The sequence below is a fragment of the Cnephaeus nilssonii genome (genome assembly GCF_951640355.1).
Source record: "Cnephaeus nilssonii genome assembly, chromosome: 12".
Classification (NCBI taxonomy): Eukaryota; Metazoa; Chordata; class Mammalia; order Chiroptera; family Vespertilionidae; genus Cnephaeus; species Cnephaeus nilssonii.
The window spans coordinates 14,038,427-14,292,642 of record NC_137083.1 but is presented as its reverse complement, the minus strand read 5'-3'; the positions used below and the strand labels follow the sequence as shown (position 1 = coordinate 14,292,642).

The window sequence follows — 254,216 nt, the reverse complement described above, 5'->3', positions numbered from 1 at the left end:
GGAAGTGCTAAAAATGGAAACTAATCCTATATAATAAAGAGGTAATATGCAAATTGACCATCACTCCAACACAAGATGGCCACCCCCATGTGGTCAAAGATGGCTGCCCCCATGTGGACACAAGATGGTCACCACAAGATGGCCAGCAGGAAAGGACAGTTGAGTGGGGGGGACCAGGCCTGCAGGGGAGGGCAGTTGGGGGGGACCAGGCCTGCAGGGAAGGGTAGTTGGGGGGGTGGGGGACCATGCCTGCAGGGGAGGGCAGTTAGGGGGTGACCAGGAGGGCAGTTGGGGGTGACCAGGCCTGCAGGGGAGGGCAGTTAGGAGCAAACAGGCTGGCAGGGAAGCAGTTAGGCATGGATCAGGCTGGCAGGGGAGTGGTTAGGGGGTGATCAGGCTGGCAGGCAGAAGCGGTTAGGAGCAATCAGGCAGGCAGGCAGGCAAGTGGTTGGGAGCCAGCAGTCCTGGACTGTGAGAGGGATGTCCCAGATTGGAATACCCCCACCCCCACATGCATGAATTTTGTGCACTGGGCCTCTAATTAAAACATAATTTAGGCCAAAACCGGTTTGGCTCAGTGGATAGAGCATCAGCCTGCGGACTGAAAGGTCCCAGGTTCGATTCCGGTCAAGGGCATGTACCTTGGTTGCGGGCACATCCCCAGTAGGGGGTGTGCAGGAGGCAGCTGATCGATGTTTCTAACTCTCTCTCTCCCTTCCTCTCTGTAAAAAATCAATAAAATATATTAAAAAGAAAAAAAGAAAACATAATTTAGGATCACACACTAAGAAGCAAGGTATGCCACAGATATGCTACAAAAATCTGTATGCAAAAGCTGTTGTCTTTTCCTCCTGGGAGGGTCCTGCAAATCTCATGAAGAACCTTACTGACATAACTGTTGTTATAACAGCTTCGGTGAAATCAGGCTTCCAAGCCCAGGCTAGATTAGATACAGCCAAGTGAGGGGTAGGGGATGTTGGGCAGCAGGGGAAGTACACTGATGGAAGACAACCAATTCGTGAAATATCTAGTAATCAGTGGAAGCTGTATGGTGAATAGGTAGATTGCTTTGCACAGCAAAACCCTAAGGTAAAGACATGATTATGTCACAACTTGGTGTAGTATGTGTTCATAGATGACTAAGAAACAGTTAAGTGTATGGTACTCAGCCAGGAAGCAGTAAGTTTTTTAAAGATGTGTGAAAACTTAAAGTTGTATACCTGAAAAAAAAGGAACATTTGGAAGCATCGGGATGATCTTGTATAAAAGGGGGATAATGCAATTAGAAAGTTTTAACATTTTGTGGTGTTTTTTTTTAATATATATTTTGATTTTAGAGAGTAAGGGGGAGAGAGAAACATCAATGATGAGAGAGAATCATTGATTGGCTGCCTCCTACATGCCCCACACCAGGGATGGAGCCCACAACTCAGGCATGTGCCCTGACCGGGAATTGGAATTGAACCATGACCTTCTGGTTCATAGGTCAATGCTCAACCACTGAGCCATGCTGGCCAGGCTGTTTTGTTTTTTATTTAGTAAAGCCAGTTTGATTCTTGGAATTCTGGGAACCACATAACCATTAACAAAACTAGAAGAGTGATGCTTTTTGTTTTATCATAGACTAGAGGCCTGGAGCATGAAATCTGTGCATGGGTGGGGTCCCTAGGCCTGGCCAGCAATCAGGGCTGATCAGGTTCCCTGCCTCCCACCTAGTCCTTCCCTTGCTGCCTGCATGTGCTACCACCCACACCCAGTTCCCCGACCCAGCCCAGGACCCAGCCCCAACTGAGTGATCAGGGCCTGCTGGCTGCGGGGAAGAACCAGCATGTTAGTCGGCAGGCCCCATTGGTGATTGGGGCCTGCAGGTTGGGGGAAGCTCCTGCATTGAGTGCCTGACCCCTGGTGGTTAGTGCATGTCATAGCAACCAGGCATTTTGTAACGGTCGCTTAGACTTTTATATATATACTAGAGTCCCGGTGCATGAAATTTGTGCATGGGGGGGGGGGGTGTCCCTCAGTCCAGCCTGCACCCTCTCCAAGAGGGATGTCCAACTGCCTGTTTAGGCTCGCTCAAACAGGCTGTCGGACATCCCTCTCACAATCCAGGAATGCTTGCTCCCAACCACTTGCCTACCTGCCTGCCTGATTGCCCCTAACTGCCTCTGCCTGCCAGCCTGATCGCCCCCTAACCACTCCCCTGCCAGCTTGATCGACGCCTAACTGCTCCCTTGCCAGCCTGATTGCCCCTAACTGCCCTTCCCTGCTGGCCTGGTCACCCCTAATTGCCCTCCCCTGCCAGCCTAGAAACCCCTAACTGCCCTCCCCTGCTGGACTGGTCACCCCCAACTGCCCTCTCCTGCAGGCCTGGTTGCCCCTAACTTCCCCTGCAGGCCTGGTTGCCCCTAACCTCCCCTGCAGGCCTGGTTGCCCCCAACTGCCCTCTCCTGCTGGCCCAGTCACCCCTAATTTCCCTCCCTTGCCAGCCTGGTTGCCCCTAACTGCCCTCCCCTGCCAGCCCAATTGCCCACAACTTCCCTCCCCTGCTGGCCATCTTGTGGCAGCCATCTTTGACTACATGGGGGCAGCCATCTTGTGTGTTGGAGTGATGGTCAATTTGCATATCACTTCTTTATTAATAGGATAGGAGATTATTGACATAAAACTATTGGCAGAGGAATGTCAAAGCTGTGCTAAGAGCAACACTAATATAATATGGTGTGGTTTAGAATGCCATTCATAATTATCCTAGCATTTGACAAACTATTACCTTCAACAAAGATAACTTCAAGAAATCAGGAAAAAAGTATAGCTTGTTTGTTATTTGTATTTAAAAGTTCAGATGCTTAAAGAGGTGGAGAAACTTAAGATGCAAGAAACGTGAAATACATTATTCAAAACATCTGAATCACGTATTTACTGCTCAAGGAGTAATATCTGTTTGATATACACACAGCTAACTTGTAATTGTGTAGCAGGATTTCTAAGGCAGATACTTACTTTTTTTTTTTTAATATTTGCTAATTGGTATAGGCCTTAGGCTGTGTTCCTCTTGGTATCAGTTGGCAATGAAATGGTTTAATTTTTGGATACCTGAGAGTATCTCAAGTGCCAAGGAACTTAAGAAAGAAGAGGGGAGGGAGGAAAATAAATCTTGTAAACCTTTATTTTTGTCTGAAGAAATAGTTTGTCAAATGCTAGGATAATTTTTCCTGGAAGTAAAAAATGTTCCAATTAATGAGATTGCTAGATTTCAGAATATTAATATATACTCCAAATTTTTTTTTGTATAAAAAAAATCACAGTACATTGTACTTTCCCCAGTGAAGTCAACCAGGAAAATTGGGTGGCTGTCAAACAAAATTTTCACATGAGTCTGTATTTGAAATGTTCCATAGAAAAAAATATTTTGCCAGAATAATTTTTTTCCAGGAAACAAATACCTGTGTTTCCCCCAGTGCATAACTGTGGCACTGTTTAAAATTTAGTTCAATGGAAGCATAACAGGGATTTTTGTTCCCTATGTTTTAATAGAATTAAGTACACATATAGATAATATGTATGCTATGTATCACATTTTAGATATATATCAACATAACATTTGAATTGGATTAAGAAGTTCAAACTTCAAAATAAAACTATCTTGTTTTTAAAGCTGCTGAAAAAGCTTAGAAAAACAAACAGCTAGGCCTAAATGTGCACACATGGTCTATGACCAATTCTGTATAAAGACTTGTACCAATAGTCTTCATAAAACTATGTTTTTATGTAGCCCTCCCATTTCTGGACATTGGTTTGCTACAGGACTTAACGATAGCTATGACTAGTGGGTTGGCAGTTTGAGTTTCCACTCGTTGAGCAAATATATATAAAAAAAAAAGTGTGTACTTTGTACCAGGTGTCAGACATAGACTAAGAATAAGACAGAAGTCCCTATCCCTGCCCTCAGAGTTCATAGGGAGCACGGGTAGGACAGCGGTGGTGGGCGTGCTCAGGAAAGCCTCCCGCAGTGAGGTTTGAGCCAACCCTGAAATGAGGAGCAAGCACTGCAAATCAGGGTCCGAGGGGAAGCTGGGGAAAGAGGAATCCAGCAAAAGGGAGGAGCCCAAGGCTGGACCGTGGCTGCAGCACAACAGTCTAGACTCTAGAGGGACCAGTGGGGAGGTCAGCAGGAGAGGGAAGAGGTGGAGGTAGAGCAGCACCTGTAGGCCCTGTGACCCTTGCATTGGAGGGCCGAGGCCTACTCACAATGGGGATAATAGCACACAGGTCTGTTAAGAGGATCAAATAAGATACCTCTATCATGCCCCTGACAATAATGTTCAGTAGAAGTATTGTTAATGATACGTTAACCCAAAAGATGGAGGGCATGGGGTATTTCCCAGCTGGTCCAAAACGACAATGCTTTGGGAAAAAAGGCAAGAATGCTTTTCAATGTATGAAAAGAAACAAGGGAGAAATTTCAGTCGGGATTTCTTGATCCAACTGTGTGTATTTTTCTCAAACTCTCTGCCTGTCTATGAGCTAGTTTGGGGTGCTGTATCTCAAAACTATATGGTGGCTATTTTTCCCTAATGCCAAGCAAAACTGAGGCTTCAAATCCTAGTTATTCTCTAATTTTGAAATGCTAATTCCAACTACTACTTGCCTACCTCAAAGTGATAGCAGACAACCAAATGAGTGAGCCAAGCAAACCGGTTACTGAAAAAAACAGTTGCTCGTGTGTGGTTCAGTAACTTTGTGGATGTATGTGAGAATAATTTTCTGTATTTGAAATCATAAACGGACTCAAGTTTACAGGGATAAAGTACCTCTGTGTGTTCAGCTTCCTACCAAATTACAGTCACAAAAAAGGAAATGTCCAATTTGGTGTACAAAGGTTTTCTTATTCTAGACAACTTCCTCTTAGCCTCGGTTCAGAAAAGAATAATAGGATGTTCTATGTTTATGAGCTCTAAGCTACTTTCACTTAGCTTTTCAGATTCTTTGTGGAATAAGATAGGATACAAACAACTCAGCCAAACTTGGCTTAGTGTCCTGCCAAGACTCAGAGGCACCTCTGGCTAGCTCCTGCTCTCCGCTTCCAGCCTTCTTGTCTATTTCACTCTCTTACCTTGGCTTCAGATCCTGTACTTAATCCAATTTGCCCCTTTCGTTTCCACGCTTGCCTTTGGAGATCCTGTTGTTCAGTCAGTCAGTCAGTACATTTATTGAGCATCTGTTGTGCCAGATTCAGGCACAAAGGATGCTGTCCCTCTTTTCTGCACTAACCCTGCCTCCTTGCATCCCTAGGTTTCTGGGGCACTTGGCGATCCCCTCGCCCTGCTCCTGGGGCTGGCCTTGAAGAGGCAGACGTGCATTAAGCATGCAGTTACAGGGAGGAGCCAAAGCTCAGATCATGTTGGGCCAAATGAAGATGAACAGGTTTCAAGTCAGAGTCAGAGAGCCAGGAAGTCAGACGCTGGGAGCAAAGATCACACAAAAGCAAATTACAGGGAAGAGGAGGAAATTAAACGTGAGCAGTTGTCTCAAACATTCATTAGTCTTTGAATCATGCCTTTCTAGAAGGTTGGCTTGGCTCAAGTTGTGTTATTTATTGTCCTGCTATGAAATGTGGTTTAATAAATATTTTATTGGTAGTATTATTTTTGAGATGTAGAAGCCATAATAAAGTTCTATTTTTCTGCTGGTACAATCATCCCTAGCTTGTATAATTTCATGTTGGAATTAAATACATCAGTAACTCACGGTGCTGTGTACAGGCCACCATGATCTCCAAGTGTTTGGTCAACCTGGCGAGTTTGAAAACTGCTGTGAGGGAAGTAATTTTCAAGGCAAACAATAAGCTCACTGGGAAAAGATTCCAACTCAATTCAGAAATATTGTAAATGGTTATACCTTTAACTGAACCATGTCTTTGAAGCTTTATTTTATGTTTTATTTTAACTTATTTGTGAGATTCATATATGTATGTGCGAAATGTGTGTGGTGTGTTTGGTGAGGCATCATATATTTCTAATTACAAGTTCAAAAGTCAGAATTAAGTGTATAACTTACTCTGGCTTTGTATTGTAGTTGCTTCCTCTCACTTTCTACAATTATGTCGGCAGGAAGATAACCTTGTAAAATTAAGCCCTACTCAGTGACTAACTTTTCAATCACGTCTTCGCCCGAGTGGTGGTTTTAAAGCTATGTCCGTAAATTCTTTGACCCTCCTCCCTTGGATAGCTAGGTAAGCCTGATTCCGCTCCTCCTGTGTGTGGACACACGACTTGCGTCTAATGAACAGAATCAAGTGGAGTGGCTGCAACAGCGTGCGACTGCACAGACTAGCTGACCTTTGGACAGCTGCCCCCTAAGTGACCTGGAAGTGGATCTTCTAGCCGTGACTACAGCCCCAGCCCCTGTCTTAACTTCAACCTGAGGAGAGACTCGGAGCCAGAGCACCCAGTTAAGCCGCTGCCAGATTTTTGACCAACAGGAAGTCTGTGAGCTAATGTTAGTTGTTTGTTGTTTCTAGCTACTAAGTTTTGGGAGTTATTTCTTAAGCAGCAAGAGATGACTAATACACCAGGAGTCATTCATGTTCAACCAATGCCATCTATGCCATGAAGAGCAGGAATGATGCAGCACTTCTTAATCAAATGCTCCACGATCATGTCCAGGGATTTCCTCCACGCCAGTGACATTCTGTTCTGCTAGTTTTGCTGCAGATGTCTGAGCAGTAATAACCACAACGGATATGCCTCTGCAGACCACAAAGGTCAGACACACCCCAGTTTCAGAGATGCTAAAGTGTGAAAAGATGTGCAGCACAGAGTCGATGAAATACACGTAGAGCTATGTTTGCTATTTCCCTTCTGCTTCTATCAACCCCCTTTCTTCACCAAGACCTTGATCTTGCCAATTGCAGTTTCGTTGACCATTTCAGGACAAAACTACTGAGGTTCACAGGGAATTACCGGATTTGCCCCCTCAGTTTACGGGGGGAGTGAAGGGCTTGGGTAGCCGCAGGGAAAGACCCCTGGTGGGATCTGAAGGAATGCTTTGGCAACCCTAACCTTCCCCAGCCCAGGCCACCCTTCCTGTGTCACAAAGAGGCACGCCCTCTTTATAAGGGGCTGGGAATGCTGGGACAGTGGTGGGGGCTTCTTGGTGCTGGCAGGACTTGGGCCTTAAAGAGGACATGCTAATCCTTGGAGATGTGGGAATATTCCAGTTATGTGTGGTTCCCTATATCCTGGAACAATTCACTACCAGCATGTTAGGAATATAAATATATATTTAGCTAGAAAAGCAAGAATGCAAATAGTGCTTACTGGCTTAGGAAGAAACGTTTGTGATGTTATGATGGCTTATAATGTAAATATAAAGGATGTACTGTATAATTAAATAAAAAAGAAAAAGGAGACACTGTTCTCCTCAAATATCTCCACTAAATCAGCCATCACCTGTGAAAGGGCTTAGTAAACTGTTGACACTAGACAGATGCACTGCTTAATTACATATATGGGTGGTGCCTTCACTCTGGGAGGGACCTCTAATCCTCACTTAGTTCCCACCTGTGCGACTCTGAGCACCTTCTCTGCTGGCTCCTCATTTCTGATGTCAAAGAAAGGTTTAACAAGCAGGAATAAGATAATAATCTATAATAATAAAAGCATAATATGCTAATTAGACCCAACGTCCTTCCGGACGACCTTGTGGACAAAGCAGCAGTGGGTGGCCGCCGCGGCAGTGGTGGGAGCCAAGCCCCTTGCACGAATTTTGTGCATCGGGCCTCTAGTGTTTAATATGATTCAGGGAAGAGTCACAAATGATTGTGCTTATACCCCCTACAACTTAACTCCCTTTCATGTCCTTTTGATGAATTTATTTAATCTCTAAATCTTCTTCTCTGGAACTCGTGCGTCTAAAATAAAGCTTCCTTCTTGTTCGGATCGCCTGTAATTTAATTAGTCTCTTTTTATAGATTTCTTTTTCCCTTCTCCCTTCAGGGGCTCTAACTCTTTCCCTGACTGAAATTGCTTGGATCACAGAAGTCCTTTTCTTCCTGGCATTATTTTTTGTAGAAGGGCTTTTTTTTTTTACCCCCTTTTAAAAAATTTATTGGGGTGACATTGGTTAATACAATTACATTAATTTCAGGTACACATCTATAATACATCATCTGTATATTGTGTGTGTGCTCACCATCCCAAGTCAAATCTCCTTCCATCAGAAGGGCTTTTTTCAATTCAACAAATATTTGAGCAAAAATATTGCTAGAGGTCTAGGCTAGATGCTGCCGGGGATTTTAAAAAAATGGCATGGCCCCTTACAGTGCCTGCCTCCAAAGGGCTGAGTTCCCAATAAGGAAACGTAAGGGAGCTGTGCAGATCACCGCAATGCAAAGCAGAGCACATGTACTTGTGCAGGAAGAGATGAGACCGAGTGCTGGAGAGGATTTCCTCTCCACAGCCCCGCGGTGTTGCCGGCTAGCTCCTGGCCTCTGTCAGTCCTTTCCAGTGCACCTCAGTATTTTCTCTCTAAATATGGGGGGGGGGGTGTAGGCTTACAGTTGTGAGCATGCGAAACACAGTTTATTCTTGTATTGTTATTAATTATTGTATTTTCTACATGAACAACTGTAAACCTACTTTTGTCTCACCCTGTATTGCAAAATTATGCCTTTCTGCAAATCCATTGGTTTTTCTACAGCAGTGGTTCTCAACCTTCCTAACGCCGCGACCCTTTAATACAGGTCCTCACGCTGTGGTGACCCCCAACCATAAAATTATTTTCGTTGCTACTTCATACCTGTAATTTTGCTACTGTTAATGAACCGTAATGTAAATATCTGTGTTTTCTGATGGTCTTAGGCGACCCTGCTAGCGGTTCTCAACCTGTGGGTCTCAGTAGCAAAATTACAGGTATGAAGTAGCAACGAAAATAATTTTATGGTTGGGGGTCACCACAACATGAGGGACTGTATTAAAGGGTCACGGCGTTAGGAAGGTTGAGAACCACTGCTGTACAGCATTTCCCCCTTTAATTCTTAAATTCATGCTCATTCTCTGCAAAGATGCTTTAGCCCACCCCCCCTTTTTTTTTTAAAAAAGAAAAAGTCAAAACCAACAGTGGAAAGAAAACATAACTGTTGTATGTCTGCTTTGAGGGGGGTCTTTTAAAAAATTCTATCTTTATTGTTGAGAGTATTACAAATGTCCCGTTTGTTTGTTTGTTTGTTTTTCCCATTGAACCTCTCCACCCCCCCCTTCCCAGGCCCTCACCACTCTATTGTCAGTGTCCATGGGCTATGCATATATGCAGATAATTCCTCAGTTAATCCCATCCCCGCCTTCCCCCTGAAATTTGTCAGTCTGCTCCATGCTTCTGTGTCTCTGGATCTATTTGTTCATCCGCTTATTTTATTCATTAGATTCCACATATGAGTGAAATCATATGGTACTTGTCTTTGTCTGACTGGCTTATTTCGCTTCGCATAATGCTCTCCAGGTCCATCCATGCTGCTGCAAATGGTAAGAGTTCCTTCTTTTTGCTTTGAACGGGCTTGACCTTCCACACTGACGTTCCTCCCTGTGACTTGCGTGTATGTGTTTTCAGTGGCATGTCACCCTTCTCTGCCGACCCTGTGACGTGTCTGAGGACATAAACAGCAGCTCCCTGTCGCATTTGCCCTTCATCCCCTTGTTTCTGTGTCTTGATATCTCTGAAAATCCAGATAATAAAATTCCTCAAATCACATTTTCTCAACTTTCCCTTGTTTTTCTTTTTCTCCTTTCAAAATCTTAAGCTGACCTCAGTCAAGGGCTTGTCCAAGAATAAAGTCCCTTTAATGTTTAGCCACACTTTTTTAAAAAAAGTAATAAAGGCTTGCAGTTCATGGGAATCATGTTAGATTAACATGATATTTTCCATGATGTTATGTGTATTGGGGGCACCTGAGAGAAATACCTGTCAATGGACATCTTCCCCCCTTGACAGAGCCCAGAGTTTGCGCAGGCTCCTCCTAGCGGCCATATCTGTAAGAGGAGGCTGGTGCTGGATCTACAGAAGTGAAGCTCACCTGGGAGGTCTCATTGCCCTTGGCAAATGCAAGGTTGAGGCATGGGCACGGGATGTAATTATAGCCAGTCAGGTGTACGGGGAAGACTTCCGGGAGGTTTTGGAAAGTTTTCTCCGCTCCAAAGTGAAGACGTTCCCTGTTCTTGCCTCTGAACATTGTCACCTACACGGAGTGCCAGAAAGCATCATTACCACTCAGCAACCACGAATGGAAGACGCACGGAGCTACTGAGACCACAGAAAAGAGATGTGAACAAGTCTCATCCCTGAGTCACTGAATTAACCAACCCCCGACTTCACTACAACCAGACCTGTCGTGTGACATGACAACCGTCTTCGGTGTAGGCTGCTGTGAGACGGGTTTTCTGTGCACTACCCTGGAGAGCACAGCCTCCTCTCGGACTATGCCCTGTGCTGGAACACATGCACACGCACACGCACACGCACATGCACATGCACACACACACGCGTGCACACACACACACACACACACACACACACACACACGGTGAAGTGATTGTCCATCTCCTCTGCTGCTGCCCTTTACTCTTCTCCTCAGGGTGCTCTTTTCTCCTTGGTTACCAGAGACCTCCCTATTCTTTTAAATACCCTGTTCATCAGATTTGAGGAGTTGTTCAATTGGATCATTTACCCTCACAGAGGAATTGTGTGGAGCAATGGTTGAGGGGATCTTAGGATCTTTGGATCTTCCTCCAAACGGCTGAGGAAGCTTTTCCTGGAGACTGGAAATCATCTGCTCCTCTTACAAGTGAGGCTGGTCCTGAGGGCTAAGTCTGAATTCATCCTTGGACGTATTCCGCAGGAATCTACTTTCCCAGAGGAGAGACTGAATAACGTTATTTAACCTCTCTCAGTGTCAGAACCCATCAATTCTATCCTTTTTACTATCCCTTCACCCCCTCACATACTCATCTCATTACCCAGATGAGATACCATATTAAAATATTTTTTCCAGCTTTATCCTATATAATAAAAGCCTAATATGCTAAGTGTCCGACCATTCGTTTGACCTTTGGACCAGTTGCGATGATGTGCACTGACCACCAGGGGGCAGATGCTCTGAGTGGTAGGTCAGCTTGCTGCTGTGGTCCAGCCGATCCGGACTGAGTTAGATGGGCCAGGCATGCCCTGGAGCCCTCCTGTGGTCCCTCCCAGGCCCCGATCATGCACCGGTGGGGTCCATTGGCCTGGCCTGTGCCCTCTCCCAATCCAGGACCCCTCGGGGGATGTCCGTCCGCAGGCCAGGCCAAGGGACCCCAACGATGCAGGAATCCGTGCACCGGGCCTGTAGTTGGGATATAATTGACATAACATTGTGTAAATTTAAAGTGTGCAATGTGATAGTAAGATAGTACTCCTGTTCCACATAAGGAAACCAAGGCACCGAGAAGGCCAGTCGCTGGCTGAGGACACATACACTTAGTACCTAGGAGAGGTGGAATGCAGACCCAGCTGGTCTAGCACCAGCCTGGCCAGTATAAACGCAGCTTATACCTGGATTTGAGAGCAGGAACCTGGTCTGCCTTTTCCTGGTTTAGTTCCAGCATTGACAGCAGTGCTAGGCACTTAGTTGGCATTCAGTAAATATTTGTGGAGCAAATAAATGAACTCAGCACAGTACATGGCCCTTGTTGGCTGGTACTTGATAAATGTGAGCTATTGTTAAGGAAAAGTATTGAAAATGTGGGAATCTGGTAAAAGAAAGGCAGCATGTCTTTTTGGTGTCACATTTTAACATTGTTTAACTGGTCCACCAAAGGATTACTTAATTATCTAGACCAGTGGTCGGCAGACTCAGTCAACAGAGCCAAATATCAACAGTACCACGATTGAAATTTCTTTTGAGAGCCAAATTTTTTAAACTTAAACTTCTTCTAATGCCACTTTTTCAAAATAGACTCGCCCAGGCTGTGGTATTTTGTGCAAGAGCCACACTCAAGGGGCCAAAGAGCCGCATGTGGCTCGCGAGCCGCAGTTTGCCGACCACGGATCTAGGGAAATGTACCTTTCTTGACTCATTATTTACTATTGATTACAGAGCCAGACTCGGTGAAGTAATATTTTTATTTTTGTTCACTACAGATGTAGATTATTTCTGAAATATAAATTATTCCAAAAAAAGAACCCCCTCCAGAAAGTTAAGATTTTATCGCCCTAGAGGACATTAAAAAGTATTTTTCTAGTTTAGCAATCTTATTCCAACCGACTTTCTCCACTGCCTATAAATCTTTTTCTAATTCTGGTTGGAACCAACTTCTCCATTTTGTTGGTTTCCTCAATACTGAGTTTAATGGGACTTTGACGTGTCCATTCTATATTTGGAGTTACTTACGTAGCTTTTTGAAACTTGTACTTTAATATTTGTACTACTAACTTTTCCTGCTGAATCTGAAATTCATTTTTCACTTTCAATTTAATACAACTCTTATTTACAGAATTCCTGTTCCTCAGGGGTCGGGGACGCAAAGCTGGAATAAGCAGCACTGTGAGGTGTTTGTAAGAATTTCCAGACTTGCAACTAGCCACTGGAGCCCCAGCACTATCAGGGCTTTCCAGGAGCCTGTGTTAATTCAAGATTCTGACCACGTAACTGGAAAAGCATGTAGGTGTCTGCAAGAGACAATTAACATCCCCAAAAGAAAAATTGTTGAGGCTCTGAATCTTGCTGGAAACACCTGTTTATCAATAACCAGTTATAAATGGGTTATTGAGGGCAACACTCCTTCATAGCTCTTAAGGGAGGCATAGGGGTTGAAGTTTTTACAGGTAAACCTGGGCCACAGAGTAAGGTGAGACCACCGCCATCAAGCCAGTTGTCCCCTTTCTGCTGGAGGGGTGTCTGGCCTTCCATTGGTGAAACACTCAACACCTGTGAAGCGCAATCAACTCCACCCAAGATGGAACTGCTTAAACCACAGCTGTTAATCCGCGCGGGGCCGAGCTTCGTCCTCCCCGGCGGCGCGGAGACTCCCAGTGGGCGGAGACTCCCAGTGGGTGGAGACTTCCAGTGGGCGGAGACTCCCAGTGGGCGGAGACTCCCAGTGGGTGGAGACTTCCAGTGGGCGGAGACTTCCAGTGGGCGGAGCAGCCGAGGGCACGCCTCTCCCCCGTCGGGTTTGCGGCCCAGAGCCCGAAGCCCCGCCCCTCTGCGCTCACTCCGCCCCCAGCGGGACGGGACGGGGCGGGGACTCCGTCTCCCGGGAAACGGGACGCGCTGCTGCTCCTCCTGGGCCCGCGCCCGCGCCTCCCGCGGGGCTCACTGCGCGCCGACGCCTGCTGCCCGGTAGCCGCAGGTGGGGAAGGGCGGGCGGGCGCGCGCTCGGTGGTCGCGGGAGGAGTTGGGAGCCTGCAGGGGCGCCTCTGCGGAGGGGTGTCCTCGCCCCCTGGGGCTGGGCAGGGGCGCGCGCGCAGCCGGCCAGCCCCGCGTCTCCTGGACGGACCCGATGGCAGCCCCGGTGGTAGCTCGGGAGGCGCGAGGCGAGCGAGAAGCCCCGACCCTTCGCCTAACCCCGGGCTCCGGCCTGGAGGCGGCGGGCGTGCTGGAGGTGGAGGAGGAGGAGGAGGAAGAGGAGGAGGAGGCGGCGGCCAGGAGAGCTCGGAGTTTCGCCCAAGACGCGCGGGTGCGCTTCCTCGGCGGCCGCCTGGAGCAGATGCTGGGGCTCCCGGCGGAGAAGTGGAGCCAGCACCTGGAGAGCGAGGACCGCCGGCGGGTCCTGGCGGAGTTTCTGGAGAGCCCCAGCCCCGCCTGCCTGGTGTTCGGCGTCGCCGCCGCGGGGCGGCTCGCGGCCTCCCGGGAGGTAAGGAGCGAGCGGAGGGGACCCGACCACGCCGCCCGCCCAGCATAACGGGGACTCGGGCGGGGACAGGCCCGTAGTCCCTGCTTGGGTGTCGGGAGGCGGGGCGGGGCGGGGGCCAAACTCTCAGGCCCTTTGAAAAACGTTTTCTGAAGTCCGCCCTGGACTCGCAGAACCCCCAGGTGCGCCCGCTCTGCCCTGAGCGGCTGCAGGTGGTTTCCGGAGGTGAGCCGGAGCCTGCTCGGCCCGACGGAGCGGGACCAGCAGCGCTTCTCCCCGCGGCCTGGGCGGGGGCGCCAGGTGGCTTCGGCGCCAGGTAACTTCCTCTCCTCGCTCTTGGGGCACCCTGGAGCCACGTCCTTAAAAATGTGTTCGGCACAGCCCGGGTGACTTGACTGCCGTCAGCCCCTCTTCACCCCAGGGAAGAATACGTAGCCCCGAAAAAGGAGTGCGGGGTCGCCTGCGCAAACGTGGTGTTTCCCAGCCATTGGGAGGGGGGAGCCTTCCTCCTCCCCGCTTCCTCTCTCTTCCCTCCCCCCCCCGCCCCCTTTCCATGTAGACGGCTCGCCCCCTTGAAGGTTAAGTGTCACCTACAAGTGCAGCATCGGCAATTAGTATTTCTCAAGTGTGAAAAGTTTGCAGCAAGATTTACAGTCTTTAGGTCTTCCAGTGCCTCAGCGGAGTGCAAAAATGTTACTGTCTTCGCTGGATGTGGTCGTAATATTCCTTGGGAAGTAGGATCCCAGAGAAGAGAGACAGTAACAGGAACTTGCCGTCGGGTGTTGTGAATTTTGAAACTTTTTGCTGTGCAACTTTTATAATCGTAGCTCATTTAAAAAAATTGTCAGTAGACAGGGAGATGGAGCCCTTAACTCTGGTAGGTATCCGGTTTTCGTTCTTTTGCCAGCGTTCTAGCTACAAGTTAGGTTCTGCTTGTTAACATGGAAACTACATCTGGACTCACACTAATTATCTTGTTCCTGTTTCAGATTCCAAGAGATGCAAAACATAAACTCATTTATGTTGCCAAGAAGATTGCGGAAAACACTGGAGTAAACGATTTCTTTCAAACTGTTTTATTTGGAGAGGTACCGGCCTCATCTCTGGGACACGTAACTGCTTTCCTAGATGAGGTACTAGTCTCTCTTTAATATTTGAATCTTTCGATGGCCTCAGTGACACTTGGGATTGTTCGGGTCAGCTCTGTTTTGTGTGTGTGTGTGTGTGTGTGTGTGTGTGTGTGTGAGTGTGTGTGTGTGTGTTTGAAGAGAGAGAATGTAGAAGCCAGTGATCTTGAGTCAAATGGATGGAGTGTAATAGCTTTTAGGCTGTTCCTCAAAGCAACGGAGACTTACTGATGCTCATGTTCCACAGGTGGTGTTTGTAGGATCATCTTTTCCCTCTTTCTCAATAATGGAAGTAAATAAAAAGCAGCTTGAATTGAATAGGCTCTTGTACTCAGCTAGAGGTTTTAAACTTTACATTCAGAGTAGAGAAAAACTGACACTTTGGAAAGGGTTTTGGAAATCAGTTTTTGATTCTTGTCAGTTTCTAAGTGGTTCAGAGTAATGGAAACAAAGTGTTAGGTATGGTTGCCTTCAAAGTCCCCCTCCTCTCCCCTTAACATCAGAGAAATGCCCCCTAAACCAATGTTACTGGCACTTTAATGTGTATCAGAACCACCTGGGGATTCCGAGAGAGGTGGGCTGGGATTCTGCATTTCTAACCTGATGCCCGGGCTTTGAGGAACACCGTACACAGTGACTGTTGTGGCATCAGAGCAGGGGTTTTCAAGCTTTGCAGAACATTAGAACCACCTGGGGAACTCGACAACATCCCCCGCCCAGGGCACACCTCAAACAGATTAGCGCCTGGCTCCCACCAGAATCGCCAGGTGATGCTCTTGTGCCCCAGACATTGGGAACTGCTGGGTTAGGAGTTAGTAAATCAGATCTCAGCGCAGCCCTGCCATTGGGGCTTGAGAAGGTTAATTAACTCTCGCCTCCATGCGATTCAAAAAGATTTTTTTTTCATTAATCTATTTGCCAATGTGCTCAGTTTGCATTAAGAAAGCAGTTTCCTTACTTGACGTGACTTCGCTTATTTCATGCAGAGTTTGAGTTATTGAGAGTGTTCACCAATGTTTGATAAATGGGCAAATGAATGAACAAGCAGTAAGTTATTGCCTCTTTGAAATAATTTGTCTCATCTATGAATTCTAAATGGGTCGCTGATTTTGTCTTTTTTTTTCTTTGTAGATTTGATATCATAGGAGCATATTTATGAAATGAAGTGGTTTTGTTGCCGATTTTGTTTGACCAGAAAATCTTTAAGGAGCACCTTGTATGTAAATTAATTTAACTGCTTTTAAACATTTTCTTTCTAGATTTTAGTGCCAATTCTTTCGAATAGGAACAATCATAAATCCTGGTCCTGTTTTATTTCACAAGACACGGAACGTCACGTAGAAGTCATGAAACATAAAATGCATATTTTAAGGGGTAAAATGTTGGGAAGAACTCTTCTGCCAATTCCGACTATTGCGGGAAAATTTGACTTGGATCCGAAACCTCCAGGGACCCAGTACGTAATGACATGGTATAATCAGGGTATTAACATGGAGAGCCAACATACCCATTTGATATCAGACCTCCGGCAAATTGTTAGCAAAATTGAGAATTATAACTACATCATGTTTTTAAAATAATGTTATGCCGAAGCACTGTATGTATTATTTCCTTTCAAAGTATAGTTTTAAAAAGCAAGCTACAAAAAGCAAGCTGTAACAGTTGCCATGATGTCAAGAATATTCTTTCAGTAAAATGGTTTAGAGGCTATAAATTTTTTGCTTAACAGTGTGTTTTTTAAAAAACATTTTTTATATTTTGAGAGAGAGAGAGTGATAGAGGGATAGAAACGTTGATGAGAGAGAAACATCATCAGTTGGCTGCTTCCTGCACACCCTCTACTGGGGATGGAGCCTGCAACCCGGGCATGTGCCCTGATTGGGAATTGAACCAGTGACCTCTTGGATCATGGTTCGAGGCTCAACCACTGAGCCACTCCGGCCGGGCAACAATGTTTTTTAATGTTAGAGAGATACCAATGACAACTATGTCACAACTCACACTGAGGTCAGAAAAATAATGGATCTGATTTTGAAGTATTTCTATTTAGAAAACCAGTTTATGGGTACATAAAATACCTGTTAAGACCCAAGCCCTATCTTTATTTGGATGACATGCTTTGACTTGTTTTATCAATCCTATCAATGTTTGTAGTTTGGAGCCAGATGAAAGGACAGTGCTCCATGCCATTGAATCAGTGGTCATTAAATGGTCACATCAAATCCAAGAAATTATAGAGAAAGATTCAGGGCAGCCCCTGCTGAATGGCCTTCACTCGAATCCTCAAACGGAACTGGATTTCTGGACGATGAGGAAAGAGAATCTATCATGCATTTATGATCAAGTAAGTAGAGAGCCTAGAAAGTGCTTCTGTTTTGAATTTGAAGAATATTTGTAGCATTTGGCCTCTGGAGCAGTGATTTCCAATAATTCTGAAAATTTAACCTACTGTCTTTGAATGACTTAATAATTTGGTCTCTTTTTCCAAAGCGCTTTTTGGTATGCACTTTAAAAATGAATGGGAGTTAATGTGAGTTTTGCCTTTTTGAGGATATTTGGACAGCGTTGGAGATAACTGGAAGCACTTTGTGTCACAGAAAAGGAGAGATTTCCCAGGGAAACTTGGAAGATGATGAGATTTATTAATCTAGTCAATTGATTTGGGAAGGAATTTGGTCTTAGTGGAGAGACGTTGCTTTGGGAGAGCTAACTTTGGTTCCTCTGTTGGGTACTTTCCTGACAAGTTATTCCATTTAATGCTCCAAAACTAAGGCATTTATTCTTATGTTTACAGGTCTCTTAGAGATTTTCTGAAACAGAGCAAGACATTTTATGTGGAAACTAGAGGCCTGGTGCACGGATTTGTGTACTGGTGGGGTCCCTTGGCCTGACCTGTGCCCTCTTGCAATCCGGGACCCCTTGGGGGATGTCAGAGAGCTGGTTTTGGCCTAATCCCCACAGGCCAGGCTGAGGGACCCCACCGGTGCACAAATCCATGCACCAGGCATCTAGTATGCATATAAGATCTTTGGTTAATCTCTTCCCGCCCTGCCCCCTCTCCCCGTCCCTCTGAGATGCATCAGTCTGTTTCATGTTTCCATGCCTGTGGTTTCTACTCTTGTGTTGAGCATCTGCCCCCTGGTGGTCAGTGCGCGTCATAGCTGTTGGCTGGTCAGCCGGTTGCTAAGGCTTTTACTAGTATATATATAGATTTTAATAGTCTACCTGTGTACTAATATGTAAATTATTTTTAAAAATTCAAATTAAGAAAGCCAAGACAAAAATGTTATTTTAAAAAATACTTTTGACTTGAAACCAGATATGTCTTTGAGGGTTAAATGCTGTGTGTATTGTTTATGAGTGGAATATAGTTTAAATATTTTATTATGGAATGCATTTATTTAGTCATTAACCTAGCTTATATTTGTTAATTTTTTTTCCCAAATTTAGCTTCAGGCTCCTACTGTCCTCAAAATGGTGAAGATCCTGAAAACGAAACGAAGCAGCTATTTCCCAGCTCTGAAGGACATTTTCACGGCTGTAAGAAAGGGTAAGACTCTTGTTCCCTGGCCTTGCGAGCCCCTCATGACCTGGCGCTGCCTGCCCGTGCGCCAGCCTTGGACCAGTAGCCTGCTCATGAGACGATGGTACTTGGGTCTTCTGATGATAATTCATCTTTAAAAAAAAATGTTTTATTGATCTTAGGGAGAGAGGAAGGGAGGGAGGGAGAGAGAGAAACATCATAAGAAAAATATCAACATTGATTAACTGCCTCCTGAACACCCCTCACCAGGATCGAGCCCACAACCTGGGCATGTGCCCTGACTGGGAATTGAACCAGTGACCTCTTGGTGGATGGGACAGTGTTCAACTACTGAGCCACACTGGCTGGACGATAAATTCATCTGAATCATCTGTACTTCCTCCTCGATTGATACTCAATTTTTAGGATCTATAGTTGGTACCTACCAGAGTGGCTCCAGGTGTAAGTTTTGATGAGAATGTGTGTATGTGAAGGGGGAAGGCCTTTGGTAGTCAGAGGGGATAAATCAAAGCCCAGCATAGAGATTTTCTAATCAACAGTTGAGCTGCAATTACTCCAGTTATTCACTAGTAGACTCTCTGAGTGTCGTAAGTAGACCTACTGAGTTCGTAAGAACTCAAAGTCGTCATCAAAGTTTTAGTGAAGATTAAACATACAGAGAGGAGAGTTTGTTTGGTTGGTGAATTTTGAACAGGTAATGCATGCACGTTGTTAAAACCCAGTAATTATAATAAGTGATCCAGTGAAAAGTCTCCTTGTCCTCTCACTATCCAGTTGTTGTTTTTATCCTCACCAAGGATATACTTATTGATTATAGAGAGAGGGGAGGGAGTGAGAGAGAGAGAGAGAAACACCGATGTGAGAGAGAACATCGATTGGTTGCCTTCCATATGCCCAACCAGAGATCAAACCTGCAACCTAGGTATGTGCTCTGACGGGGAATCAAACCTGCAGCCTTTTGGTGTATAGGCGCCACACCAGCAGGGCTTGCTATCCAGTTTTAACCTCACCCAGGGGTAACACCCTCCCCAGTTTCTGGATTTCTGTTTATGTTTTCTTAGGCATGGTTAAGCAAATATACATAGACATAACACTGAAGTTTTAAGTGATAAAATTATAAGATAATATGAACAAGTAACTATTACTTGTTTTTAACATTAGAAAATTTCATTTTTTCTTAAGTAACATGTGGAAGGTTAGGAATACTTGAAATCTACTTTGGAAATGTTTTGATAAAATTTTAGGGCTTTCTCCATGAATTCTATTCGAAAAGAGGCAATAGATGAGGGGGATATTTGGGATATTTGGGTGGGAGGTCTGTCAGATCTGGATTCCCGTCCCATATTAAGTTTGCTGAGCTTCTGGCTTTCATTGGACAAACTGGCATATTGACACCTTCCTTGCAGAATTGTTGGGAGAATCAGAGCAAGTTATATTATATTATTATTGTTAATATAGTAGAAAATTTCCCAGTGACTGCCTGAGTTAGGCTCATAGGACACTGGAATGAAGCCATAGATGATTAAATTGTTAGTCCAAGTACCTAGGAGGAATGAACATTCTAGTGATGAAGCTTGCAATCCAAATCATAAAGTGACAACTTCACAGAGATGTTTTATGCCCCGTTTCCATGGAGCCAAGTCCCTTTCTTTAGACTCTCAGGGTTCTTGCCCACGCAATCTGCCGTCACAGTTTACTTGTGCTGTGTGAGTCGCTACCCCAGGGCGCTCCTGGATGGCGGTCCCAGATGGACGGGGTGTAAAGGCTTCCAAACCTGTCCTGTGTCAATGGTGGGATGAGTGATCTGGAAGGAACTAGGACCGCATTCAAGCCCAGCCATGTTCTGCATTGTCCTCTTGAGCTTGTGAAGTGAGGTTAGAAGTGACTGGCTTTCTTCCCCCAGCTCTCCTCGAAGCCCGAGACGTGGCGCTCTACCTGAGACCGCTGAGGAGACACATCCAGTGTCTCCAGGAGACGGAGTTCCCACAGACCCGGGGTCTGATCGCCCCGTTATTTCATACCATCTGCCTGATCTGGAGTCATTCCGAGTTTTACAACACCCCTGCTCGGGTCATAGTTTTGTTGCAAGAGTTTTGTAATCTCTTCATCAATCAGGTATGTAGCATTGAAAATAGGAAGGAGAGGAATGATTGCCATGTGGTAGGTTTTATTAGGCCAATGAAGAATGAATTAACCCAGTCTACAGTCAGAATATACTATTTTTTCTCTTTCTTTTTTGTAGAAAGGACTTTTATGGTGAAGGACCAGGTGACTTTTCATCCTAAATAGCCAAGGAGCTCTGGACATAAGTCAAATACATTCAAAGGACAGGCTGTTAATGAATTTTGTTTGATTAATATCACCGTTTCTTCAAAGAGATTTAAGACTACTTCTAATAAAAGGCAGCTCTACATAGTGCTGTGTAGCTTTTTCTTGGGTTTCCTCAGGAGCACTGGCTGGTGGAAGACTTAGAAAGTAAAGAAAGTTAAGAGAATCTGGCTGGAAAACATCATCCTCAAAAAATAGTGGAATTGTATTAATGGAATTCTGATTAATTGTGGATCTTTAACCCTTTGCACTCGCTTGCTTTTTTCTCGATTCCTTTATTCTACTCAGGATTTAATTTTTTAAATACCCCAGATTTTACAAAGTGCGGCAGTAGAATAAAAAACTGGAGTTTCTTTTCATACAAACTTATTTATTTGGATTTTTTTTTATATTTCAAATTATTGATACATTCAAAGAGTAATTTTAATCTCTATAATTTTTCATGGTGTGATATTTTTTGAAGCATTCACCCACATGAAGACCTGGTTTACATTCACATGTTTCGCAAATATAAATCGTCTCTCTTCTTCCTCCTTTGATTTTTCTGTTAGAACAAACAACACAATCTTTGTGTTTTTTGTTAGGGTGAGGTGTGATTATATGGAGCTTTCCATCTAAACGTTGCTCTAAGTTAGTGGATAATAATCTACCCCTGGAAGTTAGTGTACCATCTCTGAATTCTCCAACAAGATCATGTACTAGTTTCCTAATAAATTTCACACGCGTTATCGGTTTTTCATTTTTTCTTTTTTGGCATTAGTTGAGACGGCATTTACATTTTACTTGTCCTTTCATGCTAATGAAAACAAGAAAAGATACTGGAAAAATAGGAATCCCCCTTCCCCCCGCGGTGAAACTACGTGTCGAGTGTGGCTTGACATACGAGCTGCTACCAATGCTAACCGTGTCGAGTCACACTCGACATCCGAGTGCAAAAGGTTAAAAATCTCTTGTTTACAATTGCTTCTCTACTCTTCAGTCAACTTGAAAAACATTAGAAAAAAATGGACTGCTTCTGCATCCTTCCTCTGTGAACATTCATTCTTCTCATGTCCCTGATATCAGAGGATGTTACATAATTTGAGAGCTGAAAGATACTTGTGGTGGTTCTTAGCGGGAGTGTGTGTCTTAGTCTGCTTGAGCTGCCAGAACAAAATGCCATAGACTGGGTGGCTTTATTTTCAGAAATTGTTTACTCACACTTCTGGAGGCCGGGAGCCAGATGAAGGTGCCCACGTGGGCATGTTCCGGTGAGAGCTCTCTTCCTGGTTTGCAGGCGGCTGCCTTCTCTCTGTGTCCTCACAAGGTGGAAAGGGACCTTTCCCTCTCTTTCTTCTTATAGCAGATTGGGGTCCCGCCCATCTGACCTTATTTAATTACTTCTTAAAGACCTTGTCTCCAGGTACAGTCATGTTGGTGGGTAGGGCTTCAACATGTGAATTTTTGGGGACACAATTTAGTCCACAGCAGGGCATGAGTCTGAACCAAATGCTAGAGAATCAGGATCTGTGTATACGGCTTAGCCTTTGAGTTGTTAAGAAGGCTTCCCACCAAAGTTGGATCTCCTTCGGCTGCAACTGACAAACCAGAGTGGAAAACAACAAGAAGGGTGTAAGTGTATGTGACCCTGAAACGTCTCAGAGTGCGGTGACTCCAGGAGCAGCCTGTTCCCAGAGGCGGCCTGACCGTTTCAGAGCTTCCTGCCAGGCCCAGGTTGCCGGTTTGTGTTTGACTCCGTTCTCAGACTCTCACCACAGGCTACGTGAGGTGGTTTGTGGTCGCCCCAGATGTGTGTCCTGGCAGGAGAGGAACTTCCTGGGAAAGAGGCTGTCTTCCTTTCTAGTTCTGGTTCGTGTGTTTTATTTCTACTCCCGGAACAATCATTGTGGCCAAGGAGGCAGGCTCTTTTGGAAAGGCCTGGATTATTTGCTAGAGGAGAGTGGGTGCCTGTGATTGACTCTAAGTCACTGATCTAGGCTCATGTTTCCCAGCGGTTTTCACCTCTAGCTCATAGAGAAAATTAAAATTTTTTCTTTGTAGAGGGGGGTAAATTGGAAGGTATTTAAGAGCCTGGAATGTCTGCTTGTAGTCAAGACACAAACAGCTTGGAGCTTCTGCTGCCCCAGGCACCGGAAGTTTGCCTTCCTAAGTAATGAAGAGAACAATGTTGTAGGATAAACTGGTTGGGGAACTGTGTTCCCATCCAGCCGCTGGCTGTGTGTGTGTGTGTGTGTGTGTGTGTGTGTGTGTGTGTGTGTGTGTTTTCAGATGAATTAACTTAGACCTGGAAGATAATATCATTTACTCAATTTCTCCCAGAATGTAGGGGGAAATCCAGAGTAGAGAACAGGTGTCCTGACATGCAGTTAAGAGTTTCTGGTCTACGACATGGAGTTACTAATAGGCTTGTTATTTTCTCTCCGCTTCTGAAGAGGTGGAGTGATATATGGAAAGTATGTTGGACGCAGACCAACGTAGATTCAAATCTAATTGAACCCCTTGAGGGACGTTAAATTACTTCAGTTTCCACATCAACAAGTGCAGATAATGCCTAGCCCAGTGGTCGGCAAACTCATTAGTCAACAGAGCGGCAAACCGCGGCTCGAGAGCTGCATGTGGCTCGCGAGCCGCAGTTTGCCGACCCCTGGCCTAGCCCATGGGCTGTTGTGAGGATCAAATGGGATAACCTAAGTGAAATGTCCAGTGTGGCATTTAATAGAAGCTCATAGAAGTTGGTTCCAAACTTTTGACTTACAGATAATTGAAGCTATTCATAGGAGATAGCAGGGCAGTTCCTTGTATGTTTTATCTCCGGCTGTATTCTCTTTCTCTTCCTCTGTTATGCGAGCTCAGTTGTTGCTCTGTTGTTAAGCATGATCACTATTGCAGGCTCAACGACCATTCCCACCACTTCTCTGAAACCCTGAATCCTCACCTCATTTTGAGACTATGTCCTGTTTGTGTATAAATCCCAAATGTGGTCACTCATTGTTGTCTGTGGCTTGTAAGAAATCCTGGTTACCTGTAGATCTGTAAACCTGTTATCCCTGGTCCCTAGTCTGTGTCGATGGTCAGAGTTTGCCAAGCTCCCAAAGAAATAATGTAGCTTCTCTAGTTACTTAGTTACTGTTCCTGACTTCTGTCCAAAGGTTCTGTTGACCTGATTCTTGATTCTTCAAGTGGACTTGGTAGTAAATCTGCCCCAACATGTTAGGAATGAAAATATCAGCAATGAGCCAACTTTCATACCTAGGTACCCTGAAGAGCTAAACTCTCCTGCTCGCTCACAAGTTGTTTGCTGTCTTCTGATTTGAATATTTAACAAATATTGTATAATGCCTGTTATTTGCCAGGAACTCTTTTAAACCCTTTACAGAAATTCACTGACAAAGGTGCTAGTAGATCCATTTTACATTTAAACAATAACAACAGCAACCCCTAAAAACCCCTGCTGTCCAGAGAAGATAAATAGCTTCCTCTAGATCACCCAACTGTAAGTGGTGGAGTTCTTAATTCATTATGCTTTGCTCCATATTTTAAAATAAATTTTGATTTTTAATTACAACACAATATGTGGTGTACTAATAATAGTAAAATTCTCATTGCATAAAATTTGTAAAAATAGGAATAGTCCTGCTGTTCTATCAGCCTAAAACTTGGCATTTTTTATTTTTATTTTCCCCCAAACATACCTATATATATGTATATATATATATATATGTTTTTTATCATACATATAACTTTACTTTTACTAGCTTCTTCAAAAATGATTTTTAAAAAAATATTTTTATTGATTTCAGAGAGGAAGGGAGAGGGAAAGAAAGAAACATCAATGATGAAAGAGAATCATTGATCGGCTGCCTCCTGCACGCCCCCAACCACGGATCGAGCCCACAACCCGGGCATGTGTCCTGACTTGGAAATTGAACCATGATCTCCTATTTCAGAGGTCATTGCTCAACCATTGAGTCACACTGGCCTGGCTGGCTTGTGTATTTCTTTGTATGAAAAAAATCGCGTAGAGTATTTGCTGGCAGGAATACCTACGCAAATTCTGATTACACAGTTGTCATATCCATGAAGCTTAGCAGTTATTGCTAGAATGTATAAATCAAGAAATTTAATCATCTGTAGATTATTCTAATGTATGTTATTGCAACCCAAATGCCTGAACTTGTAGAATTTATGCTTTCTGTTTCACAGCATTGCTGGCCCAATTCATTGTCATTGAAAACTAACTAATTGGGAAAAAAATTAAATATTTCAATACAAAATAAAATAATTTATTGAAACAGATGTTTTCAGTAAAGAATTATTAAACACATTTTTGATCATTGTTTCCTTTCATTAAATCCTAGGCAACAGACTACCTTTCACCTGAAGACCTTTTGAAAGGAGAAGTTGAAGACTCCCTGGAAAAGGTGCAGGTGGCCATTAACATCTTAAAGACTTTCAAAAGTTCTTTTTTCAACTACAGAGAAGGACTGGGAAACTATTTCATGGGAAACAAGGAGGTGAAACCATGGGATTTCCAGTCTCAGCTGGTGTTTTGTAGATTTGACAAATTTCTTGACCGTTGCATGAAAATGGAGGTATTAATTTCTTGACTTGTAATTTATTCATGTTGTTGATGGCTTCAAAAATCCTGTGGCTTTTTATATGATTTGGGAACAGTTTATTTAGTGGAAGGTGGGAGGTTTCCTTTCTTAATGTTCTCATGAGGAGCTCACAAGACCAGGGCTATAAAGATAGATTTAAAAGCTTTACTTTGACTTCTTTAAAAAAAATCGTTTTTGATTCTTTTATTACACTGGGAGTAAGTGAACTTTTTTCTGTACCCAGTGCCCCTTTACTTACTAAGCTCCTGGAAGACAGTTGTAAATCAGGAAGCTGTAAACTAATCCCCCTTTTTAAAAATATGTTTAATGTTTGATATAGGGATTCCATACTTGAAAACCATTTGATAATCTAAAATAATCGCACTATCTATTAGTATATGACTGTGTATACTATGCTATTGAGATATGAATAACCATTCATAAAACTAAATAAAAAAACATGAAAATAACTGAAAGCCAAATGAAATGAATACACACACTTGTATACACATTCACACACGTGTAGTATGGAGCCAACTGGCTAAGGTTTCTTTTTAAAGTTGGAACTAGTGGCACTACCTTATTTTCTTTGTAAAGCTCTTCCTAGCAAGTTTGGGCTTTTATGTTGATGTAAGATTGGTTGAATTTCATTGAAAATTAAAGCTTCATGTTTTGAAAACTCTCCTTATCACATAATCAGCCTGAATTTCTCTTAAAGTGCGAAGGTTAAATGCCTGAATACGGGCAGCTTGAGTCTTCCTTTCATAATGTTCCCTGAAGCTGATTAAGAGACAGCTCATTCATTGCAAAGGGTGGGTGGCTGCAAGTATGAGTTTTGGATATTACCTGGGGATCAGATTCATTATTAAAAGGCTGTAAAGTTAGAGAGTCATATGTTTAGCCATGGTAAGCTAGGTTTGCCTGTACAGTAAATATGAAAAGGGGAGTATGATTTTAAAAATGAGCAGTGACTTTGTTCAACTAAATCATTCATATTTATCTGCTGTCATGTCAGTGTCCATTAACTCACAGATTTTGAATGCCTGAAAATATTATTTCTTTGAAACTTCAAGATGTTCTTTTTTTCCTGCTCAGGATGGTGGAAAGATCTTTACTGTTCTGTGTTTTTTTCAAAGGATATATTTGTCACCGTATTGGAATTTGAAAAGCTGGAGAGACTTGAATTTGGTGGTACCAAGGGAGCCATTCTGAATGGACAAATCCATGAGATGAGTGAAGAATTTATGGAACTCTGTAAAATTTTTAAACAGAGCACTTACGACCCATCCGATCTCAATAACATGGTAATATTGTACCCTTGCATTTTTATTTTTAGAATCCTGTCATTTTAAAGTTGGAAATGACTGTAGGTCACAGTGATAATGGGTACCATCCAGTCTGGCCTCTCTAGGATGAAAGAGGTTAAGGGACTTGCCCGCAGTCTCCAACGGGGACCAGGACGTAGCCCTGTGTGTGTCTGTTTAGAACTGTTTCAAACGTAGCAGGAGACCTCAGCCGGGGCTTGTTTCTTGATGGTGCATCTCCAAATAAATTCATGAAACCAAGCCCCTGCTTTACTGCTCCCCAAACCTCCTCTTTCCCTTCTTCTCCCACTCATTAAGTGGCACATATAATGGGCTACTTCGTGCATAGCCTTGGAGTCATCCATGATCCTGCTCTTTCTCTCGTGCCAAGCATCGGGCTCGGTCAGATAGAAGCTGGACACGTCCCCAGATCTCATCTCTGACCTGGATGATGGCACTCGCCCCTGAACTGCTCTCTCAGCCCCTGTCTTGGCATCATTAGGGTTGGTTTTCACTCAGCAGCTTGAGTGAGTTGAGTGCCTTTTAGGAGCTAAGTCCAACCGTACCATTTCTCTAGATAAAACTATTAATTTCCTAAGTCACTAATAAGGGGCAGTTTTGCAGTTCAGAATATAGAAAAACTTCATAATGATTCTTGAGTAATACCAGCATATCACTTATTCTTTAATAAATAATTCTTTAACAAATATTTATTGCAAAACAGCTATGTGCTGGGAGCCTCTTTAAATATTGGTACGATAATTGAGAAATAAAACAAACAAACCTGGCCATTGTACTCAGCTTAAAATGCAGGGAGGACACAGGTAGGCAGTTACGCAGAGTGCTGCGAGAGAGCCTCTTCCCAGAGCAGGGAAAGGAAGTGAAAGTGAACAACGATAGATAGAACTGAAAAGTAAATAGAAACGAAAGGGGTGAAGAGTGGGCGAAACGCAAGGGGTTAGCAGAAAATCGTGTTACGCAGAGCGGGAACGTGGTTAGATCCTGGAGTGTGAAAGGGTGAGAGGCTTCGGAAGAACTGAGGGTGTAAATGACAAGGGAAGGGCCTCGTGGATGACAAGACTTGGAGACTTTATCTTAAGAAATCCGGAGTCCCAAAATACGATTATGAATTGGAGGATTATGACGGGGAGAGGGACATGATCAGGCTTCCGGTTTAGAAAGCTTGTGTAGACTGCAGTCTGGAGAGCGATTCAGTGAGACAAGACCAGAGGCAAAGAGAGTGGTTAGCAAGTGGTTAACTGAAACGGGATGAGCGGGCATTGTGATCCGGGCAGGGTGATGCGTGCAGACAGGGAGAACAGTGGACATATTCAGAGAAAAGCCTGGTAGCACTTGACCAAGAGAGAAAGGAGTCAGAGAGATGGCCCCCACTCCTGTTAGGGTGTATGCCAGAGAGCTGCTTCATAGAGAGGTGCGTGCGTTTAGATGCATACAACGGGAGTCTGCATGATCTGGGGGACTCCCCACGGGAGGGGTGCGATGGACCATCTGACTTTGGGCTGAGAGAGTGAGGGAGAGAGAATGAGAGTGGAGATGAGCCTTTTCCCTTCCTGAGATGTTACTTACAAAGGGTTCAAACCATGTTTGAGGATCTTAAGTTGCATGTTCCTCTTTGCCATACCGAGAAGAGGGATTTGTTAGGCTTGTTACAACTTGTTGGGAAGGTGTGTTGACTTGGAGAAGTCAGTGACCCTTGAATGAAGAGACTGTTTGGCTGTAACTGAGGAGAGCTGGAGACTTCCCGGTGCTAAATATAACAGTGCGGTCTGTGACACACAGTGCCCTGGAGTGCTGCCGTCACACCCGTGTTCAGCGCGTGTTCAGTTCCCAGCAGGTGCTTTCCTTCATGGAAACATCATGGTTGGAGCGTGGGCTCCGGAACGAGGTTGCCAGGCTTTAAATTCCGGTCCCGCCATCTACCAATGGTGTGACTGTGGGCGAGTTATTTAACTCCTCTGAGTTTGTTTTGTTGCCTATAAAATGGAAAAAAAAATATTGCCCGCATCATATGTTGTGAGACTTGAGTTAATAGTGTAAAGCATTTAGAACAGAAAACCGAGTACACGTTGGCCGTCATCGTTATTTCTGTTATTGTGACTAGATGGAGGGTCAGTTTCCGGAGGCAGCAAAGACTTCAACGTGTTAAATGGGGGTGCGCACTCAAGGGCAGCGTGGCTGGGGAGCCCAAGGTGTCTGGCTTTCTGGGGCTGCTCCACGGAGACTGGGCATCGCGGTGCTGTGCAGAGGATGGTTATCCTCTCGTGCTCTCTCACTGTGAGAGTGGGTGCTTCTGGATTGGGAGGAAGCTGCGGGTTGCTAACTGCATAGTGAGAAGATGCGGAGACATGCAAGGGTGTTTTGTGTTTCATCTTTCTCACGAATGATGCTTCTTTCCAGACCCGTGATTTCATTTCTCACCTGAAGACACAGTGTCCCTGGGAGGGTTTCTGCTCCATGAAAAACAAAACGAAAAAGCTTTGTATTGAAATGTACAGATATACTGAGGTTGCAGTGAACATGGGTTCTGTTTTCTCTTCTGGAAGACTTGGCTTTTTCCTTTATAATCCAAATGGATTGAGAGGAGGGCAGACTGGTGGGTCCGAGCACTGACGTGGGGTGTGCATGGTGGAAAGATGGGCTGACGGTGCTGAGTGTTCAGTGTTCCTGGAAGGCGGCCACGGAGCAGTTGGTCCGATATAGGTCTTTCTTAGCCTGCCCTGGGGTCCTGCTATGAAAGTAAATTCACTCGAAGAGCGGGCGGACAGGAGGGAGGTGGATTACACTTGTAGGATTGCTGTTTTCACTCCTGGACGCTTTCCTGTAAACTGATATTTTACTTTGATATTTACAGGAATTTGAAAGTGATTATGTTGTGTTTAAATCCAAAACTTTGGATTTTGACAGAAGGCTTGGGACAATTCTTTGTGAAGGTTTCTTTAACTGCAGTGGTTTGGAGGCCGCATTTAAGGTTGGTTCTGAAGAAGTTATCATAATAATAACTTACTAGTGAATAATTTAGACTGCTAGCTGAAAGGATTGAGTGCATGCCTTTCTGATCCAGGTAAACTGTTAACTGGTCACAGTCTTCATATTCAGCTCACTGAATTATGAACTTTGAATTATGCACTAGGGAATAATGAAGTTTACTTTGGACAAGGTCGGGACATTTAACTATTGATATTTTTTTGCATTCAGTGTTTTAGGTCTCAACACCTGGAGAGCAAGTTTTGAATCATGGGTATGGCCTATGAAATAGTGATTCAAAATTAAGCCACAGTGAAAAGTGAAAACTATCTGTTAATTCAAGAGTTCTTCCCCACCCCCCATTTTTACATATGTTGGGTACACCTGCCTACTTTATTGCTCAGACTAAAACAAATAGCCTATATACTGTCTTTCATGAGGTACAAGACACGTTAATTATCAGACACACAATTATTTTGTGTATCAATATAGAAAAAATGTCAAAGAAGTATGCCATTGATTATTAACATGGTCCAATTTAGAGATGTGAAAACATGAAAGAATGTTAGTGATAGAATTGATGAAACTTGGTATGTATGTGTTCAGAGTTGCATGAAAGAAAGGCATGTTGATAGTCCTCCCAAAGGGAAAGTTTAATGTAGGAACTAGGGACAGCCTGTGGAAATGTGCTTGTCAAAGAAGAGAATTGCAAGCCAAGTACAAATTCAGATGATATCGCAAAAGCGGTTTTCATATCAGGAGAAGCAGAGCTGGAGAGCCATGGGCACAGTTCGCTGGCAATGGCAGTGCGTAATACGAGATGTGTTCGGTTTTGACCCTCACATTCAGATGAGTTGGTCAGATGGTGGTGAAACAGTGTCTTCTGGCCCCCGTCAAGCATTTTAACACACATTCATGGGGATCAAATACTTCTTTGTGGGTTTTTTTCAGAGCTCTGGGATGAAACAGATGCCACTGGCCAAAATATATAGCCTGTTGTTATAAAATAACACCCCCGGTAATCCCATCTCTCAGAAAGACTGTTCAACTTAATACTGCCACACTCTTTCTTGGACTAGACACGCATACATATTTCTCTTTGACAAAAATGGCACTTTCTGATCCCCTTGGGTAACCTTTTCCACTTAGCAGTGAATCATAAATGTTTTCTTGCTTTTCTAACCAAATTCAGCAGTATTTTTTATTAATGACTACGTAGTAGTTGATCCCATTCTCTGCTCCTGGAGCTCCTTGTCGGTGTGTCTGTATAACTGGGAGAAAGATGCAGAGGGAAGTCTTAATTACAAAGGCTCCTACCTTTTCTAATTCGGGTCTTTCTTTTCCCTTCTCACAACCATTAATATGGATTCCATTCTAGTGCGTGCCAGCTGTTTTTTTCTAAGTAGTTTTATCTTATTGCCATGAATTTTTATTTAACTTTCCACCTATTTGTGCCCTGTCTACTGAAACATATACGATGAGCCCCCGCCTCCACGCTGTGCAGGGCGGGACAGGGTCTTCCGGTTTGGGCTGTATTTAGATTACTGCGATGCCCCGTGTGGAGCAGACACAGAACAGCTGCTTGAAGTGAGGTGGACTGACGGGAATCAGAGTGTTGAAATGACACACTGATGGGGAAGTGCAGGGGTAGAAGAACAACATGATAGGGTTGTGCATTTAGGGAGAGGAAGATTTCTACCATTGGTGCGGGATGATGAACTCTGACCCTTTGCTGTTGTGTCCCAGGGAGGAGATATTTGCAGACTGGTCTCTGAAGACCACGATTCAGTGCCTGCTCTGGGCAGAGACGTGGCCAGGAAGGCCCTGGAGCCAAACACTGGTCTACTCTAGTTCAAAGCCGACGGTGTTGGTGCTCACTACAAAACAAAATAAAACAAAATACGAATGGATGTTTCTCTGAAATGTACAGTGTATATACATGAAGGTAGACTGAAGTATGTAAGAAAACAAAGGTGTCTAGAAAAAGGTGTCTGACAATATAATTGAAAACTATAAAATTGCCATGGTTTAAAAAAAAATGGTTCAGGCAGCAGCAGATTAAAACCATCTTTGAGGGCCCAGCTGGTTTGGCTCAGTGGATAGCGCATCGGCCTGCAGACTGAAGGGTCCCAGGTTTGATTCTGGTCAAGGGCACATGCCCGGGTTGCAGGCTTGATTCCCAGTAGGGGGCATGCAGGAGGCAGCCAGTCAATGATTCTCTCTCATCATTGATGTTTCTCTCTCTCTCTCCCTCTCCCTTCCTCTCTGAAATCAACTTTTGAGGGGCAAACATAGGAAAATATGAGTATGTACCACTTGACCAGAGGCAGCAGCATTGGGAAAGCCACATTACCCAGTGAAACTAAGAAGTAGAAGGAAATCACAGAACTCAAATGGGGTACTTAGGGGAAAGAAGCATAGAGTTGGGGCCCATCTCCAGCCTCCTGAGGGTGATAGGAAGGCAAGCATCTGCCCTCTTCATGAAGTAGCTTAGTTCCCCTATGACAAGGAAGCAAGAGGCTCAAACGACCTTCATGCTCACCCTGGAGGGTAATTATTATATATCTATGATACTGAAAAATTAGGGTCCTGTCTACTGCCTAAAAGCTTGACTCTTATTTTACTACTCTCTGGCTTTAAACCTCCCCCTAAAGGATATTCTCTCTCTGGTATTTGTGTACTTGGAGTAAGTCCCACTTAGCACCTCAGGTAGGCAAGATGCGATGTAGCAGGGAAGCTTCTGGTATTGTTTCAGTTGCAGCCGATGGGATGAGTGTTTGAAAGGGATTGTTGTCAAATGTTTCCCTCCTGTTGGAGTGCATTTCTTGGTTAAATCTATGAGATAGTGTTTATTTTTGGGTTTAAACACGAAGTCCAAACTCAACAAAACAGTAGGTTGTGAAGGGACAGTTAATAACTTACATTTTGCTAGGTAGCAGCTAACGAAGCAGATTTTTAAATATTTAGTGGTTTCTACAGTAGTTATAATTAGTATCACCAGGAAGAAAGCCAGAATGTGTTTGGTCTCTTAAGATACAATTAGGTTTGCATTTTAGTTCGTATAGATTTTCACTGTGTTGGGTTTTTCCCCAGTGAATGTAGTTTATCGAAATGTTTACAAAATGTTAAATATGTACAATGAAGGTATTTTTTAAAGAAAACAAGTTTGGGGGAACACCTGTTGTTTCTCTAAGAGAAAACCAGCTCTTTTGCCACATCACTAACAAGGCACAAACCTTGGTTTTGTACAGCATTCTGCCTCGTTGATTATATTTAGTTATTTTGAGAAGATCCCTTCTTTTATTTCAAAGAAAACATCTCTACAACAGGCCTAATAATTGACATTTCATGAAGCCTACGCAGAGCAAGCAAATAATAAAAGAATGGTTTTTAATGCCACCTTGGCTCTGAGGCAGCCCAGGGAAGCACAGGCCGGGCTGAGGCTGCCCAGGGTCCAAGGCCCGCTCCGGCGGCTGTGTGAATCCAGGCAGGTCACTCCCTCCTATAACTCCGTTTCTTGATCTGGAACATGTGACAGTAGTATTTGTTTTTGTTGTTGTTAGTTCTCACCTGAGGGTATTTTTTTTTCATTGATTTTTAGAGAGTGAAAGGAAGGGGGAGAGATAGAGGGGAGAGAAACATCAATGTGAAAAAGAAATATTGATTGGTAGCCTCCTGCACATGCCCCGACCAGGGGCAGGTATCAAGCCTGCAACCTAGGTACATACCTTTGATCAGAATCGACCCGCAACCCTTCAGTCCTCAGGCTGACATTCTAACCACTTAGCAAAATCGGATAGAGCTACATTAGCATTTTTAAAGCCATCAATGTGAAAGGGAAACATCGATTGGTTGCCTCCTGTATGTGCCCTGACCAGGGATGTAACCTGCAACCTTTTGGTTGTATGGGACAACACTCCAACCAACCAAGACACCTGCCAGGGCAAGTTTCAGATTTGGCGGTATTGCAGAATACTTGTAGGGTTCTAGATTTTTGCTCTCTCTCTAGTTGTGTAAGAGATATAAGGGGAGAAACAGTGAGTTGAGTATTTGTATTAAAAACCCATGGTTCTTAACCATTCTTTAACTTTGACTTTTTTAGCTTTTGACCATATTTGGGAATTTTCTAGAGAAACCAGTTGTCATGGAAATTTTCCGCCCACATTACAGCTCACTGGTGCACATGTTTAATGCAGAGTTGGATATGTGTAAGCAACTGTATAACGAACATGTGAAACAGGTAAGTGAGGGACAAAGTGGGGCAATACCATCATATTTGTGGGTCAGGGCTGTCTATTAAGATTTTACATAATGATGTCTGCTTTATTTAATTGGGTTTCTTATGGCAATGAAGAACCTGTTTTAGGGCCATTACTTGTCTACTTATCAAGTCACTTAATACATATCTATAATAATAAAAGGTAATATGCTAATTAGACCGGACGTTGTTCCGGACATCTTTCCTGACGAAGCCGGGCCTGTGGGCGGCCCAAGGGAAGCCATCCCAGGTCCTGGCGGCTGGAGGAGGGAAGCAGCCCCGGTCCCGGGTGCCTGCTGGGAGCCAGAGGAAAGCCCGGGTCCCAAGTGCCTGCCCTCAGCCGGAGGGAAGCTGGTGTCAGCAGCCGGGGGAAGGAAGGCCTACTCTTGTACAAATTTTCGTGCATTGGGCCTCTAGTATTTTATATATTTGCCCTGTAAAAGTGCCAAAATGAATAATGGCTTACAAGGTTGGAATGCATTCTGATGAAATGTTCCCTCCATTTTCACCAAAATAACAATTTGCAGATTGAATGTGGAAATGTAGTTCTTAACAAGAACATGCCATTTACCTCAGGAAATATCAAGTGGGCTAAAGAGGTCCTGGACCGATTCCAGACGTTTTGGTCAAACTTCGCATCTCTCCAGTATCTGTGAGTAGTCTGGCTTATTTCACGGTGAAAATGACCCTCATGATACAGGTAATTTCTATCCAGGGTAGGAGCTGTTCGTGTTAGCTGTTCATTTCCTTTAATTCTTTTCATTGGCGGGGCTCATGGAGGAGGATTCATCCCCATGGCTTTGGAATATGTTTAATGGGACTTATAACTTCATATAGTTCTATTTTCAATCCTTACCCTCTTTTCTTTTCACTTTTCCTTTTCACCCAAAATATGTTTGTAGTTTTTGTTACTGTTTTTCTTTTTTTTCAATAACTATTAATATTCCTTTTATTTTGTGGACTTCTGTACCTTTCTCTTTTCTTTGTAGGAATTGGTACCTTGTTGCTGTTGGCAAAAACCTTGGAGTTCCATTCATTTCATGACTATATCTTTTAAGGCAAAGACAATTATAGCATTATTTGGCTTTTATTGTTTCTCTTACTGATTTTTTGTGGTGTGTTTTGTTATACTTTGTATTGTATATTATTGTAAAGTAGTTAAGCTGAAGTCTATCTAATATATAGAATCATTTTCCTACAGATTCTTAGAAAGTCCTGATGATGCCTCAGTTCGTCAGAAGTATGTTGAAATGACAGCTCTGCTAGACCAATTTGAAAATCGTATCTATGATGAATGGAAAAATAACGTGGGTGAAATCTGTGAATTCAATTTGAACCAACCCTTGATTAAATTCAGTGCCATAAATGGTCTTCTCAGTGTCAACTTTGACCCAAAGGTGGGGTTTGATGTTTTAAAGATGTTTAATAGAAGTAATTTTTATTGTAAGCATATTTCTGATACTTCCAGTCATTTGTTTTGTGAGAATGTCAGTGCTATCTACACTAATAAAAGAGAAACATGCAAATTGACCGCACCTTCGCTACGCCCACAGCCTATCAGAGCGAACAAGATGGTGGTTAATTTGCATATGTGGGCGCTGAGTGGCCTGGGTCCCGTAAACATCTTCCGGACCCAGGCCGCTCCAAGACTGTAGGCCCGCGCGTAGGTCCTGGGTGTCAGGGGTCCCAGAACGCCCCCTGGCCACTGGGAGCCTAAGGGTGCAGGCACCAAGCAGCCTGGGTCCCACAAATATCCTCAGGACCCAGGCCAGTCCGAGCCTGTAGGCCGGCGCTTAGGTCCTGAGCGGCAGGGGTCCCAGAATGCCCCCTGGCCACTTCGAGCCTATAGATGCAGGCGCAAAGGGGCTGGGGGCGGGGCGGGAACATCCCGTGTCACCATAGTGCCCCCAGTGCTTGGGAATGCTCCAGCACCAAGAGGCAGTTTGGGTCCACGCCCCCAGCCTGGCGCCCATGATGGGGGGCTGGCTGCTGGCCTTGGGTGTGTGGATACCCCGGCGGCCACTGCTGTGTGTGGCCCAGGGGTCCCTGCATGCCCCCCAGCCTGGCGCCCATGGTCAGGGCTCATGCAGGAGGCAACCAATCAAAGTGTCCCTCTCACATTGATGTTTCTCTCTGTCTCTCCCTCTCTCTTCTACACTCTCTAAAAATCAGTGGGAACATATCCTCAGGTGAGGATTAAAAAAAAAAAAAAAGAAATGCATATTATGAAAGACACATCTTGAAAATGCCTAAAGAAAGTTGTCATTTTTTCTTGGTGAAGGGACTGGAGTCCGTGTTGATGAAAACACCTTGGTGGCTGCGGTGACTGGCAGTGGCTGCAGCAGCGGGGTGATGGGGCTGGTACCTTCCCCTGATCAACCTGGTTGCTTCCCACAAAGGGAGGCCAGACTGCGGCTTAGGCCCGCTCCCCATGGGGCATGGGCCTAAGCTGTCAGTAAGACATCCCTTGAGGGCTCCCAGTATGTGAGAGGGGGCAGGTTGGGCTGAGGGACCCCTCAACCCCAGTGCACGAATTTCGTGCACCGGGCCCCTAGTGAGGAATATAACTAAAAACAACTTGTAATAGGTCTTTGTTTTAGAGATTGTTTCCCAAATTCTATATTTACTCCTCTCTGTTTTGCCTCAAAAGTATTTATTTACCATTTTCACATTTGCTTGGTAAGTTACTTGAGAATAGGGTACATTTCATTTTATCTTTGTGTTCTGTATTTCTAACATACTGTCTGGCACTTGGTAATACTTAATGTTAACTCAACTGAATAGAATCATTAGTCTTTTATCGTGTTTTCTGGCTTGAATTATATTCATAGTACATATGAAAGTAGTTTTAGTTAATTAAAATTTTATCATGTAAGTTAAGATTTGGGGAATCCACAGATTGTATGGAATGAAAGACCTTTAGTCATACTGTGGATGGACAATGGTAAATTTTGATGTCATAGTATCCTTCAAAGAAACAATAAACTTGATTATGTTAGTTAAATTGATGGTAATTTTTATCAAGACAATTTTCAAAAAATGTAAAACAACATATAAATGCCAAAAATAATATTGACAGTTAAATAATATCCAGGAAAATTACCCTTATTGAACAGATCTTTTCTCCATGATAAATAACAAACAAAAAGAAATTTCATGTTTTCTCACATCATTAACATGTTAAAGTACGGGTGCTTCAATAGCAATTATATATGTGTTCATATGTATATGTTTACACATAATGACTATAGGTGCATATTTGTATATATGGTAATACAATGTATATATTTTAAACAACCTGTCTCCAAGTCTGATGGCTTGGGAGTCATAAAGGAAGCTTTATATTTTTCTGTTTGTCTACGTAAATATGCTCTACATGCTAGAGGACAAGCATATAGGAATATCCATTTCTGAGTTGCTGTTACAAAAAGAGACTAGTGACATATCTAGCTGAATTTTTAGATAGTGAAGATTATATATTCACTTTTAGCTATTACCCTATTTTTCATGACTGCTCTAATATATGAGAAAGTTAGCCTCCATGAGTTTGTTATAATCTGTACCCAACTTCTGATCTGTTTCCCTAAAATATTACAGTAAATACCATCACTTAATTTTGTTTGTAAACCTCAGCACAAATACACAAATATATGCCCTGAGGATTCCTGCTATCTCTGATTCCATAAAACCAGTATGTAGAAATGAAATTCCTGAGGTGTTTTAGGGATAATGCCTATAATTCGCCCTGAAAGGATTCTAAATACACCAAATATAGATTAGAAACACAAAATACACTGAGTGGCCAGATTATTATGATCTCTGAATGCATAATAATCTGGCCACTCAGTGTATATCCTATATAATAAAAGGCTAATATGCAAATTGTCCCCTCGACCAGGAGTTCGACCAGCAGGCAGGCCAGCCAACCACCCATGTCCCCTCCCCCTAGCCAGGCTGGCTGGACCCTACCCATGCACGAATTCATGCACCAGGCCTCATACATACATACACACACACACACACACACACACACACACACACACACACACACTGAGTGGCCAGATTATTATGCGTTCAGAGATCATAATAATCTGGCCACTCAGTGTATATTGTACTAGTTAACGTAGGGAGGGACAACCTAAGATAGTCAACTGGTTTACCTTCTTAAGCATGTTGTATGGGCTTTTCCTCAGAATCTGATTTACTTTTATTTTTATTGATGTCAGAGAGGAAGGGAGAGGGAGAGATCGAGAGAGAATCATTGATCGGCTGCCTCTTGCATGTCCCCCACTGGGGTTCGAGCCTGCAACCTGGGCATGAGAATTGAACCGTAACTTCCTGGTTCATAGGTCGAAGCTCAACCACTGAGCCATGCCAGTTGGGCAGAATCTGTGATTTAGAGGTACAGCCAGTTCTGCCACATGACATATGCATTCCTAAAAATAGCTGGATTATGGAAGACTGCACAATTAACAGTACAGGACTTATGGGGGACAAGGGGTTATGGGTGCAGGACTCAAAAACTGTCAGTGATACATTAAGAAAACAGTCACCTAGAGAACATGGTAGTACAGCTTTACACAGTTTAAATGGTTAAGTAATACATACATACTACAATAAATATGACACTTTCCCTTGACAAAGACCTGAAGTTTTCTTATGGAAGTGGGTGGGGGAAGGGTTACAACTTGTGTGTGATTGTAAAATGGAAAGACGGTTATCAGAAACCAGGCGGAAAGTCGTACCAGCAGAATGGATGGCATGACCTGAACTCCCTGGTGGATGTTTGAGGCGTGTCCATGTGGGCGTTTTGTATAGTCCTAGGCCAGTGATGGCAAACCTCTGACACGCGTGTCAGCACTAAATATTTAGTTTTTGGTTTATTAAATACAATTATATATAATGATTATACATTTATGTTATTTAAACTATAAATATCGCGAAATAATGTTTTTTCCTCAAAGTGACACACTACCCGAGTTATGCTCAGTTTTTTGGCGAAGTTTGACACACCAAGCTCAAAAGGTAGCCCATCACTGTCCTAGGCTTTTCAGCTCAGTTGGGTGCTGTTGGCATCATTTACCTAGTGTTTCTTGCTGATTAAAATGCAGGTAAGCAAAGACAAAATTTGTGGAATGCTCAGATTGCTCCCTAGTATATTAATCATTTTGGAACAAATATGTGTTTTTGGAAAAAGCACGCTAGCAGAACTGAAGGTGTGGGAATGGTCCGAGGTCCACTGGTGGCCTTCCATTGTAGATCTGGGTGTGCACGTGTCACTGTCATGGCTTGAATCTTGGACAGCAGGCCATCATCACTGATTTCCAACTTCGTTATTTATACTCCTATGGAATGTGTGATGGTTGCTTTGGACAAGCATAGGAGACAAAAGCCTCCTAACCTTGACAATTTGAAAATACAATTATTGGGTGAAAATGTACGTGTTTTGATTTTGGTTTGTGTTAAAAATAGAACGATATACAATACTCATTGATGTCCTTCCAATAGCTGGTGGCTGTCTTGCGGGAAGTGAAATACCTCTTGATGCTGAGGAAGTCAGACATTCCGGATTCAGCCTTAGCCATCTTCGAAAAAAGAAACACTATTTTAAAGGTTTGTGTTTTTACCTATTGAACAGAGACGTTTTGAATGTTAATTATTGACACGGAGACCTGTGATACTTGTATGCATCCAAGGTGGACAAAGTAGCCTTAACATACTCGGGTCTTTCTTTGCTCAGTACATTGGCAACCTTGAGCTTCTGGTGCAAGCGTATAACAAGCTGAAACAGACTCTCCTGGAAGTTGAATACCCTCTGATTGAAGACGAGCTGAGGGCTGTGGACGAGCAGCTGCAAGCAGCCGCGGCATCGCTGACGTGGCAGGATGACTGCTGGGGGTACATCGAGAGGGTGAGAGAGGCCACCTCCGAGCTGGAGCGCAGAGTGGAGCGCACGCAGAGCAACGTGAGAGCCATCCAGCAAACCATGAGGGCGTGGGCCGAGTGCACGCTCCTCCCCAGGAGAGAGCACCGGAGGGAGGCCGCCTTCACGTTGGAGGACAAGGGGGATTTGTTCTCCAAGAAATACAAGCTCATCCAAGAGGACGGCTGCAGGATACACAGCTTGGTGGAGGTAATGGCTTTTAAGAAGATCTTCACATGAAGTTTAAAAGAAGAGCAAAAATATTTATCTAATGATGCAGGACTCTTGTGCGCCCCGAAAGAGCTTTGTGTATTGCTTTGTGAAGCATTTAACATGGAGGAGCTTGTTACTTACCTGTAATTTCTGTAGGTGTCCCTATTCTCGTTCCCGAGGGAAGAGATTGGAATGTGAGAGGGTTGATAAGACAGAAAGGAGAGAGATGGTCCCCTCTTCTTTGTCATAGTTATAGCCTCTTCTGGATGCTATTTGTAGCCACCGGGATTTGATGAGTGGCCACAGGTGCCAGCCACCATGTCAGTAGCACCTCATTTAATGCTCTCAACCATCTCTGACGGATGGCTACTGTGAGAACTTTGGTTTTTACTCTGAAGGGAACTAGCAGGAGAGACTCTGCTCAAAGGTTTTCCCTGTTAAGTATGAACCCCAGGGGAGCAAGGGGATGGCAGACAGGGAGACCATTAGGAGGTTATTCTAATCATCCAGGTGAGAAATGATGATGGCTTGGGGCAGGGTGGTCACTGATGGCAGCACTCACATGCTGAATGTGTTTTGAAGGTAGAGCCAACAGGATTCGCTGTGACAAGTCAGAGGCGAGAGAAGTCCAGGATGACTTCAGGTTTTTGGTCAGAGCAACTGGAAGAATGGACTTTATTACTCTGAGGAGGACTGTGGTGGAGCAGATTTTGTAGGGAAAAAGCAGAATTTGGTTTTGGGCATGTTAGACCTGCCCAAGGGGAGATTTTGAGTAGGTTGGCATTGCAAATGGGAGTCCGGAGTTCAGGGAGAAGTTCAGGCAAGTGACATAGAATCAAGAGTCATGAGCACATATATGACATGGAAGGCCAAGGACTTGGGTGAGGTAGGGTAGGAATTAAATGTAGGTAGAGAAGAGGTTCATGGATTGGCCTTGAAGTCCTCCCTGAGTGATCCCCCCACACACACACCCCTTTATCAGGAAATGGTTTGGAGCCTGGTGCTTAGACTTCCGGTGAAGAATGTGGTTTGGAGGAAAGCTGTGGAATAGGGCAGAAAGTGAGTCAATTCTGCCTTTTCGTGCTGCATCCTTAGTGGCTTGTGGGATCTCAATGGGTAGGTAGTCAGAGTTTAAAATGAAGGGGAAAGGGTGGAAACATGGAAGATTATGTCTGGAAGGGACCTGAGCGATCATTTAGTGACCCAAAGCTCTCCTTTCTCTTCTTTGTTCCCCCTTTGCTCCAAATTGTTGAAAATAGAACACTTTTCATAAATGCCACTGCAGTGATACAAACTGGATCTCTTGGTATGAGAAAGTATAATCAATGAGACAGGCTCAGGTGTATTACTGTGATATATCCGAAAGAGCCCCACTGTAGGCAATCAAGAGAGATGGTTTCTAGTCCTTGCCCAGCAGCTAGTTTTCTGCTGGTATGGGTTTGATCTCTGTTCAGGGCACATATAAGAATCAACCAATGAATTCATAACTAAGTGGAACAACAAATCTCTCTTCCAAATCAATGAACTAAAAATATAAATAAAATGAAGAGACTGAATAAGATGGTCTTTAAGGATTTTTTTTTATTAGCTCTGAGCTCTATACTCTCCTTTCGAGTATCTACAAAGGAGTTAGGACTGTTGTGTCCTACAGCTCCTGGGGTACAGGTCACGTATGCTACACAGATGTAGACTGCTGGGGTTCTTGTTCTAGCATTAAGAAGGGTTCAGCATTCTGGAGAAAGGCTGTGCATAGATGAAGTAAGAGTCCAGAGATGAACGATAATTTTGAGAGGCATTGGGGGTCAGAGGAGCTTCAGCTAAAGGAGCTAAAGATTTTTCTTTGTTCTTAGTTCTTCTTTCCCTTGTCTCAGGACCCCTGCTTTTTATTAACACAATTTGTCCTAAGGCAAGGTGGAGATAATACAGTTCAAAGGGTAGGGTTTCTTACAGAAGCATTGTCAGATTGGGGAATAGCCTACAGCTGTTCAGGTGTTTGGCCAACAGGAGGCAATAACATGTAGATTAAGATGCCCTGAGCTGTCTGGCAGCAAACAATCATCCTATTCAGGTTTGGGGGAAGTGCCTTCCAGCCTTTCCAACAGGTGATTACATATGTGACTCAGCCCCTGTTGAACCCCAAGTTTCATCAACCTTTTGATGAAACTCTTGTAATTATGACATGCTGGAATTGGCTTCCGGCAGTAGACGGTTCCACATGGATGGTGGGCAAGAGAGCATCTCTGAAGGACAGTTCTTAAATTTGTTTGCAGGCAAGAAACCCCTGGAGCTTGCTCATTTCGACCTTTCTTTATCAGGAGCTAGACTCACCTCTGCAGTTCACATTTTTACACGTAGCACATACCTTTGAATTCTGAATCATATAGCAAATAGTCAAAGCAGAGAGCACAAGTGCGCCTTATAATGAGCTCCCATTCCAATGTCTCCTTTGCTCTGGGCTACTGTCTCTGGCTTGGGCATCTGCCTGCTGCCCTGTATAGACTATGCAGCCTTTGCATGTCAGAAGGTGTCTCTGGAATCAACCTTGCTGCCCACCTGACCTTTCACATCTCTCTCCCTAGAGCCCCACTGCATGCCCAACCTCTAGCAATCCTTGACCACATTCGTGTCTGGCCCTGTTGTGCCCATTGACCATCCACAACTTCACCCACACTCTTGGGAGATGCTGAAGAGGTGGAAGAACGTCATATTGTGGAAGCACAAAGGGAGTTTAGACTTCAGGCCAGTGTTTGCCAAGCTAGGTTACTGTTCCACAGACTGCTCATAGGGGGCTCACAAGACATATTCTTTGTTTGGAAATGGGTTAAACCAAGTTAAATAGACTTTACTATAATAGGTTCTCTGTGAGTCTCCAAGAATGGCCAAGAGTACATCACACTTGGCTGGCTTTGTGAATTTTGGATATCCTAGGACAGTGTTCTCTGAAGGACCACTTTGGGAAACCTCTTTATCTACCAGCAAGTTGCTGGAAGGCAATGTTCAAGGCCACATAGAGTTAGGGACAGAGCAAGAATGAAAGCCCAGGTCAAATACAGCTAGAATGCATTGGGAACTCGTGTATTTGTCTGTATTCGAAGATGGCAATCTTCATAATGATTTTTCCTTGAAAGAATGACTTTTGAATGTATATTTTAAATGAACTAAATGTTAAAAAATCCTGCTTGGATCTTGACCGACTAGCTTAAGGCTCTGCAACCTAGCATTTGTGTATTCCTTTTCTCACAAACCACTTAAATGGAATGGTTTCATTTTTAAACTCACAAGTGCTTATAGTCATGCATCAGTACTTTATGTTTTAGGAAAACAGGAAGCTCTTGAAGGCCAATCCTTCTCTGGACACCTGGAAGATTTATGTGGAATTCATTGATGACATCGTGGTGGAAGGCTTTTTTCAAGCTATAATGCATGACTTGGACTTCTTTCTGATGAATACGGAGAAGCAGTTGAAACCTGCACCATTTTTTCAAGCACAAATGATCTTAATGCCCCCGGAGATTCTGTTTAAACCTTCTTTAGAAAGAGAGGCTGGGGATGGCTTCTATGATCTGGTAGAAGAAATGCTGTGTAATAGCTTCAGGATGTCTGCCCAGATGAAGCGAGTAGCAGCACACCTGGAAATAGCAAATTACCAGGTATCTTCTTTGTAGATGGGTGTTGGTTTTTATATTAATGACTTACGAATAAATTGGGGCAATGGGAAGCACAGGAAAGGAGAAGTTGGAAAAAGCATCGTCATTTTTTATTTTACCAACTACTCTCCCTTTGCAGAATTGCCTTGGCTAATGTTATGTTGCACGTCATTGATAGAACAAGATTGGTTTTAATAAGTGCTCAGTTTTCCTCTCATTTAGAATGACATGGATAACATGTTAGGCCTGGCGGAGGTCAGGCAGGAGATAATGAACAGAGTGGCAGGCGTCATCAGCAAAGTCTTGGACTTCAGAAATTCCCTGGATACGTACGCCTACCTCTGGGTGGATGACCGGGCTGAGTTTATGAAGCATTTTCTCCTGTACGGCCAGACTGCGTCAGCCGAGGAAACGGATGCTCATGCAAATGAAGAGATCCCTGAACAACCACCAACCCTGGAACAATTCAGGGAACAGGCAAGGGACGCTTTTAGCTTTTAATGCACTTCTTGGCTTTTGATTAAGTTGTTAGAGTTATTTTTCTTTTCTAATTACAGATCGACGTTTATGAGGCTCTGTATGTTCAGATGAGCAAGTTCGATGACTTCCGAGTGTTTGATAGTTGGTTCAAGGTGGACATGAAGCCTTTCAAAGTGAGCTTGCTGAACATTATTAAGAAATGGAGCTGGATGTTTCAGGAGCATCTTTTGAGATTTGTCATCGACAGGTAGCCTTTTGTGCTTTGGTATTTGGAATTATATCTTAACACCTGATGGCTTTCTAAAATTCAGATATTAGTTTTAAGAGCATTGAAAGCAAACAGGTAATGTTTAATTAGGTAAATAATGACAATAACATTCAGTTCGAAGTCTTACACTTCGAAATGTCTTCACGAGCTTAATTGGTGTTTTTGTGTGAATACATATACGTGCATATGTATTTAACAGTTTGAATGAGCTACAAGAATTTATAAAGGAGACAGATGGCGGACTCCAGAGAGAATTAAGTGAAGGCGATCACGATGGCCTCGTTGACATCATGGGGCATCTTCTGGCTGTGAGAAGCCGCCAGAGAGCTACTGATGAACTCTTTGAGCCGCTGAAAGAAACCATTGCGCTCTTGGAAACCTATGGCCAGAAGATGCCTGAGCAAGTCTACATTCAGCTCGAGGTCAGTGTAGTGGTAAAATAATCATAATTATCATCCATCGAGCATCTCCTTTAGCCAAGTTCTTTACCTGTACTCTTCCTTATGACATCCTCATAACCTATATTATAGAGATTCATGTTTTCATTTTACAGGTTAGGAATCTGAAGCTTAAAGAGACTTGATAACTTTGCCAAGGTCACACAGGGAGTAAAGCTAGCCAGTACTCCCTCGTAACGGCTATGCTCCGCTGCCTTCTTGTTAGCAGGTACTGAGGTAATAGAGAGCCTCTAAGTCCCTCTTTTGAGCACCACGTTAGCCACCAGTTTCACACATGAAATATATTCCATCCAGCTCTCTTTGATTTAAAACTGTCCGTTGAGAAGTGTTTGGAAACATGTCATGGACACATCAGTAAAATAGAGAAAGCCCCGTTTGGATGGAGACATCATTGTGTTTCCAAACAGGATTTCTCTGTCATCCTCCCGTTTCCATGCTCTGGAGAGACCTGGTGCCAAATGGTGAACAGAGTCTTTTTAGTTGTAACTGAACCCGTGAAGAAAGATCTCGCAGTTGAGGCCATGGCCGGTAGTTCAGTTGGTTAGTGTGTCATCCCAATAGGCCAAGGTTGTGGGTTCCAGCCCCGATCAGGGCACATACAAGAACTAACCGATGAATGCATAAGTGAGTGGAACAACAAATTGATGTTTCTCTCTCTCTCTGTCTTTCCCTCTCCCTCCCTTCCTCTCTCTCTTTCTCAAAAAAAGTGGGCTGCACTTTTAGATATGTGTGCACTTCTCTGTCAGTAATTCAGGCTGGTCAGGAGGAAGTACAAGATTGGTAGGCAGAACAAGTTGCACTCAGAGTTTAACAGCACCCCAGTTTTATTTTAATTAAAGCAACTTGCAGATTATAAAACAATTGAAGTCAAAGAACATGTCTTGTCTTTGTTGCACTCCTGCACCACACAGATACAATTGATACTTAGCACAGTGTACCCTCCATAATTGCCGGTCCCTGGCTCATTCATCAAACATTTACCCAGGGTTACAAAATCGTCCTTGGAACCTCAGATTTGTGCCCTCAGCTGCACAAGTAAAGTCCCGTTACTATGGGCGATTTTGTATGACAAAACAAGTTCAGTGTCCCGGGAGATGACCCCGAGAAATAATGCTTTGTTAGTCCGGACGCAAGGAAGGCTTCTCAGCTGCAATTAAGCACATCGGCTCTTCATAGAAAATAACTTCCTGTTGTCCTCGCTCTGAAGTCAGAGTGGGCACAGTTGAGTTGCTACCTGAACTATTTAATGCTTCTTTTGTCCTCTATCAAGAAGGAATTGACCTTCCTTTTCTTCTTACTTCAAAAACCCTAGTAACTGAAAATTAACCTAAATGCCCAAACTCTCCATCAAGACGGTACACACAGAGTCTCAGGAGCAGGAGGAAAGCGGAGGGTGAGGTTGAGTCACATTTTTATTGCTGCCCTGCCAGATTCAAAGCATTTAAAAAACATTTTTCTTGATTTTCAGAGAGGAAGGGAGAGGGAGAGAGAGATTCATGGATTGGCTGCCTCCTGCACGCCCCACACTGGGGATGGAGCCCATAACCAGGGCATGTGCCCTGACTGAGAATCAAACCGTGACCTCCTGGTTCATAGGTCAATGCTCAACCCTTGAGCCATGCCAGCATTTTTTTTTCACCTGTTAAATTGCTAAACATGGTTCCATTTCTAGTTGTTAGAGGTCAGCAAACTCATTTCCAGAGCACTTTAATTTTATTCCCTCAACAGCAAAACAGTTTTGAAATTTGCGTTTACTTTGACAAGATTTTCATTTATTCTGAGAGAAATCTTACACCAAAGGACGACTTGGATTTGTGCTTGGAAGATACTGATCCCGGGTGCCCATGAGTCAAGTCTGAACAGGAGTCTAGCTCTGAGCCTTTCAGTTACTTTAATCTTTTTTTGAGATAAACTCCTTATTCAAGAATAAAATGATGTTATGGGTTAGTGTAGAGATTAGAATTATTTAACCCTGTGAGGTTGATTTGTTTTAGGCATTGAGGTCATCTCCCGTTTGCACCTGTGTTTTTGTAGGAATTACCAGAAAGATGGGAAACCACCAAAAAGATTGCAGCAACGGTCCGGCATGAAGTTTCACCTCTCCAGAATGCGGAAGTCTCTCTTATAAGGAAAAAATGTATTTTGTTTGATGTAAGCGAGCTGCCAAGTGTTTTTTTTTTTTTTAAAGAGGGGTTTTGCAAGGATTATTGAAGCTGTATGTTTGAGATGCACTTTCTTCTTTTCCTGCCCTGATCAGGGGAAGCAGGCCGAGTTCAGAGAGAGATTCAGACTCTATGCTCCTTTCGGTTTTCATGCGGAAAATCCATACACAGTGCTTGATAAGGTAATGCTGGTCTCCCTTACCTTACGTGTGTTAAGTAGCTGCTTCAGAAAATAAATGTATGCACCGAGCTACTGCTCTATTTTGCCTTAGTTTTGCAATTAGTTATAGGAGCCGAGAATTAACTATTTAAAAACAGTTTGCCCCAAGTAAATTATATTGCTTTAAATCATGTCTCTCAAAGCCACTATCATCATCAAAGTCATCATACTAGTGAAAGTAAGCCCGTACTGTATACGTGCCGAGAACTGTGCTAAGCCTATTACATTTTTTTTTTTTCAGTTCTTGCCATTTCCCTCTGATGTGGCTTCTGTTATGATTAGCAGATATCTGGTCCAGTTCAAAACATCCAGGAGACATTTGGTCCAGGCAAAAAGGTCCTTAAAATCTGGCCCTGGCCCGGACATGCACTGTTCATATGAATCCTGCTCTTCTGCAGATTCGAACCTCTACCCTTCTACTTGACCCCATGTTCCTGGGCCAGCTCGGCCACCAAGGCAAGGAGCGTTATCATGGGCAGTGTAGCCACAGCACAATTACTGGGCCTACAAAACATGATAGTACTTCTGAATGTATTCGTCCTGCGAACCCAAAGTATAAATAAACGTTATAGGCTCCGTGGATCCAGGGCCACTTCCTAGGGGACATTTTCTAAGCGTGGATGGTTTTGACAGGACCAAATATCAAGGACCTTTCGGCGCGGATCAAATGTCCGTCAAGGTCTATTATTCTCTTATTTTCAGATAAAAAAAATCAAGTATAATTAACTTATTGGAGATTACATAGTTAAGTAAGTGATACAACTCGTATTAAAATTCTAGCTAATTTTTTAAAATCAAATTTTAGTCATTACACTATTTTCCATGTGAATTTTGCCAGTAAATAACTCCCTAATTTATAATGAACTGCTTTATTATAAGAATGAATATAATGGGTCAGTAATCCAAAATGGTGAGTTATTCATCTGAGGCTTGAAAACATGTTTTTTTTTTTTGTTTTTTTTTTAAATTTCTTTATTGATTAAGGTGTCACATATTTGTCCTCATCCCCCCATTCCCATCCCACACCCCTCCCCTTGGATGCCCCAACCCTCTGTTGAACTTAAGCATTGGTTAGGCTCATATGCATGCACACAAGACCTTTGGTTGATCTCTCCCCCCTCCCCCCACCCTCCCCTATCCTCCCTCTGAGGCCCGATAGTCCGATCGATGCCTCCTTGTTTCTGGTTATGTTCTTGTTCATCAGTCTATGTTGTTCATCATTTCCCCTAGATGAGCGAAATCATGTGTCACTAGAGATATACTTATAAGAATTGAATGTGCGACGAGCAATAATAGTTATGCTGACAGGCAAATGAATCAGTCTGTAGTGAGTTTCTTTCTGGACCAACAGTTCTTTTGAGACCCAATATCAATGTCCACCAGTTCCCTATGAGTACATGTCGGCACTGACCCCTCAGCTCTGGATGGTGGACAAATGGTGGTAATGCAGGTCCGACTCCCTCTGGTTTGGTCTCGGCCGGACCCAGGGGCACTGCTTCACCCGGATCCAGGGGCCCACGGCCTCACCCGGTCCCGGGGCCAGGCTCACCCGGATCCAGGGGCCCACGGCCTCACCCGGTCCCGGGGCCAGGCTCACCCGGATCCAGGGGCCCACGGCCTCACCCGGTCCCGGGACCCAGGCTCACCCGGATCCAGGGGCCCACGGCCTCACCCGGACCCGGGACCCAGGCTCACCCGGATCCAGGGGCCCACGGCCTCACCCGGACCCGGGACCCAGGCTCACCCGGATCCAGGGGCCCACGGCCTCACCCGGACCCGGGACCCAGGCTCACCCGGATCCAGGGGCCCACGGCCTCACCCGGACCCGGGACCCAGGCTCACCCGGATCCAGGGGCCCACGGCCTCACCCGGACCCGGGGCCAGGCTCACCCGGATCCAGGGGCCCACGGCCTCGCCCGGACCCGGGGGCCAGGCTCACCCGGATCCAGGGGCCCACGGCCTCGCCCGGACCCGGGGGCCAGGCTCACCCGGATCCAGGGGCCCACGGCCTCGCCCGGACCCGGGGGTTGAAAACATGTTTTAAACTTTCATTAGAAAAATAATATCTTTTGATTCTCTACAAATTCTTTTTTTCCCAAGTTCTTTATTGTTTAAAGTATTACACGAATCTCCTTTTCCCCCCATTGACCTCTCCCTGGCCACCCCCAGCACATGCCCTCACCCCCCTACTGTCTGTGTCCATTGGTTATGCTCATATGCATGCATACAAGTCCTTTGGTTGATCTCTTACCCCCATTCCCCGCCTTCCCTCATAGGTTGGACAGTCTTTTAGATGGTTCTATGACTCTGGTTCTATTTTTGTTCATCAGTTTATGTTCATTATATTTCATAAATGAGTGAGATCATGTGATATTTATCTTTCTCTGACTGGCTTATTTCGCTTAGCATAATGCTCTTCAGTTCCATCCGTGCTGTTGCAAATGGTAAGAATTCCTTCTTTTTTACAGCAGGTAGTATTCCACTGGGTAGATGTACCACAGTTTTCTTCCTTCTTCTTTTTTTTTATTACATATAGTAGTACATATATCTCCTTTTTTTCCCCCATTGACCTTCCCCCAGCCTCCCATACTCCCATCACATGACCTCATCCCACCCCCGCCCCCTGTGTCTTGTGTCCATTGGTGTGCTTATATGCATGCATACAAGTCCTTTGGTTGATCTATTTCCCCCCACCCCAACACTGCCCAGCCTTCCCGCTGTAATTTGACAGTCTGTTCAGTGCTTTTCTGCCTCTGTATCTATCTTTTTATTCATCAGGTTATAATGTTCCTTATTTTCCATAAATGAGTGAGATCATGTGGTATTTTTCTTTCATTGCCTGGCTTATTTCACTTAACATAATGCTCTCCAGGTCCATCCATGCTGCTGCAAATGGTAACAATTCCTTCTTCTTTTTTATGGCAGTGTAGTATTCCATTGTGTAGATGTACCAGTTTTCTAATCCACTCATCTGCTGATGGACACTTAGGCTATTTCCAAATCTTAGCTATTGTAAATTGTGCTGCTATGAACATAGGGGTGCATATGTTCTTTCTGATTGGTGTTTCTGTTTTCTTGGGAGATATTCCTTGAAGTGGGATTACTGGGTCAAATGTAAGTTCCATTTTTAATTTTTTGAGGACACGCTATCTCTACAAATTCTTAACCAAGTAGCTAAAATGAGAAAGTGACTTTGTGAAATTTAGGTTTAGGATCTGGGCATCATTCTTTTAAAAAAATTCTTTGATTGATTTTAGAGAGACAGAGACAGAGACACAGAGAGAGACAACAGTTTGTTGTTCCACTTATTTATGCATTCAGTGGTTGATTCTTGTATGTGCCCTGACAGGGGAATTGAACCCACAACCTTTGTATGTTCGATTGATGACACTCTGACCAACTGAGCTGCCTGCAGGGCAGGAGCTGGGCACCTTTCCGAGTCCTTCTTCTAGGCTGCCATTCTGATTTTACTTCATTTACTCCTTAGACTGGTGTGAAACCTGCAGCTCACAGCTGTTCCTGCTCTCTCCCAATTTTGGGTTGAATTTTATTTTAACTGCTTTAAACACATTCAGAAAACACCATTCTATAGCATAAGGTCTTCTCTTTCACTCTGCTGAAGAAAAGTGGTTAATGTAGTTGCTGAATATGTTAATAGAGTTGTGGTTTTTTGAAACAATTATATCTAAATTTCAGGTGGTTTGAGCAGATTGTGGACGGGGAGACATTTTTATTTGACTAACCAATGTGCTGTGTGTAAACACTACAGTTATTTATTGCAGCCTACCACTTGCATGCTATACTGAAACAGCATGTAGTTACATACTTAAACGTCAGAGATATTTATCCTTGTACCTACAGAATGTGTTGAGGGATATTTTGAATATAGTGGGGCTGGGTTATGTTTAGCTTGAGGTCATTTTCTTGTGTGTTTGTTCAGCGTGCACATCTAACGATTATCTAACTGGATTCAACCAAAGGTATGTGTATGCTTTGTTCTGGGGTGATTGGTAGACCCTAGTATTGAAGGCACCTCACCCTGCCAGAAATCCTCAGGTATTCATTCAGTATTCATTCATCATAGAAGCTCTTGGAAGACACTTTTAACCCATTAAAGGGCAACAAAAACTCTATATAAAACATTTCACACAGGAGAAGTGAAAATTGCCAGTTGCATTAATGCTAACGGTGAAATACGGAAAAAGCCCATATGACCATCAGAAGTAGAATAAATTAAATTAGGGAAATATTAAGTAAAAATTTGGTGGTTACGCTTGTAGTGGGAACAAGAGGGACAACATTGAGAAGGCCATTAAATGTTATTAGGAACATAGTATTTCCTAAGCTGGATGGTGTATATGCTCACATGCACACCCTTTCATGTGTATGGCATTTTTCATAATAAAATTAAGTCAGAGACTTAGTGCTTGTTTCTAAAGGTATGACTTTACACATGAAATACATAACGTGTAATGAAAGAATATTAGGGTACTGATACTCTTCTTTACATAGTAGGAACTTAAGAAACAGTTGAAAGTCAAAGGATTAAGCATGGGCATTTAAAATTTAAAAAGTACATCAAAAGAACGGAAGCAATGTAATTGTTGCACATTGAGAGGAAGATGGGAGAAAATATGAAGTGGGAAAACAAAGTTAAATCCTGCTTTGCAAAGTCTGTAACCTAGTGTACTGTGGAAATTCGAGCAATGGGGAAGGAACAGCTGGTGACAGAACTGGGAGTTCATGCACCCAGAAGACCTGGGGAGTGAACTTGGCTTTCCAGCTTTTCCCTCAGTACAAGCTCTTCCGCACTCCTTGTACTTTTACTGTGTACATTTACCGCACTGCTAATGCAAATGAAAATTAAGAGTGGGCTTATTAAGAAAGAAAAGAATGAATCAGCTTACATTTGGGATAAAACATAAACTATCCTACTTAGACGGGAGGGTAGGTGCCCCTTGGTAAACATAGCCATACAGTGAAGTTTCTCATACTGTGTTGTGGTTTTATTTCACAAATTCTCTTCGGTACATTTTGTACTATTGCTCATCTCCAGGATATTTTTTCAACCTGAAAGTTGTTTTTTAAATAAGTGACTGATTTTGAAGTGGAAGCCACTAGAGTCTCATCCTTTGCTGCTCAGCAGAGTCCCCAGCTGTACAATGAAAAAAATCAAGAGGAAAAATGGTATCTGTAGATATCTGAGGCCAGAGCAGATTTTGCAGAGTCCCCAGCTGTACAATGAAAAAAATCAAGAAGAAAAATGGTATCTGTAGATATCTGAGGCCAGAGCAGATTTTGCTGAAATCTGTAGGGAGAAGATTGATAACGCTATTGTGTTTATTAATAGCCTGCTCTCACCTTTGGAGTGGCTGTGACTTCGCTCTTCTAAAGCCTCCTGCTTTACCAGCGATTGTACCGCAGATCTTTTTAAAAAACGGAAGTTGTTAATGTTGTCACCAGAGCCGTAGAACCGTGCAGGCTTCTTTCTCTCTCTCCAGCATTTCGTTGGCTGTTCAGGGTGTTGGTGTGCATGTGTGTTTTCTCCGTAGGCAAACGAAGAGCTTGAGGCTTTAGAAGAAGAAATGTTACAGATGCAAGAATCGACTCGTCTTTTTGAAGTGGTTCTCCCAGAGTACAGGCCCATGAGGCAGTGTCGCAGAGAAATACAACTGCTCAAGGGACTCTGGGATGTCGTTGTGAGCGTTCAAGTAAGGCGCTGCTTTTTGAAAGCACGCTTTTTCTTTCTTGTGGTAGTTCTTTTGTATAAATACGCAACTTTTTGAGTCTATATCATTGTACTTGGGTTTTATGTCTTGAAATATGTAGAGATTCTATTACCCCCCAGAATTAAGAGTTCACACATCTGTGTTAGTAGATCCTTCTCTGAATATCAGTTGTTGTTTTTTTTATTTCTGAAGGAATGTGTGTAAGGAGTTGATTGCATCAAGTCCTTTTGGGGGGAGGGATTATGTAGGATAAAAATTAATATGTAAATACATATTACACATATACATATGGTAACCCGCTCATACAAACTCATGTGTATGCCCATGCTTATGCTTATGTGTATGTGCACATATAAATCAACCTAACTAAAAACAAAGTTAATTTGTATACGGTTAATTAAGTTACAAACTTAAATGTAAAAATCAATTCTAGGGAACTAGGCATATTGTAACATGCATTATACATAATTCTCCTTGAAGTTAGTTGGAAGCCATATAGAAATATATCTACAAAACATAGGATATAGTCAAGAATTTAATGGAAGTTTTATCTATTTATTTTATTTTTCAGTATATTTTCATTCATTTCAGAGAGGAAGAGAGAGGGAGAGAGAGATAGAAACATCAATGATGAGAGAGAATCATTGATCGGTTGCCTCCTGCACACCCCACACTGTGGATGGAGCCCGAAACCCAGGTATATGCTCTGACCGGGAAATTGAACCGTGACCTCCTGGTTCGTAGGTCAACACTCAACCACTGAGCCATGCTGGCCGGGCTTAATGAAAGTTTTATTTATAATGGATTACTATTCTTATGAAAGCTTATTTTATGTTATATGTAGAATAATAAAAACCTGGTATGTTTAATGGTCATATGCTTATCCAGTTCACTCAGACTACTCAGGATGAAATGATCATGATGGTGTGTGCATGGAATTTGTCGTTGCTCCTAGAAATTAATATATCCTAATGTCTTGGCCTTAAGTTTGACATGTTCTGACAACTGTTTTATTTTGGTGACAGGAAGTTGTGACAAGTGCAGTGAACACTTAAATAATTGACTTCCGCTGGATGGTAGAGGCTCTGTGTATCGTCAGTTTATGTATTTTGCTGTGGAGACTTGCTTTCACCAAATGTTGTTGACACTTTTATCTGCTCATGCGTTTTCAGAGCAGCATTGATAATTGGACCAAAACCCAGTGGAGGCAGATTAATGTGGAACAGATGGATGTAGAACTCAGAAGGTTTGCCAAGGCAAGTTCCATAACTGTCGGGTACGACGATTTATCTTCCTCTGCACCACCTCCTTCCATCTTCCCTGACCTGGTAGCTGGTGTGCTGGGCTGCGTGTCCTTATTTACTTCACACAGGATGATCGGAGACAGTATTTTTTCCCCCCTCAGCCAGTTGCACTTTAATCAAGCCTGCCTATCTGAGAACGAGTGGAAAAGCATATTAGGGCTAATGAGTTTATGAGTAGCCACTGTAATCATGAGTTTCCTAAAACTGTCTAGACTGGAGAGTGTTAAGATGAAGAGTACTAGGGCTCAGAGGTTAGGCTTATAAAAGCTTTTGAATTCTTTTCTTAGCAACCATGAGCATTTTGTATTTTTAAAAAATACCTTTTGGTTCTGGAATTTGGGGTGACTGACTGGAGGGTGCCTCCTGTGGATCTGTGTGGGTCACTCTGGTCTCTGTAGTGTGGATTACTCCAGCATCCCGAGGGGGCTCCATGTGTACAGGACTGAGCTGCTTTGAATGGAGTGTTTTGATATCCAGTCCCCATCGCCATGTGCCCCTGAGGACAGGAGAGCCTCTGAGGAGAAAGCCCACATGCACCGCGGGGAAAGGCAGTTGAAAAGTGGCAGGGTGTTCTCCCCCGAACCTCCTCGCCTGGACTCAGTCCTGTGCTCCGCTCCTACAGTGCTTCCCAGGGTTTTCTCCCCGATTATCCTGGTCCCAAGGACCCCACCTAAACTTCCCATCATTTTTTTAACGTCATGGCGCCCCTCTGTCGTCATTGTGCTCACTGCCTGTGTCCCCCGCTACCATTTCACTCACTTCAGAGTGGCAGCGTAACCCCCACTCGCAGCTGAAGCTCTTTTTCTTTTAAAGTGGCGTTGTCCTTTTTTTTCACGCCGAGATTGTTTTTGATGGGTTTCCTCATTCACCATTGGGAATGTTGTCCCGTGGGCCAAGAAGACAGCCAAGTCAAGGGCCCTATTTGACACATCTCCACGTCATGAAATGTGTGAGTTCCAAGGAGCCAGCCCTCGCAGGGACTAACGTTTCCAGGCTGCCATTCAAACAAGCCAGCTCTTTGGAGGAAGGTCTTGGCAGTCCCGATAAGTCTCAGTGTTCTGATGATTTGTGTTTCTAGAGGAAATACTCTTCGTTGCACGTGTCCTGTAAACTCTACCAGCTCCCTGCATTCAGTGTCCCACGGGCCGCTTAGTTAGAACCTGTGAGTAAGAAACCAGTGTGTCCAGGGGCTGGTACGTAGTGGACTTAAGATCCACTATATGAATGAGTGGATCCTTTTATGTTTCTCTGGGATTAGTCCTTAGCCTAGGGGCTTAAATGCTTTTACTCTCTTTCCTAATCTCAGGAAATGTACATTTATTCTTTCAATGAAGGCAGACTATAAAATGTATTGTTATATCTGGGGACTTTTTTTTTTTTTTTTGCTTTTCTTTAGGAAATCTGGTCACTAGACAAGGAAGTCCGAGTCTGGGATGCATACACAGGCCTGGAAGGCATGGTGAAGGACATGGCAACCTCCCTGAGAGCCGTCAAGGAGTTACAGAGCCCCGCCCTCCGAGACAGGCATTGGCACCAGCTCATGACGGCCATTGGGGTCAGTTTCCTGAGTCTGGTTAAATGGAATATTTTTGTGATTGTGAAGTGTTATTCCTTGGTTTACATTATTCATCTGAGTAATCAATCAACCAATTGTTCTGGTCACATGGGAGAGGTTAAGCTCCTTGAGAAAAGAGGATGGACAGACTGAACATGCACAGATTCTAGTTTTAGCCCTCTGCTGTGGACTAAATGCATCCCTGGAGAATTCATATGTCGAAGTCTAAATTCCCAGGGTGATGGTATTTGAGGTGGGGCCTTTGGGAGGTAATTGGGTCCTGAAGGTGGAGCCCTAGTGAATGGATTATGGGATTAGTGCCCTTATCTATAATAATAAAAGGGTAATATGCTAATTAGACTGGATATCTTCTGGACATCATTCCAGTTGTCATTCCTGACAAAGCCAGGACTGGAGGGGGCCTGTGGGTGGCCCCTGGGAAGCCAGCCCGGGTCCCGGGTGCCTGCCGGCGGCCCGAGGAGGGAAGCAGCCCAGGTCCCAGGTGCTGGAGGGAAGCCAGTGAGGCAGCCCGGGTCCCGGCTGCCAGAGGGAAGCTGGTGCCGGCAGCTGGGGGAAGGAAGGCCTACTCTTGCATGAATTTTCATGCATCAGGCCTCTAGTAAGGGGATAAAAGGCCAGAGCTTTCTATTCTCTGCCGTGTGAGGACACAATACGAAGGCAGGTATCTGTAAGCAAGCAGAGGGCCTTCGCCAAGCACCTGACCATGCTGGTGCCTGACCTGGGACTTCCTGCCTCTAGAACAGTGAGAAATGAATGTTTGTCATTTAAGCCACCTAATCTGTGGTATTCTATTATCACAGCCCAAACTGACTAAGACACCCCACTTTTATCTCTTACTGGCTGTGTGACTACAAACAAGATGCATAATCTCTCTATTGTGTATTTTACTTTTTATTACTAAAATGAGGGGAATGCTGTCCTCACACATGAGAGGAGCTTGTCAGCATCAAGTAAGAGAATGTGAAGGCATTTGCTAGAGCACAGCACAGCTGCAAAGACTCTTACCGGTTTTGGAGAAGATCTGAGGGCATAGAAATGAATTTGGTTGAGCCCCTCGGGGAATGCTGACATTGTGATTTGTTTCCACCCACAATTCATTTAGTAACGGTGTCTTCTTTGATAGCGTGTTGATTTTATTGCAAAATATAAAATGGTTTCTTGTGTATCCGTGCCACTGGAGGCTATATTTTCTTGCCTTGCTGCATCTTTTAAGAGCACACACACCAATCTCACACGTAGTTTTTAGGGAAGGGGACCTTTATGAATGTAAAATATATGAAAAGCAGTCTAGTATGTTTTTTTCTCTTTGGGCAGATCTAGACCTTCAGGGACTCCTTGTGGTGAAAGGCTGTGGGGATTTGAAGAGAGTTTGCAGAGCTTCTGCACTCATGGAAAATAGGATTTGTCATTGCAACCCTAACACTTAGTAACTCTGGGATCCTGGGCAACTGACCTGCTCTCCAGACCTTAGTTGGCTCTTCTATGAAATGAAAATACTGCATAATGCTTCCCCATGGAGAATGGGTGAACACATTGGAGATGAGACCTAGTATATAGCAAGTGCTCAATAAATGATCCCTAAAGCTATAATTGTTAGAGTCTTTTAGACATTGGATATTTAGACCTTGTGATTGATTGATTGATTGATTGAGCAAAATCCTTGTTGAGTCTCCCAATATGTAGTCGACTGGGTGTCCCCCTCCCCCGTCACATTTCCTCCAATGACATTTCTCCTCACCACAGTCTCTTGCCTGTGGCACGCCTTTCTGCATGCTAGAAAAATGCACTGTCTCAGGCAGACAGTTTAGAAAAAGGCGCCTCCCTCCAGGGGGTCAGGGCAGTGGCTAAATTCCCTCCGCTTGTGGCCTGGGCTGGGGGTTCCTGTTTAGTGCACAAACTGCGTGACCCTCCGGGGTGGTTCCATTCCATACCCCTGCTCATTCCTTCTCCAGCACCTGGGTCCCTGTGGAGTGAGGCCAAAAGTGATGCAGACATAGGGTGACCAGCTCATCTCTTTTGCCCAGGATTTCCCAGGTTTTGGCACCGAAAGTCCCACGTTTCGGGACCCCCCTCAGTCCTGGGCAAACAGGGATGCGTAGTCATTCTGTGCAGAGACGTGGATGGCGACAGGGGGTGTGACAGGGTGGGGAGGGCTAGCGAGGGTTGCAGCTTCTCAGAAGCCGGGGCTGGATATTCTCAGCAGGAGCAGGAAAGGAAATCGTTTTCCTGTAACCATGTGGCTGGATCGGCTCTGCGTTTGCAAGGGACTTTGGACATTTAGGAAGAGCTGAGAGCTTAGCAAACACTGGGGTGAGTGGGTGGAGTCAACAAGATGATAAAAGAAATGCGTTAATTGCATTTTCACCTGGCAAATATGACTGACGCTGTGCGTGAAAATACTTTATTCTCCCAGGGAACTAAGATTAAATTAGTGATAAAATGAGGTTAAATTACGGAAGCAACTGGGAATTATGTTCGGTGAATAGAGTGCTTTAGGAGGAAAAGACAAATGAGCTATTCCCTGATTCCTGGGATTTCAACCAAATTATAATGAACATAGTGATTCTCTTTAAAAAATGGGTTTTGTGGGAAAAGGAGATAAGAAGCGAGCTGACAGGGGAAGGCTATGGAACAAAAGAAAGGAGTGGAGTGTGAATGTGGCCGAAACCTTGGCCCCCGCTTCTGGCGGGTGACGCCTCAGTAACTGGGAGTTCACAGGCAATGCCTTTGATGGGCCACAGCGTTCAGACCAGAGGTGTGCTCGGCAGCTGACTTGAGTATATTTAGCTCTGATTCATCCCTCTGGTCACGAGGTAAAAGGAACCATTAATATACGTGGAATATAAATGCTGCCCCTTTTTCTTCTTGTTAAGGTCACATTTTCAATAAGCGAAGCCACAACTCTGGCAGACTTGTTAGCCCTGCGGTTACACCAAATGGAAGATGCTGTCCGGAGCATCGTGGACAAAGCAGTGAAAGAACTGGGGACCGAAAAGGTGGGGTCCTCGGTTTCTTTTCAGACTGGGCTCATTCTGCGCATTGGCACGTCAGACGACTCGGGGAGAAAGTCCATGTCGTGGTTGTGTGGAGACAGGAGTCCCAGCTTGTCCCTCGCTGCTAGTTAGTGTGTGACTTGGGCAGGAAATAGAATTATTCCAAGCCAGAGTAAATTCCAGGAAATAGAATTATTCCTAGACCAGAGGGTTGGCCCAGTTGATACTGATGACACCAAAAAAACCACGTATCCTTTACTTCCTGAAAGAGGTATTCTTATTCTTACTTTACAGATGAGGCAACTGAGGTAGCGAGAGGTAACTAACTTCCCCAGGTTCACCCACTCAGGCGCTCTGAGCAGCACCCGTCTCAGGCGGGCTGATGTGTAGGTCAGACCCATCGAACCTCCAGGGGCCCCTTCCAGGCCCTCTCTGCTCTAGGATTCCGTTTCAGTGAAGGATGTAAAAGTCAGATTCAAGAGAAATTTGATATTGGTGTGGTGCTTGTTCTTTTTTTGTGATGGGATTTCTTTTCTAAACCTCATCAGCATGTATTATTTGAAAGAATAAAAATCGAGGCCAGTAATATTTGATATCAATCCCTCTGTTTTTTAAAAAATGTAAAATATTCATAATGATAGCCTAGATCTAGGTTCTAAGTTAAACTTTTGTACACATAACTCATTGCTATTTATGTCTAGGTTATAACTGAAATCAGTCTGACCTGGGCAACCATGGAATTCTCTTACGAAGTTCATTACCGGACAGGCATTCCGTTACTAAAGTCTGATGAACAACTTTTTGAAACTCTAGAGCACAACCAGGTAAGATGGATATTTTTATTACAGATTCCTTTCCTTTTAAATTACAATTTTAGACTTCTTCCAAATTTCAGTGTTATTTATTTTTTTGGCATCTAGCATCCGGCTCTAGGCATGGTAGGTACCATGTGGGATGGAAAGGTACAAACACTTGTTCGCAAGTCAGACCCAGAGCTCAGCCGGACGTTCGGGGTAGAACAGTAGGTTTGGGGGTCATTGTTTGTATCTTGATAATTGATTAGGCAAATGGTGAGAGATACAGAACATAAGCAGCTGAGAGTAGAGCTTCAGAAAAGACTGCATTTGGTGAACAAGAGGAGACAAAGGAGGCAGAGAGAGAGGGAGAGGGAGGTCAGAGAAATAGCAGGAAAAGGAGACTGCAGTATCATAGAAGCCACGGGATAAGTTTTTCCCCCCAAGGAAGAGTCAAATATCATGGAAACAATTTTAAGTGTCCATTGAAGGATGAATGTATGAAGAAAATTGTGTGTATATTGGAATATTATTCAGCCATAAAAAGAAAATCTTGCCTTTGTGACAACATAGGTGGACCTCAAAGGTACTATGCTAAGTGAAATAAGTCAAACTGAGAAAACCAAGTACTAAATGATCTCTCTTATATGTGGAATCTAACAAAGCTGAACTCATAGAAACAGAGTAGAATGTTGGTTGCCAGGGGCTGGGAGAGGGGGAAATGGGAAGATGCTGGTCAAAGGGTACTGACTTTCACGTACGAGATGAATAATTCTGAGGATCCTAGTGTACTGCATGGTGACTGTAGTTAAAATGCTGTATTATATACTTGAAAACTGTGAAGAGACTAGATCTTAAATATCATCATCACACACACAAGAGGTAATTACATGGGGGATGGTGGTGTTCGCTAACTTTATTGTAACCATTTCACAACATAGACGTGTATCAAATCATATCATATACCTTAAACTTACATGTTATATGTCAATAACATCGCAATAAAGCTGGGGTGGGGGGAGAGTGAGAGGTATAACATGCTTACCGGTAGAGGTGAAGAGAATGAGAAGAGGCCATTCTACTCGGTGACTTTCCGAGGCTTCACTGTCAGAATGGGCAGAAGCGTCTGGCGTGTAGAGAGCAGCGAAGTTCGGTAATAAACTGAAAGGGGTAGGGGGATGGAAGCCTGGGGGTTAGGGAGCTACAGGGAAGTTTGTCTTATTTTTTCACCGCTAGGAAAAAAGACCCCACAACCGTGGAATGATTAATAGGCAAGGGCCAGGGGGACAGTGAGAAAGGATAGAGAATAAAGTTTATTAAAGCTGAAGCCCAGCATGCAATGTTTTTTCTGCCTATATAGAGATATCTGATCATCATGTAGAAGATATATTAAATGCAGGCATTTACAGTTACTTTTCTTTTGAAAAAAATGTTAATATGAATATTTAAGGTCATTCACTCATTTAGCAAATACTTGTTGAAGGCCTATTCCACATACTGCATGCTAGGTCCTAGGAATCCAGCAATAAAATGAATAGGTATGTCAGAGGGAGAGGCCTGTTGGGGGGCTGGGTGAAAAAGGTGAAGGGATTAAGAAGTACAAACTGGTGCCCTGGCCATTGTGGCTCAGTTGGTTGGAGTATTCTTCTGTACACCAAAAGGTGGTGGTTTCAGTGCCTAGTCAGGCACATACCCAGGTTGCAGGTTCAATCCCCAGTCAGGGTACATACAGGAGGCAACTGATCATGTTTTTTTCTCTCACATCGATGTTTCTCTCTCTTCCCCCTTTCACACTCTAAAATCCATAAAGAATATATTCTCGGGTGAAGATTCAAAAAAGAAGGAGTACAAATTAGTAGTTACAGAATAGTCACAGAGATACACATTACAGCACTGGGAACACAGTCACTATCGTGGTAACTGTATGGGGCTAGGTGGGTACTTGAGACATTGGAGGACCACTCTGTAAAGTACATGATTTTCTTATCACTATACTGTGCCTCTGAAACTAATACAGAATAATGCTGAGTGTCAACTGTAATTGAAAAATAAATATAAAAGAACAGGCATGGCTTCTCTCTCATGGTACTTGGGGTCTACCAATTTAGCTGTTATTTAAAATTCTTTTCCTTTCCTTTAGGTTCAGTTGCAGACTCTGCTTCAAAGCAAGTATGTGGAATACTTCATTGAGCAAGTCTTAAGCTGGCAAAATAAACTAAACATAGCGGACTCCGTCATCTTTATGTGGATGGAGGTCCAGCGAACTTGGTCTCACCTGGAGAGCATCTTTGTGTGTTCAGAAGACATTCGAGTCCAGCTTGTGGAAGATGCTAGAAGATTCGATGGGGTAGACGCTGAGTTTAAGGTTCGTAAAAGTCAGACTGCTTTCTATCCTAGCAGCGTTTCCCAAACCATATGAAAATCTTGTAAAGAAACACGATTTGGGATATTGTAGTTATAAAAATATGTGTTTGCGTTTCAGGGAAGGGGGGGGGGGTCAGGAAACTTTTTTTCTGGGAAGGGTCCGACAGTAAATATTTCAGGCTTTGCTGTGTGCTGTGGTCCCTGCCACACCCACTCAGTGCTGCTAGTGCACCTTTGAACAAAAGCATAGGCACTGACATGTGAATATCATTATGTGCTACAAATATGCTGCTTTTGATTTTTTTCAACCAGTTAAACATGTAAAAAGCATTCTTAACTTCGGGCCATACAAAAACAGGCAGCAGGCCAGATGTTGTCTGTAGGCCGTAGATTGCCTACCCCTGCAGGAAGGCATGGTGAATAGATTCATCTCCATTAAGTAAAGGACTGCAGAGGGGAAGCCAATAACAAAGTAATGTTGCCAGCTATTTGTTTGTTTCATACGAGCCACAGAGAGCACATAGAGGTGCACGCATGATAATGATGAATAATTTGAGAAACTTTCAGCAAAGAAGAATGGCGATTAAATGTATTATTTTTCCTAAGGTAGAACACCCAGAGGATTTCTATTTAGTTTAACTTTTAAAGAGGAAAGAATAGATTGTTTCATATTCATCTTATTTTCATACCTGGATGTATTCGTTAAGATCATGGGTTCTCTTTCTTTTCTTTATTCTTTTTGTTTGGTATAGAAAAGAGAAATTCTGTGTGGACCTAGAATGGTGGTAATGTCCGTTGAATTTATTTAGACAAAAACTGTGATTATACTTTGGTTTTGATGTTTACCTAAAAGTTTAAAAGCAAAAGTGAGTAGTCATGGTGTTAGAAGGTTCGTTAACCTTGCTTTCTCATTGTTTGTTTTTAATTTTAATTTTTGAATGGTCTTCATTCCCAAAATGGATGAAAAGTTTAAAAAAGTAATTTCTAATACCAATGGCTCCATATTGTGCTTTTACACAGGAGTTAATGTTCAAGACAGCTAAAATAAAAAATGTTTTAGAAGCAACATGCAGACCTAATCTCTTTGAAAAACTCAAAGATTTACAGGACAGGTAAGAATTAAATTATAATGTGATCAATTTGTTATAATTTTATGAGATTTCTTTCAAGTACCTAGTAATATTTAACATTGTGTTATTTTAGGTATAATTTCTACTAAATTATTTTATAATTTTGCTTATAGTTGCTTAGTTGCCTTGTTTATATTAGGTGGTACATATGTTTTTTTTGAGTTAATGTAAATAAATCCAAGTATACTATTTCTGTTTTCCAAAAGGACTATCATACTAGTACAATTAGGATATCTTATTATTAAGATAACCAGCATGATTAATTGGTCAATTCTTTTATTGAGCTCTTCTACAAACATTTATTAAGCATCTACTAAATGCCAGGAACTGGGATTGTACTCATTTATTTCAAGTACTTTATTTTGCATATAGTTTAATTATACTAGAAATTATCCTTAGAGAACATGTTAGTAATTTTGAAATTCTGTCCTAAGGGCCATTTGTAATTTTCACATGTAATCCTATCTAATAAAGAGGGAATATGCAAATTGACCGTCACGCCATCACAAAGATGGCAACACCCATAGCCACAAGATGGTGGCGCCCAGTCCCCTCAGCCCCGCCAGAGTCCCCCAGTCCTTTCAGCCCAGCCAGGGGGCACCTGACGCCAGAGTCCCCCAGTCCTTTCACAGAAAATGGGTTGCCTCAAAAGTTGGTTAAGCTTCTTAGAACAAAAAGCATTCAAAATCTTTGAAAAGGGAATTCCAATATTTATAGAAGTTTGGACTAGACAATTCAAGGTTATTTCCACTATAACCTTCTATAATTTTGTGATATTAACATTCTGAATTCACATAGTACCAGCTGTATTGTATGTAAGCAGATATTATTTAAAGGAATGGCCATTATTATTAAAACAACTCATAAAACCACACTGTTTGTATGTCAGGGACATTCTGTGTGATTTTCCTAATGGCTGGAGTTAATGCCCCTAAACTGGCAGTCGGATATCCCCTGAGGGGTCCCAGATTGGAGAGGGTGCAGGCCCGGCTGAGGAACACCCTCACCCCCGTGCACGAATTTCATGCACCAGGCCTCTAGTTCTACAATAACTAGTGGTCATAAGAATATTCTGGCAGATCAGCTACTATTTATTTGTGCAGAATCATGATCACTTTTTTTTTTTTTACAAAGTAGAGGAGTACTCTATGTAAAAAATATAGATCACATCTGCAAAAATCTGGAATCTTTTCAGAGATCAAGCTAGCCATCATTTTAAAAGGGTGGGTTTCTGAGAAGTTCATTGTTTGTATTTAATCAGTAATCTTTGGGGGTTTGGGTTCTGAGTCATCTCTGCTCTGCTAAGCACAATAAAGTAGAAATGATTGTGGATCGAATGACTTCTCTGAATACCAGAGAGAGTTGAAGCCATGGTGTTTTGTAGACATTCAGTGGGAAGGGAAGACTTGAAACCAATAACATCTGAACTAGTGCACTTTGTGTGCAGGCTACGTGGTGCCAAATCTAGTCTTCTCCCTGCTAGTGAGGAGTGTCATTCAGAAAAATGATGAGTGACATCAACCTAAGTGTGATCTCAATTAAACCTCAACAGATGATGTGCATGTGCATGCTCGTGTGTGTGTGTGTGTGTGTGTGTGTGTGTGTGTGTGTGTATGTCCTCCTCCTTGGCATGACTTGTACATTAGTCACAAGCAGTATGCTGGTGTCAAAGAGAAGGAGGTAGGCTACCTGCAAACAGTGACCTTATTATGAGGGACAGATGTGAGAAGGTGGGTTTTGTTTTGTTGATGTTTTAATAACTGAATGTGCAAAATAGACTTACAAATACATTTTATTTCCATAGGCTTTCTCTTTGTGAAAAAGCTCTCGCCAAATACCTGGAAACCAAGCGCGTGGCTTTTCCCCGCTTCTATTTCATCTCTTCCGCAGACTTACTTGACATTCTTTCAAAGGGAGCTCAGCCGAAACAGGTAGCATCTTTTTTTGAAAGTCTCATGCTGTATTATATATACTATGTTCGCTAAGGAATGCCACAGTTTCTCTGTCATTGTCAAATACCACCTCCCATGTCACATGTGCGAGGAGCTAGAAAATCTGCAGTAAAAATTCTCAGTGCAGCAGCAGAGAGGGGCCAGAGTAGGCGCTAAAGGAACTAGGGGAGGTAACTGCCTGGTCCTCAGGAAAGGGAAGGGATATCAAAGGTGCAAGCTGAGGGCTTTGTAAGAAGTTAATGACTTATCTACAAGGGAATACTCCTCAGACATAAGAAAAGATGAAGTACTGCCATTGTGACAACATGGGTGACCTGGAGAAGGTTATGCCAAGTGAAATCAGTCAGAAAAAAGCCACTCCTCTCTGTGCTATAAAGCTGAACCTCAGACACAGACGGTGGTTACCGGAGGGAATAGTTAATGCTTTGGGGCCACTCTGCCAAAGTAGCCTGGCCTCGCTGCCCTCTTTTAACTCCCTTTTCAATGTCAGAATCAGTTTCGGACCAGCAGACACAACGTTTCCGCCTCTGCCCTTTGTGCCAACATTCCTGAATGTGCTCCCGGTAGTGTGACCGAGATAACATGGCAACTGTCGCTTGTGGACTAACAATGCCGTGTCCCCAGAAACGATGCCCTTTGTGGACAGATAACTCATGCTGACATCTTATGAATGGCTTGAATTCTTGAGACCCCCCCTCCTCCACCCGCCACACTCAATTTAAGAGTGTTGGCCAAAGGGAGGGTTTCTGCAGTTCATTGTGGAATTTAATCAGCCTGAACTTATCAGCCGGGGAGGTCTGATGCCACTACAACTTCTAGTCTTGCCCATAGGAATCCCTAAGTGAAGGTACTTAGTGGGAATGCCCGCGTGATGGAAGAGTGTCTAGAATGCCTTTGGTGATTACTCGCTGTTGGTAAGCTAGTTGAAGGTCAAGTTTTAAAGATTTTCTCCTCCCAAAAATTCACCCTAACCTCCCAAAGGCATGGATTATCTAAAAGACAGTGGGTGTGGGCACTGCTTAACCTCAGTGGTCAAAAATCTCTGGTCGATGCTTATGGAAATACAGACTTTAATAGTTAACGTACAACTGGATTGACGTTGCACATGATTGAATAGTTTAAAAAAATATTTTCATTGATTTTTAGACGGAGAGGAAGGGAGAGGGAGAGAGAGGAAATCATCAATGTGAGAGCAGAACATCAATCTGCTGCCTCCTGAATGCCCCCTACCCGGGATCGAGCCGCAACCCGGGCATGTGCCCTAATCGGGAATGGAACCGGCAACCCCTTGGTGCACGACACCCAATCAACTGAGTCACACCGGCCAGGGCACATATGATTCAATATTAACATTCTTGGATTTCCTCCTTTTATAAAAGCACCCTTTTGTATTTTCAAGTGCATAGTGTAGTGGTTAAAGCGAGACGGAGTGATATTAGTTCACTCTTGTGTACCCTCCAGGTTGTCATCAAGTGCCTTAAAATAGCTGACAACGTGTGGCGTCAAGATGTTTTTAGCCACTTATTCCTAATGACGTGAAAGATCTTTTTGTCCTGGGAGACTGTGCACATTTCTCTTCCCTGATCTGTATTACGATTAAGCGAAAGCTGCTCCATGATGGAGCAGGGTTAAAGAAAGACAGACTTGTAAGGGGATGAGCTGCATTTTTCTTGTCTAATAGAATCACCATGAACTACATGTGTTTGGTTATTAAATAATTAAAACATTGCAACTGAGAAACTAAATTTTTAACTTCAATAAATTTTAATTAATTTAAAATTTGAAACATTTTTAAATTAAATTTATTGGTGTGACATTGGTTAATGTGATCATACAGGTTTCAGGTATGGGTTTCTATGTTACAAGATCTGTATATTGCACGGTGTGCCCACCACCCAAGGTCAAATCTTCTCCCGTCACCATATATTAGGATTCCCTTCTTCCCCCACCCCCTTTCCTCTGGCAACCACCACACTGCTGTTTGTGTCCACAAATTTTAGTTTTATATCCCACATGTGAGTGCGGTCATGTGGTTCTTAGCTTTTTCTGACTGACTTATTTCACTTACCGTGATATTCTCAAGGTCCATCCATGTTATTGCAAATGGCAGTATTTCATCCTTTCTTGTGGCTGCGTAGTATTCCATTGTGTATGTACCACATCTTCTTGACCCAGTCCTCCATCACAGGGCACTTTGGTTGTAAATTTTGTAGCATATTTGATTCAGCTCTCGGAAAATGTCTTTGAAACTACTTGGGGTGTATGAATCTACCTTGCAGTTGTCTATTTTATGAAATCTAAATACAGATCAGGTATTTCTGATGAAAAATCCCAATGGAGATATGCTATAAATAGTAAATACCCAACCGATTTCAAAAACTTACTCTGGAGAAAAGAATGTAAAATATCTCATTAATAATTTTTATTATTTTGTGTGGAAGTGAAAACATTTGGGGTATACTAGGTCAAATAAAATATTTAACATTATTTGCACCTGTTCTTTCGACTGGTTTTAATGTGGCTATTAGAAAGCCACTGCTGTGGAAATTGAGGCCACAGTGCATCCTCTACTACAATGAGATGGAGAATATGTAGGCCCAGAAATGTCTCGTGTTTGCATCAAGAAATGTCCTTCGGTGGCACTGGCCCAAATCTACACCAGAGGAAACCTGCCAACTTGTCTTTTGAGAAATCCCCTAAATTACAGTGATGAGACAGATGGCGCTACACTGATGCTTTTAATAGACTGTAAACATTGGCACTTGGGAAGGTGCTTGTGAGAAATGGGCTGAATATTAGGTGATAAAGAACGCTGCTGGATCTTAAGAGGCAAACACGTAAGGGCACACATTCCCACAGGCACCGCATGTTTCTGTCTGGTGCTTCCATGTGGTTATCTCCATGGTGGAGTGAAAGAACCTCAGCCTCTGAATGTCAGGAATCGGGGTGACGGAGCTCAACACTCACAGTGTCACCACCTGCTCCAACAGGGTGTAGTGCTCAGACGGTTGTGAGGACAAAGGCTCAAGGTGCAAGTGGTTAATTGACGGCATGCGAAGACGCATGAGTTTTCGTTGAAGTAAAATCCGTTCAACATCCCAGCTTTTTTAGAGGAAGTAGAGAGCTGGAGAGCTGCTAGCTACTGAAGGCAGAGGGAGGGGTTGCTTAGGTTGGGCTGAGGAAGGAATAGGCGGCAACAGGAAGCAGTCACAGAAGATGGTCATGGTTGGGACCATCTTATCATTGTTTCTACTTACCTTCCACTGAGCAGTGAGGAATAGAGGCTGCTCACCTAAGTGTAGTTGGCCACAGAAATTGCCAGCGAAGAGCAGCTCTTCTGGCCATAACTTAGGGCTATGTCCTATTTTAAATGGATGCCTTTGTGTGAAGGCTGCCTGTTACCCAAAGGACTTGGGCCTTGAGGTGTGTGACAAGAAAATAGACACTCTAAATTTTAAATAAGCATGCCAGAAGTTATATATCCAGTGGGGGTTATCTTTGATTATCCTTGCAAAATTGTTAATATATAGTTGGCTACAGGTTGTATAACAATATATGTAATTTTTTTTCCATTTTGCAAATATATTGTCACCGTATAGAATTCTGTTGCAGCTCTTTTATTGGAATTCTCTCCAACAGCCAAGTTACACTCCAAAATCAGGATTTAAGTAAACTATCACCTTAATGCTATGAGATCCAAATATGAAATCTCCTAAGTGTGGCATGCTGCCGGTCCGGAGTTTTGGGCCTGGCTGTGGAATCTGAAACTCCTGGTCCCAGCTTTGTTCGGTGTCACTAGCGAGTGTAGCTGCCACCTCAAGTGCTCTAACCTGTACCCCGAGGGAACAACATTTCAGCTTTTGCTGCTAACCTTTTATTTTTTTAAAATATATTTTATTGATTTTTTACAGAGAAGAAGGGAAGAGGGATAGAGAGTTAGAAACATCGGTCAGCTGCCTCCTGCACACCCTCCACTGGGGATGTGCCCGCAACCAAGGTACATGCCCCTGACTGGAATCGAACCTGGGACCTTTCAGTCCACAGGCCGACGCTCTATCCACTGAGCCAAGCCAGTTGGGGCTTGCTGCTAACCTTTTAGAAACCTACTTAATACATCGATGAAGTCACTGGCTTTTTTTTTTTTTTTTTTTTTTTATGATTTGAAGTGTTCAAATCCTTGCCATTTCTTTAGTGAGATCAGAAAAGGGGCCTATGAGGCGTTTGTTTTTATGAATTCGTTTTTAATTCTGTGTTAATAAATACAAAGAGCTCTCGTTAGAAACGGAACAGATCTGAGGACAACAGGGCCCACATTAGCTTAGAAACCAGTCCTGTCCTCTCAGAAGCTCTACGTGGAAGGCAGAATCTGAAAACGTCAGGCTTCCTATGCCAGGTATTCGCAACGGGAGACCTGCAAGCCGTGGGGTTGGCATTTCCTGGTCACTGGCTGAGTGACTCCAGACCTAGAAGTTCTTTCAAAACTATTTTCTCACCAAAGCAATAATATGAGAGGGTGTCTGATGGTTGAGGTCTCATTGATCCTGCAGCTTTTCACCTGAACGTGATTTAGGCCCATTACACAGTAGAAGCCATTAAACATCTGTGCTCTTCCTGGCCACTTCAGCTGTGACAGGGAATTGCTAGGTTATGGGAGATACTTCTGTGTATACATGTCCTTGGGGGAACGTACAGGGATGGAGGAGGATATGATCGCCTGAGCAGTGATCATCGGTGACCGCTCTGTCTAGGTTTAAAGTTAGCGAGAGTCTTAAAAACTCATCTGTTCTAAACTCAGAGGGTTTCTTGCTCTGATTTTCTTTACAACTGAAACTGCAACTACAGCAAAGATGTTAAGGCGAAGAGCTGCAAAGATTAAATCACCCTTAAGAAGTTCCTTACCAGTATTGGTATTGGTCTTGTCATTGGTCTTGTCATACAGGGACTTTAGGCAGGTTGCTCTTGTCCCTAGACCCTGCTGTTGGGATAGTTATCAAGTGTAGTAGTTCCACTGTATTTTAAGAAAAACTCATTACAGAGATGGCCCCTATATGCTGGTAAACGCTGGTAACCATCTTCTGGTTATCAGTACCTTTTATTTAAATTTTTTTTCTATTGAGATAAAATGCACATAATATAAAATTAACCATTTTGAAGTGGGTGATTCAGTGGCATTTTATACATTCACAATGTTGTACAACCATCACCTCTACCTAGTTTTAAAATATTTTCATCATCATAAAACCCGATACCCATTAAACAGTCACTGAATTCCTTCCCCCTTCCAGCTCCTAACAATCACCCATCTCCTTTGTTCCTGTGGATTTACCTGCTCTAGACATTCCATATAAATGGAATCATATAGTATTTGGTCTTCTCTGACTGGCTAATTTCATTTAGCATGATTTAGTCAAGGTCATGAGCCATGGTGTAGCTTGTATCAGCACTTCATTCCTTTTTTTATGGCCGAAAAATATTCCATTGTATGGATATGGCAGTTTATTTGGCCATCTACCCATAAGTGGACGTTTGTAATACTGCACTTGTGTGCAAATATTTGAGGACCCGTTTTCAGTTATTTTGGGTAGCTACCTAGGAGTGGAATTGCTGGGTCACATGGTAGTTCTATGTTTAAGTTTTCAAGGAACCAGTCAACTGTTTTCTACTCAGCATCTTTTATTGCTGCCATGTGTAGAGAGGGTCACTTCTTCCCACTCCTGATACTGTCTCTGGTCCACTCTCTGCCTTTCTCCAATAGTCTGGAACCTGCGTAGAGTTCAATAAGCTATTTATTCTGGGGTTCCTTTGAGGATCCCACAACTTAGAATGTGAAAGGTTGTGGTGCCAGAAGAGTTTGAACTTGTAGATGTCACCTGGACTTGGAGGCTTAAAAACCTAACCTCCACTTACTTTTTGCAATGTCAATTTGGCAAAGTCGCCTACTGTTTTAGCTCCAACATCAATATCGGTAAAAATGGGGAAATCCTATTCACCTTTCTTATATAACCAGTATGCTGTGGGGCTCTCCTTAGTATCGAAGGACGTACCCAGCATGTGGCCCAACACAAGGGGAAGATGTATCTGACTTACATTTTTGTTGCAGACATTTTAACGCAGCGTTTTATAGTATAAGCTTTTCTATAGTATCAGTATCATAATATGCCTGAACTTTAAAAGCTTGACCACAAATTCTCAGAAGGATGATAGCTATAGGAATATGACCGAGGTGGAGAAGTGGGTCAGTCTCCAATCTAGAAATGTAATTAGGAAACTGTGTGGTAAGCACTCACCTCCCAGTCCTGATGATGTAACCAGAGAGCCTGGCCACTTCTCTACCCAGGTCACTTCAAACTCTGGAGTTTAAAAGTGATTCTTGTTTTGAAGAAAACCGTTTGGAGACAACATTGTAACTCTGTAGTTTTGTGAATCCCTATGGCATCACCACTAGATGGCCAGAACATGCTCCCGGAAGAAGGGCTCTTATCTTTTCCAATCGACTTGTCCTAGGTGACACGCCACCTGGCCAAACTCTTCGACAGCGTGGCAGACCTGCAGTTTGAAGACGACCAGGATGTTGGTGCCCACAGAGCCATTGGCATGTTCAGCAAAGAAAAGGAATATGTCCCATTCCAAGCCATGTGTGAATGCAGAGGCCACGTAAGATTTGCCTATGACGTTTTCTGTGCTGGAGGAGGGGTTCCGGGGTAATTGTTCAAGGTTGAGTTGAACAAAAAAAAAATCAGCCCATGTCAGATCAGGGCCCGGTTGGTTTTGTGCTCAGAGCTTCCTGTTCATCTGTGTCCAGAGTGGCAGAGGACTCCCCAAGTTCTGCTCATTCGGCTGCAGCACCCACGGGGTCTCAGAGACGCTAGCCATTGAGCTAGACAGGAGGGACCGTCACAGGTGGAATGTGTGGACCCTCGAATTAGAAGCACTGCCGCCCAGTGACAGCGTATGGTTGTCACCACGGCTCAGAGAGTACAGGGGTGAGGGGAGCAGTGCCTCGCAGTAAAGCATGTTTTACAGAGGCTTGTGGTTCAGGATTCTGATGTGAATATTGTCAGTGGCTGCTCGTAAATTAAGGGGATTGAGTCTACCAAGCCGATGACCACATGCACAGACAATTTAAGGTGGCGTATTCTCTTCTGTCACTGCTACATACCGCAAAAATGTTCTCGATGATGATCTGCAAGGCTCATTATGAGTAATGGGAGAGCTCTTGGCGTTTTCAGATGATTTAGAGGAATTGCATTTTTATGGTGATGCTTGAATAGCTTGGGTTAATCCACAGAGGAGCCGAGCAGTAGCTTCTATTACAGAACCATTTGGGTTGAGGCAGGGGGTTCCTTCAAGTGTCCCTTGTAGAAATGTGATGGCCATCTTTAAAAAAACAACAACAACAACAAAACCGAAACAGGTTTTCTTTATTCCTCTCTGTTGCTTTTTAATATCGTACCAGAAAAATCCTGCCAAATGAAGAGGAAGCAGATGGTGGAATACTTTGATTAAATATATTTTTTGATCTCTTGGGCTCTTTAGGATATTATTACAGTGATTAGAAAAAGTCACCATAAACTATCTTGACAAAAGTGTGTTGCTGTCTGCTCCATCCCCAGGAGACTGCTGGCCGACTGGCATCGGGCCCAGAAGGAGGACAGTCCTTTGACAGATGAGGTTGTCACTAGCAGGAACCCTTGATGTTGGGAGTTTTCACAGCGTCCCAATTTATTCTGTATAAGCAACGTGAGCTAGATACTTTCCAACATACACCACATTCATCCTCTGCCTTTATTTTATAAAAAGATGCTCTTACTTTAGGCCTTTTTTCCCCACTGCACTTTTATGATTGGTTCTTCCCAATTTATGCTATTTATAATTGATTTGACTAGTGTTGATGGAATGCCTACTATGTAGCAGAAGCTGGGTTAGGCTTTTGGAAATCCAGAAATGGGTAAGACAAGGCCCCAGTTTCTCGAGGAGCTCTTAGTCTCATGCGAGAAATGAATATACACCTAATCAGTGGGTCAGTGGGAAGTGGTAATGTTGTTAGAGAGGGTTGGGCAGACACTGATGAAATACCGCAAAGGGGAGGGGTCAAGCAAGGACCTCATCAGAGCTCACTTCTCCAGTCAGACTACATTGCCGTTGTTGGCGTAATCATCTGAACATGAGCTGATAGATCAACTTATATGTGCGTTTGGTCTTCCCAAATGGACTAGAAAGTGCTCGAGAGCAGGTGGCCATATTGAGGACATGGATGCCCGAGGATCTGGGAGATGATCAGATGGTGTCTGATCCACTGAAGGAACTTGTTGCTTGGTGACCTGAAGCGTTGAGCTTAGGGACTAAAGCAGCAATTAGATCAGATACCCTGGGCTCAGGCACGTGAACAAAGCCCAGCCCTGAAGTCAGAGGAGAAGGCTCTTGGGATGTTGGGACCATTTCCAGGGCGGGCTTCCTTTCAGTAGGGAAGGCTGTCAGCACATAAACCACACTCCACTCCTTCCCAGTTCTCCAGAGAAAGAGGTTCAGGATTGCATGCTGCTGCCATCTTCACAGAGGCAGGGGAAAACCAGTTCCAGCATCTTCAGCACCCCATGTGGTTCTTGGGATTTATAGTCCTTTTTTACGGGTGTGGTCAGTTATTTGCAAGTAGTATATGTATCCTTTTTGTTATATAATATCATCCCATGGAAACATATATGGAGAACTATAACAGCATATTTGAATAGGATGGAAACTGGCTGAAATATATTTGTGGAAGCAAAATAAGCTTGAATTTTAAAAAGAAAGATTAATTTTCACAAGGCAGCAGTTGTCCTATCTCTCATACTCTCCTGCTGTCTAATTTTTGACAAGTGTGAAGAGAACCAGTAGGGGATATAATTAAGATACTTGCTGAAAACACCTTGTCTCAATACTAAGAACTATGGTAATCTTAGAGAAGAATTTTCAGTGGTTTTAAAAATTATCCAAAGATATGTTTAAAAAAATCAATTTCCCATATCCCCAAAGCTCTAGATTATTATTCTAGCACATTACTCTGTAGAGGGCTGTGATGTTTGGTTTCCCAAAACACTGTGTGTTACCAGAGGGATCTTAGTCTCCTTGTCTTTGAATCTGAAAAAAATGAATAATCACAAACACCTCCTGTAGGGTTTGGAAGGTTATTAGCCAGCTGGTAGGTGAAATAAAACAAGTATTATCTCCAGGAATAGACGGGTTCATGTAGGAAAAACACTTCAATCAGACGTTTGTCTTCTCCTTTGAGTTACCTCTCTTATTTTCTCCAAGGGTTTAAACTAAATCCAGCTGAGTCCTCCCTTGCGTGGCCCTCGAGCCCATGAGAGGACAGAGTTACCCCTCTTCCCTAGTTAAGCCTGTGCTGTAACATTTCACTTTGCTTCGAAAGGTGGAAACGTGGCTTCTGCAACTCGAGCAGACCATGCAGGAAACAGTGCGGCATTCTATCACAGAGGCCATAGCGGCCTATGAGGAGAAACCGAGGGAACTGTGGATTTTCGATTTCCCGGCTCAAGTCGCGCTAACCAGCTCACAAATCTGGTGGACCACGGATGTGGGCATAGCCTTCAGCAGACTGGAGGAAGGCTATGAAACGGCCCTAAAGGATTTCCACAAAAAACAGGTATTTTATAGATAAGCGATTTCGAGATTTAAAGGAACTTGAAGAGGGAAGTTTCATTCCTTCATTCCTTATTCATGGAGTGTCTTCTGTATGCATGGTAGTGTACTAGGAAGATTTTTAGCAATGACTTGTTTAACTTTTTATTTTCTCCCTTTGTGTTAATTCTTCTGGTTTTCTACATGGGTTTGAAAAATATCCATGTCCATGATCCCCCAAGACTCGAATCTCTCACTCGCTCCTGGATCTGTGCCTGTTTCTTTCCTTCCCTTTGAGACTCCATCTCGCTGATCATGTGTTTATTAGAAAATATGTGCATGACTGAGAAAAGTGGGTGACTATTCAACAAAGACAGGTGTTTTTATGTATTATGGTTTTCTGTTCATTATAAATCACAGGTGAGCAACTTTGGAAAATAGTCTATTTTTTTTTTAATCCTTACCTGAGCACGCACTCAGAGAGAGAGAGGGGGGGAAAGGGGAGAGAGACACATCAATGTGAAAGAGAAACCTCAATCGGTTGCCTTCTGTACGTGCCCTGATTGGGAATCGAACCGGCAACCTTTCAGTGCATAGGACGATGCTCAACCAACTGAGCCATTCCAGCCAGGCCGAAAATAGTCTGTTTTGAATTCCATTTTATTCATCTCATTCTGTATGACTTCTCCTTAAGCCCCCTGTCTTAAGGTGTGCTCTGAGCTGTGGAACAGGTCACAGATACCGTCTTTCTCTTGGCTCATAGAGTAAGAGAATATCAGGCTTGGAAAGGAATGGAAATACTAGTTTGTCTGCTCTTCTTCTTTTCCACGGATAAAGGCTGAATCCAGAGACATTAAGTGACTTTGCCAAGTTGCACAATTTATAAGTGAAAATGGCAGGGCCAGCAGAACTCAGAATGCTTTCCAAATTCCCCATTGCTTCTCTGCGTAGTAGGACTTGGAACTTGGTGAATTTTGAATGCGAAGTCAACTTTGCATTTCTGAAATAAACTTCACTTTTGTATATATATTTTTTTGCTGGAATCTCTTTGCTAATGTTTTGTCAAGGAATTCTGCATTTTTGTTCAGAAGGGTCACTTACCTGCAATTTTCTTTTTTGTAATATGTTTGCTGGGTTTGGGGGTCAGGGATATGCTCTTAGAAGGAATTGGAAAGTATTACATTCTCGTCTACTTTATGAAAGAGTTTGTGGTCAGAATCACTGGTGTTGCCATCTGGGCCTGCAGTTTTCTGTGAGGAACAGTTTAGGATTAGAAATTGGTTTCTTTTATATATATGCTGCTTTGTAGCTTTTTTGTGCAGTTTTTCCTCTTTGTGTCAGTTTTGGAAATTTGTATTATTCAAGGTACTGATCCATTTCATCTAACTCAGTGGCTGGCAAATTACAGCCCACTGGCCAACTCTGGTCCATGGCCTACGTCTTTGGCTGCTTTCATGCTACTTCACGCAGCATCAGCCACGCGGAGTCATGCCGGAGCCCATGCAGCCTGCACAGCCGGAAGCATTCACTGTCTGGCTCTTTACAGAGAACGTTTGTCCACCCCCTGACCTAAGTTTTAAACTCAGTCGACATGGGTATCTTGACGTTGTCCTTGGCAAACTGAAAGGTCTGGCATCCTCTTATTCCTGGCGGGGTTGATTTGTGTTTCTTCTTGTTTTTGTTTTGTTCTTAATTGTGCTCTCTAGGTGTTTACCGATCTTATTTGTATTTTCTAAGAACTAATCTTTGACTTTTCCCATTGTTAGTTTTATATTTTGCTGATTTCTGCTTTATCTTGATTACTTGGCGTTGAATCTGCTCCTCTTTTTCACATTTCTTAAGGTGGGAGCTTAGATGACCGATTTTTACACATTTTTGCTTTCCTAATATAAGCGTTGGAAAGAAACTCACGAACTTGAAGAATGTCTTTCAGAAGCCTGCAGAGCAAATCATGCTTAATGGGGAAGCACTCCAGTCCTTTCCATTAGTGTCAGGGCTGAGGCGATGATGCTCACAGTCTCTGACAGTCATTGCTCCGTTTTGTGCTGGGGTTTAGCTATAGGACTGACGGAGAAGTGGGACATGACCAGGGGAAAGGAAGGCAGCCAACTGGGATTCCACAGCACATGCCCTGGTGGCAGGGACGGGTACGGAGCCTGGTCTCTCTCGGTTTCCTTCGTTCTCGCTGGTGGAACTAAAAGTCCATTGTTTCTGATTTTGCTGACATGGAAACATTGGGATTAGAGGTCCTTGTGCCTATTGTTTTGAAACAAGAAGAACATTATTTTTGTGTTCTGTCCAGTGGGGAAGGGATTGAGGGCTTTGGGAGCTGCCCCCCACAGCACTTAGCAGTCACATGGATTTGCTGAGTGAGATTTAATACTTGTACAGAGGGGCCCCTTCTAGCTGCATGCCACAGTGGCCTGGGTGGCCCAGACCGGGAAGCCTGCCATGCCCGGTGCTGGTGAAATTCCAGCGATTCCGCAGCTGCACGGGAAATGTTCTTCCTGCTTCTCCGATGTTCCCGCATTCAGAAAAGCTTACCACCACTCTGCACGGGCTTCTCTCACTAGAATGCCCTTTGATTCTTCTTTCGGCCAATTCCCAATCAGCCCCCAGCTCTCTTCAGTTGCCCTGAATAGCTCAATTCTCACTCTTTCCCCCACCACTTTGTTAGTATCCCAGGCCCAGCCACTCTTTTCTCACCTGGAGCATCCTCCTCTCTGGTCTCTTTTTCCAGTCTTATTTTCCTCCAGTTCTTCATGCGACAGGCAAAGATTCCTTTTGGAAACACAAATCTAATGATCACTCCACTGCCCAAGACCCTTCAGCAGCATCTCACCAGCCTCTTCACGAAGCTGGCCGAGCCCTGCAAGTTTGGGCCTGGCTTCCCGCTCAGAACCTATGCACCTGGTCTCTGTTTCCCTTCCTCTGTCACCATTCTAGACGTCTCCCAGCTCCCAGACAAGGTCCCCTGTTACATCCTGGACCTTCCTGCAGGCTGCTTTCTGTGGGTGGTCAGCCCTACGTTCTCTATAACCTAAATGATACGCATTCTCTAGGTCTTAGCAATACATACCCTTTCCTCCAAAATGCCTTTCCCAGCCCTGGATTAGGCAAGGCCCTGTTTCTGTGTGTTCTCATAGGACTTTGTTCTTGCTCCAGCAAAAACAATTGTAGTTATTTGTCTCCATTCTTCATTGGCCTATACGCTCTGGAAACAGTAACCACATTTGTCTTGTATGAATGATTGGAGGAAAGAAGAAAATGTTGTCCTGGTATGTACTGTTGCTGTCATCCATTCATTTCTTCCTTCATCCATATGATGAGTGTTTACTGAGCACGTGCTTTATGCCGGGCACTGTGTTGGGTCTGGGAATGTAGTATTGAATAAGGCAGCTTAGGGCCTGGCTGCTTTGAGCTTATCGTCAAGTGGAGGAGAGAAACAGTAAACAGAGAAATAAGTGAATGATAGCACACTAGTAAGTACCATGAAGAAACACAATAGAAACCCGTGGAATAATTGCGTAGGGAGTCATGTAAATAGGATGGCCAGGGAAGGCCCATCGAAGGAGGCAAATCTGAGCTAAGACTTAAGTGATGAGAAGAAGCCAACCGTACAAAGATCAGAGTGAAAAGGACTCCAGGCAAATGAAACAGTTTCTGTGGCCTTGGGCAGCCATGACGGAGGAACAAAGAGAAGGCCAGTACCATTGGGTGGGTATGAGATAGGCAAAGGGTGGTGGGAGGTCAGGGAAGGCGTTGTGCTCATGAATAAGCTAAAGGCCAAGGTGTTCCAGGAAAACAGCCACAGGGGTTTCAGGGAGCTTGTTGGGTATTTGACTTAAGGCTAACATCTTTGATCCACTAGAAAATCACGTGGCACTGCTTTGATTAAGGGCAAGAATATGGATGGATGGAGATATATATATAGTGAAAGCTGCCAAGGGATGGCTTATGTGTCACAGATCATAAACTTTGCATGCAGTTATAGTGTGATCATATAGTAATTGCAGCCCAAATAATACAGGCATTTTATAATTATTTATTTTTGTGGGTACAGAATTTTATTACTTACAAAAGAGCATCATTGGAGTAGCTGTCATCTTGAAAGATAATATGAGATCCCCAACATATGACGCTGTGCAGATAACGTTGATGAGCTGTATTTTTAATCATCTTTCACTTGACTAAACTCTTGGGGGAAAACAAAGTGAATCAGTAATGGAGAAATCATAGTTGTAGGGAGGCTTGGACAAGACAATCCCTGTGAAAGCACTAGAGCGTATAAATGTCCTTACAAGGTATAAGATGTTACTGTTGTTGTAACCAACCCTTTTTAACCAAACACTGGTCCTGGCTTAAGATTTGAGACTTAAAGACTGGATATCTGGGTCCAGATGAGAAAATATCCAAAGCCAAACACGTCTTTGCTAACCAACATCTGTGTAAGTTTCCTTGAGGAACTTACCTGTGCCTGGTGCCTTCATCCATGTGTTTCGGGAAACACTCATTGAGCACCTGCTGTTTGACAGTCAACTCGTCGGTGGCTCTGGGGACAAAGCAATGAGCAAGACAGACCTTATCTTCATGGACTCTGAAACCTAGGGGAATGATGAGCATTGAACATGGCAAACAGGGACTAATGATCACCTTTGTTTTTGTTACAACATAACTACATTTTATAGATGTAAGATATTGAAAGCAGATGAATGCTTATAGGCTGTTGCATATTCTGAATACCTAAAGTGCATATTTTTTGATTCCTTTGAACCAACTTCCCGTCGTGTTTGATGTCCTGTCTCCTCGGAATGCTGCTCGCACAGCCAGTTTCCCAGCTTGAAGGTGCTGGTGAGGGCATCTCTGTGATGGGGCCAGTGAGAGCACAGGCTCTGAAGTCAGACTGTCCAGGTTTGGGTTCCCCCTCCCCTGATTGGTGAGTGTGGTTACTGAGTCTGTGACTCAGTTTCCTCACCTGCAGAATTAGGATGCTAGTAGGTTGCTGTGAAGATTTAAATGAGATGATATAGGCTGTATGCTCAGTCAGCACCAGGCACATTGCACATTCTCATTTAATGTAAATGGAGTGTGTTGTGGTTTTGATCTCCCTGCCTGCTCTCTCCATTCTGTCTACTGTGACATAGTCTTCTCCAGTTCAGCTGCACCGCGGTCTCGGGGTGATCGGTGATTTCTGGGATGTGATAATAGCCGTAGGGAACGTGTTTTTGACAGTAGGCTACGAGGGTTTGAGAGCCTCTGTGATAGGTCATACTCGCCCGTTACCCGCTCTCCCAGGAGCTAACAGTTTGTAATGGACTGTCCTTGACAGAGCAGAAGAGAGAAGGAGATAGTATTGTTTTACACTTGCTACCCAGGAATAAAACAGACTTTCTTTTTTTTCTAATAAACCTTGAGTTAGACAAGAATGTTGTGTGTAAATAAGTTTGCTAACAAAATGAGCACCTATGAGAGTATCTTTCAAACCTTTCTGACCACAATTAATAAGACATACTTCATATCAGACCAAGTTTATTCATGTATGTATACACTCAAAAGTCTGAAATTGAAGTGTCACAAAACCATGTTATTCTTACTACTGTAATACCATGTTTTCTCTTCCATGTCATTCCATTCCATTCTGTGAAGAGACCAGTTTGAAACATACTGATCTGGGAAATTGATGGACCTAAACAAGAATAGGGATGGGAATAGGAAGAATTAAGCTCTACATTTCAAATGTTTTCTTAGTAATCATCACTATCTCCTACCCAAGAACCACCCCCAGACCAAAAACAAATAAAACACTCGATATTTGCCTCTTCCTATACTTTCGTAAACTTCACCTCAAATTGGCCTTTGAGAATTTGTAGTCCTTTCGATCCAGCAGTTGTGGGCTGCATGACATCATCCCTGGAGTGAAGTCCATGCAGTGCAGCCGGGAGACCTCGCTCCTGCCTCTCGCTTTGTCCACAGTCTCAGCTCGGAGGAGGCAATAATATTCATATTGTTTAAATTATTTAACTTAATAACATCCCTCCTTCATCTCCTACCCCTCCCCCCCCCCGGGTGTCTGAGGGCCAGCTGAGAGAACACTTGATATTGTTTTGTAAACGAACGGGCTCTACAAATATGAAGACTGTTGGGCTGTTAGGTTCTGTATTTGTGACCCTTACCTGCTTTTTGAAAATTCCCTTCTAGGTTTCTCAGTTGAATGCACTGATCGCACTTCTGCTGGGAGAGCTGCTCCCTGGAGACAGGCAGAAGGTCATGACGATTTGCACCATAGACGTCCACGCCAGGGATGTGGTGGCAAAGCTCATTTCTCAGAAGGCAAGTTGTTCGTAGGGATTTCATGTATTCTTAGGTGTTTCCTAAAAGTGGTGTTTGTTGTTAAGAGTACTCCTAAGAAAGTCGTTTCTTTTCTTCTTTTTTTTTTGGTTTGTGTATTTTAAGCAGTCCTGAGAAGTTAGTTGTACTTACATGGGGTGAGTTTGATCTGAGTTAGCAAATACATTACCCTCAGGAGAGGTATCCCAAGTGATATTCCCGAAGGGTTTTGGCAAGTCAGGAGCCTCTGATCCAGATCATCCAAAAGATTAACCCAGGATGGGGAAGCCTGAGAAGTCACCATGTTCGCCTCTGTCTCCGGCTTCTCTGCACCCAGTCACCCCAGTCCGTTGGCCGGTGACGATCCCCCCGGGGGCTTACCCAGCCAATAGCAATTCGATTTGTGTCATTGAAACCGTTTCTGCGTGCCTTCGATGATTTTCCTTTTGAAGGAAGAGAAATGTTGGTCACACCTTGTCTTTTCCTTTTAAGGCTCAGTGACTTGCTTTAAAGCAGTTATTTTCTAAACCTTTGAGAGTAGATCACCTATTTATCCCTTTAAGAAATCTGTGTGTCTCTTCGATATTGGCACTTTTTAATGTGAAATAAATAATCTTCTCACCCCTTTTCCAAAATACGTTATAAATGTCAGGTATGCTTGTCTACTGAACAGCATTGGTATACCATGCCCATCACCTGCTTCCTCCAAATCCCTTTTGTTTTTGGGGGGAGTGGTGGTGGTGCTCAGGACAATTCCTTTCACAGTTTGAATGCATGTATAGTGAAACGGTTTCTGTGGTTTTCCTAGCTCCTTCTCAAGTTATTAAAATAAAAATGAATTTTCGTTTTCTCCACAAAGTGCAAAAAATGCTTCTTTGGTGTGAGCCATAAACTTGAAAATACTTCTTGATCCAGGCTCAGGACCATTAGCGAATAATGTTCTCTAATTGCTAATTTGAAACTGATCCTTGCAAAACACCACTTACCGTGTATTCTCATTTTGATAATGAACATTGTTAACTACACTTTGAGTGTGACCTTGCACCTTCTTACATATTTTATTATGTTTTATCAGTGGTGATTTGCTTGCAGAAGGATAAATGGTGATTTAAAATATGTCCATTATTTTGTATGAAAAGAGATACAGACTTTGTCTAATTTCTGATTAATACACATAAGGAGACAATGTTGAGACTTATGTAGATATCAGACAAATTAATAGACAGTTTTGGTAACATAAAGTGATTCCGAAAAGATCCTAGGGCCAAATATATTTTGAAAGAGACTGGAATTATATTTTCACACTGGAAGAAGAATGGATAGATTAAGATAGTAAATAATAGCAATGAAAAAAAGATACTGTTATTTAACTTAATAAAAATGAAGTGGGAATCCTCTGTATTAAAGCAGACTGGTTTTAGAATGGACTGTTGAAAGTATAGTTTACCTTTACTTTCAAAAATTATGGATTATGTGTCGTATTAGTAGAGACTGTATTTTTTCATCTGATTTTAGTATAAAGTTACAAAAGTGATCAAATGTCCTGGGGTGACTCCTAAGAAGGGGAAAAGCATTGCTTGAAAAAAAATTGATATTGTTTTAAAATAAAAGCTTTCTCAAAATGACAACTTTAATTACACAGATATTTCTTAAGTATTAAGCCATCTGCATGCAATTTCAGTTTGCAGTAGCATGCAAGAGACTTCCCTTTTGTGAGGTTTTTAGAAATAAAATGGAATCAATAGGGTTGATTAGACTAATAAACGAAGCTTGATGCCTCAAAGCTATCTGTGTCTTACGTGGAATGACCACGTATGTTTTTAGGTTGTCAGTCCCCAAGCTTTTGCGTGGCTGTCTCAACTTCGTCACCAGTGGGAGGACTCCCGGAAACACTGTTTTGTTCATATTTGCGATGCCCAGTTCCAGTACTTCTATGAATATTTGGGAAACAGCCCTCGACTAGTGATCACCCCTCTGACCGACAGGTAACAATACGTTGGAGCTGGATGGGGGGAAAAAGCAAGCCAGAAAAGTCCCCTAGCCTGGGTGAAAATGTGTGAGGTTGAAAAGGAAGGAATGAGAGAAAATATCGAACAGATTGGGAAACAATAGGAAGGCAGTGTGTAGACGAATGAGTTGAGTAACATAGTGAAGGTTGACTTTAGTTAGAAGCACATTTTCTTAAGTAACTGTTTCCGTTTGCGTAGCACTTTGAATCTTTCAAGGCATTTACCTTTGACTTTCTTACTTTCTTCCGACAACAAATCTCATTTTATGGAGGAGAAAAGGGAGGCATGTTGATGTCAAAAAAACTTAATTAAGATTATCTGCTTATTGGCAATGTAGACACTAGTCTCTGGTCTTCTGAACCCCAGTATATGTCTTTCCACTAGATCTGCTGTCTGTACTAAGACAAAAATAATTCCTAAATCTCCCGAAAACCCATTTAAGGCACTTGCTATTTGTGGGGTTTTCCTTCTTTTACAAATATTAAATTCTGTCTTTGCATAAGTTTTCTCAGTCTAAGAACTGCTGAATCTTTCCTGCAAAAAAAGTATTATAATCTAAATGTGTATAGCAACATATTTAAACTGAACTCCTGAAATACATTTTAATATAATAATTTGTCTTTGTATATATTTCCTTTATACTTTGAAGTAGGTATATATTATTTGCAGACTATTTGTTTATATATATTTACATATCTCCGTGTATTCATGAAGTAGTAGTTTAATGAAGTCAATGTTTAATTCATCAGTCGTCCAATATTTCTATATTTGTTTTATAAACAATAGTTTGAGATGTCATCTACCATATTAATAGTATTTTTACCTAGAAATATCAGAAAGTCTGTAGCATTACAAATCAGGTGTTATTTGTATTCAAGTACCTAGCTCTTAGGAAATGAGACAAATAAACAGATAAAGCAACATATTTTTTTCTCTATTATCGTTCAACAACCAACCTAAAAGAAATTGAATATGAAATATTATCCTGACTCGTATTATTGCCACAAACAAATCAAAGGCATATCAGTATTGTGTACTACTGCCCCATTTTAGATGTTGACTTCTTCAACTCTAAAGCAAATTGGATTGCCCTCTATGTTTTGTAGAAATCCCCTGCTAGACTGTAATATGTGTTTTCTGTTGCTTAAAGGTGTTACATTACTCTAACTCAGTCACTTCGCCTAACCATGAGTGGGGCTCCAGCTGGCCCCGCGGGTACAGGGAAAACCGAAACCACCAAAGACCTTGGACGTGCCCTTGGCATGATGGTTTATGTGTTCAACTGCTCAGAGCAAATGGACTACAAAGTAAGTTAGTTATGCGATGATGTGTTCTAACATTGTTCCTGATTCGAAATGATTCGAAATAATAGCTCCAGTGTCCCCTCTGTCGAATTCTTCATGCCTCGCTCCATCATTTCAGTCCATAGGAAATATCTACAAGGGATTGGTGCAGACGGGAGCTTGGGGCTGCTTCGATGAGTTCAACCGGATTTCTGTGGAAGTTCTGTCCGTGGTGGCCGTACAAGTGAAAATGATACACGATGCCATCAGACACAGGAGAAAGAGGTGAGCGCACAGGGCTTTTGTTCCTCTGTCACGTGTAGTAATGCAGTAAACATGGAGTGATGCACTGAACTAACTTCACCTTTGCAGTCTATGTTGCCTCTCCCTGTCTTGTGAAATGGAACAAATAAGAGAGGGTAGTTACTTTTGAATAATTATTTAGAATAACCTCCCATATTTTAACTAGTTGTTGTAAAGCATTGAATACAGCAAAGGTAGATTATTTTAATCACTTAAAAAATAAACACACTCTGGAATGCTACATCCAGGGATCAGTTCTCAATCCTGATCTTACTTGGCCTCTGGGCAGCATCTTACTCAGCCCCTCCTTTCTGAGGACACACTTTCTTCTGGTGAGTTTCAGGTTACCAGTCTTCCCACCTCAGGGCTGTTACTTCTCATCGATAAAATGGGGGAAAGTATAGTACTTACCTGTTAGATTACTGTGGTGATTAAATATAAAGTACTTGGATAAATGCTTACTTGGAGTAAGTATCAGTGTTAGCTACTTTTTTTTTCTTTATCACCATTAAATACTCTTATTATTGTTTTTTTGTTATTATTATTTTTATTGATTATGGTTGTTAGCTACTTTTTAATACTGTTATTTCATGACCTATTAATTCAGGGTGCCACTGGCCCCAGTCTTTAGACTTCTCTCTCTATATATGCTTCTTCTCTTGGTGATTTCATCCAGTCACATGACCTTCAATACCACCTATATGCTGCTGGCTACCAGCTGCCCAGACCTTGTTTCTCCGACATCTAGACTTACATAGGCAATGCCTGTACGGGCATCTCAAGACTCCATTTGATGTCTCATGGTCCTCTCATCTTTAATATATTCAAAGTAGAAATTCTGGTCTTTTCACCAACACCTGCTTTGTTAGTTGCCCCATCCCAATAGATTATAGCCTCATTTTCTTCCAGTGGCTTGTGCCAAAAACTTTCCAAATATATCCAGAACCTAACCACTTCCCAACACAATGCCACATCCCAAAAGATAAAAGACAATAGGAGTTGATTTGATGGCTTAATTTGAGAAATAATTATAGTACACAGTTGTGGTTTTCGTTGTAACATTTTTGGTATACAGTTAATAATGTAAATCTCATTTATCTGACCTGCCCATTCACCTCCTATTTTATAGGGTATTTTGCTCAACTAGGAACATTTCAGTCTCCCCGTCAGGGAAAGATGATCTAGCCCCTTAAACCTGTGAACCGAATGTGAAGTTTCCAGTTATTATCATAATTACAGCTGCTTATTTCCACCTTCTAGAACACCTCCCAGTCCCTCCGCCATGTGGCTCTGAGATACCAGATTCCTGTGCCTTACTGGCCCCTACTCTAATGCCATGTTAGAGAAGTTAGGTTCTTGCCTCTTTTATTCCCTGACAATTTGATTGAACTTTTAGTTAAAATCTTATTATTTGATGTAACCCAGATGTCATTGGAAGCCATCTTTTCTTGAGGAGACTTATACAACTGACCCATGCAAGGATTTCTGAAAACTGCCCCCATACCTCTTGATAGCCTCCCGTGTCTCCACATCTGCATACATATGAGTTGAACCTGTCCATCTGCATGCTAGCCCATATGGAGATGGCTGGGCTCCTTGTGATTTCATGTGTTTTACTAAGTTCTGTTGACACAGGATTTAAGAGTTGGGACCATGCCTTCCCCACAGAGTCTTCAGCATCTTGCTGGCTCTACCCTCTCGAGGTCCATACCTGTGACTTGTGGTTATTGCTGTGCTGACCATTAGCCACTCCCTTTCCACAAGAAGCCCTCCTAGGCCCTCTATCTGATATTCTAGGAATAAAGATTTCTCCGTTCTTACCTTGGCTATCCATAATGTACCTTCTCTTAGTTTTCTAAGTACCTAAGAAGCTCAGAGTCCTAAAAATGGTGGCTTTTTCCCCTCCTCATTCTATGTTGTAGGCCTGGCTCCTTACCTACTCTAGTCCTCCCCTTTCTCACAAGAACAGCCTTATACCTTGTCTCATTTACTTCATGTGAAAGTTTCCTTCTACTTATCCTTCAGTTTGACCCTTACAGCCCTTTGCCATTCCATTGCCCTGGCCCTCAGTAGCCTCTGGGCCCTTGCAAATCCTGCTGAAAATCTCTCACTGCTTCTCCAGTGCCTTCAAGTGATGATAGTAGCAATAGCCAGAGCTAACATCTCTTGAGTATGTACCATGTTCTAGGCAGTGTACTCTTAGCCATTTATATCCATAATCTCTTTTAATACTCATATAATCCAAGGAGGTGTTTGATATTATTATCCCTTTTTAAATTAGATGAGGGGACATTCCTAAAATGATACAGCTGGTCTCTGAATGCTCCAGAGCTAGCTGTCACTATACTACCTCTCTGTGTTGTCAATGGGTATTTGTTGAAAAAGAGAAGGGAGAGAGGGAAGGAGGGAGGGAAGACGAGCAAAGAGATAAAATAAAGACTGAGCAAGAAGATCCTTTCTCCTCTTAACACAGGCATCTTCTATCTGTGCAGTATCTCGTTCAAAGAATTGCAGCCCACATTGGAAGGCAAAAATGGCCTCACCTTTTATTGACTGTTCAAGTAGTCAAGTCCTCATTTTTACATTCTAGCTTTGTATGGCTATGCTAAAATAGGAAAGAATACTTCCCAGATCTGTGGTTCCTTTGGGGAGATGGAGTGCATTTTTAATAAACATGCTTCAGAGCATATTCAAAATATGTATGCTGATGAATTTTAGAGAAAATTACACAGAATAAACAGCTTCCTAATAATGTTTGCATTTGCCAGTGGTTTGCATTTGTCAATGTGCATTCATATTCAGTGAACACGTTTAATTTCATCAACATTCTTCTTATGGTAGATTTGTATTTCTCGGGGAAGCTATCACACTGAAGCCGTCAGTTGGAATATTTATTACCATGAACCCGGGATATGCTGGTCGAGCCGAATTACCGGAAAATCTCAAAGCTCTTTTCAGGCAAGTGTTACGCTTCGCGGTTTAGCATCTGGAGCGCTCATGCCACCTAACGTTGCTGGTTTGCACTGTTCAATGATGTGTTTTTACTTGAGACTCTGTGGAAAGCCCCTCGTTCTCTCTTAGGGATCACTTTATGGAGAGGACTTTCTCCATGATAAATGAACGCTTTGGAAATATGAAACCAGACTCAAAGTCATGCCTTAGAAGTCACAGTACATTTGAACAGTTAATACTAGATTTTGTGTAGTGATATTTTTATTATAAACATAATTTTCACCAGTGATAGAATATTTGGAAAATACAGAAAAGAATAAAGAAAAAAATTGCAGCTTCACTACCCAGAAATAATGATTGTGATATTTTTTCTACTCTCTCTTATAATTCGTATTTTATGGAGTTAAGATAGTAGGTTAGACATAATTTTTCTTTAGTTCTTACTTAATATTTTGACACAAGTAGTTTATTATAGTATTGAATTTGCTTTGGAAAGGCCATTTTATGTAGCTTCAAAATAGTCTCTCCCCTGGCTTGTTCAGACTTTTCTTAACCATCCCCTTGACATACAGGGTTTGTGCCCGCCCCCCCTAGTTTTTTATGATCCTAAAATAACAGGCTATAAACCTCTCTTCACATAAAGAGTTGTCCTTATTTCTGATTATCACCAAGAATAGATGGCAACGTGTAGAATTACTGGGTGAATGGTGATAGTGCCTATTGATGACCTCCTTTCCAAAAATACTTACCAATAGATATACCTCTTAACAGTCACTCAGAGAACCTGTGCTGTTTGCCTTTGAACCAGTTACGTTTAACTCATATTTTAAACCAACTTCATTCAGGTATAATTTCATACAGTAAAATGCTCCAGTTTAAGTGTGTGGTTGGCAAAAACACCACCACATTCAAGAAATAGAATATTTCCAACCCCCTGAAGTGCTCTTGTCCCTTTGCAGTTAATCCCCACACCACCGATGAGCTTTCTGTGACTTCAGGTTCAGTCTGTCTTCCCTAGAGTCCATGTAAATGACACCATACAGCATGTACTTAGCTGTGTTGTATTCTTTCCTTGAGCATCATGGTTTTGGTGTCCTTCCAAGTTCGAGTGTACCAGTGGTTTGGTCCTTCCTGTTGCTGATTAGTATTCTCCTGCATGCACGTACCACAGTTTATTTACCCAGCCACCACTTGGTCGACATTTGGGCTGTTTCTAGCTTGGGACTATTCTGAATAGAGCTGCTGTGAACTTCCTTGTACAAGCTTTGTGTGAACATACATTTTCTTTTGGGCAAAGGTCTGTGCATTGAATTGCTAAGTCACATGGAAAATGTATGTTTAACTTTATTGGAGTTTGCCGATCTGGTTTCCAAGATGGTTTGTAGCATTTTACATTTGCTCAACATTCTTGTCAAAACTTGGTATTGTCAGGATTTGGGGTTTCAGCCAGTCTAATAGGTATGGGGTGGTTTGCCTTTGTGGGCTTTGCTTGCATTTCCACGATGGCTAATGATGTACATCTTTTTAAAAAATATATATATTTTATTGATTTTCCACAGAGAGGAAGGGAGAGGGAGGGAGAGCTAGAAACATCGATGAGAAAGAAACATCAGCTGCCTCCTGCACACCCCACCCCCCACCCCCCACTGGGGATGTGCCCGCAACCAAGGTACATGCCCTTGACCAGAATCGAACCTGGGACCCTTGAGTCCGCAGGCCGACGCTCTATCCACTGAGCCACACCGGCCAGGGCATGATGTACATCTTTTTATGTAACTGGCCATTCCCTTGCCATCTTTTGTGAAGTGCTGTGTTCTGGGTACAATTTCTTCATTAAATACATTTATTGCAGATGTCTTTCTCTCAATTTGTAGCTTGTATTTTCATTTTCTTAGTGGTGTTCGTCAAAGATTGAAGTTTTAAATTCAATGAAATATTTATCAGGCTGTTTGATAATTTTCCTCTCACAGTCGGGAAAGTTTGATTAACCCCAGGTTACAAAAATTTTCAACTAGGTGTTCTTCTAGAAGATTTGATTTGTAGTTTTCATACAGGTTTTCTTTTTTTCTGTTAATGTGCTAAAGTATATTGATTTTTCAAATGCTAAGCAAGTCAATATTAATTCCTGTGATAAACTTCACTTGGTGAGGAGATATTATTTTTATACATATTGATGGATTCAATATGCTACTATTTCATTAAAGATTTAAAAATCTATGCCATGTTGGATATTGGTCTGTAGTGTCTTTTCTTGTAATATCTTCATCTGGTTCTGGCATCAGAGTAATGGTCACCTTCTGCAATGAGTTGGCTAATGTTCCCGTCTTCTCTATTTGTTATTAAGAGTTTTTATACGATTGGTATTATTTACCTCTCAGATATCTAATAGACTTAAAATCAGTGAAACCACCTAGACCTAGATTTTTCTGTGTGGGAATCTTTTTAGCGATAAATTCAATTTCTTTAATAGATATGGAATTATTCTGATTTTTTTATTTCTTCTTGAATTTATTCCAGGCAAATCAGCAAACACTACACCTGTGCTTCTGCCGTTTTCAGACTGCCATCTTTTTCTATGTATCCAGTAACTAATATTTATTTATTTTTAGTTGAAGTGAAGGGTCTTGTTAGCTGTGATTGACAGAGGTAGTTGTGACCTGCTTGCGAATGGTTAGAGTGTTGGTACAGATGAATCACTCATTTTCAGCAGTTTGTACTTACTGCCTTACCACATTTTAAAACTAAATCTCATACTTACTTTTCAGACCCTGTGCCATGGTGGCCCCTGACATTGAGCTGATCTGTGAAATCATGTTAGTCGCTGAAGGTTTCGTGGATGCACGCGCGTTAGCCCGCAAGTTCATTACGTTGTACACGCTCTGCAGGGAGCTCCTCTCCAAGCAGGTGAAGAGCCTTGTGTTACTTTTTCTGGGTGTTTACATCCCCTTGAAACAGCTTTTGAGACACAGATGCTGTGTCCTTTATCTTTCAAATGAGTTAGACATTTAGAAGCACGTTTATATTTTCCGTAAAATTTTGAAAATCTGTATTTTACAATTCTTAATGTGTTTTTTCTGAAATTAAACTTGAGACATTGTAAGTCTCATGTTTAATTTGTAGCTAATAAAGCTTTTGTCAGTGAGCTATGTGACTTTCTTTAAACTTGACCACTGTTACAATTATAAATGGAGGTTGATGATGCCTCCCTTGGTTGGTGAGAATATCATTGTCCATGGGAGTTGGGTAAAACGGATTTTTCTGGAGAACTCAAGAAATGTTCCATTGACATTTTCTCATTTGCTGGTACTCCTTTATTTGGGAGTAGAGCTTGCTTTTTTTTTTTTTTTTTTTTTAACTTTTGCTCTACAGTACCCCAGTCTCTGAAATGGGTCAAACCGAAGTATTTTCTATTCTCTGTCATCAACTTCTTGCCATTTCGTTGAAGTTGCTGATATGCCACAAAGATAACTCGCTTCAGCATCATTATTTTTAAACTTAGCTCTTGGGCCCCCTTTGACTTTGGCCCTTTGATCTTTCATTAATTCCTGGTGACATTATTTTGAAGCTGTTCCAGGATAAAGGTATTGGTGAAATTTAGAATCAGAGAAATTCATGTTGTCATTTTAATAACTGTTAAGTTTACATTCTGGGGGGAAATTATATTAAATTTAATATAGAAAAATGTTTATGGCAATGCATATCAAACTGTAGATGTAATATATAATTTGCATGTATTTTATATTATACTATGTGTTTCATATACATATAAAGTGACTGGAAAATATCTGTGATTTTTTAACATTTGTCTCTGGATGGTAAGATTGTGGTATTTCTTATTTTCCTTCTTATTCTTGTTTGTAACAACTTTTTGTTCAGTGAGTCCATTTTAATTTTATAATGGGAAAAACTCAGAAGAAAAAATGTCATTGACCTCGGGAAACATGGAGTTGCATCTATCTATTCACGTCTAGTAGTGATATTTAAATATTTAGTGAGCATCTACTGTATCCAAGGTAATATGTTTATTTTTTATGGTGATGAAGGGGCGAAGTCTCAGAAAAAAATGAAATAAACACTCAGATTTATGACTTAAAAGAACTTCCATAGGAGACTCAATTTACATGAAATAAAAATTGGAATACAGTAGAGGGTGAAAAGATTATCATAGTTTCAAGGAAGAAAGGAACCAATGTTTATTGAATAGTTAGCATGTGTCAGCTTTTTAGATCTCTACAAGAGGTTTATGAATTTGGCATTATTTGTTCTATTTTACAGAAGAGGAAATGGAGTAAAGTAACCTGTCCACAAAGTCCACAGCCAACAAGTGGTGGGAGCAGGATTTGAATTTAGTTCTTGCTAATCCTTTCTAGGACACCTCCAGCCAATTAGAAGAGGACGATGTTGGGAGGAAAGGCAGAACAGGCAAGGAGAGAGTTTCCCATCTCAGAGAAATGTCGTGGATGACATGAGGCAGACAAATCTGGCCAGGACAGAATTGCTGAGTTAGGAGCACAGTTTACCGATAATTTTTTAAGCTGGAGGGATGGATCAGAAAAGAACCAGTGGACATTTTTTTTGACCAAAAAAAACACAACAACCAACAAAAACATATAAGGACAATGGTGAAGATTTTGTTAGCAGTTGCTTGCACGGCTTAATGTTTAGGACAGTCACTAAATCTTTATGTGGATAATTTCTCCTCTATCCTCTTCATTAATATTGTTGCTTCAGTGAGTTAGCCCCTGCCCCAATCTCCCTGGCCTCCAAACTCTGGTTCTTCCCTCCTCTCCTTCCCTCCTCAAGCCTCAGTCTACTTCTCCATCAGTAGCTTTCCAATGATTTTTACCAGGGCCCACAGTAAAAAAAAAAAAAGCTTTTTCAGTTGAGGCGTGGCATACTCACATATGTACACAACTGAAACAAAAATTTTCACCAGACACTTCTTGCTATTGTTATCTGCAGTGCATTCTGATAGTCTTGATTCCGTTCTGTTTTGTTTTATAACTGAGAAAATCGATGGCCAAGACCCACTAAACTGACTTTGTCCCCCACTAGTGATTGAAGGGCTTGTTCTTATACCGGTATACACTGAGTGGCCAGATTATTATGATCTCTGAACGCATCATAATCTGGCCACTCAGTGTGTGTGTGTGTGTGTGTGTGTGTGTGTGTGTGTGTGTATTTTAGAGGCCCGGTGCATGAATTCGTGCATGGGTGGGGTCTGGCCAGCCTGGCCAGGGGGAGGGGACATGTGCGGTTGGCCGGCCTGCCTGCTGGTCGAACTCCTGGTAGAGGGGACAATTTGCATATTAGCCTTTTATTATATAGGATATACACCGAGTGGCCAGATTATTATGTGTTCAGAGATCATAATAATCTGGCCACTCAGTGTAGATTGTTTCACTGGCCACACAGCACTAACGCATTTTACTTGGCAACACCTTGTAAAGTGGGTAGATACTTTCATCTGCCTTTTTACAGATGGTGACCCTGAGGCTTGGAGGGGGTGAGTTTTGCACAGGCACAGCTGAGAGACATGTGAGAGGGGTGTTGCTACTGTGTGGATTGTAGTGAGGAGGCAGAGAAGGCTGGTTATGGATAATCAGTTCATTCACTTACCTTTACTGAGCACCTGGCCTGTGCAGGGCACCGTGCCAGGACCTAGAAGACAAAAGCAAATAAAATACAGGCTCTGTTCTCCAGAAGCTCAGAGCCTGTGAGAAGAATCTTCCTTGGCAGTGTTGGGGGGGGGGTAGGGGGGGCGCGACAGGGAAAGCTCAAAGCGGTACTGGTTTATAACTGAATTTTATTGAACACATTTTGACTGTGTTAAGTGCCAACATGAGGGCTGGAACATTGGAGAGATGAAGAGGTAGAATAATGAGGGCAACCCAAGACCTCGGGCTGGGGGTGCGGGACTAGGGCATTGTCTCTCCCAGGAAGAAACAAGTTGTCTGTACAACTTGGATACGTGCGCCTTTGGATGGAGGTGAAAATGGAAGTGGGTGAACTCCTGAGTTAGCAGGTCTATTGAGAGAAGGGCAAGGGAGGTGGATGGAGCCTCGGGCAAATGCGGCCACGAAATGCTGTGGGAAGACAAAATTTGCTGACAGAGGCAGAGAATCAGGTGAAAGAAGCTGAAGGGACATGCTTTTCACAATTTGAAAGAAGAGGGGGAAAGAGTACTTCACGTGATCAAAGCATGTACTTATCTGAACCCTTTTAGCTTTCAGCCTTTACTTCTGGAACAAGAATCTGACCCCCTCGAACAGTTTCTGAGAAAATTTGCCTGTGTTTTGATTTTAGGATCATTATGATTGGGGACTTCGTGCTGTTAAATCTGTCTTGGTTGTCGCTGGCTCCCTGAAACGAGGAGATAAAAATAGACCCGAAGATCAGGTAATGCAATACCAATGTGGTTCTGTGCAGTGCGCAGCCAAATGGCTTCATACAGTGACAGGGTGTACCTGGGTGGTGGGTCACGCATAGCACGACCTTTAAGAACATAGCCTGGATTTTTAATGGAGGCTATTTCGAGGACTGGCATTTCTGATGTTATAATAAAGATCACAGGTATCCCTGAGTAAAGGATGGGAGTGTAGGAAAGAAAATGTGATTGTGTAAGTGCTTTTGAAATGTCAGCTACAAATAATATTTTGGCAGTCATAATCAAATATTTCAGTAATCGCTGTTTGATTTCCTCTGAGGAACATTTAGAAAATCTGGTTAACCCCAGGGTATTAATCCTGAAAAAGTCAGTGAAGACATAATCTAATGGGAGAAGGTATGTCCATTTCATAGCATGCAAGATGGACGTGAGGAATGGAGCAGGAAGGTTGATCCCCTGACCTCAGGGCAATGCTTCGTTGGTTATTCGGAGCTTCTAGGGCACTGTCTCTCCAGGAAGAAATGATTACAGCCACATGTCCGTTTTTCTGTAGTAAATAAGAAGTGAGAGCATGGATATACAGCACTCTGTACACCTGCAGTAAATGAGAAGTTGAAAAAATAGATCTATCCTATGAGAGTTTTTTTTTTTTATGTGAAAGGATATTTATGATGTGATTTTTCTTCTTTTTTTTCAATCTCTCTCTTCTCTCAGTCATAGTTCATGATGAGGTCAGGATTTTCTTGCCTTTATTTGTTCTCTTGTTATGCTATTGTTGTTCAAATGCTTGACCTTTTCTGTATAAATCATCCCAATGGTCAAGTTAACTGCTTTGAAAATCGAAATCCCTCTTTGGTTTTCAGCCAATACACAACAAAAACCCACACTGAAAAGGGCTGAGTTTATTCTTCTGGGGTTCTCTGAGTACTTTGAGGAAGACGATCTGATGGGCCCGATTCATTTATATCCTGGAGTTGGAGGGTTAAGGAGAGAAGGGCCCAGTCCCTCTCTCAGGATCAGAGCAGATCACTGGTAGGGATGGAACGGAGCCTCCTTGATGACTGTTGTTGGGGGGTGTCCATGGCATCGGCAGAGCCTTCTCATGTTCTGACGTGACCTTGCAGCAACAACATCGTTAGCTATTTAGGTGTTCGTTCGACATTGTATTGGCTTCTTAAATATCTCTCTTCTCTCTTCTAGGTCCTCATGAGAGCATTAAGGGACTTCAATATGCCTAAAATAGTGACCGACGACATCCCCGTGTTTTTGGGCCTGGTGGGCGACCTGTTTCCAGCCCTGGACGTGCCCCGGAGGAGGGCGCCGCACTTGGAGCAGATGGTCAGGCAGTCCACCCTGGAGCTCCGCCTGCAGCCCGAGGAGAGCTTCATCCTCAAAGTACAGGAGCCTTTGCTTGTCCTGGAGCCCTGGGGTGTGCCGTGACAGTCCCGTGGTTAAGTGACACTGAACCAAGACTGCGATGTACACGTTACCCTAACCTCAATATGATCTTAACACACACTTGAAGGCATTCTAATATGGCAGTCTTTACTCAAGTGAATATAGCTAGTTTGTCGTCCCGGCCTCTAAGAAGGTGAAAACACAAATATGATTAAGTCTTGTTTTTAAATATAAGCATGCTTTTTATTTGTTCATAAAACTACTTGCTCCTTCTTGGTGGCATGCATCAAAAATTAATTTTGCTCTTTTCTCTCCAGTTTAGAGAAAATTGGGAGTAAAACCATAAGTACATGTTTTAATGGGGAGATGTTTCTACATGTATGACACCCTCTGACTTATTAAAGGCATGTGCATCTGTGTGCTCAAGTTGGGTATAGTGAGTACATGGATGTTACAATACATAGAGTCTCTGTGTTAGATGTTTTAGAGCAGGGGTGGGGAACATCCGACCCGCAGGCCGTATAACGCTCCAGAAATCATTTGGTCTGGCCCTGCCAAGGCATTAGGGGTGAGATTGACCAAATGTAGCAGGCTAATTTTCAAGTTAGTAATTTTGTCTGGCCTGTGAATGATGTTATAAATATCCAAATCATTATTTATAAGGTTCCACACCGCTGCTTTAAAGGATATAAGTCATGACTCAGAGGCAGATGATGATTGGCCGGGCACTGTTTTGCTCAGTATCATGAAGTCACCGAGTTTGTGAGCAGCCCCTGCCATGTCCCGGTCCCACTGTACTTCCCTCTGCCTGTGTCAGGGATTCCCTGAGGAGCGGTGTTCCGATGGAGAAATAATACAATAATAACAGTTAATACAAGAATAAACTGTGTTTTGTGTACTCACAGCTGTAAACCTACTTCTGCCCCACCCTGTATAATGTTGTCAGTGGGGACTGGCTTCGATTGTAAGGAAAGAATGGGGTAACAATGGGTAGTTTTTTGTTTGTTTTTAACCACAAACGCCTGAAAGGAAACCAGTGATGGCTGTTTGGTCTGCAGGTGGTCCAGCTGGAGGAGCTGTTGGCCGTGCGGCACTCCGTCTTTGTGGTTGGAAACGCGGGCACCGGGAAGAGTCAGGTAGAGTGAACTGCCTGGTAGCTTTCAACCTTGGGAAGAACACTTTTTTTGGGGGGAGGGAGGGCTCTTTTCAGTTCTACTTAGGGGTTCCCTTCAGTGAAGTCCACCATAATTAGAGCTAATCTGAGTCTCTACTATTGTTCTTTGACCGACGGACACTGTTTTCCTCTGTATTGGAGACCGGGAGAGTAACAAACAGAACATTACATGAGCTATTTAGCATCTTCTTCACTCATTTATATGTATGGCATTCTGTTTTATGCATCTTTCAATAATGGAATTCTGCCTGAATTCTTTTATCCAAAGTTAACAGGTTGAGAGACTCGAGAGTAAGATACCTGCCTTGCAGGGTCCGATTGGCCCCACCTACATTTATCAAAACTATTTTGTCATCTTTTCCAAGTTATGATAGGTTCTCCTTAATGTCATTAAGAAAACACATTTCTCGCCGAAACCGGTTTGGCTCAGTGGATAGAGCGTCGGCCTGCGGACTCAAAGGTCCCGGGTTCGATTCTGGTCAAGGGCATGTACCTTGGTTGCGGGCACATCCCCAGTAGGGGGTGTGCAAGATGCAGCTGATCGATGTTTCTAACTCTCTATCCCTCTCTCTTCCTCTCTGTAAAAAATCAATAAAATATATTAAAAAAAAAGAAAGAAAACACATTTCTCTTCAATACTCTCTCAGAATATAGAACTCTAGAGGGCCAGGAAAAAGGGAGGCAGCAGAAACCACATTTTTGAGATACCTGTTATGCACAGTATGAGATACCTATTAGGTGCATGATGTGTGATTTCCTCTGATCAGTGATGACATGCCATGGGTATAATTATTCCCATTTTTAGTTCACTGCTTGATTTTGCTTGGTCTTACTGACAGTCCTGATAACTTACTTATTTTTTTACTTGGTAGACAGTATATGCAGAAATGCATGCATTTTTAATTTAGGGTGCTTGAGTATAAATATATTTAGTAGCCAATGACTAAGATAATCAGTGTGGGCATATGAGACTGAGCATGGGTGTATAGAGACCTTGCCAGTATTAGGATCTGAACCCAGAGTGGAACAGTTGTAAAGGGAGGCCCTGTATAGGGATCTTTCTAGTGAAAAATGTAATAATTGAAATATTAAAGTTGATAATCTGAAAGGCCTGTAATTATTTTATTAGAGTAAGTTTCCGATGCTGACTGTGATTTAAGGAAGGAACAATTAAATTATATGATTTTCAGTAGATTAATGGTTTCTAAAAATGTCAGCTTACTATTCCTAAGACATTCAGTTGCTTTCATCTAGTCTTCACGAATTCTCTCTCTTCAGCCTTTACTTAAGCTGATGTAACTAGAGCACCCAAGCTCGGGGCCATGTTATTTAACACCTCCTTATTCTGAAGCATTTGGCAGTTGTCTGCCAGTCCTCCAAACCCCTGTGAGAAGATCAGGATGATAAACATCTAAAAGAAAACCCATGGCTTTTTGGAGAAAGCAAGAAGGGTAGTTGGAGCAGATATTTGGGTGAAGGTGTCAATGAATCAAAGACATACAGTGAGCACCTGTCCTGCGATTTCTCATCCTCAAGGCTTCTTTTCCTCACGATCCAGGTCAGGGTTTCTCAGCAGCAGCACTGCCGGCATCGGGACCAGCTCACCCTTTGTCGTTGGGCCCGTCCTGTGCATTGCAGGATGGTTAGCAGCACCCCTGGCCTCTGACCACTACCTGCCCAGTAACACGCCCTCTTCCCTTAAGTCAGGATAATCTGCTGCTGAGAATTATTGCTCCAGATCCTAGATCTCAAAGCACACCCAGACCAGCATTGTAGGCATCGCCTGGGACCTTCTAAGAAAGGCCACTCACCAGTCCCACCCCAGACCTACGGAATCAGAAACTCGTGATTGGGTCCAGCGGTCTGTGTTTAAACACCCTCTGAGCCAAGCATGTCAAACTCAAAGGCTAACGCGGCCAAACAAATGAGGCATGTGGCGGGAGTTTGACATGCTTGCTCCAAGCGATTCTGATGCAAGCTCAATTTTGAGCACAATCTAAATAGTACAGGCAGAGTGGATTTTAATAGCATGAACAGGAACACTTGCTCACATAAATAGTCCTTTACTTTGCATGTGTGGTTAACAACCTCAGATGATAGAGTGACTTTCTCTAGTCTACGTTGTTCAGGGAATCAGTGAACTGATCCTAAGGATGGCAGGATTAAATTGTTCAAGATGGTAATGAAATGTGCGCATGTAAATTTTTTTCCTTTTTCAGTCATAGTACACGTAGAATATCTAGGAACATATAATGAATACGGAAAATCATCTGAAATTTTTTGCTTTCCATTTGGCTTACATTAATATTAATTTTCTTAGCTTTTTTTTCTTCCTTCTTCCCTTCAGATTTTGAGAACACTGTACCGAACATATGTTAACATGAAACAGAAACCCATTTGGAATGACTTAAACCCTAAAGCTGTGACAACAGATGAACTCTTTGGTTTCATACATCACACTACCCGAGAATGGAAAGATGGCAAGTAGCATTTCCCCTTCTGAAGTGCTAAAAATTTCTCATTTTTATCCAGAAAGCCATTTTTCAGTTCAAGCCAATTTTAGTCATAGTTGTAGATTTACTGCTTATGTGTCTGCATTACTGGAGATACAGCAGCATTTATAGCCTGTAAATTAAAGCTGGATTTGAATAAGGGGCTGGTTTGCATTCCGCAGGTTTGTGCAAAATACGCAGGTTTGTGCTCAGAGTTGTGTATTTTGTCCCACATCAGTTATGTCAGGGCTCGTGTTAACCAGGAAAGAAGTCAACACGATTGCCTCAGGGAATGTCTATAAAGTACCTGATACAAGACACCGACTGAGTTACAGGCAGGTACTATGCTAGGTGCCAGGGACGAAGTCAATGGGGTGTATTTCTTGCCTTGAAAGCATTTGCAGGCAAACAGACCCCTTTGTTAAAATCTGTTATTATTACTTCTCATTTGTTTAAATGCACTATCCTTGGCATCATCCTTGAGTCTTTTCTCCCTTTCACACCCAACCTTCAACTTTACAGCAAACCCTACAGGCATTACCTTTCAAATACACATTATATTCCAGTACTTTCTCCTCCTCTGCAGCTACCACTTGAGTCCAACCAGTCTCCCTGCAGTTCATTTTCCATACAGCAGACAGAGGGCGCTCTTCAGGATGTTAGCTCTCTGCTGGCCATTTCCAGTGGGTTCCGTCATCCTTAGAATCCAACCTTTATCCATGGCCTACACAGTTCTTATGGGATGAGATCCTCCTTCCCCATCTCTGACCTCATTTCCTGCACAGTGCCCTTAACCTACGGTATATAAGCCATAAACCTGGGCCTCCATGCTCTTCCTGGAACATGTCAAGCATCTTTCCATCAAGGGGCCTTTACGCTTGAAGTTCCCACCGTCTGCAACACTACAAGTGTCTGCACAGCCTCCTCGCTTACGTTATTGAAGTGTCTGGCCACATGTCACTTCAGAGAAGACTTTCTTGGTGATTCTGTGTATAGAAGCCTGTCTCGTCATTCTCTCTCCTTTTCTTATATGGAAAATGAAATGAAACTTGCCTTTGGTCTAGACAGCCTAGGTATGGCTCAAAACGTATTATACACTGCCCTCCAGAGAGAGGCAACAAATTCGCAGCAAATTTATTTACTTAATAAACAAGCTTCCACTAGAAGAAATACAGTTTTATTTTAGAAATAAACAGCACTCAACTCCATTATATATGTGTTAAAATTGTTCACTCTTAATTTATAGGTCTCTTCTCGTCTATTCTGCGAGAACAAGCAAATCTTATGCAGGATGGACCAAAATGGATAGTCCTGGATGGAGATATTGATCCCATGTGGATTGAATCACTAAATACTGTCATGGATGATAACAAGGTGGGTAATACCTCAGTGCTAAACCTTAAACATGACACCTCTATTGAGTTCCATTCACTTGTGGACTTTAGTACCAGATTTTAATCACGAGCCTGATGTTCTTCATGTAGTTACTCTTTTGATAAGTGCCACTTCCCTGCTAATTTTCTTATTTCACTGGTAAAGCATTTAAGTGAATACATTTTTCTTGTCTGTATAAATTTAACCATCTTTATAAGGAGATATGTATCCAAGAATTTAGCTCATGCACACTTTACCATTTTCAAAGAGCCAGGCATAAATTATTACATCTTATCTTTGATTAAGGATGGAATGTGTGGGTTGTAAGGGACAATTTGGAAATTAATAGTTCCTATGACTACCGACTGAATATAAATGCATTCCTAACCATTTGCCATGGTTAATCCAGTATTCCCAGCAAAATCAAAGGGTGATGGCATAGGTCTGTGAGATGCTACTTAAGCAGCACCAGGTCTATCAGGAGAAAAAAATCAGAAGTCATAATTCATAATTACTACAGAATAGAATTAGTCACCCCCCCTTTAAATTAACAGTAATACTGCTTCCTGAACTAAGACATTGTCTATCATAAAATATACGTCTGAGATCTTTCTACTTGCATGAGTTTCTATAGCAAATTGATAATTGTGGTATTTCAGACTCTAAAGATGGTTTATTTTTGTGGTATTTGGGCTTTTGTCATATAATCAACGCTTTGAACAAATGTCTTACATTTAGTCATAATTAACCACAGTTATTTAAAGCTGGCATCAATAAGTCCATATTGGTAAGTTTGTTCCTCAAGGATCAGTGAGCTCCCCTCTGGAATGAACTGAGATCTTTAATTGAGGTCTTTTTTCGGACTGTACGTACTTCTGTCTCCGGACAGTGAGCTCATAGCCTTTGGCGCTTCGGCGGGGGAAGCACTTTGTGCTGGGATGGAGAATTGGCAGCTTCGCTTTCCTCCAGAATGACAGGGCCTCCTTTGTGCTGTGCTGCTCTGTCCAGGTGCTGACCTTGGCCAGCAATGAGCGCGTAGCCCTCGCGCCCTCCATGAGGCTGCTCTTTGAGATCCATCATTTAAGGACAGCGACCCCGGCCACTGTTTCCAGAGCGGGTGTTCTGTATGTGAACCCACAAGATTTGGGCTGGAATCCGTGAGTACTGCTTTTTTTTTTTTTTTAAGATTGTGGTAAAACATACGTAATATAAAATTTACCATTTTAACCATTTTTTAAGTGTACAGTTCAGTGGCATTAAAGTACATTCACTTCGTTGTACAACCACCACCACCGACCATCTCCTTGACTCTTTCTGTCTTCCCAAACTGAAACCCCATAACCATTACAGGGGTGGGGAACGTTTTTCCTGCCAAGGGCCATCTGGATATTTGTAACATCGTTCACGGGCCATACAAAATTATCAACTTAAAAATTAGCCTGCTCTGTTTGGTCAAACATTTAACGAACTCACCCCTAATGCCTTGGCAGGGCCAGACCCAATGATTCCGTGGGCCTTTGGGGGATCAAGCTGTAACCTGGGCATATGCCCCGACTGGGAATGGAATCAGTGACCTCTTGGTTCCTGGGTCGACACTCAATGGCTGAGCCACACCGGGCCGGGCTGCTTCTATTCTTTGACTGTTACAAATAATGTTTCTATGAACAGGGCATACAGATATCCCTCTGAGTCCCTCTTTTAATAGTTCTGGATATATACCCACAAGTGGGACTAGGAGATCATATGGCAGTTCTGTTATTTTTAGAAGAGCTTCCATGCTCTTTCCATGGGGTCTGTACCATTTTACATCCCCAACAGTGCGCAAGCCTCCCCTGTCCGCATGTCCTCACCGAAACGTGTCATTTTCTCTATTTCTTATGGGAGCCATCCTAATGGGAATGAAGTGGTGTCTCATTTCGGTTTTGATTTGCATTTTCATAATGATTACTCACATTGAGCATCTTTTCATGTGCTTTTTGGCCAGCTGTATGTTTTATTTGGAGAAATGACTATTTCAGTCCTTTACGTACTTTTAAATCGAGTTGTGTTTGTTGTTGTAAACATTTCCCTTTTTAACCTCAGTTTTTAAAAGAGCTAAACATTTATATGATCATTTGAAGAAGGTATCAGTAATTAAATTTAAAGCTGCATAATTAGACTCATTTAAAGATAACTATATTAGCACCTGTGTGCCTTTGTCATTTTTAGTTGGACATTATCCTCTTCACACCTTGTACATGTTAAGAAACCAGTATTTGTTGAAAAAGTGAATAAATAACAAGAGCTCCTATGGAGCACTTAGATATAAACACATCACTTAGTGAGCATATGTGTGTTTGTGTGTACACATATGTGCATACATGAGCCGTGGCAATGCTTTGATGTAGAACAAGTTGATTTTGCTACTTGCTTACTCTTCACATGCTCTCGGTTCCCATGGTGCATCCTGGTGGTCACCTGTCACCTCCGTTAGCACTCGCACTGCGCTGGGCAGTGTCTGAGCTCTGCAAGCGAGCAGGTGCTGGGACTGGCGTGTTTCCGTGTCTGCTGCTTCTGTGTCTGGTTCTTCTGTGCCCCTCCACCGAGCTCCGTGCCCACAGGCCGCCCTGTGTGGGCCACACCAATGGGCTCCTGGCCCGTGGCCTCTGGTTGCTTTGGCCAGTGAGGGGCCTGGCAGGAAATGAGCGGGAGAGGAGATGAGGTCAGGCTATTTATTCCCCTGGCTCCCGCCCCACAGGGTCACATCGGGATGGCTGTGTCCCTCAACTGCAGGTCACAGCTCCTCTTAGACCTCTCCCTAAGATTCTTTCCTTCCAGGCGCTGGTAGTCCTTCACCTTGTCCTTGCAGGCGTAAGGTGCCACGACCATTCCGCAGTTCACCCCTGGCATGGCTGAAAGGATCCTTTCGGCTCTGTCTCCCTAATCCTCTCCCTGCATCGGCTGAGCTTGTCATCTTCTACCCCCATCCTTTCATTTTGGGGCACTGTATACCCGTAAACATGAAGATTCAGAAATAATCGACATGCACTGCTGATCAGCAGTGTGCTTAGAACTTCTGACATTTGTCCAGGCCACTGAGAATGACCGAACCTGACGCTGGCTGTTAGGGGCCACTCAGAGCTCTGATGAATTCCTGCTGTGTCCGCTACGACAGATTCCAACCCAGACTATTGACCACATACAAAAGGCTAATTTTTAAGTTGAGAATTTTGTATGGCCCGAGAATGATGTGACAAATATCCAGATGGCCCTTGGCAGGCAAAGGGTTCCCCGCCCCTTCCCCATCAACAATAAGCTCTGGACACTCAGAGGCCACTCTGGCAGCCGGTGCAGTAGGATGAGCAGCTGAGGGCAGGTGTGGCCTTCCGGCCTTGGTCCCAGTAGCTAGCACCTGTTGGCCATTGTTTCCTTGTCCCGCGGTGCCCACTGTCGCCATCACCCAGATATGCTCTCTCAGGCTACCATCATGAACCTGGACTTCAACTGAAAACCATTCCTCTTGGACCTGAAAGCGTTTGACAGTTTACATTTTATAAATCTAATAAGAGCGTAAGGGTAGTTAAATATTTAATAAAACCCTATTGTGAAACTGTGTGAAAATCAAAGGGAGCCTTTTATAAGCTAATCATCTCGCCTTCGTTTCTTCTGATACGGAAAATGTGAACTCGGACTTGCTTAAAGCAAGGTATAGTCATAATTGCTGTGGTCTCACGACTTCTCTGCGGGCAGCTGAATGGATTTATTATCGCTGCTTCCCATTGAGTGAGAATTTTTTGAGCAGTTATTTTTCACTTAACATCATACAGTTTCTCCCCAGAGACTACTGTGGATGCTACAGAGCCATGCTTCGTTTCATTCATAAGTATTATTTTATGAAGAAGTTAGAGATACTGTGTCAAAATTGATAATGTTGTATAAGTTTCAGATAAAAAAAAACATGTACCCAAGAATCAGATACCAATTCAGAGCCAGGTATTGGAAACACATTATCAGCCATTAGTCCAGCGGAAAAAGGGGCACTTTGAAATAGCCTTATATGGAATTTTCAACTTTTTATTTGTAACTGATTGTTTATTACTACACTAGAGGCTTGGTGCACATATTCGTGCACAAGTGGGGTCTGGCTGGCCCACCGGTGGGGGAGAGGGGACATGGGAGGTTGGCCGGCCGACCTCGCCCCTGATCGGGGTGGGTGGGGGCCGATTGAGGCCCCGATCAGGCTGGTTGGCCGCAGCAGTGCATGTCATAGCGACCGGTCTTTCCGTTCCATCATTCCAATGACTTTGCTTTTATATATATAGATAATCGATGCCAAGATTAATCAAGAAAAATCCTAAGCTGTTTTCATAGATACAGCCCACCCTATGCGGAAGTTTCAGTCCTCCCCTAAATATTTCAAAGGGTCGTTTTAAAATATTTGCAGCTTCAGAAATAGAATGTGCTCACTACACCTGTCCCTGAAGTGCTGCACCGCGCTGTGTGGAGGGGGCGCTTTTGAGCTGGAGACGTTCTGCTTTCCAAGCCCAGGGTTCGGTGAACGCTTCCCTGTGTTCTTCCTCAGGTACGTGGCCAGTTGGATCGACAGAAGGCAGCATCAATCAGAAAAGGCCAATTTAACGATTCTTTTCGATAAGTACGTGCCTGCGTGCCTGGATAAGCTGAGGACGAGCTTCAAAACCATCACCTCCATTCCCGAGAGCAGCCTGGTGCAGGTGTGTCTTCTGTTACGTTGTGTGCCATCCTAGCCCTGAGGCGGGAGCAGGCCGATCAAGGCCTCAGGAGGGTTTGCTCTGTCTAGAAGATGGAGAGATTTCTGGAGCTGAGGTTTCTCCAACCCCTCGTTCTCTAGCCCCCATGCTCCCCGGTGCTTTTTTGCAAACCCCTGTCACACATCTGTCACCTTCTATTATTGTTTGGGTTTGTGGCCTCCTTCATAGGATTGTGAACTAGAGAGCTGAAGCCACCTTTTATTTAGTTTTATATCTCCAGAGATTTACATAGTGACTAGCATATAGCAGATGCTGAATATCTTTATTGAATCATGCATTCCTCCCAAGTATATTTGCATAGAATAAGAAGATCAAAGTGGTAACGGCCTTATTTCCTTTTTCTCTATTCTAAGTAACTGGCCCGGAGAAGGTGTTCAGTATTTTTTTTTTTTAATGCAAAATATCCATGTAATTAAAGATGCTGACCACTGAGAAAGAGAAAGCTTCTGGCCTCTACCCCATGGATGTCATCACCCACCGACCTACCACCCTCTCCTCTCCTCCTCGTCTCCCCTCCCCTCCCCAAAACATTCCTAAAGGCAGGTCACTCTAGATGAGAGGCCATTATTCCCAGGGTAATTTTTTTAAATACTCGTGAGACGGCTGGTAAGCGTGAAGGGCACATATATGATACGTTGTCATGGAAGCAAATAGAAATAATTCACAGTACACAGAACTGAAGGCTGTGATCTGAGTCTCAGCATGAGGAACGACCGCCTGCCTTTTATAACTATAAAACTTCACAAAAGATTGATAATTAGAAACCATTTTTTTTTTGCCTTATAGGAACAAAACTGGTTTCAAAATACTTTGTTACCATTAACTTACTATGTTACCAAATTTGTTTGAAGCTAAATGAGAAAAAGTCACCAGCATAATAAGAAGAGAAAGTTGAGTTTTTTTGGATAATTCACACACCAATTAAGTAAAGGCTAGTCTTCAACGGTAATTATCTGAGGTGTAATTTATTTCTGGAAGCAGGTCTGAATTTATTCGTAATGAATTAATTATGCGGGCAGCCTAATTGGACCTCCTCTGGTGTAATACTTGTAAGAAGCCTGGTCGTGTTCTCTCTCAGGTCGGCTTGTGTATCTGTGTGATTCTCTGTGGTGTGAACCTGTTCATTCAAGAGTAGTGTGAAAATAGGTCGGTAGGAATTAATACGACTCTTGCTCTCACTTCCTTCTCTTGTAGTATGCAGAAATGGCAGTTTCTCCTCAGCTCCTTTTTAGCTGTTTTATGCAATAGTCTCTCTTCTGTGATGAGTTATAAGGACAGGGATTTGAAACAAAAATGGGCATCAAAGAGCATAGCATCAAGTGACTACTTTAAGAAATGAATGTATTATGTTTTCTGGCATACGAAACTTCTTTGCTTTAAGTTCAGTAAGGTGTATTAACTCTTTCAGATTTTGCACTGAAGTACGACTTTATTCGTTGCTGACACGGAGCTCAAAATATTTTCTAAGTACTGTGTTTGGGAGAAAATAGAAAAATAAGTTATTAGAGTGTTCAGATCAAAGGATCACTTAAGGTTGAGACCTTCCAGTCTTTTTGTTTCCATTGGAACAGTTCCTTAGACCAACATGGCTTCCGCTCAGAAATAGCAAAGCCTCCGCGCTGTACATTATTTTTCTTGATAACAAATTGGTGAGTTTTCTTCTACAAGAAAAAAAAAAAAGGATTTTAAATTGGCAAACATAACACAATATAAAATCAAGAGAGAAGATTGAAAAATATAACAGGCACTTACCTATTAGAATTAAAAGCCTCTCCAAACTATTTCCAGGATCCATGCTCCACGTCACCCTGGCTTTTCGCCACCGTTCAGGGCTGGGGGCGGGGGGCGGGGGGGGGGGGGAGGCAGGCCTCCCTGGCTGTGTGAGAGCGTGCGTTGCTGTGCACATGGAAGTGAGAGAAACCTGTTGCTGTCTCCCACAGCCAGGGCCAGGGGGTGAAGAGTTTGGAGGGTCTGTGCTGATGCTAATTCATGACAACTGTTTTGTGCTATGGAGAACTAGGCCAAAACCACAGTGATTACTAGTTATTATTTCCTATGGGAACGGCCTTCGCAGCAGCCACGCCCCCCTCATTACTGACCGGATACCCTGACCCTGGGGTGTGTTTCACCCCAGCAGAGCACACTGGGGTTCCCCTGGAGGGTGTGGAGAACAAGTTCCTGAACAGCACTTCGTCCAAGGCTAAATTTAGTCTGATGTCTGGCAAAAGGCCACAGGCCGAGGCTGCCAGGCGGCTTTCTAAATTTATGACAACAGGTGGGAGGACGGCTGCGGAAGCACTAGGGGGAAGCGGGGTATCTAGATGTCCATCAGGAGGGAGGCAGTTCAGTCAGCCCTCCCACCCGTGACCTTCATTCCTTCCTCCCTGGTGATGTGGGACGCTTCCCGGGAAGAAAAGATGTCTTTAGTTTCTGCTGTGAAGGTAGGAAGTGAGGGCTGTAGAATACTATGTGTGATCAAAGGAGAGCATGTATATATAGTATCCCCATTATTATTATTATTATTTGCTTATATGTATTTCCACTTGTTACAGTGATTATTAGTTGGATAATTCAAGAATTTAATTTTTTAATAGTTCATTACTTAGAAGATCAGTTTGATTGGAAGCGGCAAAGGTTTCCCGCCATCGATGTAGAAACACGAGGCAGTCATTCTTGTCTCTCAGTGTACAAATCACTGAGTTGGGAACAGTCGTGTACTCTCTTCAGGATAACGTGGATTTGTTAATGTCTGGTGAACGTACTCCACGATTGGGAAAATACAAATACGCTGCCCTAAATGAATGGCTGTTTCTTGGTCTTTAGACTATTTGTGCTCTTCTGGAATGCTTGCTGACTCCGGAAAATGTACCTTCCGACAGCCCCAAAGAAGTGTACGAAGTCTATTTCGTCTTCGCTTGTGTCTGGGCCTTCGGAGGCACCCTGCTGCAAGACCAGGTGTGTTTACAGCTGGCTGGCAGAGCCAGCTTTCCTTGGGAGGGATTGTTATCACGTGGGACCCCTGTGCTCTCATTACATGACATACGTCTGTCCTACTTGCCCGCTCTCCCCTAAGCCGGGACGCTGTCCAGGCGAACTCATCCAGGCTGATGATTCTGACCTTGGCTGACAAAGCCAGATCCATAGCCTCCCACCAGATCGCCCTTCGAAGCTCAAGGCTGAGTGCACCTGACCCTGGAGCCATGCCACATGCCCGAGACAGCTCTCCACCTGCCCCACCCCCGCATTGGCTCTTCCTCTTGGTTCTTTCTTTCCCTAAGCGACTCCCAGCATTCCTCCCAGCCCCTCCAGTGTAAAACCTGGGAGACATTACTCTTCCTTACTCGTATGTCTGAGGGTCACCAGATCCTTTCAGTGTCAGTTACAACATAGCTGTTGAGTCTGTCCCCTCTTCTCCATCCCTGTGGCCTTCATTCAAGAGCATAACATATTGAGATTGTCCTGGGCTTAGCTTGGACTTCAATAGGTGCCCCTGAATCTTGGCATTAAAAATAGAGGGCACACATCTTCCAGGCTTCCCCAAATGTTTGCAGATGTAAACAGGGAGTTTCAGTCGGAAGGCGTCACAGCCAAAGAGTGACCCGTATTTCTGTTGGTTTATTCGCTGTAGGCCATAACACACATGGTTGCTATCACCTGTGGCCCAGTTCTGCTTCTCCTCACTAGATTACCACAAATCAAATCTATAAATAACTTGGATATTCACTTGGCCTCCTAGGTCTTATTCTGACCCTCTCAGAAGCCACATTTCCTTCTGTAATCTCCAAGTGCTCTTTAAAGAAGAACAGCCCTTGGCTTTGAGTGAGAGTTTTAAGAATTGGCGGTGTATGATTTCACATGGTTTTTCTCAAAAACACAATTTATAATGGCTGTGGGTTTCTTCTGCATGGAGGCCTCATGGAGACTTTCTCCCTCTCCCCAGCGCCCCATGGGTGTTTATCAGTGCTTTCTACAGTGTTTTCCTTTTCCCAAAACTGGGAGCCCAGGGGAAATGGCATGAGTAGGCTGTTGACAGCTGAGATCTTTGGACTGCAGACCCTGCAGCTCACCTTCCTCCCAGATGGTCCTCTCTCAGAAATCTTTCCAATTCCCAAATGTGGCAGCCTTCAAGCTAGAAGCTGGCACCACAATGGTCATCATTCTATCCCAGACACTTCCTTCCTTATTAGTCATCATCATCATCATCATCTTTAAATTTTCCAAAGGGATCTAACCATGAAGCATTCAAAAGAGAGGCTGTGAAGTTGGAAACATGAATGAAGCAGACACAGAAATACTCTCAGGATAGCCACTTACTAGTTCAACAAATTGGGAGTGCCTGCTTTCTGCAAGGCATGTGCTTAGGGCTTCTAATAAGCTATTTCATTGACACTTAGAAGACAAACCTGTATGTACAGGTACAGCTGTCCTCTTTCTTCTTTTGCAAAGAGAAACAGAAACTTAGACAAGTTAGCCTGCTTGAGGCCACACAGCTAACTAATACCCGAGGTTCAGACTACAGTAGAAGGACTCGGGACTCCTGTTCTTAACCCCGGCCATAGCAGACAACTTCCAAAATAGGTCTGACCTCAGCTCTCCCCGGGCTCCCAGCAACTGCCATCATCATTTCTCACTTGGCTTCTGAAGTAACCTTGTCACTGGTCTTTCTGCTTCTGTGCTTGCCCATAATCCATTATCCACTTGGCAGCCAGAGTGACTTTTTAAAATGTGAACTGAATTATATGATATACTCTAGAATTAACACTTGAGTTTCTATTGCTTTCCCCCCCTTTTTAAAAAATTTCAATTATAGTTTACTTTTAATATTAGTTTGTATTGGTTTCAGGTGTATAGCATAGTGCTTAGACAATTATATACTTGACACAGTGTCCCCCCTGATATTTCCAGTATCCACCTGGTACCATACATAGTTATTGCAGTATTATTGACTATATTCCCTATGCTATACTTTACATCCTGTGACTATTTTGGAACTACCAATTTGGATTTCCATTTCTTTTAAGATGAAGTTAAAATTTTTAATACTGTGTATGAGGCCTTTGGATCTGGCCCTGCCTGCCCCTCCCTCCGCCTCCCTCTGCCACTCCCTTCCCCCCAGCTGCACTAGCCAGTGTCTTGAGCACAACGGATTCTTTCAAACCACAAGCTCTTTGCACATGCCGACCTCTTCCTGCTGCCCGGAACAGCATCTCCCGAATCTGTGCCTGTCCTCAACAATGGCTGCTCTGAGCGTCCAGTTAAAATAGATACACCCTGTTATTATCACTTGCATCAATCTTCACTTTCGAGATGTCTAACTTATTTATTTCTGCATTCATCGGCTTAACCTCTGCGACCACCATGTTTACCAATTTTATAAAGTGCTCCTTTGTTCTTCATTTTCTCATTGACCATCAGTTGATGTGAATACTTCATCATCTCTTTACAGAGATCGGCACCAATGTTTGATAACCACTGCCTTAGGGTAGGTAGCATGGTAACATGTAAAGTAGCTCCTCCTCGTTCAGTTGAATAACCTGGGGGCAATTTAAAGTTCACCTAACCCCGTGGTCGGCAAACTGTGGCTCTTTGGCCCCTTGAGTGTGGCTCTTCCACAAAATACCACGGCCTGGGCGAGACTATTTTGAAGAAGTGGCATTAGAAAAAGTTTAAGTTTTAAAAAATTTGGCTCTCAAAAGAAATTTCAGTCGTTGTGCTGTTGATATTTGGCTCTGTTGACTAATGAGTTTGCCGACCACTGACCTAACCTGACCTTGCTTTTTAAGTTAATAATTATTCCAGAAAATTTGTACCTGATGGATATATAGCAGTTACGGCTTTCTGCCTTGGATAGTATCACTCTTCATAACTTACTTGTAGTTATTTCTTTTCCTTGGGTCAGTTACTCAGTCCCATTGGTATAAGACTCTGTACTCTGCAAACACTGTGTGCTCGCAGGATTTGGAGGGGCCTTGTGTGTGTGAAGAACTACCTGTAAGTCGGCAATAAGGATTCCTCTTGTTCTCTTTAGCTTTCTGGTCATCAAGCTGAATTCAGTCGGTGGTGGCACAAAGAGATGAAAGCAGTGAAGTTTCCATCTCAGGGAACAATCTTCGATTATTACCTGGACCACAATACTAATAAGTTTTTGCCTTGGACGGACAAAATCCCCACATTTACTATGGACCCAGACGTCCCTCTGCAGGTAGGGTGCGGAATGTAGGCATGCTCACCCTATCTATATTTGCTGAGGGGGAAGCGTCGCCGTTATAGAAACAGTGAAGTGGCTATTATATTTCTGCAACCTCTTTATAAAAATTTCAACTTATTTCCGTAGTAACAGCTTTCTCTATATTTTCCTAGAAACTTGTGACTTCTGTTAAAAATTGGAGGCATATTTCTGTAGTTCAGTGGATTCTTGTTTCTGACCTTATAGTAAAATTTTTAGATAGCACTTTTATATTTAACTTCTTTTCTTTAACCCTCCCCCCCCCAAAGCCATAAAATGAATGTTTAATCACCTCAACTTGAGTTTCAAATTCACACAGCAGCAGACAAACCTAAATAGAACTCTCTTTCTTGTTGTTTCTCTTCATAAACTGTTCTGCGTTTCTCTTACGTCCAGTTATTTTTCAGTCGTAATTCTGCCACTGTTTCCCCCAAACTGTCGCCCCCAACACTTCACTCCTTGCGTGTGGATTGTGTATGGTTATTTTGTCACTTAACCTTACTGCGCCAAAGCACTGCTACCAATTTTCACTTCCGTATGGCTTGCCTTTTCACATGTTTTGTCAGCAACTAACGGGTGGTGGACGGTCTCTGAAACGTTTACTGTATTCCCTTGTATGTCTAACACAGGGTTGGGTGGAGGCTAGGCAATTCTATAATGGAGAGCCTTGGGTTCTAGTACTTCCATTGGAAAATATACGTCCGTTGCTTATGCTATGGCCCTTCCCCATTGCTCTCTTAAGCAATGATGTCAGAACTCTGACAATTCAAGACAAAAAGTAGGTGGGATCTCTCCCACTGGGGTTAACGTGAACTAAGAATTCATTGGTCCTCAATTCTAAAGTGACGATGGTGGTTCAGATTTAACATTTTGGAGTGTCTTTCTCTGACCTCTCTCTCATTCTGTCTTTTCCCTGCAGAGAGTTCTGGTTCACACATCAGAGACAACTCGTCTCAGATATTTCATGGAGTTGTTGCTTGAGAAAGGACAACCGCTAATGCTGGTAGGGTATGCCGGAGTGGGAAAAACGGTCTTCGTAGGGGACATGCTGGCGAGTCTCTCTGAGGATTACGTGGTGTCCCGTGTGCCTTTCAACTACCACACAACGTCTGCAGCTCTGCAGAGTAAGTGTTCCTCTTGTCTACATTCCGGGGACAAGAGATCAGAAATGGTCAGGGCTGTGACAGGCAACCCTGAGAGATGGTGGCTTTCTTTCTCTAGGCTTTAGACGTTTTCTTAGGCCTCAGAGGAATTTTTCCTTATCACCATTCTGGGTAAATCTACTTTGTTCAGATATTGTGATGTTGGCTTTTCAGATCACTCATGGCTTTGTTGGGGTTATTACTCTGAGGACAGCATTCCATCAGTCATGTTCATTGCTTTACCTCTAAACTGTTGGGTTTCCTTTAGTCAATTTATGGGGCCTGACCATTCTGAGGGTGTGTACCCAAGGAGCAATGCTCTGGTTACCTTTTCAAGTAAGAGATTGATTTAGGAGAAAAATCTCTCAAATTGTGTTGATGAAATGACAGGCCATGAGCTGTTAATTAAATCTTAGGAAAACTATAAGAAGAAATTTAAACTGTTGAATACATGTGTCAATGTAATCAAAAGAACCACACAGATTTGGGGCGTTCTAAGTTGGAAAGGCAAGCAGAGACTTGGAAGTAGAGGAGAAGTAGTATAAAGGACTGATATTGGTAGGTCTGTCACTTGCTTCAGAATATTAATGGGGTTATACTGGGGGAGGGGACAGCAAAACTCACTGTTCAGTTGTTTATTAAAACCTGCTGAGTTGCCCTGAATGTGGTTTCTGTGTTTGGAGACTTGACAAATAATTAGATACCACATCCCAGGCACACACTCTTCGGGATTTCCTACACCCATACTTTCCTCTCAAATATATTGACACAAAGTCATACAGGCACATGAAGAAGTATAACTGGATGTATACACAGCGGAGTGTCTTCATGCAATAGCCTCTTGTACTTCTGCACTCCAATGGCCTGAGAGAGGTGTGGGATGCTCCTTTGTAAGGGTAATAGAGAAGGACTGAGAGACGAGGCTGGGCCATGCACTAGAGTGGGTGCAGGAAGGTTCCCAGATCAGCAATGGCATTGTCTGCGGCACCCTGTGTGACATCAGGCTGTAGACATTGACTGTCCAGGAATGAACAGGCCGGATGAGTTCTGGCTACAGGAGGGAGGTTGGCAGGAGAACGTGATATAGAAGGAGGTGACCAGAGGCACAGCTCTGGTATTAGCCTGCAGAGAGGTGATATTTGAAGCCAAAGAGGCATTGAAATGGACAGAAATGAGAAAAAATAAAAAAGCACTAAGGCCAGAAAATTACCTCTTACCTGATTGGACAGAATTGTATATTGGTTTCAGGAATTCTTGAGAAACCTCTAGAGAAAAAAGCTGGTCGCAACTATGGCCCGGGAGGAAATAAAAAATTGGTTTACTTTATCGACGACATGAATATGCCCGAAGTGGACTCATATGGCACCGTTCAGCCCCACACTCTGATTCGGCAGCACATTGATTACGGGCACTGGTAAATGATTCTCTGGGTTTTATTCTCTACTGAAATCTCATTATTGTTACTATGGAAAAACGTTTGCAAATGGAATACCCTAATGTCTTCCTCTTCCGAGGAGGAGCATTTCCTGCGATACCTTTTGGGTTTTACTTTGCATCGTCTTTTCATCATCTTAAGCGGAATAGATTCCCTTTGTATCTTGGGAAGAATTGAACTGAAAAGTATTCTAGCAACATAAGCTGTCTGGCTTATGCATAAAATTCTTTAATACATTAATTCACACTAAATAGCTTAGAGAAGCATGGCCTTGTTCTGCGGGATGTAACCATCTGGTAATATTTGGTGCTGCAGTCTGAGACACTCCCCGTACCCCCATTAACTCGAGGGAGATCCCCAGCCTCACCTTGGGTATTTCTAACCAGAAATAGAGTCACCTGAGAATCAATAAGCAGCAACAGCCTGTATTGATTCGGCTCCATATGTGGATTCCGCCATCAAAGGAGCTGTGTCACCTTCAGTTTTCCGGGAGTTTGTTTTCATGTCCCTGAGATAATGCTAGCAAGCTCAACATCACAGAGCGATGGTAAAGATCAGAGGAGACAATTGGTGATGAAGTCTTGTCTGAACTGGTGGGTTTTGTTGGGCTGTCGTCTCTAGTTTTTAGATTGAAGGTTCTGTTTTCTGTCTCTCAGGTATGATAGACAGAAGGTGATGCTTAAAGAAATCCACAACTGTCAGTACGTGGCCTGCATGAACCCGACGGTGGGCAGTTTCACAATCAACCCCAGACTCCAGGTAGGGAGTTAGGTCCTGCTCTCTGTCACATGGCCCCTAAATATCACACTCAGACAGTGTGGGTCTTCATTCTTGGTGCTTTTGAGTACAAGTAAGGGCAACTACTGGACATTTGGTTAACCATGTAAGCTTTTTTAAAAATTAGTAGACTTTATTTCTTAGGGCAGTTTTAGGTTCATAAACTGTCTCAGCAGCTTAATTGAAAGTAGAGTTCCTCGCTCCCGGCCTCCTTTTACCCTCCTGGAAACATCTGTGTGAGTATGCTGCATTTGTCACAGATGTTGAGCCAGTACTGATAAATTATGATCTGAAATCAAGTTCATACCAGAGTTCATTCTTTGTGTTGTACATTCCATGTGTTTTGGCAAATGAATAATAATAGGTGTCCACCATTGAAGTATCATCCTCTATCTATCTTCTATATATATAAAAGCCTAATATGTAAATTGTCCCCTCTGGAGTTTGATCGTTCACTATGACGTGCACTGACCACCAGGGGGTGACGCGGAATGAAGGAAGGCCCCGGGCGGCTGCTGGCAGCCGGGGAAGGGAGGCCCTGGCCAGCAGCTGGAAGGCCCCGATCAGCCCTGATCACCGGCCAGGCTTAGGAACCCTATCTGTGCACGAATTTTGTGCACCGGGCCTCTAGTACATAATAGTTTCACTGTCCTAAAACGCCCCTGTGCTCCTCTTATTCATCTCCCACCCCACCTCCCTCCATACCTCCACACAAATCCCTAGCAACCACTTGATCCTTTTATAGGGTCTTCATAGTTTCACCTCTCCCAAAATGTCCTACAGTTGGAATCATATAGTATGTAGCCTTGTCAGATTAGCTTCTTTCACTTAGCTTAAATATGCATTTATGGTTCCTCCATGGCTTGGCGGCTTATTTCTTTCTTTTTTATCACTGAATCATAATCATTGTAGGGATGTGCCACAGTTTGTCTATCCAATCACCTATGGAAGGGCACCTTGGTTGTTGCCACATTTTGGCAAGTATGAATATACTGTTATAAATATTTATGTGCAGTTTTTTGTGTGCACATAAGCTTTTTCATAATAATCACCACCATCATCAACAACAACGTACATGTAACAACAGAATACAGCAGTCAATGTTGCTTACTCACTTACCTAAAGTCAGCGGGAGTCAGCGAGGTGACCGATGTTCTTGGTTGGGCTCATTCACGTGTCTGGGAGTTACTGTTTGTCAGCTAATGTCTGGCGACTCTGGCTGGAGTTATTGGGACATGTGGCTCTGCTTCATGGGTCTCTCACCCACTAGCAGGGGTATAGAACTCAGGACCAAGGTAGAACCTTAACAAGCCTGTGACAGTAACTGTCACACGGTCACTTCCAGTTCATCCTCTTGGCTGTCAGAGTGGACGGCACTCCAAAGTTAAATGGCAGTGGGCGTGGATGCAGAAAGAAGTGACAAAAAGAAGGCTTTTTTTTTGGGGGGGGGCGGGGGAAATGTACTGGTACCATTATAATCCCTATTTTTTCCAACTCTCTTACGTGTTTTTCTTTCCAGAGACATTTCACAGTGTTTGCATTCAACTTTCCATCCTTGGATGCTCTAAACACCATCTACAGCCAAATCCTTAGTTTCCACTTCCGGCAGCAAGCGTTTGGTCCATCAGTTCTCAGGAGCGGCCCCACACTGATACAGGCAGCAATCGCGGTCCATGCGATGATGGCACATCACTTCTTACCCACGGCTGTTAGATTCCACTACCTCTTTAACATGAGAGACCTGTCGAGCATCTTCCAGGTACCTGGATGGCTCTCTGTGATGCATCTCAGGTGGAGGAATGATTCTAGTAATGTTCATGGTGTCCAGTTGTAGAACTTAGTTTAACACTCGGCTATTTATGTATTCTTTTTATATCATCCACTTCTCTGGGAAGTAAGTATGGCGGGTTTGTTGGAGGACTTTATAGGCATAAGTACTCAGATGCAGTATTTAGTTCCTGGGCTAGCTCTTGAAATACAGTCTTAGTTACATTCCTAAAAATGAGTATAAGATGGTAAATTTTCAAAATGTTGCTTATCATAGAGTGAAACTACTAATATATATGTACTATTATAATGTTTTTTTTTAACTCAATAACTGGCTAAAGTCATTAAAGACAATCTTAAAGGAAAATATTATCTTGGAATATCATCACCTCTGCATTTTTAATTTTTTAAAATTTTGCCTTATAGGGGATTTTACTTGCATCTCCTGAATGTCTAAAGGGTTCAAACGATTTAATACGCCTGTGGCTTCATGAATCTTCTCGTGTTTATGGAGACAAACTGATAGACACAAAGGATTGTGATTTGTTTCAGAAAAAATTGCTGGAAACTGCCTGTAAATATTTTGAAGTAAGTGGATAAATGTCAGAGGTCACAGTTCGCTCTGGTGTTGGCTATGGATGGGAATAAGTTGTGTAAACGCTTGCCTTGCTCAACCAGCTGTGATTCTGGAATACAATCGTTCTGTGCGTGGGAACATTCCATCCACTTACCCATGGCTTGATCTGCACGCTTTTCCCTTGCTAGACCACACCGTCTCCAGATGGATCATTCTGGATGGTTGGCATGACCTTATTTTCTCTTCCTCCTCCTGCAGGGTGTAGACATCCATGTCCTGCTTCAGCAGCCCCTCATCTATTGCCACTTCACCAGTGGTGGGGGAGAGCCATGCTACCTGCCAGTGAAGGACTGGGAGGGGCTGAAGGCGCTTCTCACAGAGACGTTGGACAACTACAATGAACTGAACGCTGCCATGCACCTCGTCTTATTTGAAGATGCCATGCACCACGTGTGAGTTGACTCGTCACGATGCTTTTTGTACAAAGTGAAAGTAACCATAGTCATTGTGTTTCAGTAGGTCGTCCTGAGCACTCTGAGCTATCAGTTCTTATCTGTTGTTTCCCACACAATAGAAAACTGTAGTGTCTTCATAAACTGTCACTATCTTAATAATGTCTTACATGGTCCACTTCTTTCTGAAGTGTCATCACAGCCATAATTTCAACGTAATTTTCCTGTTAGGTAAAATATTAACAAGGAAGAAGACCGGTGACTCCTTCAAAGTCATAAAGTCCCTAAGTGGCAGAGACAGGATGGATGTAAACGGATTTTCACAGATTAAACATGTGTAGGGAGTAGCGACTGCGTGCTCAACAGGAACATTGCCAGTCTGTTCAGTGTGTTTGTGCAAATTAGGAAAAAAGGGGAAGAGCATGTTTTCTTGGCGGGCCATTAGGAAAAGGCCTGTGTCCTGGTCTAGAGCTTGGCCGACAAGGCTCTCGCTCACCTCCTGGACTGGGCACCTCGTGCAGTGCACTGAGTATAGGACCATCTGCAGAGCCCCTGTGGTTAGATATTGTCATAGGTGCTGGGATGGAGCAGCAAACAGTCCAGTCCGTTCTCCAGGTGCGCTTACATTTTAGCGATTCAGATGGACATGTATAAGGACATGAACAAACAAGCAGAAAAGTGTCAGAAAGTGATGTGTCACACTGAGAAACAGGATGGGTTGATTCTGAGAAATAAAATATGCGGATTCCCAAAGAGGAACTGGGTATCTATGTGAGGAGGTGACATTTAAGGTGAGATCAACACGATAAGCAAGAGCTAGGCATGGACAGATGTGGAGGAAGAAACATTCTGGGAGAAGGCAAATTTCTTGTGGGCCCAGGGCTGAAGGTTCAGAAACAGAAAGAGGGTTATGACTGCAGGAAAGCGAGGGGAACAGTATGTGCATATATGACCAGGCTGGAGAGGCAGGTTTGGGCCTCACTTCTGCAGGGTGCTTCCTCGTAACCAGAGGAAGATGTTTTGATTTTACTCTAAGTTCAGTGAGACGCTTTCGGACAGATATTTAGCATGGGAATGACGTGATGTATTGAATTGTCTGAGCAGCTTGTCCTGGCTGCTGCTGTGTGGGATTCCATCGATTGCACTTTTCGGCCAATGCTGTTCTCCTAGTCACATTTATGTCTCACTGGCTGCATTAGTTTGCTGGAGCTGCTGTAACAAAATGCCGCACACCGGGTGGTTTAGAAAAGTAAATGTTTATTATCTCACAGTTCTGGAGGCAAAGAATGTGAAATCAAAGTGTCAGAAGGGCCAGAATTCCCTCCTAGCTTCTGGTAGCTCCTTGGCTTAACTCCATTCCTCAGGTGGCATTCTCCCTCCGTGTGTCTCTGCCCAAATTCCCTTTCATAAGGACACCGGTTGTATTGGATAAGGGGCCCACCATACTCTAGAATGACATCATCTGAACCAATTACTTCTGGAATGACCCCGTTTCCATATAAGCTTATGTTCTGAGGTACAATTTTAATATATGAGTTGGAGGGACACCATTCAGTTAATAACACTGGTCTTTTTAATAAGTGGTACTTGGGCAAAGATTAAAATAATGAAATCACGATTAAAAGTAAGTCAAGAAAGAAGGAAGTATGTGAGGAAGGACATCCAAACAGACCAAAACATGTGGGGAATTCAGTTTTTGAAAAGAGTTACTCTTTAAAATGCTTAGCCCACAGTGCCTAAGAAAAATTTTGAGGCCTCCACATTATAAGCATGCTAAGTATTGATAGTTTTATTGATCCCTTTGCAGTTGTAATACCCTGACTACCCAGTTTTAGTTAGAATCTATGACCATGATGGTAACTGAATTACTTACTAGTAAGCCTGTGTCTGGTGGGGCAGGTCTACACCGACTATCTGAATGCCTTGGCTCAGGAGAGAGGGGGCTCAGGCGAGAGGGACGCTGTGGGAGTCTTCCATGTAACCCTTCAACAGGGAGTCCTCAGGGGCCTGAAATGGAAGGCTGTTTCTTTGATCAGGGAATCTGAGCTCCAAGCTGACTTCGTGAGTCAGAGATGTCTTCAGAGTGTGTCCTCGGGTGTGGTAGAAAGGGCCGTGGCTGCTTAGAGAGTCTTGTGAGGTACAAAACCTGCAAGTGTACATTGAAATAACATGAAAACCCTCTTTGTAACTTGGGGTTTCACTCGTGTCAGAGCAGTTTTACTGCTTTCCCAAGGTGGTTTTGTTGTGTGGTCACATTAAGTAAAATCCAAGGGTTGGCTGAGCTTGTAAAAAACCCATCCTTTCAATTAGTGAAGGTTTTCAGTCAATGCTCTTGCGTGCTGGTCCTAGTCTAAGTGACCCCAACCCAGTTTAATTTTTTCAAGCAGCGCTCTGTAAAAAACCATCTGTTGGACCATTCAGGCCTGAAGTTTCCGTTCATTTCAGAAAAGAAACCTCGAGCTAGCACCATGGTGTCCAGTTTTGGGTGTGTTTTTTGCATTTGGTATCCATATGTTTATATTTTGTTTGTTATTTTTCTTAGTATCTACAATATAATTATGATGTCTTTCTTCAACCAAACCCATATTTAGATCATGGTGAAGCCAACTTATTCCTGTTTTTAAATGTAGCAATAATATCAACAGCTTCAGCATTCAGAATCTCTTCAATAATGTAGGGCAAAGGGATTAGCTGGCCTTGCTGGAAATCTAATTTGGTGATTCTGAAGGATTTTAGCAAATTTTCTAGAGTGTTTGAGGCCCGGGGAAAGCTTTGGTGTTAAAGAAGTAAGGATCATATGAAAGAGGAGATTGCTTAACCTGCGTGAAGTAAATCGCTTGTGCGAGTATTGGTGGTCTAAACAAATCCATTCTTTCCAAAGTAAATCTACCGCAAAGGTTTCTGGCACAAAGACATTCTCCCTTTGACGTTGTCACGCGTGGATGCTGGTGGGAAGTGTGGGATCGTATCTGCTAATCAAATCCGAGGCATTGATCAAAGACCGGTATGTGTGTTCTTGAGTTTTGGAGGAGTGTGCTTAAGCAGTAATAGAGTCCAGGATGCTATTAGCAGAGGACGGTTTGTTAGGCGAACATTGCGAGGGCAGGCACAGGCAGCATCTTTGATGGGAAAACAGAAGAATAAGAACTGAAAGATGGAAAGGAAAATTGGAATTTAGTGTCTAAATATTTACCTAAAAAGTGAAACAGCCCTAGTCCCAGGTTTCCCGTGGGTGCACTTTTTCTCACCAGGTGTCGCATCAGCCGAATCCTCCGGACGCCTCAGGGCTACGCCCTCCTCATCGGAGTGGGCGGCAGCGGCAAGCAGAGCCTGTCCCGGCTGGCGGCCCACATGTGCAGCCTGGAGGTCTTCCAGATCACCCTGACCCAAGGCTTTGGGGTCCAAGAACTCCGGGTGAGTGAGAGTGGTGGGCCTCCTCCCCTCGACAGCTCTGACTCCCAGATTTGGCTAAGGCCTCCCCACCCCGCAGAGGGGGAGGGAAATCCCTCTAGAGGATTTAATCCCTTTGGCTTTTTCTCCTTCATGGTCAAATCTAGGCATAGTACATGTCTATGGATGGTTATAGGTATCTAAGCCTATAGACCAGGCTCAGAAAATATTTTATTAATTACTTGCTTCCTTTGCATTGACCACACCTGATATTCAGCACGGTTACTATTCCTGTGTGAAGGAGGGCAAAGGTACCGCCTCTGTAAGTGCACAGGGATTCCTTCCACGTGGGATAATAAGGTTATGACACTAAAATGCAATGGAAATACATTCAAGAAACTCACCTGTCTTTAAACTTTAGCTTTTTTATTCCGCCTTTATAAGTACAAATGGGTTCTTTCCACTTTGGTGAAGATCATGACAATAAAATTCCATGGAAACACACTCAAGAAATGCATGTGTTTTTAAAATTTGACTTTTTAATCACACCATACCTACAAAATAGTACTTAGAGTTTGTGGTAAATGCTGTTTTAAAACATAAAACCCCAAAGCACATGCTTTCAATATTACTAAACAAAACAAAATAGTCAAACAAAAGTGTTTTCAATGAACTAGAGGGTTGTCATCGAAATGAGCAGAAATGTCCCTACACTGGATGGCCCGACTGAGGCATCACCGAATTCACGTCCACTCCCCCAGAATGGAGCCCTTCAGCAGCAGCCTGCTTTCATCCCTCTGCACCATTAAAGCCACAGACGTGACACCCGCACACTCATGCCAGGCCTGGAGGTGATGTCATGCTGTTTGCCCCCATAGCAGGTCCCAGAGAGGACAGAGTATGTAAACAGATGGCGCGTACCCCAGGCAGCTCTCCTCTGAGAGTCACTCAGTCCTTCCCAGCGCTCGCACGCAGACTCCCTACGTCGCGTCAGCATTTTAACAAAACATGAGTGATGGCCTCCTTTCCTTACAGGTAGATCTGGCCAATTTGTTCATCCGAACCGGAGCCAAGAACATGCCCACTGTGTTCCTGCTGACAGATGCCCAGGTTCTAGATGAGAGCTTCCTCGTGCTGATTAATGACTTGCTGGCATCAGGTGATTAAACCAACACCTTTCTTGAAAGATCTTCCCCAGTGACAAATGGTCTGTAGTTCCGGTGAACTTTAAAGAGAGATCATCTGTCTTCGAGATGCCGGGGCAGCCTTTGGGGAGAAGCCTATAAACCTAACTGATTTGAGGTGCACCGCTTTCTCAGTGTGCTCACGGAGGTGAGGTGCTTGGAGCGGCCTTCAGTGGAGTAAATGTTGTTCCTACGTGTACACGTTTAGTGTGTCGTGTGTCTTGTAAATGCAAAAGGAAGAAAATGGCATTTCTGATTTTCACAGTCGGACTTTGTCATTTAAGCTGAACCGTGTATTGTAAATCATTTTGATCATTAAAAAAATCATACCTAACATTTAAATGGTGAGGATCTTTCAGTAACTTCTTACTTCTTTGGGGGCAGGAGACATCCCCGATCTCTTCAGCGATGAAGATGTGGACAAGATTATTTCTGGAATCCGCGGTGAAGTTCGTGGTCTGGGCATGGTGGACTCCAGAGAAAACTGTTGGCAGTTCTTTTTGGCCAGGGTGCGGCTGCAGCTCAAAGTAAGGAACGCGCGCTTTACTGGCGTATTATTTAAAACCTGTGCTGGGAACTGATGTGGTTTGGTTTCAGGATTTATGTCCCGAGTTTGAATGTTGGACATTCATTCCGTAACGACACATCCAGTCATTAGTGTGAAAGGGCATTTGCATTTCTGCAGGCCCAGGTCCTGTGACTCCGAGCTCCTACACAGCATCGTGCTGCGTGGGCTGTGAGGTTCGCGGTTGAACTGGACGTGGTCTCAGTCCTTGAGCTGACACTATGACAGGAGATAAGAGCCCTCACAAATAATTGTAGTCAGGGCCGATGATGTAAGCAAGGCGGGGTTTACAGAGGAGCTCAGTGGCCTTCCTAAATGCCTTAGGCCCTCCCAGAGGAAGCAGTGTGCCTTGTTTCAAGTGTGGATTGCAATTCATAAGGAAGGGATGGGGTGGGGAAGAACTTTAAGGAGAGGAAATAGAATTTATATAAAAACTAGAGGCCCAGTGCATGAAATTTGTGCACTGGCGGGGGGGATGATCCCTCAGCCTGGCCTACACCCTCTCGCAGTCCAGGAGCCCTCAGGGGATGTCCGACTGACAGCTTAGGCCCGCTCCTAAGCTGTCAGTTGGGCATCCTTAGCGCTGCTGTGCGGGAGAGGCTCCCACCACAGCCGCTGCACTCACTAGCCAGGAGCCTGGCTTGTGGCTGAGCTGCGCTCCCCCTGTGGGAGCGCACTGACCACCAGGGGGCAGCTCCTGCATTGAGCATCTGTTCCCTGGTGGTCAGTGTGTGTCATAGTGACCAGTTGTTCTGCCGTTCGGTTGATTTGCATATTAGCCTTTTATTACATAGGATAAGGGTATATATAATATGCCCTGGCTGGTGTTCTCAGTGGTTAGTGCAGTGGCCCCCACAATAAAGTGTTTTAGATTATATTCCAGGTCAAGGGCATATACCTGAGTTGCAGGTTTGATCTCTGGCCCCAGCTGGGGCATGTGCAGGAGACAACCAATGGATGTCTCTCTCTCACATGGATGTTTCTCTCTTTCTTCTCTCCCCTTCCTTCCCTTCCACTGTCTCTAAAAAATCAATGAAAAAAGTATCCTCAGGTGAGGATTAACAACAACAACAAAAAAGAATAAGGGTGGACTGCACCGTAGATATTTGGAGAAACCCAAGACTTCCTGTTAGGAGAACTAGGTCAATAAGGCTGGGAAAGTAAATTGGGATGAGGGAAGGAGGCTATAAATCAGTTAGGGAGCAGTGGGAGAAGTTTGGGCTAAGGAAGTGAATTATATCAGCACTTGATGGCAAGTAATATTACTCAGATGACTTGAGGCTCAACCCCAGGTCCTTCCCCCTAGACCAGTGGTCGGCAAACTCACTAGTCAACAGAGCCAAATATCAACAGTACAACGATTGAAATTTCTTTTGAGAGCCAAATTTTTTAAACTTAACTTCTAATGCCAGTTCTTCAAAATAGACTCGCCCAGGCCGTGGTATTTTGTGGAAGAGCCACACTCAAGGGGCCAAAGAGCCGCATGTGGCTCGCGAGCCACAGTTTGCTGACCACGGCCCTAGACCACTCTAAGCTGCAGTGTAGTTTATAGAAATAGAGTAGAAGCAAGTAACAGCAGCAATAAAGAGCAAGTATTATAATGAGACACGAAATGCCCTCAACTCATGGCAGGATGCCAGTTTAAGGAAAATTCTGGCTTCCTAGGATAAAAATGGTTAGCAGCTAGAAAAGTTACTACTTTGCTACTTCTAGTGTTGTCCGCCTGTCAAGTTACTGACAAGTTCCAGGGCTGTGACAGCCTGGGGCACAGGGGAGAGGGATGAGGCAGTGACATTAGCCGTGAGTATACCTCGGCTGGGAGGAGTAGAGTAATTGTAAGGTCCCCTTCCCCCCCTACCGTGTCAAATTCCATATTAATCTCACTAGCAATTCTGGGCTGAGGTTAGAAGATATGAACTTACAGTGTAGTTGCCCAAAGAGTTTTCTCCTCATCAAAAATGTCACCTAGAATATGTTTGCCAGGTTGTCACAAGGCCAGGGATTTCTCCCTGTGCCATTGTGATAGATTTGGATCAACTTTGCTGCATGAAATAGAAAAACACGTACAGGAATAGAATTTGAGACAGTCATGTTACAAATCACTGGCTGTCAGAGTCTGTTCCTCAGCAGCAGGATGAGCATCTCCTAGAAACTTTCTAAAAATGCAGATCCCCCAGCCCTTCCCACCAACACCTCTTGAGTCGGAAACTCTGAGCAACCTCTGTTTTAATAAGGCCTCCTGGTGAATCGGAGGCACGCTGAGACTGTGAGACAGGTCGTTAAAAGTAATGCTAAAGTGAACATTCTTTACATTTGTCTTTTATACACAACTTTGCTTGCTCCTGTAGACTAAATTCCTGGGAGAGGAAGTGCTAGAATCCATACTTACGGCTTGCAGTGGGTTTCAAATACGCCTGCTGATGGTCGGAGGCTCTTCTAACTCACAGGTGGGGGCGAGGGCCTCTGTCCTTGAAGCTGGGGGGCTTAGGACAGCCTCAGCTAACAGAGCGGGGCACGGGGAGGCAGAGTGCTGCTGGGTAACTCCCGGGGCTACGTCACCAAGAGCCGACTTGGCCACTGAAGTGTGTTTGGTTTTGGTTTTGTTTATACGAGTCCTCTCTATGTCAATTAGCCTTGTGTGTGTGTCTCAGATATTCCCTGTTCTGTCATTTGCCTTTTAAATGTATATATATGTTTGTTTATTTGTTTATAAGTTTTAAACAGTTGTTAGGTTAGATGAATCAGCATTTTCCTTTATGGATTTGGGGGTTTCTTGACATTTCAGATAGTGTTTTTCTTTCCAAGATTATAAAACACTCCACTAGAAGCAGTTGGTACTCAATTGGATAACAAATAAGAGAAGGAGGCCCCCCACTCACCGAGTCCAGACTAGCTCAGTGGTGCCCTTATAGACCTTGGCTTCATCGTCTCTGTCCTCCCGCGCTCCTCCGCGTGCCTCCTGCTCCCAGGCAGGAAGAAGACTTGGGGCGCCTTGTGTCACGAAACCAAAGCTTCCTCCCGAAGCTCAAGCTCATGTCTTACGGGCCACAGGTGTGTCACGTGCCACCTCTGTCACATGAGTTAGAAGAGCCTCCGACCATCGGCAGTGTGGAGAAGCGAATAAGTGATAGAGTGAGGAGTTTCAGGTTATTTTTCCCCAAAAATATCTTTTTTAAAATTGTTGTTGTTGTTGTTTTACTTCTTGCCCAAGGATATTTTTTTCCATTGACTTTTTTTTTCTTTTTTTAGAGAGAGTGAAAGGGAAGGGTAGAGACAGAGAGAGAGAGAGAGAGACATGGATGTGAGAGACACACATTGATTGGTTGCCTTCCCCAGGGCCAGGGATTGAGCCTGCAACCGAGGTACCTGCCCTTGACCGGAATCGAACCACAACCCTTCAGTCCGAGGGCCAATGCTCTAACCACTGAGAAAACTGGCTAGGGCCCAAAAAGATCCTTTTATCTCACAATCATGCATTTCTTCCTACTGATTTACTAGTAAAGCACTATTATTATTTACTAGAGGCCTGATGCACGAAATTCGTGCAAGAGTAGGCCTTCCTTTCCCCGGCTGCTGGCACCGGCTTCCCTCTGGCACCTGGGAGCCGGGCTTCCCTCGCAGCCCTGGCTTCGTCTGGAAGGTCATCTGGTCTAATTAGCATATTACGCTTTTATTATTATAGATTACATGCCAAATAGCCACATTATTTGGATCTATTTCTAGATCCTCTAGTCTCTCTTTTTGATATGCCTCTTTACTACTGATCCCAGCCTGGTATTATGTGAATTATTATAGTTTTATTATACATTTTTTATATCTAATATCTAATTGCTCTTTTTTGTCTAGTTTTTCTTTGTTGTTCTCACCTGTTTATACATCTGGATAAACATCAGAATCATTTTGTCAAATTCTTAACATTGTGCATTTTGATTTTGATTGAAATCATGCTGAAGGCTAATTTTATACTAGGGAGAATTTAATCTTTATGATAGTTTTTTTTTGTAGATGAGGTATTCCTTTCATAGGTTTTTTTTATGGTGGATTGTTTGTGTATAGGAAAGGTGTTGATTTTTATTTATAGCTAGCTATTTCACCGCCTCTCTGATAGTTTCTATAAGTTCATTGATATCATAAGGCCTGCAGGTAGCATTTTGTCTTTCCTAATATTCTATTATCTGCTCTTATCCCTCATCGCATTGGTAAGTCTACAGAAGAACATTAAGTAATTAATGGTTGTAGTGAGAATTTTGATTTTTATATTAATGCAGATGTTTCTAGTATTTCACTATTCTGTCTTCTGTTGGCTTTTGCTTCAGGATAGATATTTTGTCAAGGATGTTTCTACCTATTACATTCCTTTCAGTAGCTGTTGAGATCCTTGCACTCACTAATAATCGTGTGAAGTTTTACATTTTTATATTGTTAAATCCATCAGTCTTTTCCTGTATGTGTTTCCTTTGATCTGTTTAGGCAGGCTTACCGAAGCTGAGATCAGTTTTCTAGTCATCTCTACTGGTGTTTAGTCTCCTTTTTAGTCTCACTTTTTAGTATGTACCTTTGTGCAAGCTAGCATTTATTTTGGAGTTAGATATGGGTCATTTCCTCCCCATTGTCATAGGACTACTAATTAAATACTGTCTCTTTCCTACTAAAATGAGTAGGAGGGCTTTTTGCTTTGCTTTTTAATTCTAAGGAGGAATAGAATATTTCCCTCAAATACTCCTGACCCTTCTTGGCCTTGTCACTTAGTTTGCTGTATCATGAGAAAGGTCAGCGGTCAGTGCCTTACCCTGAAGGAGAAATAATATGCCATAAAAATGGATCACCTTTTGGCTGGAAAACAGCAGCTTCTTTCTCTTTAATCCATATATATTCCCCAATCCTAGGAATTAAAAAAAAAAAAATTCTGGATTTGCTCTATGTTAGTTTCATCTGTTGTGACACTCACGAGCATGTGCTAAAGACTCGGGATTTCTGATGAGCTGCTCTCTCCTTCGCGCGTGTTCCTAGCTGGGCAGCATGGGAAGCGCCATGTGCTACGGGGTTGTTGAGCACACCTGGCAGGTCAAGCTAAATGATGTGACGTTGCCACCCCATTACCCATGCTCACCACCCAAAGCCGGCTCCCATTTGGAAGGCAAGGGCAGCGAGAACCTGTTGGCTGCAAAACATGACCTGTGATTCCCACAGGGCAGTTCCCATTAATGACGATCAGATGTGTGTCCTTGCATCGCCTGAAATAAACCAGTAAATAAATGCCAGACGCAGCCGAAACCGGTTTGGCTCAGGGGATAGAGCGTCGGCCTGCGGACTGAAGGGTCCCAGGTTCGATTCCTGTCAAGGGCATGTACCTTGGTTGCGGGCGCATCCCCAGTGGGGGTTGTGCATGAGGCAGCTGATCGATGTTTCTGGCTCGCTATCCCTCTCTCTTCCTCTCTGTAAAAAATCAATAAAATATATTTTTTAAAAAATAATAAATGCCAGACGCCTTCTCTCCTTCACACAAGTACGTGTGTCTTTTCTTACGTAATTTTTATCTTGCAACTAGTACTTGCATCTTCTCTCCAGCTGACTTTAGTTAACCCCAGAGCTTTTCTTTCTTGTCCTCCTTCCTGGCCATCTGATGCCTGAGGGAAAAGAACACTTGACATATGTAGCAGCCCCTGACTCATTCCCAAGATTTTACATATCTGCCTGTCTTGTTACATATATATCTATCTACTTAGGGGTGTGTCTATTGTCTGTGTGCCTATCTGTCTGTCTGTCTGAGAGATCTATTTCTGATCATGTAAGAAATATATGCTCATTGTATAAAGTTGTAAAATTCAGAACCATCTGAAGAAAATAAAAACGATGGTATTATGTAACCTGCAGGTAGTATTTTGTCTTCCCTCCTATTTATCTGCTCTTATCCCTCACTGCATTGGTAAACCTACAGAAGAATATTAATGAATTAATGGAAATAGTGAGAATTATGTTTTATTAGCTAGAAACAAGTACTGAAAATATGTTGGCATATTTCCTTTCAGTATTCTACGTGTACACATTCAGAACTAACTTTTTTTTTTTTACATCTCTCACTGTTTCCTTTACCTCTCTCTTTGCCTTTTTGATTAGAAGGCTCCCACAGGAAAAAAGAAATGATTCCAAGAGCTTGGTAGATCGAGTGAACTATTTAACTCAAATGTACCTTATTCTAAATAACAAATGGTGCAAAACCTTTATTCATTTATTCCCTTTGTCAAATTTCATACTGGTTTGTTATTATGATTTATAAGAGCTCTTTATATATCTGAATAAAATTTATATGTTTGTAATGTCCTTGTCTGTTTTGCATGTTGCCAGTTCACTATAATTCTGCTAACTGTGTTTACAATGACCTCTCTTTTACATTTATAAAGTTTATCTGATTTTTCCTTGTGGCTTTTGTGTGTTAAGGCTTTTTGAAGAGGAATTTCCATGCTCTGTGGTTATTAAAATGTTATCTTGAATTTTCTTTAAATTAACTTACAATGTTTTTAATGTTTAGCCTTAGATTGTTACATACATTATAAGGTGGATTTTCTACCCACCCCCCAAATTGTTTCAACACTATTTATTAATATTTCATCACCATTTGAAATTACTCCAATCTCATATATTGAATGCCTAAATATGTGGCATTATGTTATTGACTCTCTACTATGTTCCTTAAATCTGTCTATGCTTGCATAAACACAACTTTGCTTTGTTGTAGCTCTACAGTATATTCTGGTATCTAGTAGGGTAATGTCCTTTCCTTTTGTACATTTAAATTTTTGTTTTAATTTTTTAATTACAGTTTGTATAAGTGTTATATTAGCTTCAGGTGTATAACACAGTCATTAGACATTTATATACCTTGCAAAGTGATCACGTGATAAGTCTAATATCTACCTGGCACCATATATAGTTATTACAATATTATTGACTATATTCCCTACATTGTACTTTATACTCCTATGACTGTTTGGTTGGTTGGTTAGTTGGTTGGTTTGGCAAACACCTCTAGGAGTTTATTTCTTTCCCCCTTTGTTTAATTACAAATTTTTTCAATTACAGTTTACATTCAATATTATTTTGTATTAGTTTCAGATATACAGCATGGTGGTTAGACATTCACGTACTTTACAAAATATTCCCCCTGATATTTCTAGTACCCACATGGCACCATACATAGTTACCACAATATTTTCGACTGTATTTCCTATGCTGTACTTTACATCCCCATGACTATTTTGTAACTACCAATCTGTACTTCTTAATCCCTTCATTTTTTTTTACCCAGTCCCTCAACCCTCCTCCCCTCTGGCTGTTCTCTGTATCTATGAGTGTTTCTGTTTTACTTGTTCATTTATATTGTTCTTTAGATTCCACATCCCATGGCTGTTTTTTTGTCGCTGAATTTGTATATTTTAATTCCTCCACCTTTTTCACCATCCTTCCAACCCCCCTCCCATCTGGTAACCATTCGTTTGTTCTCTCTGCATTTGTTTCTGTTTTGTGTTCATTTATTTTATTTTTTAGATTCCACAAGTGAAATCATATGGTATTTGTCTTTGTCTGACTTATTGCACTTAGCAAAATACCCTCTAGGTCTGTCCATGTTGTCTCAAATGGCAAAATTTCATTCTTTTGAGTGGCCTTAGTAGTATCCCATTGTGTATATGTACCACATCTTCTTTAGCCATTTGTCTACTGATGGATACTTGGGTTGCTTTCATATTTTGGCTATTTTAAATAATGCTGCCGTGAACATAGGGGGTGCATATATCTTTTTTGAATTAGGGTTTTGGATTTCTTTGGATAAATACCTAATTGGCATTGCTAGGTCATATGGTAGTTCTATTTTTAACTTTTTGAGGAACCTCCATACTGTTTTCCATAGTGGCTGCACCAGTTTACAATTCCATCAACAGTGCACAAGGTTCCCTTTTCTCCATATCCTCACCAACATTTGTTGTTTGTTGATTTATTGGTGATAGCCATTCCAACAGGGGTTTTATAGTTTCAAGTCTTACATTTAAGTGTTGGGTCTATTTTGAGTTTCTTCTTACATATATAACAACGCGGTCCAGTTTCATTCTTTTGCAGGAATTTGAACAGTTTTCCCAACACCACTTATCAAATAGATTGTCATTACCCCAGGGCATATTCTTGCCTCCTTTGTCACAGATTGACCATACAGGTGTGGGTTTATTTCTGGGCTCTCTGTTCAGTTCCATTGATATGTATCTGCTTTTATGTCAATACCATGCTGATTTGGTTGCTATAGTTCTATAGTATTCCTTTTCTACATTTACTTAGATATTTGTAACTTTACACTCCCAGATGAACTGGAAAATAGCTTAACATAAAAAAACCAAGTAATGTTTGCCTAAAGATATCCCTCACAATACCACATGATTTAGGACCGGTCTATATAGTGATTGTGTGCCAGGAAAACAATTAGACTCCCATCAGTGATGTTCTTTCTCTCGGTCGTTATGGAAATATCAGTGATTAATATTGTCCTGTGTTTCTTCTGTCAAAGTACGTGTGTGTGTGTGAGTGTGTGTGTGTGTGTGTGTGTGTGTGTGTGTGTGTGTAAAGTCTGTACCTAATCAATTTATTGTAATATTGTATGATGTACAGTAAGATCAGTGTCCTGTGTTTTCATCCTTTGTGAATTAAAATTTCTCACTTGTTTTTTGTAACAAAACCAGTAAATATTTTTTTGTTTCAACAGCTTGAGTTTTAGTAGAAAATATATTAAAGGCTGAAAGAAAACCCCAATGAGAATGTATAGACTAATTTGGGAATGTTGTGGATACACTTAATAACAGTATTGAATGTTTCCATTCATTCACCTACGCAGTTTTATTTATTGTATCTTAAGGTTTTTTCCCTGAGAGTAAGTTTTTTCTTGATATTTCTACCCTTCATTTGTTCATATGAACTTTAGAATCACTTTGTAGAGCTTTACAAATCTCTTTGTAGAGATTTCCTGTTGGGCATTATTAGAATTGCCTAAAATTTGTTAATGTGGGAAAAATTAACATCTTTATAATAATGGAGCTTCTCAAGGAATGTGGCACACCGCTTCATTTAGTCAAAATGTCTTTATTGACCTTCAGTAAAACAGATAGCTATCTTTAAGTATCTACACAGTTCTTAAGTTCTTTTCTCAATATTTTTATTATTTTTTGCTCTTGCCAAATTTTCTAACTGTTCATAGTAGATATATAAGAAAGTTGATGGATAGAGGGAGGGTGCTTGCTTGTTTATTTTACCAGCCAGTTCATTGCTGGGAAGACAGGCATCCACCCAAAAATTGTACAAACAAGTATAAAATTACAATTAAGCATATGAGAGATCCGGGGGATATAAGATAATACAAGACAGGACAATAAAGGTTTTATTGAGGAAAAATGGTGAGGAAGTGTCTCAAAGAATAAGTAGGAATAATCTCCTTTCCTGTCGATGACAAAAGAGAATTTTAACAGCAGAAAGGAAAGGCTTACTCCCAGAAGAAAGGACACCCCTTTATATTGAGTTTGCATTTTGAGAAGCATGTTCATGTGCTTCACATTTTGCTCACATTTGGATGTGGGTTTGCAAGGACATTATTGGGTCTTGCTTCTCCCACTGCACATGTGTATAGTGTTGCTGCGAAGTGTCCTGTTCAGTAGGTAACCAGGCACCAGGTTTTCTGTTAAAAACTAACAAAATAATAAGCACTGACATGAGGTTATGGGGCTGTAGACTGGTCTGGAGAGGAGTGTGTGGGCAGTGCGGAATACAGCATATATATATATATATATATATATATATGAAAACATGCTGGGGATTATGAGTCCTACTATCTTTACTCTCCAGGTATGGATTTGCTCTTTGCTACATACTGGGATTTCACATACCGCTTCTTTATGAGTTGAAGAGTTTCGTTTTTTTTAAAGAAAACAAAGGAACTACAACTCCCCAATGTAAAATATTATCTCTTGAAGAACAATTCTGTATTGGTCAGTATTCACAAGTAAAAGGTCATGGGAATAATTTTATTGTGTGTTACCTAAAAGGAAAATAGAAAAATGAATTGAAAGTGTATATATTGAATATGCTGTTGGATGTCATGAAAATAATTGAAGTTAAAAAGTTATTGGATGATACAGGAAGATGGAAGGATGATAACTGGGGAGTATTTTCTATGCTAAACCCCCATTTCTATGAGGATTCAGATGTTATCATTCTTAAAAAACACTGAGACTTTTGAGGATAAAGTTATAGATAGAAGCTTCTGAAGGAAATATGTGGGAGGGTTACTTCTATCTGAGAATAAACTATATCAGCTGGAAAAAAATACAGAGTGACGGTAGCAATTCAAATTTCCATTACAAGAGGAGATGGACTTAGTCCTGTCCATGATATACAAGTAAATATATGCTTGCAGTGGGCTCTTATGTAAAATAAATTGAAACGTATTACAAAGCACAGTGAAAAGTGGGTTATTGCAAATGAGTCATAACACCTGTGTAGGGGGAAAAAGGGAGTAGAAAATTCTATGGTGTGGATCCCCAAAGCAAGTTTCTGACATCCAAATGTTAGAGCTGTAGGAAATACATAGATGGTGATTTCAGGGTTTGCTTTTTATTTGTGAGAATTTACTTTTAGAGCACAGCTGTCTGAGACATTTTTAACTTTATTTTCTTAACCGACTTTTATTTCTAATCCACTACTGGGAAGTAACTTAAACCACTTTGACTATTTACAATCGCCAGGAACTATTTGGGGGGAGCATATTTCAGTTGCCTTCGATACTTAGAAGTAGATGATACCTGTTCAGGTTTGGGGTGCTCTTCTCCCCAAATCTCCCAACTCGAGGTGTGCTTCAAAGAAAGGAAGTCTCAGTCAGAACTCTGCTACTCATGGAGTGTATGTGTAGCACATTGCTTAAAGCAGATCTTAGAGTCTTAACCTGCTCTATAAGAGAGTTGCAATCCCAGTTGTTTTTTAAGGAACCTGAACTAGCCCTTATTGCAAGGTTCCTTCTGGGAAGACATGACAGTGTTCATCATACTCACTAGTGAAAAGATGAGAGTTTTCCCTCTAAGATCAGGAACAAGACAAGCATGCCCACACTTGAAGGCATTACGCTAAGTGAAATAAGGCAGACAGAGAGAGAAATACTACACGGTATCGCTTATATGTGGAATCTAAAAAGTAAAAAACTTAAACTCACAGAAACAGAGTAGAAAAGTGGTTGCCAAGGGGGCAGGGGATGGGGGAAATAGGGAGAGATTGGAAAGCAGGATATAAAGTTTAAATTATAAGGTCTGAGGATCTAATGTATAATGTGACTACAGTTGATAACAGTGTTTTGTATAATTGAAATTTTCTGAGAGAGAAGTTAAATGTTCTAACACACAGAAAAAGGTAAATATATGGGGTGATGGATGTGTTAACTGACTTTCATGTCTGAGTGTATAAAATCACCACACTATGCGCTTTAAACATCTTGTAATTTTATTTGTCAGTTATATCTCAATAAAGCTAAAGAAGTAAATTATCAACAACATAATACCCTTTTCCAATCATTTATTTGTCTATCCCAGTGGTCGGCAAACTCATTAGTCAACAGAGCCAAATATCAACAGTACAACAATTGAAATTTCTTTTGAGAGCCAAATTTTTTAAACTTAAACTTCTTCTAATGCCCTTCTTCAAAATAGACTCGCCCAGGCCGTGTTATTTTGTGGAAGAGCCACACTCAAGGGGCCAAAGAGCCGCATGTGGTTCACGAGCCGCAGTTTGCCGACCACGGGTCTATCCTATCTAGTAAAGAGGGAATGTGCTAATTGACCATCACACCCTCACAAATATGGTGGCACCCACAGCCAGTAAGGAGGAAATATGCTAATTGACTGCCACACCCTCAAAGATGGCAGCGTCCACTGCCACAAGATGGTGGCGCCCAATCCCCTCAGCCCCGCTGGGGTGGCAGGCACACCGCATGGCCGGGCCCACCCCCAGGCAGGTCCAGCTGCTCTGCACACCTGCCTCCACAGTCCCCCAGTCCCTTCAGCCCCCAGCCACCCAGGGCCGGCCCAAGGCTCAGGCAAGCCTCAGATGGCGGCTGCCCAGCCGCCTAGGGCCAGCCTGAGGCTCAGGTAACCAGAGCTGGCCGAGGCTTGCACTGCTGGCAGTGGCAGCAGCAGAGGTGTGATGGGGGCATTGCCTTCCCCTGATTGCTGGGTGGCCTCCCGCCCCTGAGGGCTCCTGGACTGTGAGAGGGGGCAGGCTGGGCTGAGGGACCCCCCCCCTCCAATGCATGTATTTTCATGCACCGGGCCTCTAGTTTTTTTTTTTTTTTTTTTTTATAAATTTGTTGCTATGTTAATCTCTCATGAAATTAAGGGTAATATAATAGGGAAAAATGATTCCCTCCCATAAAAATATTCCTTGAGCAACAGCCTAAGTTTGCTCCAGATTGTCTATAAAGTTGTAGAGACTATTTTAGAAAAAGAGCAAAACTATCGACAGTTTCCAGTCATTAGCAGGGGCTCTCAAAAAAAAAAAATCTCACATAAGACTACCACCAAGGAAACTGGGTGGCAGGATAAATTCTGTGCTAGATTTCTAGCAAAACTGGAAATTGGGCAGTGAATTGGGTCAATAATTGCACTTCTTTAGCAATGTCTTAGGAAGTACTAATGTCCTTTCATTTCTTAGGAAGTACTAATGAGCAGGTATATTTCTCTAGTTTACTTCTCAGCATCTATTTTAGATGATAGTTGGAATTTAGGTTAATAATGATTACCTAATTTATTTAAAATTCCATAAATGTTTTATTTCACTCTGTATGTCGAGTAGAGACTTAGATTCTGTGAGTATGTCACCTACTGCAAAAGCATTGAAAATGTAAACGTTTCCTTTAAGTATTCCCATAGTAACTTTGGAACTATTAGGTTTAGCTATGGATGGCAGAATCGCCTGGAGGACTCTTTGGAACGCAGGTTGCTGAGCCCCATCCAGCAGCATGCCAGTAACAAGTGTAGAAATGTAACGGGTGGATGTGGTGGAAATAGGATCTCCAGTGAAGGATGCTTTCTTCCCTGCTGCCTTGGCTACAATCATGTATAAGTGAAGTTTTCTAAAATTGTCACAAATGAGAGATACGTTGGCTGCGGGAAACCCCCTTCTCAGACAGAAAGGAGAAATATTCAAGTCTGGGGAGAAGAGAAGGCTAAGAACTGAGATATAAGTGAAAATTGTGCATTGTAACTGAGGTTCCTTAACTTAGCACACGCAGTATTAGAGCGATTAATCCATTTGTAGTTAGGCTCTTGAATTTAATGAATATATGATTAGTCAGTTTATGCATTATTAAAAATATTTTAGATTTAGGACTTAGTTCTCTTGAGTTATTGAAGAGCCATAGAAAATTAAATAAAAATAAAAATAGCTGTTGCCCGACTGCTGTGGCTCAGTGGTTGAGCGTTGACCTAGGAACTAGGAGGTTATGGTTTGATTCCTGGTTGGGGCACATGTCTGGGTTGTGGGCTTGATCCCAGGTGGGGGAGGGGGGGCATAGAGGAGGCAGTTGGTCAGTGATTGTCTCTCATCATTGATGTTTCTATCTCTCTCTCCCTCTTTCTTCCTCTCTGAAATCAATAAAAAAAATTTTTTAAAAATACATCTGTTAAATGAAATATTACATGACTTTATATACGCTGGTGATTTTTTATTTCTTTTTAAAAAAATATATTTTATTGATTTTTTACAGAGAGGAAGAGAGAGGGACAGAGAGCCAGAAACATCAATGAGAGAGAAACATCGATCAGCTGCCTCCTGCACACTCCCCACTGGGTACGCGCTTGCAACCAAGGCACATGCCCCTGAGCAGAATCGAACCCGGGACCCTTGAGTCCGCAGGCCGACGCTCTATCCACTGAGCCAAACCGGTCAGGGCTATGCTGGTGATTTTTATTATGTGAATTCTTTAAATACTTTAGGGGGGGAAATCAATCCCTTTGAAAGAGAGTGTAGAAACATATTCAGATTTAAATTAACTCTTAAATCATTAATTGCGTAAATAAAACTTTTGATTTAAACCAGAAACTTGTAAAATTATTATCACAAGCATTCAGCAAACTGAAGTTTTTACTCCTTTAAAAATGTCATGAACTCTAGTGAATGTACTTTACTTTAAGTGAAAACAGAATAGCCAGTATGGTAAAACAACTTTTTAGGAAGTGCATCACACAGTTGTGTGGAGCCTGGTGAAGCAGAGAATGGAAGGAGACAGAAGATGAAAGGACTGGCACTATTTTGTCACGTGATTTGGTTTTGTTTTTTTTCGATTGTTATAAGGTTATTTGTGTGATAGGAAAGGATACATCTCCCACTATTAAAGATCATCATAAAAACGCTTAAAAGGAGAGAGACCAGTTTTAACGAAAGCGCAGAGCAGCGTTTCTGTGTGTGTGATGGGCAGCCCTGGGGGCAGGCTGACCCTCGATTAGCAGGAGGTGAAAGCTGCCTTCCCCTCCGGAGTGCGTGGGGGTCGTTGGATGTCACGCTTGGCTGTGCGCCTTTCTCCCATTGTCCAGGATCGCCGGGCACCGCTTTGCTCACTCATCACCCTCCTGTCTCTGCCCTGCCCCCGTGTCTCCACAGATCATTTTGTGTTTCTCTCCCGTCGGCCACACGCTGCGAGTTCGAGCTCGGAAGTTCCCAGCCATAGTTAACTGCACGGCTATTGACTGGTTTCATGCGTGGCCGCAGGAGGCTCTGGTCTCAGTCAGCAGGAGGTTCATTGAGGAAATCAAGGGGATTGAGGTATGTCGTGTCAGCCTCTGCATATCTCCCACACACACACACACACACACACACACACACACTCTCTCTCTCTCTCTCTCTCACACTCTCACACACACACACTCACTCACTCTCTCACACTCACTCTGACCAAAAGTCCCAATAAATGCTTTCCAAAATACACCTCCTATCAGCAAGTTGTCCCTGTTTGTTGAAGATGATAAGATCATCTGTTAGTTTATATTCCGTGGGATACGATAGTTGACATTTTTACACCAAGTGGAGGTGCATGTGTGTGTGTCTGTGTCTGTACAGACAGACACACCCACACAACACGTGAGCATGTGCTCCTCATGCCCTGACTCGCCAGAAGGCCAGGAGCTTGGGAGAGCACGGTGCCCAGCCCTGACCTACACCGGGCCGCGAGCTCCGACTTCCTCCCAGGTGAGAGGTTAACATCAGGAAACACAGCGCACTGGTCCTTCCGTTCACACGACCAGCTTGATGACGTGAACGCGATAAAGCGGAATCCGCAGGCAAAAGGTAGCTACTGACTCTCTCCCTCGAGTACACTGGTATGTTGAGCCCTCCTTGTAATTATTAGGTGATAAAATTAAGCCCTACCTAATTCCCAGGAGTGCAGTGAGCCCGGCAATAGCCTGAGAAACTTGTGTTAATAATTGTGACCATTATTCGTCACGTTTAATGATTTTTCCAGATTTTAACGTATAAAATATCTCTGGTAGGCTTTCATGCGATGTTAGTGTTAGTCTCCATTAAAGGGGCGTCCTTGGACTCTCCAGGAAGACACGGGATCACTTTGAATTCCAGGCATCTTGTCACCTCGCCTCTCAGAGGAACCTGAGGACAAACCTCCCTGGGACATGTTCGCAATCCCCACCCTTCCAAACTGCCTGATCAGAAAGGCCCCCGATCCAAATGACACTTCGTTTCTAGGGAGTTTCAATGACACTTTCATACTCACCGCCCTTTCGCCTTCACATCTGAACCCTCAAATTAAACGCTCTGGCGCGGGCTTTCTCCTGGCTAAATTACTGCGAAGGAGCTTGGATGTGCCAGTGACCATTGACATCTGCTGGATGAGGCGGGACTTGCATCACTTTAAGTCCAGAGGCTCCTGGCAGGTGCTGCGCTCTGTCTCATGGTATCAGGGCGCCTCCTGTAGGATGCCGAGGGCCACACAGGGATCTAGAGAGCACGTTACTCTTCCTGTGGGGCTGAGCGATGCCTGGAGACAAATTAGCCAGACGATTTCATCTCAGAGCGGTGCGCTTGCTTAACTCTCCCACCTCCCTAATTTGTTACTCAGGAGCCATAATTATAATTCTGAGCGCAACGCGTCCATGTTCTAAGCACGCGTGGTGCCTTTTCTGTAGAGGTCAAAAATAGCTCTTCGGTTTTTCTTTTTTTTTTGAATGAGCACTAATTTGATCACTTTCTTAGCTTTAATTTCCATGATGTAGACTGAAAGTTACCAGCATAATTTGGGCCCTTCTTAATTATTGACCTCATTTGCTGAGTGGAAGGGGCTTACCCAAGGTGACCCCCCTTCAGCCACAGAGGAAGGATTCATTAAAGGCAAGCCGTTCGGTGTGTGTGGACATGTAATTTGCAGTCAGTACGCACGCAGCACCCAGGGGTGTGGGCTGACTGCGTCTATGTAAATGTTTGTGTTCTTGCTTGTTACCTGGCATTGAACTAAATGACAGCGGACAGAATGACCACAATCATTTCCCATCCCAGTGCCATTGGGGATTTATCTGAAGACTGTCATGCACACGCCTCCTCATGGGAGATTTGGAAACTCCCTAGGAGTGGGGCTCCAGGTGATAACTGGGGGGAGAGGGAGTGTCCCTACTGAGAAGTGCATGGGTCCCAGTTAGGAACAATTCAAGACGAAATGCGGGAGACACAGGAGTTAGAAGACAAAGCCCTGGTTCTGCTTTTCAAGTCAGAAGGGAGCCCAGACGTGCTTGGAAGCAGGCCCCGCGGAGAGAAGAAAGGACTGAGCGGCGAGGACACGGGCCCCGGGGCTGAGGAGCGAGGCTGGCATGGGCGGGGGCGGAATAGAGAGCTGAGCAAGGTGGGTGAGCCATCCTGCTCAGGCCGTTCGGCCGCCTGGAAGTTAAAACTCTCTCACCTTGCGATGGGATGCAGCCTGAACATACTCGCCCAAGTCGGCATCGTTGGCTTTTTCAATGAACCGACGTTACCCCACTCGCCGCCAAGTCTCCCATCCAGGGCGTGTTGCAGGGTTTGGTAACATCTAAATGGTGCATTTGAATCCCATTTTCCAAACCCATGGTAAAAAACTTCCCACTCAAAGAGGAAAGTGACTTTATTGCTGATTTTAAAGACTGATGTCTTCAGGTGTCTCTAAGTGCCTTTATAAACGTTAGGCCAGGCATGAAGAGTAGACGGCATTTGGTGAATCCAGGTGTGTGAGCAGTGTTTCTATTGATGATTTTTGGCACAGTTTTTTCGGTGAAACATGAATGAGGATTATCCCATATGGATTTATGAAGTAGAAAGATAACCGTGTGCAATAGAAATTCTATGCATTTGGGGGAAATATCCTGTTGGTGGGGAATATTGACATAATTTTAAAAGAGCAAAACAAAATCAAATGCAACCGAATTTACCTTGCAACTGCCTAAGTCTCATGTGGGCTTTAGCCTATGCTCACATACACGGGGAAGGTCCGGGTGGGCCTTAATATGTCCCCATTCTCCAGCCCTCTCTCTCCTGGACACATGCACACTGACAGACTGTCCATCAGACAGTTCTTGCTCTGTGCGTATGAGTCAAATTTAGAAGAGAACTGGGGAAAGTAGTAGGCTGCTGCTTTTGAGGGCTTTGTTATATAAACTTTAGGAATCTATCTCAAAAGGAGAGTCCAGTTTTTATAGCTGCCCAGGCACCTGGACATGCTGTTAAGCCAAAAGGTTAGCTAAATCCAAGTGGAGGCGTCACTGCCTCCAAATTATAGTTCAGCGGCTCTCGTCTAGTGCTGGCCTCACCGGACCAGCTGCGCCATCTCTTGCTTCATCTCTTTGCCATCAAAGGGGTAGCTGGGTTCTGTCTCACCTGCTCACAGCCTCAGAGCCCTCAGCCGCTGCTCTGTTTTAATGTTCTGTCCAAGAGCCACTGACGTTCCTTTTTTCAGTGATGGGAAACTCACCTGGAAGCTTGCTGGCTTTGACTGGGCTTGATCTTGCCTTTGACCCAAACTTGGTCTCTAAAAGACAGAATTAAAAGCATGAGTAAACTAACAACACAATGCATCCACCAGACAAGGTGACAAGAAAACCCCAAGAAATAACACGTGACTTAGAAAACTGTGTCTGGTGCTACACGTAACACTGTGGCTGCTCGGTCTGGTGGTAGTAATCTCGCCGGGACTGCTGTTGGTGTACTGTTACCATCACCAGCAGCAGAAGCGTCACCTCCCTGCATTTGCATTGCTCCCCACCTCCAATCAGCAACCTTCTAAGAAGCACTCGCTGTGCCCTGTTGCCCAGGTGAGGGGCTGGAGGCCATAAGCACAGGGTCACTCAGCAGGTCGGAGGCCCATCCGCACTTGGATACGAGAGCCCGTAGTCCTAAATCCTGCTCTTGACTGTTGCACCGATGTTTGATTGTCCTGAAAGAGGAATAAAAGGAAAGGAAGGAAAGAAGCAGAGTAAAAAGGAGTAATGAAAGTTTAAGGTTTGGTTTTATGGGCAGGAGGAGGAAGTATAGGGAAGCAGTAATTTGCCCAACTTGACAGAACTGGGAATCTAATCCAGGTTCTGGGATTCGAGCCCTGCATCCCTCTGGGAGTGATTAGCACCATGAAGAGTGTAGGAGAGATGCTCAAATGCATTACTGCCCGTGTTATGCATTTTTAAATCTCCTTTATTTAATTAACCAAGCTGATAACCACAAGGATCTAATGCAGATATTCTCTCCTTTTACCAGCCCCCAAAAGGGGCTAAAAAGTACAAATAATTTTATAATTCAGCAGTTTGGAATTGTTGCAACATTAATATACATTAATATAGAGATTAAATATGTGCACTTTTACATATCAATTATATTTCAATAAAGCTTCAAAAAGGAACAGAAATAATTCCTGAGAAAAACTTTCAAGATGGACTGTAGGTATGTATATGACATATGCTACAAAGTTTTCCTAAGTTAAACTTTAAAAAGAAAATTTTCTTTCACCTGCCCCTTCTCTTTTGAGTATAATACTTTTGAAAGTCTGAATGTGAAAGTACAGACCGATATACTCTTTGCTGGTCTTGGGAAGGTGTAAAATCCTACATAACACGGACGATGTCTCATTTAGTTCTGGCCTCCGGGTACCAGTCTTCGTTGGAATTTTGCTGTCTGCCACTTTCAATAGCAGGGACATCCGGGGCCTTCGCTTTAAGAGTCAGGGGCTGAGGTACTCAGCGTGGCAGCAGTTGTCTATGTTTTTCTGTTTACAGCGAGCCAAGTGTGAGTGGAAATGAAGCACTTTTTTTTTAATGTGTGGAAAAAGCAGTTTCAACTTTGCATTTGATTATGCATGAATGTAACATTGTTTTCCAAAGCTGCTTTGTGGGGAAATCTTGGATTTATAACCATTTGCAGGGTGATTTTTGCCTTCACCATGATTGCCTGCTGAATACCTCCAGAATGGGGTCACCTGGTTTCATTAAGGGGCACACGTGGCAGGAGTGAGGTGCCTCGTTCTCAGGTCTAAAAGGGGAAAACACAGCTCTAGCTGGTTTGGCTCAGTGGATAGAGCATCGGCCTGCAGACCGAAGGGTCCTGGGTTTGATTCCGGTCAAGGGCACGTCCCTCGGTTGCAGGCTCCACCCTGGCCTGGGCCCTGGTCAGGGTGCGTGCAGGAGGCAACCAATTGATGAGTTTTCTCACATCCATGCTTCTCTCTGTCTTTCCTTCTCTCTCCCACTTTCTCTACAAAGCAGTGGAAAAATATCTTCAGATGAGGATTAAAAATAAAAAAATAAAAAATAAATACAAGGAGAAAACACAGCATGGCATCACCATCCCTGCAGCAGCCCCAGCAGCCAAATCCTCCCTGCCACCCCCCTCAAAAAAAAGCTGGAGAGAAATGAATGGCAGAATAAATAATTTATGCTAATGAAATTACTGCAATTAGTAGTTCTACAATGACCCTTTAAAAGCCACAGCTGTTAATGTCAGGAAGTGCTGTCACTACTGACCTTATCATAAGAGAAAGTGACAAATGGAGAATGCAGGGAAGACCAGTCATCAAAGAGGTCTGTTCTGGACCGATTAGAGTTTTCTGAAAAACAGTGTGAATTGCAACCAGCTGCTCCCTGGCTCCGCTGGCCTCCCATGCTGTGCCATTTTGTTAAGCCCCATAACAATAGTTATTTTGCCCCACTGAGACAAGTTGTCTCGGGCCACTTCCAGCTCTCCCGGAAACCACTTCTTCCACGGATTTACAAATGAAACTGTTGTTTAAGAGAGCTTTCCGGGCAGCCCAGGAGCCTCCTCATAGGGATCATGGCTGGGCAGAGGCCAGGCTTGCTCTGTAAGGACATTGCACTTGGCTGGGGAGGTATGTATCTACATTACAGAAGCATGTATGCTGCACCCTTTCAGTTCACATTACAAGACAGGACAGGAGTGAATTTTTACCCATGTTTATATTGTAAGTCAGGCTCCTTTAAAAATAAAATCCTGCCTGGCTGGCGTGGCTCAGTGGTTGAGCGTCTGTCTACCTGTGAACCAGGAGGTCACGGTTTAATTCCCAGTCAGGGGACATGCCCTGGTTGTGGGCTCGATCCCCAGTGTGGGATGTGCAGGAGGCAGCCAATCAATGATTCCCTCTCATTAATGTTTCTATCCCTCTCTGAAATCAATAAAAATATATTTTAAAATAATAATAAATAAAAGGTTTTGCTTCTGCTACTGGTGATGGATTTGTATTCAAGATTTAATTTTTGCTTTAAAAACATGTCCGTTACTAGTGAAATGGACTTTTAATGGGCAGAACAATCTGAAACGTACGCATTTTAAACCCACTCGGGAATTTTTCACGCGGAGGGGAAGCTGAGTGTGTAGACGGTGCCCAGGAACACTTGTTTTTCGCCCCGAGGACTGGCCTGTCTCTCCTCACATCCCCGGCTCTCATATTGATGGTGCAGGTTGGAAGCATTTAACTGCATCACCAGCCACTTGTGCACAATTTTCCCAAAGATGTCTGTGTGTTATTGACAACACTTTGGTAAATTATGTGTGACTTTCCTGAGAGTTGGTGTAGCTCATTTAATTCATATTAATTGATTTTTAGGCTTCCCTTGATTAATTGAACCTGGTTCATCTTGTACAGAATGCAATAAATAATCATTAAAATGAGGGAGATGTGACTCTACAAATTAAAAAGTTAACTACTTCAGAAGTCACAGAGGACAAATGGAAAGAGTGCATGGCGGGGGGAGGTTCTTCAGGAAATGTTCAAAGGAGAGTTGATTGGTTTTTTTCTCCCTAAATGAGAATAGAAATGATCATGATATTTTTCTCCCAGAAGCACCGACTTTTATACCTCACCATCCCGTTGGTGTTCACACGGATTCTTAGACATTTGCATTTCTCAGTTTTCAGCTTTTCTTCTTTCTTTTCTTCATTGGCTGCAGGGTTGTTGGTTTACTTTGCCTAAAGTTAGGTTTGAAAGCAACACCACAGATAGTCCTCAGAGTACTGTGTCTCAGTTTCTCCATTTTGTCTTTCTCACGCTTGATAGATAAAAGTCAAGCTGTGAAAAGCAGCGCTTGTGTTCCACTGGATTTGGGGTTCGGGGTGTGGCGCACATTAAAAATCCTCTCCTCATTGTCAAGAAGAGGTTAGCAAAGCTGACTGCTTTTTCTTGTCATCTCTCTAATCCTGTGGGTAGCTCTTAAAGACTAGGGAAGTGTTCCTAGATTCTACTGTAATTTGTTCTGGCTTTTGGGGGAAAAATACTGTATAAATTTGGTAATTTTTCTTTTTTTTAAATTACAGGTGTTTTTTTTTAATCTTTATTGTTGAAAGTATTACACATGTCCCCCTTCTCCCCTGTTGACCTCTCCCAGCCAACCCCCCCCCCCCTGCAGTTTTGTTTTGACGTGAGAGAATTTCACATGAATTGCAATGTTTGTGTTTTCAGCCCCTGGACAAAGATTCCATTAGCTTGTTCATGGCACACGTTCACACCAGCGTCAATGAAATGAGTACCAGGTATTACCAAAATGAGAGAAGATACAACTATACCACCCCAAGGAGTTTTCTAGAACAAATATCCCTGTTTAAGAACCTGTTGAAGAAGAAACAAAAAGAGGTATCCCAAAGGAAAGAGCACTTGGTGAATGGCATTCAGAAGCTGAAAACCACAGCCTCTCAGGTATGACCAGGGTGGATTATTACCGACATCTATGCTTCTAACATTTTTTAAAAATTTATTTTTGAAGCAACATTTCAAACCATTTATATAAGACTAGAGGCCCGGTGCATGACATCCGTGCACTGGAGGGGGGTACCTCAGCCCGGCCTGTGCCCTCTCGCAGCCCGGGACCCCTCGGGGGATGTCCGACTGCTGGGGAGCAGGCCTAAGCTGGCAGTCGGACATCCCCCATGAGGTCCTTAGCGCTGCCACAGAGGCAGGAGAGGCTCCCACCACTGCCACTGCACTCGTCACCATGAGCCCGGCTTCTGGCTGAGTGGCACTGCCTTGGAAGCAGGAGAGGTTCCTGCCACCGCCGCTGCACTTGCCAGCCATGAGCCCGGCTTCTGGCTGAGTGGCGCTCTCCCTGTGAGAGCGCACTGACCACCAAAGGGCAGCTCCTGCGTTGAGCATCTGCCCCCTGGTGGTCAGGGTGTGTCATAGTGACCAGTCGTTCCGCTGTTTGGTCAATTTGCATATTAGCCTTTTATTATATAGGACTAGAGGCCTGGTGCACGAATTCATGCACCCGTGGGGCCCCTTGGCCTGGCCTGCGGGATTGGGACGAAACCGGCTCTCCAACATCCCCCGAGGGGTCCCGGATTGCAAGAGGGTGCAGGCCAGGCTGAGGGACCACATCGGTGCAGGATGGGGGCCAGGAAGGGATGTGGGAGGTTGGCCAGCCTGTGGAGGGGCCGCGGGAGGGCTCCAGGGTGTGTCCAGCCGTCTCGCTCAGTCCCAATTGGCCAGACCCCAGCAGCAAGCTAAACTAACGGTCGGAGCATCTGCCCCTGGGTGGTCAGCGCACGTCATAGTGAGCAGTTGAGCGGCCTTAGCATATCATTAGCATATTACGCTTTGATTGGTTGAAGGGCCAATCAGTCGACCGGACACTTAGCATATTAGGCTTTTATTATATAGGATACCTGATGCTACCATGGCTGATGTGGCTCTGTTGGTTGAGCATCGTCCCATGCATTGAGAGGTTGCTGATACAGTAATCTAATGCTAAAATTTTACAGTTTGAGAACACAAAGAACACACTATTTCTGGCTTTCCAAGCCTAGGAAGGGACCAGCCAATGGCTCTATCACTGATGGTTTGGAGAGACATCCTGTCTTGGCCTGACTCAGTGCAGGGTCACGGAGAGATGTTGAAAGGAACGGGCATAGCTGATTCCTCTCTCCGGTCTCCCACCGCTTCGGGGTTCTGGGCTTAATGTCAGGAATTTTGTCACCCGCCAGTGAGGGCATCATTTCCTGGTTGATGATGTGATGAGGGTTGATAATGTGATTAGACCCTAAGACCAATCTTGGTGTCTGGTCCCTTTTTAGCCACCATCTCTCTTAGATAAAAGTATCCCGTGTTGCCTTCATCCTCAGTCATAAGGCCCCTGGAGGGTAGAGGTACTTGAAGGACAGTACCTCTAACCCCTAGGAGTAATCAGAGAATTCACATAGGATGTTAATCATGTCTATACACCGGTCATCCGATTTCATTGTTAAATACAAAACCAGTTCACGGCATGGGTGGTGCTGCTGTAATTTTACTTATGAGGCTGAAAGAGTGTAAGGCCACAGAACCCAGCCCGTAAGGTTGGGGTGTGAAGCAGGGTCGGTATTACTCCAAAGCCTGTGGATTGTCCATGGTACCGTGCTGCCTCTCTGTGACTAGTCAGAAGAAGTTAGAATGGAAGCATGTGGAGACTGGGGAATGGCCCAGCTTTTCTCTGAGCCACCTGGGCCCTAGAGCTGGAGCAACATGCATCGAGGGCATTGTCACTGGGGGTGACCTCAAAGCCAGAAATTCCAGTGGTTTCTCTAGAACAGCAGTCACCAAACGGCGGTCCACAGACCACTGGTGGTCCGTGAGGTCCGAAAGGTTTACGACCCCTGCTCTAGAGTATTGGCATCAGGGCATAGGCTCTTGTTTTCAAGAGACTGAGCCAGTTTTCCCCCCAGTAGTGCAGCCAGCCCATTTGTGTATAGGCTCAAAATAAGCCCCGAACTGGTCGGGGAAGCATATGTTGGCCCCTTCACCTTGAAGGCCTCTCTGGCCATGTCCTTCACGCACTCCATCGGCCAAAGTACCATTTACCTCTTATCCTCTGTGCTGCGCATGCCCGGGATGGCTCTTTGGTGAAGCACGATCTGTCCCGAGCACCGAGGAGAGAGAATGCTATTGGGAAAGAGAAACAGAGGGAAGAGGTTTCCAGGTCAGTTTCCAGGACGGAGGGATGTGAAGAACAGTTTCTGGGAAGCCCCCAGAGAGTACCGTATACCCATATTTGTGCACCTTTTCCTTCCCTTTCAAAGAATGTCTTTCTTTACTCTTCCTTCTCATGCACATTTCCTATCACTCTTTTTCTCCTTGCCCTTTCTCTTCCCTTTTCTTCCTCTACCCATCTCTCTGCTAGTAATACTGTCTCACTTAAACCAAGACCCTTTTCCCCAGTGAAGTCTTTCCTCGAGTCCTGTTGAGCTAAGAGAAGATGAGTGGTTTTCTAACATCATCTCAGTTATGTGTTGATGACTCAAGGGCGTGGGAGAAAGGGAGAGAGAAAGCCAACAGCAGTTCACTGCCAAGTGCAGGGCAGCTTGGGGGGGGGGGGGTCTCCTTATTCCTCCTCAGCTGGAAGCAGCAGGCGGCAAGTCTGAGAGGAAGATGCACAAAGTGTTGGTTGAAGGCCTACCGGTGATTTCTTTTCATTAGGTATTTGTGCATGTCATGTTTTTAATACCAGAAGAGTGGTTGGGATATTTAATAGGTTCTTACAAGTTTTTGGTTTGTTTTTTAATCAGCTTATTTGGAAAAGGAAGCATCGTGTCCATCGTTTCCCTTTTACTGCCACATGCTCCTCTTTAGATGTCAGCCTGGGTCCGGGGTCGGCAAACTGCTGCTCGCGAGCCACATGAGGCTCTTTGGCCCCTTGAGTGTGGCTCTTCCACAAAATACCACAGCCTGGGCGAATCTATTTTGAAGAAGTGGCGTTAGAAGAAGTTTAAGTTTAAAAAACTTGGCTCTCAAAAGAAATTTCAATCGTTGTACTGTTGATATTTGGCTCTGTTGACTAATGAGTTTGCTGACCACTGGCCTAGGTCATCCCGATAACCTAGTGACCTTTCTTCATAGGTCAGGCCTCCTATCCAGGGCTTCAGTCACTTGGCATATTTCAGACCTAATAGCTTCCTTAGAAGCTGAAATTAGGGCTTGAAATAACAGTTTATTCCCGGTCTCCTTGGATAATTCTGTTGATTATGACTTAACACATGACCAATTCACATGGCTAACAACAGGAAAGCAAATATCAAGCAGTGTTGCCCTGACTTCGTAGAGAGGCTAAGGAGTCAGTCTTGCTTTAACTTTAATCGGACAGGGAGTAGTCGCGGTGGTAATTGTGCTTTCAGATAGAGTGAGCGCAGAGTGTGCTGAGGTGGGGGTTACCAGAGTCCTTGCATCTGGTAGGGAGATGTCATCCCGCCCGATGGAAGCACTAAAGTGCTTTTAGCAATTGAGTCAGAATAAGTGGTTATAATTGTTTTTTTGCTTCTATGGTTTTAACAAAATAGTAATGTTTATACTTCAGGAAAATAAGTGGGACAAAGAGCTAATTATCGTCATGATGTGTGAAGCTGCTTTCACGAGTTATATTTTTCTCCCTAGCACATCACTTATGCTTTTATTTACATGGTCCTCAAACTTAGGAACCCAGTGGTACCCTCGGAACCTCATGAAATCCCAGCGTAAAAGGTGGGAGAATCCTTCTTTAAAGCAGACAAGCTTGATGCCTCAGGAAGACTCGGGTTTCACAGGAGCTGAATGAGGTTATTTCATGCCCCACCCCCAAGAAGAATTCACATCTGGGAAAGTCCCTGGCCGTCCATCCCCACAAGGCACTTGTGGTTTGCCCTTCTTAGTGTAGGTGTTAATGTGAATGTCCTATGAGAGGAAGGAAAATCAGGCCACCTCTTTGTGGGAAGAGATGACTGGTCTGTGGGCATTTCTATCAAAATAAGCAACTGATTAAGTAAACAGATAACAGCCAAGGAGCACTGACCTCTTTAACTTGTCTGAAGTGTCCTGCCATGTGTTGGAGAAGGAAAGCATGGTCCTTCCAGCTTGTCATCCAGCAAACTTTCCCCGGACTCTGCTGCCTGGAGCCTGAGCCGCACAGGACCAAGAAAGCAGGGGGCGCATGCGACGTGGGCTCAGGTGGGCCCCGCTGTCAGTGCCTCTCTGGCTGCCCAGAATGAGTTGAGAAGATAAACTTCTAGTTGGTGCCGACATACATTCACGATATTGTCCACAAAACCACTGGAAACATTATTCTGTTTATTCCTACATGGCAAAGGATGGGGCCGCGTTCTCACACCTGGGACTGACGTCAACTCGGCAGAAACAGATGTAGTATACAAACTGCGAGGGACCCCTGACGTCATTGAGAAAACGAAGCTGTATCTGATATTTGTTACTTCCAAATAATGACTTTTTTTCTTTAGGTGGGAGATCTCAAAGCCAGGCTTGCCTCTCAAGAAGCCGAGTTGCAACTGAGAAATCAGGATACTGAAGCTCTGATTGCCAAGATCGGGCTTCAGACAGAGAAAGTGAGCCGGGAAAAGGCCATCGCCGATGCCGAGGAGCAAAAGGTCAGGCCCATTCTACCATTTAGGGTGCCGAGCTATATTTAGCACAAAATCAGCGTTAGTAGGTGAACAATTTTGAACAACTTCCTCTCCAAGGGGCATAAAATCTAGAGAATTATTATAGTTACACATGTAACAGCATTTCACACCATGATTACCACTTGACCTTTCTTTACATTATGCATTTTCCCAACCTTTTAGCTCCTTTAATGATATAGAAGAACAATAAATACTGAGCTCATTCAAGCATATAATGGATGTGGATCTTGAACATCAGGCCTATTTGTAATACAGTAAAGGTCATGAAGGCTCCTCTGAGGTTTCTAAAGGGTCTCAGTTTTTAGGCAAATTGAACAACTCAATTGTTAACAAAGCCCATTCCGTCACTTTGCAAAATGGTTTTCAAATTTTGCATTTTAATCATACAACTTGAGTTTATTATTAAATCCTACGCTAAATTTGTTCTTTTTTATTCGATGGAGGCTCTGGCATTTTGTATTATGTTTTATTGTTGGAAACAATTACTTTTAAGCTTCTATAAAATCTGCTTTCTTTGCACTTAGACATCCAGCCATTTGTCTTCTTCTTTTACCAAAACTTCAGCTGCAAATGGAAGGGATTTCTTTATCTTATTTTCCAAAAGAAATAGTACAATAAACATAAAATTAATAAATATTTGTTTAAAAATTGAATGGATATATATATGTGTGTGTGTGTGTGTAAGGTAAATTCTCTTATTTTAGACAATTATAATCAGGGCTTAGTTAATAAATAATTGTAAATTGCCACATGCTCAGAGCCACTGAGTCAGTAGCCATTAATCCATTATCCAGGGTGGGCCTGGCTGACACGCCCCGGAGCCGTGGGCCAAAGGGAATTGCGCCCCACGTCTTCCCAGATCACTAGGATACGCAGCACGTTCAGTGTTCTGGTGTCACTGCACCTCAGGGTGAGAGGTATTGGGAATGAGAAATAAGTTAACCTCGAGTACTTTTTACTCACACTTGTGGGTTTTTACATATTAAATGTTCAAGATTGCTCTATTTATAAACTTTACCCAAAGGAATAATACTCCATTACCACCAAAGGAGTCAGAGGAGAAGAGTAGTAACTCCCAGTATCGTAGAAATAGCACTTAAAGAAAAACGCTTTAAGGCAGGGATGGGGAACCGTATTAGGCAGGCCGTATAAGGCCCACGAAATGATTTGGTCTGGCCCTGCCAAGGCATTAGGGGTGAGTGAATTAAATGTTTGACCAAATAGCCCTAACCGGTTTGGCTCAGCAGATAGAGCATCGGCCTGTGGACTGAAGGGTCCCAGGTTCGATTCCGGTCAAGGGCATGTACCTTGGTTGTGGGAACATCCCCAGTAGGGGTGTGCAGGAGGGAGCTGATCGATGTTTCTAACTCTCTATCCCTCTTCCTCTCTGTAAAAAATCAATAAAATATATATTAAAAAAAAATAGAGCAGGCTAATTTTTAAGTTGATAATTTTGGATGGCCCAAGAATGACGTTATAAATATCCAAATGGCCCTCGGCAGAAAAAAGGTTCCCCACCCTTGCCTTAAGGTTTCTTCTAGTACTAAAAATCTGCCATCCTGAGTTCAGCTTAAAGCGATGCCATTATAAAGGGTAACAACGCGCACTTATAGATTGATTATACCCTTATGGAAAAAAATACCTGATGTAATAACTCGCTTGGGCAAATACACGCTCTCTCTCATCTGTAACAGCATCCTCCAGCACACTGAACATGTAGCCTTCTTAGAATGTTCACGCTCCATTCCTGGCAGTTTTGGGGGCTGTGGTTTTGCAGCAGTTCTCGGTGAGCATGCCGAGTTTCCTTATTTACATTAACAGTAGCTGTGTATGTATTGGCATGAGGTCACATATCTACCCTGAACCAATTATGTTCATAAAAGGTGCAGTATACAGCAAAATAACGGTTAATCAGGAGACGGGTAATTACTGCTAATGAAGCTGTAGTAGACAACATAATTTGTTGTGAGCAGTGTTTAATTTTATGGTATAGTTAAACCTGTTCGTTCCCAACACATCGGAGGAAATGCACTTTGTTCACACTTTACATTCCACAAATCACCGTCACCTTGGGAACCATCTCCCAGGGTGACCAGATCCTGCCGCCCAGCGCCACAGCTTTGAAATTCCAATTTCTGCTGAGGACTAAAAATGTCCTCTCCCTGGCCATTCAGATTCTATAGGTGTCCTACATGGAGGAAGATAAAAACTCCAAAGCTTCTCACTTTGATTTGGTTCACGTGTACCCACACGGTTTCCCTATGTTCCATATCCCATGTGTTTATGTCCTGAGGCCGATACAGCACCCTCTTGGCGTGTGGAGACGGCCATTTGGCCCTCAGCAGGAGAGAGGACATCAGTGTCATTGTTCCATTGCCAAAGGCAGAACTGGACGGTTGCTGCTGTGGTTCCCTACCAGGTCCTTAGAGAAACCAGTAATTCGTCTTTATAAAAATTCTATCTGTGGCTCAACATGCACAGCCCAGAACAGTATCTTCTAGCCCAGTGGTCGGCAAACTCATTAGTCAACAGAGCCAAATATCAACAGTACAACAATTGAAATTTCTTTTGAGAGCCTAATTTTTTAGACTTCAACTATATAGGTAGGTACATTGTTATTAACTTAATTAGGGTACGTGGTATTTTGTGGAAGAGCCACACTCAAGGGACCAAAGAGCCGCATGTGGCTCACGAACCGCGGTTTGCCGGCCACTGTTCTAGCCGGTTGAACAAGAAAGCTTTTATCTATTTCTAAAGAAGAGCTAACATGGCTTTTAGGCAAATGTTAGCAAGAATTAGGTGGGGAATTCTAGCAAGAAAATCCGTGGTGTATGTTACTGAGCCAGCCTGGATTTTCACTTGCCCAGGACTCTCTGGAAAAGGAAATTGAAGAACAGAGGAATCCCTTAATCTTATATTTCTCATTAGTGGCAACTCATGGTTCAATTAGAGCCCATCTTGGAGCATGTTGGTACTTGAATCCATCCGTGTTGTGTGTTTTGTGCATGTCCCACGCTTTGTATATACAGTGTGCCCAAAGGGAATTGGTCTTAACACAAACCCTCCCCTATTCAAGATGCGGACAGTGCATCTGACTCAGCCCACATGTTTTCAGGAGAGAGATCCAAGATGCTGATGTGTGTTTGTGTGTGTGAGTGTGTGTGCTTTTCCTCTCTGACTAGGTGACAGCCATTCAGACCGAAGTGTCCCAGAAACAGAAAGAGTGTGAGGCCGACTTGCTCAAGGCTGAGCCTGCTCTGGTGGCTGCAACAGCTGCACTCAACACACTCAACAGGGTAAGGATGATTATTTTTGGATTCCTCAAAATAATACTTAACGTGTGTTTTTTTTAATCCTCACCCAAGGATATGTTTATTGAGTTGAGAGAGAGATGTGAGAGAGATTTCCTCTTTATATTTGAACCGCACAATGTTTATTTCCTTCTTTGTGCTTGTCTACATTTGTAGATTTTCCTCTGAATATATTATTGTTTACCCAGGCAGAAATAAATGCCACTTAGATATAAAGCTGAGCGTTTTTGTAAATGATGATGATGCGTGCAAATGCAGAGGAATCGTAGCCAGTTCTGTTGCCTTTGCTCTTATTTTCTGTGTGTGTGTTTTGTTTTTTTTTTTTGCATTCATTTCCCAAATAAACAGGCAGCTTATGGCAGTGGAGCAGACTCGGGTTGAACGTTTGATGAGTGTATTGGGCAGCTCATGAAAGACTATAGGAAGTGCTTGTTCTCTAAAATCATGTGTCATGAACCGACATGTGCTTCTTACAGGTACCAGCGCTCCTAAGTATTTGCCCTGACACTTGTAACTTACACCATTAACACCACCTGCTGGGTAAATCAAGATTCCGCTAGGAGAAGAGTAAGGAGGAGTGTACAGAATAGACAAAACCTGTACGGGCATCCTCCCAATCGAGAGCCACCTAGTGTACCAGAAAGTAGTGGTTGTACACGTGAAGCAGAAAATCACAACCGAGAGACACTGAACTAAGGGACTGTGTTTCTGCGAGGACCTGGTTAAAATGCAAATATGTTACATAGGTGGGATAGAACCCATGAATACCTTAAAACCCGTATGCTTATGAAATGTCCTGACTCATTGAGCAGGGCTCTGTAGGACCGGAATACCAGATGAACCATTTTTTCTTAGAGGGCAAAAAGGACAGTGATGTTTCCAGAGCATCAGGGGGGAAAGTACGCAGGGAGAACTGAACTTCTTGGGGCCTCAAGGTGGAATTCCTGCCCAACCGAGGCTGGTGTGGAATGGAGAGGTCGGAGGCCGCTGACGACCAGCTCGACAGCTCCCGGCGCTTCCCCAGCCCTCCCGGTCTCAGAGGTGCCTGTGCTTTTCCCCAGGTCAATCTCACTGAGCTGAAGGCCTTTCCCAACCCTCCGAACGCCGTCACCAACGTTGCCGCGGCTGTGATGGTCCTTCTGGCTCCCCGGGGCAGGGTGCCCAAAGACCGAGGCTGGAAAGCAGCGAAAGTCTTCATGGGAAAGGTATCCGACAGCCTGGCAGGAAGAAAACCCCCGTAACTGTGCTCAGTGCTGCGGTTATACTTGGCAGCAAAAGATGTTCCAATCCAAAGGAACCCTCTTCATGTCCGTGAGGGTAACCTGCTGTGTGTTCTTTAGACTTTGAATCTGTGTTGGCCAAGTTCGAGGTTAGCTTGGGGTTACAGCATCCCTAAGGCAGCACCAGCAGCCATTGGAAGGTTGCTAATTATTTGCGAAATTGTGAGAGCAGTTAAGTGTAGGAGGAAGAAAATTACATGGATTTCTTATGCTGGAAAGAAAAAATGTTACTAATGTATCAGAAGGTGAAGCAAAGGGGCTTTGGAGTATGTGAATTTCTTTTTCAAAATGTGAGGGCCTCCTGTGTAGGGACTGAATATTTTACCCCGGGATGGAAGAGATTTTAAAAGTGTCCATTGCTAATTCTAACTCCGTACACTAAAGACTGAAAAAGTCACACAGTAGGATAAATGCGGCTTGCCAATTTTGCCTTTGTAATGCGAGCCCTAAAAGCCGATTTTAACTTCCGATCTTGGAATTTTCTCTGAAGCCAAAGTGGGTTTTTGCAGTAAGTCCTTTTGCTTTACAGGTTGATGATTTCTTGCAAGCGTTAATTAACTACGACAAAGAGCACATTCCAGAGAACTGTCTAAAAGTGGTGAATGAACAGTATTTGAAAGACCCGGAGTTCAATCCCAACCTGATTCGGACCAAATCTTTCGCAGCAGCAGGCCTCTGCGCCTGGGTCATCAACATCATCAAGTTCTATGAGGTATCCGTCCTGGTCCAACGTGGAAGTCACAAAGGCCCGGCGATATCTTAATTCCTGGGCCAGTAAAAAGATGTAATTTGGAAATTAAGATAAAGTTCTAAGCATGAGACATGAAAGGGTCTGATTACATAGAATTCTATGCGGGAGGATACTTGAAATGTTGGAAACTGTCTTCCTCAGGGTAGAACAATTAGCTTCTTTAGATCAAATAGCAGCAATTAGATTTGATTCGATGAAAACATTAATTATATTTGTGTGAAAATGCTAATTTCATTTTGATTCGGAGAAAAAAACTGAACTTCTGAATTAATGTTCAGTTAAACTTGATCCCTGCTCTCAAAGCAAAAATTCACACCCTCTAGCGTAGTCATAGGGAGACGAGGAAATAGCCATTTTTTGTTTGTTTGTTTGTTTTAGTATTTTAATGGCAAGTAGGTTTTTGCCTGTGTATGGTCTCATCTAAAGTTCGTGCTTTGGGCAATAGAGAGAGAGGATGATCACGTCACGTAGTCATTTATTGATCCGCTTCCAAGCATCAGCCAACTGTGCCCTCAGCACTTTGCAGAGCACCGGGTATAAGAAGGGCCCGTGCACAGCCCTTCACTCTGAAAAGCCACCTCACTTCTGTCTTGGAAGGTTGTGTGTTACATTCAAAACTGGGATTACTGAGGAAATGCCAAGTGCAGGCAGTGACATTCCCAGAATGCTTTTCATAGAACCAGGCTACGTCCTGGATACGGAGGCCCCACAGGAACCGGGCCCTGCTGCGCTTCCCCTCTCTTTAGTGGAAGTCTGTAGAGAAGGAGCTCAGACAGATTGCCATTGATGCGCGGCCTCTCTCCGTAATAAAACGCCTGACCCCCTGCGCTCCTTGCCCCGCAGGCGCAAGTTAGACCGTGGCTGCGCTCCTGTTGTTTTGCTATAAAACTTCATTTCCTTTCTCTCTCCCCAACAGGAGAGAAAATATGGATCCACTAAATTCTCAAACGACCCATTCAGACACACACACGCTTCAGGCTGCCAGGGGCTTGGGAAAGAAAGTAAAAGCGTGGTTAATATTGTGTGAGGCTGCCTCCCACTTTCTGGGACAGAGACCCCCCCCCCTCCCAATTTCAACGACATGCCTGCATACCACAATTTCGAGTGACAGGAGGACTTGCTCCTGATTTTACGGCAAGCTAATTTTAGTATATTCGTGGCATTTGGCATACTTAGCATTAACGCAAGGACTTGTGGCTCTGATGTCCAGAGTACGTGCGTGAATAGTGGACAAGCAGAGAGAACTTGGAAGGCGGTGTGGAGGTTTGCTCTGCCCTTAGGGAGGCCCATTGCTAAGCAATAAGCGACCAATGGCTAGTGAATTAGAGACTTTAACTGTAAAGCCCCCAGCAGGGGAAGGATCGAATGATTACTTGTCGTCTCTGCACGGTCGTCTCATGAACGAACCCCCACGTGGCATTTCAGGTCTACTGTGACGTGGAGCCCAAACGCCAAGCATTGGCCCACGCGAACTCAGAACTGGCTGCAGCTACTGAGAAGCTAGACGCGCTCAGGAAAAAGCTTGTGGTGAGTACAAACGGTTGCCCTGAAGTTCCCAAGAGGGGGTACCTCCCCTCTGAGGATCCCACTTTCAGGTAGGGCCACGTGTGCATCCCTGCCAAACAGAAGGACATTCCATGTGTCGTTCTGTCTTCATCTGCATTCTCCTTTAGTAGCCGCTCCTTATCTGCTGTGTGCCAGACACTGAACCGGGAAAGTGGAAACTTGCATGATCGGAGGAGCGGGGTGTGGGGAGGGGGGGGTAGCGCATGTGATTGAAAGCAGGGACTCTGGAGCCAGGCTGCCTGGGTTTATATCCTGGTTCCTCCATTTACCGTTTCACCCTTCACAAGTTAGGTAGCCTCTCTGAGCCTTGGTTTTCTCATCTGTGCAGTAGGTATTACAGTAGCATCCACTTCTAGGGTGGGATTGTGAGGATTAAATGAGAGACATTCCTATTAAGAATTCAGCATGGTACCTGGCACACAATACAGACTTAGAGAATATCAGCTACAAAGATGATCAACATTCCTATTTTCACAAAGATGTAACCAATCCTTCTAAGTCCAGTGTTCTAAGTATTCATGTGACTTCATACATACAATGCAACAGGAGCACCAAAAAAGTGCCGCGCCTGGAGAAATGAGGGTGCGTGTCATAATGAAGGTGTGCTTGACCTGGGCTTCGCGAGTCACCAGGATCACTAGGTCGGGAGAGGTGTTCTTGGTAAAGAATAAAGAAAAGAGGGAAGAAGCAGTTGGTACATGTGAAGGCTCTTAGTTAACGACGTGATCAAACTAGCTTTTCAGCAACCGAATGGAAGCCTGGGGAGAGAGGAGTCTAGAGGCAGACAGACAAGTTCAGAGGCGCGGCCATGAGTCCTGCTAGGGCCTCAGGTAAGCAGAGCAGCCAGATGGGGAGAGTGAGACGGATGCAAGGCTGGCGGACAGCGGTTGGGGGGCGGGGGGAGGCCGGGGATGCAGAACAGAGATGATCAGTGTGAGATGCCTGACAAGACAGCAGTCAGAGTGAGGAGGCTCGGTCACCCTGGCACCTTGGGGAGCCCTCGGAGCTTCAGTCCAGTGTCTGTGAAGTAATGATCATAACGGCTACCTCCCAAGGTAGACACTGAGGACTTCTGGCCGCCCAGAACCCAGGTGTATCTCTGAGGAATTATCTTTCCTTGTTGGATACACTCAGGTGGGGCTTCTAGCAGGGGTGCCCTTGGCTTTGCTAGCCGAAGTCTAGAAGTATCATCCAAGCTTCGCCAATTTGATCCTCCATCTCTGAAACTGAGTCATGAGCAAAGAATAAAAAGAGTGAAAGTAGAAGTCATGCATGGGGTGGCGTCCCGGTGAGACTCTCAGGCACTTCCTGCTCCAGCTCTCAGCTCCTGGGAGTCTGCATGTGGTCCTCTGCCTTTCCTTCCCTCCTAACAGCCCCCCCTCTTTCCTTCCAGTGAATTCCCGTTAGCTAAAATTAGCTGACACCTGTTATTTCCCACCTCAGAATCCTGATGTCTCCAAGTGCTGTTTGATGGATCAAAATGCTGTTTGTTGCACAGTACACAGCCATGCATGGGAGTCCCCACTCTCTGTGTGCAGCAAACCCACGTGTTGGGTGTTCTGGGGCCAGACCCGGGGTTGAGAGAGAAGCCTGGCTCGGGAACGCAGATTTGGGATCACGGTGTGAAGATCACACGTATACATTGTCCAGTGGTCTGAGGGGACTCCATCATTAACCCTTTGCACTCGCTTGCTTTTTTCTCGATTCCTTTATTCTACTCGGGATTTAACACCCTTCCCCCTCTTTGTGGAGAACCAAAGGATGACCCTTATTTAAAAAGAGGATAAGGCTCAGGTACAAGAGAGAGGGGACAGTGCACCCATGGTGTGTGTGAGCCTGCAGGGCACGTCCACGCACCCCGTCGCCGGCTGCCCTCTGCCCAGGGCAGGAGGCAGGCCGAAGGCCGCCTGGCGAGCTGGCGGTCTGTGGCGGCACTCCTTCCCTAACACGTCTGCGAAAGGGGCGAAGGAGGGACAGAGGTTTGTTTCACAGCTTAAATGGGTGGTTTAAGCTGATTATAATATTTCATCTTGAATATCTAGAAATGGCTCAGAAGTTCATTTTGATTCTTATTCAGGATCTGGATCGAAATCTGAGCCGACTCACAGCTTCGTTTGAAAAAGCAATAGCTGAGAAGGTTCGGTGCCAGGAAGAGGTGAACCAGACAAACAAAACCATTGAACTGGCCAACAAACTTGTCAAGGAACTTGAGGCAAGTTCACCTTTTCTTCCCAGATTCTACCTAAAATATGCAGATCAGCACTTCGGGGTCTTGTCTTTATTTGCTGTCAATAACTAAGTAGATGTGAAATCAACCATGAAGGAGAATATCCCATTATCATTCATACTGGATCTAACTTACCCAAAGTAAGAACTGACCATTCTCTGTATTTTTCAGTAGATAGCCATGAACTCAGTGGTTTTCCTGAATATGTTATAAACGCAGGCCAGCTGCTAGGTAACGGTGCCATTGAACTGTTGTCTGAGTCATTTAATATACATTTACAATTGAATTCTACCATCAGAACATTACTTCAAATTAAGCCTGCATGATATTCTCTGTGGCATCTTTTTAGAGATGACTGATGTGCTAATTCTAAAAGTAGATAGGATGATTGCCCGAGTCGGTGAATACACTAAAAATCCACTCAATTGTGTACTTGAAAGGATGAATTTCATATCTGAATTCAATCTTAATACAACTATTTTTATTTAAGGACTACCTAAAAGTAGATAACTGCTCTATTAGAACTGTATTTAGCTGACAGTAACAGAAAAGTTGGTTTATAGCGGCTTAATCAAATGGGAGTTAATTTTTTTACATATCACAGAAAATTCCAGAGGGTAGACATTGTCAGTGTTGACTCAGGTAATTAGCAACCGGACGCCTAATCTCTGTACCCTCTGCTCCTCCACACTTAGCAGGTGGTCGCTCACCCTCATGCATTTTGCATCGCGGTCACAGAAGGCTGTTATACCTCAGATTCAGGCAGGAGAGAGAGTAATCTGTATCAGCTGAATTTTTGTCTCTTTTTTTAATCCTCACCCAGGAATATGTTTTTATTGATTTTAGAGAGAGAGGAAAGGGGAGAGAGAGATAAACATCGATGTGAGAGAGAAACATCCATTGGTTGCCTCCTGTACGCACCCTGACTGGGGATCAAACCCAGAACCTTTTGGTGTACAGGATGATGCTCCAACCGACTGAGCACCCGGCCAGAGCTGGATTTTTGTCCTTTTATAAGAAAAACTGAAGTTTTCCTAGGAATGTGTTTGGCAGACTTCACTTATGTTTCTCTATCCAGAGCTAGATTGACCACGTGTAGCTGCAAAGAAGGCTGGGAAATAGGAAAACGGGGATATGGTGATTGGCTGAGCCAATCACGGTTCATCGCATGGGGCTGGACTCCTCACCACCCTATTCAAAATCAGAGTTCCCTTAGCAAGAAAGAAGGGAGAAATGTGTTAGGGTCAGTTGAACTGGGGGATAGCCTAACTTATAATTACACTGGACTTTTTACTAGTAAAAATCTAATTTAAAAAACAAACAAACAAACAAATTTAAGTCCATCATCCCTCATAGTTCATTCTGCAAAATCCACTCTCTCCATTCCATCTCAGAATCCCAAGTCTGTTCTTCCAGTTGTTAGGGCCGAAAGCTTTGGCATCCCCCTGGACTGTTTGCTCTTTCTCATGCCCCACACCCAACCCACGGAATACATGCTGTACTGGCTCTGCCTTCAAAGCCCATGTGGAACCCCGCATCCTCATCCTCCTCGCCTCTCCGTGCTGGTCCAGGCCACCAGCATCTCTGCTCTGGAGTACCGCCCTCGCTTCCAACATCACCCCTGAGTCCTCTCCCTTCACTGCACCTGAGTCGTGTTTCAAAAAATTAAGTTCATTCCTGACACTGGTGTCTCAGAATTCTTCAGTAACTAATGGTCTAACTCAAAGGGCAGTCCAAAGGCGCCCCCTGGCCTGCAAGGCCGTATATGACCTGGCTCCGGGATACCTCCTGTCCTCACCCCTGCCACCTTCCCTCTCGCTCCAACTGCACTGGCCTTGCTCTTCCTACTTTGCGTCCTTTGCCTTTTTCCTCCACGTGGCTTACCTTCCCCCCCCCCCCCCCCCCCGATGATGACATCATTGGCTCCCCAACTTCCTTCAGGTCTCTGCTAAACGTTCTCCTCATCACATGGTTTTCTCTGCTCTCTCACCCGCCCCCCAGCACACACCCCGCTCTTACTCTGTTTTATTTTTCATAACATTGATCAGCACATGACATATACACTTACCCATGTACACATATAAGCGCCTCAAGAATAGGAACCTCACCAGTTTTCTGCACGGCTTAATCCCAAGCGTATAGCACAGTCCCCGGCACATCATAGGCATCAGTAGATATTTGTCAAGTGAATGAATGGGTGCGCTTTGGGAGCCTCCTATGTTAAAAAAAAAAATCTGGGGCCTTTTGAAGACTCATTTTTCTTAGGTCAGTTGAGAAACTCCACCACTTCTGTTGGAGTTTCCCACTTCTCCCATTTCGTGTGGTGAGATTTAAGCAGTTTGAAATGTTCACCACTTGGGAAGTATCCGAAGAAAAGAAAAAGTGCCATTTAATTAGACTGTTTTCCTGAGGTAGTTACAGATGTCCGAACGTTTTTTGAAGGGTAAAGCAGGCTCTATGCTGCATCTCTAACACACAGCACTGTCTCCAAAGGCCTTAGTTACTCTTGAAGATTTAGACAAGGGGAGGAAAATGTTTGACCAGTATTAACTAGCAATATATATGTATATATACACACATATGTGCATGTGTGTGTATATATATATATATTTAAAGGATTACTTGAAGATGCCAGACCTTTTCCTTTGAGGATAAATTCTTTCTGACTAGAGCGGGAGACAGTTAACTTCTGAAAAGCATCAAGACTGATGATTTTGTCTATATAGCATTGACCTGGAAGCTCAGCCATTCAGACTAATAAATCAGGCAATTTATATTTAATCATTAACTAACTCCTGAGCTGAACAGCTGTTCAAAATTAGAAATTGGGTCACCCCAGCCAGGATGACATTACAGGCAATCTATAATGCATTAGAATAAAATTATAGTGATTTTTAACTGTCTAGAAATTTATTAGAGGACATGTTCCAACTCTTAAACCCTTGTTAGCCAGTGTCAGTAATGATTTATGTTGCGTGGGTGGTATAGTGAAATTACTGACAATTTTTGTAGCCAATAAGTCTCTGTTTAGTAAATCTTCAAACTTCAAAGCTGTTTTGGAGAATGAGGTAGGTGCACTTTATTGTTGAACATTTACTAACCAACGACAACAAAGATGGAGCGAAGGCAAATGAGAGATTCCTCTTCAAAATTAATGGATCTGTTGTCAGCAGCTGAGGAAGGAAATGAATGAATTCTAGAAAGAGGGTAGAGAGCTGAAGTTCCTTAGTGTTTAATTGTTATAGCTAACTTGGAGTGACCTGTATGAAGCAAAGCAGGGAGACTATCTTAACAAAGCTTTGAAAAACATTTGCAACTGCTCATTTCATGACCTCAGTGCTGTGGGCATTATGATGGTTTGTAGGCAACTGGCATTCCAATCTATTCTGATATGCATCATGGGATCTTTGCTTGTACTATCAAATTGCTGATTTTTTTCCCCAGGTCCTGTTAATTTGCATGTGCTTAGAATGTATTCATTTTTAGCATGCATTGAAACAAAGTGAATTAGTGAACTACCCTGTAGTTTAATCAATCTGTAGATATTTATTGCCATTTTATTCAAATTCAATTTTAAGGGCTCCACGTACTTAACCTGAAAATCAAATTTTAAATGGTCATCCAACTAGCTATCAGGACTTCAACAGCATTCTTGGAGTGTATGATCTTTAAGGCTAGTGAAGTTCTTTGATTTCCATGTTTTTACCTGTGGTATAGGTTCTGACACTGACCAAGTGATTTTATTAGAAAAATACCCCGAGTAGAAACTACCAGCACTTATTCTTCAATTAATAGGATTCTGGATAGGTGGTTCTTTAAGCCTTACGTTTTAATTAACAACATCAGGGGTGTTTGTCATTTTCCTTTTTCTAAAATAAGCCAACAGCCAGTATGTTAAAGAAAAAAGAAAGTTGGCCTAGGGCAGTGGTCGGCAAACTCATTAGTCAACAGAGCCAAATACCAACAGGACAACGATTGGAATTTCTTTTGAGAGCCAAATTTTTTAAACTTAAACTTCTTCTAACACCACTTCTTCAAAATAGACTCGCCCAGGCCGTGGTATTTTGTGGAAGAGCCACACTCAAGGGGCCAAAGAGCCGCATGTGGCTCGCGCAGTTTGCCGACCACTGGCCTAGGGCAGTGTAGGGCCCTGGCTGAAAAGCAGGAGATGTGGAAAGCAGCCAAGTTGTCATTAAGCATCATTCAGTCTTGGCCACAGCTCCTGATACTCCACTCCCAGACGGACAGGAGTGTGACTGTCATCAGCCTTTCCCGAAGGCCCTCCCTCGGTCACAGTGAAGGAGTTAGGGCATCTAAGGAGAAGATGTTCGAGATCTCACGTCGTGTTGTAGTAACTCCACGGAAGAGAGTATGAGAGCGCCTTCCGAATCATGGGTTTCAGACGCGTGAACGATTGTAATGGTCATCCAACCAGTTCTGTTCTGCTCCTTCTAAGGACTGGACGTCGGCTTACCTTGTGCTCCAAGGCCGTCACATTAAGCATTTGTTGAGGGGATGCTCACCCTGCAATTACAACTAAGTAGTTTTATCTTTCAGTCGGAGAAGATTCGCTGGGGCCAGTCTATAGAATCCTTTGAAGCTCAAGAGAAGACACTCTGTGGCGATGTTCTGCTGACGGCGGCCTTTGTGTCTTACGTCGGATCCTTCACGAAGCAGTATCGCCAGGAACTGGTGGACTGTGAGTGGGTTCCCTTTCTTCAGCGAAAGGTAAGCTCAGCTCCTTGCCTTGTCAGCATTTGGGAGCGTCACACTGAAATTTCAGTAGTAAAAACAGTGCATATATACCAGGCCCTGTTGTACCTCTGTAACAGGAACTGCCTGGAAATTCTGCTGTGAAGGAGATGCTCCTTGTGTGTGGCAGTTTTTCTTATTTTAATGATGGCTAAACAGAGGGATGAAAAATATGAAAATTAATTATATAAACAAAACTGATAACTGAAATAAAATTTGGATTATGTTATTGTATAGTATGAAACCTTTTGTTTTCTTACTAATATTATGAGTTGTTTGTTAACGTGTGTGTTTTTTTCATGACTACTTTCAGATTAGAAGTATACCATTTTATACTTAATTATAAAAATAGCTCAACTTAAGCCCGGCCAGTGTGGTTCAGTGGTTGAGTGTCGACCTATGAACCAGGAGGTCACAGTTCGATTCCCAGTCAGGGCACATGCCCTGGTTGTGGGCTCGATCCCCAGTGTGGGGAGTGCAGGAGACAGCAGATGAATGATTCTCATCACTGATGTTTCTCTCTCTCTTTCTCTCTCCCTCTCCCTTCCTCTCTGAAGTCAATAAAAATATATATTTTAAAAAATAGCTCATCTCTCTCTCTAAAATCAATAAAAAAACATATCCTTGGGTGAGAATTAAAAAAAAAAAATACTGGATGTTGATAGCTTTTGAGAACTTTGTGTGGTTCTAAAATGCAGGCTGGGGTTAAGAGCCACGGCCCTGGGGGAGATGTGGGTTTTGGGTAAGACACACAAGTAGAGAGCAAGGAGTTTGATCCAAATAGGACTAGGACACTGCAGGGCACCTGGGAAAGGCTTTCAGAAAGTGCAACAGTGGGGGCACGCGTTTGGAGCACGGGGTACGGAAGAAACCAGGTAGCATGGTGGTAGCTGATGAAAAGGACAGGGGCAGTGGGCACACATGACCTTGAAGATCCAAATCACACTGTTACCCAAAATTGTTTCCCTCCAAAGAGTAGCACAGAGGGTGGTGGTAGACGGTAAGAATTTAAAGCCACATATCCTTGGCTAATAGGAAGATGCTCATTCTAAACAATACCCATTTACTTGTGTCTTTAAGGAAACTGTATCAAGTCAGATACCAAGGCTTAGTGTTCATATCACTAGGAGGTAGCGTTTACTTGTAAGATAACATCATAGTCAGGAACAGTAAGAATATTGTGCTACTTTTCCTATATTGATATCAAATTGCATCCTAGCTTTACTCTGGGAATTTTCCCAGCATTTAGTTTACTGAAGCTCTGTGGCCAACCAATAAATCAAACACCTACTGCTGCTCTGGCCTCCCCTGCCTACTCCCAGTTGGGCTCTTGCTGTAATCTCTTACGGAGGCATGTTTCCATCAAGCCTGGGGACCAGCTCCTTTTCCATCTTGCCCATTTTGGCATCTCCAGGCGGTGTTTTATGTGTAGGAGGTGCTCAATATGGTAAATGCTTGGTGATTGATGACACAACAAATAAATTGCTTTCCGTGATCTTGTTAAGTTTTGGTAAAACTGGTCCATTTTTATAAAGAATGACCCCTATTCTTTAAAACCGATTTCTCTCTCTCTCTCTCTCTCTCTCTCGCTCTCTCGCTCTCTCGCTCTCTCGCTCTCTCGCTCTCTCGCTCTCTCGCTCTCGCTCTCACTCACTCTGACTCTGTCTCTCTCTCTCTCACAGTACAGCTCCCCCATTGCAGTGCTTTCTGCAATCACAGTTAGGCCTGGGCACAGCCAGCAAGCTGATGGAGTGAATGCATCCTATTAACCCATCCCAGAAGGAGATGTCAGCTCCTTGTGGTGACGGCCTGTAGTAAAAGGTGAAATGTTGGAGCAAGATGTCCCGCTCTAGCATGGCTAACGTGGGGTGACCCCTCCATTGGCCAAATACATTTCCGTTATCGACCGTACTTCCTGGTGTCTAAGTTCACGCTCATCTTGTTGGAGTAGCTGTAGATGTATGTAGAGGGCAAAGTCCCTTGAGGTCAGATAGAGGCAGTAATAAAGCAGATATTGACAGAATCCTAAGAGGTAAATGACAGAATCCTAAGAGGTAAAATACGGGGCTCATTGGCTCAGATTGTATTTCATGGTGAGAGTTTATTTGGCTTCTCAGAGTCCACAGAGCACTTGCATGTCTTCTCTTGGTTTGAGTCTCTTTCCTTGTCTGTCATCCTGAGTCTTTTGCTCTGCCCCACTATTTATGCATTGCATTTAACCCTGATTTTAAAGGTTTCCATTCCAATAACCGAAGGCCGGGATTTGATTGCCATGTTGACGGACGATGCTACCATTGCTGCCTGGAATAACGAAGGCCTGCCCAGTGATAGGATGTCCACCGAAAACGCCACAATCCTCACACACTGTGAGCGCTGGCCCCTGCTGATAGATCCCCAGCAACAGGGAATTAAGTGGATCAAGAATAAGTATGGAACTGACCTGAAAGTCACACATTTGGGCCAGAAAGGGTATGTGAAGTCTGAGGGATTGGCTCTCTCTCTAGCTGGTGTGAAATGGGTCTGATTGAAGTCCTGGCATTTGGTAGACCTCGCTGCCACTTTGAAAATGTGACAGTTTGGTGGTACTTGTCTGCCTGATCCTGTTTCATGTGAAGTCTTTCTGTTGAAAAGCATTTATGTTGGGCCGCACCCACTTACCTGAAGAGGAAATCAGATTGAAGGCGAGAGCAAACCCTGCATTTGAGAGGGAAAATATGTCCATTTCCTAAGGCCAGGACTGGAAATGTGATGCATTGTAATCCTTCTTTAGAGCATTTGGCATATCACAAGAATTGTCAACTGCACCTACAGGCTTAGTGATGTGTACTCTTTGCCTACAGTAGGGCTTTAACATGGCTGTAAGTCCTACTACTGAATACGCGAAGATAATTTGATTTCTTAGTCAAGTATTACATGTCACTTATGAGGATTGAATCTACTCTGAGATTTCCTGTTGTTGGGCCTGCTAATACTATCTGATAAGTGGAAAGCTCTCTTGTATATAACTGGTGTTCAGTTAATGTTGAATAATTTTGGACTTACTGATATTTCATTTGAGTCCTCCATCATCTTTTCACATGTAAAATGAAATAAGGAATATCTGCAATTGTGCAGATAAATGTCCTCCCTGCTCATCTGAATATTTGGAGAAAATTAATTTCGAAGGGGAGAGACTGTTTTTGAAGAATGGGAATGAAATAAAATGATAGTTCACCATTTTACATGACTGAACCTAAAGATTTAAAAAAATGAACGTTTGATAAAACCACAAGACATTTGATAGAATTTGAATTTTTTAAATTAAAAAAGGTCCCATCAAATGCATTTAAATTTATGATGTCTGGATAGCTTTATTTATTTCAACCATAATGATCATCAAAAGGAACTAATTTATGTGTGGGCTTATTAATTCAAACTATTGAATTTCACTTGAAAAATATAACTGAAATTTATCTCAAAACTGAAAGGTTCGGAGTGGGCCAGGGTCGAACACCTAGGACATGAGGCCATCATGTATCAAAAGAGATTTTTATTTCAGGCACCTGGGTGCAGCGGGGCTGAGCCCGCCAAAGGCATCAGTAGAGACTGAGGGGAGAGAAAGGTGTTTATTGGTCCTTGCTGGCTGCAGGCCGTTCTGCTGCTGTAAGGGTCCGGTCCGTCCTTGGCCCCACCCGATGCCGGGTGGCTAATGGTTACCTAGGCTATGCAGTGTTCAAGGCTGCAAGCTTTCTGCAAGACACCTGCTAAGCACAATAAGTTTTCTCTGCCCCGTTTTATTCTCTTCAACCCTTTCAAAAACCTAATCTTTAATTTCCATGTAATCTAGTTAAGGAAGAATACTACTTTATAAAACAGTTTTCTCTAATTTGTCCCATTTAAAATGGGACAAAAATATGATTTAGTAGAAATAATTTTGAACATTTTCCCTGCGCTTACTTACATTTTGTTGTCTCTATTCTGATGGAATTTGAAGGTTTTTGAATGCCATTGAAGCTGCTCTGGCCTTTGGAGATGTCATCTTAATTGAAAACCTTGAGGAAACGGTAGATCCAGTCCTTGACCCACTGCTTGGCAGGAACACGATTAGAAAAGGAAAGTAAGTATTGCTGAGTGTTTAACGTCCGTTTTGTGTTACATATGAGTTTGGTCATCAGCTTCTATGTCTTAGCCTCATAACCAGACATAATCGATTGGATTCTTCTTGGTGATGTTTCTGACTTTTCATTCCATGGGACCTACATTCCAAGACCAAAGCCACCTCAGTGTGATCCAGACTTTCAGACTATGTGTCTGCTGGATCAGATTCATGCTGCCCAGTTCCTGACTTACAGACAAGACTGCATTGTCACAAGTCTGAATAGTTGCTCCTTTATTAATTTATACCAATGTTTCTCAAACTTCAGTACTTTGCAAAACTACCCTTTTCGCCAGAACTGCAAATCACTTATATCCTTATTTACTTAATATTTTTCTTTAAACCAACTTAAAATCCACTCACTATTTTTTTACCGTTAGCCTCATTGCAAGTAATAGCATCCACAACATTTTTTCTAATATACTTAAAATATAACTATTAAAAAAAATAATTCATTAATGGATACCTAAAATCATCCCCAACATTTCACAGAGGTGGACTACCTAAAAGTGGGAATAGCCCTAGCCGGTTCAGCTCAGTGGATAGAGCATCGGCCTGCACACTGAAGGATCCCGGGTTCGATTCCCATCAAGGGCATGTGCCTCGGTTGCAGGCTCCTCCCCAGCCCGGGCCCTGGTCAGGACGAGGCATGCTGGAGGCCACCAATCGATGTGTTTCTCTCACATCGAGATTTCTCTGTCTTTCCCTCTCTCTTTCCAAAAATCAATGGAAAAATATCCTCGGGTGAGGATTAAAAAAAAATATATTCAAAAAATGGGAATACCCCCATGTGATGTTCTAAATGCTGCCATTCCCCCACACCCTACTCTCTTGGACATTCTCCCAGGGCAGTGACACCATTTCCAAGGACTCACCAGGTTGTTTTGTGTGAAAGGTCAGAGGTCGCAGTTATGTCTCCAAGGCCTGCATGGCCTCAGGGGATGTCGGGAGGTCTTGGCATCCCAAAGGCTCTTTGTGCCTCTTCACTCAAGAACCAACATCCACTAGACTCATCTCACTGCATTTCTCTCTCTCTCTCCTCTCTCTCTCTCCTCTCTCTCTCTCCCCTCTCTCTCTCCTCTCTCCCCTCTCTCTCTCCTCTCTCCCCTCTCTCTCTCCTCTCTCCCCTCTCTCTCTCCCCTCTCCCCTCTCTCCCCTCTCTCTCTCCCCTCTCTCCCCTCTCTCTCTCCTCTCTCCCCTCTCTCCTCTCTCCCCTCTCTCTCCTCTCTCCCCTCTCTCTCTCCCCTCTCTCCTCTCTCCCCTCTCTCCCCTCTCTCCCCTCTCTCTCTCCTCTCTCCCCTCTCTCTCTCCCCTCTCTCCTCTCTCCCCTCTCTCTCTCCTCTCTCCCCTCTCTCTCTCCTCTCTCTCCTCTCTCCCCTCTCTCCCCTCTCTCTCTCCTCTCTCCCCTCTCTCTCTCCCCTCTCTCCTCTCTCCCCTCTCTCTCTCCTCTCTCCCCTCTCTCTCTCCTCTTTCCCCTCTCTCTCTCTCCTCTCTCTCTCTCTCTCTCTCTCTCTCTCTCTCTCTCCTCTCTCCTCTCTCCTCTCTCCTCTCTCTCTCTCTCCTCTCTCCTCTCTCCCTCTCTCTCTCTCTCCCTCTCTCCTCTCTCTCTCTTCCTCCCTCCCTCCCTCTCCCCCTCTCCTTTACAGAGGAGTAATTTCAGAACTTCCCCAACCCCCTTCTTCTTTGATGCCCATTCTCTCAAAGGTATCTCTCTCCTTTTTCATCACTAGATTATTCCCGTCAATTTTAAGTGGAAATAGGCCTGCTTAAAGGTGACTAACTTCTGTTTTTTAAATAGACTCTAACCAATGAGTATAGAATATATTCTACATCTCACCAAGTAAATCCATTTGCAGTGACTGACAACTTATAATTGTTTAATAAACCAGGATTTACCCAGACTTACATTTAGAACAGTCTAATAAGCCACTTAACAAACTGCAACTGCAACATAAATATAATTGCAGCTGTGTCTGATGTGTTAAAAATATAGTGTAATAGCTTGAATGTCACTAAAGTGAAATCCTTGTTATTAAGGTTCTGACTCTGTTATGAAGACCTAAAATTTTTTGTCAGTAAGATACATATTCTCCAGCTTTAACTTGGACTTCCAGTAACACAATTTAGGTGTAAGAAAGTTGGTGACAATCTCTCTCTCTCTCTCTCTTTCTGAATATGTGTAATCTTTTAGGCTTTATAGAGCTGACCATGTCATTCCAGCATTATTTAAAAGGTTAAAAGAAATTAAAATGATATGAAAGAGTATCAAAAACTCTGTTTATTGTATGCAGTTATTACCTTAACAGTCCTACTAAACTCATGTGTGGGAACAACCACTTGTATGAGGGTAAATTTCAAATCTGTAGCTTCAGTTTTTTCCACTTCCCTCTCCCATGTAGATGTTTTTAGAGTATCTTTATCCAGAGAATCTGAGTGCTAGTGATGCTTACATGTTCTACCAGCCACTGAATAAACCTCTCTGAGCATGGCTGTATAAACCATGATGAGGTATAGATCCTGCCCTTAAAGAAGCTACATTTCCCCAGGGAAAGACAGACCTATCTATACTAATAAAAGGGTAATATGCTGCCAAAACCGGTTTGGCTCAGTGGATAGAGCGTCGGCCTGTGGACTCAAGCGTCCCAGGTTCGATTCCGGTCAAGGGCATGTACCTTGGTTGCGGGCACATCCCCAGTGGGGGGTGTGCAAGAGGCAGCTGATCGATGTTTCTCTCTCATCGATGTTTCTAACTCTCTATCCCTCTCTCTTCCTCTCTGTAAAAAATCAATAAAATATATTTAAAAAAAGGGTAATATGCTAATTAAACCAGATAGACCGGACATCCTTCTGGACAAAGCCATGGTGGCGGGGAGGGGGTGGGCGGCAAGGCAGAGGCAGTTAGGGGCCATCAGGCAGGTAGGCAGGTGAGCAGTTAGGAGCCAGCGGTCTCAGATCCCAAAAGGGATGTCTGATTGCCGGTTTAGGCCCGATCATACATTCCCCGAGGAGTCCCAGATTGGAGAGGGTGTAGGCCAGGCTGAGGGGACCACCCCCGCCCCCATGTACGAATTTCGTGCACTGGGCCTCTAGTAAACAATAAAAGGAATACAGAGCCGTTGGTGAGATGATTGCATGGCAGGGAGTTGTCGGTTCTATAGTAGAGACTTGGAAAGGCCACATTGTTTTCCAAAGTGTTTACACTGATTCCTGTGCTCATCTGTAGTGTACAAGAGTTGCAAAGTCTTTCAGGGAACTGAGGTAGGGACTTTTCACCCTTCTGCTGTTTTTTATAATACAAAAAGAAATTGTATTTAATACCACTAGCCACTTTTTCCCAGGAGGAACTATTCCTACATCCTATTTTTTCCCACCTCTTATTTTTGAATGGAAAAAAAAAAATTGAGGACACTCAAAAATTTTAGACTAAATTTTTTTATAAAAGCTTTAAAAGTACTTTGGAATAAAGTTTGATATTTAAATGATTGTATCCTTTTTATCTGACAAGAAATATGCTTAAACAAAACAAATGCTCTCTTGGTTCCTCATATAACTTTTTAAAAAGTGAGACACCCTCACTGGTGTTACTCAGTGATTAGAACGTCAGCCTGTGCACCCAAGGGTTGCTGGTTCAATTCCCAGTCAAGGGCAAGTACCTGGGTCACAGCTCTGAACCCTGGCCCCAGTAGGTCCAGGCATGTGCGAGACGCAACGGATCATGTGTCTCTCTCACATCTATGTTTCTCTCTCTCTAAAAATCAATGGGAAAACTATCCTCGGGTGAGGATTAACGAGAGAGAGAGAGAGAGAGAGAGAGAGAGAGAGAGAGAGAGAGAGAGAGAGAGAGAGAGAGAGAGACTTTATAAAATATTCACACATATGCAAGCTAGAAGGGGGTATGGAAAAATAAATTAGATTGGTAGAAATAGGAATTCTTTTTCTTTCTTTTAATGAAACAAAAACTGGGAGAAAACGATGAAAAGTATAATTAATAGGAAAATGTTGAAGTGCTTTGTTTGATAATAGAGCTAGAAACCCATTTGCAATGTTAAAAAAGGAACAGAAAAAATTGAATTTACCTTGATCACATCCCACATGAATCTACATGTTTGTAAATTTTCTAATAGGTGTTCCTTTTGTGATCTCCAACAGAGGACACTTGATTTTTTTTCTATGTTTCCCTTTGCATTATAAAGACAGAATAGTAGTGGAAATAAGAAAAAGAGGGGGAGACAAACCCTGGGGATTGAAAGCTGGTGTATCACCCAGAATATATTTATTGCATCATATTCCGCAAATGCAGGTGGAATAATACTGTTATACTCCTGAGAGAAGGCACCTCAGAAAATTTCCGGCTATTAATAGTGTTTTTATTTATCTTAGTTCTGTTTTTTGTTTTTGTTTTTTTTTTTGGGGGGGGGGTTTGAAAAAACTAATGTTAGTTTATTCTTCCTAATAATGAATGTCTGAGAAGATGCTTGTGATAGATATAGCATAGCCCAAAAGTTGAAGTTCATTAATAATTGGAATGTTGTGGAGTATGAAGTAATGAATACTAATTACTCCTTTCATGTCTGACAGCTCCCTGTGGACCAATACATCAGCCCCGACTTTAATTTGGTTCTAGTAATGGTTTCATCAATAGCACATTAAACCTGTGTTTGGGAAGATATACAGTTGAACCTGACCCACATAGTAGATGCCGCTGTCATAATGGCCACAGGCTGACAACAGCTGGGTAATTACAAATAATTAAATCCACCAAACTCCAGACAATCCTAATTTTAAGTAAAATATATCTTATGGTAGCAATCGACAGAAAACATATCTGGGAAGATTTATCAACATGTACTTTTTTCCAAAGCAAATTTACTGGCTTCCATATTAGAGAAGTTGCTGATGTGTGAAGCATCTTCATAAAATTATATCTCTGTAATCTTTCAGATCTCCCAAACATTATTAAGAGAATTTATAAACTTTAATTTTAGCTGGAGTCACCTTACTGCAGCATGCATTTTGATTGGAAAATGCATATATGTTTCTGAGCATATAAATATTTTTAAAGGCATTTTGTACATTATTCTATATTTATTTTTACATAATTTTTTAGTAATAGTGTTTAAGAAGTATTCCCTAGGAAGAAACTTAAAACTAACTAATAGAAATATTAACTGTGTGACATAAATTTCTATTTTTATAGAAGTAATATCATGAAAGGGAGAATAGTATTTTATAGATATTTATTTTGTAATGACTAGGTTTCCTGAAAGTCGTGCTAAAACTAATACAAGGAAGTCTCTTAGTTTCAGGTTTTCAGTTGATTAAATAATAAGTTGCTGCCTTTGGAGTTGATGCCATACGATTGTATTATAATAGATAGTGGTCCAGTGCACCAAATTCGTGCACAGGTCGGGTCCCTAATGGCTGCCAGCTGCCGGCTGGGGCCTCACTTTGCACCCACCTTGGCCTGACGCCACCTGCCCACTCACCTGCCCCACCATCCCACTGCAGTCCCGCTCTCATCGGGGCCCATTGGGGCCGGCAGCACCTCCACTGCCGCCCACTGCCAGTGCTGCATTGCTGACTCCCACCATGTTCTGCGCCGCCCCCTGGTGGTCAGCGCATGTCTAACTCCCAGTCGGTCGAACTCCCACTCGTGGGGACAACTTGCATATTAGTCTTTTATTATATAGGATTATAGATTTGTTTGAATGAGGTCTTTGGTGGGAGTTAAAACAAAATCATGTTCAGTTCTATCCCACACTGTAATAGAACGTCTCTCTTGAGCTGGAAGCTTATGGTTTCAAGTAAACTCTGGAGTGATACAGTTCTCTCATGTCCCTGTGGGTAAGAATATTTTTATTTTCAAGTTAAATTCATGCCTTCATAGAAGAGAATTCAACATTCTAGGCTCTCCCAATTTCTAAATTCAAAATAAAGTTTAATTGCAGAAAATACCAACAACCTTTTCTGTTCCTAAGTTCAATCAAGATTTTTTTTTTTTAATTGTAATACTCGGGGTCTGTGGTTAGTGCATTCACACACTGACAGTTTTCTTGCTAACGTTGTTTGTTTTTATCTGAAAGTAAAAACCAAATAGGGCCACAGATTCAGAACCGTAGATGCTCTCCTTCAAAAAAGCAATTTTTTAAAAGGGCAAACAAATATAAATGGAACCAGAATTTATTTTTCATGGCCCATTATAATATTTAAATATGGATGTAGTGAAATGTTACAATACATATGTTTTATATACTTTATACATCTCAAAAAGGAAATCATCTGATTTTCTTTTTTGGTTTCCTTTTCTTTTTTTCCTGTTCAGTGGTACCTAGACTCTTGCAACATTAATCTTTTTTTTTTTTTAATTCTAATTGCAGTTTGCGTCTATCTTAGAAGGATGTGTTGGTTATGTTAAGTGTATGAAGCAGCAAGACAGTGAACTCATGTCTGTTCAGGACTCTTCTTTCTTCTTTCCCTTGCAAGTCTCACCAGCTGTGCGGCTTTCAGCAGAAACCAGGTTGGACCAAGTGGAACAGCCCCTCCTGCCCAGGTTGCTAAGTAACACCTCTGCCCAGGTTGCTAAGTAACACCTCCCTCCGCCTGCTCTCCACCTGATCCTTTTGGCTGCTCTCAGCCGGAGCTGTTGGAGCTCGCAAGTCTCATCTAGAAGCTTTTAATTTTAAACAGCAGGGTATGCAGCAAGGCTTTTAGGTGTCTGTTGAAAAGTTGTTTTTCCTTCTCCTAAGTGTTTCTTTCTTTCCAACTAGTGGGACTATATTATTTATTTATCTTAAGACCCAGCTGCTATCTCTTTACTCTGACAGAACAGCTCTGATGAGGCCTGGAGAATGGAATTCCTCATATTCGGAGAACTTGTTAGCTGTCTGAATTGTCCATCTTAGAGACATTCTCTTAGGAAATTTCTCTCCAAACAGACAGCATTGGGAGAAAGGTTTTGCAAATCTCCCTTTAAGAAGATTCTCAGTGCAGCTCCTCCTTAGTAAAAACTTCCATCTGCCACAAGTGCAAGTCCTCATTCTAATGGAAGATGCTGCTTTTCCACGTTTGGTGTCAGATGGCGATGAAACATGATGGTGTTTGCTCAGGTTCTGGTCACTAACGACGTTTATTTAGGTCTTTATGATCCAAGACTGATGGCATTTTCCAAGTAGCTACCCTAAATATCGGGAACAGTTCTAACAAAAGTAAGAGACACTTCCTTAGTTTCCAGATGATAATCTCAATTTTAGACAATCGTCTTGGTTATACTGGGACAATACTTCCTCTCTTTCTGCTCAGAGATTCTGGCTCTCAGGTAAATCTGAACACTGGGAGAAATGTATCCCAGGTTTATAAGAGAAATGGCTGTGAACATTCACCAATAAATCACTTGCAAGTGTTTTTCATGTCATTTGCATATCAGTCCTTCTCAACAATAGTGACCTTTCATGACTTGAGGAAATTAGGAATCTTTTCATCCCGCGACACCTTTGGGCTGGATTTTGAATAAATTTTTGAAAGAACGTTGAAATTCCCAGTATACTTGATTTTTATGCAAACCTGACATGGAAAACTGGATTTACAGTTAATCTGTAGACAATTGTCTTTATGACACAATAATTCAGCTAAGGAGGGAGCATTTTGGCATACTTAAAATATCGCATTTTCTTTTCCTGAAAGCCAAGAGTTAGAAAACTTTTATGTAAGTTGTGATTTATTTTTATAACTGTATAAATGAAGTAATTCATTTTATGAAAGTATCTACCAGAAATCATAGCTCTTGCATTGGGGATGGGCACCTTGATAATCAGTGCTCTTCTTCATAAACAAGGACAGAATTCCTACCCAAAGATCAGCAGGGCATGTTCTCTGAGCTGTGTCTTCAATTTTTTTTTTGTCCATTGGCCATTGATTGTTATGAGTCCATCATATTCTCTCGGTACCCTCTTGTGACTGATGGTCAGACAGGTCAACAGAGGTTAGGGTTACAAGCTGTGACCATCCAACAGAGCCAATGAACCTGCAGTCTGATACAGTGAAATGAACTTGATACTAGGAGTCCAGATCCAGGTTCTAATCCCCACTCTGCTTTTAAGCTGCCTGACCTTGGACAAGTCATAAACTCACTGGGTTCATAAAAAGGAATCAGCTGAATGATCGATCACTAGGGGATCTTCTTGCCTTAAAATGACAACTCTGGTAGGTGAAGCAATGTTTTTGACTCACCCTATATCCTATCCAATTAAGCCATGGTGTTTGTACTGGGAAAACACATTTTATTTCAGGTTGTGTTCGTATAATTAGTCTCTCACCTCTAAGCCAGCAGTTCTCAGCCAATGAGAAGCGAGGCAGGAGGAGCTCTCTCTCCCTTGGAGGAATGTATGGACACCCTCCCTCTAGGAGCAACTCCCTGGCAGATTCAGAGATTCCTGTCCTCCCTCCACACACCCCCACTCCCCTTCCCCCATTCATATTCTCATTCTCTCTCTCTCTCTCTCTCTCTCTCTCTCTCTCTCTCTCTCTCTCTCTCTCACACACACACACACACACACACACACACACACACACACACACACACACTGTGATACAGTGTCCTGCTCCTGGAGGGCATGGGGCTGGAAGGTAGGTTAAGAACTACTCATTGAAGAAAGTAGCCACACTTGTACACTGTATGCTGCTCTTCATGCCTTGCTGTTACTTCTCACTGAAGATTTAAGTTCAAGAGCTCACAGCTGCCTTCTGTGGTGTAGAAGTCATGACCTCTGGATTCCTGTCTTTCACAGAAACAACACAAGGACTGTTGGCTTTTCCCATCCCTCTGGTTAACTCGGTCATCGTCCAGATCCGTCAAATCCTGAGAGAGCATTCGCCATCCGTTTAATTTTCCCAGATAGGAGATTAACCAAAAATTAACCTGGCAGCAGTGATAAAACCCACTGAGTCATTATGTAGTTCTTGCCTTTCGTAGATCATAAACACCCCAGTTGAGGATAATTTACTATCCCTGGGAAATCTAAGCTTATAAAAGAAGGTTTCAGAGCAAAATGTAAAACCAATTTTACGGGCAGACATCCTTATCTCTTCCATCAGCTTAGCAGAGTCCCTCCAACTAACTCTCCTCACAGAGAAAATCCAGCAGATAGATTTCTGGTTCCTAAACTATGAATGCTTCAGGGCGTATCTGTAGACATGCAAGTGGGATTTAGAGAGCCCTGGAGTCCCCTCTGAGCCACTTTATGGAGCCGTTTCATTGAGTACATATTTAACCAGTTAATGGCTTTGTCAGCTGCAAAATTGTCGAACCCCATGATCCATGTTGGCCAGTCTCGTGTGTTTTGTGGTGTGTGTTTTCTTGAAAGCCTAGGGAGGGGAAGCACAGTTGTGCGTAGTGGCTGATGGGAAAAAATTGTAGCTTGGTGTTCCTGGGAAATCCTTGGAGATTAGCTGCATTGAGAGGAGATTACGCTAATGCCACTACCCGGTGTGGCCCTCTGGAGTGGCAAATGGCAAACAGCCTGTGCTGATAAGGCCTGTGAGCTAAGAATGGGTTGCTGTTGTTGTTCATCTTTGACTTCTTTTTTCAACTTTTTAAAAAATTATAGTCGACATACAATATTATATTAGTTTTAGGTGTGCAACATAGTCATTGGGTAGGAATTCTGTCCTTGTTTATGAAGAAGAACAGCACTGATTATCAAGGTGCCCAGCCCCAATTGTTTTAAAGGATTGTCAGTAACAAAGAATATGTGGCAGAGATGCATGTGGCCTGCAAAGCATAAAATAGTTACTCTCTGGCCCTTTATAGATACTGTTATCCAACCCCTGCCCAAGAGGGATTTCTCCCCTGAGGCCTGAACACCTATAACTTTCAGAAATGTTAGTTGTCTTGCTGGGGGCTTGTTTTGATTCTCTCACATATACACATCCTCCACACAAATCTCAAAATTAGTTTGACTTCTTACTGCAGTTCCTAATCCTGCCACGAGCTATCCCTTTACAACAATAATGAAAATTCTAGACTTTATTTATTCAGTGTTCTTCATTTAAACTTAAATGTTTACTTTGGGGGATTTTTTTGGCCCCTATTTTTTAAATTGAATTTATTGGGGTGACACTGGTTAATAAAATTATATAGGCTTCAGGTATACCCTTCTATAGCATTATCTGTATATTGTATTGTGTGTTCACCACCCCAGGTCAAGTCTCCTTCCATCACCATTTATCCCCCATTTACCTTCTACCTCCTCCCACCCCCTTTCCCTCTGGTAAACACCACACTGTTGTCTGTGACCATGAGGATTTTTTGTTTGTTTGTTTTTATTTTTGCCCTTCACCTTTTTCACCCAGACCAGTGTAAAAAATGTTTAAATTCTCTTTTCATCTGGGGATATGGATTAGTGATTAAAACAGGAAGTTTATGAAATATAAACTCAAACCCAGTGAAAATTCATGAGCAAAGGAGGGGAAATTCAACCTGAAATCGTGAATGGTAGTGACAGACCTGGCATTTCTGAGACACTTGCCAAGGGAGGAATGAATTGAAACTGAGATGGAGGCGTAATCAGAAAAGCGCAGGCTGTGCATGGAGGTTGGTTGAGAGTGTGGGTGTTCTTACTGTGGTGATGTAAATGAGTATCAGCCTTGGTATTGCTCATGTGTGAGAGCCCCAGGCAGTAACTACACAAAACTTCCACTCTTAAGATTTCCTTTAGAAGCCACTGATGCAAATCTTGGCATCTAGGCCAACAGTAATACAGTGGCTAGTGCAACAAAGGAAGATTTTCTCAAAGCTTACGTGACTGGTGAGATCTATTTTGGAAAACCTTGGAAAGGGAAACTCAAGTAATGGGAGAAATTGGATGATGTCCCCAATGTAGATATGGTTGAAAAGTCTTCAGTCAAAAAGAAGGTTAACTAAAAATGTGTTCTTATCAAATAAGACCATCCTGTGAGACAGCTCAATATGCTCAAAAGTCAAGCAAGAGCCTCTGAGAAACTATGGTTAGCAGATTGATAAAATCTGAAAAACTACAGTTAGCATGGTTGATTTCCTAACAGACAGAGAAAGTCCAAATGTTAGTGGTTGACCTCTTGATAGGTTGTTCTCTTTTTTCTTCTTTTTTGGCAGTATCGTTACTGAGGTATAATTCACTTACATACATTATATCATTTAAAGTGAAGAACTCCTTGGTTCTTACTATATTCACAGCATTGGGCAGCCACAGTCAATTTTAGAATTGAAATTCCTAAGCAATCAATCAAACCTACTTTGATTTGCCTACTTGAGTTACCTATTCTGGTTATTTCCTATTAATAGAATCATATAATATGTGGTCTTCTGTGATTGGCTTCTTTCACTTGGCATAATGTTTTCAAGGTTCATCCATGTTGTAGCATGTATCAATATTTTCTTTTTTATGGCTGAATAATATTCCATTGTTTAGATATACCACAGTTTATTTATCCATCAGACATTTGGGTTGTTTCTACCCTTTGGCTATTACGAATAATGCTGCTGTACACATTTGTGTACAAATTCTATGTGGACATATGTTTTCCATTTTTTTGAGTCTCTACCTAGAAGTAGAATGGCTGAGCTAAATGATAACTCTATGTTTAAAATTCTGAGAAACTGCCAATACTGTTTTCCAAAGTGGTTACCTCATTTTACATTCCCACCTGCAGTTTACGAGGGTTCTCATTTCATTCCATCCTCTCCAACACTTGTTACTGCCTGTGGTTTTTGACTATAGCCATCTAGTAGGTGTGATGTGGTACCTCACTGTGGCTTTGATTTGCGTTTTCTTGATGATTGATGATATTGAGCATCCTTTTGGGTGTTTATTGGCCATTTGTATATTTTCTTTGGAAAAATATCCATTCAGATCCTTTGCCTATCTTTTAATGGGGCAGACCTTTGATCTGTCCCCTTGTAGGTGTTTTAAACATATTTATTTATTAACCAAGTAAATGAAAGAACCCACAGGGGAATGGAGCCAGGTGACCAAGACCTTACAATTCCCAGCATCTGAGAACGGGAAAAACCAGGCCCTCCCTCAGGGAGAGGCTGCATTCATTCCGTGTTTTGCTTGCAATCACAGCAGCCACCTCCACCCAGCTCAAGCTCCACGGAGAGCCTGTTCCAAGGCTGCAGGGTGTCATGGCAACGGAAGTGCAAGTGCAGCCAGGCTTCAGGGAAGGTGGGACCTGGAAATCTGGGGAACCCAGAGCACGCCCCTTTGCTCTGCTCCTCCATCTGCATATTGCTTCATTCTCCTCCTCTGGGAAACCAGGGGTGTCTTTATGTGCTACTCGGCTCGCCAGGAGGACAGACGGACTTCAACACAAGCAAAGGTTCCAGTTCCAACTCTCCCTTCTCCCTGTCCCAAACCCCAGCCCCAGTAAAGGGCACTGTGATTGGAAGAGCGTGGAGGAAGTGCCCGCCCCTGGTGTCCTTGGCTGGGGGAACAGGCATACGAAACGGAAGCCTGGTTGCAGAGAGCCCAGGCGTGTGCGAGATGGAGCAGGAGGAGGAGGAGCCATCAGACACGGAGGCTTCTTCAACTTTGTCCTGGACCCAGTGCCCAAGTACTGGAAAGTGATTTGAAGTATACATGCATGTTTACTATGTGTAAATTTTAAATATACATACACCTGTGCACAGATGTGTACAAACTCATGCATACTCATTTTACCCTTAAAGAATAGCAATGTGTATTATAAGGTGAATCACAGTGATTATAATAATAGAAGCTAACATTTTTGTTGGTTTAGGTCCTTTATGTGATCTATTGTATTTAATTGTTAGGTGAAGACTGCTATTACCACCGTTTGCATATGAGGAAAGGTAAGGACATAGAGGTTCGGGGGATAATTCCTATCCTTTTTTTACTTTAGGGAAACTGAGAGTAGCCGAAAAACCCTGAACCGCCTGGTCCTGAGGCCCGGACACATGACCAGCATGCGGGGTTGGAATGACACTTTGACGTCCGTCCTGGTTCCGGGGAAGCTCCTGAATGTCCGTTCTGTCCCCTTTAGGTATATCAGGATTGGAGACAAAGAGTGTGAATTTCACCAGAACTTCCGTCTCCTCCTCCACACAAAGCTGGCCAATCCTCACTATAAGCCAGAATTGCAAGCTCAGACAACCCTCCTCAACTTCACGGTCACAGAAGACGGTCTGGAAGCCCAGCTGCTGGCAGAGGTGGTCAGTATCGAAAGGCCGGATTTGGAGAAGCTTAAGGTAAAAAAATACAACATCATCCACCAACACTTATTCAGCACCTGCTTTGCACACATTATACTGCCGGACACACGAGTGTTAGACAGGAGCCCTGCCCTCCAGGATCTTACAGTCTAATTGAGAGAAAAGAGGGCATGTGTGAACAGGAGCAGAAATTCCGGGGACTTCTGGTGAAGGAGGTAGTGAGGGTTGTGCCCAGGTAGGAGGAGGGCTGGCTCCCGGTCTAGTTTGACGCAGGTGACGGACAGGCAGAGGCACGAGAGCCTTGGGAAGCGGGGGCCTGTGTTGCTGCAGGCACGTGCCTTTGCAGCTGGGTGGTCATAGCCGATCAGCCAGGGCAAAAGAACGGAAAAGAGGAGTGAAGGAGTAAGGTTGGAAAATGTAAGGGACTTGCCCTGGCCGGTGGGCCCAGTGGTTAGAGCATTGGCCCGGGCACTGAAGGGTCACAGGCTTGATTCCTGGTTAAGGGCACATACCTGGGTGTTGGGCTTGCTCCCCAACCCCGGTTAGGGCATGTGCAAGAGGCAGCTAGTCAATGTGTCTCTCTCACATCGATGTTTCTCTCTCTCTCTCTCTCTCTCTCCCTCCCTTCCACTCTCCCTCCCTTCCACTCTGTCTGAAAAGCAATGGAGAAAAATATCCTTAGGTGAGGATTAATACCTCCCCTCCCCTCAAAAAAAAAGAAAGAAAAAATTAAAGGGACTTGTCTTTGGTTACGACTAACAGATAAAGGAAAATTTATGGCTTTAAGTGCACTGATTAGGGAAAAATAGTTAAATTCAGTGTTGAATACAGACAACAAGAAAACCAGAGTAAGATTATAAACATAGGAAGAAGGCTGTTGTAGAGTTAAGTAATAGCAACAGACTCTTTGGCCTAAAAGCCAGGAGTATTTACCATCTGACCCTTGTTGGAGAAAGCGGCTACTCCTGGTCTAAACCAGTGGTTCTCCAGTGGCGGTGCCTGCAACAGCAGCGTCAGGTTCACGGTGCTAAGTGATGATGGTAAGCGTTCACACTCTGGACCCCGGAGCGCAGCCCCTTCTGACACTTTCCGAAAGAATTGTTAAACATGATTATCGGTGCGTTTTAATGTGACGTGTGTTTCATTCTAAAGGAGCCCATGAAACGGATGAGTCAGGAAACTCTGCTTAAAAACGGGCCTCTAACCACCATGTCTTCCGCTTCTCTCCGTTTGTGTAGCTGCTCTTGACGAAGCACCAGAACGACTGTAAGATCGAGCTGAAGTCCCTGGAGGACGACCTCCTCCTGCGCCTGTCGGCGGCCCAGGGCAGCTTCCTGGGCGACACGCAGCTGGTGGAGAGACTGGAGGCCACGAAGGCCACGGCCGCCGAGATAGAGCACAAGGTGGGGAAAGGCCGAGGGCACGGGCGTTTGCTTCAACACTCCGCTTGGAGAAACATGCGTGGAGGGAAGTGTAACCCTACTTGGTAATTTCTCAAAGCGGACGGATGGATCGTCCGATAAACTGCCCTAAAAACGGGCTTTGTGGGGCCCAATCTCTGCTGCTCCTCATTCCACAGAGACCCAGGCGTTCGGATTAGACTCCCTCAGGCTGTTATTTGGTGGTGGTGGTTTTTTGTTTTTGGTGGTTTTTTGGTTTTGTTTTGTTGTTAATCCTCACCCGAGGATATTTTTCCATTGATATTTAGAGAGAGTAGAAGAGAGAGGGAGAGACAGAGAAAAACATCGATGTAAACGAGATACATCGATTGACTCCTGCACGCACCCCGACCAGGGCCGGAGAACCTGCAACCAAGATACATGCCTCTTGACCAGAATTGAACCTGGAACCCTTCAGTCCATGGGCCGACGCTCTATCCACTGAGCCAAACTGGCTAGGGCCTGTCATTTGTTCTGTGTGACCAAATTTGAAGAACACTGGGGCCTGCTGGCTAAGATGGTCTAAAATCGGAAAAGGTTTCATTTAGTATCTAGCCCTGGCAAACTGACCTCATCCAGCCTCACCACGGGGCTCCTCGTCTGTTGGACATTTTAGAGAAATACTTGGAGATGAAGGTTTGTGTCCGGGCCGTCAGGGCTGGGAGGCCGAGCAAGAGATGGTCTCCTGCTGTTCTCAGATGCCTTATTCACACTGGGAAAATGTCATGTCCTAAAAGCCCGGAAGGTTTCTCATTGAGTAAACTTCCCGCTGAACTCCAGCGTGTGTCCCAGGGTGCTTTATGCATGGTGTGCACTGTGGATTTTCACAAGGAACCATTAACCCTTAAAATCCCATTGTTGCAAAGTCCGAGGAACCCTCACTCGCTTTCTGGAATACCCTCATTGCTAAGCAATCTGCTAATTGCCCAGCAGAGGCTGTGTCGCCACACACCCAATATATTTGCCTTAATATAAGCAAGGAAATGGAATTCCAAATTACTCTCTTTTTTACTTAAAAGGAATTCTAGGGGGCTCCTGAGATGGTAAAAATTAGAGCAATTAAGTAAATTAGGTTTTAGCTTTCACATTAACTTCTAATTGTCTCTTAAAATGCCTCTCCCTGTCTTCTTAATATATTGCCATATAGGAACTCGCCTCTCTGCTCTACATTTTCTTTATTTCCTTTTATACACAAATATGATGGATCAAGTCTATTAAAAAAGTTTCGGGAAATACTGCATCATATAGCATGGCCAGCAGTGGTCCTGGCTAAAAGAAATAGATGTTTGAGCCTTGAATAAAAGCGAATATGTTGGTTGAGAGTGGTTTCTTTTCATTATCTCTCCGAATGTACCCAGAGGCTAATACATGATGATAAAATAAATGGGAATATATGAGCATATGGATGCTCTGGTGCAAAGTCAAAACCAGACAGTCATGAGAGTCTTCGTATAGAGGCTTTTTAGTAAGCCTGGCTATTAGATATATTATTGACCTTGGCTGCTTTTGTATACCTTGTTGACTAATAAAGTTCTTGGCATTGAATTGGCCCAGCAGACTTGTAAGAGCTCTCCCTGGGAGGCGATATACCTGGGTTATTAACCCCTGAAAGAGAGGAGGGGGGAGCAGAAAGGTGACATTACTCGGAATAAATTCTGTAGCACCGAAACCATCGAGTTTGTTCAACCAGTAATCAAAACAGCTGGCATTATTTCCCTTCTCCCTGGAAATGCCTATGAAAAAATTATTTTAAATGTTCATTATTTTAAATATTTTAATATTCATAGTAAATATAAGATTAAAATTGTTTTAATATGAACTTAATGATTTTGAATAGCAAGCACATAGATGCTATATGTTATCTTTTAAAAAATATATATTTATTTTATTTTATTTTTTTATTGATTTCAGAGAAAAAGGGAGAGGGAGAGAGAGAAACATCAGTGATGAGAGAGAATCATTGATCGGCTGCCTCCTGCACACCCTCCAATGGGGATTGAGCTCAAAACCTGGGCAAGTGCCCTTGACTGGAATTGAACCCAGGACCCTTCAGTCTGCAAGCCGAGGCTCTGTCCACTGAGCCAAACCAGCTAGGGCTGTTATCTATTTTGATACGAATAATTTCTCCTTTCAGATATGTCCCTTCCATCACTTGGATAAGAATAGAGAATGTGGCCAAACCGGTTTGGCTCAGTGGATAGAGCATCGGCCTGCGGACTGAAGGGTCCCGGGTTTGATTCCGGTCAAGGGCATGTACCTTGGTTGTGGGCACATCCCCAGTAGGGGGCGTGCAGGAGGCAGCTGATCGATGTTTCTCTCTCATCGATGTTTCTAGCTCTCTATCCCTCTCTCTTCCTCTCTGTAAAAAATCAATAAAATATATTAAAAAAAAAAAAAAGAATAGAGAATGTGAACAGTTAAGTTACTAATGTTGTTTGCTCTCACCATAGGTGATTGAAGCTAAAGAAAACGAAAAGAAGATCAACGAGGCCCGAGAATGTTATCGGCCAGTGGCCGCGAGAGCAGCTCTTCTTTATTTTGTTATTAACGACCTCAGAAAAATCAACCCCGTCTATCAGTTCTCCTTGAAGGTAATGCTGAATAGGCGAAGAAGAATACTTAGCTTCGGGAACTTGTTTCTGGAAGTTTAGAATTTATTTTTAAGCAATTAGTGCACCCAGTAAGGAGTCATGAGGGTCTAGCTAACAAAGGAAGAAGCCAAAACATCCTCATTCTCTTACTTTCATTCATAATTTTCAATAAGGCTTTGAGTTAATTACCGGTAAACTATGCAACCTTATACTTGTTTTTGTTCTTAAACAGAGTCTTGAGGAGAATAATGTATATAAGTAAGAAAAATTTCCCTGAAGCCTCTATACTTTCTTTGTGAAAATGTAGATCTCTTTAAAGAGATTTCCGTAGTATTTTGGTATTGAGGGAGAAAGAATGAGAACAACTATATATGAAGCCACTAGTACATGCAAGGCACTTTCATACTTTAATTCATTCTTATGCCTGAAACATCTCAATATAGTATACTATTTTTACCCCTATTAAAAGAAGGAAATGAACATTTTCAGATTCTGAATAAATTGCCCAAGATTGCACAGTTCGTACTTAACAAGCCAGAATTTGTATGCTCTGCTTTGCACGGTTCTGCCTCTGGGCAGTATTCATTCATTCTTCAGTCAGTTTTTAAACAAATAGTTATTGAAATCAGTCATCATGCCAGATGCTGGGGTGGTCACTAAATATGCAGGTTTTTTTAAAAAAAACAACACACGCAGATATGAGTGAAGATATATGGGGGTCAGTGTGTGTGTGTGTGTGTGTGTGTGTGTGTGTGTGTGAGAGAGAGAGAGAGAGAGAGAGAGAGAGAGAGAGAGAGAGAGAGAAAGTGAAATACTATGAGAGGCAATAGTAGGGATGGTGGGACTGTTTCATTGGGGGCTCTGGGGAGGCCTCTCGGAGGAGGTGACATTAGAACTGATTCCTGAAGGATAAATAGGATTTAGCCATGTGAAGAGTGGAGAAAATAAGGATGTGTAAGACATGAAAGAGTTTGGGATACCAGGTAGTGAATGAATCTATGTGGGTGGAGGGTAATGAGTGAGGGAGAAGATGACAAAACGGAGTCGAGAGAGGTGAGACGGTCTAGATCATCTGAGGCCCCTGGCCCTGAAGGGGATTTTGGATTTTAGTCTGTGTGCCAAGATAAGCCAGTGAAAGGCTTTAAGCAGAAGGCTGATATGACAAAAGACTCAGAAGTGAATAGACTTGTGATATGATTTGAAGCTAGAATAATCAATTATTGGAGATGGATTGGATATGGGCAATAAAGAAGAGGAAAAGAAGCAAGAATAACTAGCAGGGTCTAGTAGTATGGGACTGAAAGCAGTGGGATTAGGTTTTGGAACAGTCACAGAGTATAAGGAGAACAATAAAACTAAATCAGTAGTGTCAGCCCAGTATACCCAAAAACCAGAACTAAGCTAAGGCATTATGAGAAAAGAAAACGACAGAGCTGACCCCTTCATGAACGTTGTTGCAAAACTACTCAAGGAAAGAGCAGCAAATTGAATCCAGCCATATATAAAAAACATGGTATATTATGCCCAAGTGGAATTTGTGCCAGGAATGTAAGTTGGTTAAATATGCAAAGAAAACACAGTGTAATGCTTCATATCTACACTAATAAAAGAGTAAGATGCAAATTGACCATACCTTTGCAATGCCACCAGCCAATCAGGAGTGAGTATGCAAATTAACTAAAAAAGATGGCGGGTTAATTTGCATACGCAGGCACCGAGCGGCCGGGGCAACCACACAGGCATTCTGCACTGCCCCAGCCACTCTGGGCCTCTGGGCAGCGTGGGAAGACGGAAAGGCAGCTCCGGGCCAGAGAGAAAAGGCGGCTCTGGCTGGAGCAAAGGCAGTGATGGCAGCCAGGGTAAGGAAGGCCCATTCTTGCACGAATCTTTATGCAACAGGCCTCTAGTTACTAGAATAAAAGAGAAAAACCATATGATCATTTCAATGAATGCAGACAAAGAACTTGACAAATTTCAACATCTGGTTAAAAAAAAACACACAAAAACACACACAACTCTGAGCAAACTAGGAGTAGATGGTAACTTCTCAGTGTGACAGAGGGCATCTACAAAGATCTACAGCTAATATCAGTATAACTCAGTGTTGAAAAATTGAATGCTTTCCCCTAAGATCAGAACAAGCCAAGGATATCTCCTCTCAACACTTCTGTTCACTGCACGGGAGGTTATAGCTAATACAATAACACATTAAAAGGCACAGAGATTTTAAAAAAAGAAAAACTCTTCTTTTTTTCCCCCACAGATGACCTGATTGTGTATGTAGAAAATCAAAAGAAATCTACAAAAACACTACTAGGACTAAGAATTGAGTTTTTAGCAAGATTGTAGGGTATAAAATCAATACAGAACAATCTGTTGTATTTCTATATATGAGGGACAAGGAAAATAATAACCCAATACTATTTATAATAGCTTTCAAAACTATGCAACTTTTGCCGAAACCGGTTTGGCTCAGTGGATAGAGCATTGGTCTGTAGACTGGAAGGTCCCAGGTTCGATTCCGGTCAAGGGCATGTACAGTGGTTGCGGGCACATCCCTGGTGGGGGTGTGCAAGAGGCAGCTGGTCGATGTCTCTCTCTCATCGATGTTTCTAGCTCTCTATCCCTCTCCCTTCCTCTCTGTGAAAAATCAATAAAATATATATAAAAAATTAAAAAAAACTATGCAACTTTTAGGGATAATTTTAACAAAACAAATAAAAGATCTGCATACTGAAAGCAACTAAACATCCTTGAGGAAATTTCAAAAGGCCTAGATAAATGGAGAGAGAGATCATGATTTTGGTTTAGAACACTCATTATTATTAAGATGTCATGTCTCTTCAAATTGATGTATAAATTCAATTCAGTCTCAATCAAAATCCCAGAAAGCTATTTTTTTTTGAGAAATTGGTAAGCTGATTCTAAAATTTGTGCAGAAATGCAAAGGATTTAAAATAACTAAATAAATTTTAAAAAGAACAAATATGGAGACAAAATACATGATTTAAGACTTATTACAAACCTTCACTAATCAGCCTAAAGAAAAATACATAGATTAATGGAACAGAATAGAGAGTCCAAAAGTAGACCCACCAATATATGGTCAGCTGATTTTTTAGTGATGCCAAGACACTTCAAAGAGGAAGGAATAATTTTTTATAACAAATGGTGCTGAGACAACTGAATATCCACATGGAATAAAATGAACCTCAACCATTGCATCACACTATACACAAAATTAACTCAAAATGAATAATCTATAAGATTTTTAGGAAAAAAATAAGAGAAAATCTTTGGGCTTTGGGTTAGGCAAAGATTTCTTAAGAAAGAAAAAAATGATAAATGGAACCTTATCACATTAAAAAATGTATGGTTTTCTAAAGACATTAAGAAAGTGAAAAGGTAAACCACAGTCTACTAAAAACTGTCTCCAATACATACATATATCTAACAGAATTTATAGCATAATATATAAAGAACGTGTGCAGCTCAATAAGACAACCAACCCAATTAAACTAACAGAGGAAAAGTTTGGACAGACATATCCTATACTAAAACGTGAATTGCCCATACACACATTTTTTAAATGCTCAACAGTTATCAAAAAAATGCAAAGAGGATGGTGCAGTGTAGTTGTGTAGGGAGTAGATATAGGTAGATTTTATGGAATTATGCTAATAGTAATGATAGCAAATTATAATATAGTTTTCATAAAAATCCTGTCCTGTTGCCTCTCCCCATAGATACCTTTAAACTGTATGTGGCCCTGTGTGTCGGGGGCCAGCTAGACACCCAGGCACCAGTTATCACCCTTTAACAGTCACTTTAAACTCCCCAGGCTTTCAGTGTGCTGTTCCACAGAGCCATGGAACAGGCCGACAGGGTGGAGGACACGCAGGGGCGCATCTCAGTCCTCATGGAGAGCATCACCCACGCCATCTTCCTCCACACCAGCCAGGCGCTGTTTGAGAAGGACAAGCTCACCTTCCTGTCCCAGATGGCTTTCCAGGTGAGCAAATCGGAACCAGCGTCGCCCATCTCTGTTTATGATGTGCTTTATTTCTGAAGGGAAGCACGGACTCCCGTTTTTTGGAAGCCCTTGAATTAACTTTTCAATAAAATAAAGTGTTTTCATGCACAGTACCACCCATAATGTATTATGAAAATACCTAGAATGCAGAAATAGTCTAAAATTCGAGTATTTGATCTGTTTACCTTTGTAATTTTTTTAATTTATATTTTATTGATTTTTTACAGAGAGGAAGAGAGAGGGATAGAGAGTTAGAAACATCGATGAGAGAGAAACATCGATCAGCTGCCTCTTGCACACCCCCTACTGGGGATGTGCCCGCAACCAAGGTACATGCACTTGACCGGAATCGAACCTGGGACCCTTGAGTCCGCAGGCCGACGCTCTAACCACTGAGCCAAACCGGTTTCGGCTACCTTTGTAATGTTTTTATATGGAAATTAGGAATATTTTCATCTGAGTCCCCCCAAAATGTCCTATAGACTTCTTGTCAATTCAGTAATCAGAATGTCCCAAGTTTGTTCCAGTTCCTGGTGTGATTCTCGTAGTGTCTTGGATGAAATTCCTACACCAGTACTAACTTACAGTAATAGCTCTACCTTCTGTTTAGTAATTTGGTCCATTGCCATCTCAGGCTTTCTCAATTTGTAAAATAAATTTTAAGACATTTGATCTAATAGCAGAAGACTTAACTATGAAAGCACATTTCAAATAGGTTACTTAGAGGCATAAAATGAGAATAAACCATCCTTCATAATTATTTGCTGTTAGGTTTCTGATCAAGGTTTTGAGATCATGGGCACAACTTATCCCTTATTTTAATTATAGAACAGATATATATATAAAATAATTTTTGGAAGACTTGATTCTGCTACTTAATCATATCTATTAAGGAGTAATTGCTTCCTGTGTCATGATTTTGATGCGTAAACCAAATGACTCTCTTCAATTTTGTGTATTCTCAAGATTTTGTTGAGAAAGAAAGAGATAGACCCTGATGAACTGGATTTCCTGCTTCGATTCACAGTTGAACACACTTACCTGAGTCCTGTTGACTTCCTAACTACTCAGTCATGGAGTGCCATTAAGGTATGTTAGGAACATGGGTTTTCATATCCCAGTTCTCTCAAATGTAGAAATGCAGTTTTAAAAATCCAAGTGATACAGACCACTTCAGTTGTAGAAATATGCCGTACAATGTAATTGATCGTTATAGTACTAAATTGAGTTGTTGTTTTCTTGCTTTTATTAAAATTTATTTTTCATTTATTGTTGGTACACAATATTGTATTTGTTTCAGGGGTACAACTAAAGTGACTGATTTCTTATTAGAAGTAAAGGAATGTTTGACCTATTTAATGGGCAGAAAAGTTGTTAATGAATATGTATAGTCTTTATGACCTTTGAAAAAAGTCAAGAAATATAAATGAATAATTTTTAATCTGCCTGGAGCTACTTTCTTTATTTTATAATTAGGTGCTTATTCTCAGACTCTGGAATTCCTTTAAGATGCTCATCATATGCTAAGCTTGGCTCCACTCTTTTTTTTTTTTCCCCTAAGAAAAGGAACCATTTCTATTCATTGAAGACTTATTTTTGTGGTGTATTTAGATCTTTAGTTTTTTAAGAAACAAAATGTTAAATTCCAATTTGTTTAGAATTATACTTTAGAAGTATAAATTCAATTGTGTATTGGTCAGGGCCTCAGCAGAAAACAGATTTAAAAAAGCTTAACATCTGAGGCCCCCAAAATGTCCTATGGACTTCAATGGGTAGAGTATATTTTCATAGTAAGGGAAGAAGAAACAGAGAATCAACCAGGACTGGAGATGGCAAAAGGAAGGAAAAGGAGCAGTTACTAAAATGACTGAGAAATAAAGTGATGGGAGAGAGCCAGCCTGCAGGAGCTATGGCATTGGGTAGACGAACATGCCCAAATGGGTCACTTCAGAGGCAGAGCTGGTAAGAAACACACTGACCTCTCTCTTCCCCAGACCTCTAGTCCCTTGCCATTGCCCATTTTATTGGGCAAATCCAACCAGGCCAGAGAACCAGGGAGCGTAGTAGCGGGGCAGAAAAGGGTGCAGAGTAAATCCGGAGAGGAAATAAAGACTGTCCGGCACAACTTGTTTATATAGGATTCAATGCAGGCACAAGGCTTTATCTCAAAGGCTCGAGATAAACTATTCCTGTCTGTTCCCCTGTTGTATTACAGGCAGTAGCCCTTATGGAAGAATTTCGAGGCATAGATAGAGACGTGGAAGGATCTGCCAAGCAGTGGAGGAAGTGGGTGGAATCCGAGTGTCCAGAAAAAGAAAAGTTACCGCAAGAATGGAAGAAGAAAAGTTTAATACAGAAGCTGATCATTTTGAGAGCAATGCGCCCTGACAGGATGACCTATGCGCTCAGGTGGGACAGTCAGCATCTTCGGAAATGCAAGTTAACCGGGAGGAAACCGTCTTCAGGGGCTGGGAGGATCTGCCGGAGGCATTTACGGTCCATACAGATGAGAGGTGATTCTGCTGAAATGTTGATATTGTACTCACTCCTATAGTTAAAATTTGCTCAGCAGGATTCGGGACATCCTTCCTGAAAAGCTTGATTCTGAAATCTGCAGGGCAGACGGGGAGAGAACGGACATATTTTGGGAAGAGAGGCGGTGTCAGCATCCAGGTGTCATTTCCATTGTCTTTATTCTGGGGTGGCATTTTGGCTCCAGAGATTTTACACGTCAAATAAAAATGAATTCCTTTCATAGAGACACTCAGAGTCCCATAACTTTGCGGCCAGCACAATTTAAAAGCAGAAAGCCCTGTCTACATCTTGGTTCAAGTGTCCTTTTTCTCTGCCGTTTTGGCTTCCAAACGGTCATATGCTGCTGTATTCACACACGGTTTGCGTTCTCGTTTGAATTCACCAACCAGGGTTCACCACTGCCTTCCCTGCTCCTCTTTCTTTCCCGGTATTCACGCGCCTCTGTTTTTCCCCTCTGCTTTGTCTAGTTCAGCCAATTCTCCCTTTGCAGCCTCCTCTGCCGGACCCTACTCTACAAGTGAATTCTGCTCAGTGCTACTCACTTCCTGCTAAATCGGGTGCTGCTGGAAAAATAATCCCTGCTTAATGGAGCTTCCCTGTGTGAGAAACACCCCAAAAAGCATTTGTATATTCATGAGAAGCCCAGCAGGCTGGAAAATTGCACTGTGGCAAATCTAATGAGCTGTTAATAAGTAATGGGGGGTCTGGCAGGGGATACAAAGCTATAGACAAGCAGCTGATGGTACCGAGGGGTGGTCTCAGTGGCCCCCCCAAAATAGAATGTAGGCTTCTGGTTTTCAGGGCTTCGAAAGCAGAGAGGGATGCCCCTGGCAATTGTGCGTGAGTCCAGTTGGATCCATACTGTCACTCTAGCACAACATTCCATGTGAAGAACATGGCTTGCTTTCTTCCTGTGCCTGCCGTTGAAGCTCGTCCACGTTGTAACACTTTGCAGGGTCAGAAGTAAGCACTGGTCCTATCTTTCACATTTTTTTTAATAGGAATTTCGTGGAGGAAAAACTGGGTGCCAAGTATGTGGAGAGGACCAGACTGGACTTGGTGAAAGCCCTTGAGGAAAGCAGCCCAGCCACCCCCGTGTTCTTCATCCTGTCTCCGGGGGTAGATGCCCTCAAAGACCTCGAGGTCCTTGGTGAGTGGCCAGGCGGCTTGCTGGCCCGCCCTCCGGCCTTTCTTCCGGTGCCCACCCTTCCTTTGAGTTGACAGTTATCTTAGTTTCTTTTCTTCCCCCCCCCAAATGTTAGACTAATAACACAGTAGAGTCTGAAGAAATGTTCAAATGGCACATTCCTCTGGTTAGCATAATGCAAGTTTCCTTCATACTCTTTCCCACCTTGTGACTATGTGAGGGCCAGAGGGCAATTTTCTCCATGCTCATGTACTCGGGTGCCCCCTACGACTAAATAAGGGTCATTAGAGCAAGTCTATTCGATTGTGCGAGGCACCGTGGCTTTATGCTCCGGATTACTGTTCCCCGCGGCCTGCGCCGAGAATACCCGGTGAATAGAGCCGTGACCTGGCTGTGCGCAATTCCAGTGCGGCCTCACAAGGTGAGAGGCTCCTGCATTTACCCAGTGAGCCGGTCCCTTCACAACACCATGTGATATCTGCCACCTGTTGCTTCTTTTTATGAGGGAATTGCTTTGCTACTCCTGCTAGAGTTTATAAAGCTCAGTAACAATGCTCGCCATCTATCAAAATGTCAAAAGCCTTATTACCATAAAACCAGAGGAACTGGTTTTCCACAGGCCTCGGGCTGCCTGCAAGGAGGCAGCTGTGGAGAGCTCCAGCAGCTGCCTGTTGAAAGTTCAGAGGTTTAGTGTGGATCCTGCAGGAAAGTGACCTGGAAGGTAGCAGTGGTGACCACGCATGGACGCTGGAGCACGGCAGTGCAGGCTCTACTCGCCTCCTGACTTCATTTTCCTCCCACGTGTTGTGTCCTCCCACAGGCAAAAGACTCGGGTTTACCATCGACTCGGGAAAACTCCACAACGTGTCTCTAGGGCAAGGTCAGGAGGCAGTGGCGGAAGTGGCGCTGGAGAAGGCCTCCCGAGCAGGACACTGGGTCATCCTCCAAGTGAGTGCCCTGTTCTCATGGAGAACACTGGATCTGAACACAGGGAGCGGCCCAGCCCCTGGGACCGGTCCTTCCTCGCACTCATGGTGGCGTGGGGGGTCCCGTGGATTTCCTCAGCATGAGTGACCCCTCCACAGGTGCCGAGGGCTCTGCTGACACAGATGGCTATCATCTTTTGAGGGATTTTCTAGGCATTGTGCCTTAAAATGAAAAAGATCAGAAGGAGGCCCTGGCTGGTTTGGCTCAGTGGTTAAGAGTGTCGGCCCTCAGACTGAAGGGTCGAGAGTTCAATTCCCAGTCAAGGACACATACCTCTGTTGCAGGTTTGACCCCTAGTCCCAGTTGGGGCATGTATGGGAGGCAACCAGTCGATGTGTCTAGACACATCAATGATTCTCTCTCGCTCTCTCTCTTTTTCCCTCCCTCCCTCCCTCCCTCCCTCCCTCCCTCCCTCCCTCCCTCCCTCCCTCTCTCCTCCCTCCCTTCTACTCTCTATAAAGATCAATGGGAAAATATCCTCAGGTGAAGATTAAAAAAAATTTTATGCCCTAACCGGTTTGGCTCAGTGGATAGAGCATCGGCCTGCGGACTGAAAGGTCTCAGGTTCGATTCTGGTCAAGGGTATATACCTTGGTTGCGGGCACATCCCCAGTAGGAGGTGTGCAGGAGGCAGCTGATCAATGTTTTTCTCTCATCGATTTTTCTAACTCTCTATCTCTCTCCCTTCCTCTCTGTAAAAAATCAATAAAAAAATAAATGTTTAAAAAAATTTTTATATCTATCTATCTAGGTAGGTAGGTAGGTAGATAGACAGACAGACAGACAGACAGACAGACACATACACTAGAGGGAGCCCTAGCATTCTCCTGACTCAGATATCTGGGACACTCCAACAGAGCTTGAGGACACACAGGCTTGTATAGCTTGCCAACAGCCCTGTCATAATTTCTCTCCTTTGCATCTTGCTTTAAAGTTTATAAATTTTCTCATACAACTCTGCCCCTAACTAGTTGTGTAACATTCTTTCCACACAGAATAATTAGAGAGGAGACTAACCAGGCTTGGCTCTCCCAGTTCCTGGAGGATTCTAGTATCTCTTTAATTTACAGTTAAAAGAGAAGCAAGACTTTGAAGAAGGAGACCAACCAAATGGACACTTACTATGTTGTTTGTTGTTTACAGTAAATTGTATCAGTGTAGGGATAGGATATGTATGCATGCACATACTAATAAGTTCTTAACCAATCTGTATAATGTTCTCTTATTATCAGACATAGCCCCTCTAGGGATACTCAGCTAGCAATTTATCAAAAGCCCACACTGTAGAGAAAACTATTAAAAAGGTGCAGGCTGGCAGCTATCTTATCTCAGATCCACACCAGATGGTTTGTGAATTAACATGATGGGTTAAAAAACAATTTTTTTTTGTTATTGATTTCAAGAGAGGAAGGGAGAGGGAGAGAGAATCATTGATCGGCTGCCTCCTGCAGTCGCCCCACTGGAGATCGAGCCTGCAACCCAGGCATATGCCCTGACCAGAAATCAAACTGTGACTTCCTAGTTCATAGGTGGACGCTCAACCCCTGAGCCACTGTGCCGGGCAACATAATGGGTTTTAAATATCATTTATCCTGGGCAAAAATGGGTGGTTTTCAATATGTGTGGATTGGCTAAAAAGTCTCACAGGCCTTGCTGCCCTTGGACAGGTAGGCGCAAGAATCTCACCAGCCCCAGAGCCAGCGTCCTAAAGAATGGTCCCCAGGCGGGATCCCCAAGTGTACCGTGTCCTCTGCAGGCTCACTTGGAGGTATTCTGGCCCCTGACTCCCACGTCACGGCCTGGAATATGTTTACATGTGTCTCAAGTAAACTTGTCAAGTAAGGGATTGTTGTAGTCCATAAGATACAAAATTAGGACACTCGGGGTGGGCAATGGTAGGTTTACCATCGTAATACAAATAATATAATAATTCATAAGTAATACAAGAATATTATTGTATTAATATTCACAAGAATAAACACTTTCACATATTCACAAGTGTAAACCTACTTTTGCCCACCCCTGGTTTTGCGCTTGCAAAACAGGTTTTATTTTTGTTTCTGGCCCTGCTTGCTTGTATGAGTGGCGCAATTAGGTGTGAGAAGTTCTCTCATTATAATCTAGTAGCAAGCATGTAGGGGGGGAGGAAACTTAGAACCCTCACCTACTGTATAAGTTTGCTCGGGTTGCCATGCCAAAGTATCACAGATTGGGTGGCTTAACCAAACAGAAACTTAATTTCTTATAGTTTTGGAGGCTAAAAGTTCAAGATCAAGGTGTCAGCTGAGGTCTCTCCTTGGTTTATAGGTGGTTGTCATCTCCCTGTGTTTTCACATGGTCTCCCCTCTGTGTGTGTCCCAGTCTCCTCTTATCACACCACTCATATTGGCTTAAGGCCAACTCTAATGACCGTATTTAGCCTTATTTACCTCCTAAAGGCCCTGTTCTAAAGACAGTCACATTCTAAGGCACTGAGGGTTAGGACTTCAGCACATGAATCTGGGGGCACACAATTCAGCCCATAACACCTCCCAGTGTTCAATGTTTACCCAGGGTAAAAAAGCTTAATAATGTGAACAGCTGAATCAGCACAGGTCATTTTACAGCAGAATTGTTTCAAAGAAAGATGCCCACATTACTATTCCCATCCCTGTTTGCCTTCATTCTTTGTATTTTTGTAGCTGTTATAATCAAATTTTTTTCTTTGTTGGAAATGGTAATATATCCCGGGGGTGATGTTCCCATCACTATATCAAGGATTTCTCCAGAGCCTGGAGCATGTGAGGTGTGGCTTTATACTTCTCTCCCAGCACCAACTACCAAGCTTAGTATTAGAGGAGCAAATTCGTTAATCATAAACATCAAAATCAAAGAGTGGTGGTGGTGGTGGTGACATTTTTCCCCTTCCTTCCTTCCTTCCTTCCTTCCTTCCTTCCTTCCTTCCTTCCTTCCTTCCTTCCTTCCTTCCTTCCTTCCTTCCTTCTTTCCTTCCTTCTTCCCTCCCTCCCTCCCTCCCTCCCTCCCTCCCTCCCTCCCTCCCTCCCTTCCTTCCTTCCTTCCTTCCTCCCTCCCTTTCCTTCTTCCTCCCTCCCTCCCCTCCCTCTTTCTTTTCTTTTGTCTTCTTTTCTTTTCTTTCTTTTCTGTCAATCCTCCCTGGAGGATATTTCCCATTGATTTTCTTGAGAGGGGGAGAGTTAGAGAGAAACATCAATGTGAGAGAGACACATCCATTAGTTGCCTCATGTACCCACCCCGACAGGGCCGGGGATCGAGCCTACAACCAAGGTACATGCCCTTGACCAGAATAGAACCCACGACCCTTCAGTCCACTGGCCAACACTCTATCCACTAAGCCAAACCAGCTAGGGCAACATTTTTTTCTTTTGTAATTTCTGACAGCTCTAGCTTTTAAGAAAAATAGCATGGTAGGAATACATAGACCATCTTAACAAAGATTGATTGCTTTCTTTTTCCGCTAGCCTTTCATCCCTCACATCCATTTGAGTCCATATTCTAATGAGCAGGAGTTTGAGTAGAAGAGGTTTCCATCAGAAGTAATGAAGTGGGAGATCTGGTACATTTCTGGCCTTTAGTTTTTATACTTGATTAAACTAACCCAGATAAGTCTCAGTAATTGAGTTTGGACTTTTAACAAAGAAGAGTATCGAGCAACTCCATCTCAGAAGTGATGGGTGGGTGTTAGAAGCAGGTAAGTGTGTTGGAAGGAGATTTGGGTTTATAAAGACAACTTTGTGTTGACTTGGATCACTTAATGTGTTCATTTAATTTTATTTTTTGTTTTGTTTTGTTCTTCTAACATGATAGTAAAGGAACATTTACATCATGGTTCTCTGAGTGTTCAACACATTGATGTATAGAAAAATAATAATTGTAATCCTATAATTTAAGTAATAGACTTGAGTCTCACAGGAATTACAAATCATACTATCTTTCAGAATGTCCACTTGGTAGCCAAGTGGCTGGGAACCTTGGAGAAACTCCTTGAACGATTCAGCCAAGGAAGCCACAGAGATTACAGGGTTTTCATGAGTGCCGAGACTGCACGCACACCAAGTGAACACATCATCCCACAGGGACTCCTGGAAAATTCCATCAAGATCACTAATGAACCCCCCACAGGAATGCTGGCCAATTTACATGCTGCTCTCTACAACTTTGATCAGGTAAGAAAGGAGAAGTCGGGTCTGACACTAAGTCAGGGTCTTCTCCCACGACGGTGGAACCATCATCTGCTCATGAAACGTGCACAGAGGGATAAAGTGAATCTTGATGTGTGTGTGTGTGTGTGTGTGTGTGTGTGTGTGTGTGTGTGTACGTCTGTGCTTAACTTTTTCTCTAGTACCTTCTGGGTCAATACCCAAACCAACATTATGAAGGAATTAAAATAATTAGCTATCTAAGAATATAGTTTTGAAGAATACAGTTAATTTCTTAATTAAATAATTGAGTAATTTGTAGCATATGTAAACACAAAAGACTGTGTAAACAGAAGGGACTCCAAAAAACATTGTTGGATCAGTGACATATTTGCAGTATGCTTTTTTGTGAACTACGGTGGGCATGTATTTGTTTTTTAATTGCCCCTCGATTTATAATTTCTGGCTGTTATGACATTCTCAAAGTAAGTACAGAAGAGGAGTTCGATATATTGAAAGAGGGTTTATCTAACTCCCTAAAACAATTGTCTTGATTGGTGAAAAGTGAGCATTTCTTTAACAATTATGCTTCAGTACAGTTGTCCTTCAGCCTTTGTTTGTTTGTTTGTTTGTTTGGTGACCCCTTTGATAGTCTGATAAAATGCACATTTTCAAAATGTGTTGTGTATAGTCATAGGGATAACTAGATCCCCCAAGCCTATTCATGAAGTCCTCCAGCTAAAAACCGCCAGTTCTAGTTTATTCGTGAAAGTATCAGTTCTTTTCATTGCTATCTGGAAAGCCACTTCTATTAACTGAGGGTTACATTAATTGGAAAGATTCTTAAGAATTTCAGGGAGTATATTATTTCTTATCTAGTGGAAAGGATGCTCTGAAATATTAAGACTAAATTTGATCATAAGTAGCAAAATCGAAGTGATTCACTAAATGAACTTCCCAACAAACCTATTTTGGCCAAAACTAAACACACAAATGGAAACTGTAAAGAAAACCTAAAATTGTAAAGAGTTTTTTATGAATGCTGACCTATCATTAAGCTAGAAAACAAGATTTGTTTTTAATTCAGATTACACAATTCACAGGAACTAACCTGTGCTCCCTAGCTCTCTGTGAAGAGGTTCGCAGCACCTTTTTATCAGAATTGTGGTTGGCCACTTACCAGAAGCATAAAAAAAACCAGTGGCTTAAACGAGGTTAAAAATTACTTCTCCATGTGAGATTTCTGGAGTTAGGTCATTCAGAGCTCCTGTGTGTCACCACAAAGTTGTCAACAACCCTGTAGGGCGTTAGGTGACTTGTTAAATCATAATTCCTAAATAAAAGTTTGATACTTCTATTTGGTCCGCTACAAAATTCTTATTAACAGTAATCTATTTTTATATCCTTCAAAATTAATTCTAATTATATGGTTTCCCATTTCTGCCTTCACAAGGTGGCCTTTTATTTGATGTATAGTTGTAGGAAAGTTATTTTTAAGGGTTGTATATTTCAAACCCCATCAGCTTCCTAGTATGTGGCCTGGCCAATTCTAGAACTGTATTTGGTGGTAGCCCTGGGTTCCAATGAAAGTGATAAGCCGAAGCCGGTTTGGCTCAGTGGATAGAGCGTCGGCCTGTGGACTCAAGGGTCCCAGGTTCGATTCCGGTCAAGGGCATGTACCTTGGTTGCGGACACATCCCCAGTAGGGGGTGTGCAAGAGGCAGCTGATCGATGTTTCTAACTCTCTATCCCTCTTTCTTCCTCTCTGTAAAAAAATCAATAAAAAAGATATATTTAAAAAAAAAAAAAAAAAAGAAAGTGATAAAGAAACTAAAAAGCTCTCCTGGTCCTGGACCAGAGAACAAATTTAGTCTTGGTTTCAACTTTTACCAGAAGTCCCCCGGGAGACCAGCTCTGAAATCCTCCCCCAACCCAAGGATGCCAAGTATCTTTGTAGGTGGCCCCGGTTGTCAGGCTGGCTGTCCTTTGGCCGTTTTAAAGGACAAGGCAGGACGGTACAGATTTGGCCTTGTCTTCTGCTGCTGCCCAACCTCAGCTGAAGGAGTCGTCCTTGACTTTTCCTGTTTGCCTCAGACAACGGCCAAATCTGAAGGTGGGTCGAGTACTACCTCTAAACCAACCATCAGTTGGCTCTTTTGTTACCTTTTAATTTCATGGCTGTTGGGGCCATGACCATATCCATGTAGCATACCAGGACTCAGCTTTCCTTCTGCATTAAAAAAGTTTTACAGATCTAGTCTAGGGGGTATATATTTTTTTAACCTTCTCTGTTCCATTCTATCATCCCAACAACGAATTTTATTTCTAGTTTATTGGTAGGAAACCATTGGTCTTGGTGATTGTATTTGTGGAGGTCAGCACAAAATTATAGTGATTTAAACAAGGTAATTTCTCTCAGATATAACTGGCAGCTCTGTCCATGAGGTCAGCCACACACCCAAGCTGATGGGTGCCTCTGCTAGTCCTAACTCTGACTTCTATGAGTGTCCAACCGTCACTAGTCTTGGCCTACAGAAGAAGGAAAAGAGCGACAACCCAGGCAAACCATTTCCTTTTAAATAGAGGACTAAGTTAGACACATCACTTCTGCTCAAATGCTGTTGGCAAAAGCTTGGTTATGCAGTGCATCTGGCTTAAGGGTGGCTGGCCATGTGCCCATATATTCTGTATCACTATGAAAGCAGGAACAAAGAGTATTTGGGGTTAAATAATATTTGTTACCCAACTTTGACAAGGATAGTTTTGTAGGGGGGGAATGATGTCAAGCAGTATACAAAATGAGTTGTCTCATCTTCTAGTGAAGCATTCAGAAGAATAGCTAAAGCAAAATACAAGGGTTCCTCTTGCATCAGCAGACTGGCAAATGGGAAACAGACAGTCTCCTAGGACCCACCCTGCTAAAAACTGCATGTCCTCTCTATTCCAAATCCCCCTCCAAGTCCTTTACAGGATCATCGAAAACTCGGACCCTTACCCTTGGAAACGGTACCGATGGGTAACGGAACATTTTCCTTTCCTCCCAGGATACGCTCGAAGTGTGCTCCAAGGAGCAGGAGTTTAAAAGCATCCTCTTCGCCCTGTGCTATTTCCACGCCTGTGTTGCTGGGAGGCTGAGGTTCGGCCCCCAGGGCTGGAGCCACAGCTATCCCTTCAGTCCCGGGGACCTCACCATTTGTGCCGACGTCCTCTACAACTACTTAGAGGCCAACCCGAACGTAAGTGCCGGTGGGCAGATAACCTCTTCCGAGGAGTGGACTGAGTCTGTCAGTCTTCGGGCGCTATCAAAACGGACCGTAATTTCCCTTTGGAAGCTGTTATTGAAATGGCTGACACTCCCTATGCATCGTCTGCCGAGTGTGAAAATAAACCAGATCAAAGGTTTCCTTCGTAAGATAGGTCAAACCAGTTCTACATCAGCAGCTTCGTGGAAAAAAAAAAAAAATGTCCTTCATTATGTTAACAAAAACAGTGGTTTACATGTGCATGGATGCCAGATTCATTAGGCAGGTAATGAAGCATTTGCACAAATGTAATTACATACAGCAATTCTGACAGTTCATAACACTGCATTAATAATCACCACAATTATTCCTGATGATGGAAGCAATTTACAGCACGTCACCAGTATAAATAATGGTGCATTTCCTGCATATGTCATTATTATGTATTAAGGATGCCACCTTGTTGTGACTTTCTCAGTAATGTTCCCCTTGATTTGAAGTTAAAGGTAGATGAATGGTTTTATTTTGTAGCTCGAATGCGTTCTGCAGATGGGAACGGCAATGCTTCATCAGGAACATTTGTGTAAACTCTTATAAAACCCAACGATTGCACTTCGGAAAGGAGCCATTTGTAAGAATTTTCTGGCTTAGTCCTCTTAAGGGGGACTTTTTCCATTAAGTGAAATTTGAGATATATTTGTCAGAACCATCCAGGTGTGCTCTAGGCCACACTCTCTATAAGGGGCCTTTAAAACAACTCATCCATTTCTCTGTGTATAAGTGACTGTTTTATGTCCTTTTATGCCCATGGTTACAATTTTTGTTATCCAAGTTTTTTCAAATTTCAAAGGTGATTTGACTACCGTCAGAATGTGTACACTTGGTACATGATGTAAGTGTGCCCTCCCAAGAAACACATTTTGAATAAGAGGTACCCAAAGTAAATGGCCTTTATATGGTATGTGATGATCAATATTCACTATTTTTTAAATCGAAATTAGAAAGTAAGTCTGCATACAGAGCTTGAGCATATTTTGATCCTTCTACTAAATATTTTCTGTTGATCTTAGCATGTTTTGTTTTAAATGTCACACGTAAAATTGCTTATTGTAATAGTTCTGGGTAGAAAATGAAATAGACCACTTAACACTTTTACTCAAGTCTTTCATAACTGTCCCCCTTGAGGTTGACCAGCAGTTTTATCCTATTTCCAATGAGCCTTGTACACGATTGAGATAGAACTCAAGGGGAGAAAGAGAGGAGCTGACATGATAGATCCTATATAATAAAAGCCTAATATGCTAAGTGTCTGGTCATCCAGTCATCTGTTCAACCAATCAAAGTGTAATATCCTGTCCTAACTGGTTTGGCTTAGTGGATAGAGTGTTGGCCTACAAACTGAAGGGTCCCAGGTTCGATTCCGGTCAAGGGCATGTGCCTTGGTTGCGGGCACACCCCCAGTGGGGGGTGTGCAGGAGGCAGCTGATCGATGTTTCTCTCTCATCAATGTTTCTAACTCTCTATCCCTCTCCCTTTCTCTCTGTGAAGAAATAAATCAATAAAATATATTTCCAAAGTGTAAGATGCTAATGATATGCTAAGGCTGCTCAACCACTCCCTATGATGTGCACTGACCACCAGGGGGCAGATGCTCCGACTGGTAGGTTAGATTGCTGCTGGGCTCTGGCCAATTGGGACAGGCCTGACACACCCTGGAGCCCTCCTGCGGTGCCTCCCCAGCTGGCCAACCTCTTGCATCCCTCCTGGCTCCGATTGTGCACCAGTGGGGTCCCTCAGCCTGGCCTGCGCCCTCTTGCAATCCAGGACCCCTCAGGGGATGTCAGAAAGCTGGTTTGAGCCCAATACCCCACTGGTGCACAAATTTGTGCACTGGGCCTCTAGTGTATGTGTGTGTATATATGTGTGTGTGTGTATGTGTGTGTGTGTGTGTGTGTGTGTGTGTGTGTGTGTGTGTATATATATATATATATATATATATATATATATATATATATATTTCTTTTTTTTTCTTTAGGGAGAGAGGAAGGGAGAAGGAGAGAGAGAAACATCACTGTGAGAGCAACATCTATTGGCTGCCTCCTGCACATTTCCCACCGAGGATCGAGCCTGCAACTGGACATGTGCCCTGACTGGGAATCTAACTGGCAACCTTATCAGTGCTTGGGATATCACTCAACCAACTGAGCCACACTGGCCAGGGCCAACCTTAGGTTTTTAACACACTCGCTTGTCTCTCAGGTGTCTTGACCTGAGTCATTTGCTACATATCGCAAAGCAAGTGACAAGCATTAAGTTAAAATGTGCACATACTAGTAGTTTGATGGTACAAGACGCCCTTTTCAGGAAGGAATCTGTAAAAAGCAGATCAGAATTTGAGGAAAGAGAATTAGTTATTAAAAAGGACAGACTCCTTAGCTGATTAAAACCTTGAGGGAGATACATACTGGATGCAAGATGCATAGCAGCCGTGAATTAAAGTAATCAGAAAGAAATAAAATTTAAGAAATCTTTGTTTTACATCCGTTTCAGCTATATGGAAGGTAGTCCATCGGGGTGGTTGCGAGAGCATGGTACAGTCTAGTCCTTTCTCTTTCACTTTTCATTCACATTAAACCAGCTTCAAAGAGAGACATATTTGAGGTTCATTTATTCCAATTCACATAAACTTGTAGCAAGTACACTGGACTAGCTGAAGCAATTTTACTTGTTCCGTCACATCATGCAACAAAGGAAGGCTATAATTAAGTTCTTACTTGAACTGTTGGGAGGCGGTATATTGCCCCCGAGGGTATAAAGGTTCCTGTCTAGAAAGGCTTCATCACAAACTGGCATGTTTTGCAAACCCAGAGGAAGCTAAAGGGTAGCAAAGAGAGACTGCAAACCACTGCGAGGCCAAATACAGAGGAGACAGAGTGATTTCTTGAATAAAACATGGTACAGTCATTAGTTACAACCCCTAAACTGGTAGGTAGGCCGGTCGTGCCATAAAACAAGCCCTCAGATCAATCCATGGCAAGGGGGTTGGTTTGCATGAACTTTTGGAGGTTGACGGGATTCAAACTACACCCCAACTCAGATTACTTTTGGGTTTTCTTTTCCTGAGCTGGACCATAAAAACATGTCATATGTCCAAGGCCCTGAGAACCACTACCCTCTCATGATTTTTGGATGAGATTTTGTATGTGTATACCCCCCCCCCGCCCCTGCATAACATGTTCTAGGACTGATTCAGTTTGCTCTAAAATCTGCATAAAAAGCTCAGTGTTAGTGAATTTCCACTGAATGTATTAAAACACTGAAAATGATTCTCTCAAGAAAGTCTGTGCAGAAGCCTAGACAGTTTCTGGACATCTTTTACAGGGCCAGTGCTCTGAGACCTGAGCCTGGTGGCTGGCGGGGGAGGGGGTGGAGGGGGGTGGAGACCATTGTGTTAGAGGAGAGGCATGTGCCTGCTGCCCGCCAACTGCTCTGAGGCAGATGCCCTGGGCCCGGAAGTGAACATTTGTGTGATTTCCGCCCCCAGGTCCCATGGGAAGACCTCCGGTATCTTTTTGGTGAGATCATGTATGGGGGCCACATCACAGATGACTGGGATCGCCGGCTGTGTCGGGTGTATTTAGAGGAATTCATGAATCCATCTCTGGTAAGGCATCTTTAAAAATTCACTGAGGAGAAACTTCTGGTGAGAATTATTATTGCACAGAGGTTTATATGTGGAAGATACAGAGTGACTCTGAAAATTGCAATGTATAAATAATTCTTAGAGATGTTATTGAGGATTCCTGGCTTTTTGTGAATGCGTTCTGGCTCACCTTCATGGGAGCAGGAAATGTGTTCGAAATGCAGGGTCTTGGGCCGCGTCCCAGACAAAGAGGATCAGAATCTGTGTTTTGACAGGTGATTTCTGTGCCCAGGGGAAGCAATCTCACACACAGTGACTCACTGGCCTTTGCAATAGCCGGGTGAGGTATGCAGAACTGACAGTTACCCCATTTTATAGACAAAAAGACTGAGACCCAGTAGTTGGCCCCAGGTCACTCAGTGAACATGGGCAAGCGCTCTAGCCTGAAGACAGGTGTATTGATTTCAATTGGAGGACTCTGAAATTAGTGAAATTTATTGTTTTTCCCTGTCACAGAGGCCATGGAGTCTTCTAAATGTTAACCACTAACCCCTAACTAAATACGTGCTCAAGCAAAATGTGCTTGGAAAACCCAGCTCTTCCTTCTGTGAGGCCCGGGAAGAGCAGCCCTGTACTGGCACTGAGAGATGAGGCACCCTCTGCCTATTCCTCCTCTCTCTAACCCGGTGTCTGTGTAGACCAAACACCCACGTGGTTCATGACCAGGCTGTGCTTTCTGGCCAAAGGACTCAGTCCTTGTTTCCCACGTTGAAGTAGCTGCAAGTGGTGGCCACATTTCTCTCATGCTTTCTCTCTCTCAAAAGGTTTCCAAGTTCATGGCCGTCGCATGGTTATTTCTTGGAAACCCAGGATGCCCTACGTCATGTTATCTCGACTCCCAGTTGGACAAAACACCAACTGTGTTTAGAGCAGTGCCATTTTTTAAAATAGTTTGAGCAACCTCCTGTTTATCGTTTCTCTGAGGACTGCGTCTCATAAAAATATCCTGTAGTTTCGATCACCTTCCTTGAGTCCACTTTGAGAAATGATATAATTGTGCATTAGAAAACATGGTGTAGTGCAGTCTAATTTAGAAAATTGGGCACATAATGTTAAACATTTTGGGAACAATGTGGGGCAGGGGGGAATAATTTCCTGCCATGTGACCATTCCTTAAGTTAGTTTCTTTTGCTGGTGAGTCTCCTGGTCTTTCCTGAGTTGTAAGTGAGCAGAATTTCACAGGTCAGAAAGACACTTTCAGTCTAACACAACCCAAGTCACTCCTCAGAAGAGGTCTGGAGCAGGTTACCATGGAGACGGGAAAGATAAACAGTGGTGGAGCCTGACCTTTACAGAGGCTGATTTGAGGTTGGGGGCAGAGTGAGAAGCTCATGCTGATGTTTCCTCCCTGGCTTTGGCCTGAGGATAAGGAGCGAATTACTGTTGCCAAGCGACACCGTCCGTTAACCTTCACAAGTCTGAACTCCCATCCAAATAATTGTAAAATAAATACAGACGATAGAGCCTGGGGGGCATTCCGGGAGTGTGCTAGCCCTTTACAAAAATTTCGGTGCAGATCTGGCGCCGTTTTCAGGATGGGAAGGCTTCATCTGCCATCTCACATCCTCTCTGGACAGCACGACCCACCTGTTCAACTCACCAAAGGAAGGTCAAGCAAGGGTGACTCCGTGGCACAGGCTGTAGGGCCGTTACTCCGTTCTCATGCAGACGTTTCCTGCTCATGCTGTTTATAGTATGGGACCTTGATCTAACACTTCAGCACCTGCCGACGTCTTTTTGCCACTTCCCTCATTGGTTAACTTATTTGGGATTTTGTATCTTTGGTTGCATTGGACTATGCCCAGAAAGCAATCAGCAACATGGGGTTTCAAGTTATGCTGCTCAGAATGCTCTGTGACATTGTCCTGTGAGGATGGGTGAGTTCCTTGTTAGATAAAGGCATCTGCACTCGGGGAGGGTTCCCTGATGGCAGTGAGCCTCAGAGTGTCTCAAAGTTAGGAAATTATTAGTATTCTCTCATGTACAGTGTGTACTTGGCAACACAAAACAATACCTTAAATTACTTCTGCAAAATAAGGTATTTAGCTACCTGAAAGTTGTCATATTTTAAAAATGATTTTGGTGAAATTAGCCCTGGCTGGTGTGGTTCGGTTGATTGGGCATCATCCCGTGCACCGAAGGGTCGCTGGTTCAATTTCCAAAAGTGGCTGCACCATTTTGTAGCCACCAGCCAGGTATGAGGATTCTGTTCCCTCCACCTTCTTGCTAACACGTTTATTGCCCATATTCTTTACCTTTTCCTGGTGCGTGTGAAGTGTATGGCGTTGTGGTTTTGATTTGCATTTCCCTAAATATTATGACATTGAGCATCTTCTCTTGTGCTGGTTGGCCATGTGTGTATCTTCTCGAGAGCAATGTCTGTTTAGAACTATCGATTCTTTGAGGCATCACAGTCTTTTCAAACTGCCCTCCCCCACATGCAAGGCAGATGCCACGTGCAGAGCTTTGTAACCCAGGCCCATCAGCAGGAAGCAGCTTTCCATACACGGCCTGGAGTGGGCAGGGAGCAGGCCTGGACTGGAGCAGGATTCCCGGAGCTCCTCAAGTTCGGAGCCTTTGCAGGGTCCTGAAAGCAGAGGGAGAACTCCAGTCCCTGTTCATCAAGTTCATGTGCAACATGTAATTTGAAGCAGGGCTATGAAAAGTGTAAATACTGGGAACGCATAAGCTATAGGGTCCTACTGAAATGAAGTCAGAATTAATATTAAAATCAAACATCTGCCTGGGCAAGTTACGCAAAATGGGGCTGTTTGGGAGAACCACGGACCGGAAGCACGTGTCACGGTGGCCAGTAAACAGGGCGGCACAGCTGTTCCCTGGCTGTGCGTGTATCCTGCTGCCCCAAGCGAATTCAGGCTGAGTCTTCTTGTGGATCGGCTTCAAGTGTGTTCCCTGGACTCCTCCCCAGAGGTCGGCTTGGTGCCATCCACAGAGCAGAAGGATCAATTACAAAAGCGCTGCAAAACATTTTTAGAAAGCTTGCTATGGAGTGGTGTACTGGGACTGCTTAGCAGAGTTTCTCAGTGTTTAGGAAGCAAAGATGGATGCCCAGTTATTTTATTTCATTTTATTTTTTGAGAGAGTGAAAGGGGGGGGGGGGGCGGTGGGAGGAGAGACATCCATGAGAGAGACACATGGATTGGTTGCCTCCTATATGAGCCCCGACCGGGGCTGGGGATCGAACCTGCAACCCTTCGGTGGGTGGGAAGGTGCTCTATCCACTGAGCTGCACCAGCCAGGGCTCATGGATGCCCGTTTTGTGTGGAATAACCGGTTTCTCCTTTGCGGTGGGAGATTGAAGATGAGCTTCAGCTGGCACCGGGCTTTGCAGCGCCACCCAACCTATGGGATTACTCAGGCTACCACCAGTACGTCGAGGAGACGCTTCCTCCAGAAAGCCCCACGCTGTACGGCCTCCACCCAAACGCGGAAATAGAGTTCCTGACAGTGACGTCCAACACTCTCTTCAGAACTTTGCTGGAGACGCAGCCCAGGAAAGCACTCGTCAGCAAGGAGATGGAGCCGTCCACAGAAGACAAGGTGAGGGTCTTTGTCTTCGCTATTGAGGAGGTCTAACGTATACACAGTACAGTGCACTAACCCAAGTGTACAACTCCGTGGGTTTTTACCTTTGTATTCACCCATGTAACCACCCAGATCGAAATACAGAATGTGTCCAATACTCCAGGACACTCATGCTCCTTACTGGTCAATATACCCCTCCCCCCCAGCCCACGGGTAACCTAGTCTCCATACCTCTGTCACCAGAGGTTTTCTTTGCCTGTGTTTGAACTTCAGACACACACAGCCACACACAGCCACACAGCCATGTACTCGTTAATGTGTGGCTCCTTCCACTGCACATTACATTTGTGGGTTTCATCCATGTGTGCACTGACCAGTGGCTCATTTTGTTTAGTATCCTGTCACGTGGATATCCAGTTCTTTCACCTGTGGAGGGCGGACGTTTGGGTTGTTTCTAGTTTCTCACTATTATGTATATCACAGCCATGAACACCCTTGTATAGGCTTATGTCCATAAACAAAGGTAGTTCCCCAAAATGTCCACTCATAATACTCACTCAGAGGTGGAATCGCTGGAGCAAAGGACATGATGTTAGCACACCAGCCATCAGATCTTCTTATAGCAAGGTCCCAGGAACTTTCAGGATTATTTCTTCAAGTTTTTCAATTACTTATTGACATAAGGCCATTTGTTGAGAAACTTCTTTGTCGTTTAGAAACCATAGGATTTGTTGTAAGGTATTGTGTTCTATATACTAACAGCTTCCATGTGAGTGTTTTGTTTTTTTTAAAGAAAATGAACAGGGTAAAAATTCATCCATTTGGGGAAAGGTATAGTTGTGAATAGAAGCAGGGAGGTAGACGAGGTTTTTCATCTAGTTTTTGGATTTCAGTCTTTCTAACAAGGAAGCTGATCATTGTGTCAGAAAAAGCAAAGCAAACGAGGTAAAAGATGCCTCAACAGCCCAGAGAGGCAAAAAGATTGTAGCAACACCCGTCTATTGGGCGCTTACGCGGCTCACTAAAGAAAGCGCTCGGAAGAGTATCAGGCTCCTTATTTCAGAGAGCAGCCTACGGACATCCCAAAGCCAAACGGCTAAAAAGGGCCAATGAAGGAAAGCAAATTCGAGCGGATTCCAAAAGCCACTCTTTTACCAAACTTCCAGGCTACCCTGTGTTTCAGACTCTCTGCCGCGATTATAAATGAGTTTGAGATTTCAGAACCTGACAAGGTACCTGCCAGGGTGCTAAAGCAACTTGCAAGCATGGTGTCAGCACCAGAGGCAGTAATCTGAGAAAGCGAGGAAAGAGGGAAAGGGTCTGAGGCTGAAGACAGGCAATACTCAAGCCTTCTGTCCATTGTAGGTATTTGTTCGTTTTCTAGAGCTCGGTAACGTGGCTTAGAATAAATACGCACATCAGAGAACTACACACACATCCAACGTATAAGTCTTTCATTTCTTAGGGCAACAGTAAGAGAAGATAGAGACCTCCTTATTGAAAATGTTGACCAAATTTTAAGGTATGTTAGAGGGCAGTGTCAGAGTCACCAAAATTAGCTCAAGCTTAAAGGGCACCTTTGGTTTGCGTGACTTTTCAAATGACTATTTAAATTAACATATTACGAACTGCAATATGCCTAAACATTGGGGTTCTATTTCCTGATGGCATTTTTACGTACAAATGAGGTGTAGTTGATGACAGTTCTTATATTCCCTAAATGCTAATCCTATAGGAACTGCAAACAGTAGCTCCTCCCGATGGGAACTAACGGAGGAGGCTACTCTGATGCAGAAGGGAGCTGAGGGAGCTGGCAGTGCCAAGCCTGGGGATGCCCACCTCCTGGGAGTGGGAGGCATCTTTTAAATGCATTAGCGTTTGGGGACTTAACAACAAAGAAGCGATATAGTCACTGTGACCAAAATGAAATAGGAGCTAAATCTTTGTGTGTCCATGATTTAAGGTGAAGAACATCTTGGATGACATCTTGGAGAAACTCCCGGAAGAGTTCAACGTGGCAGAGATCATGCAAAAAACCTCAGATAGAAGCCCCTACGTTCTTGTTTGCTTCCAAGAATGTGAGAGGATGAACCTTCTCCTACGGGAAATCCACGTGTCGCTTCAGCAGTTAGACCTCGGTTTGAAGGTAAGTGGAAGTGGGCAGGAGCTGGCTTCCCACGTCGGAAGCTAGTCACGAGGTGGCCGTTTTCTCCGCGCAAGGGGGAGCTGACGCCGTCACCCGCTGTGGAAGCCCAGCAGTCCGCGCTGAGTTACGACGTGGTGCCAGACACGTGGAGCAAACTGGCGTACCCATCTACCTACGGCCTGGCCCAGTGGTAAGCTGCCCCATCCAGGCTCCCACTGCCTCTGTCTGCCTCCGTGCTAGTTCATTGTTCTGAAGTATTCAGCCCCAAACAGCTATAGATGGTGCTTTGCGACTATACTCATTAAGTGTGCAAACTACCACTGTTTCAATTGTGTTTCCTTAACGTGTTGCCTACTTCAAAGGCAAAAATTGATTAAGAGTCAAGATCAGAGCAAGAGTCAAATTCTACCTCTTACTTGTTAGCTGTCTGATCCTGGACAAAATATCTGACCTGGTTTCTCATTTTATCATCTGAAAAATGCAAATAGAATTCCCTCACTGGGGGAATTGTTGTTATGGCCAGGAGAGGCAACTTGAAATTCCTCTCATGTCATTATATACCCTCAACTTCAGTTTTTAAATAAAACAGCTTATTGGCTTATATGACTGAAAAACCCACAGGTAGTTCCAGCTTCAGACTTCGCTTGATCCAGGCCCGAGCCACCCAGTAGGAGCTACAAATGGTCTGTGGTTGGTAGCTGCCTGAGCTGGAACTATCTCCTAGGAGGGTATTAGTCAGTATTTGTTGTTTCAAATTTCACCTATTTTCACTATTTCTATTTCCATTTTTTGCTTTTTGAAATTGTTCTACCTTATGCTGCATCGCTTTTTTGCTTCAGTTTTTACCAGTTTTTTCTACTTCTGAGATCTTCCAATTTAATTTCCTTTTCCTTACCTAATCACTTCTAATCCGTGACCTTGTTTATACAAGGAATCACTCCCTTTTAAAAAACTTACAAGGAATCACTCCCTTTTAAAAAACTTACTGCAAATTGTTTGGCTGTCGTGTTTATCCTCTGCAGCAACCTGTGAAGCAAGTCTTTCTCCATCCCTGCTTTCCCCATCCTTTGCCCTTTTCTGTTACACAGCCTCAAGTGTGTTTTCCCTACACCAGGGATTGGTGACATGGGGCAGGGCACAGGCCGTGTTCTCAGCCAGCAGGAACTTCCCTTCTGGTGACGCAGGTCTCAGGCAGACCTTTCCTGCAGGGCGTCCGTGGGGATGATTCCCGTTCAGCCCTGCCTCCCTTGCAACTCTGAGCCAAACCAGGTCCCAGAAACACTCAGGGCCAGCCGGAGTGGCCCTCGCCCTAGAGAACTGTATCACTGGCTTTTCTGCTGGGCTGTCTTCTCTGTGCTCTGTTTCCCCACCGTCTTTCACATTCCCTAAACCTCCAACTCAAGGTTTCACGTGTCTCCTAATTTTATCAAAGACGTTCATGCTTCCTCAGAGGTAAATTAGGTACTTCCTCCCTTGCATAACCGCAGCTGAGAGGCAAGGACCCGAGTAAAAACAGCAGTTTCTCAAACCCCAGGCATGTGATGGATAAAGTAACTTTATAATAACCTTTCCTGCTTCCAGGTAATTATCGCACGTGGGAAGGCTGTTGTCAAATGCTCTACTCCTCTCTGTGCCTTTCTGGGCAACTCCCGTCTAGTAACAATCATAGCAGCCCTTCCCCCCCACCCCCCCGCACCCCGTCACACACGGGTGATTGCTCCTGTGTCTTCCTATGCATCCTGCACGTACCTCCGTGTTCCGTGTTGGCACCTGTGAGCCCAGGTCTTACACAGATCACCTGTGTATAGTCACCACTAAGAGGAGCTAAATAACTGTTGGATAATGGAGACAAATTTTCCATATTCCCCCGTGTTTCTTGTCCCTAATAGTAATAGCTGTAAGATATGCAATCTCCTTTAAAGGAACCACAGTCTGCAAATCATCGGGTAACGGTTTCCCTGGTTCTCAGTGGTGTACCTTGCTACCACCACCCTGCCCCACAGTCCACTTACTTAATCTTACTGAGAAATGTCTATCGTACTAGAAATAAAACGCAGGCCGATTTCTTCCTACCTTCTACGACCCAGGTTTAATGACCTCCTCTTGCGATGCCGAGAACTGGACACTTGGACACAAGATCTCGCCCTCCCGGCTGTGGTGTGGCTTTCTGGCCTCTTCAACCCTCAGTCCTTCTTAACTGGTAAGGTCTGCCGCGCACAGAACCGCACCCCCGGCAGAAAGCCTGCCCTGAGTCGCCTTCCCCGCCCCGCTCCCCGGGCCTCACGCGGTGGCCATTACAGAAAAGGTGCAGGAGCAACGGAGGAAATGGCACTCCGGGCAGCACAGCCTCAAAGGGAAGGAGGCTCAGGAGCAGCCAAGTGAGGTGGGATGTGGTTCGTTCTCGCCAAGGTTTTCTGCCAAGGGCCGCACAGCCTCTGCCACGACCGTGCCCAAGCAACCAGACAGTACTGACCCCATGGGCGTGGCTGTTCCAGTAAAAGCTCATTTCCAAAAGCTGCGAGGTTGTCCTGCAGGCCTTCGCGTACCAGCCCTCGCTCTAATGTGGCCACGTGCAAATACACAGAACCCAGCACTGGGCGGGACCAGGGCAGCCTCAGTAGATGCCCGGCTTGCTGGTGGCTCCTGGGAACCTGACGTACAACTCGACACTATGCATGCATTCCTGTGCCTTCCCCTCCCGCAGCAATCATGCAGACCATGGCTCGAAAAAACGCGTGGCCGCTGGATAAAATGTGCCTGACGGTCGACGTGACCAAAAAAAACAAGGAAGACTATGGCCACCCCCCAAGGGAAGGCGCCTATCTGCACGGGCTCTTCATGGAAGGTAGGCACCCCCCTTAAAGAATGACCTTCTCTCAGCATTCGCTCGCATCGGCATCCACCTCATTTCTTGCTTTTTAAAAATGTAAATGCCAAGATGTGGATCCAACGTGAGCATATTTTAAGGCATTTGGGGTGATGGCTTTCCCTTAGATTTGCCCATGTATCTGATATTAACACCACAGGATCATTCACAACCGACACGGAATTTAAATTATTTTGCTTTTCAATATAATCAGTTCAAAATCTTGCTTGTACTACTTTTTTACTGCAAGACTTCTACGAGCCTCTAAGACGCCGATGCACATTACAAACCTCTAAGGCAGTGGTTCTCAACCTTTCTAATGCCACGACCCTTTAATACAGTTCCTCATGTTGTGGTGACCCCCAACCATAAAATTATTTTCGTTGCTACTTCATAACTGTAATTTTGCTACTGTTAATGAATAGTAATGTAAACATCTCTGTTTTCCGATGGCCTTAGGTGACCCTGCTAGCGGTTCTCAACCTAAGACCATCAGAAAACAGAGGTATTTACATTACAATTCATTAACAGTAGCAAAATCAGTTATGAAGTAGCAACGAAAATAATTTTATGGTTGGGGGTCACAGCATTAGAAAGGTTGAGAACCACGGCTCTAAGGGGAGGAGTGTGCAATGTTTTCCAGTTTTATTCGCCTGTGCATTTGTACCTGAAGAACACTTTCAGAAATGCCTGGCCTAGTCTTGGGCCAGAATGCTCTTTTTTCCTCTCTAGAGCAAGTGCCACACGTACACGTGTTTGAGGGCAGGTGATGGGAATGAGGTACCTGAACGCGGTGTAAGATAAGGGGCAGTGGGGAGAGAATGTGGTAATTGGATGAGGCGTCTTTTATTCTATAGCATTCAAATGCACTTTGCTTTCCGAGGTAGGGCAAACTAGTGTGCTTTAGTGCGTCTGGATTGTTGTGGGACCTGTTTTTAGAAAACTTACGTTTCCTAAGAGTGTAGGTGTTAAGCTCAGGAGCAGTGGTCTGCTTACCGTGTGTGCGTGGAGAGCAGGAATCTTAACCTCCCTCTCATACCTCAGTCCTGGCCCAGCTCAGTCAGGAAGTCACCGACCAGCAGCAACGTGACAAAACCGGAACGTTTATTGCCTGCAACAATTACAAGATGCGACCCAACGTGTCCCACCCACGCGTTCTTTTTGCTGTAGGTGCGAGATGGGACACCCAGTCCGGAACCATTGCTGAAGCCCGCCTCAAGGAGCTGACATCGGCGATGCCAGTCATCTTTGCAAAAGCCATACCCACGGACAGACAGGAAACCAAACACACCTATGAGTGCCCTGTGTACAGAACCAAAATGAGGGGCCCCAACTACATCTGGACCTTCAGGTTGAGGAGCAAAGAGAAGACGGCCAAGTGGGTCCTGGCAGGCGTGGCTCTGCTGCTGGAGGCGTAGATGGGGCCTCACTCCTCCAGGCCCGGCGGGCGAACACGGTGAGGATTTTTCATTGTCATTGCGCTGTTCTCCTGCACCTCTGTTCTACTGAGAGGCATAAAACGTTCCAGCTTCTGTAACTTTTAAGTAACTGTGCATTAACTTTTCTTAAACACCATCCTTAAAAAGTGGGGAAGAGAGAGAGGCAAACGTAGAAAGAAATACTTGGAAACCTAGTCAGAACGTGTTAATTTTTAGCTTTCCCCAGAACAGTGTCTCTCCCATTTTCATCAAGCTCCCATGGAAAAACCACCTCAAAAACAAAGGGGTTGGAAGACTCCTGGTCAGTAAGTGGGATTTTAGTTCTTGTAAGATAGTAAACAAAGTCTTCTTAAATTAAAAATTAGCTCTTACATTCTTTTAAAATATAGACGCAACTGGCCCCAGGCAATCCTGAATGAAGAGGCGGACGCTCCGAGGCCTCCAGTGTCGGTAACGTGACAGTCCACTTTTTGTTCATTCAAGTTTTAATAAAAACGAAAACTCTAGTACTCTCATCTGTGGTTAATTGCACTTTGTAATTTAGGGGAACATTCTGCAATAGAAATTTCCAATCACCCAGAGCAGGTTACACTAGGTGGTTTGAACGATTGGCCAGCATAAGGTAAACTGAAGGTGCTGTAACAACGTGGCCTAGAGTTACTAACTGGGAGGTAAAAGGTCAAGGCAGCATCTGCAATTAAACAGTGCCTAAGGCAAGAGCTACTTATACAATGTTTTCTCTGGAACTTACCTGAATGGTAGCTGCTTTCTAATCATTAACCTGTGTATACAAGATTCCTCAAGGTGCTTAGCTGTCTTCCTGAGATATCTTTGTAAGCATATAAACAATCTTAACAAAAAGCAGTATTTAAATCTACAAAGAATTTCTTTATAAAAACGCAACGGTAAGAAATTGTAGGCACAAATGGTACGTAGGGCATGTCTTGCTGGAAAACACAAAGGTGAGTTGGCTGGTGGTTCTTCCTCCTAATTGTCTTCTACCAGCTGCTTTTGTAAGCTGAGAAAAGAAAGGCGGGTGTTAGTGGGATAAGGAATTGGTAGGAGCAGGCCTGACTCCTGCTTCATTGGTGTCAGGCCCTGGAGGCAGGCCCCAGCTAGGGTTCCTCTCATTCTGAAACTGTGCTTTTCATGTTTATGGGGAAGCACAATTCCACCTCCTCGTCCTACATCCCCCAAACCTCTCTTCTCTGCCCAGTAGGGTCAAGGCTGCCTCGTACTCTCCATTTCTGTATTACACAGGCAGCCCCACGTTGAAAATCCTAGCAAAGAAGGAAACTTCCTAACAGGGAAAACATCAGGCCCGAGCCTCTCCAATGCAAAGAGCTACATTCCCAGGGGGATTGTAAGCATCAGCCTGAAACGAGGCAACCACGAGCTGCCTCGAGTGTGAGACTCACCTCTCCAGATACTCCTTGACGTTGTTGTAACCGTAAAACTTGGCCAGATGAATGAGGATCCCTGTGGCACAGCGGCCGTCGCGCTTCCGACAGTAACTGCAATTGCAGATCCCCCGGCAGGGAGGGCACATCCAGCCCTAGGAGGAGAGGACGCAGGCGCCCCCGTGTTGTCAGGCCTGGTTCAGCGGGCCTCTCTGCTACCTTCTCATCTATGTCCCTGGGGGAGGATGACCTAACCTGTCTCCTTCCTCTCAAAAAGGCCCAGAAAGTTTGATCACCCAACATCACACATGGAGAGACACTGGAAAATGTTGGCTTTAGGCCAGCTAGCATAACCAGTAGACTCTGGTAAAAAAAAAAAGATCAGTGAGACCTGGGTGTGAACGCTAGGGTTTCCACTTCCCATCTGCGTACCTGTGGTTAAATCACGTCACCTGAGTGGCAGTTTATCGTCATCTGCAAATTAGGGACAGTATATCTACCCCTATGACTGCCATACAAGAGGGTAAGAGCACAGAATCCCAGGTTCAAGGTCAGACTTACTAACCATGCTACTCATTTTACAGAAGGAACCGAGGTACAGGGAGCTTATAGACCTACTTCATACGGGTAAATGCATTAACTGGTGGGAACCCTCAGAGCAGGGCCGGGCACACAGAAAGCAGTGCCTCGCTGAACCCGACCGTGTAAGAAAGGCTGGCTGACCCCGGAAAGCCCAGTGTAGCCTTGTCTCCTCCTGTCCTATCCACTGGTCAGCTCACTCCCTGTCCAGAAGGAAACCCTCTTCTTCATTTCTCCCAGCATCTTAAGATGCAGAGAGAACGGAGAGGGTCCAGGGAGCCCCACTGGAAAGCTCCCCGTCGCCAATACCACTCATGGCAAACGCGCACGCTGCTCCTACCGGGTCCAGCAGCGCCGACCTCACGTCCTCCCCGTAGCGATTCCGCAGGCACGGCCCACAAAACTGCCCCCGCACGCCGCCGCAGCTCTGGTTCCGACACACCGTCTTGGTGTCGATGGTCTTCTGCCGACACTGATGGCACGTGTTACCCTGAGGGGAGAAGGCGGTGAGTGGCTGAGCACGGATTCCCGGGGCGATGCCCGCGAGGCCCCACGCTGTGGGGCGCTTGGCCCTCTCCTAGAGGCGAGCGGACCATGGCACCCTCGGCAGCCTGTAAGCACTTTCAGTTCTGGGGCCACAGAAGCGTATTAGGGCAGGTGAGACGGAGCAGGGAGCCTGGAAGAAATGACATGATCAGAGAGGCGAGAGGGAAAGCAGGAGGGGCAGGGCCCGCGAAGGGGCACAGGCGACGACGAGTGCCATGCGCCCCGACAGCACCGCTCAGCTCCGACCCGGATCCTGGTGGCCGGGATAGCCTCGCATTTCAGTACCGCCTGCGACAGCTGTCCCCCTCCCAATCGAAAGCAAGGCTTACCGTCGAGAGGAACCTTTAACCCACCTCCTACCAGAGTCTCTCAAACTTTAGCTTCTATGGTTATATTAACCAAAAAGCCCAGTATATTTTTCAATGTTTAAAACAGGCGTCCTCAAACTACGGCCCGCGGGCCACATGCGGGTGTTTTTGCCGTTTTGTTTTTGTACTTCAAAATAAGATATGTGCAGTGTGCATAGGAATTTGTTCATAATTTTTTTTAAAACTATAGTCCGGCCCTCCAACGGTCTGAGGGACAGTGAACTGGCCCCCCGTTTAAAAAGTTTGAGGACCCCTGGTTTAAAACATAAAAAATATATTAAAAATAGAACAACTATAAATAAATGTTTTTCTAAACGAAACCCCCGCCTCCCTCCACACAAACCCCTCTTCTGATGAGAATTCCTGCTCCGAGCCGTCTCCCCTTCCCCACTTACAGCTGACCCACTGATTCAGAGCCCCCTCGGTGCCCTGGGGAGAGGGCCGGGTGTAAGCCCAGACACAGTGTACAAACGATGCCGGATTTCAAATCCTAGCGCCTCGGAGTCCCAACGAGAGTCCCAATCATGTGCACTGTCGTCCTGTATGACGTACCAGAACTTTATCATAGATTTTATCTCGGACAGTTATGGCGACATTTTCCAAGTCCTCTTCAGTGATGTCCTCCACGGGCCGAAAGGAAGACACCCGGTGCCGCCGCCGGTACCCCTGGCACCGCCCCTGCGAGAGGACGAAGCAGAAGCCGGCATCAGATGTGCTGAGTGGTTTCACTTTTTTAAACTTTACACTCTCAAGAGTTCTAACACCATTAATTAGTGTTAACTGCGTCCCTCTCCTATCCTCCTGAAATCATTCATTCCCTGAGGTGTGTCAAGCTCCTTCCATGGCAACTCTGAGGACAGGGACGTTAACCACCATGAACAGCCAAACCCACACACGGAAGAGTCCAGAGTTTCTCCCTCCTGCCCGAAGGCACTTGAAATGCCTCAGTCCCAAAACAGAGTTCTAGGAGGACTCTCTTTCCTTTCCCCCACGCAAAACCCCAAAGCTGGCCAGAGCCTCGGCCAGGCCTGCGTTGCCTCCACCAGAGGTCCCGGGCCCTGCAGTTAGCACGAGAGCCACCTGGGAATTCATAAAACTGCCAATTCTCAGCCGCTGCAGATCGACTGGGGCAGGACCTCTGCCCTTTTAAGCCCCGGAGCGACTATGATGTTAGAGGACCGCTGGCTTAGACAAAATAATTTGTTTACTAAGGTAAAAAAATACCCCACTGATGGTCTTCCTTCTCCTGAAGCGGTAAAACTCCTCTGCAAACTGGGCGGCGGAGACGGTGAACTTCTCCAGGGCGAACTTCTCAGGCGGCCGTGCGCTCCGGGTGGGGTTCGTGCGCCTGGGGATCTGCCCCTCCGAGAAGGCCCGCCTCACGGTTTTCTTCTTCTGAAAGCGAGAGCAGAGACATGTGCAGCTGGGTGCCTTCTGGAATACAAGCCACCTGGCAACCAGAATAAGTAATTAAAAGGAGCGCCACTTACGGAAGCTGAGCTCGGGGTTCGTATCGGGAAGAAGTCGGGCACCGAGTTCAATTCCGCCAGTAACTGAGCCAGCTGGAGTCCGGAACAAAGAAAGGGTGGCACGTAAGTGTTCCCAAGTCTAGCTCACCCAGCACTTACACAAGTCTTCGGTTTTGCAGCTGTGAGACACCTGACTGACGTAGTTTACGTAAGATCTTAACAGCTGTTATCCCTTTAACCTCACGGGTAAAGGCTTTCATGGGGACGGGTGAGATGCCAGGATCACCATTCACGGGAATAAAACCTCCGCCCGCTCCTCATGTACCAGGACGGGTCGAGATGAACACGGCCCTGGGATGGCCAACACCTGGAGCATCAGGACGGAATCCTGACCAGGCCACTCGTTAGCAGGGAGGCCCTGGGACACGGGTTTGCACACCTGAATCAAGTTGCATCACATTCAAAACAAAAAAGGCTCAACTAGGTCAGCGGTCGCCAACCGGTGGTCCGTGAGGCCCGAAAGGTTGGTGACCGCTGAACTAGATCATTCTGACAGTTGTTGAGAGCTCCAAGAAACCGAAGTTCTCATCAATAAAAATTCCGAAAATAGTTCCAAATAAACACCTAAGAACAATTAACAGCCGTTAATATGCCAATCGTGCCATTTCACGAGGATTCTTTTTGGTTTTAGGGTTACACACATGGATGGGTGTCACTAAAAGGCCGGGCAGAACCTAGTTCTTATCAAGAGGCAGACAGACTCAGTATTAAAAATTCCCCTTCGCTGATAATAAGACAAATGTGTCCTAGGATAAATTCCACCCAAAATCGAGCTTTCTATTTCCTTGGGTAACTTATTTGCCATATAAGATTGTATATACAGTATCATTAATATTTTCTTTTAAAGAAGGGTCATGTAAAGACATACACCAAAAATGCTAAAAGTGACTCTGCGTGGTAGGATTTTTTAAATTCTGTATATGCAGAATTATGACGCTAACAACAGTCACTGACCACGTGCAGAAAAACTAGACACGGATTTCGCTTTGTTGCCTTAATCGAGGGAAGACATTTTAAAATAAAGTTGTTTGTTTTAATGCCTAGACCCGTTTCATTCCTTCAGATAATGTCCTGAACCACAGCAGGCGACCCCAGGAGACAGATTTCTGGGCTGCAAGACGCCTGCCCACGGCCACTCCTAAGTGGGCTCCCAACACCTTGTTTACAGCTTCCTTCTGCCGGGAACAAGCCAGTGGTTCAGCTCCTCTTGGCTCAAAACCACTAGAGTTAGAACTTCACTCCCACACTGGAAGCGGCATGAGCTCAAGGTACAGGGCAGGGGGTTAAAAATAATGCAGGAGTCTCTTCCTGTTCCCAAACCAGAGCCACCAGGGAACTACCGCTTGGGGCTCAGGAAGAGAGAAAGGGAGGCCCAGTCCCCGGTGCACACTTCCTAAGAGAAGCCAGAGCAGAGCTGGCAGGGTGCAGTCTGGGAGCCTGGCCGGAGCCCCGTGCCCGCCCCCAGGTGCGGCCTTACCATGGCCTTGTTCTCCTTGATGTTCATGGTCCTTTTTAGCAGCGGGTCCGAGCTCTCCTGGCCCTCCTCGTCCCTGGAGTCATCCTCAGGCTCGGAGGCCGAATCTTCCCTTTCCTTCCCTTGTCTGCAGCTTTTCTTTCTCCGGAGAATGGCTTTTGTATGGTCCTGTGAGCAAGAGCTGGAAAACAGCGGCTCAGGAGAGTTCTTGCCGGCTGTTTTGGCCAGTTTCTTGGGGAACTGCAAGGCTACGCGGAGACCGATGCTGCTTCTCCTGGGCCTGCTTCTCCTGGGCGTGGCCTTTTCTTCTTCGTCACCTCCCTCCTCCTCACTCACGGAGGCCTCACTCCCATCCTCGCTCAAATCGGACCCCTGGAGCTAACAAAATGAGGAAAAACAAAGATGTTGTAACAGACTTTCAAAAGGACACATGTAAAACCATCAGACCTTATTTTAGGCAAGAATTAAATAGCTGAAAGCTCCCCCTTCTTCTTAGTAGTTCCCCTGAGCTTTTCAGTCAAGTAGTCTGTGCTGGATCAAGCCCAAGGGCAGGCACTCGCTGCCCCCTGCCCCCAGGGAGCTGAGTTTAGGAGGAGGACTCTCTCCGTGGTCTACAGCCTGGACCAGGGCTTCCCCTCAGGGTGGTCCCAGGAGCACCTGCACCAGCTGGGAACTTAGTAGGAACACAAATTCTCAGCCCCTGGCCGACTGCGTTCCTTTCAGACCATGGGGCTGGAAGCAAAGCACCCCACATTGGGCTCCTGCGCAGGGAACAGCCAAGCTGGCAGGTCTGGGTGCCAAGTAACACGGGGAACAAAGAAAACGGCGTGCAGGACCTAAGACGCATCTTCAGAGAGAAATGGGTGCTAGCCCGGCCTGTGAGCGTCGACCTATGAACCAGGAGGTCACGGTTAAATTCCCGGTCAGGACACATGCCTGGGCTGCAGGCTCGATTCCTAATAGGAGGGGTACAGGAGGCAGCCGATCGATGTTACTCTCACATCGATGTTTCTCTAAACTCCCTCTCTCTGCAAAACACAAAAATGCCACCACAAAGCACATCAAAAAAATATCCAAGTCAAAATGCATAGGGAAGACTCCAAGACTTTGGCCAAATTAACTACAAACGCAAGAACATTACTTCACACACAAGAAGTAATGACTTTAAAGACCTTAAGGAGGGGAGACGACTGGGTTCACCCCCCCCCCCCACAGAGAACAATGGACTGGGGGACCAGGGATTCACCCTGGAATGGCAACGTTTGCATTGTGTTAATGCTTTAGAGATAAACAGGTAAGAACAAGTAAAACCTTTCTCTTTGTGAAGTGACTTCTTCCAAGTGGAAACGGAATTCAGAAACAGGACGGAAGCTATTACAACCCACACTCCCTCCAACCCACACTCCCTCGTGTGGCTCATTATTACCTTTCCCTCTGGGCTACTGTCTACACTCAGGTCGCTCTGTGTAAATCCCTCAAAGTCCTCCGTCTCCGAGTCGGTGTCCTCTATAAAAATTCTTCTCAGCTCTTCTGTGAAGTACTTGGAACGGAAGCGCACATCCTGCTAAATTAAAAGCACACACACGTTAGAGAAGAACAGGGGTTCCCGGGGCACGGGGCCGTGGGGAGCTGTTTCATGGGTGCGGTGTTTCCGTTTGAGACAAGGAGCACATTCTGGAAATGGATAATGGTGTCCGCTGCCCAACACTGGGAACGTACCTAAGGCCACCTAGTGTCTCGCTGGCAAGAAACCGGAAACTTGTCTGCACTTAAGAATGGTAATGCCCAAACAGTGTGGCTCAGTGGGTTGAGTGTCGACCTGTGAACCAGGTGGTCACAGTTGGATTCCCAGTCAGGGCACATGCCCAGGTTGCAGGTTCGATCCCCAATAGGGGGCGTGCAGGAGGCAGCCGGTCAATGATTCTCTCTCCCTCCCTCCCTCTTCCTCTCTGAAATAATTAAAAGTTAAAATGGTTACAGTGGTAAATTTTGTGATGCATGTTTTACCACAATAAGCGTGCACACACACACTTTCTGCAGCTTACAGAAATGTAAACCCACGAATTGAATGATTTCAAAAACTCAATGTCCAGAGCCTCCATCGGCTTGTCTGACCGATAGGCACGGCTGGCGTTCCGTTCCTCCTGCCAGGCTGGCCATCAGGAATGTCTGCGTTCCCACAGAACCACAAAGTGGTGGGGAGAAGCTGAGAGGGGAAACCTGGCTCCCTCCCACGCCGGCCTTCCTCTCTATAACAGCCACGCAGAGCCTTCGCTCCGAGGCAGTGAGCACGCCTGCCTTTCCCAGACCACGGCGTCTCCGCAGGAAAGACGGGGCTGGAGACCCTGCTCCCCCGCCCACCCGCCCGCCCACCGATGGGCCAAGGGCAGTGGTTCCCTCGCCCACTGCCACAGGACTGAGGGACGCTGCCACCCTCCATGACCCCCAGGAGTGCCCAGACAGCAAGCGAGCAGAAGGACGGCTGTTACATAACTGACTCTTAAAAAAGGAGGTCATCTTCAAATAAAGACGTTCTCTTTCTTTTGAACGAATGAAAAGAAGAAAACTGGGCTTTCTAAATGGCATGCTTGAAAGTGAGAAGGGAAAAGCAAGCACAGTTCAGAAGGGAGACCCACCAAGAGCCTCCTCCATGCTGGCACCCAGGGCTGGGGACCAGGTCCCCAGGTGCCTGACGCCTCTTCCCACTCCCAATAGAGCAGCTGACCCCTCCGCACGCCACGTGTGGTTGGAGAATCTACATCAGCCCCCAAGCCTTTGCCTGACTTTAATGATACACTTCTTTGAGCTCAGATAATCTTAGGAGAAAAACAGATATAACAGACAGACAAGTGGAAAAACTTACAGGGGATAGAGAAAAGTGCCTATATCCAGCACTTTTTAAGCTTAAAAATGTCTCCTATGAATGACTATGGGTAATTGGAGTGAGTGTGCTCAGAGCTAAATTACTTTGTTCCTTTGTTGATAGCTTGGAAAACACACACACACACACACACACACACACACACACACACACACAGGAAATTTCTTGAAAGTGAAATTCATATTGTGTTTCAGACACACCAAACTCAGCGTTGCCACACATACTGTGTACAAGTTCGTGCGGCTCCTCTCGGATGGTTAACATGGATCTGAGTGTGTGTGTGTGTGTGTGGGGGGGGGGGGGGGGGTCGGGATGGGGAAGCGGCAGACGAGGATTTATGATTAAGGAAGAAAGGTGCCCGGCTGGCTCCTGGGGAAACCTACCACGAACCTGCTATCTCCGAGGGCAGGAAACATCTGGTTCCTAGAGCCCAGGGCCGGCCCCCGCAGGCTGATGCGGGGCAAGGGGTCTATGTGTGGATCAGACACCCACAGGCCCTGCCTAGAGCCTGCAGAGGCCGGCCTCACAGCAGCACGTTCCCACCGTCCAGGCCTCCGCAGTCTAGCCTCGGAGCTGGCCTCACAGGGCAGTGGTCAGCCTGGGAGAAGTCAGTATCTTGGGCGGCGAGTTCTGATAGAGAAAAAACTGAGCCACAGTCCTAACCCAAGGCCTAGGCGCGTATCCACCTCACTCCACAGGGTGTAGGAAACGTCTGGAACGTGGGTCTGCATGAAGCAAATATGCACGCCACACAGCCTCGCTGCGTTCTAGGTTACAGCCCTCGCACCGCTCCTGGCTCTCTGGGATCCCTGGGTTATTTTTAAAAATCAATACGAGGCGATAGGTTATGAGCCCTGGTCAGTTCTACAGCTGAGCGAAGGGCTACGGGGAAGAGAAGGGACGGAATGGAGGAGAGATTAACTCAGGAAGGGCGTCGGGGAGATCGGAGAGGAGGAGAAAGGTCAAGAACACCAGAGATGGAGACAGCTAAGGGGAAGCGAGACAGACGACGAGGGGAGGGCAGGGGTGAGTTCCAGATCTCCCTGACTAATCAGGACCGGACCGGCTGGCTGTCAGAAATACTCCTGGGGCTGGAGGGAGAAGCCCGGCCTTCAAACGTGAAGGTTACGGCTGAAACCAGGCCAACGACGCAGACCACTACGTGAAACGTCTGGAGACAAAGCCTCGAGAACGCCCACGAACGGGGACAGGAAGCACAGGAGAGATGACAACAAAGAACAAGAGGTGCAACCGAGAGGAAGAGAAGGTGGGGAGCGGAAGCAGGGGGCTGGCGGGGTCAAGGCTGTGGAGACCAGTAAGGTGAGGCCCCCAGAGAGGGGGGCCCGTGGCCCGGGAAAGGACAGCTCCCACCGAGGCCAGGGAGGAACGAACTGCTTCCCTCCCGGTCCTTGCCCGGTTGAAGCAGGGGGGCTTCGTTTACAGCCTTTAACCAGAGACCACGGTCGAGGGAGGAGGAGGAACTGGAGCGCCACAATGCCCTCGGGAGAAAAGGCCAGATCCTTCGGCGGGCCGTGTGATTGCTCGGGCACAACATGAACCTCCGGGAATCTAACTCTCAGAGAGCGGTAACGTACGGATGCCACCAACCAAAGTGGTTACAGAGAGAAAAATGCTCTCCCCAGCAACTCCAAGAGGGAGGTGCGGACAGAACCACGCTGCGGGGGCAGGGACGCAACTGCCCCACGGCAGTGGTCGGCAAACTGCGGCTCGAGAGCCACATGCGGCTCTTTGGCCCCTTGAGTTTCTAGCAAAGGCCAGCTTAGGAGTACCCTCATTGAGTGAATAACAATGTACCTACCTACAGAGTTTAAGTTGAAAAAACGTGGCTCTCAAAAGGAATTTCAATCGTTGTACTGTTGATATCTGGCTCTGTGGACTCAGGAGTTTGCCGACCGCCGGCCCCCGGTAACCACACGTTCCAGGGCTGCCCCGCGTGTTGTGGGCATCGCTGTGCCGGGCAGCCCTCCCCCGCCAGCTGCGAGGGGCCCTCTGACCCAGCCGTGCCACAGGCAGCAGCCCCGAGGTTGCACAGAAAATGGATCTGATCAGGGGAGACCCCCTTCTTTTAAATAGTTTCAATTTACTGTACAAAAGGATTTAAACAGCAACAGTGGGCTAGGTACTCTCACCCGTTTCTGGAAACACGAAGGCCTGGTGCTTACAAAATAAAATGCTGGGCAATGGACGCGCATCACCAATCTCGGACCACGGTCCAAGAAAAGGGCACTCGAACCCAGATCCGGGCTCCCGGCCCCACACGCCCGCCTCGGAAGGAAGCCTCCGTACCTGGTTCCCCGACTCCAGCGAGTCAAAACTATCGCAGCTCTCCTCCGAGGAGAGGGTTTCCATGGGAACGTCCTCTCGGAAGCCGACGAAGTCTTCATCGTCACTAGGGGCGTTGAAGATGTCAGCCACTTCTTTAGGGATCTGTTTTGGATTCAAAACAGAAAAAAAAAAAATAAAACCAGAGGTTGTAATAATCACAGGGACACGTTCCAAAGCGGAGTAGGAATTAGCATCTCATAACTTGACCCATCTGCCTTGGCTGCCCAGCGACCCCAGGAACCCTGAGCAACATGTGCTTCGGCTCATACCTGAGGCAACAAGGGAAGGGGAGGGGGGTGGGGATAAGACGTCTTCAAATTCCAGACATGTAGCCTTTCTGACAGAGACTGTCAGGACCACGCCTAGAGAGAAGCCATTTTTGATCTGACAAAAACTGAGAAAACAGGCATTGGTTTGTGAGAAACCGATGATCTCTCTCTCTTTCTCCTACCATGGATCTGTCTTTAAACGGCATCCACGGAAAAGAGACTCCGTAAGATGTTACCAGGCTTCTCTTAATTCCCATCTATAGAGTTCTTTTTTTTGTTGTTGTTGTTCTTTTTCACATGCCGACTCAGAAGTTTCACACAGTGAAACAGCTTTCCTTCTTCTCTATACTCTGAATCAATGATAGAGTTTTAGAATCCCAAGGGCATGTAAATGCTTCTATAGGCAATTACTCCCAGCGAGAACGTTGTCAGCACGCTTAACCTCACAAACACGGATCTGCTGAGAGTTCATTTTTGTACGCCGACTACCTCTTTGTTCCCAACTCCTCATTTCGGGAAGTTCAAACACAGAGAGAGGTGGAAGACAGTACAGACATCTGTGTGTTCTTCACACGGAGACCCCATTTGTCACCACATTTGCTTCCTTTCTCTTTCAACAAATAGTTTGAACCCCAGGCACTGGCTGATATCTGTCTGTTTTTGACCTAGGAAAACAGTGATTTAATATGAGCCAACCTAATCCATGTTATGCTCAAAGTACTTTACAGACATCACCCTGCAATATTTCAACACACATCACCCAAGGAAATTTTAAACGCCAACATTTCAAATATTACCAATAGTACATCTTACTAGTTAGTGTCTAGTAATATTAGTACTGGACACTGAAGTGTTAAGAAAATTAAGTAAAAAGAAAAACTTTAAAATTAAAAATAGCCCTTCCTTGTTCATAGCAGCACTCTTCACAAAAGCCACAAAATGGGAGCAACCCAAGTGTCCAGGACAGATGAATGGATAAACGAAGTGTCCCATACACACACAACGGAGTATTCAGCCTTAAAAAGGAAGGAAATCCACCCCGGCGGGTGGCTCGGTTGGTTGGCGTGTCGCCCTGTACACCAAAAGGCTGCGTGTTTGATCCCGTTGGCGTGCATATGGGAGCAACTGATGCGTTTCACTCTCACATCAATGTCTCTCTCTGTCTGTCTCTCTCTCTCCCCCCCCCCCCCCCCCCCGTCTTCTCTCTCTAAAAACCAATAAACAGATCCTCGGGTGAGGATAAAAAAGGAAAAGGAAAGAAATACAACAATTATTGAAAAATTATGTTGTACACCGGAAACTAATAGAATGTTATAGGTAAATTATATCTCAATTAAAAAATGTTTTAATCTGCCCTAGCCAGTTTGGCTCAGTGGATAGAGTGCAGGAGGCAGCTGAATCGATGTTTCTCTCTCATCGATGTTTCCCACTCTCTATCCCTCTCCCTTCCTCTCTGTAAAAAGTCAATAAAATGTATTAAATAAATAAAAAATGTTTTAAGCTACAGTCTGAATGAGGGGGCGGGGGTGGGGCCTGAGAGTCTATATTTCCAACAAGCGCCAGGGTCATCCCACGCGCTGGTCTGCAGAACAGTTACAGAGACTCCAGCCCCTTTTCTGCTCCTCTGCGTGGGACGTAACTTCCCCTAATTCATAACAGCTACCTGTGTGCATGTCCTTACTACAGGTAACTGACAGCAGACGCCATCTCTTTCCCATGTCTCCCTCCAGGACCAAGAATAGAAACTGTATACTTAGAGGTACTTACACATCTGAATAACTGATGAGCAGCATCAACTAATTTTTTTAAAAGAAGGAAATCCTGTGCTACATGAGTGAATCTGAGGACACAATGCTAAGTGAAATAAGCCAGTCACAGAAACAAACATCGGATGGTTCCACTCATCTGAGGTCAAACTTAGAGACCCCGGAAGCAGAACAGTGGTTGCTGGGGCTGGGAGGAGTGTGAAGGGGGGGGGGGGTGTTTAATGGGTGGAGTTTCAGTTTCACAACGTGACACCATTCTGGAGGGTGCGCAACAATGTAAATGCACTTCGTGCTACTTCAAAGTGGTTGCGACGGTAAATGTTATGGGTACCTTACTACAATTTTTAAAAATTCAGCAACGTGAGACAAATTAAAAAAGACAGTTTCAAAACGTGAGAAAAATGTTCCTTCCTTAAATAAATGCAATCCTTTTCAAATTCACTGGACAGGTCTAGACCTCCACCAGTTCTCATGCTACTAATGAGGGGCGTGTGGTTTGAGAACCCAACCCCTTCACCTAAGGCAGGCAGGTTCAGATACACCACCTCATGTGCCCAGAATTCAGTTTTAATGCCGGAGAACCACACCTCGACCCGGGTATCTGGACTCCACACCCAGAATTTAAGAGAAAGTCAGGGGACAAAGCTGTTGGCTGAACCACAACTGGCTGGAATCCAGCGTTGTCCCATCCCAACAAAGCGATGCTAATACCAATAAATGCTGCCCGGTCACTGCCTCATTCTCCTTTGGTAGGTCTTTCCAGGATTTCTTAAGTCACATAGAGCAATGCCTCGAGGTCTCCATTCTAACCTCTGCCAGCCTGAGCCTCGATGAAAATTCAATGGAAAAACTAGTAAGCTAGAAAAAGATGCCCCCAAGTGCCAGCTGCTTTTCACTCAAGCATTTGCCTTTGAATATAATTAATGTGTCATTAACTTAAAATGTTATATTTCATTAATTTTTTAAAAGATGATTATTGATTTTTAGAGAGGAAGGGAGAGGGAGAGAGAAAGAAACATCTATGTGAGAGCATAATGTCGATTGCATGCCCCCAACCAGGAACTGAGCCCTGACCGGAAATGGAACAAGCAACCTTTCGGTGCACTGGACCAACCAACTGAGCCGCACCAGCCAGGGCAAACTTTTATATTTTAAAAGGAAGTATAACTTGTAAATGCTTTTTCACTCTAGCCAAGTGGTTCAGCTGGTTGGAGCATCATTGCGTACACCAAAATGTTGCGGGTTCAATTCCTGGTCAAGGCACATACCTAGGTTGCAGGTTCAATCCCCAGTCGGGGCACGTACAGGAGGCAACTGATCAATGTTTCTCTATCACATCTATGTTTCTCTCTCTCTCTTTCTCTCTCCCCCCTCCCTCCCTCCTTCTCTCCCTCTCCCGCCTTCCCTCGCTCCCTCCATTCCCCTCTCTCTCTCTAAAAAGAAAAAAGTTATTAAACATATTCTCAGGTGAGGATTAGAAAAGCATGAAGGCTTTCCCATATCTCAATGATATTTAAATCCATTCTTCCTGATTAAAAAATACCACTTCCTAGCCAGGAAGAACATATTTATCATCTATTTAATTTTTTAAGGAAAAAAAACCCCTGAGATTCTCTTTAAGGTCAATTGATTCAAGAGCTGATTTTGATAAAGCTTTAGGAAATGCTTCTTATTCCAGGAACACTACTGTATATAATTTCACCTGGACACAAGTTCCACTTTAAGCCCCAAGGAACAGTATAAAGGAAATTTATGCACACCTTTTCATTTTCCTTATTGTTTTTTTAAAGCTTTGATAGCAAGGATGGCAGAATGTGCAGGGTGAGCTATCTTGCCACTGGGAAAGACCTTTTACACAGAGGAAAGCATTTGTTCAGCCCACTGCAAAGGGGATGTTCCACATACCCTCCTACCATAAACCCTGTCATTCCCTTAAATCTCTTATGAGTAAATTGGTTGGCCCACAGAAGCCTATATACCTTGCACCATTTATCAAACAAAACAAAAAACTAACGAAAAATGGATCACACCAAAATATAAAATCTAAAACTATAAAACTTCAAGAAGAAATAGGAGGAAATCGTTGTAACCTGGGGTTAGGCAAAGAATTCTCAGATACAATACCAGAAGCATAATGCAGACTTTTACAATGTATAGACAGTCAAAATTAAGAATGTCCACTCTTCGAAACACACAGTTAGGAGAATGACAAGAAAAGCCAACCAACTGGAAATTGCAAATCATTTATCTGATAAAGAACCCATACCCAAAATATAGTATAAAGAACTCTCAAAATCAATAATAAAAGCAAATAACCCAATTTGAAAATGGGCAAAAGATGTGCGCAGACACTTCACCAAAGACACATGTGGCACATAAGCACAGGAAAAGATGTTCAACATCCATAGTCATTAGGGAAATGCAAATTAAAATTGTTATGAGAGACAACTACCTACCTATCACAATGGCTTAAAAAAGCATGACAACACCAAGTGCTGACAAGGATGTGGAACAACTGGCACTCTCGTAAACTGCTAGGGTCACTTTGGAAAACAATGTGGCAGTTTCTTATAAAGATAAACACACCCTTACCACACGATGCATCAATCCCACACCTAGGTATTTACCCAATAGAAGGAAAACTTATGTTCACACAAAACTTGGAATTAGCTTTATTTGCAAACCTAGAACCAATTCACATCAACTAGAGAGTGGATAAACAAATTGTGGTACATCCACACCATGGAATACTACGTAGCAATAAAAATAATTACTGGTAGACCCAATAACATGGATAAATCTCAAATGCATTATGCCAAGTGAAAAAGGTTACATAGCCCTAACCGGTTTGGCTCAGTGGATAGAGCGTCGGCCTGCGGACTCAAGGGTCCCGGGTTCGATTCTGGTCAGGGGCATGTACCTTGGTTGTGGGCACATCCCCAGTGGGGAGTGTGCACAGGAGGCAGCTAATCGATGTTTCTTTCTCATCGATGTTTCTAACTCTCTATCCCTCTCCCTTCCTCTCTGTAAAAAAAAAAAAAAAATCAATAAAATATATTTTTAAAAAAAGAAAGAAAGGTTACATAGTGTCTGATCCACCTAGATGACACTTTGGGAAGGTCAGAACTATAGGAACAGAAAACCTCAGTGGCTGCCTGGGGCTAGAGGTCAGAAGGAACCTTCAAGGGATGATAAAACTGAGGGAGGAGTGATCGGTGATTGTGGAGGCATCTATCAAAATTCAAAGAACTGAACACTAAAAGGGTGACTTTATTGTAAATAAGTTAAGCCTTAGTTAGAAAGAAAAAGTATGTAGAAACAGTGGAACATCTGAATTGCCTAGATTTGGATCCTAGCACGTAGTCATAATTTGATAAAGGAAACACCACAAATCAATGGGAAAGAAATGATGTTATCAATAAGTGATACAGGCAAAAATGGCTATTTGAGGATGCTAAAACAGTCCATTTTGCTTCTCTCTTGATACTATAAACCAGATCGTCACAAAGAAGAAACTAATTCATGTGGATATGCAGCTGGCCTCTGGATGGGTAGGACTTTAAGCATCAACATAAAGGAGATCAAAGTGGAAGACAGTAACAATTCAAAACTTCGTCAAAGAAAAAAAAAACCCACAAAATTTAGAATGGAAATAAAAATGTTAGGAAAAAGATCTACCACTAATATGACAAGTTATTCATGTTACTGAAAAGTTCATACAAAATAAATGTACCAAGTAAGAGTCACACAGATAAAATAGGTAAAACCGAGAAAATTCACCTGAAAAGGGAACACAGAAGAGGCTCAAAACATTTTAAAAGTCTTCAATCTGCCTAAGTCAGTGGTCAGCAAACTGCGGCTCGCAAGCCGCGGTTTGCCACTCTGTTGACTAATGAGTTTGCTGACCACTGCTAGGGAAAAACACTTAAAAAAAACACAAACATTTTAATAATGTACTAATGTCTTTAACCTGAAGTCAAAACTTCTGGGTAAGGGTAATGCCTTATGCAGTTGGTCGGCAAACTCATTGGTCAACAGAGCAGCAAAATGCGGCTCGCGAGCCGCAGTTTGCCGACCACGGGCCTAAGTAAAGAAAGAAACGGGAATTAAGAATCATTCTCATCTAGCAACCTAGCAATGTTTTGTCAATTTTCAAGGGCACGTTCAAGGACAGGGGAGGATGTAACAAGACAAACACCCTTATACAGAATTGACAGGATAAACAAAAGGTTTCAAAACAGAAATTTGGACATGTAGATCTGAAATAGGAGAGTTAGCTAAAGGGGGGGTAAGGTGGGGGTGTATATACACTGAATTTAAAGGTTGCCAGAAAATGTGGATGAACTCAGAGTGAGGGGATATGCAAACTATTAAGAGTTAAGAGCAGGCGTCCTCAAACTACGGCCCGCGGGCCACATGCGGGTGTTTTTGCCGTTTTGTTTTTTTACTTCAAAGTAAGATATGTGCAGTGTGCATAGGAATTTGTTCATAGTTTTTTTTAAACTATAGTCCGGCCCTCCAACGGTCTGAGGGACAGTGAACTGGCCCCCTGTTTAAAAAGTTTGAGGACCCCTGGTTAAGAGGATCATAAAACCAAGGATTATCAGAGTGTGACAGGACCTCATCCATCAGCTGAAGCAACTCCCCTCATTCCAAAGGGGCAAAACGCAGCCTAACTCCATGCACTCAGCTGTGACCACCCCTACAAAGGACATTCCCAACTGCATAAACAGGAAAATGCTGTTTTCTCAATAAAAATAACCATGTTCACTAGGATTCAGTATGTAATTCAATCAAAACACCTAAACTCTGACACCAAAAGCAAGAGCAACAAAAGAAAAACATAGATAAAGCTGGACTTAAAACTAAAAACATCTATTCATCAAAGGACATTGTCAAAAAAGTGAAAAGACAGCCTACAGAAAGGGAGAAATATTTGTAAATCACACAACTAGTAAAGGATCTAGAACACAGAATGTACAAAGATCTTTTACAATGCAACAACAAAAACTAAAAATAAATAAGCGAAGGGCTGGATAGACATTTCTCCAGAAATACACAAATGGACAAGTACATGAAAAGATGTTCAATATCATTATTCACTAGCGAAATGCAAATCAAAAACACAATATATCACTTCATATCCTCTAGGATGGTTTTCATAAAATATATATATATGGGGGCGTGTTAGTGGAAATGTAGAGAAATTAGAATGCTTGTTCATGACTGGTGGGAGTGTAACATGGTTCCGCTGCTGTGGGAAAGTTTGTTGGTTCTTCAAAAAGTCAACGAGAATTACCAGCACTTTCACTCTTAGGTATATAACCAGAAGAACTGAAAACACGTGTTTCAAACAAATACGTGTACATGCATGTTCATAGCAGCACTATTCACAACAGCCAAAAGTTAGAAACAACCCAAATGTCTACCACAGATAAATGGATAAAAAACTGTGGTGTATACAATGTACAATGGAATATTACTCAGCCGTTAAAAGGAACGAAGTACTGACCCATGCTATCATGGAGATAAACCTGGAAAACGTTACACTAAGAGAAGCCAGATGCAGAAGATCACACAGTGTGTGATTCCATTAGGCAGAACAGGTGAATCCAGAGGCCAAAGCAGACCAGTGGTTGCCAGGGGTTGGAGGAAGAAAAAGCAAGGGGCAACTGCTCAATAGATACAGGGTTTCCTTTTTTTTTAATATATATATTTTATTGATTTCTTCCAGAGAGGAAAGGAGAGGGATAGAGAGTTAGAAACATCGATGAGAGAGAAACATCGATTCAGCTGCCTCTTGCACACTCCCTACTGGGGATGTGCCCGCAACCAAGGTACATACCCTTGACTGGAATCGAACCTGGGACCCTTCAGTCCACAGGTCGATGCTCTAGCCACTGAGCCAAACCAGTTAGGGCTACAGGGTTTCCTTTTAAGGTAATTGTTAGTACACACAGACCCAGGAAAAGCCTGGAAACGAAAAATGTACCTCCTAAAAATCTACCTCCGTAAGAGAAGGGCAGGAAAGACTGAAGAAAAAAGGCTGGCTATTCCAGTTTTGTCATTAACAGGTTTTAGGAAGAGAAAGTTACATAGGAAGTGTGTCTTGGGCAGCTGCAAGACCAAGCCTATCTCCCTACAGCTCGGCAGGAACCAAAGAATTATATGGGGGCCAAGGAAAGGGGGTGAGGCGGGTGGCATAGTCACAGGTACTAACATGAATGCTACCAGGTACGGGAAATTACTTGACATGCTTGACCAGGATAGGACAGCGGCCTACTCCAGGAAGCGGCGCATACCAGGAGGCAAGGGAGGGGTGGTGATTTATGTTAGCAATTACATGCAGACAGTCTCTAAGGGGAGTTTGGGGAAAGCAACCTCCATTCCGGCCTGGGGCCAGCTCATAGAAGAGACAAGAGATTGAGGAACAATCTCTCCTCCGCAGTAATGAAATGTTTTGGACTAGATAGAACTAACAGTTATACAACACGAATGTACTAAATGCCACTGAATTTTTCACTTTAAAATGGCTAATTTGAGCCCAGCTGGTGTGGCTCAGTGGTTGAGCGTATAAACCTATGAACGAGGAAGTCTCACAGTTCAAGTCTTACAGTTGGGGCACATGCCCGGGTTGGGGGCTCAATGCCCAGTGAGGAGCATGCAGGAGGCAGCCAATCAATGATTCTCTCTCATCCTTGATGTCTCTCTCTCCCTCCCTCTCCCTTCCTCTCTGAAATAAATTTTTAAAAAAAGGTTAACCTGATGTTATATGAATTTAACTTAAATATTTGTAAAAATTTAAACTTATTATAATAACTGAAAGTCTTGTTTATCCCACTATTCACATTTGCTTATCTATTCTAATAAAAGGGTAATATGCTAATTAAACCGGATATCTTCTGGACATCTTCTGGACGTCCTTCCGGACAAAGCCACGGTGGCAGGGGCCGAGGCAGAGGCGGTTAGGGGCGATCAGGCCAGCAGGGGGGAGCAGTTAGGGGGCATTCAGGCCGGCAGGGGGTAGCAGTTAGGGGCAATCAGGCCGGCAGGGGAACAGTTAAGGGGTGATCAGGCCGGCAGGCAGAGGTGGTTAGGGGCAATCAGGTCTGCAGGCAGAGGTGGTTAGGGGCGATCAGGTTGGCAGGCAATCAAGTCGGCAGGCAATCAAGTCGGCAGGCAGAGTGGTTAGGGGCAGACAGGCAGGCAAGTGGTTAGGAGCCAGCAGTCCCAGATTGCGAGAGGGATGTCCGACTGCCGGTTTAGGCCCAATCGGCAGTAGGACATCCCCCGAGGGGTCCCAGATTGGAGAGGGTGCAGACTGGGCTAAGGGACCTCTAGTAATAATATAAAAGTAGACCAGTGGTTTACTAAATACTTCAAATCACATGTAGAATGCAGCTCCTTACCATGATGGCAACTGGTCCCTCTTGTCTAAACTGAGCACAACCAGGCACAGGGTCGCGTGCTTCCCTGTGCACCCTCTACAGGCCTGCCTCCATGTAGCAGTTGGGGAGCCTTCGGAGTTACTCCTCCCCTGCTCCCCGCTGGCTTCCTATCAAACTAAAGTAGAAAAACCCTACATTCCTACCATAGCTCCCTCTAAAACCTTTCCTTTCCACTCTCTGCTTTTGTTTTCTACAGAATAAAAAAAAAACAACTTTTGAATCTATGCACAAAGATGTAATCTGTGACATCAATAACAAAGGAGGACAGAGCTGTATAGTTCTTTTTATGCCATTTAAGTTAAATTGGTGTCATTCAAATAAAACTTTTAATTTTAGATAGTTATATACAATTGCATTGTAACAACAGAAAACATATCTATAGAACACACGTAAAATCCTATATAATAAAATGCTAATATGCAAATCGACCAAACGGCAGAGCGACCAGTCGCTATGAAGCGTACTGACCACCAGGTGGCAGACGCTCAATGCAGGAGCTGCCCCCTGGTGGTCAGTGTGCTCCCACAGCAGGAGCGCTGCTCAGCCGGAAGCCGGGCTCATGGCTGGGGAGCACAGTAGTGGTGGCAGGAGCCTCTCCCGCCTCTGCAGCAGTGCTAAGGATGTTTGACGGACAGACATCCCCCGAGGGCTCCTGGACTGCGAGAGGGCACAGGCCTGGCTGAGAGACCCCCCCGGCCCCTCCCAGTGCACGAATTTCGTGCACCGGACCTCTAGTAAATAAATAATAAGAAACCAAAACATGTCACTCCAAAGAAGTCAACACTGCACAAATATAGGCAATAATGGAGCAAATAAGGGTCAAAAAAATCAAACTTTAAGACATACAAAATTAAAAAAAAGTGGCAAAAGTTAAGATCTTCCCTATTAATAACCATTTAAACGCAAATAGGTTAAAGTCTTCAATCAGAAAACATAGACGGTAAAAATGAATTTTAAAAAAACAAACAAACGGAATCCAACTGTATGTTCTCTACAAGAGACTTTAGGTCTAATCATGCAATTAGGTTGAAAGTGAAAGGGTGGAAACGTTCAACACAAACAGGAACCCTGAGAGATGGAGTGACCACACTCGCACCAGACGAAGCACAGGCACACCTCATTGTGCTTCGCTTCACTGTGCTTCACAGAGGTCGCATTGTTTACAAATGGAAGGCAAGACCCTCCTTTAGATCGATGAAAGGGCCAATGCACCAAGAAGGTAATACTATTATAAATATGTAGCACCAAACATCAGCGCTCCAAAACACATGCAGCAAACACTGAGAGCATAGAAAGTGAAACAGATGTTTCTACAACAATAGCTGGAGACTCCGATACCCCACTGTCAATAATGGATAGAACCACCATACGGAAGATCAGTAAGGAAATAGAGAAAACGAACAACACGATAAAGCAACCAGAACTACCCGACATATACACTCCACCCAACAACTGAATATACATTTTCCTCAGGAGCACATGGAAAACTCCCCCCCAAAGAGATCACATATTAGGCCACAAAACAAGTCAGAATTAATTTAAATTATTGGAATCACATAAACTGTCTTTTCCAATCACAGTGGAATAAAAACTGGAAATCAATAACGGAAAGAAATCTGAAAATTTCACAAACGTGGAAATTAAACACACTCTTAAACAACGAATGGGTCAAAGAAGAAGTCACAAAGGGAATTAGAAAATACTTTCAAACCAATGAAAACAAAAACAAAATGTACCAAAACCGCAATTCCACTTTTAACTCTATGTCCAAAAGTATTTTGGAAGCAGGGGTTCAAACAGATATTTTATACCAATGTTTATAGCATTTTTCACAGGAACCAAAAGGTGAAAACAGCCCAAATGTCCAGGGATGATGAATGGAGAAACAAAATGTGGTATATGCACACATACAATAGATGATTACTCAGCTTTAAAAAAAGAATGGAACTCCGGTATGTTACAACACAAATGAAACCCTGACAACATTATGCTAAGTGAAATAAGTCAGGCACAAAAGGACAAATAGTGGATGATTCCAATACGATAGGATTCCAATACAACTTACAGGCAGTACCTAGAATAGTCAGATTCATCGAGACAGAAAGTGGAGTGGGGATTATCAGGGGCTGGGGGGGGAGGGAGAGGAATGGGGAGTTAAGTGTTTAGTGGGCACAGAGTTTCAATTTAGGGAAATTCTAGAGATGGATGGTGGTGATGGTTCCACAACAACATGACTCTACCTCATGCCACTAAATTGTACACTTCAAAAGAGTTAACCTGGTAAATTCTATGTCATGCACATTTTACCAAAGTAAAAAAAGGGCACAAGAAAATAATCACTGTCATTTTTCAAAGAGAAAATATACGTGGGGAGAAATACACAGACGTGCCTGAGCGTGCAGGGCTTAGAAGAGCTATCTGAAGGAGTAGCCGAGGAACCAGACTTCGCTCTGGCAGAGGCCCTGAGGGAAGGGAGCCAAACCGCATGGGAAGTGCTGGGTAATTTCCTCTTCCAGAAAGGGCAGCAGACAGGAAAGGTGAAGCCAGTGTGGAGATGTCTCTGGATTCTGAGAGACTGGTTATCAAATAGCCTTGCCTATTCAAGGCCCAGGAAAAGGCATTCCTCCCCTATGCCCGGGAGGAAAGGCATGAGAACGTTTGCATAAAGCTCTGATGGCTTCCAAACTACGACTGACAGCGTTCTGTGAAGCAGAAGCCGCTATGTCCGTGGCTATAACGAAAAGGCATCAAAAGGACTGTAATAGTACCAGTCTGTGCTGGGCACCATGCTAAGGGATCCGACGAGGAATGAGTCATATGGGGTAGGGGGAGCCAGACGATCTTTAAACCATTTCACTGTGGTGTGATAAATGTGAACGGGAGGAGTCCAGAAGGGCACCTGACCCAGCTGTGGGGCGGATGGTCAGGAAGACTTCTAGGGGCGGCAAGATCAGCCACACCTACACAGCTCAGAGCCAGACGGGAGGAGAACACGCAGTAGTTTCACAGATGGAAAAAATAGTCACAGGCATGTAAAGCTCAGCATAGGGAGTATAATCCATAATCTATACTAATAAAAGGGTAATATGCTAATTAGACCGGGTCAACCGGACATCTTCCGGACGTCCAGTCCTCCTGCCAGACAAAGCCACGGTGGAAGAGGCCGAGGCAAAGGCGGTTAGGGGTGATCAGGCCGGCAGGGGTACAGTTAGGGGTGATCAGACTGGCAGGGGAGGGCAGTTAGGGACAATCAGGCAGGCAGGTGAGTGGTTAGGAACCAGTGATCCCAGATTGTGAGAGGGATGTCCGACTGCCCGTTTAAGCCCGATCCCGCAACTGGCAATGAGACATCCCCCGAGGGGTCCCAGATTGGAGAGGGTACAGGCCAGGCTGAGGGACCACCCCCCCCCCACTCCCATGCATGAATTTCATGCACCGGGCCTCCAGTATTGCAATAACTCAGTATGGCGCTAGATGGGTACTAGACTTACAAGCGGGGGGGCGGGGGGGGGGCACTTAGTAAGGTATAGAAATGTCTAATCACTATGATGTACACCTGAAACTAATATAATATCGTACATCAACTGTAATTGAAAAATTATGTTTTAAAGGCTGGGGGGCAGTGAGGCCCCCATCTTCCAGAGGAGAGAGAGGGTCCTCGTGCTCAGTGCAGACAGACAGGCGCCGAGCAGATCTGCACAGGGATGGGGGGGGGGGGGACCTTCACGGCCCAGCCCAGCCCTGAGGCCTTTAGACAGGGAGCCTCTTGACACACTTGTGCCCTGCCAGTGGAGACTGTGCAGAACAATCCCTGGGCTGGGGGCCCGTGCGGGCTGCGCACACCACGTGGCTCCTGGCGTTGTGCCCGAGTGCACGTGCACACTCCCCGAGAGCGCGTGCCTCCTCGTTCCTAACTGCAGCCGGGCAGAGGGCCCACTCGGCGCGACGGAGGTCACGCGCACAGCCAGATGCTCTTTTCGGGGAGTTCTTAAAGCTGGGAGTGTGGGAACACAGAAGGAAGCCTGTTGTTGTTGTTGGTGGTGGTTTAAGCCGGGTAAGGGGAGTCCATGTCAGAGGCCCTGGCTGGGAAAGGCTAAGTGAAGTCCCATTGGCTTCAACTACTCTGATGTAAAAAACTCCCCAAGTTAAAAAAAAAAAAAAAAATGCCTGGGACCCATTGTCAGAGGAGAAAAGAGAGAGGGTTCAAAATAAACAATGATGTTTAAATGCACTTCTGTTTTTTTCTTCACTTTCCATTTTAAGGCCAGGCTAATGGAGAACAAAATGAAGGTACTAGACAGTTTGCATCTAACGTGTTCCCAGGGATTTCAATATCAACGAAGCCCTCGGAGTCCTGGAGCTTTAAATAAGAAGATATTGGGGGGATTATCTTTTCTATTTTAGGATTTATTACAGGTGCGATGTCTAAGTTTTATGCTCCCCAAACTGGGGGAGGTCAGGGTCAGCTGGAGGGCTTCCCAAACCCCAGGTGGGACAGGGAAGGGGATGGTTTCCTGGAAGAGTCATGTAAAGTAGCACATCTGTATTAAAATCAATTAAAACGTCTCATGGAAAAGAATGCAAAACAGGCCTGACTTTTAAACTGCTAAGAACAGAGACTACACTCGATCGTAGCCAAAAGGCCGAGAAGCCATCAGGCATGACTTTTACAGATGAAGCTGGAGATTGATGAGAACATCCGCCCAGGCGGGCGAGGCTGCTACACCTCCAGGCCTCTGGGGCAGGCAGGAACCGGTCCGTTCGTGCAACAGAAAAATTCGAGAAGCCCAGCCCGCTCCAGGGTGTCCCGACTGCCATAACTCATGCTTCCACTCACTACACACTTGTAGGGAGCGGTTCTAGGGTTAAGCCTCGGACTGACCTGCTGGCAAAGCCGCAAACAAGTCCCAGCTTGGAGGGCACAGTCCTCTAAGCATAATTAAGCTTGATCTTGTGACTGCTCCCTAGATCTTTCCTGGGTAGCTAATGGGCTGTGGGAGGGGCAGCAACTGCTGCCAAAACAAGTGAAAATTACAAGAACATTATAAATTACCTTGTTTACCCCTGACTATAAATAAAGCATCAGCTTTGCAGTCTGGGTCTGTTCTGTGGCCTCAGCCAGGCACAGAAGATCCACTTATTATCTTTGGACCCAGCTTATTCTCTTTGTCTTTTTCTTCATCCTTCACCAGCCCCCCCTCAGGCTCGCAGAACCCTTGGCTGTGCTGGCGCGGCACACACACTGACAGCCGGACACCATCCTTGTAAAATGGTCAACACGTATCTAACACCTACCTCCTAGGTGCCAGGCCCCTCACACATCAGGGTTTTGTCATTTGGGCCTGCGGCACGGTTTTGAGTCAAGGGCCACTCCCCTGGGGTAAACCCTGGGCCCTCCGAACAGAAGAGGAGATCTGCCAGCAGGCAGCCGAGGGGAGGGCAGGGGGGAAGTGGGGAGGGCAGGGGGGAGGTGGGGAGGGCAGGGGGGAGGTGGGGAGGGCAGGGGGGAGGTGGGGAGTGCAGGGGGGAGGTGGGGAGGGCAGGGGGGAGGTGGGGAGGGCAGGGGGGAGGTGGGGAGGGCAGGGGGGAGGTGGGGAGGGCTGGGCCCTGGGACAGAAGACCAAATGCCAGAGCTCACTCACAAATGCACGGCCCTCTCCAAGGACACAGGACTCTCCTGAAGGGGGTGTAAAAAGATGGGGGCTGCCCACACCACTGTGCTGCTGCATGGCAGGTTTGGGGGAACGGCAAAGGGGTTTGTGGGGAGGGATCCCCGACCACGCCCAGTCCTGAGGATATTGGCACAACTGGCAAGGACGCAAGACACCTGGGAACTTGTTGCCCACACACCTGCCCCCCCCCCCTCCCCAGGCTGTCCTAAAGCTCAGGCTTCAGAGCTCGCACCCAGGGATGTGGAATGCTCTTCTGTAAACGTTTCCAGTGCAGCACGCGACCAGAAAAGTGCACATGTCTGGTGACGTTTTCCAAACTGCACCCGCCCATTACAACCAGCACTTCGTATCGGGAAACCTACTACTTGACTTTAGATGTCCCGTCTTCAGGAATGCTACCTCGGAGATGACTCGTAGTTCAAATAAGCAAGACCAAAGCAGGCACCTCCTTTAAAACAGGGATTCACTGCCCCCCAGGAGAGCAGCTGGGCACAGGGTCCCCGCCTTCCACTGCCACAACCAACCGCCCAAATCCCAGGACAGTCCCGTCCACAGGCACTCCCGCGAGGCATCCACTAGCATTGTGTGTGTGTGTGTGTGGCGGGGGGGGGGGGTCCAGGCAGACCTGAAGGTGGTAAAGAACATACCTCTACTGCTGTCCCCCTCCCCCAAAGAAGCACATTCCAATAGGTATTCTAAGTTCAGGAAGAAAAAGCCACTGTTTCGGTCCAGTGATCATGAGCCCAGGTTCCAACCTGAGCAAAAACTGCTTTCTCTCAGCTGATACAATTCAACAAAAAGAGAAATGCCGTAAGAAAACAATGTGTCAGAGGTTCCCACCATCGAAAATCAGGCCCCTTTCCTTTTGTGAGATAGTAAGCACATGGCAAAGAACAATAATTAAGAACAGTGTGGACGCCAACACAAGGAATAAGTATGTACTAGTATGTGCATATACCCAAGACACTTCCTGTAAAATTCCTTTAGTAATAAAAAAAAAAGTGTTTCAGCAACAGAAAATTAACACATGGAACACACATCTACTCAATGAAATACTGCAGTCATTAAACATGAAAGCTATCAAGAACTCCAAGCTACTGAGAAAAATAGTATTGAAGGAACTGAAGAAAGAATCAAACAGCAGTCATACGATAAAAGCTATGCAAAACCGGTGACGGGACAAAGCCACTGGGTGGAAAAATCACTAGAAAATGACACCCAGACAGTGGGTAGGTAGAGCAGTCGCTCAATGTTTATTTTCATTTCGGCTTCTCTTAACATGACACTTCTTTTTAAAAATATATATATTTTATTGATTTTTTTACAGAGAGGAAAGGAGAGGGATAGAGAGTTAGAAACATTGATAAGAGAGAAACATCAATCAGCTGCCTCCTGCACACCCCCTACAGGGGATGTGCCCGCAACCAAGGTACATGCGCTTGACAGGAATCGAACCTGGGACCTTTCAGTCTGCAGGCTGACGCTCCATCCACCAAGCCAAACCGGCTAGGGCTTCACATGCCGTTTCTTACACAATACAAAAATCACGTGAAAATCACTGTCATGTACAAGCTGGGTGGGCCTTATTCCTATCCTGAAGCTGACATGTGCAGACATCGTCCAAGGAAGCCTGTGCAGAGCCTAAGACCAGCTCCTCCCGTGAAGACCCCAGCCCTCCCAGTTGGAAGGAGGGGAGAAGGTAATCATGAGGAAAAACAGAAGTGCTCACACCCCTCATATTTAAACAGCACCGTCTACTTGGCACGCCCCTGGCCATCTCAGTGGCACTATGTTGGGCAAAGACCTCTAGCCTCATAAAATTATTTCCGTGAAAATCTGGTAACCTGACCACGTCTGTGCTTCCAATGGCAAGAGTCAGGCAAAGGCCCTGGGAACTGAATCCGCTCCTTCCGCGCTGGTTGCCTGAAGCTAATTGCTCAATTTCACCTTATCTTTAAAATGCAGATAATGCTACCCACTTCAGAGAATTACAGTGAGGATTAATTCTGATAACTTTAAGTACCTAGCACAGCCTGACTTTTAAAAGGAAGTGATAGTTTCCTACGGTGGGGGTGGAGGGGGAAGGTTGGGAAGAATGGCTCTTTTTAAAAATATATATATATTTTTATTGATTTCAGAGAGAGAGGGAGAGAGAGATAGAAACACCAATAATGAGAGAGAATCATTGATTGGCTGCCTCCTGCACACCCCACACTGGGGATGAAGCCTGCAACCTGGGCATGTGCCCTGACAGGGAATCCAACTGTGACCTCCTGGTCCCACTGGTCCATGCTCAACCACTGAGCCGTGCGCGGCTGTGCAGAAGGATGGCTCTTAACACCTCCCACTCTCCAAACCAAAGGCCACCTAGGTCCCCACAGCACAGAGCAGAAGCCAGCTGGGCCCTGGCAAAGGCAGAAAAGGCAAGAGTCTTCCTGTCTTCCAGCATAACTCACAACACCTAGCACACAGCTGGTGCTTAAAAAACACGTGATAACGGACTAACCCAGGCAGGGAGCCCTCAGTCACCAGCTGATGACTGTGGGGTGGGGGTGGGGGTGGGGGGGGAACAGGCAGAAAACATCATCGATTTGAACTCAAACTCTGCCGCCAGGACATATGTTTGCAGTGCAGGGAGGGCACTGACTTTCACTATGGAAGACAAACTTTCCTGTGTGTTAACTTCAGCTCTATTTACCAAATATGCCTCTGCATGGTACTATTTTAAAACACTCAGAAACCACTGCTTTTCATAAACAAAAAGGGGGGGGGGAAAGGCCCCACTATTATTTTCTTATCTCTACCCATCCCCTAAGTAGCCTAAAACAATTCCACTTTGGTCAATACAGCTAGAATGAGTCTTCACAAAGCAAAACTGCACCCGGAGGTAAGAATTCTAAACGGTAACTCGGAGAGTGCGGATGGGTCAAGAACTCTCAACAGCAGTTTAAAAGGAACATGCCCGGACTATTCTATTCAAATGGCTTTACTGATCTTTTCATGAACTTAGTGTAAGATTAATAAATGTTTTGAAGTCACCTAATTATGTCATGGCTCTCTGTCCTGTATACCGGACCACGGCAGAACTGCTGTTCTCTGAGGTTTCTCCTGATCACTAAACATTCGGCTCTTAAATTGATGAGTCAGTTGTTTATCAAAACAACCACCAGTGGCCTTTTAAATACGGAACTATAAAAGTGGCAAATCATTGCGCTGTCCTTCCAAGAGGACACCCCCCTCCCGCCACCGTGACCTTCTGGGGCAGTGGTTCTCAACCTTTTTATTTTTATTTATTTATTTATTTTAAATATTTTTATTGATTTTTTACAGAGAGGAAGGGAGAGGGATAGAGAGTTAGAAACATCGATGAGAGAGACACATCAATCAGCTGCCTCCTGCACGCCCCCCACTGGGCATGTGCCTGCAACCAAGGCACATGCCCTTGACCGGAATCGAACCTGGGACCCTCCAGTCCGCAGGCCGACGCTCTATCCACTGAGCCAAACCGGTTAGAGCGGTTCTCAACCTTTTTAATGCCGCGACCCTTTAATACAGTTCCTCATGTTGTGGTGACCCGCAACCATAAAATTATTTTCGTTGCTACTTCATAACTGTAATTTTGCTACTGTTAATGAATCGTAATGTAAATATCTGTGTTTTCCGATGGTCTTAGGCGACCCTGCTAGCTCCGATGGTCTTAGGCGACCCTGCTAGCGGTTCTCAACCTGTGGGTCGTAATGTAAATATCTGTTTTGCTGAGAACCGCTAGCAGGGTCACCTAAGACCATCGGAAAACACAGATATTTACATTACGATTCATTAACAGTAGCAAAATTACAGTTATGAAGTAGCAACGAAAATAATTTTATGGTTGCGGGTCACCACAACATGAGGAACTGTATTAAAGGGTCGCGGCATTAGGAAGGTTGAGAACCACTGTAATCTGGGGCTTTGGGCACCAATTTTAAGCTGGGTACAAACTTTGTAGCTATGAGGTCAATACCCAGAAAAACTCCCCTTTACCCCTCCTTTACCCCTGCAACAGCACGCCTATTCATGAGAACATTGAGCATCACTTCCTTCTCTCAGGGACCAAACTGCACCCTGAAGCTAGAAGAGAGTTCAAAGACAGCACGGACATTCAGGACCTCCCCGTCTCTCTGCCAGGAAGCTGAGGCCAGCTCACCCTCAGCTCCCGTGAGCTGCACTGCTGAGCGCTCTCAGTACGGGACCACCTACTGGGTATTGTTCCTGTCATTCAATATGAAACCACAAACACAGTGACCAGCCCAACAAGGACTACAGCCCACGGGAGGTGTGATCACTGTCAGAGAACATCAACTCCAACACGCTGGTGAGGTTTCAAAAGAAAAAAGAAGAAGGAAAAAAAAAAAAAAAAGCCGTTGTGGCTCAGCGTTTTTTGAGTGTCTACCACCCAGGAACCAAGAGGTCGCTGGTTGGATTCCTGGTCAGGACACAGGCCCAGGTTCTGGGCTCCATCCCCAGTAGGGGGCGTGCAGGATGCAGCCAATGATGATGTTCCTCTCTCATTGATGTTTCTCTCCCTCTATCGCTCTCCCTTCCTCTCTCTCTCAACATCAATAAAACATAGTTCCTAAAACAGAGTCTAGAGAGGAATTTGGGGTTTAAATGAGTCCCTTCCCCTCTCCTCCCGGCCTAGTTCCCTCTACTCAGAGCACGAGGCCTGGGCTGCGCCTTGCCGAACCCCTTCCCCCTCTGAGCTTTGCAGGGGATGGAAATTTTATTTACTGTTTGTGTGAGATTAACCCACTGCACACTGAGCCGAGACTCAGCTCAGCAACACGCTCCAGGCAGTGCCCCAACTGCTATATTCGTAGGGCTGGGCACAGGGTGCCACCACAGGGCTCTAACACCTCGCTGCTCCTGAAATGCTCATGAAGTGCCCTTATCTGCAGCGGATCTTTCATAACCCGCAGAACCATTCTCCTCTCATTTAAATTAGGGAGACTATCATCTGCTCGCATGTAAATTATGAACAGGAACACTTCCACTGGAAAAAAAATCATCACACAAATCTTAACGTGGACTGCCAGGTAGGAGACCGTTAGTAAAGAAAACAAAACAAAACATCTGATCACCTTACACTTAGTAATTTGCCCTAATTGACGCATAAGGTGTCGGAAAGCATTTGTTGGATTACTCCCACGTGGTAACAGCTTAACATTTTAGAGCTACCAAAATTTAGCCTCATAACAGGAAAATGTTCCCTTCCTATACATTTTAAGCATGAACTATGGGAGTGAGTCCATCAGAAAAAAACAGGATTCAGGCAAGAGTGATACATTATCAAGATACAGTTACTGGTGACATTCACAAGAAGCTCGTTTTTAAATCTTGGAGACACCTGAGCCTCCTAGAAGCACAGGATCAGGCGTCCTCAAACTACTGGCTTGCGGGGCCACATGCGGGTGTTTTTGCCGTTTAGTTTTTTTACTTCTAAATAAGATATGTGCAGTGTGAATAGGAATTTGCTCATCGTTTTTTTTTAAACTATAGTCCGGCCCTCCAACGGTCTGAGGGACAGTGAACTGGCCCCCTGTTTACAAAATTTGAGGACCCCTGGATTAGATGGTAAAGTGCAACGGCAAAAAAAAAAAAAATTTTTTTTTTAATCTAACCCTGATTCAGTCCTTCTTAACCTCGAGTTACTGTTTGTTTTCCTTGCTTTTCCTACCTCCCTCCCTGGAGAAATTTTAAACTATTACTCTTTCTTATCAACATCCACAACAGCTCTCTCTCAAGCGTTCCCTTTCGGAAAGCCTTTCAGAAAGGGCTGCACAGCCAAACTGCCCGTTATGGGCCCTGCCTTTCCTTTGCCGCAGGACTTGGGCAGGTGACAGGGGCGCGGGCCCTGGGCGCCGGCTCCTTGGCTCCCAGCTCCCAGGCCCAGCACGCAGGTGCAGAAAGAGGGGAACACCAGTCCAAGGTGGTAAGGTGTGGAAGCCGTGAGTCAGAGGCGCTCACAAAAAGCCAGAAAAAACCCCAGCACTTCATACAAAGCATCTTGGGCTCTCACAAGCTGCTTCCTTCCCTTTCTAAAAGTTTTATTTTTAGTTCATTTGAAAAACAAAAGTGTTTATTGCCTACCTCTGGGGGGGAAAACACATTCACTACTAGAAAGTAGAGGAAGGCTCTTTTTAAAAGTAAGAAGGAACACTGCAGCCTCGTTCCCATGGCCAGCACCCACTGAAACGTGAGGGTGACTTACTCTCAGGTGCTGGTTAATGAGATTTTTAAGAGCTACTTCAGACCCTGACGCGTTCATTGGGGTCGTGCTGTGTATACGGTTTGGTATCTTGGGGCTTTTTGTTTTTTAACTTGGCCTAATGACGTTGCCATCCACACCCCCACTCCTCCCCAAGTGGTTACAAATTCCTTGAGAACATTTACCAAAGTTCTAGAACAAACACAAGAGCAATTCCTTTTATTTAAACGCCATTATCCAGGTTGAACTGGCCTGACCCTCAACTGTTTTTCAGAAAGATGACGCTTTTCTTAAACTTCCTTCTGTCTGTGCCAATTCCGAGAGAAAGTGGGGAGGGGGGGGGGGCGCGCACCAGAAAAGCTCCCCACTCCCAGCCCCGGTCGGTTCCAGGAGCGCAGCCCACGCCGAGCGCCGCGCCTCTGCAGCCTCCCCTCGAAGTGCCTGCAGTCCTGGGGCCCGCGGGCCTGCGACCTGGGCACCGACCCGGGCCGGAGGTCACAGCCCGAGCGCGGAGGCCCCCTGCCCCTCCAGCCCGCGGGCACCACCGCCACCCACCGCGCGCACCTGGGAGGCACGCCCACCCCGGGGTTCGCGGGACGGGGCGCGCCGGGTCCACAGCTCGGCGGCCGAGGGCCACGTTTCCCACCCCAGGCAGAGGAGGGCCGGGCGCTAAGGGAAGGCGGGCCGCGGGGGCGCGGGGGCTGCGGCGGGCGGCCGGACCCTCACCTGAGAGCGAGTCGCCAGCTCCATGCTTCCACCCGGGCTCCAGCTTCCTCCGCGCACGCCGCCCGGGAGCCTGCCTCCCCGCTGGCCAGCGCACGGCGAACGCCCGCGGCCGCGCAGCGCCCAAAGCTCCGGCCGCCCGGGGAGGGGCGCACTCGGCGCCGGGACAGGGGGAGCGCGCGGCGCCGCCCAGTTGGCGCCGCCGCCCAGGGCCGCGAGGCTTCGGCCCCAGATCCACACTTCGCGACCCGGGAACTTCGCTTCGCTGGCGGCGCGAGAGGGGGCTGCAGATGGGCGCGGCCTGGGGCGGCTACCAGTAGGGGGGTGCCGGGCTCCCCCCTGCAGCAGAGGGAGGGAGTGGAGCCGTCCGGCCGGATTTCGCGCGGGAGAAATGAAAGGGGGCAGTCCCGGGGCAGCCTCCAGCTGGCACGCTGGGCTCGGCTTTGCGCGCGGGATGTTTGCAGGGTTTTTATTGCTGGCGTCTGCTGCGGTCGGTGGGTGTCTCCAGGGCTGCTTCAGAACTTGTCTGGTTTTGTTGTTTCAAAGGGGCGTTTTGTGCCGCCTTCCAAAAAACATTGAGCCAGAGTTCCCTTTGCAAAAAGTTGCAAACGCCACTGGAACTTTAGACGGCCTTTGCTACCCATTGTAGGCCTCCAGCGCCGCTAGGCAGAGTTCTCCAGCGATCAGGAAAGCTGATTAACTTAACCAATATTGGCTGGGCACCTACTATGTGCCGGGCCATGTGTTATGCAATGGTTTTATTCACATGGTTGAACAAAAAACAGGTCCTTACTGTGTTGGAGATTACAGTCAGGGAACCAGCCACCTACAAGATATAAACGTAATAGTGATGCAAATAAGGGTAATAATAATGTAGTTAGTAATCGCTTTGATTAATGATTTAACAATGAATTCAAATAATGTCATTAATCAACAATGGTGATAACGAGTTCAATAACAATGATGCAAGTAAATGTCATAGGTGGTGTAAAGTAAGGGGACTTCACTTAGCACCGGGCAGGGAAGACTCCTGGAGGTCAGATATGAAGAGTGAAGAATTAAGTGGGTGGAAATTGTGGAAGTCTTGAAGTAGGTTCTGCAGAGGGAGGGCTGTAGAAGTCCTGAAAGTGTGGCAGGTTTGCGGGCCAGATTGAAAGCCTATTTAGGCCTGTGATCATGAGCTCATGACATAGAGGCACTCTGTCTGCATGAGACCTTCGGCAGGCCTTCTTGGCTGCTTGGGATCTGAGCATTTTCATCTTTTCCTTTTTGAAGGAGTGAATGAACTTGGTCGAACTTTTACTCAAGCTTAAGGAGAAAATGTCTGGGAACTGCTTTCTCCCGTCTTTCCTTGGTTCTGTAAACAGGTGCCCTCCATGTCCCAGACCCTCTAAGTAGTAAGATAGTCAAACACTGATTTAAGAAAATGCTTTGTTTTCTTTTTATTGGATAATGTAAGCTATTGAAAACCACTTTCAGTTTTACTATGCTTTAGAGTCTTCCTCCACATACAGTTTCTCCTTGAATTCCCCCAACATTCCTCCAGATTCTTATTATCCACACATTTTTAAAGTAAGGAAACAGAATGGAGGAAGAAAGACACCTGCCACCCTGCTGTAAGTGACAGCTGCAGGTTGCCAAACTGGAAACCATTCCTTGTGCCTGCAGACTCAACCTTCCCACCATTGTTCTTTACTTTTTCCCTGTTGGCTGCCAGGAAGCTCAGAGCATAATTTATTCAATCAAAACTTTTTAATTTTTTTTGGTATAATTGCTTTCCGATGAACCAGTGGTCTTCTTTTTATTTATTTCTGCTCTTTGTAGGTTTCATCAAATCCCTTTTGGAATTTGAAGGAGGTCACATTTTGTAAAGCACTTGAAGTAACCAGCTTCATACTTGGAAACCTGTAGCTGCTGAGCCTGTAGCTGCTGGGCCTGTAGCTGCTTTAGAAATGTGCTGTAGCCAGTCCTATGTCTTCCAGTGGCAACCTGGAAACTTTCTTGCTTTGCCTGGCAAAGCCCATGAACTTGAATGGTACATAGGAATTGATTCTATAATGCTGTGTTTTGTTTCCAGATTTGGGTTCCCCTCTGTTTAGGGAACTCCCTTTGGACCCAGGGCATTTTAATATCCTGTGATAACACTCCCTCCTCAGGTTACTGATGCGATGAATAAGATGTGCGCATTGAGTTTCAGCATGGCACAGCAAGAGTGACTGTCCCTTCCAGAAGCAATGGTATCCATGTTGCAACAGAGGAAAAGCAGACATAATATTTGCAAAATGCTTTTAAGACGTCTCTGTCTAGAAACCTATGCTTGCTTCCTTTATAAAATGACATAAAAATAGCTGTGACTGGACGTCAGGCCCAGCCCACAATGTTTGCTCTGTAAAAGGAATCCCAGTATCTCTTCTCTACTCTGTTGGGTGGCTCTGCCCTCCCCACAGAGCTTAGCTGTGGGCAAACTGCTCAGTCTATCCTTCATAACAGTGAGTTGCGCCAATTTGGTGTTCCAGACAACCCAGCGAAGACTTGCCCTGTGCCAGAGAGCTGGAAGCATTGTGGGTAATACCTGCTTACCAGTGTACACGATCATGAATAAATCAAGGACAGTTAAGCAAGCTAACATCCCTGGTTGTTCTCTATCTCCTGGTTCCTTGAGACTGCCATGTCACTGTGATTAGATAAAAACCTGTCCTAGGAAGGGAAGGCATCCCTAAATTTGAAACACTGAGAGATAATTTTTCCAAGTTGTTGCAAAATGAAAGATCTAGCATTGAGTCTCTTGCAGCAGAATTCTCTAACAGTGACTGGGTGCCTTTCTGGAAAGTTCTTACTACAACCTGGTATTCCATCTTCCTGACTTTGCACGCAAAGACAATACCGTCACAGCCGTGCAACGTTCTGATGATAACCACTCGAATGGCTACGGAGAAAAGGACCCCAACAAGCAAACGCCGATGCCTTCACATCTACGGGGTAAGAAAGCACACAGCGTGATAAAGCTGCCACGCCCGTGGTCCTACCGAAAAGTCAGCAGCAACCGTGGCATCGATAATGGCAGCTGCTTGCTGGGCACTGGCCGTGCACCAGGCCCTGGGCTGGGTTTATCGTTGCATGTGTCTCTCATTTCATCCTTCAGCTGTGACAGTGACCCATCTGCTCCCGGAAAACAGTGCTGTGAACACAAATGAAACAGTATTTCCAAAGTATTTGGGATTTCTTAGGGCTGCTATGTAAACTCTACGTGTGATTAATGCAACCCATATTCCATCGGTTTTTGCAAAATATGTAATTAATAACATAGACTTTGCATATAAACTATGATTATAACGAGGCACTGACAACAAATGGATAGAAATTAGAAGAGATTATCCAATAATTCTAACCTCTCTAAAAACATGTATATAGGATGGGGCAAAAGTGGGTTTCCAGATCTGAGTATGCAAAACACAGTTTATTCTTACATTATTATTTATGAATTCTTGTATTATTTTCCATACAAACAGTTGTAAATGCACTTTTGTCCCACCCTGTATTACAAAAGAAAATGATAAGGATCCATTTCTAATTTGTGGTACCAGCAAAAGTACTGTGGTACATAGTTTTTAAAGAACTGAAATTTTTCATAATGAATTATATAGGTAGCATTTTTTAAAAACTAGTCTATAAAATATCAACATAGAGTTCAGACTATATCTATAAAAATAACTTTTAAATTACTTCTTAAATGACAGAAAGTCATAAGACATTTCATTAGAATATTTTTAAAGCAGGGTTGATTTTCAAATTTTGTCAAAACTAAGATAACTCTCTAGGGTTCAGAAAAGAATTTCAAAGTATCAATATTCATTACAATATTATTAAGGAAACATGACTGCTTTACCTATGGTCAGCAATCTCTATTATTTGCTAACTCTAATTATTTGGCAAGCATTAGAGAACTGTGGGTCACACAATGGGAAATTTGGAATCAGAAATGTAAAACTTCTCTAAATAGTTGGCTCTACAAATATTTTGCATTACTACTATATACTGAGTGGCCAGATTATTATGATCTCTGAACACATAATAATCTGGCCACTCAGTGTGTGTGTGTGTGTGTGTGTGTGTGTGTGTGTGTGTGTGTGTGTTAGAGGCCCGGTGCATGAATTCGTGCATGGGTGGGGTCCAGCCAGCCTGGCCAGGGGGAGGGGACATGGCAGTTGGTCGGCCTGCCTGCTGGTCTAACTCCTGGTCGAGGGGACAATTTGCATATTTGCCTTTTATTATATAGGATATACACTGAGTGGCCAGATTATTATGCGTTCAGAGATCATAATAATCTGGCCACTCAGTGTATATGGTGGGGGGAACCCACAACTTTCCAGATTTTGTGGAATTTCCAAAGTTGTTACAGATTTATCCTTTTGTACTGGGAATAATTGAGTTTTATATGCTAGTGGTAATGCTGGATCATATTTTCAATAGAAAAATCCACAGCCTTGAGGCAGTTATGGGGTCGTTGATTTTAAGCCTCCAGATGATTCTAATGAGCAGGTATGTTTGCGAACCATTGCTCTAGTCTAGCTCAGTGGTTTGCAAAGTGGGTCTTAAGACCAGCAGCAGCAGCAGCAAACCTGAGCTCTGATAAATTCACTTTCATGGGCTGCACCTCAGACTTATTTAATTGGAAACTCGGGGTGGAACCCAGCAGTCTGGGTTTTAACACCATTCTGGTGTTTCTGATCCTGGCTTAAAGAACCACGGTGGTTGTAATCCAAGGTTGATTGCTCACCAGTGGGGTGACTTTGGCACTAACCACTGGACTTCATTTTCTCATCTGTAAGATGTAGATACTACAAACCTGCTCAATCCATGCAATAGTATTCCTCCCAAAAACGAATATGTAGTATCCGATGTGATTGTAACTTATTAAGCCTGGAGTGGTGGACACTTGTAATGAGTACGAACAGTGATAATCCTCCTGTTTATTGAACACTGACCATGTTCCAGAAGCTGTCTAGGCACTGTTTCGCCCAGTCTCTACCACAAACGTGTGATGTGCATAATACTCTCTGCGTTATTCAGATGAGGAAGCTGAGGCTTTGGGGCTTTAAGAAACTTGCTCACAGCGACCCAGCAGAGCCAAGCTAGAACCAAGATGGGTTCTACTACAAAGCTAAAGCTATGCTCTCACCTTTTTGTCTTTATTCAGATAGCTTGGGGGGCGGGGAGTAAATTCAATTTTTAATTTAAAAAAAATGGGTACTAGGTTCTTTATGTACCATCATCCCAACTTACTTAATGTATCTAGGATTCTGAGTCTTCTCCCCATTTGTTTGTGAAGATAACTATTTTTCCATTTGTAGGCCACTTTTAGCAGGTGTTCCTCCATTCATTTAAAGAGTCTCTTCACCACCCCCTCCCCACCCCCCAGTCTCTCTCTTCCTAAATCTACATGTGGTCTAGACTGTAATGTGGCTAAATTGTCCCAGATGGTTATTCTCCTGTCTTGAACAGCGTTCAGCTCTGACCTACTTATCATGTCTGGATACTTTTATAGCTTTGGAGTCCAAATGAGCTCCTGACCTTGCTAACGATAGCCCAGCCCCAGGAAATCTCTGACAACATAAAACTCAAGGTCTAATCTTAAGACTATGTAATGAAACCCATAACCATAAATTCCAAGTTGGGCTCAGGAAACCGAGTGCGACAAGACTTGGGCACTTCCGACCGTTATTTCCCAAGCAAACCCTATCTGGAGGTGAAATATGGACAAGAAAGCCTCCGCTCTGCAGGCGTGTTAAATATGGCTTGTTACAGAATGTCATCTTGCAAGCCCAGCCTCTGCGCACGCCTCTTACACACAGGAGGTGGGCTGTTTCAATCAGACACGGACCAAGTACATGGAAATGCTGTATCTTGAGTCTTTCTGTTTTTTTTTTGTTTTGTTTTTTTTTTTAAAGAAAAGCAACGTGTCAGCTCCCCTGCCTCTTCCCTACAAATGCTCCCACTCCACCTTTCTCTCCCCCAAACACTTTAAAACTGTCAGGCATTTTATATACCAGACCTCGCCGTCAGTCCTCCATGGAGCTCAGGAAAGGCTGGGAGGATTTCCTAGGTAAG

General features: G+C 43.9%; 2 protein-coding genes across 3 annotated transcripts; one reads left to right on the top strand and one right to left on the bottom strand.

Annotated features, from left to right (window-relative positions):
- The first annotated feature begins 13,724 nt into the window (after positions 1–13,724).
- On the top strand, positions 13,725–214,855 carry DNAH11 (dynein axonemal heavy chain 11). Its single transcript, XM_079786504.1, has 82 exons — positions 13,725–13,886; positions 14,873–15,016; positions 16,270–16,481; positions 17,165–17,354; positions 18,461–18,560; positions 20,458–20,669; positions 25,241–25,474; positions 26,617–26,784; positions 29,657–29,773; positions 33,872–34,009; positions 34,555–34,679; positions 35,229–35,424; positions 39,536–39,640; positions 39,768–40,160; positions 43,481–43,813; positions 44,033–44,287; positions 44,368–44,537; positions 44,758–44,980; positions 47,051–47,167; positions 47,274–47,360; positions 52,951–53,109; positions 54,300–54,383; positions 55,828–55,986; positions 58,881–59,003; positions 59,702–59,824; positions 61,935–62,159; positions 63,179–63,270; positions 65,093–65,219; positions 71,745–71,894; positions 74,650–74,883; positions 81,057–81,188; positions 83,010–83,170; positions 84,345–84,501; positions 84,617–84,762; positions 87,622–87,738; positions 90,498–90,636; positions 94,039–94,131; positions 95,321–95,515; positions 96,577–96,654; positions 99,040–99,172; positions 100,431–100,558; positions 101,567–101,715; positions 105,120–105,270; positions 108,151–108,282; positions 111,356–111,529; positions 112,473–112,677; positions 113,944–114,109; positions 114,787–114,889; positions 116,427–116,666; positions 117,101–117,262; positions 117,510–117,703; positions 120,955–121,117; positions 122,129–122,252; positions 122,662–122,804; positions 137,516–137,677; positions 144,846–145,079; positions 149,618–149,764; positions 152,983–153,096; positions 154,173–154,316; positions 154,921–155,103; positions 156,568–156,669; positions 158,786–158,920; positions 163,493–163,663; positions 165,921–166,156; positions 167,661–167,783; positions 180,861–181,065; positions 182,268–182,432; positions 184,919–185,059; positions 188,901–189,071; positions 190,059–190,181; positions 191,308–191,501; positions 192,629–192,777; positions 193,595–193,722; positions 197,718–197,945; positions 200,963–201,154; positions 204,705–204,824; positions 208,179–208,424; positions 210,373–210,555; positions 210,630–210,745; positions 212,643–212,755; positions 213,260–213,400; positions 214,592–214,855. Exons 1-82 carry the CDS (start codon positions 13,740–13,742, stop codon positions 214,837–214,839), a joined length of 13,341 nt encoding a protein of 4,446 aa, XP_079642630.1. The 5' UTR covers positions 13,725–13,739; the 3' UTR covers positions 214,840–214,855.
- A 13-nt stretch (positions 214,856–214,868) lies between these two features.
- CDCA7L (cell division cycle associated 7 like) lies at positions 214,869–248,879 on the bottom strand. Of its 2 annotated transcripts, none has more exons than XM_079786508.1 (10): positions 248,112–248,879; positions 225,945–226,085; positions 222,183–222,317; positions 220,760–221,134; positions 219,244–219,315; positions 218,978–219,148; positions 218,306–218,431; positions 217,180–217,329; positions 216,279–216,415; positions 214,869–215,878 (listed from the first exon to the last, which is right to left on the bottom strand). In XM_079786508.1, the coding sequence occupies exons 1-10, from the start codon at positions 248,133–248,135 to the stop codon at positions 215,848–215,850; spliced, it is 1,362 nt and encodes a 453-aa protein (XP_079642634.1). In that variant the 5' UTR covers positions 248,136–248,879; the 3' UTR covers positions 214,869–215,847. The 2 variants fall into 2 exon arrangements, with proteins under 2 accessions (XP_079642634.1, XP_079642633.1); XM_079786507.1 differs by having other exon boundaries at positions 214,870–215,878; positions 222,183–222,320; positions 248,112–248,878.
- Between the last annotated feature and the right edge of the window lie 5,337 nt (positions 248,880–254,216).

Bases quoted from the DNA above. Each gene is read 5' to 3' on its own strand.
- DNAH11 (XM_079786504.1), top strand. From the start codon at position 13,740: ATGCTGGGGCTCCCGGCGGAGAAGTGGAGCCAGCACCTGGAGAGCGAG. The intron at 25,475-26,616 runs GTATTAATTTCT...TTTTTTTCAAAG, and splicing joins ACCGTTGCATGAAAATGGAG to GATATATTTGTCACCGTATT. The intron at 100,559-101,566 runs GTGGGTAATACC...TGCTCTGTCCAG, and splicing joins CTGTCATGGATGATAACAAG to GTGCTGACCTTGGCCAGCAA.
- CDCA7L (XM_079786507.1), bottom strand. From the start codon at position 248,135: ATGGAGCTGGCGACTCGCTCTCAG. The intron at 226,086-248,111 runs GTGAGGGTCCGG...AATCCAAAACAG, and splicing joins AGCTGGCGACTCGCTCTCAG to ATCCCTAAAGAAGTGGCTGA. The intron at 219,316-220,759 runs GTAAGGCCGCAC...TCCGGACTCCAG, and splicing joins TCAAGGAGAACAAGGCCATG to CTGGCTCAGTTACTGGCGGA.